This window comes from Peromyscus leucopus, chromosome 8a (genome assembly GCF_004664715.2).
Source record: "Peromyscus leucopus breed LL Stock chromosome 8a, UCI_PerLeu_2.1, whole genome shotgun sequence".
In the NCBI taxonomy this organism is placed as follows: Eukaryota; Metazoa; Chordata; class Mammalia; order Rodentia; family Cricetidae; genus Peromyscus; species Peromyscus leucopus.
Genome location: NC_051085.1, coordinates 3196916 through 3485273, shown reverse-complemented (window position 1 = coordinate 3485273; position 288358 = coordinate 3196916). Strand labels below are relative to the sequence as shown.

Here is a 288358-nt window from a genome sequence, read left to right as displayed (position 1 = left end):
CCTTTGAGCTGCTATTTCTCCTTATTCTATCCATATTATTGTTAGGTTAGGCCTTTTCATAGTGTCCCAAATTTCCTGGACATTTTGTGTTTGACTTTGTTGGCTTTAATGTTTTCTTTGACCAACAAGTCTATTTCCTCTATTGTACCTTCAATAGCAGAGATTGTCTCTTCCATCTCTTATATTCTGTTGGTTATGCTTGCATCTGTAGGTCCTGTTCATTGATTCAGATTTTTCATTTCCAGAATTCCCTCAGTTTGTGTCTTCTTTATTGTTTCTATTTTAAATTTCACATCTTGAACTGATTCCTTCACCTGTTTGATTGCTTTTTCTTGGTTTTCTTGACTTTCTTTAAGGGATTTATTGATTTCTTCCAATTTTTTTTGTTTGTCTTTCCTCTGATTTCTTCAAGGAAAATTTTTATTTCCTCTTTAAAGGCTTCTATCATCTTCATAAAGTTGTTTTCTTCTGCTTCCTCTGTGTTGGGATACTCAGGTCTTGCTATGGTAGAACTTCTAGGTTCTGGTGGTTCCATGGTGCTCTGTATGTTGTTGAGTGTACTCTTGCACTGGCGTCTTCCCATCTCTTCCTCCAAACTGTGCAGGAAGTGTTTGTGTCTCAGGGAGCCACTGAGGTCACAGGGGGATGGGTGGGCTTGGAGGGTGGAGTGGGATTCAGGGAGCCACTGAGGTCACAGGGGGATGGGTGGGCTTGGAGGATGGAGTGGGATTCAGGGAGCCACTGAGGTCACAGGGGGATGGGTGGGCTTGGAGGATGGAGTGGGACTTGTAGATCACAGGCTCTGACATAGGGGTGGGAAGGCCTGCCCATAAGAGCTTTGCAGCAACTGGGGCTGCAGTGGGTGGGTGGGGCTACACTGGGGCTGCAGTGGGTGGGTGGGGCTACACTGGGGCTGCAGTGGGTGGGTGGGGCTACTCCTAATGTTCTTAGCTTTGGTCTTTTCACAGGGTCTCGGATTTCCTGGATGTTTTGTGTCAGAAATTCTTTTGATTTCACATTTTCTTTCACCAATATATCCATTTGTTCTATCACATCTTCAGTGCCTGAGAGGCTCTTTTCCATGTCTTATATTCTGTTGGTGAGGCTTGCCTCTGTAGTTTCTGTTCAAAGTCCTAAATATTTCACGCACAGAATTCCCTCAGTTTTTTCTCTTTTTTGTGTGTCTATTTTCTTTTTAAGCTCTTGAACGGTTGGGTTCATTTCCTTCAACTGGTTTTTTTGTTTGTTTGTTTTTTGTTTTTGTATTTTCTTGAAGAGATTTGTCATTTTCTCCAATTGTTTGTTTGTGTTTTTCTGAATTTTAAAAGAGATTTATTTATTTCCTTTTAAAGGACCTCTATCATCTTCATACAGTTGGTTTTAAGGTCTTGTTGTGCATCTGTGCTTCATCCACGTTGGAATATTCAGGACTTGCTGTGGTAGAACAGCTGGGCTCTGGTGGTGACACATTTGTTGCCTTGGCTACGATTGATCATGTTCTTATGCTTGGCATCTAGGCATCCGGGTTTGTGATGATTATGCTTCTAGGTGCTGATTTCTGGATCTTTGTTGGGCGTATGTTCTGTTTCTTGCTTTCTGTTTTCTCTCTTCATTTCCCAATGATGTGATGGCTGTGTGTTGTCTGTTTCACTGGCCTACTCAGCCATTGTGTCCACAGGGAATGCCTGCTGGTGTTGGAGGGTGGCCTGCAAGAATGAGTGGGCAGAGGGTGCTTAGAAGGGGATGGTCTGTGAGATCCACAGGAGATATGATGTTTAATTTGATTGTCAACTTGAGCAGCTCTGGGACTACCTAGCAGATAAGACTCTGGGAGTTAGAGTTTTCAGATTGGGCTAATTGAAGTGAGAGGACACATGTGGATGGCATCAATCCATGGGTTGAAATCCCAGACAGAAGAAGAAAAAGAGAAGCTGAGCTGAGCACTGGCATTCATATCTCTCTCTGTTTCCTGACTGTTGTCACATATGACCAGGTTATCTGAATTATACAGATCTTCTTCATCTTGAGGGACTGTACCCTCAAAATATGATCCAAAATAAACCCTTCCATCCTTTAAACAGATCTTGTCAGGTATTTTGTCCAGCAACAAGAGAAGTAGCTAAAACAAATGGACATCGAGAAGAGTTACAAAGGGCTTAAGTAAACTAGTGTGGAGTATGGGTAAGTTCACTGTCTTGATTTGGTTGATGCTCCCATGGGTGAATAGATGCTTAGCCATTAGTCATGTTGGATACCTTAAACATATGCTATTTATTATATCTCAATGATATCTTAATTAAGCAACAGATTTTGGTCATAGTCATTTAATAAGATCTAGTTTCTCTAAATATGTGCACATAGATATAATATTCAGAGCATGTCTCCCAATGCCTTCACTACATTTCATTGTTCTCTAGTCTCCCTCCATCTGTAGCTTCAGGTAATTGAGTAAGCAAATGTCACCTCCACTTTCTGTCTCAGGGCCTGCAGGCTTCCTTCTGTACATTTATTTATGTGTAATATATATATATTATATATATCAGATCTAAACTGCAGATGCAACATGCACTTTTTTTTAAAGATTTATTTATTATGTATACAGCATGTATGACTGCAGGCCAGAAGAGGGCACCAGATCTCATTACAGATGGTTGTGAGCCACCATGTGGTTGCTGGGAATTGAACTCAGGATCTCTGGAGGAGCAGTCAGTGCTCTTAACCTCTGAGCCATCTCTCCAGCCCCCTTAATACTTGTTTTAGTTTCCTAAGGTAATCAAAGATATCTCATCTTATAGTGTGAGAAGGAGGACAGAGAAAGATTAAACAAAATTAGTTTTGATCACAATAGGAAAAATGGCAAGCCTATGTGTTTAAATATAATGGTGATTCTATCCAACCCAAATAAGCATTTAAAGATGTCCAAATCTACTTTTAATTTGCTTTTTTCTTCTACTTTACTTTACACCATACCTCCTACATCTCTCTCTCTCTCTCTCTCTCTCTCTCTACACACACACACACACACACACACACACACACACACACACGTAAAACAGTATGTTGTCTGTCTTGGATACCTGTTCCTGGCTCAGCTCCATTAATTTTTCCTGGAATGAGAGAGAAGGGAGATCAAAAAAAGAAATCCAAGAAGCACTTTATATGGTACTCTAGGAGCCAACCAAAGAGGTGCAGCTTGAAGTAGTGAGGATTTTAAGTCAGCCATTTATAGAGGACCCAAAACTGTACCAACAGCCTGTTAGAGTAACATGCCTACGTGTAATTACCCTTATTACACCCAACTCCCTGATAGCTCTCTATTTATGGAAAAGAAAAACTGCTGGGGTAGGAAGCACAGAGTGTGGAAAATGACTGCTACAAACAGCCAGGAGGTTAAGCTCAGTGTTTGACTAATAACGGCAACTTCCCCACCAGGAACACAACCCATCCTCTGCACTTCATTCTTGGGATGACAGCTCACTTCCTGTTGTTTGTTTTTCACTCTTTTGGGGGGCCCACCATCCGCTTCCAAATAAATCACACATGGAGGCCTATTCTTAATTATAAATATTCAGCCTTAGCTTGGCTTGTTGCTAGCCAGCTTTTCTTAAATTTTCCCATCTATCTTTGGCCTCAGGGCTTTTCCTGTTCTCTTACTTCTGTAAATCTTTTTTTTAAAAAAAAAATTTATTTATTTATTATGTATATAGTGTTCTGCCTGCGTGTCTGCATGCCAGCAGAGGGCACCAGATCTCATTGCAGATGGTTGTGAACCACCATGTGGTTGCTGGGAATTGAACTCAGGACCTCTGAAAGAGCAGGCTGTGCTCTTAACCTCTGAGCCATCTCTCCAGCCCCACTTCTGTAAATCTTACTCTTACTCTGTGGCTTGCTGTGTAGTTGGGTGTCTGGCCCCTGGAGTCCTCCTCTTTCTCTGGCTACTTCTTTTCTCCCCACCCCCAGATTTCTCCTCCTATACATTCTCTCAGTCTGCCAGCCCCACCTATTCTTTCTCCTGCCTAGCTATTGGCCATTTAGCTCTTTATGAGACCATCACATAATTTAGACAAAGTAACACAGCTTCACAGAGTTAAACAAATGCAAAATAAACAAAAGTAACACACCGTAAAATGGTATTATACAATAACTTCCTTTTAGTTCCCTGGGTTCTCTTTATCCTCGTGTGGTTCTATAACCCAATGAACATCCATCCAGTGATGGCAGTGATGGACCCTCCTTTTCTTGGACAATACCACTGGGACCTGCTCCTGGAATGAATTTGCACATGCTAGACCATTTACCAATGATGACTGTCTCACCAAAGATGAAGCCTCAGACCCATCCCAAGATGCTGTCCATGCCACCATACTCTTTTAAACAGGAAAATATAGAAAGGAGGCATCTTTACATGGTCTGAGAAGCTTGGCTCCTGGTGTGGTGGTGTTGGGAGGTGCTAGGGACCATTAAAAGTTGGAACACAGCCGGGCAGTAGTGGCACATGCCTTTAATCTTAGCACTTTGGAGGCAGAGGTAGGTGGATCTCTGTGAGTTCGAGGCCAGTCTGGTCTACGGAGCAAGTTCTAGGACAGCCAGAGCTACACAGAGAAACTATGTCGAGAGAGAGAGAGAGAGAGAGAGGTGGGGGGGAACATTATGCAAAGTAATTAGATCCTTAGGGATACTGCCTTTATAAGGGATTAATGCAGTTCTGTGGCTCCCAGCTTAGTTACCTTAAGAGTAGCTTTTTTGAGACAGGATCTCCTGCAGCCAGACTAACCTTGAATTCCTGATCCTTCTTCTCCAACTTCCCACACCAAGGACTGTAGGCATGTGCCACCACACTTGGCTCAGAAAGTGAGTTCTTACGAAAAGAACAAACTTGGTCCTTAAGCCTCCCTGGCTCATGCAGCCCAGGCTGATCTTGAACTTGCTACGTAGCCAAGGATGAGCCACTGGCCTTCATCTCCTGAATGCTAAGATTACAGGCTTGCACCACAATGGCCAGTGTTGTTTTTGCTCCGCCCTCTGTCCTGGATGCTTAGCTTATCCTCACTCTGTCTCCTCAAATCACACAGCTCAGTCTTTTGATGGATATGAGGAGAAGCATTGTGCTTTGTTTCCAGCTGTTCTTCATAACCATAGACCATGTAGTTGCTGAAGATTTTCATGCTGACAGTTTTTCTACAATAGTTCTTTGGGGTATCATGAAAATCTTACCTTACAGGACAGTGTATGTAATCTCCTGAGAAACCATAAACCTCTAGGAATGCAGTTCTGTGAGAGTGTATTTTCATATCTCCTTGTCAGAAGACTGACAAATACATGAAAAGATTTAGAACTCCAAAGGTTTTAAACATACTTGAAATTCTTGAAAGCTTCAGGAAGAATTGAATTATGTAGTCCAGGCAGGTGTTTTTTTTTTTTTTTTTTTTTTTTTTTTTTTTTAAATAGGGCTCAGTTCTAATATTAGACAAATCAGTCCACTCATCTCTAGCTGACCTGTTCGTTCATCCTTCCAAGTCATTACCATAATCTCTCTGTAGCTTCTGTGTTCTGTGAGATGATCAGCACACCTGGAATCCATTTGTACCTGGCAGTGCGACCTGCCTGACAATAAGATTAATTAACCTAAATGTATGCATTTATGAAGAACTCTCTCCGAGATGACTGACTGATGGATCCGATGCGATGTGTTCTGTGTGCACTGGTGACAGGAACACCACCCTATGAAGCACCAGTGAGACCCCTGATGATGACTGAGTGTCCTCAGTCCCATGTGGAGGCGTACACGGTGCCAGGAGTGACCATGCCTGCTCCACTAGACGATGTCACACCTCTTTTTTCTCAGTTCTAGTGACTTACTGACACTCCAGCTTCCCTGTCTTCCTTTTCAGTGTTTGTTCAGCCACCAGCCTCTCTTCAGATGCCCATTCCCCACCAATGGAGACCTGCTTCTTCCTTCTCTTTGCCAAAGAGTCCTTATCCAGCCTCAGATTTCTATAAATCTTCCATATTGGCAACATAGATCCTCATCACATCCATCTTCAGCATCCTTTATTTGCATTTCATGCCTCTCACTTGGCCTTGGTTCCCATATCCGTGGCTGGAGTGACAGGGATGTTGTAGTCACCCTGGGTAGTCTGTTTATAGAAGTGTTGTGGAATAGTTGTTTACACTGTAAAGATATGTCTCTGCCTAAGGTATCTTCTGATTGGTTTAATAAAGAGCTAAATGGCCAATAGCTAGGCAGGAGAGATAGGAGGAGGAATCTAGGTGCACAGATTATGCCAGAGAGACACGAAGAGACTCTGAAGAAGTTGGGCATGTGGTACAGAGCAGAGGTAACCAAGCCACATGGCAGAATGTAGATTAATAGAGACAGGTTAATTTAAATTATAAGAGCTAGTGGGTCAGCCTAAGCTAATGGCCAAGCTTTCATAATTAATAATAATAATAATAATAAGTTTTTGTTGATATGTGGGGCTGGTGATGTAAAGATAGTCTGACAAGAAAGCTTGCTATATAAAAGCTGTACGTTAGCAATTTCCTCTTTTCACTTACAGGACCCTTCAACTGCTTGAGTGAAGTGAGTGCCATTTCAAATTCCACATGGCTCATTGGTGTCCCCAAGGTTAGGCCCCTCTATCATGTATAGGTGACATCTGGTGCAGGTCACCTGATTATAAGGCAGATGCTGACTGTCTCCCCCAGAATTCAGAGTTTCACAGAGTTTTGATTTGACCTTGTGCATAACAGGGATTTGTTGTTGTTGTTGTTGTTATTTTTTTTAACCATGACTTGCACACAGTAGGGCTTTTCCATGATTTTTCTAATATGTGAAAATTATGCTTCACAAAAGTAGAACCTTAAGCTGGAGAGATGGCTCAATAGTTAAGAGCACTTGCTGCTCTTTCAGAGGGCCTGGGTTTCATTCTCACAACCCACATGGTGTATATATAGCTCCATACGTAACTCCAGTTCCATGGGATCTGATAGCTTCTTCTGACTGCCTTAAGGACTGCACACACATGGTGTTCATACATACATGAGGCAAAATACTCATTTGCATAAAGTAAATAAATAAATTGCAGAAGTAGGACTGGTGGACAAAGGAACTATGTGAACATATATATATATTCATGTACTTGATATATATCTTACATAATCACCATTATACATGAAAGTCTATTTCTTATACATATGTGCCTATGCAATACTTATTTCTCCCATATAGTATAGAAGAAAAGATTTAGTTTCTTGGATTGCTGCTTAACTTGCTCTGACAGGACAGAGGTCAAAAGAGTGGTGAAAGTTCCTCTTTGAGTTTTCTGTTTGCTCCTGTGCGTACGACACTCAGAATACACAAGTCATGTGCTTTGCTCCTGTGCATACGACACTCAGAATACACAAGAAAAGAACTCTACTTGTCAGTCCAAATGCAGGTGGTAAGACCACACAGTACCTTCAAGAGAAAGGTGTGCTGTGCCTTTAGGAAGCCTGTTGTAGCCCTGGTTCCAGTGATAGGCTCTCAACCTAACACTTCTTTGGGCCAAATAATTCTAATTTTCATCTAAATATTTTTCTTGCAGGAGTTGGCAAACTAGGTCTTATGGGCTAAATTTAGCTAATGCCTATTTTCAAAGAAATTATACACTAAGGATTAGGTTTATATTGTTAAATTACTGTTAAAAAAACAACAATAGAACTGATGGCTTTATCTTAAGAGTGTTTGCTTGTCTGACATGTGAGAAGCCTTGGATTCAATTCCAGCACCACGAAACAGTAACAAAAACAACAAAGGGTTGGCGAGATGGCTCAGCCAGTTACACCATAGCAGATCCATCACAGAGGTCCATGGAGTCTTATGGTGGTACCACAACATTTGTATTTATGGGACATGTCAGTAGTGCTGAGAAATGAAGCTGGCATGTGGTCTCATGTTACATGTCTTTGCTAATTTGATGAACCCTGACTTTATAGTTTCCTAATTCTTGGTCTCTGAAAAAGAGTCTGCTGACTTTTTTTTTTTTTTTTTTTTTTGAGACAGGGTCTCACTGTGTAGCTTTGGCTGGCCTGGAACTCCTTACGTAGACCAGGCTGGCCTCCAACTCACAGAGACCATTTTTGCCTCTGTTTTACCTCCCAAGTGCTGAGGTCAAAGGAGTGCCCCTCCACACCCGGCTGGTGTTGAGGACTGTGCACACTGTGCTCTTGCATTGTTTCTTCTAAAAATGTTTATTTCATGCACATTCACGAGATTGTGTAGATTACCTTCTTGTCCTGGATAAGAGATGGCATTTTTCTGTCACCAGTCTGAAGACCATGGGACCTGGGAGGATGGAACCAGTAAATGAGGTAGGCTAAAGTCTCATGCAATAGCCAACTTTATTCAGAGCCTCAGACAATTTATACTCCTGGGGTTAAGAAAGGTCACATGAGTAAAGTTCTTATGAGTTCAAGTTGTATACAATCACAAGGACAAGCTGTACTTGGGGAAAACATGTTTTTTAACAAGGGCAAAAAAGGATAATTCGAACATCTAAATGAATAACAATAGCAAGCAATAATGAGTAACTGGCAGGAAACTCACTCCTATCTGCTGTGTGTCTGGGGAGAGCACAAAACACACATTACAAGAACAATCCCATGTTTTGTAGAAACAGGTCACAAGACTCTTGTCTCATTTTCTCGGAGAGTTCGCACGAGCACTCAGAATTCTCCTCACATGACTCTTGAGAGGTTAGGAAGGAAATGAAGTGAGATATCTAAGAAGAGAGGAGAGAGACAGCCCTGCCCCCCCAACAGTGTTCCCGCCCTCCACCTTTCCACACTTCAAATTCCTATTTTCTTGTTTTGTGTCTACTTATTCTGTATGTGTGAGTGTAGGCCACACATGTGCAGGTAGAGGCCAGAAAAGGCTGGAGTTACAAGTGGTGTGGGCCACCAGACATATGTGGGAGCCCACAACTGACTCAGTTTCCCAGTTTGAATCTGAAGTCTATTCTGAGCAAATAGAGGTCAAGCTTGCTTGCTCCAGGATTGTGAGAAAGGAAGGAACACACTGTCTGGCTAGAATCAGGCTGCTGATGCCAGCTGGAGTTACACTGAGATAGAAAATGAAGCTGCCTGCTCCTTGACTTAAGGACGGGATAGATGGTGGTTGAATGCCTGTGCTGTGCATTGTTCTACCTCTGCCCCTCAAAACTGTATATAAGCTGGCTGCGAAATAAACTCGGGGCTGTCTGGCATTGACTGACAGTCCTCTCAACTCTTTTCTGTCCTCTTCATTGTCTCTACAATCTGCACGCCTCTACTGTCGGCAGGCTCCAACATGTGGTGCCCAGTGAGGGGGCGGGGCATGGAGGAGTCCGTGATGGACACCACAGAAGAAAAAAGGAGTGCACTCAAAAAAAGTGGAAGCTGTGGTGAGTACAGGTTGAGAATAAAAGTGATAAGTGTAAATAAAAAAACAGATGCGTCGTAAAAAAAATTCGTGAACAAGTGTAAAAGTAAGTATGGGCCAAGGAAATAGAAAACAGCTGTTTGTACATTTACTTAAAGATGTCTTAAAGGCTAGAGGTACTAAAGTAGCACATAAGCAGCTGTGTAAATTTTTAGAATGTGTAGAACGTATTGGAGTTAAGACACAGCAGTGTTATGACAAGCATGGTCCAGAAAACTTCCAACAGATATTTTCAGTCTCTAGACACTCATTCAGGACAGCTTAGACCTCTGTCCTGAAAGGCATCAAGTGTTTCCTGAACAAAGTAAAACTGAAACTAAACATTCTGCTCTGCCAGAAAGACCTCTTTATGCGGATGTTTTTACAAAGCTATTTGATGATGATGACCAGTTAGATTCTGGCAATGAGGCAGAATTAGAGGAAGAGGCTGCTAAGTATTATAATGAAGATTCTCCCCTACCTCAAGATTCTCCCCCACTTCCATTCCTGACTGTGAATGGATCCTCTGGAGAAACTAAGCGGTCACCACTGCAAACCATCAGCCCAGTGTCTCACTTTCAGATCTGTTCACCACAGGACAGTAAATGTAAATGTGAGCGCTCTTTGTCTTGGTCTGTGCTCTGGCTGTTACTGTTCTGTTCCATGTGTTTGAGGGGACTGGATCCCCCTGACTGAACAGAGATAAGCAGGTAGCTCCTGCCAGGTGTGGCTTGTGTATTGCAAGAGAAGCCATGTGTTAGACAGGAGTCACTAACTGAGTGAGGCCATCATCTCAGTGCTGAAGTTCTGTTATTTTGTTGTCTGTAAAGTGCTACTTGTTTCTGTCTATTAATCTCCCTCGTTTTCCTGGAAGAGAAGAAGACAGCGGCATGGCCTGCCTTCCTCCGTAGCACTCTTGCTATCAGGCCCGCAACAAGGGTGGAGCTGGTCTTGGCCAGCAGGAGAAGCCTGCAGCCAGCCAGCAGTTCTCAGAGGGTGAGGGCAGAGATGGAAGCTGCAGACCAAGCATCAGGGAGTTTATTCCTACAATTGGCAAGTTGAACAAATGCCGAAAAAGAATCCGGGGTTATTGTTAATTTTAGTCAGAGGACTTAACAAAATATCTTTTCAGAACCCTGGCAGCCAAGGACGCACTCTGTGTCCACTGTCCCGCTCCCTTCCTTCCTAAGCCAGATTCTTCACTGTGATAACTTCAAGGTCTCTTCTGATGGCCAATAGCATCCTTCTTTAACCCTTCTGTGTCCTGATACTGCTTGAGAAAAAAAGTTGAATTACCAGTCTGCATACTCTGAAAAGCTTTGACTTTGGATAAAAGTAAAAAATATATTATGTTTTGAAAAAAATTATTCTTTTGCCTCCACAGGAAAAGAAAAAAAATACATGGATTTTGGTCATTTGAGTTCAATGGGTTGCAAATACTTGTCATCATTTAAGAGAATTGATTACAAATTATTATTGATCAAGATAAAAAAAACTGTTGCTAATCTGAAATATTTCACCTTGATACAGGTTTATATATATATATATATATATATATGCAAAAATAAGTTTTTGTTATGATATATGCTTATATCTATATGTTTCTATTCTCATTTAAAATGTTATACCTATGCAATGTTTTAAACTGCTGGGAAGAAACCACAAGAAAGAGGACTTTGATGGTAATTTGCATGATGTCTGAAAAACAAGAGGAGGCAAAAGACTGGAATTATGAAAGGGGGAAAAAAAAGGAATTTGTCTAACCAGAAGAGCAAACGTAGTAAAAGGTGTGACCTGAAGGTAAGTGGTCAGTTGTAGAGGGTCAGAGGGGATGTGAACTATGCTGAGTGTGAAGAAAAACTGTAAGATGTATTTGGAATTTAATCATATTATGTTAATTCCAGTTTTCTTCATTAAAAAAAAGCTGATGATTCTTTATTGCAAAATTTTGTTAAAAATGGAAATATATACATGTGTATGTATGTAACTCTTTAAGTCCATATGGGTATGAATGAAAGTTGGATCTATGTGTATGTGTGCATGTAACTATTGTTTAATTTTAAACAGCAACCACATGGCCTTCCTCTATCTTGGCTGGTGACCTCATCATGAAATGTGCAGCCACATGGCAGGCAACAATCTTTTAATAAGGTTAAAGAATATCTCCCTTAGTCCTAATGAGCTCTTTGTTCACTGTATCTCCTTTTAGACTAAGGAGGCAACAAGCCTCAAATATTTTTGATTGGGATAGATTTCCATATGATAATTCATGTTATAAAAATAAGGTTTATATAAGATAGGATTTAAAACAATATTTATTTAATAGCATATTAAAGCTGCACCTCAACGCTTTTATACATAAGAATGCACCTTGCTCTGACAGGTAAAGTTTGCAATATAAGAGTCTCCCAGATGATGAAAGTCTTAAAGACATGAAGGGATCATGGGAAACAACTGAAGGCTATGGATCTTAACAGTTTTGCCAGGTGATGGCAATGAGAAGCATAAACCACAGGAAAATGGGATAGGTTGATTATAGAAGGTATTTTGAAAAGGAACCAAATGTGATAAACGTTCCATTTACTAAACAACAAATTGATTGGCTATTTTCAAAAATGATCCCACCGGGCTCTGGTGGCACACACCTTTAATCCCAGCACTCAGGAGGCAGGAGCAGGTGGATCTCTGTGAGTTTGAGGCCAGCCTGAGCTATAGAGTAATTTACAGGAAAGGTGCAAAGCTACACAGAGAAACTGTTGATGTAACCAACCGTCTTATTAAATAAGAAACACAGAAACAATGTAAAAGAGAAAGCCGAGAGGTCAGAGCTCAGAGCTAAATCTCACCCTTCCTTCTGCTGTCCCAGCTTCACGGAAAAAAGACCTACTTCCTGTCGGTTCGTTTTTTTATAGTATGTTGTTCTGCCTTCTCATTGGTTGTAAACCCAAACACATGACTGCCTCGTCACTGTCTGAATGTACAGCCCCCTAGGTCTTAAAGGTATATGTCTCCAATGCTGACTGTATCCCTGAACACACAGAGATCTTATGGGATTAAAGGCGTGTGCCACCACCGCCACACTCTTGCTATGGCTCTAATAGCTCTGACCCTGAACACACAGATATCTATGGGATTAAAGGCGTGTGCCACCACCGCCACACTCTTGCTATGGCTCTAATAGCTCTGACCCCCAGACAACTTTATTTATTAACATACAATCAAAATAATAATTCTGTACAATTAGATTACCACCACAAGAAACCCTGTCTTGAACCCGCCCCCCCCCCCCCAAAAAAATAAAGATTCTTAGGCAATTGCTTTTGCTCAGTCTTTGGGCCAAATTGATAATCATTATCCTGCTGATCAATTATTACAGTTCGCTCAGATGCATTCTTTTTTTTTTTTTTTTCTAAAGTAGTAATGCATACTCCAGTGAAAGATGATGCTTTGGTTTGTACTGATGGTTCATCTTATTGGGAAAGCAGCTTATGTGAATATGGTACAAGATATGTAGTTCAGACTACTCCTGATTCAGCTCAAGTTGTTGAGTTGAGCTGTTGATCTTTCAAGTTCAGAAAGATAATTCATTTAATTTATACACAGATAGTGAATATATTTATAGAGTTCTTCAAGTTATAGAAACTGTTTCTTATATTAAAACTATTAATGGGCAAATAAGAATGTTATTTCAACAAATTCAGGGTGCCATTCATTAAAAAAAATAACATATTTTGTGGAACATACTTGAGCACAATCAAATCTTCCTGGTCCATTGGCTGAAGGTAATGCTTTAGTTGATAAATTTACTCAATTGATTGCTTTATCTCAAGTTGAGCTTGCTCAGTGATCACATGCTTTGCATCATAGAAAATATGATGCAAAATAGTAAAAGCTTAAGAAAACAATTTGGTATAACAAGAGAAACTGCTCATCAAATTGTTAAAAAATGTGTTATGAGTCCATAATATTTGACTGTATCTCATTTTGTATAAATCCTCAAGGTCTTCTTCCTTATAATATATGACAAATAGATGTTACTCATATTACAGAATTTGGAAAATTGAAATATATGCATGTGACAATTGATACATATTCAGGATTTTTTTTTCATATTCAGGATTTTTAATGGCTACTGCTCAAACTGGTAAAGCTACTAAGCATGTAATCACCCATTGCCTGAAATGTTTCTCCAATATGGGGATACCAAAAGTTATTAAAACAGATAATAGATCTGGATATATTAATAACGCTTTTTACCAATTTTGTTGTCAGTGGCAAATTGAATATGAAACATGTATTCCTTATAATCCTCAAGGACAAGCATTTTTTGAGTGAGCCTATGGCAGTCTCAAAATGCAACTTCAAAAAATAAAAAAGGGGGGGCTGGAGAGATACCTCAGTGGTTAAGAGCACAGACTGTTCTTCCAAAGGTCCTGAGTTCATTTCCCAGCAACCACATGGTGGCTCACAACCATCTGTAATGATATCTGGTGCCCTTTTCTGGCCTGCAGGGACACATGCAGACAGAACACTGTATACATAATAAACAAATATTTAAAAAAAATAAAAAATAAAAAAGGAGTTATACTCCCAGTTGCCACATAATGTTTTGAATCATGCCTTATTTCTTTTAAATTTTTTAATTGTGAATGCTGCTGGAAAATCTGCAACTGACTGATTTTGGCGTGAAGGCACCACCACAAAATTTGCTCAAGTTAAATGGGAAAATCCTTGTACTGGTTTATGGAAGGACCCCGACCCTGTTTAATATGGGGATGAGGGTGCATTTGTGTTTTCTCACAGGATAAAAATGAATCTTGTTGGTTGCCTGAAAGATTGGTGCAGTGTATTAAGCAGAGAGATGCTTATCCTGATGTAGCTGATAAATATCCAGAGATGCCACAGTGAAACCTATTGGGCCTATGTTCCTGACCCACCGATTTTGCATCCTGTAACTTGGGAAGGAAAAGAAATTGTGATCACAGTTAATGATACCAGGCTTTTAGATCGACCTGCCACCTGAGAGTTCCAGATTGCTCGTAAGTTTTCTTGTGTTGGATATGGTAAAGGCATTCCTGTATGTTTTGCAAAAATATTACTCTGGAGGGATGTCTTCGATTGCTTCCTCAAGGTAATTGGATAAATAATATTTCACCCCCTCAACGATTTCCTCCATGCACAAAAGAAATTTGAGAGTCTAACAAAACTTTGGTTTGGAGATAATGTACTGGCATTGTTCCTTTAAAGCATAACATCACAGGGACACAACAGTATATTCTTGATTGGTCTGGAAATCAGAACAGTTATAATGACTCTTATCCTGTGTCTACAGCAGAATCTTGAGACCAAGGACTGTCAGCTGGAATTTGGTATTCCAGTACTGGATCTCCACAAACTTATGTTTGGAAACTTGCTGCTCCCGTGGGAACAGTGGCAGGACATTCCAGTTGCTAGAACCTGTTTGTCCTTTGAAAGGAACTGTTTTAGCTTGTGTTAAAATGCTCTATGTTCTTTTGGTTGGTGAAACAAATATTTCTATGAATAGTTCTATGTTTAATGTATCATGTCTTAATTGCATTTTGACCAACTGTATTCCTCAAATGGATAACCATACTCATGTAATAGTGTTAAAACAACCTTCCTTGGTAATATTGTCAGTATATATGAGTGATCCATGGTTTCATGATCAAGGGTTATAAATGAGTGAAAAAATCAAGAAAGCTTTAAGCAGACAGAAGCATGTTGCTGGATTAGCTAGAGTTGTAGCTCTTGTTACTATGCTTGCTACGACTACTGTGGCTTCTAGGGCATTGTCTCAATCTATTCAGACAGCAGGGTTTGTTAATCAATTGTCAATGAATGTTTCTATGACATTAGAGACTCAAGAAATAGATGTAAAAATGGGACATAAATTGAATGCTTTGCATGATGTGGTACAATTTCTGGGAGATGAGCTCCAAAGACCAAATACTAGAGCACATTTGAAATGACATACTAATTATAAATGGATTTGTGTTACATCTTCTGTGTAAAATAAAAGTAGTATTGGATGGGAAAGAGTTAAGGTACATCTTAAAGAAATTTGGCATGATTCTAATGAATCCTTAGATTTGACTAAATTATATTAAAAGATTATAGATATGAAAAATGCTAAATTGGAGTTTGATGCAGTTAAAACAGTTGAAAATATTGAACAATCCAAAACAGTTGAATAATTCAAAAGGGCTATTCCATCATGATCATCATTTACTTCACTCTTCAGTAGTTTTGTAGTTATTGGAGCATGTGTCTTAGTAGGCATAATCTGTTTGGCTATGATTTTCCAGCTGATTTTGAACTCCTTGTGGAGATTGGGCTTGGAACTCCACTGAGTAAAACTCGGCACATTTCTCTGACTTGACACCAGAGGCTGGTAGCCAAAGATGGGTAAGGTGTTTTTTTTTTTGGGGGGGGGGTTCCTTTCAACCTAGGACAGGATGTGAATGATGGAATTCATTTCATGCTCCCATGATGGGTAAGATTGGAGTGTGGTAAGGAAACACCTAAGATGGGCACAGTCATCTGAGAGACTCAGTGGAGTCTTAAAATAAATAAAAAAAAGGAATTGTGGGAGCCTACAACTGACTCAGTTTCCCATTTTAAATCTGTAGTCTATTCTGAGTCAACAGAGTTCAGGCTTGCTTGCTCCAAGTCTGTGAGAAAGTCCTGATTAGCCCACAGGAAGGAACACACTATTCAGCTAGACACAGGCTACTGATGCCAGCTGGAGGTACACTGAGATAGAAAATGAAACTGCCTGCTCCTTGACGCAAGGGAGGATAGATAGTGGTTGAATGCCTATGCTGTGCATTGTTCTACCTCTGTCCTTCAAGACTGTATATAAGCTGACTGCGAAATAAACTTGGGGCTGCCTGGCATTGACTGGCAGACCTCTCAACTCTTTTCTGTCTTCTGCATTGTCTCTACAATCCGCACCCCTCTACACAGCTAACCAGCTGACTGTCAACAGGCTCCAACAGACGTGAGTGCTGGACACTGAATTCAAGTCACCTAGAAAAATAACGAGTCTCAACACAACTGAGCCATCTATTTATTTGCTGCCCTCTAATATTTAAGAAATTGAATTTTAATGGGATCCTATTATATAACCCACAGCCCAGGCTGGTCTTGAACCTATGAGCTTCCTGGGTTGGCTTCCCAGGTGTTGGATTTGTAGGCTTATGCCACCACACTTGGCTTCATTATTTTTTTCTTTATCTCCTCTGAAATAGTGCAAAAGAATTGATAGTGATTAAGATACCTGATTCCATATGTCAAAATCGATATGTCAAGAGATCCCAAGGGCTGAGGCTACAGGAATCTGTAGTCATTAGCATCTGTCCAGTCCTGTTCACACATGGGAGCCCTGAAAATCTGTATTTGTCCACACAAGTTCATGGTTTTAAACCTCAGTCTCATTGTCATGGCATTCGTTGTGTGCTTGGGGATTTAAATCAATGTGAGTTGAATTCAGCCATAAAGGAGGAAGACTTTCCTAACTACGCACTGTGTGAGGACCTGCTTGCTTGCTGCTCTGCCTGAAAATACTGCTTCTCGTCCTCAGCTCTGGATTGCCTTCCTTCTTCTGCTTTATCCAGACTTTGCTAGTGTCATGCTCATCATTTGTTTTGTCCTCACATTTAACTTGTCCTTTCTCTTACAGCCTTTATCTTTCTTCTATCTGAGTTCTGTAGGTGCCATATTGGTCTCCACAGTTGACTTCCTAAATGGACCAATGCTGTGGCTCTAGTCACCACCACACTCGGTAACAGATGCTTCCCTACTGGGCTGCTAGACATAGAGAGGGTGGTTCAGAGGTGTGTGCCTGCACATGTCTCTGTCCATGGTTCTGAACCGTCCATGGTTCTGAACCACCACTACCCCATCATGGGGTTGGTCGGTTAGTTGGCTGCTTTTTCTTTGAAATGTTTGCATTCCTTCCATCTTGTTTCCAGTCCAGTTCATGGTCAAGGCCACACATGGAGCATGAACACCATTTTAAATCCAGAACACGTCTAGAAGGATGCTATGAGGCGACACTGAGAGAGTGAACTCAGCCTGCTGTTGCCTCCTGAATTTAACCAAATCTTGAAAGAAAACATTGAATGCAGATATAACTTTGAGATTATTTTCTTCAAAGTTTTCTTTTGTAGTTCTCTTTATTTATTAAAAATGTTAGATTTATTATTAGTATTAATATATGGGTGGTTTGCCTGCATGTCTATGCATCACATGTATGTCTGGTGCCTGCAGAAGCCAGAACAAAGCATCAGATCTTCTGGAACTGGAGTTAGAGACCGATGTGATGTTCCATGTGGGTGCTGGGAATTGAACCTGGGTCCTCTACAATAACAGCCAGTGCTCTTGACCACTGTGCCATCTCTCTAGCCCTGAGTTACTAAACTCTACACACTGATAGCTCCTGCATAGGCCAGAACAGGATGTCCAATCCTCTGGAACTGGATTTGCAGACAAACATTAGCCACCATGTAGGTGCCAGGAACTAAACCCAGGTCCTCTGCCAGAGGAGCCAGTGATCTTAACTACTGAACCATATCTCTAGCCTTTGCAGAGAATTTTTTAAAGATGCAATTTATTATTATTTTAATTATATGTAGGCATATGTGTCTGTGTGTGGGTGTGTGGATAACTGGAGTTACAGATGGCTGTTAGCTGCCATGTGGTTACTGGGAATCAAACCTGTGTTCACTGCTAGAGCAACAATTGATCTTAACCACTGAGCACTCTCTCCAGCACCACTTGCATATAATTTTTATAGTTGTAAGTTATGGAGACAGATAGAATCTTAAAATAATTAAAAAGCTCCCCATCCCCTGCACCCAGACAAAGTTATGTTATCCAGGCATTGATCAAACTTCTGTGCTCAAATGATCCTCTTACCTCAGGATCCCATGTGGTTGTGAGTTATGTCCAGCCATATTTTAAATAAGAAAGTTGTTGAGAATAGTAGGCAGATCAGAATCTGTGTACAAAATATCTTGGGAAAAATATGATCAAAAGAGAAGTTACATGAGGGGAGAAAACAAAGCTTTCATTTTTGGTGAAGAAGTCTATGTGGTCACACCAAGAGTCATCAAAACTTGATTATAGATGCTTAGAGATTCCCAATGTATATTCCCTCCACTTTTGTGTCTACTGGGAAAACATACAAAAGTTTTAAAGCTGGTCATGATGATATACACATGTAATCTCACACTTAGGAGTCTGACACAAGAGGACTGCCCAAAATCTAAGGCCATTTTGTTCTAGGGAACGAGTTCTAGGCCAGCCAAGGTTGTATAGTGAGACTGTGTTTCAAAAAACAGGAACACAGGACTGGAGAGATGGCTCAACAGTTAAGAGCACTTGCTGTTCTTGCAGAGGACCTGGATTTGGTTTCTAGCAACCACATGGCAGAACACAATCATCTGTAACTTTAGTTCTAGGGTATCCAACATCCTCTTCTGACCTCTGCTGGCACCAGGCATGCAATACAACATTTTACTTTTAAATTAATTTAAAAAACCCAAGAAATGATAAAAACACTGACCAAAAGCAACCTGAAGAGGAAAAGTTTTGTTTAGTTGGCATGTCCTGATCACAGTCCATCCCTGAAGGCACAAAGGCAGGAACTGAAGCAGGGGCCAGGAGGGAGTGCTGCTTACTGTCTGCTCTGTGTGCCAGAAAGTTTCTGCCCTTTCCCTGGAGCCTCTCTCCGAGTTCTCCAAGGCATAGTTCACCATGTGTCCTTCTTTTGACTGTGTTTGGACCCCTAGGAGGGGAGCCAGCTCATAATTCTGTTCCGGTTCTTCAAGCTGGTGAGGCAACAATTCCCCCTTAAACTTCAGCGCTGCTGTGCCTGTGGGGATTTGCTTCAGAGCCTGTAAGAACAGGAAGTCACTCGCTCGCTCTTCTTCCTAACGTTGGACCACGTTCAGTTCTCTGGTTGCTTTCTCCATTTCCCTACCTTCAGGTAGTTATTTCTTCCTTAAAAATTTTTTTGAGCAACTTGGTTCAGTGGGAAGCACATGGCCACTCCTTATCCAGTTTTGATTTCTCCATTGTTTATTTGCTGTTTCTCTCTTGCACACACCCTAAACTTATTTGCCAGTGTTCCCCCCCCCCCCCAGTCACTTCATCTTGTTCACCTGGTAACCCCCAGACTTGGTCTGCTTGTCTGTCTATAGTCTGTATCTGGCATGGTTAGGTACAGCCATCTATTTGGTCTGAGACAATGTCCAATGAGTAGATTTTGCCTGTATGAAAAGACAAATATACACACAAGCTGGTCTTTAAATGCGTGACCCAACATAACTTATGCATAATCCCACCTGATCTCTTCCCTTACTCCATTAAGTAACTGATTTGTATGCTGTTCTCTTTCTACTAACTACAATATCATCTGTTAAACCACACACTAGGCTTGCTACTCATTTGCTGATATATGAAAGTAGTAAAAAGAAGATACCTGTGTGTCCAACTATATCCTTCTATATTAATAAACTCTGCCTCCCTCTTGCACATCAGGTGTCCTTCAAGTACAAGGTTCATTGTTACTTCCTTACTGACAAACACCAATTGTTCTCTTTCTCTGGTCTTTGGAGATTTTTTTCCTTTATATTTTTTTATATCGGTATATCAGCACATTATTATACTACTTAACTTAAGAAGCAAGTGAAGCTTGCCAGGGAACTTGCGAGGATCACAGTTTTCTACCAGTTCAGCAGTAGCGTGGCCTTGCTTCTTCTCTAGTTCTATGCTACTCTGGCCTGGAGCATTAAACCTTCACTCTTGTGGGCTGAAAGAATATATCATAGAGATTCAGCTGTGTATTAAAGCTGAACTTTGACAGGCCAAGGGTCTGTCAAAAGTCAAAGCCCTTTATTATGAATATTTGGTGATATCCAGCCTTTAATATTCCAGCTGTCTTCTGCCATGAAATCTTTGCATCCCCAGACCAAATGGTAAACAGTTCAGATCTCCAGACCTGCTGAACCTACTAAATTACTAACTGCCCTGCTGAGCTTAGGAGACAAGCTGTCGGGAGATGCCTTGCTTTGTTTCTTGTGCTAATGAAACTCAGACCATCCCCTCTCCTTGAGGAGGCCTTATGGATCTCCAGAGCAATTGACTGAGAACAAAAGATGTTTTTACATATCAAGGTGAGAGGTAAAACAACATTCCTGAGGAGGCAGAGAACCATTTGCTCAGGGAAAGAAAGAACAGGCATTTTCTGTAGACAGGACAGAACAGCATGGCAAGAGAGAAGAGAGGAAGACAGAGGTTCCATTGAGGGTGAGCAGATCTCAGGTGAAGTTCTCTGAGTGCCAGGAGTAGAGAGTAGCAGAGACAGAGAAAGAGGATACAGAGGACAAAGATGAGGCTGGAAGCATAGGAGTTTAGTCATTAGCAGGGCTATGAGCTAGGGAACTGGATGGAACTGAAGGTATGGAAACAGAATTTCATCCCAAAGAAATAAAGTAGACAGATATAGAGCTTGGTATCTAGAGTTGTTCCTGCCTTGAATGCCTGGTGGAGCTATAGCTGAATTGATAGAATTTTGTCCTAGAGGAATAAAGTTAACAGACATAAGAACATAGTGTACATAGATTTTTTTTTCCTCAGATATTTCACACCAGACTTGGCTGAGCCCCTGGACCCTGCGTACACTATACTTCACTTTTCTTACTACTTTTATCTTGAAGAAACTAAGAAAAAAAGAAATCCACATTTTTCATGGATGATTGTAGGAATCTAACTTGAACAACTGCAGCCTTCCTTGTTTTAACAGCTGTTTTGACTGCAAGGTGACCCTGGCCTTCCTTTAAAGCCCCCAAGATAAACAACTCGGGTAAGTCAGCTGGTGGCTAGTCCCAGCCACTCCCAGACTGTTTTCCTTCTCTTCATTTTAAAAAACAATTGTTCTTGTTTATTCATTTCCTTTTTGGCACTGCTGAAAATGGAACTTAGGGCCTGGTGCATGCTTGGCTAGTCCTCTGCCACTGAGCCTCATCACCAACCCCTACCTCTCTCCCTCCCTTCCCCTTCCCCACGCCCACACCATCCCTTTCACAGCTTCTCCCTAATCCCAGATGGAACTGGCTCACTCCTCCTCTAAACCCAAACATATTGCTAAAAAAAAAGTTTAAGAGATTCTTTTGTCCCATATCAGAAGAGCCCTCTGGTGTGGGACAGAGAAAAACCAATATTTTTATTTAAATCAGGTTGATTATAAATGCAATCTCTTTCTAAAGAAGAAAAGGGATATGATATAGATATGATAGGATGAAAGGGTAGATTATTGAATCTACTTTTAAAGAACAACTTGTTTAAAATATTTTACATTGCTATGGATTTTAGATTATTGATACAAGTTTAAACTTAATTTTGTTATGCTGTATGTATATTTCTACTCTTGTCTGAGGTATTATATTTATGTAACTCATTTAGATTGTAATAGATAATTTAAAAATATAGATTAATAATTAGTCTTCTATGATAGTCAAGCTTGTAGCCATGTTAGTTAAGTTTTCTAGATATATTTCAGATAAATAGGTAATCTTCAAACACTTCAATGACCTACAGAATATGGCATTTAAAATATTTTAAAAATTTAGACTTTCTGGACAGTGAGACATGTCTACTCCTGGCAGCACCGATTTACTGCAGAGAGGAGCATGGCCATCGAAGATACACTATATGGACTTTATCTTCTTCTTAGCAAAAATAGCCATTTGGACAAGAAACTGGTCTTGCTTGGACTGCTCGATTGACTGGACATGCAGGACCCATAGGAAGGTGACCACTGAACTTTGCTTGGCAAAATGGTCCTTCAGGTTCCTGCTTCACAGAGGAAATTGCCAGACATTCTACAGGACATAAAGAGAAATGACTGAGAGACTCTAGGCCTGTGGGATGAAGACAGATGCCCCAACTTTACAGAGGAACTTTGGATGACTGCCCAGGCTGCCAGCTGTCTCTGTCCACTCTCGCAAGATTCTCAAAAGTTGCTTGTGTCTGTCTCCCATTTCTCAGGTAATATTATATCCGAGGTCTTTGATGTAGTTGAAGACTAGATAGTTATAATTTTCTTAGTTATGATAAGATCTAAGTTAGATGTGAAACTTTAGACTCACAAATAAAGGATAGATAGGATATCTAATTTTGCCAAATACAAATAGACTAGATATTATAAATAGATTAGATAGTGTAATTGCAATTCTTGCTTGATAATTTTGTTTTGTTATATGTAATTTTACTATGTGAAAGTTAAAATCTTCCTTTTTGAAAAAAAGAAAAGGGGAAGTGCTGTGGATATTGTTCTGTATAAATAAAATGCTGATTGGCCAGTAACCAGGCAGGAAGTATAAGCTGGAAAAGCAGAGAGGAGAATTCTGGTAACGGGAAGGCTGAGTCAGGAGATGCTGCCAGCCACTGCCATGAGTACCAACATGTAAGATACTGGTAAGCCACGAGCCATGTGGCAAGGTACAGATTTATAGAAATGGGTTAATTTAAGATGTAAGACCTAGATAGCTAGAAGCCTGAGCCATTAGGCCAAACAGTTTAAATAATATAAGAGTCTGTGTGTTTATTTTATAAGTGGGCTGCGGGACTGCCAGGGCTTGGCAGGAGCTGGAGAGAAACTCTCCACCTACAGATGTCTTTATGTGTTAATAGTTGTTTTTTGTTTTTTGTTTTTTAGAAAGTTCAGGTGTATTCTGGTTGACCCACTTTTGTTTTAACAGTTCAACCATCTTCTCTCATGGTTCTGGGATTCTCCTTTCTTGCTATTACCCTAGGTATTCTGATGTCCACAGTCTTTATAAAAAACATTCTGTGCAATACTGGATTTGTCCTTTTCTGTCTTTAATCTCTTGATGTCTTCTACCTTTGGTTGCTTGTTCTTATACAATGGTTCTTTCTGAAACAGTGACTGTATTAATTACTTCTCTATTTCTACAATAAAACACCATGACCAAGGCAAAAGAAATTCACAGAATGAATAATTACTTATCTATCTATCTATCTGTCTATCTGTCTATCTATCTATCTATCTATCTATCTATCTATCTATCTATCTATCTTGTTTTGAGACAGGGTCTCACTATGTAGCTTAGGCTGCCCTGCAATTCACTATGTAGACCAGGCTGGTCTTATATTCATGGAGAGCCACCTGCCTTTGCCTCTGACTGCTGAAATTAAAGGCATGGGCCACCATGTCTGGCCTGGAAGGGTTTATTTGGCCTTACAGTTCCAGAGGGTTAGAATTCATGATGATGGAGCAAAGGCACAGTGGTAGGAACAGGAAGCTGAGGACTTGCATCTTGAACTGAAAGCAGGAAGCCGAGAGAATAAACTGGGAATGACATGGCTTTGAAACCTGAAAGCCTGTGCCTGGTCACCTACTTCCTCCAAGGCCACACCTCATCTCCCAAGCCTCCTCAAACAGTGCTATCAACTAGGACCATGCATTAAAATAGCAAAGTCTGTCTGTGCGGTATATTCTCATTCAAACTACTACAGTGATAAAGTGACTTAATGTAAATTATACCTGTACCGATATGAGTGTAGAACAGCAGTACTCAGATGACATCTGTATTTATTTGATGAGTATAGAATGGTCTCCTTGGGCTCTACCTAGGATCTTAGACTACATGCACACAAGCCACAAGACACATGGTAGCTAGCACATATTCATATATTCTAGCACACAGAAATGCTGGTGAGTCTAGCATCTGGTTTCTAGTAGAGGAAAGGCAGCACCAAAGGCCTGTATCACTAAATCAGAACACCTCAGGCTTAGCTTTATGAGAAAAGAATGACAAATGCAACGTAACTTTTCCTCAATGAACATCAGTTACAAAGAGTTTGCTGTGGCTAGAGCTTGTGTAGTATGTGTGAGATATTCAGTTCAATCAGAAAAGAAAGGTAGAGAGGATTGGATTTAACTCTCTCTCTGTCTCTCTCAGTGTGTGTGTGTGTGTGTGTGTGTGTGTGTGTGTGTGTGTGTGTGTGTGTGTGTCTGGGTGTATGTGAGAGAGGTCTGGAGCCCAGGGATACTATTCTATACTCATCAAATAAATACAGATGTCATCTGAGTACTGCTGTTCTACACTCATATTGGTGTAGGTTTAATTTACATTAAATCATGATCATTGTGGTGGTTTGAATGAGAATATCCCCCACAGACTTGGATGTTTTGATACATTGTGTGTGTGTGTGTGAGAGAGAGAGAGAGAGAGAGAGAGACAGAGAGACAGAGAGACAGACAGAGAAAGAGAGAACCTACTGTTTCCACCTCTCACATGTTAGGATTATAGGTGTATACTGGTCCCCCAGTTTTTAAACAATTTTGAGCTAGCTCTTCTCAAATGACCTAGTTTGCTCTTGACTTCTCCTGACTTCCAAGACACCTTTTAACACTTACCCATCTAGCTTATTGTCCTTAATTCTAGATGCCGAATCCTTGAATCCACACAACTTCTATGTGCCTTTCTTCCTCACTTGTGTCTGAACACTCATCTGTTCCACTCACGTAGATGACTGTTAGCCTCTCTGCTCTCAGTTGTTGCCACTAATCCTCTCCCACACCCGCTATCATTTCCCATGGTCTGTGGAAGAGCTTCAAACTTATACATATGTCAGTTAAGGCTAACAGAAATCTGGCTAACACATTAACCCCGATTCCTCAGTTACTCATAAGCCTCAGCTAAACCAGCTGTTCATGCTCAGCTGTTATTACTTGTTAAGCTGATCATTCTGATCATTTCAGGACTTCTGGTATAAATGTGACCTCCTTCAAGCATGAAATCTCCATGACTCAATTCCCTCCCTATTATGAAGCAATGATTTGATTCTTGATATCCCCAGGCTTTTACCATACCTTGATGAGTTCTCTGCAGTTTATTTTATATTATTAGCACATCTCAACTTTCCTTTCAGAAATTAAGCTCCTTAAAAATAAGAAAAAATCTTATTCTTTATATTACTTGTTATACTTTGTTAAGTACTTTTCACACTTAATGTTTAATTCTTTATTGTGCTTTATTGTTCAGTTAAGTACAGAAATGTATGTATTGAATTTGGGATTAAGTTATCAGTGATGCATCTTTCATCTAACCAAGAGTAAGGTTATCAAGGCATCACTGGGCTGGGATATTGTTCAGTGACTAAAGAGCTTGCTGTGAAAGCATGGGGACCTGAGTTTTGATTCTCAGTCCCACCAAAAAGGCAGGTCTGACCATGCAAGCCTGTAACCCAGTCCTGGGGGTGGGAGTGTTGAGAAAGCAAATCCCTGGTCCAGCTAACTGGTGAGCTCCAGGTTCAGTGAGAGACTCAAAAAGTAGAGTGGAAAACGGAAGAGGAAGCCTCCCACTGTGGGACCTCTACCCCACCACACACACACACGCACACACACACACACACACACGCACACGCACACGCACACACACGCACACGCACACACACACGCACGCACACACACACGCACGCACACACACACACACGCACACGCACACACACACACACACACACACGCACACACACACACACGCGCACGCACACACACGCACACACACACACACACGCACACACACACGCACACACGCACACACACGCACCCACACGCACACACACACACGCACACACACACACACACACGCACACACGCACACGCACACACACACGCACACACACACACACGCACGCACGCACACGCACACACACACACACACACACTCAAGAGGCAGCACTTACTGAAACAAACTTAAACACAAATAAAACTGGATAGGATCAAATATGTCAAGTTCAATGATACTAGTTTTCTTGAAACCATTATGTTTTGTTTTGGAAGATATGTGACCTTGGCTGCTCCCCTTTCGAATGATCACTGAAGTAATTGAACTTACTTCAAACCAGTAAGGTCAGCCCCTAATTACTGATTTTATTTCATTTGTTATAAAAGCCACAGATGTCTATAAAGGCTCTAAGGGTTAAAAAGTTTAAATGCAGGAAGGTGGCGGTGCACACTTTTAATCCCAGCACTCAGGAGGCAGAGGCAGGCAGATCTCTCAGTTTGAGGTCAGCCTGGTCTACAGAGTGAGCTACAGGACAGCCAGGGCTACACAGAGAAACCCTGTCTAAAAATAATAATAATAATAATAATGTTTAAATGCTCAGCATGAGTCAGAATGTAGATGTTGTCTGTGTCTAATTCTAATATTTCTATGTCTCACAAGTCTCACTTTGGAAGATACAACACTGATTTAATGTTATCACAAACCATGGCATTTTTGTTATAGACATATGAAAGACTGAAACACCAAATTTATTGTAATCATAACCAGGACCTCTGACTCAACATAGTCACGATTTATGTGATTTATGGAAATCCTATAATTCCTGTTTCTTCTAAGAACAAATACATTCTAAGGTCCAATCATAACATACAAACAGGCTTGTAATAGAAAGCTTTGGCGGCCTGCAGCCACATCCACAAAGATCAGCTGCTGTTAGTGTTAGTTATTTAGCTGCGTTGTGTTCTTACCCTGCAAGGAAACGTCACGAAACACGACAGAATCCGCTTATAAGAGTTTATTGGAGATAAAGGGACAGAGAGTGCGCAGGCATCTCGCGTGACCAGAATCCGTGACGCTACATGGCTACGTAGGTGCGCAACGTGACCATGTGGTCTACGCACATGCGTAGAGTAGTGACGTGACCTGGCCACGCCCTCAGTCGGTTTTAAAGTGGAACACCATGCTTCCCAGTCCTTCTTCTCCACGCACGTGTCTCTCCCACAGGCCTGCGCACTCTATCCCCTTAACTTTATCCCTAATAAACTCTTATAAGCGGATTCTGTCGTGTTTCGTGACGTTTCCTTGCAGGGTAAGAACACAACGCAGCTAAATAACTAACAGGAAGCCTTTCTGACTCTTTCTTTCTTTCCTTTCTTTCTTTCTTTCTTTCTTTCTTTCTTTCTTTCTTCCTTCCTTCCTTCCTTCCTTCCTCCCTCCCTCCCTCCCTCCCTCCCTCTCTCTCTCTCTCTCTCTCTTTCTTTCTTTCTTTTTTTAGTTTTTAGTTAGGGTCTCTCTATGTAACCTTCATTGTACTAGAACCCTCTATGTAGACTTTGAACTCACAAATATCACACTTTATACTTATATAGAGAGGAAGTACACAGATACAGAGTCATGGATTTTGGTTGCTTAAAAGCATTTTATATATTTTTATAGGTCTGACTAAGCACTGAATTCTTAGAGGAAAAAAAAAAAGAAAGACTATATGGGTGCATGTAGAAGAATGGAAATTGATCCATGTTTATCACCCTGAACAAAACTCAAGTCCAAATGGATCCAAGGACACAAATAAGCCATATACATACATTGAGTCTGATAGAAGAGAAAGTGAGGAATGGTCTTGAACTCGTTGGCACAGGAAAAGACTTTTGAAACAGAACACCAATAGCACAGGTGCTAAGAACTACTGGCAACTGGGACTTCACAAAACTGAGACGCTTCTATATGGAAAAGGATGCCATTATTTGGACAAAGTGACAGCCTACAGAATGGGGAAAAAAAAATCTTTTTCCCAACTACACATCCAATAGAAGGCTAATATCTAAAATATATAAATAACTAAAAATCAAAACCAAAACCCAAACCAAAGTGGCTATCAAGAAAACAAGTAACCTCATTTTAAATGGAGCACAGCCCCACCAGCTACAATACTCAGTAAAGCAGGCCCTGTACCTCAACAGAGAGGCACAATATAGCCAACCCTGTCAGTGCAGGTGTAGGTGAGCTAGCTCTGAAGATGTGAGCATGGAAGAGCTGCCCCATTTCTCCTCTGTCTTGTGGAGGCATGGGCAGAAAAAAGCAGCCCTTTCCCCTGCCCACCAACACCAGGGGCAGGTGGGAGAGCTGGCCCTGTGGTCATAAGAGAAGGAGAGCTGTCTATGGTCCCCACCAGGAGAGCTGGCCCTGTACCTAACGGGATTTTTCCCAGTGGCTTGTCTTAAGAAAATCCCTCCCAGGGTCCTGGGGAAGATGTTATATCCAGCGTGGGGTTATCTAGCATGAGGGAAAAAGAATCTACGTACACCATGCTCTTTCGTGCGTTTACTTTATTTCTCTAAGACAAAATTCTATCTATACAGCTTCAGTTCCGTCCTCACATTCAGCTCCTCTCTGTACACGTCACAGTCCTAACTAAGCTCCTATGCTTTTGACCTCATCTTAGTCCTCTGTTCCTTCATTCCCCATCTTTCCTTCCTTGCTCCTTACCCCTGGCTCTGAGAAATTCTGTCTTTTCCTCCTCTCTCCTGCCACACAGCTCTGTCTACCTTTTACAGAAATTCTCCTTGTTCTTCTCTCTCTGGCCACAGGGCTCTGCCTCACCAGGAATTCCGCTCCAGTCTTTACTGCACCTGGTTATGCAAAAAGCCCTATTGTCCTGAGTCAATAGCTCTGCAGTGCTACTAGGCCTGAAGGCAAGGGATGGTGGGAGCTTCATTTGCACAAGAAACAAGGCCATGCACCTACAGTTCACCTGTCTGCAGAGGTATTACCTAGTAGATCAGCAGCAGGCCTGAGAAGCTGAACTGTTTGCCATATGGTCTAGTAGTATATGGGCCCACAAGAATTTCATGGCAGAAGACAGCTGAAATATTAAAAACTGAGTAACACCACTTATCCTGGATAGGTGGCTTCCTCTAGAAAAATGCCTTGACTTTCCTAGGTATAGCTTTAATATACAGCTGAATCTCTATAATATATTCTTGTGGCCTGCTGCATGCACCCCATCAGGGCAGCACGCAACCCTGTTAGTAGAGGTGTGGATAAGCCACCTCTGAAATCATGAGCATGGGACAGCTGGTCCATTTCTCACCTGGCAGACCAACTCTTCAGCTGCCCAGGCCCAGACCCAGGGTTATGACTTGGCCTGCCCCAACATCTACCCCATCTATGATTTGATAGAGCACATGAAGGAACCTGACCCGTGGACCCAAAGCTGCAGGATCTCCACAACACAGCATGCCAATGGGATGTTCAAAAAGAGTCCTAGTGGGGGCCCCAGCATCAATCATGTAATGGACACCAGGGCCTCTAACCAGACCAGTGACTCTTTCAAAGAACACTGAAAGTAGAGATGTGTGGATCAAGGAGTATACAGTTGTTGGGTCACAGTGCAGCTTCCATGGCAAGATTTTTAATATCTTTCCTTTTTAAAATTTTTTTCTCATTTTAATTTCTTTATTTTTTCTCTTGAATTTTGTTTTATTTTATTCTCTCTCTCTCTCTCTCTCTCTCTCTCTCTCTCTCTCTCTCTCTTTCTGTGTGTGTGTAGGGCAGATGCAAAGGGATAGGGAATGAATGGGATCAAGATACATGATGTGAAGAACACATAGAATAAAAAATTTTTATCAACAAAAAATAAACAAAAGAGGGTACAGATCTAAACAGAGAAGCCTCAAAATATGAAACACAATGGCTGAGAAATACTTAAAGAAATACATAATATCTTTAGTCTTAGGGAAATGAAAATCAAAACTACTTTGAGATTTCATTTTACACCAGTCAGAAAGGCCACCATCAATTAAACAAATGGCAGTTGATGCTGGTGAGAATGTGCATTCATCGTACATTCAGTACAACCACTACAGAAATTACTGTGGTGGTTCCTCAGGAAGCTGGGAATAGATATACAAGATTCAGCTGTACCACTTCTGGGAATATACCCGAAGGACTCTATATACTACTACAGAGGCACTCATCCATCCATGTTCATTGCTGCTCTATTCATAATAGCCAGAAACTGGAAAAAGCATAAAATATTATTCAGTTGTTAAAAAATCAAATTATGAAATTTGCAGGTAAATGAATGACCTAGAAAAAACAGCCTGAGTCGCATAAACTAGACCCCAAGGACCAACATTGTATATATTCTCTTATATATCTTAGCTTTTAATGCTTAGATATGTATGCTACAATCACTATTTCCACAGAGGTTAGATATATGTGTACATATCAGTAACATTTTACAGACTGGGCAGGTTGGAGGGAAGAAAGGGAAGTAGGAATGATGTAATTATAATCTCAGGTCCCCTATAACTGAAGTTACAGATGGTTGTGAGTGGCCATGTGGTTGCTGGGAATTTAACCCAGGTCCTCTGGAAGAGCAGCCAATGCTCCCAACCACTGAGCCATCTCTCCAGCCCTTATAACCTCAAAAATAAATAATTTAGAAAAGAATTTTATGGTGGTCAAGGGCAGTGGCACATTCTTGCATTCCTAGCACTTGGGAGGCAGAAGCAGGAAGAGCATGTTTGAGTCTAGCTCGCTTTACAGAGAGTAAACTCCATCCCAGTTAGGGCTACAGAGCCAGATCCTATGTCAAACAATCTGCCACCAGCATCAACAAGAGCTCACAGTGAGCCACTTCCTCAGTATTTATTTTCCCACTCAGTAGTTGTCCTGCCTGTTCCCCTCCTCCACCCACTCCATCAGTTTTCTCACACATGTTTTTGTTTTGTAACAGGGCCTCACTGAGCTTAAACTCAAGGCAATCTTTCTACTTGGCATCTTGAGTGCCAGGATTACAGGTGTGCATCACTGCTCTGGTTTACACATCATCCAAAGGCTTTAAAATGTTATAGCACATAACATCACAACTTATTGTGTAAGTTTCTTATTGTTAGACTTTTGTAATTCTTTATTCAAAAGCTTACTGTGCTTTAGAATTAACAGGATTGATAATTATTTCTCTAAAATAGTCTATTCTTTTCAACCAGGGAACATAAACCTCCCTTAATGATCTGACAACTAAAAACAAGAACAATAAACTAAATACCTCCCTCCACCCCCACATCTCACCACATGTCTCTCTCTTAACTCTTTCTTCTTAGTCTATTCAAACATATCAATATTTTACTGGGATTAACTGATTCACCATTGAGCTTTTTAGGAAGCTAATTCCCTTTATGGAAGGTTAAGCTATAAGGATGCCTTGGACACATTAACCTTCCTTACTTTCCACTTTCAATATCTTCTTAGGCTTCAAATGTCACCTGTACATCTCCAAACACATCACTACCCCTTGATAGCCATGACATCTACTCATCAGCCGGATACTCATGCATCAATATCTCTGGGGCGTCTCACCACTCTATTATGTAATGTCCTCCTCCAAATCTGGTTCTATTCCATTGTTTTCTATTCCTGGGAATGATACTGTAGTTCACGTAATTGGGTAAGATATCTTCCATACCCAGTATGTCATTAATATTGACTTCATTACAAAACATTTCTCAATTCATCCAATTTTCTCTATTTTCAGAGTCATCACACTGGCTAATATCCATTTACTCATCCATCCATCTATCAGTCCATCCACCCATCATCCATACATTCATTTTTCTACTTATGTATCCACCTATCTGTAGAGAGACATAGACAGGATCTTTCTATGTTGTCTAGCTGGTCCCAAACCCTTGGCTCAAGAGATTCTTTAGTGCCTGGGACTACAGTGCTATCATGGCTACCTTTAACATAACTATTTTTTTTAAAAAAATATTTTAGTATTTATTTATTTTATTTTTTTAAGATTTATTTATTTATTATGTATACAGAAGAAGGTGCCAGATCTCATTACAAATGGTTGTGAGCCACCATGTGGGTGCTGGGGATTGAACTCAGGATCTCTGGAAGAGCAGTCGGTGCTCTTAACCTCTGAGCCATCTCTCCAGGCCAACATAACTATTTTACCTAGCAGTGGTGGCACATGCCTTTAATCCCAGCACTTGGGAGGCAGAGGCAGAGGCAGAGGCAGAGGCAGAGGCAGAGGCAGAGGCAGAGGCAGAGGCAGAGGCAGAGGCAGAGGCAGAGGCAGAGGCAGAGGCAGACTGATCTCTGAGTTGGAGGCCAGCCTGGTCTACTGAGTGAGTTCCAGGATAGCCAGAACTGCACAGAGAAACCCTGTCTCGAAACAAACAAACAAAACAAAAAGTAAAACAGAGAAGATAATCATTTCTTCTGTGAACCATTTAGTAATGCACTGGTTAGTCCTCCTTTATCTACTTAACTGTCAATCTAACCCATTCTTCATAAGTTAGCAGGAATGAACTCTTCCCCTGCCTAGAATTCTTAATGCTTTTTGCATTGTTGTTATGCCAACAGCATAAGGCTCTATCATGTCCTTCAAGGACTGGCATGGATGGCTTCTTCTGCCATCATTTCTATATATATACTACTTTGCTTTTGCACATACAATCTAGAGACAGTTGCTGTTTAGGTTTCTTGAACATTCTAATTATACCACATTGGTATAATTATATTACAATTGTAGCTGGAGAGCTTCTCTCCAGGTCTCGCCAAGCCCCCACAGCCCACTTATAAAATAAACACACAGATGCTTATATTATGTAAACTGTTTGGCCTAATGGCTCAGGCTTCTAGCTATCTAGTTCTTACATCTTAAATTAACCCATTTCTATTCATCTATAAGTTACCATGTGGCTTGTGACTTACCGATACCTTACATCTCGCTTTTCATGGCGGCGGCAGCTGGCAGCATCTCTCAGCCTCAGCCTTCCACTTCCCAGAATTCTCTTCTCTGCTTGTCCTGCCTATACTTCCTGCCTGGCTACTGGCCAATCAGTGTTTTATTTATTAACCAATTCTGTAATTTGACATACAGAACATCCCACAGCTCACAATTATATCACAAATTTCATTTTTCCACCCAAACACTTTTCATCTTCATCTTCTTACATATTTAAAAATCATTTTGGAATCTGTACTGAGTGCACTGCAAGGGAATTACTTGATTATTGCTTGCCTAATCTTTTGCTGAGTGTTGTGAAAGTCTTTCCTGATATTCTTAGTCATTCACATAATTTTTTTTTCAAATCACAGAACACTTATTTCTAGCTTTAATAGTATGAGTGAAATTATTTGGAAAATGTTTTAAGAACTCTCTATGCTTGCTTGGCATGTTGCTACATACATGTGATGCTGTGATCCCAACCCTGGAGACGCACGGATAAGTTTAGTTCAGCATTAACTACATAGCAAGACGTGTCAAAAACTAAAAAATCCGGTGCTAGAGAGATGCAAAATGATTAATAGCACTGGTTACTCTTTCTGAGGACCCAGGTTTGATCCCCAGCATCCATATGCTAGCTCACAATCTCCTGTAACTTCAGTCCTAGGGGATTCAATGCCCTCTTCTGGCATCCAAGGGCCGTGTCTATACATGTGATGTATAGACATACATGCAGGTGAAACATTCATCTACATAAAATAGCAATAAAGGTAAAAAAAAAAAAAGCACCACAAATTCTGAAGGAAAGACAGAAATAGATAGTGATGTCAGATCTGTCATTAATTTTTGGTTCTCTGAACTGTGTCCAGAGAGGAAATGAAGGAGCTTAAAGACTTAGCAATTGTTCTAATGATTTTTCAATATATGATCAGAGCTGTGGATAAGACAGGCAGGTAGTTCAGTTTGTAGAGTGCTTGCCTAGAATGCACAAAGCTCTGGGTCCAATTCCTATTACTAAATAAGCTGTACCTGGTGGCATTTGCCTATAATCTCAGCACTCAGAGTTCAAGGCAGGAACATCAGAAGTTCAAGGTCATTCTGAAGTGCTTGGTGAGTTTGAGCCTAGCCTGGACTATAGAGGATCCTGTCACAAACAGACAGATGATGAGTAGCAATAGATGAAAAAAACTCACCCTCAAGAAGTCTGCTAATGAGTCAACAATAATCTAGAGAAATAGTTAGGTAATTTTAATAATAATTTTAAAACCACCAGTTTTAATGATTTTTTCTATCTCAGTCCCCTTGTTTCAGAACTATTATTGTACTGTTTATTATTATATTATTATTATTATTTTATTATTATTATTATTATTATTATTATTATTATTATTATTATTACTGCTGGTGATTTAACCCAGAACCTTGTGCATACTAAGCATGTGCTATGCCTCTCAATTATACTCCTCAACTTTGTTCAATTCTTTAATTTGACTTAAGTCTCTACATGAAGAGGGAGCTTGTCACAAGATACACAGCACAGACAGACACAAGTGATGGGTTCCTAAGAGCTCATGTTAGCATAATGGCTCCCATAGTACAAATAAAGAATCCCAAACTCTGCTGCTCAGGGGCAGCCTGACCCTGCGGTGTAGTGAGACCTTCGGCTGCCTCTCGTGGCTCGGGGTTTCTTCTGCTTGCAGTGTGCCCTGCCTTTCTTGCAGTGTTTCCAGTCTGTAGACTGCCTTGTGTTCCTTTGACAGTGGCCTTTGTGCATCCCATTCCTTTGGTTCTCTCCTACCTTAGTCTGCCTTTCGTTACTGTTTTCCACAGCTGCCTTCTCACTGAAGCTGTTCAAAAAAGAACTATTGTTGTTCTTGGTACTTTTATAAATATAAGACAGAAGAGGATATCAGAGAGAAGGGTGTTAAAAATCCACCCTGGTGGGGATGAACTTCGTTCCTATAGTTTGCCTAGTGACATTTTATTTGTAGTCTATATTGTTAGTTACAGGTTCATATTATCAAGTCCCTAGTGATTCTGTAATGAACATTGTTTTGTTGTAGTTGTTTTAAAGCTGACTTTGCTCATACTGATGTTGTTTATGATGGTAAATTTTATGTGTCAACTGAGGTGGTGTTTTTGCAAGAGGTTAACATTTAAACTATGTTTTTTATATTTAATTGTGTGTGTGTGTGTGTGTGTGTGTGTGTATGCACTTGTGCACACATGGGTGTGTACACTCATGCCACAGCATATATAGAGAGTTCAAAGGACAACTGTGGTTGCTGTTCTTTCTCTTTGGAGGGCCAGCCACCCAACTGACAAATAAATCACACAGAGGCTTATTCTCACCTATAAATGTCCGTACACCTAGTGTATACCACTCTCCATGGCCTCTAGGGGAGCACCTCCATGGAGAGTCTGGTTCCATTCCCAGTGAAAGGGAGTGGCTGCATTCCTGCCACACAAGGGAGCAGCTGAGTCTAGTCATGTGGCAAGCTTAGCCCCTAGACCAGTGATAGCCTCTGTGAGTGAGCTCCCCCTGCTCCAGGAGCTGAAGGTGCAGCCACCGAGCCTGCCCCAGCTACCACCTGAGCCGCCGGTGTCCACAAGGAGGCAAGGCCCACCGCCACTGCTGCAGCCACCACCCAGCTGACTCCCCGAGGGTGCTGCCCCCATGGTTGCTCACAGGTGCTGAGAGGGACTCTGGGCATCAGCCACCACCATCTCTAGCCTGCTGCCCCAGGCCAACCCCGTTACCGCCCCTGGCCACTTACAGCTCACCAGCTGCCTGGCAGGTACTTTCCCGCCCTGGCTAACCTGCCAGGCAATAGCCCCCCACCCAATCCATGGCATGCCTCAGGCCTCACTAGGCTGCTGGCTTCACTGTGAAGCCACACAGCACCAGTACCAAAGACAGCCTTTGCGGCTAGTCCCGTTCTATTCGCAGTGCTAGGGAACAGCTGTGTCCAATTCTGAGCTCAACTCTTACCCACAGCTGGCAATCTTTCCCTGCCTCACTGTGGGTGCCATTATCAAGCTTGCACTGTAGCCTATTTAAGCAAAACAAGCAAAAGTCTTCAGCAGGACCTGCTTTAGCACTACATGGTGATAACTACTGGCCATAAAGCACTACTACTAACACTCAAAAAACCATCACAAGGATGGTAATACAAGCAAACCAGTGTTTCATTTCAGGTAAGAGTATTTGGTAATTTTATAAATTTTGAATAATTCTCATATGGCAGAAAATATTATTTCACAGGAATTTAAAAATTTTTGACTGTATGATGAATGACATTTTACAGGCAATATACAACCTTCGTGGGACGTATCTGGCATGCACGATTTTGGCATTTACCATAATACCACATAGCATTGAAAAACTGGTTTAATAATAATAACAAAGGTGAGTCATTATTGGGACTTATATAGGCTTTACAAGATAGCAATGGAGACTTACATAAAAAGATTCTTTTTCTGGAATCTGCTAACCAGGATTTACAAGGTAGTAATAAAGACTTATATAACAGGCTCCTTAGTTTGAAATCTGCTGACTTATTATAAGAACTTCAGCCAATTAATAATAAATGTATAGCCCAATTTGATTTTATTTATAATAATTATGAATACTTAATGGATAGAAAAATAACTCTCCAGGGTGAAGTGGTTGCTACTCAAACACTTTATCAGGAAGAAAGACTGTCATAATCTAATAAAATAAGGTCTATGGAATCATGTGTTTCAGAAGAACATAAAAGGTTGCATGATTCCATGAGAAATCTGGAATCCCTTGCAACAGGAGGAGGTTAACTCACTGGGACAGACCCTAGGTGCTCATTGGAAGCCCTGGAAGAAACTCTCAGTAAGGGTGATAAGGGACCTAATAAACAGAAGGGCAAGACCCTACAGGTCATAAAATCTCCAGATGGCTCTTATACAATGGCTTATCCTGTCATCATCTGTGAGAGGCCAGCAGATGATAGACATCCTTAGCCATATGTAAAATATATATTACAACCTATTCCAATGAGAGATTTTTTTTAACATATGATGGAAGCAGTAGTCATATAAAGGATACAATCAACATTTGTAAGACAGATGTTAAATTCGTGGTCTACCTTAAGTAGAATCATACCAGATGACTGGAATCAGTTCATTTCAACTGTTCTAGAATATGGCCAGCAGTTGCAATGGAAAAGCTGGTTGACAGAGAAGGCTAGGAATCTTAATTAGAGGTTTTGAGATCTTCCAAGATCAAATTCTTAGTGAGGGACATTTCCCTGATAGGAATGTACAAGCCCCTTATGATGAGCATACAATATCCCTATGCCATACAGAAGCTCTAGATGCTTGAGAAAAATTCCAGACCAGAAAAACCAACTGAGGTATACACAAAGATATTCCAGGAACTACAAGAACCTTTGTCTGATTTTTTATAAATGCTGACCACAGCTATAATGAAAGCTGTGCAAGATAAAGAATTAAGACAAATATGAACTGAGTCTTTGGCATTTAACAATGCTAATACAGAATGCAAAATAATACTTACACCCTTAAAGGTCAGATTAGTTCCTTTGGAAGAATGGATTCAGTACACTAACATTGTTGAGTCTCTTAAGTATAGTAATGAGATTTGGATAGGAGAAGCGATTTCCAGAGGTGGAAGAAGGCCCAGAGGTACCAAATACTTTAAATGTGGTACACCAGGTCATATAAGTAAAAACTGTACACAGGGTGCTCCTAGAAGTAATAATCCTTCTAGAAATAACCCAGATGGGAGACCCCAACCTTCTGGATTATGTAGAAGATGTGGCAAAGGCTGACACTGGACCAATGATATGTATATTTATGAGATAACACTTTACTGGAGGGAAATGCTTCAAGGGGCCTTCTTCAGGCCCCCAAATCAAACATGGTCCAAACATTTCCAGCCACTGTGGAGGAAATTCCTCTCCAGAACAATTAAATAACCCAGTGTCTAATGTAAAGAATGATACTGCACTGGATGATAGAATAGCCCTGATAGATGAATCAAAAGTTCCCCCAAAAACCCCACAATAAAATGAATATCTTGGCAGACTTCCATAAATGAACAAAGACCAAAGCTTAGAATTTGAATTAATAGCACTGTTCTGGAGGGCCTGGTAGACATGGGTGTGGATGTGACTATATTTACACCAAAATAATGGCATCTGAATTGTCCTCTTCAAGAGGTAGTTGTCCAATTTCTAGAGATTGGAACCCTATTTCAGTTAAAACAGTTTGAGATGGGTTGAATGCATAGGGCCAGAAGGACAGAGAGGAAGTTTGAAGCCATATGTGGCAAATGTAGCAGTGACTCTTTGGGACCAAGATCTGTTACAACAGTGGAATACCCAGATTAAAATTCCCACACACTCAGAAAGGGAATACAGACCAATGCATATTTCTAGGAATAATAGCATAACATGCTATAAAAAACAGTAATCAACTGTTCGGGTTGTACATAAATGGAGCACAACTGCTGTTGAAATATCAGAAGTATCAACAGCCTTACCTTTAAAATGGCTCCTGAAAGTTGTTTGTGTTTTTTTCCTGTTTTTCAGGTATTATTATATTGCTTCTCAGATCTTTGATGGGTTTGAAGACTTACAGTTATAGTTACAATCTTCTTGTTTCTTAGTTAGAACATATAAAGTGTTAGATTCAGGTTCTTCAGGATAGGGCACCTTTTGGAATGATCTCTGTAACATGCCATTTACCTATGCTCGAGAGTTCTCTGGATTTTAGTATGTGCCTCCTGTTTGATACTGTTCGTGTTGGTTGTAGTTCCATCTTGTCTAGGTCATCATCCCTTATTACTCCTGAACAATATTTGATAATAATTCTATTGTATATAGTTTTGTATTAGATTAGACCTTTCTTATTTGGACAAAAGGAGGCGATGTAGTGGGCAGCTGTTCCAGTTTTGACCTTAAATAACTGCCACTAGTGATGAAGCTAGTAACTGCCATGCAGGCCTATGAACTGCCCCTGGGGTATGGCCAAGATGGGAGTGCTTAAGACCTGAGATGTGTACTTGCCAGCTCTCTTGGCTCTTTATGATACTGGATGCTGGATTGCAGACCAAGTTAGAGTTCTTCAGAGAACCATGCTGAACCCCACCTCACCTTACCTCTCTAAGATCCTTTAACTCACCCCTTTACTAGTTGTAAGTTACCCAGAAATAAACCTCTTTTAACTACAAGATAAACTACATGAGTTGCCTTGTTATTTCCCTGCTTTACTTTTCTTTCTTTCTTCTTTTTTTCTCCCCTCTTTTTGGGGCCAGTTTTGTTTGGTTCTACCTTAGGACTTAGGGCCATGCAGGAAATGTCAGGCATGGGATCCCTCTCATGGTGTGGGCCTCAAGTTAAACCAGACATTGGTGGGCCACTGCCACAAGCTCTGTGCCCCCATTGGTCCAGTACATTTTGTAGGCATGACAGATTGTAGGTCGCGGATTTTGTAGCTGGGATGGTGTCTATGTTTCTCTTTCCATAGCCTGCAGAGTACTTTCTTGCACCAAAGAGACTAGAACATAGGGGTGAAGACTCCATTCATGCACTACCTAGACCTCTCTATGATAAATGAGCTGTGTGAATGTTGGCAATATGGCTTCAATATAAGTTCTCAAACAGTGACCCTCTGTCTTAGCATCAACCTCAGGTGTTTAGGAATCTCCACAGGACATCCCCTGGCCAATAGCTCAACTGAATGCAACCTACTCCCACAACTGAAAGCCTTGCCTAGCTACAGAAGATGGCCAGATAAGATTCCATATCTTCCATTGCTTGGAGTCTTCACTAGGGCCACCCTCACAGATTCTAGGAAATTTCCAATGCTTTAGGTTTCCACACTGCCCCCCGAATGTCCCCTAATTCCAGCCATTTCTACTTCCACCTTTTCCCCCATACCCTGACCTGATCTCTCCTGCTCATCCACCCCAGTCCACCTAAAAACTAATTCTGTTTCCCCTTCCAGGGATATCCATGGCCTCAGCTTGGCTGGAGCTGCATGTGGCCGGAGTTGACCACAGCTGGAGCTAAACCCTACCAGCACTGCATGCTGCTGGAGCTATACACAGCCAGAGTCTTTTTGGATTTCTTTTTCTCCTAGTGGTTGGTGGGCTTTCTCTCTCTGGATTCCCATCTCAGACTGCCACCACGCTAGGTAGCTACTTTGAAATTTCCTCAGACTTCTACTGTTCTATGCATTTGGCAGACTTGGTGAGTCAATTAAGTTATCTTCAAGGGTGAAATCAGTTAAAAGAGATTCTTTTCCCCACATTAAAAATGGGAAACATTTTTACTATGGAGGAAAATTGGTTCGATAAAATATTGGGCAGTCTGAAAGTGGAACAATTAAGTGGGAAGACAATTAACATTGATGTGATGCACATAACATCAATTATGAATATTATTTGCTTGATCATTTTTATTTTAGCATTAAAAAGGTTGGTCAATTTAAGTGCCAAGATAAAAGCTTTAGAAAAACATGTTAAAATGAATCTTAGAGAAATTCAGACCAAGACAGAAGAATTTAAAGCTGAAATTATATCAGGATTGAATTATACAGTTATAGAGAGAGACTGTTTTCAAACAACCAAACTTAATCTATCTGGTAATCTTACAGGAAACACCTGCTTAAGGGTGTATACAAGCTAATGGGACTCAAATAGAAATGTTAGATTTAAAGAATCTATAAGTATCATATCACATGAATACTCCATTTGTAAAGCAGATGTTAAACTCATGGTCAACTTGTAATAGAATTATCCCTCAGGACTGGAAAGAGTTAATTACAGCTGCCCTAGAGGCCAGTCCACAGTTATAGTGGAGAACATGGTTTAAAGAGGAGGCTAAAAAGATAGAACAACAAGGTAGGACTAGAGGTGTGGAAATTTCCCAGGATCAGCTTCTTGGGGAGGGTGATTATGTTGATACACAAAGACAATGTTTATATGATTACCAAACCATAATTCTATGCTGCATGTCAGCCATGAATGTGTGGAACAGAATTGAGGAAGCAGGAAAAAAATTGAGTCATTTATGAAAGTTATACCAGGCCCAGAGAATAATTTATGGATTTCTTACAAAGGCTGTCTTCAGCAGTAAACAGAATGATACCAAATTCAGAAGCTAGACATATAATAATTGAATCTTTGCCTTTTGAGAATGCAAATGCAGCAGGCAAAAGAATAATCAGGTCATTAAAGGCAAGATCAGCATACCTGTAGGATTGGATCAGGGACACAATTAATATTGAATCTCATGGCCATGATGATATATGGATAGGAGAGGTTATGTCAAAAGCTTTCAGGGAAAATAATAATGTCAGATGTTTTAATTGTGGTAAATAAGGTATTTGAAAAGGGAGTGTAAACAGAGCGTTCATAGAAAAATATTAACTCAAGAAAAATTGGCAACAAAATGCCTGCCATTCTGGATTATGCAGAAGGTGTGGTTAAGGGTAAATATTGGACTAACAAATGTAGATCAACAAGGGACAGACAAGGTTATCCTTTGCCTCTGCCATCAGGAAACTTCCTGAGGGGCTTCATGCAGGCCTCCACAGCAAATTCAGTTCACACCTTTCCTGCAATCATAGAAGAACCCCTCCTCAGAGCAATTAAATAGCCAAATGCCTATTGGAATAAACCAGGCTGCTCAAGGTGATAGAAAGGTTGTAGCAGGGAGAACAGGAAATTCAGGAGAAGCCATAAAGCAATTTTTTGGCAAACTTCCATAAATGAACAAAGACCAAAATTAAAAATACAAATAAATGACATTCTATTGGAAGGTTTGGTAGACACAGGTGCGGATGTTACAATAATTGCACCAAAGTTATGGTATCCAAATTGGCCTCATCAGGGAGTAATTAGATTCACCTGTTAGGAATTGGAACATTATCTCAAGTGAAACAGAATGCAAGATGGCTCGAATGTATAGGACCAGAGGACAGACAGGTAAATTAAAGCCATATGTGGCTAATATAGCTATGAATTTATGGGGTTGTGATCTATTACAACAATGGAATACCCAGATTAACATTCCTCCAACCTCAGAAACAAACCACAAACACATGTTTCTGAGAGAAATATTAGGTATTATTATAAAGAACAGTCATCAGACATCTAGATTGAACAAGAACAGGGCACAACAACTGCTCATATTTCAAAATCACCAATATCTCTACCTTTAAAATGGTTAACAGACAAGCCTATCTGGGTTCAGCAATAGCCTTTAACAACAGAAAAACTGCAGGCTTCAGAAGAGCTGGTACAAGAGCACTTAAATGCTCAGAATATTGAAGAATCAACCAGCCCTTGGAATTCTCCTGTATTTACTATTAAAAAGAAATCTGGTGAATGGAGAATGATAACAGAACTAAGACCAATTAACAAGGTAATTCAGCCAATGGGCTCCCTACAATCTGGAATTCCTTTGTCTACTTTATTACCTAAAGGATGGTCCCTTATAGTTATTGATTTAAAAGACTGTTTCCTCTCAATACTCTTACAAGAAAAGGACAGAGAAAGATTTGCCTTTCACAGTGTATAGCACAAATCTTAAAAGATCTTATTAATAAAAACAAACCCAGAGCCAGTTATTGGGGGTGAATGCTGGAAGATCAGATAAGAAGAACAAGGCACAGTTTCCTCACCTCACCAATTCCTCAGCTGATCCTGTTTCCTCAGACTGGAAGCCTGTGAGGCCTCATCTAAATGGATATCAGCTGAACTGCTGCTAAAAGCCTAAAAAATTAACAAGGCACAGTGCCTACTTATAATAATTCTCAGATGGTTAAGAGGTGTCAATGGAGGGTTCTCCCACAGGTAATGTTGAATAGCCCAACCCTGTGCCAATATTTTGTATGACAGCCATTGGAAATAATATGTAAACAATTGCCTAAACCTATAATTTATCATTAAATGGACAATGTTTTACTAGCCGATTCAAATGCAGATAACTTAGAATGTTTAAAAAAGTAAAGAAAATTTTGCCTTGTTGGGGATTACAAATTGCTCCTGAAAAGATACAAAGATGAGATTCTATTAATTATTAGGATATAAAATAGGCCTACAAAAAATTAGACCCCAAAAGGTGCAAATTAGGATAGATTAATTACAGAATCTTAATGACTTTCAACGTTTATTTGGAGACGTTTCCCATCTATGAACTGTTGTTGGGGTAAAAAATGATGAACTGACTAATTTGTTCAAAACTTTAGAAAGTGATAAGCATTTAAATAGTCCAAGAGAATTATCACCTGAAGGTGAGAAAGAATTGGCCTTGGTAGAAAAAAAAGTACAGGAAGGACATGTGGATCATATTGATCCAAAGCTTGATTGTATTTTTGTTATTTTACCCTCTAAGCATTCTCCTACAGAAATTTTCATGCAGGGGAAAGATATTATATTGGAATGGATATTTCTAACAAATAAACAGAGTAAAAAATTAAAAACTTAGGTGGAAAAGATCTCTGACTTAATTTTAAAAGGAAAATTGAGACTGTCAACTAGCAGGAATAGAACCAGCAGAAATTGTCATACTTTTAATTAAGTAGGACATTGACAAATTATGGGCAGAAAGTTAACCTTGGCAAAAAGCTTGCAGTAATTTTTTGGGAGAGATTAACAGCAAATATTCCAAAAGTAATAGAATTCAACTTACAAAGAGAGCTGATTGAATTCTGCCTCATATTGTATGGGAAATATCCATATCTGGAGCCCATATATTTTATACAGATGGGAAAAAAAAGCAAGGAAAGGCAGGTTACAAGTCAGAAAATTTAAGCAAAGTGGTTCAAAGTTCTTATAATTCAGTTCAAAATTTCAGAATTGTATGCTATTCAGTTGGTATTAATGGATTTTTCAGAACCTCTTAACATAGTTACTGACTCTCAGTATGCTGAAAGGGTGGTCTTACATATTGAGACTGCAGAATTTATTCCTGATGAGTCAGAATTAACTTCACTATTTATTCAGTTACAAGATATATACAGGAATAGGAATCATACTTTATATATAACTCATATCCAATCGCATACTGGTCTGCCAGGCCTCTAGCACAAGGCAGTGACATGATTGATAAACTATTGATAGGAAAGGTGCGGGAGGTCTCAGAATTTAATAAAATACATCATTTCAATAGTAAAGGTTTAAAAAAGGATTTTTCTATAACCTGGCCACAAACCAAGAAAATTATAAGGAAAATGTCCTACTTGTTCCTTCTACAATCAAACACCATTACCAGCAGGATGTAACCCAAAGGGTACTCAGAGAAATGAAATCTGGCAGATGGACATGTTTCACTTTGCAGAATTTGGAAAATTGAAATATGTATACCACACTATTGATACTTATTCAGAATTTCAATGAACAACTGCTTTGAGTTCTGAGAAAGCTGATTCTGTAATCATGCATTTGGTAGAAGTTATTGCCATCATGGGTATACCTGCACAAATTAAAACTGACAGTGCTCCAGCATATGTCTATGGTAAAATGAAACAGTTTTTTGCTTATTACAATATAAAACATATTACAGGTATACCACATAATCCTACAGGCTAAGCAGTTATAGAAAGATCAAATTGAACTCTAAAGGATATGCTAAATAAACAGAAAGAGGTAACAAACCCCCCCAGAAACAGATTACATAATGCTGTGTTAACTTTGAATTTTCTCAATGCTAATGAGAAAGGAACAACAGCTGCAGAGAGACAGTGGATAATAGAAAAAACTACAGAATTAAATCACCCTATATATTTTAAAGATGTGCTGACCTCAGAATGGAAACCAGGATATGTTTTACTTGGGGTGAGGTTTTGCTTTTGTTTCTATAGGAGAAGATAAGCTATGGATACCATCAAATTGATAAAGGTTCGATTTGAACAAGAGAGACTTCTTAATTAGAAGAGGTGATAGTTCATCAACCAGCATGATCATCCAATTTAAATTAACTTATACCTCTAACGAATGCTTTTCATTTAATCACATATAACGTGACAAAAGGGAACCTCCCCAAAGTTAGGATTGGGGAAGGGTTTTTGTTTTTGTATTTCAGGAGAATGAAGGCTAAGGAATCTGAAGAACACTGGACAAATGAGACATCTGAAGAAAAAGGACAAATCATCTTAAAAAAATGTCCCAAGAAAAAGAGTAAATTGGTCTATTGGTATATCACATATAAAATTTCATAAGTCTTCCTAAATGTTTGTTTCTGCTCTTCTCTATGAACACTTAACAAAAATGGTCTTTTTGTAGTCCCAGTTCAATTAAAAATTAAAGTTGGCTTTGGAGTTGGAGAATGGCTCTCTCCTTCTCTAAACCCAAGCACGTTGTTAAAAGGAAAATGCCAAAACTCTGTATTGTGTCAGAAGAGCTATCTGATATGGGACAGATGAAAAACATAATTAAGGGACTATTCTATTGCCACTAACCTCAATTCTTTGGTTCTATTTTGATTCTTTAAAACTTTTCTTAAGGTATGAATTTTATAACAAAATTTAGAAGATTAATATATATTTTTAAACCTCTGTTATGATATTAATGGTCATATAGAGTACTAACTAATTTTAGAAAAAAGGGGTTCATTTATCTGCCTATACATGTTTTTGTGTTGGAGTCTCTATCAGTTTTCTGCAGGGAATCATGACCTGGCCTAATAGTGAATCTGAAGTCTCCAGAAAGATGATGAGACCCCACAATGATGATTACACATGGACAGTAATAATACCACTAAGCTGACAAACATCATGCAAAAATCAGCTTTGGACTACAAACTACTCAGAACAATTTCGAGATGGCTAGCTGAGATGATGCAGCCTCACAGACTATTCAAACGATGAGTTGAGATAAGCCCTGCACTTTTGCATTATACAGAGATTGGACAACAAATGATACAGCTACATTTTCCAGGACTTGACAGTTAACCCAAAATTTTTCTTTTCAGGATCCTCTAAAGATGCCTTTGCCCACAAACAGCAGGAAGCAATTTTAAGAACATGATGCCCACATTCCCAAGAGGTGGGGAGGATCGTTTATGGTCATTCAATGGGTTTTGGGTTTAAAATAATAGTCATTGTTTAGGATGGTTGGTTACAAGTTGCTATTGTTAATGGTCAGGAAAAAGAATAAAGAAAGGAGATTAGATTTAACATTCTTATTTGAAAAAAGAAAAAGCAAAAAGATGATATAGATAAGAGGTAGATTATTGAATCTACTCTGAAAAGAAAAAAGAGAGGATATAGACATGATAGAAACAAAAGGGTAGATTATTGAATCTACTTTTAAAAGGCAAATACTAGTTTTAAATATTTTATATTGGATTGTATTTTTGTATATTGTATACAAATTATATATATTGATACAAATTTGAGACTGATTTTGTTATAAAATTCTGTATGTATATTTCAAATCTTGTTCAGGATATTGTACCTATACAGTTCACTTAACAATGTAATGCAATTTGCTAATCTTTGAATGTTATTACCAACTATTAGGATAGTAAAGAAATGAAAGTTAGTAGATATTACAATTGAACTTATAGTCATATTAGGTATGTTTTCAGGTCAGGCAAAGATATATTTTAGATAGACAGGTCATCTTCAAACCCTTCAGAGATCTACAGAATATAGCATTTAAAATTTTTTAATAACATAGTTTTTTTTTCTTTTTTTTAATGACTATGAGACATATCTGCATCTGGCAGCACCAATCTACTTCATAAAAGATATGAGCATTGAAGAAAGTGCATATGGAGTTAACTTTCATTGTGGCAAAAGTTAGCCACTGGGTAAGATTGTCCTCAAATTGACTGCTGATAGTATGCTGTCCAAAATGGACAAGCCTGACACCAAAGGACTACTAATATTTGCCAAGACAAGTGTGGTTGCAGCTTTGGCAACAGACATCCTCTGAGGCCAGGACAATATGGCACCACCCCTGAAGTGGCTTCATAATCTGGAAAAGGTCCAGTGCCCTTTCCTTTGATCGCAGCTGAACAGGCAGTGGACCAGTGGCTTCTGGTGTACAGTGGAACAGTAGCTGGAACAGTTATTCTTGGAGGAGTAACTAGGCTGACCTGTCTGCCCTCTCAATGGTAGGCTGGCATTTAATAAAGGAGATGAAGCAACCCACAAGCCGATTAGAATGGGAAGCCAAATTCCATAAACACGAGCAATTTCCAGAATGTCATATCCTGAAACATGACATGACACTGGTGGAATTCAAGTTTATCTGGTATATAGAATACTTGCACTCACAAATCAGTCACATATGCTAAGCCTGTAGGTTGAAGATGATGCCCCTACATTGCAGAGAACCCTCGGACAGTCACTGTCCGGGCAGGTGGCTGTTTCTGTCAACTCACATTTTTTTGGGAAGTCACTTGTTTACACTTCCTGTTTTACTAGGTAATATTATTTCCTTCTTGGGTCTCTAAGGGAGTTGAAGATTAGATAGTTGTAGTTACAGTTTTCCTTGTTAACAAATTCAGAAAAGAAACTCACTAAGAGGTGTTAAGTGTATAAATTTGAAAGAAATCATAAGATAGTTGTCTGTTGGTAATATAAGATAGGATAGAAAGTGAATTGGATACATTTTGGACTCACCAAAATAATGGAATATTTTCTCTGAATTTGTCAATTGCAAATGGACTAGACATTGTTGATGTGTTTATTGCTTATATATATTGTATATAGTTATTGTACTCATTGTATATAGTTTTTCTTATATTAGTTATAACTTATTTTTTTATTAGACAAAAAAGGGGAAATGTGATATTTTATTTGTGCTTTAATAAATAAAGCTTGCCTAGAGATCAGAGGAATAGGAACATTATAAGTAAACAAAGAAGTCATGCAAAGTTAGCACACACCTTTAATCCTATCGCTTGGCAGGCAGGATCTCTGTGTGTTCAAGACCACACTGAAAATAGAGCCAGGTGTGGTGGCACATGCCTTAATGCCAACACTAGTTAACCATGGAGGTCTGGAGGTCTGTACAGACAGAAAGTGACAGCTGGGCAGGAAGAGGAAGTGATGTAGCTGAATGGAGAAAGCAAATCAGATGGCAGAACAGCAAGGCATATAGACGTGGGTAAATAGGAAGTAACTCACATTTGAAAGCTGCAGAGTTGATGAGGTAAGGTTGGCTGGTGGCTTTCTCTGTTTCCCTGATCTCTCTAAGGCTTTCACCCCTACATTTGGCTCCGTGGTTTTTTTTTTTTTTTATTTAATAAGACCATTTAGAAATTCATCTATATGTGGGTCCTCCCTAAAACCCTTCTCTTTACATAACCTCTTGGGCCTATGGATTGTAGCTTGATTATCATTTACTTTATGGATAATATCCACTGTAAGTGAGTACATGTCATGTTTGTCCCTCTGGGTCTGGGATACCTTGTAGCGGTAACGCCCGCATTATCGATAACCGTTCACCATGTCCGAGCGAAGGGCTGCGGATTAAAAAATAGAGACAAGAGACAGCGGGTCATCTGTACGATTGGATGTCGAATGCCGTTTATTGAAAGAGGGAAGAAACCTTAAATACAGGCTTACAACACAAATGGAGGATCCCCTGAGGGCAGAAGTTCGCTACCAATGGTCTACATTCTAGACCCAATGTTCTGCATTCTTGCATCTAAGTTGTTTACACCAAATACAGGAGGCACCTAAGTTGTTTACACCACAAGCAGGATGTAGGAACAAAGAACCTCCGGTAAGCTCTCCGATGATCCTAAGGTGAGAAGGACACCGGCAGGGAATCTGAATAGGGAGGACACCTGGTCAGCAAGCAAGGCTGCAGCCACTCACAGTCGGGGGCCAGGGCCCATGGCGCCCACAGGTCCCCCTTTTTATTAAATGAGCTTCTGACTTAGGTTGCGTGGGACCAGCAGACCACCTTACCCATCATAGAGACACCTGCCCAGGCCACACAAGTGCTCTGTCTTAGGTTGATGGCAGCCCCCCAAGCATTACCCGTCTCTGAATACTCATTATCATACAGACTCAACCACGTGAGCTGTAGAGTGACTGCTGCCAAAGATCTCAAAGTGGCACTGGGCTTGCAATCTGTGCAACACAGAAAAGACCAACAGAAGTCCTAACCCACCCATAGCCAGAAGGCTACAGGCAATTGAACCATTCCCTATTTAAACGAGCCTTACCGCAAATAGGAGTCCTGTAAGGTGGTATCCCGAGCAAATGGAACTTGAGTTTTAAATAATTTACAACTTACAAAGCCAATTATAATGTATAAAAGTGGAATTAAATTTATCATGCCCAATAAGAAGAAAGATTAACTAACTGTGGTAGCTACTTTTGTTGCCAGGGTCTCCATTGTGTTAGCTGTAGTAACCAATTATGAAATAGCAATCCCAGAAACAATAGCAGCAGTGGCCACCACTGCTGTAACAGCAACAATGGCAACAGCGATGTCAGAGTCTCTTCTGGAGCGTGTGAGCATCATCTGTGTCTAGCTGCCACGGTCCACTGGCATGGACACGGCTCCAGGAACACGAACCACCAAGGCCCATTTTTCTTGATCCCAGCACTACTTAGGCTGGCAGGTCTGCAAGAGAACAACTGAGAAACATAAAGAAAACAGAAAACAAAAACAGCAAACAAGGAGCAGAACTAATGGTCTCAGTAATGGCTACATTCAGGCTCACAAATTTTGAGGTATCTTCAAAAAGGCTAGATGAATTTCAGAAGGCAAATAAATGTTGCACAGAGCCATTCCTGAAAAGTAGGTACTACACCAGCTTGAGGGGGGTTGCAAAATGCGAAAAAGGCTTAGCTGGCATGCTACTGTTAGCAAATGAAGTTTATTGACCTTCAGAGTTATCCTTAATCTCCAAGGTGTGATACATTCTTAACATTTTTGAAAAAAGTTACCATACATTACCTTCTGAAGAATCCAACCACATGGCTACAGTTCCTAGGCTTACAATAATGTTTGCCAAGGCTGGCCGTATTGGGCTCTCAATCCCCATTGGCATCAGAAGGGGAGAGTTTTTTACGAAGGCCCAATAGGTCTCTGCCATGTTGGGATTCAGCAGCAGCCACAGGGCGCACACAGCGTTCAGGAACCCACAGAGGAATTTCATTGTCCTGCGGAAAGACACAAACAGATCCCCGGGCCCACACCAACACCGGATCGGGTCCCCTCCAAGTGCCAGTAGAAAGATCTTTCCATCGCACCAGAGGATGATTTGCAACAGGAGCCCTCCAGTGCTTATCTGCAGCAGATACTCCAGCAGAATCCACCGATAAAAAATTTAAAATATATAAAACAAGGGAAAGAATAGAATGTGGAGAGGAGAGATGAGCCCCTAACTCCCCCCTTTTTACTTTAGCAATATAAGTTTTTAAGGTACGATGGCAGCGTTCTACTATAGCCTGCCCTTGAGGATTATAAGGAATACCAGTCTTATTAACAATAGAAAAAGCTTGGCAGAATTTTGAAAATCCCGTACTACTGTAGGCGGGACCATTATCAGTCTTTATGCATTTTGGCACTCCCATGTAAGCAAAAGCATGAAGACAATGATTCTTTACATCCTTAACCTTTTCCCCTGAATGGACAGAAGCAAAAATTAGAGAAGAATATGTATCAATAGACACATGGACATATTGTAATTTTCCAAAGGAAGGCACGTGCGTGACGTCCATCTGCCACACATGATTAGGTAAAAGTCCTCGAGGATTAACTCCCAAATGAGGAACAGGTAAAAATTCCACACAAATAGGGCATGATTTAACTATCTGGATGGCTTGTTCCCGGGTTATGCCTGTATGATAACGGAGAGATCCAGCATTAAGATGATAATGCTGATGCAACTGAGTAGCCTTATCAAAGGCAGAACAGACTAATGTGACAGCCATACGAGTAATGGCGTCAGCCCTTTGATTACCTTCACTTAGAGGTCCAGGCAATTGAGTATGAGCTCTAATATGGCCCACATAAAGGTTATATGAGCGAGACCATATAAGTCCTTGCACTTGCAATAAGTATTCATGAATGGAAGAAATGGATGGTATGTAGGCTGTTGTTTCCAAAGGCATAATGGCATGTGCCACATATTGACTATCGGTATAAATATTTACACTCTCATCAGAAAACATCTGTAAAGCAAGCAACAGCGCCTGTACCTCTGCCACCTGGGCAGAAGTGCCCTGGACTTTTATTCTCTTTACTATGTTACCAGAAACCACCACAGCAAAACCACGTGAAGTGCCATCAGTAAATACCACACGGGCCTGAGGAATAGGAATCATTTGTACTATCTTGGGAAATATAACAGGATGCAGTTTAAAAAATTGACACACATCATTGGAGGGATAGTGAGTATCAAACTGACCCTGCATGGAGCATGTCAATATGGCCCAATCATTGTCATTAGCTTGCAACCATGCTACTTGAGACTGGGTGTATGGGGTCACCACAATATCTGGCTCCTTACCAAAAGTTTGAACACTGATCTTGATTCCCTTAAATATAATCTGAGCGACAGCCTGTGGATAAGGAGTGATGATTTTTGCTGGAGAAGCTGGGGAATGTACCCATAAAATAGGACCTGTTTGCCAAAACACTCCAGTAGGTGAATGAGTAAAACAAAATATCAAATACAATAAGGGAGAATTAAGATCTATATACTGTACGTGAGACTGTTCCAGGGCCTCTTGCACACGTTGTAGGGCTACACGTCCTTCAGCTGTTAATTTACGGGGAGATGAAGGGTCAGGGTCGCCCTTTAAGACATCATACAAGGGGCGAAGCTGACCTGTTGGAATTTTTAAAGTGGGCCGAAGCCATTGAATATCTCCCAGAAAGGTTTGGAAATCATTAAGTGTGCGTAACTGATCCATGCGCAGAGTAATCTTTTGTGGGCATATGCCCGTGCGTAACAATTCATGACCTAAATAATGATAGGAAAAAGATACCTGTACCTTTTCTGGGGTTATCTGTAAATTAGCCAAGCTAAGAACCTTTTGTAAATAAGAAAAGGCATCAAAAACAAGTTTTTTATCTTTAGCAGCCATTAATATATCATCCATATAGTGAATTATATAAACACCTGGAAAAGCTTTTCGAACTGGAGCTAGGGCCAAAGGCACATAAATTTGACATATAGTAGGGCTATTGGCCATTCCTTGAGGCAATACCACCCACTGATATCTCTGATAAGGTTCCTTAAGATTTTCTGAAGGAACACTGAAAGCAAAGCGAGGACTGTCCTCGGGATGCAAAGGAATGGTGAAGAAACAGTCCCTCAAGTCAACCACAATTAAGTGCCAATGCTTAGGAATTGCCACAGGGGCAGGCAAGCCAGGCTGTGTTGCTCCTATGAGAAGCATGGTTTTATTTACAGCTCTAAGATCCTGTAATAGCCTTCATTTTCTTTTTAATAACAAATATAGGTGAGTTCCAAGGTGAAGTGGAAGGAATGATATGTCCAGCATCTAACTGCTCCTTAACCAATGCATACGCAGCCTCCAATTTTTCCTTAGCAAGGGGCCACTGCTCCACCCATACAGGGTCATCACTCTTCCAAGTGATTTTTATCGGTTGTATTATTGAAGGCTGCTGTGCAGTGACCCCTATGGAAAAGACCCTAATCCTCTAGTATCGCCAGGACCCCTAGTGACACAGTTTTTGTCTGCCGCAGGGAGCGGGTCTCCTTGCAACATTTTCCCTAAGCCTCTGTCCGGGCAGTAGCCCTGACTCTTCAGCATCTGTTGTACAGGCTGTGTAGTAAGTACTGTTCTCATACCATTTAACACATCCCGTCCCCACAAGTTCACTGGAATGTCAGGTAGCAGAAAGGGTCGAAAAGTTCCTGCATGACCTTCCTCATCCTTCCAATTTAAAAGTAGCCTGCTCTGCAATGGCATCTGAGCTGTGCCGATACCTTGTAGGTTAGAGGTAGAATATTTAAGGGGCCAATTGGGATCTTAGGATTCTTGTGAAATTATAGATATACCTAGCACCAGAATCCAATAATCTTCTAATCTCAATCCCACATAATTTTATTTTTAATTTAGGCTGTTTATCATTGATAACTGTTTGTCAAAACACCTTTTTCCCTGTACTTCCAAAGCCCCCAGTTCTATATATCAGCGCCATTTTGAATTTAAAATATGAAAGCAATAATAATTGAGAAATTCTATCACCAGCTTTTGTTTCCATGGTCCTTTTTTACATATGTCAATTATAAAAGCATTAAATACAATTTCTATAGGATTTGAAAAGGTAAACTTTAGGTAATAATCTTGAGTATTTTTATAAAATCTTAAAAAGAGGATTCTTTTTTATAGATTTCAAGTAACACATTAGCACAAATAGCCAATTATTAACAACATGGACCAAACAATTTACCTGCATTTTATTTACTGGAAAAATAATTTTGTAACCTCTTTATCAGTAAGAGTTTATCATTTTTGGGTTTATCTTAGCAACATTATTTAATAAGTTAATAACCCAATTCATTCCAGGTGTCATACTTTTATAGAATTAAACCAAGAATTTCTAGAAAGCAACTTAAATTGTAGAGCCAAATTTTCAGTAATGATCAGCAGACAAGACCATACCTAATATATAGTCTAAAATTATGAATTTTGTTCCTTTAGTTTATCTACCATGAGGATCAAACATTCATCCAAACATTTATCAAGACAATCAAAAGAACAGAACATCCTTTATTCAAACAGCATTGACTTAGCATTCAATGTCCTGACCAAAACCATTTTTCACCGGAAGTTAGGCCCATTTAAACTTTTAGTGCTAGTCCCTTCCCGGCCTCAGCTCGCTGGCTCTGCCCAGTGTTCAGGCTCTATTGCCAGCACCTGCCTGGGCTGCACTCCATCACGGCTCTGCCTCCCACCGGCGCGTACCTGTCCGCCCGCTGCTTCCGGCTATCTCCTGTAAGCCTTTGTCTGCCACAGCTGCTGGGCTCGCCCCGCATACACAAACTCACGTTTAAACTTCCTACTCCCATGGAGGGACTACCTAATAACGAGTTATCCCCACCATAAGGGAAAACAGAAAAACATTTCCCATGAAGGGATCCTAAATATTGAATTATTCCCACTCTGAGGGAAAAATAAAAAACATTTGAGCCAAAATTAAGCAAACAGACAGTAAAACTTTAAGCTCTGGGCTCTCTTGCTGTTCAGCCAGCAGCAATGAGGCCTACCTGCCGATTTTTTGTAATTCAGATGCTGCCGCTCTGCACTGGCGGGAAGAAAGAGCTCAGAGTTTCAGCTATCCTGAAAACTCTACAACTGGAAAAAGTCTTTACATTCTCCATTACCACTGGGAAGAGGCTTCTCTCTTTCCTTCATCCTTCCTCTACAGGGCCCAAATCTTTAGGCCTAGTTTCAAAATTTTTTCCCCTTTTTACCGGGAAAATTCTTTTTTCTTGATTAAAATTTTTTCTCCCTTTTCTAACAGGAAACTTCCTTTCCTTCCCTCTTCTCTATTGGGAAGATTTCCTTTTTCATTTAAAATCTTTAGCTGTCTTGCCCTTTTTAATTTTGGTGCCTTCCTGCTTCAACAGTCCATTTAACTGACTGTGAGCTACCTGCACCCATTTCAATCCACTCTCACCTGTAAAATGCCAGCCGGCCTTCCAAGAGTGTCCGTCAGCTGGTCCTTCTTTCTCAGACCTCGGTAGGAACCTCCATCTGTAGCTGTAACGCCCGCATTATCGATACCCGTTCACCATGTCCGAGCGAAGGGCTGCGGATTAAAAAATAGAGACAAGAGACAGCGGGTCATCCGTACGATTGGATGTCGAATGCCCTTTATTGAAAGAGGGAAGAAACCTTAAATACATACAGGCTTACAGCACAAATGGAGGAACCCCGGAGGGCAGAAGTTCGCTACCAATGGTCTACATTCCAGACCCAATGTTCTACATTCTTGCATCTAAGTAGTTAATGCCCAAAATGCAGGATACACAAACAAGGAACTTCCCTTAAGCATTCAGAAGGGTGGATACCGGTAGGGAATCTGAATAGGGAGGACATCTGGTCAAGGTTAGCAAGCAAGGCCGCAGCCACTCCCAGTCGGGGGCCAGGGCCCATGGCGCCCACAATACCTCACTCAGGATGATTTTTTTTTTTTTTTGGTTCCATCCATTTGCCTTCAAATTTCATGATGTCACTTTTTTTTTTTTTTTTTTTTTTTTTTGAAGACAGGGTTTCTCCGTATAGTCCTGGCTACACTGGAATTCAATTTGTACACCAGGATGTCCTCAAACTCATAGAGATCCACCTGCCTCTGCCTCTCAAGTGCTGGGACTAAAGGCGTGTGCCACCACCGCCCAGCAGTCACTTTTTTTAAAAAAAAAAAAATCTGAGTAATACTCCATTGTGTAAATGTACCATATTTTCTTTATCTATTCTTCTGCTGAAGGATATCTAGGTTGTTTCTAGGTTCTGGCTATTATGAACAGAGCAGCAACGAACATGGTTGAGCAAGTGTCCTTGTTGTAGGATAGAGCATCCTTTGGGTTTGTGCCCAAAAGTGGTATAGCTGGGTCTTGAGGTAGATTGGTTGTCAATTTTCTCAGGGAGTGCCATATTAATTTCCATAGTGCCTGTACTAATTTGTACTCCTACCAGCAATGGAGGAGTCTTCCCCTTGCTCTACATCCTCACCAGCAGCATAGCCATTCTGACAAGTGTAAGATGGAATCTCAGAGTAGGTTTGATTTGCAATTCTGTGTTTGCTAAAGATGTTAAACATTTTTAAGTGTTTCTTGGCTATTTGAGATTCCTCTGTTGAGAATTCTCTGTTTAGCTCTATACCCCATTTTTTAATTGGATTACTTGGTTTTTTGATGTCGAGTTTCTTGAGTTCTTTATATATTTTGGATATTAGACTGCTATCAGATGTGGAGATAGTGAAAATCTTTTTCCATTCTTCTGCTTTATCCTATTGATGGTGTTCTTTGCTTTTCAGTTTCATGAAATGCAATTTACTAAGTGTTGATCTTAGTGCCTGTGCTATTGGTGTTTTGTTCAGAAAGTCATCTCCTGTGCCAATGAGTTCAAGGCTATTCCCCACTTTCTCTTCTGTCACATTCAAAACAAAAAGAACTCACATCCAAAAGGAGTAGACAGCAAGAAATAATCAAATTTAGGCATAAAAGCAATAAAACAGAAACAGAAAAAAACAGTATAAAGAATCAATGAAGCAAAGAGTTGGTTTTTTGAGAAAATCAATAAGATAGATAAACCTTTATCCAAACTAAGAGACAGAAAGAGAAAATCCAAATTAATAAAATCAGAAACAAAAAGGGGGACATAACAATAGATACAAAGGAAATCCAGAGAATCACAAGGACATACTTTTAAAACCTGTACTCCATCAAATTAGAAAATCTAAAATACATGGATACATTTCTCTCTATGTACCACTTACCAAAGTTAAATCCAGAGCAGATAAACAATTTAAATAGACTAATAACTCCTAGTGAAATAGAAGCAATTGATGAAAACCCACCCCCCTGTAGCTAGAGTTTTCCTGCCTTGCCCACAGTCAGGAAAAATCTCTGTCACCCGCCAGTCCCACAGCCACTCAGACCCAACCAAGTAAACACAGAGACTTATATTGCTTACAAACTTTATGGCCATGGCAGGCTTCTTGCTAACTGTTCTCATAGTTTAAATTAATCCATTTCCATAAATCTCTACCTTGCCATGTGGCTCATGGCTTACCGGCATCTTCATATGCTGCTTGTCCTGGCGGTGGCTGGCTGTGACTCCTTCTGCCTTCCTGTTCTTTCTTTTCTCCTCTCTGTTAGTCCCACCTATACTTCCTGCCTAATCACTGGCCAATCAGTATTTTATTTATTGACCAATCAGAGCAACACATTTGCCATACAGAACATCCCACAGCACCCGCCCCCCAAGCCCAGGGCCAGACAGTTTTAGTGAATAACTCTACCAGACTTTCGAAGAAGAGTTAAGGCTAATACCCCTCAAGTTATTCCACAAAATAGAAATAGAAAAAACATTGCCCCAAATCATTTTATGAGGTCAAAACAGATACCCTGGTACATAAACCATATAAAGAAAAAGAATTACAAACCAATTTCTCTTATGAACATAGATGCAAAAATATTCAATAAAATATCTGCAAATCCAATTCAAGAACACATAAAAAGATTATCCACATGATCAAGTAGGATTCATCCCAGGCATGCAGGGATGGTTCAACATATGAATATCAGTAAATATAATCCACCATATAAACAAATTGAAAGAAAAATAAACCACTCATCTCAAATGAAAATTCTGAAAAAGCCTTTGAAATTATGCAATACCGTTTCATGATTAAAGTCTTGGGGAGATCAGAGATACAAGAGACATACCCAAATAATAAAGGCAATTTATAGCAAGCTTATAGTTAACATCAACTTGAATGGAGAGAAACTCAAAGCAACTCCACTAAAATCAGGAACAAGACAAGGTTGTCCACTGCCTCTGTATCTCTTCAATATAGTATTTGAAACTTTAGCTAGAACAATAAGATAACTGAAGATCAAGGGATACAAATTAGAAAGGAAGAAGTCAAAATATCTTTCTTTGCAGATGATGTGAGGGTATACATAAGTGACTCTGAAAATTTCATCAGGGAACTCCTAGAGCTGCTGATGATAAGTGTTTTTAGCAAAGTGGCTGGATACAAGATTAACCAAAAAAAAATTAGTGAGGCTCCTATATACAAATGACAAACAGAATGAGAAAGAAATCAAGGAAACAACACCTTTCACAATAGTCTCAAATAGTACAAAATATCTTGAGGTAACTCTAACCAAGCAAGTGAAAGACTTGTATGATGAAAAGTTAGTTTTTTTTTTTTTTTTTTTGAGATAGGGTTTCTTTGTGCAGCTTTGCATCTTTCCTGGAACTTACTCTGTAGCCCAGGCTGGCCTTGAACTCAGAGAGATCCACCTGCCTCTGTGTCCCGAGTGCTGGGATTAAAGGCATGCACCACCACTGCCTAGTTAAGTTCAAGTCTTTGAAGAAAAAAAAATTGAAGAAGATATCAGAAGATGGAAAGATCTCCCATGCTCATGGATTGGTAGGATTAACATAGTAAAAATGGCCATCCTACCAAAAGTAATCTACAAATTCAATGCAATCTCCATCAAAATTTCAACACAATTCTTTACAGACCTTGAAAGTACAATTCTCTACTTCATACAGAGAAACAAAAAACCCAGGATAGCTAAAACAATCCTGACTGGAAGAACTGCTGGAAGTCTCACCATTCTCCATTTCAAGTTGTACTACCTAGCTATAGCAATAAAAACAGAATTCTATAGCACAAAAAACAGACACATTGATTAATGGAATTGCATTGAAGACCTAGACATAAATCCACACACCTATATGTTCATCTGATTTTATTTATAAAGAAGCCAGAAATACACACTGGAAAAAGGAGGGCATCTTCAACAATGTTGCCGGTCAATCTGGATGTCTGCATGTAGAAGAGTCCAAATAGACTCATACTTATCACTGTGAATAAAACTTAAGTCATAGATCAAAGATCTCAACATAAAACCAGTTATACTGAACCTGATAGAGGATGAAGTGGGGAATAGCCTTGAACTCATTATCACAAGAAAAGAGTTTTTGAAAAAAAAAGTTAGCACAGGTAAAAAGACATATAATCAATAAATGTGGCCTCATGAAACTGAAAACTTGTGCACAGCAAAGGACACCATCATTCCGACAGAGAGGCAGCCTATAGAATGAGAAAAAAATTGTACCACCAACATGTAGTAGAATATTATTTAAGGTGTGTTACCTTTGTTGATGTTGCATTTGTTTAACTCTGTAAAGCTCTGTTACTGTGCCTGTCTAGAACATCTGATGATAAATAAAGAACTGAACTGCCAATAGTGAGGCAGGAGAAAGGATAGGCAGGTCTGATAGGCAGAGAGTATATATAGAGGGATAACTCTGGGAGGAGAGAAGAGGAGCCAGAGAAGGAAAGGACATCAGGGGCCAGCTACCCAGCTACACACACAACCAGCAAGCCACAGAGTAAAATTAAGATTTACAGAAGTATGAGAATGGGAAAAGCCCCAAAGGCAAAAAGTAGATGGGTTAATTAAAGTTAAGAAAATCTGGTTAGAAACTATGCCAAGCTAAGGCCAGGCATTCATAATTAAGACTAAGCCTCTGTGTGTGATTCATTCGGAAGCTGGGTTGCAGGGCCCCCAAAAGAGTAAACAACAACAACAACGTATTTGAGAGAAGGCTAATATCCAAAGTATATAAAGAACTCATAAAACTGGATATCAAGCAAACAAATAATCTAATTACGAATGCGGTACATATGTAAATAGAAAATCCTCAAAAGAGGAAGCTCAAATGGCCGAGGAAAACTTAAATTGCTGAAGGTAACACCTGTACAGTTCATTGATCATGGAGACCTCGAGCTGGTGCCTACACAGAACCTTCACCTCCACATTTTACAGTCTTTGGTGCAGGAAGGTGCTCTGCATGGTACCAAAGGAAAAATGTAAACACCAAGACAGCCATAAGCCCTTTGATCTACAATGGTGTCTTGCCTGGAAGATATGTTAGGGCAGTGGTGGCACAAAGCTTGTGGAAGCAACATGATATCTGATTGGACTTAAGGCTCACTTCATAAGATGGAACCCATACCTGACTTTGCTTGGGGGACCAAGAACCAGAAACTAGATGACCTAAGGTCCTAGGGTAAAACCAAATTCTATCTCTCTAAAACCAAAAAAAAAAAAAAAAAAAACCAGAAAATGTGGCAATAAAGTGACTCATAATGATATTCTGCTATACTCATAGATTAATGCCTTGCTCAGCCATCATCAGAAAAACTTACTTCTGAAGCAGATGAAAACAGAGACCCACAGCACATATTATGCAGAGTGAGAGACCTTTGAACACTCAGCCCTAAGAGGAATATCTCCATCAAATCCCTCCCATCAAGGCTCTGTGAACCCCACAGAAGGGGAGGCAGAAAGAGTGTAAGAGCAGAGGGGACAGAGGATGCCAGGAGATCAAATCCCTCTAAGCCAACATGAGCCAAGTGACAGGAATTCCAACCATGTCCCCATGGTCGTGCATGCCCAGAAGGACACTTAGTCATCTCTGCCTAGTCATTTCCGGGTCATATGTCCTGCGTGACCCCCCATAGTTACGTGGTCACGTAGTTGCTGAGTGATCTATGCCCATGCGTGGAATAGCCATGTGGGCATGTGTACAGAGGTGCGTCCTGGTCTTTATAAGGTGGGCTCCATGTTCCCCCAGTCTCTTTCTTGCACATGTCCTTCCACAGGCCTGCTCATGTCCATCCTTTTCTCTTTGTCTTGATAAAACTCTTGTTAGTGGATTCTGTCATGTGTCATGACTTTTCGTTGGGGGCAAGAGCTCTGGAAAAAAACACCATCACAAAGTTCACAGGAACTCATAGAGACTGAAGCAGTGTGCACAAGGCCTGCATAGGTCTGTACCAGGTCTTCTGCATACATGTACTATAGCTTTCAGTTTTTTGTTCTTATGGGGTTCCTGAGTGTGGCAATGAGTGAGTCACTGCTTTTTGTGCTTTTTTGGGGGTCCTTTCCTTCTGTCCTTGGTTTTGTCCAATTTCAACATGTTTTTGTTTTATCTTATTGTATTTTACTATATCGTATTATATTCCCTTAGAATTCTGTTTGTGTGCTGGAGAGCTGGCTCAGTGGTTAAGAGCACTGGATTCTCTCCTAGAAGTCCTCAGTTCAATTCCCAGAAACCACATGGTGGCTCACAGTCATTTGTGGTGAGATCTTATTGTAGCTGGAGTTATCTCCAGTCCCGCCTGGGCCCGCAGCCACTCAGACCCAGATAAACACACAGACGCTTATATTATTTAAATTGCTTGGCCTAATGGCTCAGGTTTCTTGCTATCCAGTTCTCATATCTTAAATTAACCCATTTCTATTAACCTATAAGTTGCCATGTGGCTTGTGGCTTACCGGTACTTTACATCTCACTTCTCATGGTGGTGGTGGCTGGCAGCGTCTCCTGACTCAGCCTTCCACTTCCCAGAATTCTCCTCTCACCTTATCCTGCCTATACTTCCTGCCTGGCTACTAGCCAATCAGCGTTTTATTTATCAGTCGATCAGAGCAACACATTCACAGCATCCCTGCATCTTATGTTCGTTTCTGGCATATAGACAGAGCACTCATTTATATCACATAAACAAATCTTAGAAAAAGAAGCCTGCTTGTTTTTTAATGAAAACAGAAAGGGAGTGGATCCAGATGGGAGAGGATATGGGGAGGAATGGGAGGAGAAGAAGGACAGAAAATCGTAATCAGGATGTATTAAGCGTGGGAAAGAAATTTTTTCCAGGGGCTGGAGACATGGCTCTGTGGTTAAGAGTGCTGACTGCTCTTCCAGACGACCCAGGTTCAACTCCCAGCACCCGCATGGCGGCTAAAGTCTGTAACTCCAGGACCCAACACCCTCACACAGGCATACATACAGGCGAAAGGCCAATAAGACAAAATAAACAATTAAAAAAAGTATTTTAATAAAAGGATAAAATAAAAATGAAAACACTCCTCAAAAAAAAGTACACGAAGCTTACGTTTTATGTTTGTGATTAAACCTTTGGAATAATCAGGATGATATAAAGTTTCCCATAAAGGCTCATTCGTAGCTAAATGCTGATACCCATTTACATTTTTTCTTTTGTGCTTGTAATCTAAGACCTCTTGTTTATTTTTTGATTGATTTTTTTTTAAGTAGGGCCTTATTTAACCCAGGCTGGCCTGAACCTGCTCTGCAAGCAAAAGTGACCGAACTTGTGATATTCCTGACTTCACTCCTGGAGGCTGCACTGGCAGAGTTCCAGCATTCTGCCTGATGTATGCGTTCTGTCAATTGCACTTATTTCTAGACCTCACTGTCTTAATGGCTGAGTTTACCCAATGTATTTTGAATATATTTGGACTAATTTATGCTATCTTAATTTGGAATTTAGTTTTACAGTTTCTTTTGGTCTTTGTTGAATTTATTACTTTATTATTTTAGGAGAATTTTTTTTTGTTTTTTTGTTTTTTGTTTTTTTGTTTTTCGAGACAGGGTTTCTCTGTGTAGCTTTGTGCCTTTCCTGGAACTTGCTTTGGAGACCAGGCTGGCCTCGAACTCACAGAGATCCGCCTGCCTCTGCCTCCAGAGTGCTGGGATTAAAGGCGTGCCACCACCGCCCGGCTTATTTTAGGAGAACTTTAAGTTTGAGTACTTCCAATATAACAATTTTTAGGATGGTAGGGAAAAGGAAACCAGAAATAGAAAAAAGAATGTTAAAATCCTCTGAGCCACAGGTGAATGCTGTGGATATCACTCTATATAAATAAAACACTGATGGCCAGTGACCAGACAGGAAGTATAGGCGGGACAAGGAGAGAGGAGAATTGGGGAAACAGGAAGAAGGAGGGAGAGACACTGCAGCCACCGCCAGGACAAGCAGCATGTAAAGATGCCGGTAAGCCACCAGCCACATGGCAAGGCATAGATTTATAAAAAATGGGTTAATTTAAGATATAAGAACAGTTAGCAAGAAGCCTGTCATGGCCATACAGTTTATAAGTAATATAAGTGTCTGAGTGATTATTTTATACGTGGATTGTGGGACTGCCGGGCTTGGTGGAACCTGGAGAGAAGCTCTCCAACAACAGGTGAATGTGGATTTTTTTGTTGTTTTTATTTCTTTTTAAATATATAATGTTTTGGTTTTCTTTCAGTGTTAAAGAGTTCTTCCATTTTGTTTTATTTTATGTGCTTGGTTGTTTTGTCTGCCTGCATGCACTTATATGCACATGTGCATGCAGGTTCCCTTGGAGGTCAGAAGAGGGCCCCAGATGCCTTAGAACTAGGCTTAGGCACACTTGTGAGCCACTGTGTGGGTGCTGGGAGCCAAACCTGGGTTTTCTGGAAGAACAGTAAGTTTCCTTTATCAGTGAGCCATCTCTCCAGCCCCCTGACTTGTTTTGTTTGGCAGTAAGTTCTTTCTATGTAGCTGTGCCCCTCCCTCTCTCAACCATTTTAAATAAAAGTTATGCATATGATTTCTTTAATATGCCAAAATATTTTAGCTATAAGTCTGGTGCCCACTGCCTTGGGAGAGATCCTGAGGATTTCCCTTAGTGAGTAAGGTGAAATCTCAGCTACTGTCCACTGGTAGGAAATTTCCATTGTATAATTGGTAGCTCCCCAAACATTGGTTTTTGTAAATGAAAAGCTTTGTTCGTTTTCATAATCGAACTTGCAACAATACATAGTGTTTTTTAAAATTTTCCATTAGATATGTGTGGTGTGTTGTTCCTCTACCTAACCATATGATTACTCAATTTAAATATATATATATATATATATATACTTTTTTCCATATAGTATATTCTGGTCATGGATTCCCCTCCCACAACTCCTCCCAGATTGTCTCCACTTCCACATCCACCAAAACCTACACCCTTTCTCTCTCTCTCTCTCTCTCTCTCTCTCTCTCTCTCTCTCTCTCTCTCTCTCTCTCTCCTCTCTCTCTCTCTCTCTCTCTCTCTCTCTCTCTCTCTCTCAAACAGGCAAGTGAAAACTCAAACAAACTAAACTAAAAAAAGAAAAGTAAAAAATTAAAGACAAAGCACAAGAAACACACACACACACACACACACACACACACACACACAGATACACACCCCATAAAAACAAAATTGGAAACTGTAGTATACAAGCAAAAGTCCAGAAAGACAAAAAAAATGCCCAAAGTCCCACAACACAAAAAGTCTATAAAAACAACACTGAGTTCATTTTGTGTTGGCCGTCTACAGCTGGGCATGGGGTCTATGTGTTTGATATTCCCAGTGAGACTCCCTTAGAGAAAGATAAATTTTCCTTGGCTAGTAGTTCTTAACGGGAGATAGCTTCTGGGTTAGGGATGGGAGCTTGTGTCCATTTCCCCACTCAGCACTGGCCTGAACCTGTGCTGGCCCTGTGTAGTGCTGCCAGTCTCTGTGAGTTCAGATATGAACTCACAGCGAAACTCTCCACACGTTGTCCACTTGTGAGTTTCTGTGCTCCCAACTACTGTAGGAGAAAGTGTCTCTGATGATGGGTGAGCGAGGCACTGATCTATGAGTGCAGCAGACTATTATCAGGTGTTATGTGATTGCTATGTTCCTTTAGCAGAACGACAGCAGTTGTGTTTCCCCTAGGCCTATGGTCTATCTAGTCTGAGGCTCTTGGTCACCTGAGCAGTGTCAGGCATGGGTTCCATGGAGTGGGCCTTAAATCCAATCAGATGGTGGTTGGTAACTCCCACAACTTTTGTGTTGTTTGTTTTTGCTCTTTTGGGGGGTTCACCACCCAGCTCCCAAATAAATCACACATGGAGGCTTATTCTTAATTATAAATGCCCAGCTTTAGCTTGACTTGTTTCTAGCCAGCTTTTCTTTTCTTTTTTTTTTGTTTTGTTTTTAAAGATTTATTTATTTATTATGTATACAGTGAGTGTTTAGCCTACAGGCCAGAAGAGGACACCAGATCTCATTAGAGGTGGTTGTGAGCCACCATGTGGTTACTGGGAATTGAACTCAGGATCTCTGGAAAAACAGCCACTGCGCTTAACCGCTGAGCCATTTCTCCAGGCCCTAGCTAGCTTTTCTTAACTTTAAATGATCCCACCTACCTTTTGCCTCTGCTTTTCCTTTTCTATTCCTGTATACCTTTCTTTGTTTCTTACTCTGTGGCTTGCTGTGTAGCTGGGTGGCTGGCCCCTGGAGTCCTCCTCCTTCTCTGGCTACTTCTTCTCTTTCCTCCCAGATTTCTCCCTCTACATATTCTCTCTGCTTGCCAGCCCTACCTATCCTTCCTCCTGCCTTGCCATTGGCCATTTAGTTCTTTATTAGGCCATCAGGTGTTTTAGACAGGCACAGTAATGCAGCTTCACAGAGTTAAGCAAATGCAACATAAACAAAAGTAACACACCTTAAAATAATATTCTACAATGTTGCTAGGCATGAATCCATCTCATGGAGTAGACCTTAACCTATAAGATGGTGGTTGGTAACTCCCACAACTTTTGGGCTACCATTGTACCAGTATATCATACAAACAAGCCACATTGTAAATCGCAGGGTTTGTAGCTGGGTTGGTAGGTACCTTTTTCCTCTGTTAGTGTGAAGAGTACTTTCCTATACCATGAATACTATTCAGTAGGGATGAAGGCTCTAGGTAGGCACCAGCTCAACTTCCCCAAACAAGGCCTTACTATCTGTTTGTGGGGCACAATTAATAGCCTTGACAATACCCTGAGTTGTCTGGGGTTTTTGTGGTGTCTCTTTGGCCAACGACTTGACTAAATGTAAGCCATTCCTGGCGCTGGATGTTTTGTTTGTTGGCAAAAGATGTAGACAACTACAGTTGGGGCATTGTCTCCCCTGTAGTTTGGGGACTTCATTTAGATTTTTTTTCATGTATGTATATTTTGTAAGAAGCTTCTAATGTCGTAGGTTTCCATATCACCCCCCAAATGGCCCTTAGAGTTAGTTGTCCTTCCCCAATTCCTCCCTTGCTCTTCTTTTCTTTCCTGCTTCCTGTTTAATCCTCTTGCTCCAATACCCCCACTATGTCTCTCCATAACCATATGTTTTATTTCTCCTTCCCTGGGAGATCCTCCCAACTAGTCCCTTACTCTATACCTAACCTATGTGGCTATCGGGATTGTAGCATGCCAATCAAAGGCTTAAGAGCTAACATCCACATATAAAAGAACACAAATGATACTGATTTTGGGGGGTCTGGATTATGTCAATCAGGATGATTTTTTTCTAGCTCCATTTATTTACTTGTGAATTTCACCATTTGATTTTTTTGTTAAGATGAATAATATTCCATGGTGTTAATGTACCATGGTTTCATTATGCATTCATTTGTTAAGGGACATCTTAACATTGTTTCAAATTTCTGGTTATTATGAATAGAGCAGCAATAAGCATGGATGAGTGAGTGCCTCTGTAGTGGGATATAGAGTCCTTTGGGTATATGCCCAAGAGTGGTTCAGCTGGCTCTTGAGGTAGATCTCTGACTACTATGATTATTAATAGTGGCTGTACAAGTTTGCATGCCCACCAACAATGGATGAGTATTTTCCTTACCACACATCCTCACCAGCATGAGCTGTCATTTGTTTTATTGATCTTGGCCATTCCGACTGGTGTCAGATGAAATCTCCTAGGAATTTTGATTTGCATTTCCCTGATAACTAAGGATGTTGAACATTTCGTTGTTTCTCAGCCATTTGTGTTTCATATTTTGAGAACTCTTTGTTTAGTTCTGTACCCCATTTTTAATTGGGTTATTTGTTTTCTTGATGTCCAGTTTTTGCAATTCTTATATACATATATATGTGTGTATGTATATGATATTAGCCTTCTATTGCATGTGTAGTTGGTAAAAATCTTTTCCCATTCTGTAGCCCTCCATTTTGTCCAAATGATGGTGTCCTTTGTAATACAGAAGCTGACAGGGTCCTTTGTCATGTAGAAGTTTTTCAGTTTCATGAAGTTCTATTTGTTAATTGTTTGTTCTTTTTGTTTGTTTGTTTTTTAAAACGGGCTCTCTCTACATAACCTTGGCTATCCTGAAACTCACTATGTAGACCTGGCTAGCCTGGAGTTCACAGAGATCTGCCTGCCTCTGCCTCCTTAGCGTTAGGATTAAAGACATGTGCTACCATTCCTGGTCCTGTTTATTAATTGTTTTCTTAGTGTCTGTGTTATCAGTGTCCAGTTTGGAAAGTCCTTTCCTATGCCAATGAGTTCACGACAATTCACCCCTTTCTCTTCTATCACATTCAGGCTGTCTGGCCTTATGTTGAGATCCTTGACACATTTGGAGTTGCGCTTTTGTGCAGGGTGATAAGTATGAATCTGTTTGTATTCTTCTACAATCAGCCATTTAATTTGACCATCACCATTTGCTGAAGATGCTGTCTTTTTTCTTGTGTGTATTTTTGGCCTCTTTATAAAACAAATCAATTGTCCACAGCTTTGTGGACTTCTTTCTGGATCTTCAGTTTTATTCCGTTGGTCAACATGCCTGTTTTTATGTCAACACCATGCCGTTTTTATTCTTATAGCTCTGTAACACAACTTGAAATTGGAGAAGGTGATACTGCCAGCAGTTCTTTTATGATTAAGGATTGTTTTAGCTATCCTGTGTGTTTTTGTGTTTCTATGTGAAGTTAAAGATTATTTTTTTCAATTTCTATGAGCTTGTGTTGGAATTTTGAAGGGAATTGTATTGATTCTGTAGCTTAATTTTGGTAGGATGGCCATTTTCACAACATTAATCTTACTGATCCATAAGCATGGGAGATCTTTCCATCTTCTGATGTCTTCTTCAATTTCTTTCTTCATTGTCTTAATTTTTTAAATTATGGATTTAAAATTCAGTGTACCAGCCACATGTATACAGTATGTGTGCAGTATGTATGTAGTATGTAGTAGCTTCGTTAGGTAGTGCTTACTGCTTTGAACCGTTTCTATCACTGTTGGAATCTCAACTGGAAAAAGAGGTGATAAGTCTATTGTAACACTATTCATATGCCCAAACAGAGCTATTTGGGAGACTGTTCTATATTGTAGAATTTGGAACTACTAATCTATAATTCTGTAAGGTTCTTCCTGTATGTCTCAGTCCTATAATAAACAGCGACCAACTTGGGGAACATTGCTTTCAGTGAAGTTGGTTTGGGTCTACCCCTGCTCACACACTCTAGGTTTGATGCTCAGAGGACTTTGGAGGTGATCTATGTTATCTTGGTTATTAGTGCCAACAGACTAAATTTCATGTAACAGTGAAATCCTTTCCACTCACCCCCTGTTTTTGAGACTGGCTTTCACTCTGTTGCCCAGACTGTCCTGGAACTTCTGTGTTCATGTGGGGCCATGTTATCACACCTGGCACCAAAACATGCTTTCCTTTTTTATATTTATTTTTAAATTCACTTTTATATATTTTTCTTGCATATATGTGTGTGCACTACCTGTGTGTCTGGTACCCATGGAGTACAGAAAAGTGTGCTGGATCCCCTGGAACTGGAATTATGGATGATTGTGAGCCATCATATGGATTCTGGGAACTGAATCCATGTCTTCTGTAAGGGCTCTTAACCACTGAGCCTTCTTTTCTTTCCTTTTAGTGTGTGTGTGTGTGTGTGTGTGTGTGTGTGTGTGTGTGTGTGTGTGATGAGGATTGAGGTCAGCTTGCTAGGCTAGGGACCTATTGCGGGTCTCTGACCCCACCACAGGAAGCTGACATTTTAGGTGATTTTAGGAGGACAAACAGAGCTAGAACGTTTTCACTTGGGTTCAGGTTGCAAAGTCTGACACCGCCCTGGTTGGCTCACTGCCTTTGTCCTTCCTTTGAGGCTTTGGCTCTTCCAAACGTCTTGCTGGACAGGTTTTTGTCTCATCTGAACCAACTGGTTAAGTGAGGATGGTGGAGGTCCGCCCTGAGTCCGGAGCACACGTGAGTGACTGATTGAGAACCGCCCTGGGAAGGAACACCCGTGGGCTGCCTTCTTTGTCTTCACATCCTGCACCTGAGCTTAGCAAAAGTCAGAGAAGTAATTCCTCTGTGTATACAGGGTGGGCTGGCAGGGTTTGCTCTCATACAGATGAGTTCATTGCAGGGGAAGCTTGGTGTCTGAGAGAGAAAGGTGAGCAAATCGGTTCCTTTGTGTCTCACTCCAGCCCCTCTCAGCACTGGTGATGGGCAGGAGAAAGACTTCCTTCCTTGACCTTTCCATTTCAGCGGTGTTAGCTCTTCTCATATTCACCACAGATTGCACTGATTCAAGTTTCAGATGCTCAGATTTTTGCCCTTTTGAATTTTTTGATTTATTACTTTCATTGTATGTGTGAGTGTTTTGCCTCTTGTAAGTTCAGTGTGCTTGCAACACCTGCAGAGGCCAGATCATGTGATTCCCTGGAACTAGACTAAGGACAGCTGAGTCACTCTGTGGGCATTAGAGAAGCAGCCTGGGTCTTCTGCAACAGCACTGGTGCCCTTGACCGCTGAGCCATCTCTTTAGGCCCTTAAACTGTTTTTAAAAAGAAGTTTTATTTTGAATTATGCATTCTGTGTGTGGGCATGGGCATTCAAGTATGTCAGATTCCCTGGTGCTGGACTTACATGAGCTTCTGAGGTGCCAGGTGTGGGTGCTGGAAACCATAGGCTGGAAGAGCAGTACATGCTCTCGACCACTGACACATCATTTTTATGCATTTGCCTGGATGTCTGTCTCTACACCATGTGCATGCAGCGCCCGGGGAGGCCAGAATGGAGCATCCGATCCCCTGGAACTGGATTTACGGAGGACTGTGTGCTGCCACGTGGGAAGGAAATCTGGTTCTCTGGAAAAGCAGCCTGTGCTTTTAACCGCAAAGTCATCTTTCCAGCCCTCGCTTAAACTTTATTAATTTTTTTTTTTAAATTGAGGCTTTGTGTCTGCTGGCCGGTGGTGAGCGCCTGGGATCCTAGTGCCTGGCAGGTGGAGGCAGGAACGTAGCAGTGTCAGCTACATATCGACATTAAGGCTAGCCTGGGCTACATGTGATGTGCTCAAAACACATACTGCCTCCATCTCAAAATATCGTGTACTCCAGACTAACCTCAAACTTAGGATCCATCTGCCTCTGCTTCCCGCGTGCTGGGATTACCTGTTACCATACCCAGCTTGGACATTTCTGTTTTTCTATGTTATACTCATGAAGTCAAAGTCTTTGCAGTTCCCATTGGGGCCTGTCATAGGAACTGAGATTGCATTTTACCAGGTAAACATTTTTTTCTTTAGCCATTCATATCTTCCTCAAAGTTTGGGGTGGGCGTCATGTCCAGTACTAAGTACAGGGATATACAACAGAGCATAGGATAGAGCCATGTCTCTGTTCTCAGAAATGTACTCAGCAAGCGAAACAAATAAGGTACTGTTAAGTCACAATAAAGGAAAAACCCACATAGTTTGCTTTCGAATTTGAATTTTATTACTCTTCAAATTTTACGTAGGTAACCATGATATTTAGGGCACTCATCTGCACAAGTGCATCAATTCTAGCATGGTGGTGATGGGTTTAGGAACAACTGCAATTCTTTAATCGGCTTTACTGGGGTGTGTTAGGACTGAGGGAAAATGCTCTTGTACAACTTCGCAGGGGAAGAACGAGAGGGCGTGAGAAAAAGTCTTTCCACACGCTGTCGGGGCTCAGAGGCCGTAGAGGCGGGGCTCCGCCCGGGTGTGGGGCCAGCCAGCCCGGAACTACAGTTCCCAGAAGGCCTCGCGAGCCCAGGAGGGAAGCGGGGCCGGGCAGGAAAGGCGCGAGCGAGCGAGCGGAGGCGGCGGCGGCCGGTGCCCACCCCGGCGCGGTCTGGCTGGCTGGCTCGCTGTCTGCCGTCGGTGCCGCGGGCCGACTCGGCGTAGCACCCTAGCGCTCCGGAGCTCCGGCCGCGGCGAGCTCGCTCCTCCGCCCGCGGGCCCGGCCAGGGTCGGGATGTAGGGCGCGGGGCTCCGCGGAGGCCGCGGGCGCGGCGGGGGCTTCGCGGAGGCCGCGCCGAGGATGGAGAGAGCGATGGAGCAGCTCAACCGTCTGACGCGCTCGCTGCGCCGCGCGCGCACCGTGGAGCTGCCGGAGGGTGAGGCGCCCCGGGGCCGCGCGCTCCGCCGTCGGGGTCGGGGGGCGGGCGGGCGGCGGGGGTCCGCGGGGCCGGGACCGGCTGCTCGCCGGAGGTGGGTCCGAGCGGAAGTGGCCCCGCGCCGGGGCAGAGTGCGGTGGCGCTCCCCGGACGGGCGCGGCTGCGGACTCGCAGTGTTTGCCTGAGCTGCCGGTGGGCAGGCGGGCTGGTGTTCATTCATTTATTTATTTTTAAAGTATGGGGCGTCGCTGTGTTTTGGCAATGTGACAAAGGCTGTCAGACTCCAGACAGGTGTTTCCAAAGCGCTGTTGGTGTGTGTGGCAGGCATTCCTTCCTTCGGTAGGCTAGGCATGCCCGCTGTCCTCATCGGTTAGTCATGAAGACTTGTGTTGAGTGGGCTGGGTGAGAACTGGGGTGAGTTCACACAGAGGAATAAAAACTCTTCCGGACGTTTGCTTTGGAAAACTCCCAGGAAAGCATATGGGAGGGGGGGGGGAGCCAAAGTGTTTGCTGCCTTTGTGAAGTCGGACGTTCTCGTGGCAGTGGGAGATGTTTGTAGCCCAGGCTGGCTCTAACTTAGGGAGCTTCCTGCCTTAGCCTTCCAAGTATTGGGATTCCAGGCATTCGCCTACCGTTCCCTGTGTAGTTTGTTTCATTCCATTTCCCCCCAAAAACCTTGTTTCAGTTACCTACGGAGAGTGATGAAAGAAATGTGGAGTTGGAGAATTTGGGGATAATTCTTCTGAAAAAAAGTTTTATTCTCAGTGATTCTGAGTAGAGTAAGTTTGTAGCAGCTATTTCTCAGAAGTAAATTTGTATTTGTTAACTGTGCTAGAATGAAACAATTGATTTAGAATAATCCGAGTTTTATTAAGTAAACTTCAGCTTCCCTTTTTCCTCTATGTCTGCCTGTGAGTCTTTTCTAAGGACTGTGCTCACTCTTTCTGATGTCACGCTATTGATGACAGCTGATGAAGGCCGTGTGTACTGTTTATTGACATTGCTATTTTGTATTGCTAACTTGCATAAATATGGCTTCGATAATATTTCCTGGTTTTAAAAGTTAGTATATTTTCATAGTAGAAAATTATGATAATAAAAATAATGAAAAGTCTGTTATCCACTCCCAGTAGTAAACAATGTTACATACAGTATTTTGTTTTGCATTTAGAAAACATCACAGATGTGTACCCATAAATATGTTTCATGATTTGGCAGGACTTGGTAGGATATATGAAACAAAACTTGCATCTAATTTTTTTTAACTGACTGTATGAAGAGTAGCTTTGTATTTAAGACTTACTTTTCTGCTTCCTTAGTGTTCGTTCCTAGAAGATGAGCAGTATTTAATTATATAATCAACATTTTAAAGACATAATTATCCATTTCTTAACCTATTCTTTGGGAAGTTCTAGTCAGCAGTCTGTGCTTGGAAACTTGAATATTACAATTAAAAATAAAGTGTTTCCCCTTGTTGCTAGGCAGGAATGGCATATTGCTTACATCTTCTTTTGGATTACAAATTTTCATTTGATTACAATGAATTTGTTCATTTTGTTTCTTGCATTTATATTTGTCTTTCAGTTTTGATGAATCTTTGAATTCTTGTAGTTTGGCTCTTTCAGGTAGATCATGTGTAGGGCTTTCTGTTTGTTAGTTTTTGTTTTTTTTTAATTGAGAAAATATTTATTATTATTATTATTATTATTATTATTATTATTATTATTATTACATCCCAACTGCAGTTTCCCCTCCCTCCTTTCCTCCTCCTCCTAGGTTTCTCTTCAGAAAAGAGCAGGCCTCCCATGAATATCAACCAAACATGGCAAATCAAGTTCCAGTAAGACTAGGCACCTCCCCTCTTATTAATGCTGGACTGGGCAGTCCATTTTGAGGAAAAGGCTCCCAAAAGCAAATGAGTCAGAGACAGAGACAGAGTCAGAGACAGCCCCTGCTCCGACTGTTAGAGGAGTCCCACAAGACAAACACACCTGTTACATATATGTAGAGGGCCTAGGTCAGTCCCATGCAGGCTCCCTGATTGGCAGTTCAGTCTCTGTGACTTTTAGGAACCCAGGTTAGTTGATTCTGTGGGTTTTCTTGTGTTCTTGATCCCTCTGGCTCCCACATCCTTCCTCCCTTTTCCAGAAGAATTCCCTGAGTTCTGCCTAGTGTTTAGCCTGGGGTTTCCACATCTGCATCTGTTTCCTTCAGGTGCTGGATGAAGCCCTCTGATGACAGTGAGCTAGGCACCAGTCTATGAGTATAGCAGGGTATCATTAGGAATCATTTCATTGATTTTTTTATTTTTATTTTTTATTTATTTTTTGCCAGTCCTGTTTGGTTCTATGCTAGGACTCTGGGCTATCCAGTCTCTGGGGCATGGCCCTCTAAGCAGTGACAGGCATGGGGTCCCTCTTGTCTCTTGTGGCATGGGTCTCAAGCTGGACCAGTCATTGGTTGGCCACTCCCCTGATTTCTGCACCACTGTTACCCACCCCACCACATCTTGTAGGTAGGATAAATTGTAGGTCGAAGGTTATGTGGCTGGGTTGGTGTCCCAGTCCCTCCACTGGTAGTCTTGCCTGGTCACAGAAGATGGCCGGTTCAGGCTCTGTATTCCTAATTTCTTGGAATCTTAGCTAGGGTCACCCTTATAGATTCCTGGGAGTTTCCATTGCACTAGGTTTCTAGCTCTTCTCTGAGATGCCCCATCAATTCCAGCCCCACCAATTACAGTTGTCTCTCCCAGTACTCTCTCCCTCTACCTGATCCCTGCTGTTCTTATCCGCTTCCCACCCCCTTCCACCCTCCATATCTATTCCTTTGTCCCTTTCCAGGGAGATTCATGCTCCCCTGTTTGTGCCCTCCTTATTACTTAGCTTCTTTGGGTCTGTAGATTGTAGCATGATTATCCTTTACTTTACAGCTAGTATCCACTTACGAGTGAGTATATACCATGTTTGTCCTTCTGGGTCTGGATTACCTCACTCTGGATGACTTTTTTTTTTAGTTCTGTCCATTCCCCTGCAAATTTCATGATGTCATTGTTTTTAACAGCTGAGTAATACTCCATTGTGTAAATGTATCACATTTCTTTATCCATTGTTTGGTTGAGGGACATCTAGGTTGTTTCCAGGTTCTCACTATTACAAATACAGCTGCTATGAACACAGTTGAGCAAGTGTCCTTGTGGTATGATTGAGCATCCTTTGGGTATATGCTCAAGAGTGGTATAGCTGGGTCTTGAGGTAGATCGATTCCCAATTTTCTAAGAAACTGCCATATTGATTTCCAAGGTGGCTGTTCAAGTAGTTTGCACTCCCACCAGCAGTGGAGGAGTGTTCCTCTTGCTCCACATCCTCTCCAGCATGAGCTGTCACTTGTGTTTTTCATGTTAGCCATTCTGACAGGTGTAAGATGGGATCTCAGAGTTGTTTTGATTTGCAGTTCCCTGGTGGCTAAGGATACTGAACATTTCTTCAGGTGCTCCTCTGTCATTTGAGATTCCTCTGTTGAGAATTCTGTTTAGATCTGTATCCCACTTTTTAACTGGATTATTTAGTTTTTTGATGTCTAGTTTCTTTAGTTCTTTATATATTTTGGATATTGGCCCTTTGTTAGATGTAGGGTTGGTCAAAATCTTTTTCCATTCTGTAGGCTGCTGCTTTTTCCTATTGATGTCCTTTTCCTTCCAGAGCTTTTCAGTTTTATGAAGTCCCATTTATTGATTGTTGATCTTAGTGCCTGTGCTATTGGTGGTCTCTTCAGGAAATTGTTTCCTGTGCCAATGAGTTCAAGGCTATTCCCCACTTCTCTTCTATCAGGTTCAGTGTATCTGGATTTATGTTTGGTTTTTGATCCACTTGGACTTGGGTTTTGTGTAGGGTGATAAGTATGGATCTAATTGTGTTCTTACATGCTGACATCCAGTTAGACAAGCACCATTTGTTGAAGATGCTTTCTTTTTTCATTGTATAATTTTGGCTTCTTTGTCAAAAATCAGGTGTTCATAGGTGGGTGGATTTATGTCTGGGTTTCCGATTTGATTCCATTCATCAACCAGTCTTTATGCCAATATCATTTGGTTTTTATTACTATACCTCTGTAATACAGCTTGAAATGAGGGTTGGTGATACCTCCAGAAGTTCTTTTATGGTAGAGGATTGTTTTAGCTATTCTGGGCTTTTTGTTTTCCCATATAAAGTTGAATATTGTTCTTTCTAGGTCTGTAAATAAATGTGTTGGGATTTGGGAGGGAGATTGTTTTGAATCTGTAGATTGCTTTTGGTAAGATTGCCATTTGTACTTTGTTAATCTTGCTGATCCATGAGCATGGGAGATCTTTCCATCTTCTTCTGTCTTTTCCAATTTCTTCAAAGACTTGAAGCTTTTATCATACAGGTATTTTTCTTGCTTGGTTAGAGTTACCCCAAGATATTTTATATTATTTGTGACTATTGTGAAGGGTGTTGTTTTCTTGATTTCTTTTTCAGCCCATTTGTCGTTTGTATATATGAAATGAAGGCTATTGATTTTTTTTGAGTTAGGGCATTCTATTTTATTCTTAATTTTTTAAAAAACTTTTAGCCAGCAGTAGTGGTGTACACCTTTAATCCAAGCACTTGGGAGGCAGAGGCAGAGGCGTGTGGATCTCTGTGAATTTGAGGCCAGCCTGGTCTACAGAATTAGTTTCAGGACAGGCAGGACTGCTTCACAGAGAAACCCTATCTAAAAAACAAAACAAAAAAACACACACAAAAAAACTTTTATTCTTGTTACGTACATCACATCCCGACTGCAGTTTCACCTCCCTCCACTCCTCCCAGCCCCTCTCCCCACCGCCCCTCCCTCCCAGATCTATTTCTCCTCTGTTTCCCTAAAAACAATAACAACAACAACAACAACAACAACAACAAAAACCCCAAAACCTAAAACCAAAAACTGGAGAGCAGGCCTCCCAGGGACATCCACTGAATGTGGATACAGTAAGACTGGGCACAAACCTCATATTAAGGTTGGATGAGGCAACCCAGTAGTAGGAAAAGGGTCCCAAGCACAGGCAAAAGAGTCAGAGACAGCCTCACCCACTGTTAGGGGTCCCACAAGAACACCAAGCTACACAACCATAAAGTATACGTAAAGGACCCAGCTCAGACCCATCCAGGGTTCATGCCGTTACTTCAGTCTCTGTAAGGCCCCTGTGTGGCCCTGCTTAGTTGATTCTGTGGGTTGTGTTCTCGTGGTGCTCTCTGCCTTAGGCCATTCTGAAAATGTAAAAATTGTTGTGGTGCGTTTTAAGACTGAACAGGGACTGGTTAGATGGGTCAGTGGTGTGCTTTGGAACACACATGTACGTGCAACACACACACACACACACACACACACACACACACACAGGTAATAAAAAGCTGAACAGAAGTTCAAGATCTTTCTAAATTTAAGAAATAATCAGGTCTTTTTTTGCATTAGAATTTAACAGCCCTTAAGTGTCTAATTATAATTAGAACAAGTTGTTAAAGTTGCATGTTTCTAATCAGCTTCCACCCTAAAACTAACTTCGTTGCATAACATTAATATATAGATACTTGACTTACTGACTTGGATGCTGAGAGGTGGTGCCCTCATATTTCTGCTAAGTGATGGAGAGCATGTTTTTGTGTCATCCCGTACAGGGATAACAAAATTTTGTGAGAGAAAAAGAGGGAAAGGTGAGGAAATTGTCAGTGATGTGGCTTCTTCGTGAGAAAACTAGTTTAAACTGTTAGATATACAGTGAAGGTAGTTTGTTTAATAAGATAGAATTTGATTGCATTTTAGCATATATATTTGAATCATGGTCAGGATAAATGCCAGCTTTTAAAACAGCAACACTTCTTTCCCTTTTGTGGTCATTGCTGGAGCAGTCAAATGAAGTTGAGTCCCGTTGTGACTTCTGATCAAAGCATGAACTGTAAAAGGGATCTCAGTACACAACATATTAGTGAGCATTGAAAGGCTTCCATTAATTATATTAAACTTATTTGTATTAAACTCAACAGAGATCTGTCTGCTTCTGCCTCCTTAGTGCTAGATGGGATTTAAGGCGTAAGATATCATGTCTGGCTGGGATCTGTATCTTTATAAGGTTGGATGTGACTTAAGACCTGCACCTAAATTTTAATATAAATAAAAAACTTTATGAATATCATTAATGCAAACCTTTTGATGCTCAGTAATGCTCACTTAGGTTACGTACTTTGATTTATTTTGTTTTCTTCAGACAGAGTCAGTGTGTAGCCTTGGCCACCTGGTACTCCCAGGTCATCTTCATGTAATCCTCTTGACTTGGCTTCCCAAGTGCTGACATTATAGGCACATGCCGCCATGCCAGGCTTGCATTGTCGTGATGAAAACATTTAGGTTCACAAATACAGGTATTGTGTGACTGTTAGAAAGTGACTTGACTGGAGTTGTCGTGGTGTAGAAGCACAGGGTGTGTAACACAGAAAGAATGCCATGATGTCAGCAGAGACTTAGGACAGTGTTTTCAGCTTCTGATGATGACAGGTTGGCACTTGGTGAGGACAGTTTGCTGCGTTTTAAGGAAATGGATACAGTAACTCGATGGCATCTTACTGTGGACCTTTCGGTTTGTGTAGTGAGGACACTGGCTGTTATGGAACAGGTTCTCTTGGGGCTCTGGAGTCAGTCACTGAAATGCCAGCATTGCACAGCTGGATTTTAGGGGTAAAACAGGGATTGTAGGGTCTGCTTTATAAGGCAGCTGTGATACAAAGGATCTCCTATATGTGGTATTTAAAGTATGCCTTTGGTGGAGGTAGGAGGCCAGCCTTGGCTACATAGAGTTCAAGGCCAGTCTATTGAGTCCCAATCTCACCAGCCTTCCCCAAAGAAAGAATGTGTTTTGGCTATTAAATTATTATTTTTATAGTGGAAGAATTTTATCTGCATACTGAACTTGCGAATGTTGACTAACAGTTGGTTTTCATGTATACATTCACAAATAGTAAAATAATAAAATGGTAATAAATTTCTATATTCCATATATATGACTCAATCCTGGATTTCTGAATACATATTTTAAAACACAACTGAAATAACATTATCAGCACCAATACAGTTAAGCAGTCTTTTTTTTTTTTAAATTTATTTTTAACTGTTCTCAGATAGCTAGTACATGCTTATCTTTCTCTCTTTCAAAAATGTATGCCAGTGCGGAGGATCAGACCCATGGTCTAGGGTCTCTCATGCTGTGTATGCAGTCTACCATTGCCAACACCTCAGCTCAAGTTGGTTTGTTGAAGTCGGTATTCAGAGTCAGCTCATCATATTTGGTTAGTTCATCTCTCAAGATTTAATGTCTCAGGCTAGGTGTGGTGGTGCATCCCTTTTGTCCCAGCACTTGGGAGGCAGAGGCAGATGGATCTGAGTTTTGGGCTAGCCTGTTCTGCATAGAGAGTTCCAGGACAGTCAGGGCTATATAGAGAAACACTGTTTCAGCAAACAAACAAACAAACTTAATGTCACTAGAAACTTCTAGAAGAAGTTTGAAATCTGTTGTACAAACCGTGTGAAATGTTGTTAACACTAATGAACTATACACTTGAAATGTGTATGTGTTTTTTATCACAATAAGAAAAGAACGTATCATAAACAAAAATCATTTTTGACTGGTTTAGGCTTACAGAAAATCCAGTTTTCCTGTCAACATCTTGGACTACCATAGGACAGTTATCAAATCTAAGAGGTTAATATTTTCATAATACTACTGTGAACTACCCTCTAGATTTCATTGGAATTTTAGCTTTCCCACTGTTCTTCTCTATTTAGCATGCACTTCAGGATACTCTTATCACTTTAGTTGGATTCTCTAGTCTTCCCCAGCTTTGGCCGTCCTTTAGGGCTCCTTTTGATAATTTGAAGGAGGACTGTCAGGCGTTTGTGGCATTACTTGGATTTGTCAGATGTCTTCTTGTGATGAGATTGAGGTCGCCCGTTTTGGGGAATATGCCCTTCTCTGGATCATAGCAGTTATTTCTAATACTACCAGTCCATTAAAGTGGAAGTTGCTGGGTTATTACTATAAATTTATTCTTTTTCCAGTGTAATTTTTGGGAGATACTTTGGTATAAGCCTCAGTATTTTAAAAGCTAAGTAAAATCTCTAAAATAATATGATACCATTGGTAATGTATAAAAATAAGGTCAAAACACTGGCTGAAAAATAACATAAATGTCATGTGGCACCTGAGATACTGACTTTGTGCATGTGCAGTGTATATGTATACATGTATGACATGTGCCCAGAGGCCAGAGGGGGATATTGGCTGTCTTCCTCTTGTGTTCCATCTTGTTTCTGTGAGACAGAGCCTCCTCTTGGACCTGGAGGCCGCACTGGCTGGCTGGACAGTGCTGAGGGTTCCAGGCACATTTTTATTTTATGGGGTGTTGGGGCTCAGAACTCAGAAATTCAGGCTTGTGCAGCAGGTGCTTTTACCCATGGAGACCTCTTCCCAGCCCCACAGATGCTGATTTTTAACTTCTGAGTCACACTGTTTGCATTTCTGTCTATAAAGATACGAATAGTCTTAAGAATATAAGGCAATAGTATATGTATGCACACACACATTTATTTTTATTTTTTCTTTCTTTATTTTTTTATGACATGGTTTCTCTGTGTAGCCCTGGCTGTCCTAGAACTCAGTTTGTAGACCAGGCTGGCCTCGAACTCACAGAGATCTGCCTACTGTGCCTCCTAAGTGCTTAGATTAAAAGTGTGCGCCACCACCACCTGGCTTGCAGTAAATATATATTTAAGGTTTCTTCCTTAGTAAAGATTTTATTTTATTTATTTTTGTGCATCTGTGAGAGTGTGTGATTGTGAGCATAAGTGTGTTCTAGTGGCCTTGAGGGTCAGAAGAGAGGTCAGATCACTTGGAGCTTGAGTTAGAGGTAGATGTGAGCTGCTCCACGTGGGTAGCAGGATCCAACTCTACTTTTTCCCAAGAGCTGCAGGTGCTCTTTAGTCCTGAGCCTCCTTTCCGTTCTCTTCGGGTTTTACTTTGTCTTTTTCATTTTTACACATACTTGGCTTGGGTTGCTCCTCCCTCTTCTCTCCCCTCTCCCCATCTCCCTGCCCTTTATCCCTGCTGAAGCCAGTTCCTCCCCAATATTCTTCCTATTTTCATATCTCATTTGTTCTTTTACCCTCCCTATGACTGTCTCTGAAAATCTCCCTTTCCCCTCCTCTGACTTTTGTTTTGTTTTTTGAGAGGAAAGGTTTCACTCTGTCGCCCAGGCTGGCCTGGAGCTCACCTTCTAACAGTCCTCCTTGAGGCAGTCTTCTTGCCTCACCCTCTGGAGTACTGTGTTGATGGGTAGAGCCACCATGCCTGGCATACATTTAAGATTTTAAAATTATTTTAGCATATATATATGTACATATATATACACACATACACACACATCTATTATACACATACATTAACACAATATATGTTTTAACATCCTAGTGTTTAAATTTGGGGTGCTAAAATTTCCCAAACTATACTTATTAACAATAAAACATGTTTAGAAAAGTACCTCTTTGGAAATAAAATGTCACTTGTGAAAGTTATGGGAAATAGTAGATCTCCAATTTTGTCTTTAGATTGTGGTCAAGCTAAGCTTTTCTTTGACAGTGTAGAAGGCAGAGGCAGCAAGAGAGGCAGAAATTTTGTGGTGGTGTGAACCCTGCAGCATCTTTGGTCACATTGTTCTTGCCTTACTGGATCTCTTTACTGTTTACAGCAAACACTTTACAAGAAAACTGTAATTGTTGGTTTCGTTGTTGCAGAAGCAGGGGATACTTTTAATTCTTTTCTGTTTATTCTTTTACTCAGATAATGAAACTGCTGTTTACACATTAATGCCAATGGTTATGGCTGATCAGCACAGGTAAGTATGCACCGTTTTTAATTTATGCCATCATGCTTTTCTCTTGTTGATTTTTCAAGTGTTGTATTAACTGTCATTCTTCAGAGAACTGTTAGGATTAATAAATGTTGGTAAAGAGCTCTCAACTTGATTTAATATGTTTTAAAAATGTTTTTATTGGGCTGGAGAGATGGCTCAGAGGTTAAGAGCACTGGCTCCTCTTCCAGAGGTCTTGAGTTCAATTCCCAGCAACCACATGGTGGCTCACAACCACCTATAATGAGATCTGGTGCCCTCTTCTGGCCTGCATGTATCCATACAGGCAGAATATTGTATACATAATAAATAAATACATATTTAAAAAAATGTTTTTATTATTCACATGTCAGTTCTTTTTATCTTTCTTGGGTGTATAGGTCTGTTTCTGAACTCCTGTCAAATTCAAAATTTGATGTCAATTATGCATTTGGACGTGTGAAGAGAAGCTTGCTTCACATTGCAGCAAAGTAAGCCTGATGTATTTGTCATTAAAGTCTGGTCTAGAGCAAGGATGTAAGCCTTGAATCCTTTCCCAACAGCAGCTGGCAGCCAGGGTGCTTTGCCTTGCTTAGCCCTAGGTGTGCTGTGTATTTGCTTCCTAAATTGTTAGTGGTGATGTGGAATTCATGTCCTATGTTCATGTGATCATAGCTTGTTTTCGGTGAGGCACAGGGATTGTCTAGATGTGTGCAGAGTGTGCACTCACCACTATTCCCTTTGTCTTACCACTGTCGGCGATAAAAAGGGCATGGTGAATGCCTGTGGGCTTAGCAGTTTTATTCTTCTTACCAGGATGGGAGTATTGGTTTTATCCACAGCCCAGCACCGACTGGCCAATATCTGTCTTCCTTTCAAGATTTAGGTGGCAGTCTTGAAACTAATTGTTCACAATTAACTAGCTCCCAGAAAGTCAAGAATATTGTATAGTTTCTTTCAGAAACTAATTGTTTATTTTGCTTTATTTGAACTTTCAATCATAGTAGAATGTAACATCTTGAAGGCAGAGGATAATTAATTTTTGTTATGAGTTAAATGGTAGGTAAATTGGGACTTAAAAATGTGTTTGATAGATTTTGTTTTTAAATTTTGTCTAGAATGGCTATTTGTTGAATGTATCTGAACTGTCTTTTAATAATGTTTTAGCTGTGGATCCGTGGAATGCCTGGTTCTTCTGTTAAAGAAAGGAGCAAACCCTAACTATCAAGATATTTCAGGCTGTACACCCCTTCATCTGGCTGCTAGAAATGGGTAAATTTCATTTTTCTAATGATGCATTGTCAGTCCTGACTAAAATAGTCAAGGAACTCATTCTTGATTTTTTTTTCTCTTCCCAACATTTGTCTTGAGGAAAATTACAAAAATGATATAACTATTTTTAGTCTTTTAAGGATATTTGTTTACTTTTTCTCTTTAAAATTATTAAACTTGCAAATGATAACCATATCTAATAATTTATTGAATTTTTCTCTGATAGTTTCCTTTTTGGAAATGGAAATTTATTATTACTTGGATATAAGGACAATCTATTTTGTGTTTTTCTTGTCTCTTTCCCTGTTAATCTTTCCACTTTCCTTGGCTTATTTCTAAAACTATTTAGTTAATTTTATTAGTGGAATTAAATTATTAATATATTACACAGTTTACAGTTGTTGGAGAGTGACTCGCATAAGAGTAATCTTTCTAGGGAAGGGCAGCTTTCGATACCAAAGCTGCTCTTCATTTTGTTTACTTACTTATTTAATGACAGTGCTGGAGAATGTGAACAAGAGCTAAATGTCCAGTAGTTCTAGCCCTACCCTGTTTCTCATCTAACTGTTGTGGCAGTTGCTTTTCTTGTTGCCCTAATAAAGTGCTCTAACAGGAGCAATTTAAGGGAGGAAGGGTTTATTTTGCTCGCAGCTTAGGGTTTTGGTTTGTCATGGTGTGGAAGTCAAGGTGGCAGATGGCAGCTGAAGCAGCTGATCATGTCACATCCACAGGCAGGAAGCAGGATGTCAGTCCCAGAGTGGTGCAGGGCTTCCTGCGCAATTAGTGAATCAAGATAATCCCCGAAAGCGTCCTAGAGACTTCCCAGGTGACTCTAGACCTGCGACATCTGAAATTAATCATCACAGCTGTGAAAAAGTTTCCTAAGTGTTTAAAGACAAAACTAACACAATACTAGTATTTCTAAAGTGTGAAAACTTAAAGATGGCATATTGGGTACATTGTTGCCTCCTGGTAATATTCTGGTCATTATTGATTAATATCATTGCCATTTTGTGCTTTTTTAAAGCCCTACTGTGTTGTTTTCTTGTCTTTTTCTGCCACATATTTTAATAGTGTTACATCTTGTGGCCTTTATCCCTTTGTGCTGTTTAGTTCTTTGTCAGCTTGACACAGCCTGCGTCATTTGGAAAGAAGAACTTCAGTTGAGAAAATGCTTCAAAGAGATTGGCCTGTAGCAAGTCTGTGAGGCGTTTTCTTGATTAATGATTGCTGTGGTAGGATCCGGCCCACTGTGGGTTGTATGAGCAGCATTCCTCATAGTCTCCGTTTCAGTCCTTGAGTTCCTGCTTGGGCTTCCCTCAGTGATTGATTGTGATTGAGACATGGAATCCAAGTAAACCCTTTTGTCCCAAAATTGGTCAGCATGTTAACACAGCAATAGAAAGCAAACTAGAACACATTGGTATTTGTTTGCTTTTTAAAATTCTTTTGGATTAAGGAATGATACCAAAACAATGGAATAAAATTTAAAATGAAAACAAGCAGTTTTTGATCTAGGCCTTGATGAATTTAGATTTATAAGTCTTTTTCAAACATTGTAAATTTTCTCTGTCAATATACTTCCTGTTGTATATCTTTTAATTAATCTTACAGATACTTTTATTTTCTGTTCTGAAGAGGAATTCTATATAGTTGAAGTAGCTACATATATGAATGGCTATGGGGATAAAAACTGTCCATCTCATAACTTAAAGCCAATTTTTTTCATACACACACACACACACCCAAGACGACATAACGACATTAACCATAGTTACATCTAGGTCGGGTAGGGGAAAGGTATAGTATTTGGTCTAAAGTCTGTTTGATGTGTCCCACATCATGAGTGAGCCAATTTGATAGGTAACAAAGTACCAATTAAGCAGCTATTTATATATTAGCTATCTTGCAGTATGTCACATCCAAAGTCATAAATTATTCATTACCTTGTTAGGATAATGGCTGAGCTCTTTCTTGAATGGTTACTACATATCTCAACCGTGTTTCTGAACAGCTACAAAGGGAAGGATAGCTTGGTGCATGGGAGGGATGAAAAAGTTCTCTTTTACACACAGTGTGTGAGGATCAAGGAATAGTTGTCAGACTCGAAAGACAGGATGGTCTTGGTCATCTGGAAAGACTGTTTAGGTACAGTTCTTTTTAAATAAAGGACTTTTAAGTAGAACATACAAAGTACTTTTGATCATTCATGTCAACAGTAGTTGAAAAAAGTTAACATTTTGAAGGTTCAGAAGTAGGGAAGATAATACATAATTCACTTAGCAATCAGCAAGATGAAAAGGAGCAGACGACCTGTTCTCTGATTTGGATGCCTTTCTTATGTCTACCAAGAATACTTGGGATGTTCAGTACATTAATATTTTAGCTGATAAGCCTCCTGAAGGCCTCTCTGCTGATGCAGCAAACCCAATCAGACCTATTTGGAAAGCCCAGGGTTAATGGGTAAAGTGCTCCCAGGCAGTTCCCTAGCCCGCAGAAAGGAGACCGAGACTGGAAGAACCACATGTCTCTTTTTGTGGATTCTGCTTATATACCCTGTGTGAGGTCTTGAGCCTCTCTGGGGGAGGAGCTGTGTTTCAAGGGCTTTGAAGGGGCTAGTTTAGGGAAAGAGATTGGGGAGGGGAGTTGAATTGGATCTTCCACCAGACTCTTTCCAAACATCCAGACTCTGGGTATAGGGGCACTGGTTCAAGTCTGGCTATTTCTTGCGGGCATGGGATGATGTGGGGGAGTGGGGAGTTGGGAGTTGGTGGGCTTATATTCATCAGGAGGTGTGAGGGGAGGAGCATCTGGTTAATTGTCATCCTGGAGACCTCAGGCATCTGTTTCTTGAGGAAGCAAAGAAGGCAAGTTTATAGGAAAAAATAGATCATTAACATATGCCCTAGTTGTACTGTAAAGATGAATGTACAGAGCAGAAGAGCAGATAGGCCCTTTAGTGGGACATCTTGGAGGGCCAGGATAACCTGAATTCAGTGGAGAACTTGGTGAGCTGTTGTTTGATGAGTCCATTGCCCTTCTCAACCTTTCCCAAGGATTGTGGGTGATAGGGAATGTGGAGCTTCCAGGAGATGTTGAGAGCATCCAACACAAGCTCCGTGACTCTGGAAGTGAAGACTGGCCCATTGTCCATTTGTATGGTCTGAGGCAGGCCAAATCTAGGAATAATGTGTTCCAGGAATATTTGGGCCACCATGTCTGCTGTTTCCCTGGAGATAGGGAAAGTTTTTATCCATCCTGTAAAGGTGTCGACCATAGTTAGGAGGTAACGGAGTTCTTTAGGTGTGGGCATGTGAGTGAAGTTCACCTGCCAACCTTCACCTGGTTGGTGTCCTCGAAGCTGGTGCAAAGGCTGACATATCTGGAGGGCCCCTGTGAATGGACCTGTGAAATCCCCAGGAGAGTGTGGGGCCAAGGTGAGTGGCCCCCAAAAGGCTGAGAACATTGTGACCAAGCAGAGGTGCAGGGCAAGCAGGTATGACCAGAAGAAGAGTGTGAGAAGAATCGTCCTGCAAGAATGCAGGGAAGTGTCAGGGTCTTAAGTGGGAAGGAAGGGATCCTGTCCACCTTGTGACAGAAGTTGGTGAGGGAACTGTAGGACCTGAGTGAGATGTCAAAACAGAATAGGTAGCTCCCATGTCCAAAAGAAAGTCAGTGGACTTACCCATTACCTGCGGTGTCACCCTAGACTCCGAGAGGGCAGTGGGAGTCAGCAGGTCTGGGTCATGTCAGTTCTCTGTCTGGCTTAGGAGTTCTCAGTTGTCAGTGTTGGTGAGGCTGGACCTTCATGGCATGGCATAGAGGATGAACCTGCATGGGGGCATTCCAATTTCCAGTGCCCATCCTGGGCAGCTGGGAGTCAGGACAATATTGTGACCAGTGGCCCTGCTTGCTTTATTTGAAGTAAGTTTTTGGTGGAGTTGACGTGGGTTGAACTCCAGCAAGATGGAGCGTTGTGACCGACTTCCCTTGTACCCCTTGTGGGGACACTGATGGCCCCAGAGCAGCTGCTAAGGCTTGGGCTTGGAGCGTATTCTGTTGCAGCCTTGTCTGTGGGGTTGACTCAGCTGTCATTCTCGAGCATTAAAAACTTTCGAAGCCATTTTCACCAATTCCTGTAGGAGAGTTTTTTCTAATATCTGACACTCACTGAGAAATGAAATGGGTGGGAAGGCAGGAGTCTGGCAAGACAGAGAGTATGAGAAGAAACCAGGGAAGATTTGGGGGTGTTAGGTCAGTGTGTAGGTTGAGGCACCGGGAGATGGGGGGAGCAGTGGGGGGAGGGGAGGACAGGGAGGAGGGAAGGAGGAGGAATTTGGTCTTAGATTTGTGATCCTGGAGGAGGGGGTTAGGTAGGTAGAGTTTGGGGGAAGTGGGGGAGGGGTCAGTGTCTCCAGCAGTGAATGGACGGGTGCTGTGAGACATTGGCCCCTGTAGGGGGCAGGAATGCAAAACCCAAAAACCTGGACTTAGGGCAGTTCTGTCCAGTTGTATCAGACAGCCCCAATTTGAATAGATTTTGTAAATGACCCCGAAGGGGCGTTTGGGGATCAGGCTTCGAATGGCAAGTGCCGTTTCTCAAGTCTATGCTGGGGACCCGAAGCCTATGGGGGTGGGGGGTGGGAAATGCCCTTCAACAGACCGTCTTCTGGAGAAAGGGTCCAATGGAACAAAAGCAGTCCTTCACTCTGGGAAAGGTCAGGTGGAGCGAAGGCAGCCCTCTTCCCCGAACGGGTCAGGGACCTGGTGCAGCTTCATCTCTGGCAAGACACCCTGAAAAATGAAGAGGCCTTGGGCCTCCTAGGCAAGAATTTGGAAAAGGCAACTTCACAGCCCAGAACCGATCTTAGTCTGGCAGAGAGCAGGTGTTGGGGATAGGGGTGTTTTCCCACCAAGTGGCCCTGGGCCAATGGGGAAAAATCAACCCCCACTTGGTGGAACTTCCAGTGATAAGTCTTTGGCCTCCTGAAGGCCTCTCTGCTGATGCAGCAAACCGAATCAGACCCAGTTGGAAAGCCCAGGTTTAATGGGTAAAGCACTCCTGGGTGATCCCCGCCCCCCCACCCCCCCTCCGGTCCTCAGAGTGGAGACAGGGACTGGAGACGGGAAGAACCATGAGTCTCTTTTCAGGGATGCGGCTTATATATCCTGTGTGAGTGGTCTTGAGCCTCTCTGGGGGAGGAGCTGTGTTTGGCAGGCTTTGAAGGGGCGGGTTTGGGGAAAGAGATGGGGAGAGGAGCTGAGGTGGATCTTCTATCAGACTCCTTCCAAACATTAATGTTTATTGCTTATTGAATGGCTGCCGTTTTCAATATGGAAGTGCTTACTGAGTGTTTGGTGAACGACTGAGTAGTCAATACTTCTGGAGCTACTTGTATTTTCAGAAATAGCTTTTTACTATAATTGCATTATGAAATCAAATTTGTCTGTCTTGAAGTATAAGTTATGCAAGAATTTTGTCTTTTTGGCTGATGTAGTTTGGTTTCTTTGGGTCCTCACTTGTTGCTGTGTGAAGGAGAGTGTGAGTCTGTTGGTCTGCCTCAGCTCTCGGTCTCTCCTCTCAGCATTGGTGTTGTCTTGGATTGCCCTTCTCCTGTCCTGCTTTTTTAAACACAACACCTTTGTAGCTAGAGCTGGCTCGGATTTTCAGCAGATCAGGATTGCAGGGGAGAGCCATCATGCCCAACACCTTCTTTCTAGTGTAAGTCCCATAGGCTTTCATAGGGCTCTGTCGTTTAGGCCACTATAAGCTTCCTATAATTGTTTATTATCTGGGCAGGAAAATAGTTGTTTCTTTATGTAGGAGATTGAGCCCTACTCCTGATTATATGAAATATTAAAAGGAAAGACTTTGAAATTATCATTTATCTGTAGGTTACAGATTGGTCAGGTTAGAAACATGATTTTAAAAATATTTGGAGGGTAAGTTATGAGTTCATAAAGAGCAAAACTAATATCAGTATTTTAGCTGTGAATCTTAGCAAAAGAGCTGCTCAGTTGTTGGGTTGTTTTGACAGAGATTGTGGAAAGTAGTGATAGTGGTTATTAAATAAGAAAAGCAGGGTAGATTTTTCTCCTCTTGCCCTGTATCTTCTGCGATTTGTTTTTGGAAGGGAGAGCATTACACATTGTTACTTGCTGTGGGATGGTCTTTCTGTATGCTGTGAATATGTATTGCTACCATTGGTTAATATAGATGCTGCTCTGGCCTATGGTAAGACAGGTTATTGCCAGGTGGGAAATCCAAGCAGAGATACAGGGAGAAGAAAGGCACAGTTGGGAACCACTGAGAGTCGCTAGGGGAAGAAGATATAATGGAATACAGGTAAAGCCACGAGACACATGGTGATACATAGATTAATAGAAATGGGTTAATTTAAGATGAAAGAGCTAGCTAGCTAGAAGCCTGAGCCATAGACCAAACAGTTTTTAATTAATATAAGCCTCTGTATGTTTATTTGGGACCAAGCAGCTGCGGGACACAAGAAAACTTCCAGCTACAGTTACTTTTCCTCAACCAGCCTGCTTTAATGCTTTCTCAGGTCTGTTTCCACCCAGCTGCCTCTTTTGGAGCTGTGCCAATGGTCTACGTTGGATTCTGAATAGGTTTTCAAATGCCACCTGGATGGACACAGTCACAAACATACATTTAGAACAGAATATTGTTTTTAAAATTAAATAATTGTAGTCAGCCTTTCTTTGGACCGCCAGCTCCCAAATAATGACACGGAAACATTATTAATTATGAAAGTTTGGCCATAGCTTACGCCTGTTCAAAGCTAGCTCTTTTAAATTAACTTGTTTATGTTAATGTATGTTCTGCTAGGTGGCTTATTACCTCTTCTTCATATAGTGTATATCTGACTTCTCTGCATCTCCCCAGTGAATCTCTGCCCCTCTGATTCCTTCCCAGAAGTTCTTATCTTTGTCTGGAAGTCTCTCCTATCCTCTTCTGCCTAGCTATTGGCCATTCAGCTCTTTACTAAACCAATCAGAAGGTGATTTGGCAAAGACCCATCTTCACAGTATACAAAAAGATTATCCCACAACAGTTTTATTATTTTGAGGATTTCATACATGAGCACTGTATCATCATCATTCCCATCCTTCCTCTTTCCCTCCAACTCCTCCCCGTCCCCTTACAAAGTTCATGATCTTTTAGTTATTATTGTTACGTGTATATATGTGTATGTACAATACCTAATATACATACATGTATATAATAGTAACTAGAACTGGATCAGGCTGTAAGGTAATTTTGCTTTACTGAGTTCATTTTGCTTTGTTGTATGCGTGTTTGTTCAGTGCTGACCACTTGTGGTCTGTGTGGGAGCTCATCCCTTTAGGGGGCTGGTTCTCTTTCCCTCAGCATGCAGTGACCATTTCATTTGGGGTGAGACTGTGTGGAATTTCCCATCCACGTTGTCTTGTCAATTGATGTTGGCACTATGCTGGTCTTGTTTAGGCAACCATATTGTTGATAGGTCATAAATATAGCTTCCTTGTTATATATGGAAGACACTATCACCCAGCACATGTTCTGGTCTTCTGTAGAGGTTTTGCATATGTATCAGTTAGGACTGGGTATTAGTCACTTAACAGAGCTGTCAGATGTGTTTCTTATGATTATGTTCATTATGAATTTCTAAGATCATTAATAACTGTTTTAGATAAAATTTGAAAGTAAGAATAAATGTGAGCTTCAACATTTATTCACAGCTTTATTTTCCATTTCTTTGAGTATAATGCAGATTTTTAAATGAGATTTAACCTTGTTTCAAGAGCAAGAATAAAAATGAAAAAAGTAGTTGTTTTGCAGTACTAGCTATTTATTTACTCTCAGGTTGAATGTTTATTAATAATCAATTGATAAAGTTTTATTAAAAATTTCTGCATCACTGGCTGTGTTCGGCACTAACGTGATTAAACAGTTATATAATCCATGACACAAAAAAATTGTTGAACTAGTTGAGTAAATATTTGTTATGTATTCTGTGCTATATGCTGTGTTTGGTATACTACTGTATGATAATACTGTATACATCATATAACACATACATGATATACTATATTATGACCTAGTCAATTAGATTATAAATAACTTCATGTCATGGATTATATCATAGCTCATCAATTCACTACTGAATATCTATCAGTTATCTGTCTGTTTGTCTCATAAGTGGATTGCCATGTGAGGGATACCAGTAGAAAATGACTCTTAGAAAGTATGTGGTTCCTTCTAGTTCATGGGAATCTTGAGCAGGTATTATTAATGAAGGTGAATTTAAGATAAATATTAGATAGAAGTGGATCAAGTTACACAGGAGTTTTATGAGCAAGATGAAGTGGGTAGGTAGTTAGGAGCACAGAAGACTTATTTGAATAGACATCTATTCAAGGACACACAAAGATCATTGAGCACATGAGAAGATGCTTAGCATCAGTAGTTAGGAAATGGTGAACTAATGAGCTACCAGCTCCACTATAAAATGATGACTATAAAAAAATACACCATAAAGCAAAGCATTGTACCAGCTCCATTATAAAATGATGACTATCAAAGAACACAACCGTAAAACAAGACATTGGCTAGGCTGTGGAGAAATTGGAACCCATGTCAGCAATGTAAAATGGCGGAGCTGCTGTGATAGTGCCTCAGAGATGTAAATGTAGAATTGCTGTGTGCTCTAGCCTTTTCATGGCCAGATCTACTCAAAGAATCAAAAGCAAGTCCAAAAAACTTTTGTTGTTTCATGTATGTCAACATTATGTATAATGATATGATGTGGAAGTAGCCAAGTGCCTATCAACTAATGACAGATAACAGAGTATTTATCAACCTTAGAAGATGCTACAGTAATTAAAATACCATATAGATCTGTACACTTAAAAATGGTTAAGATGAGCTGGCATGCTGGGAGGCAGAGGCAGGCAGATCTCTGAGTTTGAGGCTGGCCTGGTCAACATAGTGAATTCCAGGCCATCCAGCCAGGGCTGTGTATTGAGACCCTGTATCAAAGAATCAATCAGTACATCAAACAAAAATGGTTAAGATGATAAATTTTATATTTGATATGTTTTACCACATAACATTTTTAAAAAATGTGGGTAGAGAGGGGTACATATATTTCCATTTTACCAATACTCGGATTATGTTTTTAATCTTACTGGGGATCAAACCCAGGGTCTCAAACATGCTAAGCAAATGCTTTACCACCATGTTATACCCCCAGCCTGGTTTTGTGTTTATAGTTTGTCTTAGTATTTTAAACATTTTACAGTCAAGAAAGTAGGGATACAACAGTGTAGTATTTTGCTTTGTCCATTATATATCTTCTTATATTTCAAATGAAGATTGTTACTCTATTTAGTTAGTCAGAGCTAGAAATTTCTAATAATTTTATTTATTTAGTCAAGACTAGCAATTCCTCAGAAGTTTGGATGATAACTTTGTCCCAAATGAAATGAAAAATGGATTGTATTGTTTCTTTAATCTGTCATTTGGGTCATAGAGACAGTTTTCTATTTTATTTCAAAATAGTATTCATTTACATATTGGAGCCATAGTTTGAAATTGTGGATAGAGATATTATTTAATATTGGTAGTTGTAATCTAATATTGGTTGAATATAGTATTTCAGTGAAATAGTTGTCATTTATACATTTCTTGTCTTAGTTATCTGTTACTGTCTTTTTTTTCTTTTCAGACAGAAGAAATGCATGAGTAAATTACTGGAGTACAGTGCGGATGTCAACATTTGTAATAATGAAGGCCTTACAGCAGTATGTGCTATCAATTTTATCTGAGATTTAAAAAAATACTCTAGCAAATAATGGTGATGTGCTGTTAATGCAAATTATAGTACAAGTGTTTCTGTGGGTTACTTCTGTAAAGTGCTTGTGAGGTATACAATGAGTTCATTAGGAAAAGGATTTTCACCATGTTTATCTCGTCTCTAAATTTATAACTTCCATTCATTTTGAAGCCGTATTCCTGTACTTTCTGTCTGTGACTTTCAAGGGAGTTTTTCTGTTCAACCAGCTGGGCTGGTGGTGGCACACACCTTTAATCCCAGCACTTGGGAGGCAGAGACAGAGGCAGTTAGAGCTCTTGAGTTCTAGTTTGAGGCCAGTCTGTCTACATAGTAAGTTCCTGGACAGCCAGGATTACACAGAGAAAGAGTTCCAAGATAGCCAGGATTACATAGAGAAACCCTGTCTCAAGAAGTGAAAAAGAAAGCAGGAAAAAAAATGTTTACTAGTTCATTATACAAGAGCTATTTTCCATATGTTTTTAGGTAACAAAGGGAATGAGAGTTCACTATATATATCCTGTACTCAGCATCCATATCCTTTCAGGTTGTTTTATTGTTTTTAAACCAGTAGTTTTTAAAATCCATTTTGCTGTTATCATTTTTCATGCAAAAATAAGTTAGAATACTTTTGATTTATATACTGGGAAATGATATTGGATACTCCTGAAAGGATTGTTGAAAACAAATCACAAAATTTTAATCAAATAATTATAATTTATTTGAGTAGTATTTGTTTTTGAAGTAGAGATAAAATAATGTGGTCATTGAGCAGCTGTTTTGAAGACATAGCAGGTGTGCCTCAGCTCCTATATGCTGGGATTTCAAGTGTGTCCTAACATGCCTGGCTTTTATTACATCTTTTTTTTTTTTTTAATTGTGGCATAAGAGAAAGCTTCCCTGAGATTTGAAGTGTTATGTTAGTGGCTGAGTTTAGAATAGGTTCAATCATGAACAGAATCTGTAATTCCTGTGAAAGTCCAGATTTGTATGTATTAGCAGTATAATAGCATCTACTCATAAGGTAAGGTTGCATTCAGACTACAGAATGCTTAAAGATGCGGTATATACCATAGAGTTACAAAACCCTAGAGTTGATATAGATCTTTTTCTAGGACAGTCAATTGAGGCAAGCTAAAAATGTCTACTTCTATCATTTTAATGGCATAATTTTATATCTGCCAACTTTTCTTCATTCTTGAACTTTAAGGAAGATAGAATAGAAACATTTTTAAGTCTTTTATTTAAAAAAATAGTGATGCATATACCTAAAATGATTTTGCAAGGCCTCTCGTAAGGTCTCTTAAGTTTCCTGTCTCCTTAGGAAATTCTTTCAGCTCTTTTAGTAGATTTAGAAGTTATGTGTCTTGTATTTGAACAATGCATGGTAGTAATCTTTTGGTTTTAGGCATCACCACTTAACATTTAGTGGTGAATTTATTCTTTTTTCCCCTGTCTTTCCACTTATTTCTTCATGTATAAGCACACTTTTCATGGCCTTCCAATATAGTCATTGTAATTTTAGTTCACTTTTCAAAATCTAGTTTTGACTGAATATGGTTCATATCTATGCTAAGAATTTGCTGTAGTTACTTTTTTCCTTGCACAGCATTTTGTTCTGTGGTTGATAATTACCTTTAAAGTATTGAGGTCCAAAAAAAAAAAAAAAAAAAAAAAAAAGCCGGGCGTTGGTGGCTCACGCCTTTAATCCCAGCACTCGGGAGGCAGAGGCAGGCGGATCTCCGTGAGTTCGAGGCCAGCCTGGGCTACCAAGTGAGCTCCAGGAAAGGCGCAAAGCTACACAGAGAAACCCTGTCTCGAAAAACCAAAAAAAAAAAAAAAAAAAAAAAGTATTGAGGTAATTGTAGACTGTTAGATCGGTAGTAGGTAATATGTAGAAAGCCTTGGCACATTTTTACCAGTTTTCCTGAACATTCTATAAAACTGTATAGTATGGCGCTGTGCCCAGGATACTGATACAGTCCATCTTACTGAGATTTCTCCAGTTTCATTTGCATGGTGTTTGTTTGAACAAATAAGTTCTGTGTGGCATTCTTACCTGTGTGTCCATGGGTTTGAAGATTTGTAGTCCACAAAACAGTCGTGTTGCTCTTTGCCCACTTCTCTCCCCATCCCCTTCACTCACCACGATCAGCTATTGGCAACCATTGATCACCTTCTGTTTCTAAATGTCTGCCGTTTCAAGGATGTTAATTAAACCGATCCTGCTGTATTGTAGCTTTCAGGCTTGGCTCAGTTTGTGTTTATTCCCTGGAAATTCATCTGGCTCTTGTGTATGTCAAGAGTTTGTTCCTTTATAATGCTAGATAGAATTGCATGGTGCTTATGCTGCCCTGCAGCCTTCTCACCTATTAAAAGACATCTGAGTCCTTTGGGTTTTGGGCTGTTATCAATAAAGGTGATATAAACATGTGGTAATGTATAGGTTGTATTTCCTTAGGATAAATGCTTAGGAATGAAGATGCTGGGTTTCGTGCTTGCTTTCAAAGCCCAGTACCTAACTGTTGGCTATGGAGGTTGTGCCATTGCCAGTGTTGAGAATCTTTTCATAGGCCTATTTCTCATGTACATATCTCTTATGTGAAGTGCTTTATTTATTTTAAAAGTGACTTTTACTTTATAATTTTATGTGTATGGGTATTTTGCTTGCCTGTTTCTCATGTTTGTGTGTGTACCACGCGAATGCACGGTCCACTGAGGTCAGAAGAGGGCATTGGATCCCCTGGAACTTGAGTTAGAGACAGTTGTGAGCTGTCATGTGGGTGCTGGGAATTGAACCTGGGACCCCTGGAAGATCAGCCAGTGCTCTTAACCACTGAGCCATCTCTCCATCCCTGAGAGTAGGGTCTTATTAGATATGTGGTTTGCAAGTATTTTCTCCAAATCTTTAGTTTGTTCTTCCAAATACTTAACAGAGTGTTTTTTATAGACAGTCTCATCATATAGTAGACTGCCCTAAAACTCAATTCCTGCCTCAGCCTCCCAGGTACTGAGATGACAGGCGTGTGATGTCACGCTGGTTTAACAGGGTAACTTGGGAGTAAGCTTTCTTCTTCTTCTTTTTTTTCTTCTTTTTTTCCCTAAAAGACTTATTTATTTATCATGTATACAGTGTTCTGTCTGCATGCATGTCTGCACACCAGAAGAGGGCCATAGGTCTCATAGATGGTTATGAGCCACCATGTGGTTACTGGGACTTGAACTCAGAATCTCCAGAAGAGCAGCCAGTGCTCTTAACCTCTAAGCCATTTCTCCAGCCCAGGAGTAAAAGATTTTAATTTTGACAGGTTTTTCAATTTATACATCATGCTTTTTTTTTTGGTAACAATTTTAGGAACTCTTTATCTAGCCCTAAATATTGAAAGTTTTCTTTTTTTTTTCTCCCTGAAAGTATTACGAGTTGTACTTTTTTCTACATCTGCAGTTTCATTTAATGTTGTTATGAAATGCGAAGCTGAGGTTGAGGCTTACTGTTTTTGCCTGTGAGTGTTCTGTTCCACTAGTACTGTTTGTTGAAAGGTTATAGTCTTATCTATAATTTACCTGTGTATTTATAGCTGGGTGTGGTGGGTCATGCCTTTAATTCCACTTTTAATTGCACTCTAGAGGCAGAGTTGAGTCTTATCTCTGCACAGAGAAACTCTGTATCACAAACAAACAAAGTTTATGTATTTATTCCTTCATGAAATTGGTTTTGTGTCTTCCTCAAAAATTCAGCTGGGTATATTTGTGTGGTCCTCTCTAAGCTATGTATTAGTTGTGTTGATGTATGCGTATGCTTCTCTTCCTGAACCACACAACCTTGGTTCTTATTATTATAGTTATATTGTTGTTGTTATTGTTATTATTATCATTGTATGTATGCATATGTTTCTTTGCCAGTACCACATGGCCTTGATTCTTACTATTGTAGATATGTTGTTATTATTATTATTATTGTATGTATGTATACATTTTTCTGCCCATACCATACTATACAGACTTGATTCTTATTATTGTAAGCATATTATTACTATTACTATTATTATATGTATGCATATGCTTCTCTGCCTGTACTACACTGCCTTGATTTTTATTATTGTAGGTATGTTATTATTACTGTTATTGTATGTATGTAGTAAGTCTTAATACTAGAAGAGTAATTCTCATCTTGTGTGTGTGTGAAGATTACATTACTTATTTTGTTTTTGTACCCACAGAAGCGCTTGCTAGGATATGATTGGAATTACATTGTACCATTAATTACATTTAATTACATTAAACTATTGTACTTACTTGTCTAGGTCTTTGCTTTCTTTCATTCGCATTTTATATTGCTAAGTACAGGAACTTTGTGTGTGCCCTGTTAAGCACATAATAAAGTGTTTCATTTTCTTCAGGGCGGTTATAAGTGCTACTGTTTTTAATTTAGATTTCTGCAAGATTACAACATTAAATTTATGATATTTTGGTATACACACATGTATGTATGTTGTATATGTGTGGGTATAGGCACACACATATCATGGCATACATGTAGAGGTTAGAGGACACTTTGGGAATTGGTTCTTTCCCTCTACCTTTTGAGGCAGCATCTTTCTTGTTTCTGCTGCTTTACAGCATTTGCCAAGGCAGCTTGCTTGTGAGCTTCCGATTTGCTGTCTCTGCCTCCCAGAGGAGTACTGGGATTACAAACGTGTACCACCACACTTGTCTTTTTGTGTAGGTTTGGGGACTTTGATGATTTCCTCATCCCTGTCTCTAACTCTCACTGTTTGGATAGCAAATCTCTCAGAGGGTCAATTTCAGTCCAGTACTACTGTTTCTATTGTTTCTCCATTTCTGTCTGCAAGCTTTGTGGGAGACTTCTTTAACATATCCCTTTGAATCGCCTTTTGAGGTTGCATGTCCCAGCCACAATATTGATTTCTGATATTTTTTTTTTGTACACTTTAAAAAAATTAGTAATACCGTTCTTGTTTTTAAGGGTACAGTCAGTATGTTTTCTTTCTGAGAGTATTAAAGTAAGTTTTTTGATATTCATAATTCCATTTTTCCCCCTTCCCCTTTAGGTTTTATTTGTGCTGGTTTATATGCTGTCTTTCAAATTAGATGCATGGGAAAGCAGTTTGAAAGCCTTGTCTGCATACCTGTTTGTTTCAGTGGCTTCCCTTGGTGCTGCTTTCCTTAGGCTGTTAACCCAGAGCTGGTCACTTTCCTCAGAGAAACTATCAGGAAGGTGTTTGCACACTGGGTGCTGGCAGGGAAGACTGTCCCAGAGTCTCAGTCAGTATTTAGGCTGTAACTTGTATTTAATCTCCCTTTTAAGGTGTGTCATGTGTTCTTGGCTCCATGTACTTAGTCTATAATTTATAGATTATGGTGATATTTTATTTGTACTGAAATGTGATTTTATTTGTATGTTAATAAATAAAGTTACCTGGGGGTCAGAGCTAATAGCAAGCCATAGTAAGAGCCAGGCGGTGGTGCCACATACCTTTAATCCTGATCACATGACAGGCAGATCTCTGTGTGTTCAAGGATACAGCCAGCATGGAGACACACTCCTTTAATCTCAATAGCAACCATAGAAAACCTGGAGGTCTGTATAGACAGGCTGTGACGAGGAGGTCATGTGGTTGGGTTTACAACCAATGAGAAGGCAGAACAGAAAGTTAATAAATAAAAAGACAGATACACAGGAAGTAGGTCTCTTTCTGAGGGGAAGGACGACAGGGGCAGTGAAGGGTAAGAAGGTAGTTTTAAGTCTCAGTTCTCAGCTACTGCTCTGACCTCTTGGGCTTTTAACTCTGCATTTGGCTCTGTGTTTCTCATTTAATAAGATGGTTACATCTACAGTAGATTTCTTAGATTTTAACTGTCGTTTTTAATAGTCTGTGAGATTAGTGAGGGACTTTTCCTGTCCTTGTCAAGTGGTAAGTGGTAGAGATCTGAGAGTCTGAAGTTTTATTAAACATATTTTCAACTGATGTATGTTTAGTTCCATCTTCTATTTCAAGAGGCCCATACTACCTACTACCAATTCTGGAGCCTTTAGGGGTTCTCTCGTCTAAGTCACATGCCTTCTTTAAAAAAAAAAAAAACAAAAAAAACAAAAAAAAAACTTTAAAGATTTATTTGTTTTCATTTTATATGTATGAATGTTTTATCTGTGTGTATTTCTGGTCCATTCTGGAGGCCAGAAAAGGGAATTAGATACATTAGAACTTGGTTTTCAGATGCTTTTGAGCTACTGTGTGGGTGCTTAGAACTGAACCTAGGTACTCCGCAGAAGTACTGTATGATCTTAACTACTGAGCCACCCCTCTAGCCCCCTCACATGCCTTCTTAGCTTTGCTCTTGCTTGCTTAGGATTCTGTTTTTTTGTTCTGACACAACAATAAATATTATCTGGCAAGATAAAATGTAATACATGCTTTCCAGATTCCAAAAACTTCTGTTTGTCCCTTGTCTTGATGGACAGGTTCCTTAAAAACTGCTCTTTTACTGTTATTTTAGTGGGGTTGTGTTAAAGCTGATAGATATGTAATCAGTCTACACTTTAAAGTATTTGTAATGGAGGAAAAAAACCAAGTGAAACCTACGTATAATACCTAGTCTGAAATTGTCTGCTTCACATCCCAATTTTTAGTTCTGAGCATTGAACTTGGAGCCTGTATATGCCAAGCAGGAGTTTGATATGAGCCATAATGTTAATTTCTGTGTGGCTTAGTCTTTGTCATCTTGACACAAATCAGAGCCACATGGCGAGAAGGACCCTCAGTAAGGATTTTCCTCCATCAGATTGAGCTGTGAGCATGTCAGAGGAGGCATTGTTCTTTTAAAAAAGGATTTAAAGAATTAAGTGTGTGTATGAGTACAGTGTCAACTGAGACTAGAGACATTGGATCTCTCTGGAGTGGCCCTATGTGGATGGCACACATTTTAAATTTTAATCTTAGAAAAAAAAAAGGAAACAGTGCCTACAGTTCAGTGTGATGGAGGCAAATCCTTAACTGAGGTTATATCTTGCCAGGCGATTCTGATTTGTGTCAAGTTGACAAAACCTAATAAGCACAGACAGCATTAGAAATAGCCTGCCTCTGTGTGTGTGTGTGTGTGTGTGTGTGTGTGTGTGTGTGTGTGTACATGCATGCACGGCATGCACGCACGCACGCACGCACCTACCTATTTAGTCCTTAGAATGTCACTTGAATGCATGTTTTTAGGGCTCACCGTTTGGCATTGGACTACCTGTTGCTGTGCTCTTCCTAGAGAAGACGACCTCTGATGCCCCAGCTTTACTCAGTTGCCTGTATTTCTTTGTGTGCAGACGGGGTCCAGCATTTTCTTAGTTAGTGATTGATGTGGAGGACCCAACCCACTGTAGACGGTACTGTCTCTGGGTAGGTAGACCTGGGCTGTATAAAAAAGGTGGATGAGCAAACCTGGGGAAGCAGACTAGTAAGCAGTGTTCCTCCATGGTCGTGCTTGAGTTCCTGCCTCCATGTTTTTCTGCTTGGGTTCCTGTCCTGACTTCCTTCAGTGATGGACTGTGATGTGGAACTATAAGCCAAATAAACCCTTTGTATTGCACGTTGGTTTAGATCAGTGTTTTATAACAGCAACAGAGAAGCAAACTAGAACAGTCCTTTTTGAGGCAGGGTTTCTCTGTGTAGCCCTGGCTGTCCTGGAAATCACTGTGTAGACCATGCTGTCCTGGAACTCAGAGATCCATCTGTCTCTGCTTTCCCAGTGCTGTGATTAAGGGCATGTTCCTGACACCGGGTGCCTTGTGATTTAGGCTAGCTCTGATTTACTGTGTGGCTAAGGCTGGTTTTGAATTCCTGATCTTCCTGCCCCTTCCTACCAGTGCTGCAGTTATAGGTCTGCTCTGCAGCATCCTCCATTCTTTCTAATTGGGAAGTTAACATTGTCTCTCAGTGCTTCAGGTATTTTATAGTTCTTTTTAAAAATTATTCTTAGTGTAGGATATATTTGCTGTTTATAACTACAGGAAGTGTGTTTTATTTGAATGTCCATTTTCTTCTGGAAAAGAAAGAGTACTAACCTGTTTTTTCTAATAGCAGCTCTGTTTAGACGCCGGTGTCTTCCAAGAAGCAGAGTATTTGGTGATCTAAGCCGAGGATACTTACTGTTTTGAGTCCTTCAATTCTTGATTTTTGTAATACATGGTGGTATAGCCAGTGTTTTCTTGCATTTGTTTTTCTCATTTAAAAGCAGGAAAAAGATATTACAGTATCTTTTATGAATATTTCGCTCAGCAGAGAAATACTATTGTTTATATATACTTTTAAGGAAACACCACCAAATAAATGCTAATAACGAAATGGCTTCGCAGATACACTGGCTGGCTGTGAACGGGAGGACAGAACTACTCCATGACCTCGTGCAGCATGTCAGTGACGTGGATGTTGAGGACGCGATGGGGCAGACAGCACTACATGTAGCCTGCCAGAATGGGCACAAAACGGTAAAGTCCTCCAAGAAGATGTTAAAGGAAGGGCATGTATTTGTTTTAAAAATTTCTGAATTCACAAGAAGTTTTTCATTTTGCATATTGGAACATGCAGCATTATAGCAAAATACTGTTTTCTGTTTTCTATTTTGTATGGCCTTCTGACTAACATTCTCTCTGGGCAGAGGCAATAGAAAACAGTGCTTTTGCCTTTGCTCAAATTAGTTACCATTTTGATTTTAGTTCTCATCTATTTTTAATAAATGACTGTCTTTTAATACATCTTTACGTAATAAAAGTATGTCTTTACATGTATTTTAAGCAATTATGTTTAATCTCGATTTTAACAAGTACCTTTTCAATTTTTTATTATTAAGTGTTAATGATGGAGTCAGTGAGTAAGGTGAATATTGATACTGCTTTGTAAGATTTCCAATTATGTTATCATAGTTTGTGTTCTGATGGAAGTAACTTCCTGCAGACTTCTGTAACCCTGCATTTGTTCTGTGATGTCACCTCCTGTTGTTGGTGTCTAAACATTGGTAATATAGTTTTCATTAGGAAACTGCTGTTTTGTGTAAAGATGGATAGCTTAAGGTTTTAGATTTTCTGTATTTCCTGTTCTGTTGATGCTACATTTTTTTCTTTCACATTTAACCTCAAAGATTAATGTAATTTCTTTACTTGCTGGTTAGCCATAACAATAACAAGATGAACTGAAAACAAAAGTCGTTACCAGTAACTAAAAAAAGTTTATTTGTACATCTTCATATAGGTGCATACTTTTATTTATTTCATTTTATTTTTTGAGACAGACTCACTGTGTAACCCTGGCTGGCAGGAAGCTCCCTATGTAGATCAGGCTATTCTTGGACTTAGGGTATTCTTCTGTGTCTGTCTCCTGAGTGGTGGGATACAGGCATAATCACCACACTAGTTCACTGTTTATTGATTTATTTTGGGTCAACTCTCTGTCTTAATCTCTTTTGTTGGGATACAATATTGGGATTTAGGTTTCTATTTCTGTGTACGTGTGCATGAGCATGTATAACCTTGAGTGTTATTCCCCAGGTACCATTCCCCTTCCTTTCACTTTGAGTTAGGGTCTTTCATTTCCTGGGAGTTTATTGAGTAGCTGAGGCTGCCTGACCTTTGAGCCCGGTTGATTTGCCTGTCCGTGCTCCCCAGGAGCTGGGATTGCCAGCTGTGTCACCACCCCTGTCTGCTTTTCCTAGGAGACCGGCCTTCTTTACGGTGGTGAGGACAGGGTGCATTTGTGTTTAGTAAGGGTCTGGGGAAGAGAGAGATGTAAGCTGTTTTTTCTTTCTTGGATATCTTCTGAATACCATTGTTTTTCTGTAGAATTTTTGTTTTATCATCTGAAAAATACCCAAGCATTTTCAAGTAACATTTCTTCTGACTAGTTCATCATTTTTTTTTCATTCTCTCATCAGTATTATTAGATTTGAAAGTATTATATGTGAAAACGATGAAGTGTCTTGATTTCAGTGACTCAGCTTTCCTCCCTTCCCTTTGATGGTACCAGAGTTCAAACCCAGGGACTCGTGCATGTAGTGCTCACTGCCCGAGCTGTGCCCAGTCCCAGTGGGCTATATTTCGTAGGAACTTCTGGATATTAGAAAATGAGTCACTGATAGCCCTCAAGATAGGAAAAGAACCTCCTTTAATGTCGGCATTCTGCCATACCAGACGAACAGAACATCACTTGCTAAGACCTACAAATCCCATAGAATCTAACTTCAGCTATTTGAAGCTAGTGTAGAAATAAGGGTTAGTAAGAAAATCTTGGTTTAAAAAATACTTGAAGGTTGTATTGTAAATTTAGAATTGCCTTCTAAAGTTATTGACAGTTGGGAGATATAATAGTATTCCATATGGTTTACATCCTAAAGCAGGCATTGTAAAATAATGGAGAATTCCTCATAGTCATTGAATGATTGAATGCTCAGAGGATTCATAGTGAACCTGAGTTCATTGAGTCCAAAAATGCTCTGTTAACATCTTAGGGACTTTCTTGGGTAGTGAGTTAAAATGGCCTTTTTCTCTTTGGCTTTTCAAGATGGGGTTTCTCTCTGTAACCGACCTGACTCTCCTGGAACATGCTTTGTAGACCAGGCTGTCCTCAAACTCACAGAGATCTGCTGCCTCTGCCTCTCCAGTGCTGGATTAAAGGTGTGTGCCAACCACACCTGACTAATGTTATTATTGTATATTTAAAAAAAAAATATAGAAAAAAAGTCTTACCAGTTATTTCAAATTGAAGAAAACAAAATAATAATAATAATAATAATAATAATAATAATAATATTACTGAGCGCCTTTTTTTTTTTTAGATATCTCAGAGTTCTGTTTTTGCTTTTGTTTTTTTTATTCTTGCCTCTTTTTTTTTTTTTTTTGGTTTGTTTTTACAAGACATGATTTTTCAGCTCTATACTACTTTTCTAAAAGGTAAAAGACTTGGAAAACAGATTCTTTTTTTTTCATGATTACGAATTTAGGCCTAGGGTTGGAGAGTTAGTTCAGTGAGCAGCCACAAAGCCTTTGGTTTGGTCCTCAGCTCCTAGGGGCAAAAACAGAAACTGGGCACACTGTATCATGGTTGCCCCTATAGATGTAGCTGTTTCACTAGGGGTAGCTATAAAAGTTTCTTCATCCTCTTAGTAGAAAAAAAATGCTTGGAAGCCGTACATTTTACTTTTTGTCTTTACAGCATAAGGCACAGTGATTTTAAGTAACTTCTTTTCCTATTTAAAATGATCAGATGAAAGAAATGAGCATAGCTCCTTAATCATTTGACTTTTAAGTGACTTTCTTTATACACTCTTATTGGTGAAATTATTCAGGCCACTCCCCGTAGTTAAAAGGGAGGTTTATTTTGTGGTAACTCATAAATGAAGGGATAGGCTACAGGGTCTGGGGAAGATGTAGTGCAGTCTGGCGGTGTTCTCTGGAGAACTTTGTTCGGTCTACCTCTAGCATCTAGGGTCTGGAAACCAAGAGAGGGCGGTGCATCCAGATCTCGGGTTTTCAGGTCCCTCTCTTGGCCCCGGCTTGTAGGCGTGATAGTTACCGAAGCCTCAGTGGAGGTTGGAACTTCCAGACCAAAGCTGGAATGGCTACCCACTACACACTCTTATATTGCACTAATAGGTACACAGTATCAGTTTCATTATTTTGAATATTAATTTAAATATCATTTCAATGTTTGCTTTTCAGCTGGATCATTATATTTTCTTTGTCAACTTTTCTTTGTTATACAAATTCTCTTCATGGTATCTATCTGGTAATGATGTAATTAGGACAGTGTTGTGAACACTTTGGAGGACACTTAGAGCAATGATATGTATTGCTACTACCATTAATATCCATGATGTGGTTATGTAACAGCACAGAGAGGACTATCTGAATCTTTTACCTTTACAAGAAGCTAGGCTCATTGTGTTGTTGATTTGTTGTTGTTGTTGTTTGTTCATTAATTTCATTGCTAGAAAGGATAGTAAGACACTTGTTCACACACAAACGCTCAATTCACTCAGATTTTTTGTTCAAAAACTGAACTTTTTGCTAAACTTTTTTTTTTGTTATTCTTTAAGATTTATAAATGTGTTGAATTGCAATGAATGATTGATTGGAAAATTTTGGATTTAGAAAACTCATGAACTGTCAGTCTCAACGTACATGTTAGATTATATAGAGAATTAAGCACCAAACCACAATTTGTTTCAAAATAAGTTCTACTTTTAAAAGAATAAATTTTAGTCCCTAAATTTGTATGACCTGATACATGAAGCTTCTCAGGCAGTATCTATTCACTTACAGTTTGATCATTGTTATTCTGAGAGTTGGCTGATAAAGTAGAGCTATTTTGGATTTTTGTGACTTGTAGCCTGTCATTATATTTGGTAGAGGTGGTCTCATTAATACCTTCAATTAAGTGACTTGAGATTGCATGTTAGTGTTCTACAGTTAGTGTTCTACTTGGATGGTTATAAAATCTGTTAAAATGTGTTGTGTCTTAAGGATACATAAATATATGAAAATCTTCTTTTTTCCTTCCCCCTATGTTCTCTGAGCATCTTCTCATTCTATAAGGACAAGGGACCTATGTTTTGTTTTGCCTAATCAGGAACTACTAGCTGAATAGGTTTTTCTTTTTTTAGACAGGGTCTCTCTTTGTCTGCCTCACCTACCTAGAAATCAGTATGTGGACCAGACTGGCCTTGAACTCACAGAGATCCTTGCCTCTACCTCCTGACTTCTGGGATACATGCATGCATCACCCATCCAGAAACATTCTAACTTGTTTTTAAAAACAGTGTTTGTGTTTATGTTTCTGTGCATGAGGTATGTGTGTCAAGATCAGAGGACACACACAGAGTTAGTTCTCCTTCCACCTCACATGGGTTCTAGGAATTGACTCAGTTTGTCAGGCTGCATGCCCAGTACTTTATCCACCGAGCCATCTCTCTGTCCCTGAAACTCCTTTTTAAGAGCTTGCTTACTTGCTGCTGTAATTTCAACATACAAAAATGACTTCTGTTCAGTATAGTTTTAAAAGTTATTTTTGTTAAGTTAGCTTGAAAATGTACGGGCAAGACTGTTGGAGCCAGCTGATGAGTCAACTGGGTAGCTTGGTAGAGGTGTGAGGATAAAGAGACAATGAAGAAGACAGAACAAAGTCGAGAGAATGGCCAGTCAATGCTAGACATTCTTGAGTTTATTTCACAGCCAGCTTATATATAAACTGAAAGGCAGAAGTAGAACAGTGCACAGCATAGGCAGTCAAACACTGTCTACCCTGTCCTTGAGTCAAGGAGCAGGCAGTTTCATTTTCTATCATGGTATGCCTCCAGCTGGTGTCAACAGCCTGAGTTTAGCTAGATAATGTTCTTTCCCATGGGCTAATCAGGACATTCTCACTGCCCTCAAGGAGACTGGAGTACCCAAGCTTGAATTCTCTGGATTTATGAGTCAGAATGGACTCCAGAAACTGAGTCACTTGTGGGCTCCCACAATTCCCTCTTTTTTATTTTTTAAGACTCCTCTGAGATGCTCAGATGACTGTGCCTGTCTTAGGTTGTTCATTACTACATTCCTGTCTTACCCGTCTTGAGAACATGAATTCTATCATTTATGTCCTATCTTAGGTTGAAAGGCAAAGAAACTTACCTGTCTTTGACTGCCAGCATCTAGTATCAGAAGTTATGGGAATGTGTAGTTTTACTCCACGAAGTTCTGAGCCCAATCTCCACAACAAGCTCATAATCAGCTTGAAAACCATAGGTAAACAGATTGTGCCTACCAAAACACATGCTTCAATAACTACAGTACTATTTAAGAGTGAAGTAAATGATGACCATGATGGAATAACCTTTTTGAATTGTTCTAAAATATCTTCAGCTGTTTTAGCTGCATCAAAATCCCAGTTAGCCTTTTTCATTTCTACAATCTCTTGATGTAATTTAGCCAAATCTAAGGATTCATTAGAATCATGCCAGATTCCTTTCTAAAGATGTGCCTTAACTCTTTCCCATCTAACAGCAGTTTCATTATACTCAGAAGATGTAACACAAATCCATTCATAATTAGCATGACATTTCAAATATGCTCTAGTTTTCAAGCTTTGGAGCTCATCTCCCAGAAATTATACTACACCATACAAAGCATTCAATTTATGTTCCATTTTCACATCTACATCTTTTTGTGTCTCTAATGTCATAGAAACATTACTAGATAATTGATTAACAAACCCTGCTGTCTGAATGGATTGAGACTTGGCCACTGAAGCAACAGTAGTACTAGCAAGCATAGTAACAAGAGCTGGAATTCCTAGTATAACTAGTCCAGCAACATGCTTCTGTCTGCTTAAATCTTTTTTGATTTCTTCAATCACTTGCAACCCTTTATCATCAAATCATGGATCACTCATATATACTGGCAATATTATAAAAGAAGGTTGTTTCAGCATTATTACATGTGTATTATTATCTACTTGAGAAATACAATTAGTCAAAATACAATTATGACATGATACATTAAACATGGAACCATTCATAGAAATATTTACCCCTCCAACTAAAAGAACACAGGGCAGTTTAACACAAGCAGGGATGGTTCCATTCAGGGCGCAAGCAGGTTTCAAGCAACTGGATTGTCCTGCCACTGTTACCATGTCAGTGGCAAGTTTCCAAACATAAGTTTATGGAAATCCTATACTGGGATACCAATCTCAGCTGATAGTCCTTGGTCTCATGATTCAGCTGTAGACACAGGATAAGAGTCATTATAATCATCTTGATTTCCAGACCAGTCAAGAACATACAGTTGTGTCCCTGTGATGTACTTTAAAGGGACAATGCCAGTATATCGCCTCCATAACATGTGTTCTGTTAGACACTTGCAATTCTTTTGTGCGTGGAGGAAATCGTTGAGGTGGTCAAATATCATTTACCCAGTTACCTTGAGGAAGCAATAACTTTGTATAATATGTACACTGTTTATCATGTCCCATTATTTGTTTTGGAAACACTTTGAGACATCTGTTCAAAGTAATATTTTTTGCAAAACATATAGAAATTTCTTTACCATATCCAATATAAGAAAAATTGTAAACAATCAGGAATTCTTGAGTGGCAGGTCAATCTAATCATTGACTGCAAACACAATCTCCTTTCCTTCCCAAATTGCAGGATATACCATAGGTATATCAGGAACATAGGCCCAATAGTTCTCACTCTGGCACCTCTGGATGGCCATCAGCAACATTAGGACCAATATTCCTCTGTTCCACACACTATACCAAATGCCCAGGCAGCTAACGAGTTTCATTTTTTTCCTGCAAAAAACCACAAACATGCCCTCATCCTCATATCAAAAGAGGGTCAAGGCCTTTCTGTAAACCAGTACAAGGATCTTTACATTTGACTTAAGCGAAGTCAGCATAAGTGCCTGCATGCCAGAAGCTATCAGCTGCAGATTTTCCAGCAGCAAACACATTTAAAAAATTTAAAACAAATAAAGCATGATTTAATGCATTATGTGGTTACTGAGGGTACAATTCCCTCCTTTTTAATTTTTGAAGATGCATTTTTGAGACTGTCGTGGGCTCACTCAATAATACCTTGTCCTTGAGGATTGTAAGGAATACCCATTTTATGCTTAATTTGCCATTGAGAACAAAGTTGATAAAAAGCTTTGCTAATATATCCAGATCCATTATCTGTTTTAATAACTTTTGATATCCCCATATAGGAGAAACATTTTAGGCAATGAGCTATTATATGCTTGGTAGCCTTACCAGTTTGAGCAGTAGCCGTTAAAAATCCTGAATAAGTATCAATTGTTACATGCACATATTTTAATATTCCAAATTGTAATATGAGTAACATCTACTTGCCATAAATGATTAGGAAGAAAACCTTGAGGTTTTCTGTACCTTGAGGTACAGGCAAATACTGTGGGCACACAACACATTTCTTAACAATTTGACAAGCAGTTTCTCCTGTTAAACTAAATTGTTTTCTCAAGCTTTTACTATTTTGATATTGCTGAGCAATCTCAACTTGAGATAAAATGATCAATTGAGTAAATATATCAGCTAAAGCATTACCTGCAGCCAGTGGACCAGGAAAATTTCAATGTGGTCTAATACGTCCCATAAAATATGACAATTTTCTTAAATGAATGACATCCTGAATTTTTGAAATAACATTCTTATTTACTCATTGGTAGTTTCAATATAAAACAGTTTCTATAGCTTGAGCTCTATAAATATAATGACTATCTATATATAAAATACATGAACTGTCTTTAAGAATGTGAAAGACCATAGCACCAGTTCACAACTCAACACTTGGGCTGAATCAGGAGTAGTCTGAACCACATATCCTTGTCCACTAGTCACATAAGCTGCTCTCATTAGATGAACCGTCAGTAAAAACCAAAGCAGCATCTTTCACTGCAGTTTGCATTACTGCCTTAGGGAAAATAAAAGAATGCATTTGAGCAAACTGTAACAATCAATTAGCAGGCAAATGATTATTAATTTGTTCTAAAAACTGAGCAAAAACAATTGCCCAAGAATAATTATTTTGGAATAGCCAATCCATTTGTTGTTGGGTAAATGGCACACTAATAATCCCAGCTTCTCTGTCAAAATACCTTCTAGATTCCACTCAGCTTTTTTGCACAAGACATGCTACAGCTTTATAACATGGATTTAAAACCCTAGCTGGCGAACAGGAAGATGTGACTATGAAAGAGGGCTGTTTTGCCATAATACTTCTGTGGGAGTATGTTTCGTGGGCAAGATATATGCTTGCCAATGTTGATCATAATCAATATAATGTACCTGCTGATACTGAATATTATTTTCAACTTGTAAAAGAACCTGCCTTCCTTTCTCAGTTAACTGTCTGGGAAAATTAGTATCACTATCTAATATATATTTTATTTTATATATATTTCAGAATGCCATTCCAGGGTTCCAAATCAGCAGTAGATTATTTTATATAAGCTTGTAACCATTGAATTACTCCTAACAACTTTGGAAAATCATTCAAAATCTTTAACCCATCTTTTCTTATTTCTAATTTTTGAAGCTTTAATTCCTTACGGTTTAATACATGTCCTAAATAGTGAAAAGGCAGAATCACCAGCTATTTTTAAAATGAAGAAAACCAGCCAGAATTAACCCAATATGGTTAAATACTCAATATATCTTACAGTTTCCTTTTAAATTCAGTGTAGTTCACATCCCCTCTGCCTTCTGTAACTTCCCATGTACCTTCAGGTCGGCCTTTCACTGTGTTTGCTCTTGTGCATCAGTCAGACATAGACACCTCCCTTTTCCCTTTCCTGTCAGTATTTCAGTCTCGCCCTCTCTTGCTTTTCAGCCAACATGCAAATTTCCATCAAAGTCCTTTTTCTTGTGGTTTCTTCCCAACAGTTTAGAACACTGCATAGGTAAAACTTTTCAAACAAGAATAAAAACAAATACTTATACACATATAACAAGAACTTATATTTGCATTAATATATAAAAGCCTGTATCAGTGTGAAACATTTGAGATTAGCAGCAGTTTTCCTCATCTTAACCAATAATAATTTGTAACCAGTTCTCTTAAATGATGACAAATATTTGTAACCCATTGAACTCAAATGACCAAAATTCATGTAATTCTTATTTTTCTGCAAAAGTTTTGCAAAAGCATAATTTTTCCCAAACATAATATGTCTTTGACTTTTATTCTAAAGTCAAAGCTTTTCCAAGTATTCAGGCTGGCAATTCAACATTTTTTCAAGCAGTATCACTACAGAGAAGGGTTAAGGTGGGAAGCTGCTGGCCAGCAGAAGAGACCTTGAAGTTATCACAGTGAAGAAGAATTTGGCTTAGGAAGGAAGGGAGCGGGACAGTGGAAACAGAGTGCGTCCTTGGCTGCCAGTACTCCTGAAAACAAAGTTAACTGTTCTTACTATAATAATTAACAGCTAACCGCAGATTCTCTGTGTGACATTCACACAGCTTGTCAACTGTAGGCAGTGTCCCTGCCACCCTGCCCCTGCTGCGGGCCTGATATCAAGAGAGCTACGGAGGGAGGGAGGCGGCCCTTGCCACGCCTCTGTCTTCTTCTCTTCCAGGAAAACGAGGGAGGTTAGTAGACAGAAACAATAACGACACAGACAACCAAGTACCAGTACATCAGCACTGAGATGATGGCCTCACTTGCGGTTATTGAGCCCCATCTAACAGATCGCTTCTCCTGCAGTACACAAACCTCACTTGGCCAGGAGCTACCAGCTTGTCTCATCAGTCAGGGGGACCCATTCTCCTTAAATACATGGAACAGAACAGTAACAGTCAGAACACAGACCAAGACAAAGAGCGCTCACATTTACATTTACTGTCCTGTGGTGAACAGATCTGAAAGTGAGACACTGGGCTAATGGTTTGCAGTGGTGACCGCTTAATTTCTCCAGAGGATCCCTTCATAGTCAGGAGTGGAGGTGGGGGAGAATCTTCATTATAATAGTTAGCAGCCTCTTCCTCTAATTCTGCCTCATTGCCAGGATCTAACTGGTCATCATCATCAAATAACTTTGTAAAAACATTCACATAAAGAGGTCCCTCTGGCAGAGCAGAAGGTTTAGTTTCAGTTTTATTTGATTCAGGAAACACTTTTTGTCCTTCAAATTGGAGGTCTAAGCTATCCCTAACTTATCTTCTAAAATTTTTTCTGGACCATGCTTATCATAATACTTCTGTATTATGATACTCGAATATGCCCCCAAATATCTGCATCCAAGGTACCCTGCTCAGGAAACCAAGGACAAATCTTCTCTATAAATTCTAAAAATTTACACAGTTGCTGATGTCCTACTTTGGTACTTCTAGTCTTTAAAATACTTTTAAGTAAATGTACAAACAGCTGTTTACTACTTCCTTGGCCCATGCTTACATTTACACTTGAAGTTATTTACTGTGTGCCTGCTTTTCTTTATATTTATCACTTTTATTCCTGAGTTTGGCTTACTGCAGCTTCCACTTTTTCTGAAACGCTCTAAACTCCTGTGGTGTCTGTCACGGAATCCTCCATACAAGGCACCACTTGTCAGAACCAGCTGACGAGTTAACTGGGTAGCTGGGTAGAGGTGTGAGGATAAAGAGACAATGAAGGAGACAGAACAAAGTCGAGAGAATGGCCAGTCAATGCCAGACAGTCCCGAGTTTATTTCACAGCCAGCTTATATACAAACTGAAAGGCAGAAGTAGCACAATGCACAGCATAGGCAGTCAAACACTGTCTACCCTGTCCGTGAGTCAAGGAGCAGGCAGTTTCATTTTCTATCATGGTATGCCTCCAGCTGGTGTCAACAGCCTGAGTTTAGCTAGATAATATGTTCTTTCCTATTGGAGAAATTATTTTGGCCACTCCACGTAGTTAAAAGGATATTTATTTAATGGCGTAACTCACAAATTAAGTAATGGGTAGGTCGCAGGGTCTGGGGAAGGTGTAATGCAGTCCAGCGGTGTTCTCCGGAGCTCTACACAGTCAATCTGCACTGGTCAGCGTCCCGGCATCGAGAGAGCGCCCAGAGCGAGCGCTGGCCCATCCAGCTCTCGGGTCCCCAGGCGCCTCCCCTCGCCCCGCCTCGTAGGCGTGACAGTTGCCAGAGTCTCAATGGGGGTTGGAACTTCCAGAACCAAGCTGGAATGGCTACCCACTACATCTCCCCCTTTTTGTCTAAATAAGAAGGTTCTAAACTAATACAAGACTATATACAAAGGAATGGTTATCAAATATTGTCCAGAAATAATGAGAGATAATGACCTAGATAAGATGTAACTACAACCAATGCAAACAATATCAAGCAAGAAACACATACTAAAATCCAGAGAAGTATAGAGCATAGGTAAACAGCATGTTATAAAGATCATTCAAAGGTGTCCTATCCTAAAGAACCTGAACCTAATACTTAATATGTTCTATCTAAGATATTATATATACTAAGTTGTAACTATAACTGCTAGTCTTCAATCCCATCAAAGACCTGAGAAGGAACATAATGGTCCCTGAGAAATGGTAGATGGATGCAAGCAACTTTCGGGAATCTTGCAAGAGTAGACCAAGACAGCTGGCAGCCTGGACAGTCACCTAATGTTTCTCAGCATTGTTGGTGCATTCAAATTGGCTACAGGCCTAGAGTATCTGACAGACCATTTTCAGAAGCAGGATTTCTGAAAGACCATCTTACCCTGTCTTGGCAGAGTACAGTGGTCGCTTTCCTTGTGTCCCGCTTGTCCAGAAAGGACAGCATTGCATTTGTACTGTCAGCCATCAAGGCAAGGGCAGTTCTTTGCCCAGTAGGCCATTTTGTGCCAAAAGACAAACTTCCAAATGGAAATGTCTTAGAACCCCAACATTCTCTCGGGATCAATTGGTGCAGCCAGGAGCAATTGTGTCTCACGTCAACAGAATTCTAAGTTATTTAAATGCCATATTCTCCACGTCTATGAAGTGTTTGAAGATTACCTGCCCATCTGACCTATGTATCTGTAAATCTGGATAACCTAACTAACGTAACTATAGAGATGACAGGCATAGGCGACTATAAATCTATAAATCTTATCTATCGAAATAACCTAAGGACTAAGGCTTCACATAAATAAGGTAAACAGTCTATAAGCAAATGTATGGTGAAGAACGATGACTTCAAAATTGTGACAATACACAAGATATTTATAACAGAGGTAGGAATATATAGTGCGATATGCAATATGACAATAATATTAAATATATATCAATATACCGAATATCCTAAACAGAAGTAGAGCATATATAAAGTATGACAGATATAAATTTACATTTGTATCAATATAAAAATGTTTCAAATAAGAGTAGAAATATATGTACATTATAACAAATATAGTTCTGTATTTGTATCAATATACAAATTATCTTAAACAGGAGTATAAAAATAGTTTACATTTGTATCAACATATAAGAATCTATAACAGTACAAATTACAGTGCAAATTATCTAAGGTTGCTATTTTACTAAGTTTGTTTACTAGTATATACAATGATTTACCATCATATCATATACCTATCTGTTCCATTTCTTCTCCCCCCCACCCCCCCCCCCCCTTTTTTTTTTTACAATCCTGAGTTAATATTTTCTTCCACCCCCAACCCTATAACCGTCATCCATAACCCTGAGAATTATGAAACCTAAGGGAGAAGGGGCGTCGTTTTCTTAGAATTGCTTCCTGCCGTTTAGGGGGTGATGTTATCTCTGTTGGGTACTGTGAGAAAGCTCAGATAGTTAAATCTCAGTTAGACTAACTGTAGGTTCTGCAGCAAGTTTTAGAGTAGTGGGTAAGATTGTCTGAAATTCTGGCAAGAAGTGTAGTATGATGATGATTACCATGGCATCATTCTGGATTGGGTAGAGTTGTTGTTGGGGCCCCATCTTCCTTCTGGTGACTTCTGAGATTGCTATTGGAAAAACTTATTTGTTATCAAAAATGGGAGGTTTGGATTTAAAGAGGACATAGCATGTAAGAAAGGATTCTGAGAAATCAAGAGTAAGCATGGAGAGAATTAGAATTTAGAAGACAATGGTCCCTTTTTATTGGTTTCCTTCTGTCTCACACCAGAGGGCTCTTCTGATATGGGACTGAAGAATCTCTTAAACTTTTCTTTTAGCAATATGCTTGGGTTTAGAGAAGGAGTGAGCCAATTCCATCTCCAAAGCCAGCTTGGCTATAATTGAATTGGAACCACAACTTTTCTAGATTGATAGAGAGAAAGATGTTAGACAGTGAGATTTTACCATGTGTAGATTGGTACCAATAGATTCTTCCTTTCTGCTGTAAACATCCGGATATCCAAGGCCTTATGAGTTTTGAAAGATGGGTATTTCCATTATCCTGGAAAGACAAAAACAGAACCCTACCCCACCCTTTGATTGTTAAATTTTTCTTACAACTTGTAGAGATGTCACATTGGTGGATGATCTTTTACTTCTCTTCATCAAGGGGTTTTTCCTGTTCGAATCGAATTTTTATTAATTTTGTTGGTATCCATAGCTTTTCTTCTCCTGCAGAAACAAAGGCAAAACCCCTTCCCCAACGTAGAACATATCCAGGTTTCCATTCTGAGGTCAGCACATCCTTAAAATAAACTGGTTGGTTTAGCTCAGGAGTTTTGTCTGTTGTCCAATGTCTCTCCGCAGCTGTTGTTCCTTTCTCATTAGCATTGAGAAAATTCAAGGTTAATAAAGCACTATGCAGTCTATTTCTAGGGTCATTGTTACCTGTTGCTGTTTATTTAGCATATCCTTTAAAGTTCGATTGGATCTCTCTATGACTACTTGGCCTGTGGGATTGTGTGGTATACCTGTAACATGCTTTATATTATAATAAGCAAAGAACTGTCTCATTTTATTGGAGACATATGCTGGGGCATTGTCTGTCTTAATTTGTACAGGTATTCCCATGATGGCCATAACTTCTAATAGGTGTGTAATCACAGAATCAGCCCTTTCAGAACTCATAGGAGTTGCCCATTGAAATCCTGAATAGGTGTCAATGGTATGATGTACATACTTTAATCTTCCAAATTCTGCAAAATGAAACACATCCATCTGCCAAATTTCATTTCTTTGTATAGCTTTTGGATTACTCCCTGCAGGTAATGGAGTTTGGTTATAGATGGAACAAGTAGGACATTTTTTCACAATATCCCTAGCCTGTTGCCAAGTGATGGAGAAATCCTTCTTCAAACCTTTGCTATTTATATGGTGTTTCTTATGATATTCTGAAGCTTCTAGCACATTACCTATTAGTAACTGATCAATCTCATCATTACCTTGTGCTAAAGGTCCTGGCAGACCTGTATGGGATCTGATATGTGTTATATATATAGGATGTTCCCTTTTTCTGATGATTTCCTGCAATTGTATGAATAATGAAGTTAATTCTGTATTATCAGGAATAAATTCAGCAGTTTCAATATGTAAAACAACTCTCTCTGCATATTGAGAGTCAGTGACTATATTGAGGGGTTCTGTGAAGTCCATCAGTACCATAAGAATGGCATACAGTTCTGCCTTTTGTACAGAGCTATATGGACTTTGCACCACTTTACTTAAGTCTCCTGATTTATATCCTGCTTTCCCTGATTTATTTGCATCAGTATAGAATGTGAGGACTCCAGAAATTGGCTTTTGTCGTACAATGTGAGGAAGGACCCATTCAGTCTTCTTTATGAATTCTATTCTCTTGCTTTTGGGATAGTGGTTGTTAATCTCTCCCAAAAAGCTACTGCAGGCTCTCTGCCAGTATTCATTATCTTTCCATAGTGATGAAATTTCCTCATTAGTTAATGGTACTACAATTTCTGCTGGGTCCATTCCTGTCAACTGGCGGTCTTAATTTACCCTTTTGAATCAAATCAGAGATCTTTTCTATATAAGTCTTTAATTTCTTATTTGGTTTACGTGGTAGGAATATCCATTCCAATATAATATCTTCCCTCTGCATCAAAATACCTGTTGGGGAATGTCTGGAGGGGAATATGACAAGAATGCATTTAAGTTCTGGATCCACACGATCCACATGTGCTTCTCGAATTGTCTTTTCTACTAGAGCCAATTCCTTCTCAGCTTCGGCTGATAATTCTCTTGGACTATTTAATTCTTTGTCCCCTTCTAGAGTATTAGCCAAATTTTGTAGTCCATCTTTGGGTATTCCCATGATACCCAGTAAGTTGGAAATGCTTCCTAGTAACTTTTGAAAATCATTAAGAGTCTTCAATCTATCTCTTCTTAATTGTACCTTTTGGGTCTAATTTTTTGTAGCTCTATCTTATATCCTAAGTAATTAATAGAATCTCCTCTTTGTATTTTTTCAGGAGCAATTTGCAGTCCCCAGCGAGGCAAAACCTTTTTTACTTCTTCAAACATGCTTTCCAATGTATCTAACTTTTTATCAGCTAATAGGATATCATCCATATAGTGATAAATTATGGATTGTGGAAACTTTTCACGAATTATCTCTAATGGTTTCTGCACAAAGTATTGACACAAAGTAGGACTGTTTAACATTCCCTGTGGGAGGACCTTCCATTGATATCTCTTGACTGGCTGAGAATTATTATAATTAGGTACTGTGAAGGCAAATTTTTCTCTATCATTTTCCTGTAAGGGTATGGTAAAGAAACAGTCTTTTAAGTCAATAACTATTATAGGCCATTCTTTTGGTAGCATAGAGGGCAAGGGCATCCCAGTCTGTAGGGAGCCCATTGGCTGAATTACTTTATTAATAGCTCTCAGATCTGTCAGCATTCTCCAATTACCAGATTTTTTTTTTTTATAACAAATACAGGAGAATTCCAAGGACTGGTAGATTCTTCAATGTGTTGAGCATTTAACTGCTCTTGAACCAGCTGTTCTAAAGCTTGTAGCTTCTCTTTTGTCAAAGGCCATTGTCCAACCCAGACAGGTTTATTAGTTAGCCATTTTAAAGGTAAGGCAGTTGGTACTTCTGAGAGTTCAACAACAGTCGTGCTCTGTTTGTGAACAGCCTGAATGGTTGGTGACTGATTTTTATAGCATGTTATGATATTATTCCTAGAAACATGCATTGGTCTGTATTCCTTTTCTGAAAGTGTAGGAATTTTAATCTGGGTATTCCACTGTTGTAACAGATCTCGGCCCCAAAGATTTACTGCTACATTTGCTACATAAGGCTTCAGCCTTCCTCTCTGTCCTTCTGGCCCTATGCATTCAACCCATCTCGAACTCTGTTTTATCTGAGATAGGGTGCCAATCCCTAACAGTTGGACATCTACCTCTTGAAGAGGCCAATTTGGATGCCATGATTTTGGTGTAGTTATAGTCACATCTGCACCTGTGTCCACCAGGCCCTCCAGAACCAGGCCATTAATTCGAATTCTAAGCTTTGGTCTTTGTTCATTTATGGAAGTCTGCCAAAATATTTGTTTTATAGTGTTCTTTGTAAACTGTGATCCAGCTATCAAAGCTGTTTTATCATCCATTGCAGTATCAGTTTTTACATTAGGCATTGGTTTATTCAGTTGTCCTGGATAGGAATTTCTTCCACAGTGGCAGGGAATGTTCGTACTACGTTTGATTTGGGGGCCTGCAAGAGGCCCCCTGAGGCGTTTCCCACCAGTAAAGGGTTGCCTTGTATATCTATTTTTGATCTGCACTCACTGGTCCAATGTCAGCCTTTGCCACATCTTCTACATAATCCAGGAGGTGGTTGGGGTCTCCTGTTTAGGCTATTCCTAGAAGGAGTATTGCTTCTAGGAGTACCCCATGTACAGTTTTTACTTATATGACCTGGTGTACCACATTTAAAACATTTGGTACCATGGGCCTTCTTTCACCTCTGGGATTTGTCTCTCCTATCCAAGCCTCATTACTGTAGTTAAGAGACTGAACACCATTAGTATATTGAATCCATTCTTCCAAAGGAGCTGATCTGATCTTTAATGGTGTAAGTATTCTTCTTCATTCTGCATTAGCATTGTCGAATGCCAAGGACTCAGTTAATACTTTTCTTAATTCTTTGTCTGACACAGCTCTTGTTATAGCTCTGTTCAGTCTTTGTAAAAAATCAGTGAAGGGTTCATGCGGTCCCTGAAATATCTTTGTGTATACCTCAGTTGGTTTTCCAGGTTCTGGAATTTTTTCCCAAGCATTTAGAGCTGCTGTACGGCATAGGGATATTGTATGCTCATCATAAGTGGCTTGTACATTCCTGTCAGCGAAACATCCCTCACCAAGTATTTGATCTTGGGAGATCACAAAACCTCTGATTTTACTTTGTTGTTCTAAATTTTTTGCCTCTTCTCTCAACCAGCTTTTCCACTGTAACTGCTGACTATATTCTAGAACAGCTGAAATTAACTGATGCCAGTCATCTGGAATGATTCTATGTGAGGTAGACCACGAATTTAACATCTGTTTTACATATGTGGATTGTATCCCATACGTAACTACTGCTTCCTTTATATTTTTAAAGTCCCTTGTTGAAATTGGTTGTATGTGTATGTCATATATGGCTCGGGTGTGTGTCATCTGCTGGCTTCTCATGGACAATAACAGGATAAGCCATTGTATGAGAGCCATTTGGAGATGTTACAACCTCTATGGTCTTGACCTTCTGCTTATTAGTTCATTTGTCATGTTTACTGAGAGTTTCTTCTAGGGCTTGCAAACGAGCACCTAGGGTCTGTTCTAGGAGTGAACCTCCTCTCTTGCAAGGGACTCCATATTTCTCATGGAATCATAGAAGTTTTTATGTTCCTCAGAAACACATGATTCCATGGACCTTATCCTATCAATTAACGATAATCTTTCTTCCTTATATACTGTCTGAGTAGCCACAACTTCACTCTGGAGAGTTAGTGTTCTATCCATTAAATATTCATATTTATTATCAATAAAATCAATTTTGGGTACAAGCCTGTTTTGTAAATCCTGATTAGCAGATTCTAGAGAAAGAATCCTTTTCTCTAAGCCTTCATTGCTATCTTTGAAAGCAGATTCCAGAGAGAGAATCTTTTTCTCTAAGCCTTCATTGCTATCTTTGAAAGCAGATTCCAGAGAGAGAATCTTTTTCTCTAAGCCTTCATTGCTATCTTTTAAAGCCTGTATCAGTCCCAATAATGACTCATCTTTGTTCTTAAACCAGTGTTTGAACACTGTATGAATTATTATGATGAATGCCAAAATGGTATAGCCCAGATAATGCCTTAGGAATGTCGTATATTTCCAGGAAGATGTCATTCATCATACAGGCAAAAAGGTTTTTAAATTCTTGTGAGGTAATGTTGTCGGCCATATTACACGAATTACTCAAAATTTGTTAGTCAATTTTAAGGTGTAAAATTATCAAGTACCTTTACTTGAAACAATATGCTTACCTTTCGTGTAGTAGCCCTTTTCAGCCAGCAGGTGGCGTTGGTACAGCTCCGAAACAGGGCCTGCTGGCGATCTTGGCTGGGGTCGGAGGGAGATGGCGGAATGGCGGAGATGGCGGAAATCGGAGCTAGCACTCTCCTGCCTCTTTCGCTGGTCTGGGGCTAAGCTAGGGAATTGAGATCGGACTAGCTGCTCCCTTTTTTCGGGAATGGAACCGTGTAGGTGTTCCCTGGTTATATGGAACTTTGCAGGCGGGTTTAGGTACCCGCCAGCTAGGGAGGAGACGGTGGGAGCCGCCCAGGACTTTGGAGTCTGCCCCACGTGAGCGCCAGATATTGGAGAAATTATTTTGGCCACTCCACGTAGTTAAAAGGATATTTATTTAATGGCGTAACTCACAAATTAAGTAATGGGTAGGTCGCAGGGTCTGGGGAAGGTGTAATGCAGTCCAGCGGTGTTCTCCGGAGCTCTACACAGTCAATCTGCACTGGTCAGCGTCCCGGCACCGAGAGAGCGCCCAGAGCGAGCGCTGGCCCATCCAGCTCTCGGTCCCCCGGCGCCTCCCCTCGCCCCGCCTCGTAGGCGTGACAGTTGCCAGAGTCTCAATGGGGGTTGGAACTTCCAGAACCAAGCTGGAATGGCTACCCACTACACTTTCCCATAAGCTAGTCAGTTTTCAAAATACTTATGGGTTCACAAAATTGAATAAAATTTATTTTTTGTCAATTATGTTGTGCCCTATTGGTATGACTGAAAATTTTTAAGTAGCATTGCTTCAAGACCTTTGATGTGTTGATTAATTGAGTAAATACTTAAAGAATGTGTTCCTGCACCTGAGTTTTGTCTGTTATGTACACACTAGCATGTTTCCATCGTTGGAAACTTTTAGTATTTTGAAGATTGTTTACAGTCTTGAAATGTTGGTAAGGCTGGGCAGCAAATACCTCAGTGTAATTTTATGTAGGTTTTATTTCTCTTGATATTTCACTTCTAGATCATGAGAATACTTTGTTAGCAAGAAAAGAGTTTGCTCTTGTAGTTAGGCCTTTTGCTTTTTTGACACTGTTTACTGTCACTTTGGATCATCTGGTAATGACTTGTTTAATTAAGGCATGAAAAGGGCTTCAGGGAGGCTCCTCCCCATCTGGGCTCAACAGGACCTGGCGGAGCTGGAAGGCGACGGGAGAGCTGTGGTGTGTCTTTGTTGCAATGAGAACTTCTTAGATCCCTTTTACACTTGAGCTATCTTTACTTGCCTCCAGAAGAATTCCTGTGATTAAGGTTACCTCTGACTTTATTGCTGCTTTTCCTATTATGGTATGGAATTAATAGTTGATTGAGTTTTAACTGTCATTTTTCTACACGTTTTAAAGCTTTCATAAAAAGAAATCAGCAAACAATTAAAAAGATTAGTGGTTGATGACCTTTCAATAACTTTAATGCCATAAGAATTAGAAAAGCAATTTTTTGTATTCAGATTTTTATCTATACTTTTTTTTCTTCCTGTTAGAACAAGTAGTTTCCCTGTAGTTTTCTGTAGGCAACATTTACCTACAAGTGAATTCTTAAAACTTACCTCTTTAATAGTTGCATAGCTGCCTGCCTGGTGTGGGTGCTAGGAAGTAAATTTAAGTTATTTGGAACAGCAGCAAATGTTCTTAACCACTGAGCCATCTCTCCAGTCCATACTGAGGGTATTAATTGGGATAATTTTGTTAAAACAGGAAGAAAAGTACCTGATGGAAAAGAAAATGCTAGAATAAGCAGTTGCCACTACCTTAATCAATGTCAATGTCTTTTAAGACATACAAGGATATGACAAATACATAAGAAAGGAATGGATTTTTAACGTCTGTAGGATATATGAGGATATGACAGGAACATTGACAATTCCTGTTGTAAGTCTTGTTTTTTTTTTCTATGATTTCCTTGAAGTTAGTCTAACCACTTTAGTGAAAATAAATAGTAAAGAAATATGTTATTCTACGGATAAATTAGTTTTATCCTATAAGCTCTATCATATAAATGGAAATGCAGAACTACTGTAAAAAGTACATGGTTTTAAAAATGGCATTATTTAAAAACCAAATAAGCAACCATTCAGCAGTTAGTTGGCTGCTTTGTAGACCGTGGTAAGGATCAGTGCATCGGCACGTTCTTTTTTGACTTACGTTGCTGAGATGAAACACTGACAAAAGCAGTCGACGGGAGCAAGTGGTTCATTCAGCTTAGAGTCCAGGTTATGCTCATGACTTGAGGGATGTCATAGCAACAGGAGCTAGAGACGTGCTCGTAAAGTCTCCACAGTCAAGGGCAGAGAGGAGTGCGCCCATGCAGATTGCTTGTTATTCAGCCAGACCTCTTCACTCTTAACAGTTGAGGGCCCAGCCCATGAAATGGTACCTTGAATATTCAGGGCGAGTCTTCCTGCACTAATTAGTATTTAAGAAGTCCATCACACATTTATAGACCAACCTGATAAAAACAGTCAATTGAGACTTCCCAGGTAATTCTAAGTTATGGCAAGTTGACATTTAAAAGCAAATAGCAATTCTATAATTAATGTAGTTTATGAGGATGAAACTATGGAGTAATACGAATTCATAAAAAAGTTGGAATTTTTACTTCCTGAATTGAGAATATCTTACAGAAATGGAGATATAAAATGAATTGATAGGTGCTTATTAGCAGTGTCTAAGTATATGTTATTTATATTATTATACCATTATGTAGTTTTAACTATAATGTATATAAATAAATAGTATATTTTACTGTCTTAGCCTTTATGTTGTTAGGTTTGAGGTACACATCAACCTTTCTTTGCCTGCATATATGCCTGCATTTTGCCTGCATATATGCCTGTGCATTACATGCATGCCTGTGCATTACATGCATGCCTGTGCGTTAAGAGGGTGTCAGCTCCCCAGGACTGGATTTGGAGATGCTATAGCTACCATGTTGGTGCTGGGAATGGAACTCGGGTACACTGGGAAAGCAGCTAATGCTCTTAACCTCTAACCCATGTCTCTAGGCCCTGAACATGTATTTTCGAGGTACTTGCTTTCATCACCCCTGAACCTTCTGGGAGATCGAGTTCCTTGTCTATAATTTCTATGATACAGTGGATATTAACTACTTTGTATCTCACTCCTGCTTTGCAATCAGATGCAACTGTCGGGGTAGAAATCTGAAAGGAGAAGCTTTCATCAAAATGCCCACATAAGCATTTTCTTGAAAAACAGGGATCCAAATGTGCATCTTAGGTATGCCCATGCACACTCACGTGGAGGCCAGAGGAAGGTGTGTGGTGAAGCCATCTCTGTCTGCTTTGCACCTCAGTTTTGTGAGGCAGAGTGTCTTTCATTGAGCTCGAAGCTCACAGTTCAGGGAGGCTGGCTGACAGTGAAGCCCCGGGAACCCACTCACTTCTTCATTGGGCTACAGATGTGACCATGCCCTCCTCGTCTGTGAGTGCTGAGGATTTGAACTCCTGACTTCACAACAAGCACTTTCACCCAGTCCTGCTTGTCTAAACATAAGCAGTTGTATAGGGGATACCGTGGTATAATCTTGTGTGTTTGCTTCTGGGGACCGAGCCCAGGGCCGTGTGTACTAAGCACACACCTAAAGCGAAACAAAGCAGTCCCTTTTCCCAAATGGATGCCTCCCTGAGCCATTCTTATCTCTAGACACTCTCATTTTTCCTTAATTTATATTTTCTTGTTTTTTAAAAAAAGCTCCAAGTGAGCTACACTGTTTAAATTTTAAAATTCCTGCTGAGATATAAGTAAATGCAGGCACTAATATGCCTATGTTTAAGTCTTTTACCAAAATCTTTTAAAGAAAATGTGATAGTCGGTTGAACCCCCTTTCTTTTAAACCAAGGTCATCCGAGGTGGTGAAATTCAAGTTTAAAGCTTATTTTTGGTGCATGTCTCCAAATAGTAAGTTGCTATGACTGTCAAATTTAAATTTTTGACAGTTGTATATTAATTTTTCCTCAGTGGATTTACAGTGTTTCTTTAGGCAATATTAATTTATATATAGTTAAGTAAATTTTTATTTTTTTTGCTGATGAGTCAAGTTGCAAACACTTTAAAAATATATATACTTTATTGGAAAATTTTTTATACAATATATTCTGATCACAGTTTCCCCTCTCCTAGCTCCTCCCAGATCCTTCCCACCTCACCACCCACCCTGCTCCATACCCTTTCTTTTTTTTTCTTTCTTGAAAATAAAACAAAGAATAACAAATGCAAGAAACACAGACTTGCATATGTACACACAAGCAAAATCCATAAAAACACAAAATTGGAAGCCATAATATATAAGCAAAAGGTCAGTAAGGCAAAAAAATGCCCCCCAAAAGCAATGTGAGATTAAAAGTATAAAAATGCCATGAGTTCATTCTATGTTGGCCATCTACTGCTGGTCATGGGGCCTATCCTTAAGTTGATTAATATACCCAGTGAGACTTTAGAGAAAACTACATTTTCCTTGGCAAGTGGTTGTCAGTGGGAGATAGCTTCTAGGATAGGAGCTTGTGTTCACTTCCCCTCTCAGTGCTGAGACTCCTTCTGGCTTGACCCTGTACAGGCCCTGTAAGGTTGCCAATCTGAGTTCATATGTGCATCAGTCTGTTGTGTCTGGAAGACACTGTTTCCTTGGTGTTTTCCATCCCCTCTGGCTCTCACAATCTTTTCACCTATTTTCTGGGACCCTAAAGGGAGGGTTTGATAAAGGCATCTCATTGGATTGAGTAGTGAACACTCTTGAAGTTAGTAATTTGTGTGTGTGTGTGTGTGTGTGTGTGTGTGTGTGTGTGTGTGTGTAGTGTAGTGTGTTGTAGGTGTACCATCATGCATGTGCGGAAGTTCTAAGAGCAGTTTGTGAAGTCCTTTATCTCCTGTCCCATGCAGGCACACACTTCTGCCTGCTGAACCCTTAGAGCCCCCGTTTCTCAGTTTTCTTTGTGTAGATCAGCAGTTTCCCTTCTATCTCCCCACAGTGTCACAGTGCTGTTGTCTACAAAGAGTAGTTTGTTAGATAACCTGCCATTTCTGGTTTTTTGCCCTCATCTAGAACATTTTTTAATGACTTTATGTTCAGTTTCTTTTCTTTTGGTTTCTATATGATCTATTTTTTGTATTAATTCCTTTTTGGGGGAGAGCAAAGGTTCCCCTAATTTCTACTTCTTTTGAGAAAGAGGTATTTTAGGCATGAAAGAATATTATAGATAAGTACATTTTGACCAGATATTTAAATAATAGCGTGTATGACTACAGATTTGTACCTTTGAAATAATTTAAAAACCTCGAAGGCTTTAAAAAATGGTTTAGATTCCAATGTTCTATTTATGAAGTTTAGTATTAGTCTGATTTCAGGTTATCTCTGAGATCTTACGTACTTCCTCCTAGAAATCTCACATTGACATTGCTTTGTTGAGACTGGGTACTTGGTGAGTTGTTTGGAGCTGGCTGTGTGTGCTGCACAGTTGATGGTGGTGTGGTACCCTGCCCTTCCACTCTGTATCGATTCACTGCTTGTCTCATCTTATTTTCTGTTGATTTCCTTTTCCTTTCTTGTTGAGATCCCAAACATCATCTTTCTAAATGTTAGTTGGATTGTTATTTCTTCTATAAAATTGTAAATTTTCTTATTTTCTAAATATTTTTCTCCCACAGGTTTCTGTGGTCAGTCCAGAAGTAACATCTCCCCATGTTCTGTGGTTAAAATACCCTTTCTCCCCTTTTAAGTGTTTCTTCTTTCTTTCTCCCTCCTATTTGCCTCTCTCCATCCAGCCATCCTGTCTTTTTGAGACAGAGTTTTGCTATATAGTTCAGGCTGACCTCCAGCTTGCTTTGTAGCCCAGGCTGGCCTCATATTTGGGATACTCCTCCTAGCCTGTTGAGAGTTGAGCCCAGTTACTTTTTAAATTTCTTTTCTTTTCTTTTCTTTTCTTTTCTTTTCTTTTCTTTTCTTTTCTTTTCTCTTCTCTTCTCTTCTCTTCTCTTCTCTTCTCTTCTCTTCTCTTCTCTTCTCTTCTCTTCTCTTTTCTTTTCTTTCTTCCGACCCTTTATTTTCTGTATATTTTCGAGTTTTGTTTTGATTTGATTTTAATCTCCAGGTTAAAGGTTTGCTTTAGTTGTATTTTAAATATTACCTGTTCATTCATATTTAATGGTAAGACGACACTAAGGGGCATTTTCTGGGAACATTTTATGTGAGATGAATTTATTCCTTTCTGACTTTAGCTTTACACCAAGGTGTGTAGTGATACTGTCCATATTTTTAACTCTTTTTTTTGTGAGTGCTGTATTGCACATGATCGAATGTTTTCTTGTATTTCTGATCTTTGTTCACTAGCTAACCAATAGCATCCTCTCTTCCCTAGTCATGAAAATGGAAATATCTCCTGGCATTGCCCAGTGCTCGCAGTGGAGAACTTTCTGACTTGCTCAGTGTACTTTTGTGCTCTTTCGTCTTTCTCTTGTGTGATGTGCATTGTGATTTTGTTATTGAAATTGGACTAGGGTTTACAGCACCAATATGTGTGGTCAGTCCAGAAGTAATACTAAAAAATTTAATTCCAAAGCTGATTTCTTTTTAATGTCTTTATATACTTTCTTCATTTTTTTTTTTCCAGGAGAAACTGAAATGAGGACCATTAGGAATAAAGCTAGAGAACATTATTTTTGAGGTTTTTCAAGTGGGCTTTGTTCTGTCCTGAATCTCAGCTGTGTCTTTTCATGATCTTCTGTGAACTCCCTTTCTCTTGGTAGGCATCGGACGACTGTAGCAGAGGAGTTCAGAGGACAGGAGGCAGCGTGGACTTTAGGGTTTAACATGTTGTACCACTGTTACTCTCTGGCTTTGGGAGAATTACAGCTCTGTGTCCATTCGTTTTTTCCCCAAGACATTAAAAAGTTTTAGTTTTAAAATTTAGATATCTAAAAGTGTCTTATGCAACCTTAAATAATTATAATTTCAAATAAAAATTCAGTTCCTTGGTTTCTCTAGCCACATTTCGAGTCTGAGTAGTCATATGACTGTTGACTGACCTATGATTAAGGGCTCTCCCAGGCAAGCACACTTTCTATCACATTCACAGTTCCACATAGATCCTGGGGTCCCTGGGTGTCAGCTTTTTATAGAGTTGGACTTGTTCACCATCATACATCATGAGTCTGCACACTCATTTCCTTTTTAAAGCTTCAAATTGTGGGAGGAATTCTCCTTATGTGGATTAAAATTCTAATAATTGTGTCTTTTGTTTGACTTCTGTGGCTTTACATTTTAATCTTTTTCCCCCAGACAGTGCAGTGCTTGCTAGACAGCGGTGCTGATATTAACAGGCCGAATGTGTCAGGAGCCACTCCATTGTACTTTGCCTGCAGGTACGAGACTTTGTATTTCCAGACATGCTTCCCTTAAAGAATTGTATGTTTCAACTATATTTTTACATGTAAATATTTGTATATGTTTTCTCAAGCTTTCTTGTTTTCCTGGGAATGCTTTGCTTTCATTTAGCTTGATAAATATTCTGTTACTTAATTGCAGGAGAGAAAGCATTTTCTATTAATGTCATTATTGATGTTCTGAGATAAGATCTTACTGTGTAGCCAGGTTATTTAGAATTCAACAGTGTACTTCAGTTAGCGAACTCAGAATCAAAATAGTATGTAAAATAACCTTTAAATTTAAATAGTAAAATATAGTTTCTGTTCATAAGCAATTAAAAAAGTTACAACTCTAATTCCCATTATTATACACTCTGGTGGAAGTTCTAAGACATTAAGGCTGAATGAGCCCAAAGTTAGAAAGCTGAAGGATTTGGAGAAACCATTCTGTTGTCATAAACTACACTACCATGTCCTTGTAAAGAGTATTACCTCAGTCAATATAAAAATGAGTCTAGGGAGAGCGTGAGCTAGTTTGGTTTGATGGTGTGGCCCCTGGAAAGTTGATGACTGCACCGGACGGCCCAGTGGCACACGTTGAACTCAGTGGGTTATTGACAGTTTAAAAGAAAAGGGTATGAAATTGTAGGGAGGAAGTCTGGAAGGATTTAGGAGGAGGGTAAATACGAAATTATCAGAGAATTAATAAAAATATATATGTATAAACTAGCCTTAATTTTTATAAAGGATAATTGCCTATTCAGTAAACGTCCCTAGTTATTTGGATTAAAAATTTCTCGTGCCCCAAATAATGCTGAAATATAGTCAACTGTTGAAAACATCGGCCTACTTAGGTTGTAACACAAAATACACCACAGTGTTTCCCATTGAGGATAATTGTATTCCATTTATATCTTAGCTACAAGGCATTACATATCATCCGTGTGTTTCTGTGTAACTTAGTGGATATAATTATAAAGCTGGGTGGACATAGTTATAAAGATGGCTATTAAAAATAGGTGACAATTAAAAAAATCTTAGCCAGGCGTGATAGTGCTGCGCTTTAGTTTCGACAATCAGGAGGCAGAGGTAAGTAGATCTCTGTGATTTCAAGGCTATCCTGGTCTACACAGCAAGTTCCAGGCCATCTAGGGCTACACAGTGAGACCATGTCTCAAAAATCAAAATATTCTTTTTGTAACTCTTTGCAACGCTGTGACTCTCTCATAGGATAGTTGTACATATTTTTACATATTTTACGTACATAGTTTTACGTATGTCGTGCTTGGAGCACTAATTGTGCCCTTCACATCTTGTATGTTATAAACAATTGCTTCTTGTTTTTAATACGTTTTTGAAATGAAGTGTCCCATCATTGTAAGCTTGATCTTCAGGTACAATTTAGAATTCCAGCTTTCTTAAAATGTTGTAGTGGCATTTTGTTTTCTTCATGCTAAATATTCTTTTTTTTAATTAATTTTTTATAATTTTCTTTACAAAAAGATTTAAAAAGTTTTTTATGTGTGTTTTGCCTGCTTGTATGTCTTTGTACTGTGTGAGTGCCTGGTACCCACATTGGTCAGAAGAGGGCATTAGATTCTCTGAAACTGGAGTAACATGACTATGAGGTATTTCGTGGATGTTGGGACCTGAACCCTGATCTTCTCCAAGAGTAGCAAATGCTCTTAACTGCTGAGCCATCTCTCCAGCCCCAAGATTTATTTTACTTTTACTTTTGTGTGTGTGTGTGTGTGTGTGTGTGTGTGTGTGTGTGTGTGTGTGTGTATGGGTGTGTGTGTGTGTGTGTGTGTGTGTGTGTATGGGTGTGTGTGTGTGTATATGGGTGTGTGTGTGTGTGTGTATGGGTGTGTGTGTGTGTGTGTGTGTGTGTGTGTGTGTGTATGGGTGTGTGTGTGTGTGTGTGTGCGTGCATGGGTGTATCACCTGAGTGCTGGTGCCCACAAGTGCTGTAGGCATTGCATCCCCCTGGTGCTGCAGCACAGGCATTTGTGAACCACCTGACATTGCAGGAACTGAGCTCAGATAGACTCTTAGCCACCAAGCTGTCTCTTCAGCCCTCATGCTAATAAGTGGCTTTGTTATATGTGACAAAAAATGTTTATATGAGGCTTTAAGAAACCAATCGATGTATCTACTGTTTAATTGTTCGTCTTGAACTATTGCGTATACTCTTGAAACACTGGGTGAACCTTTCAAAAGAAACTTTAGACAGATTAGGTTAAGCACAGTTGATGTGCACAGAGAGCAAGCACTTGATAAACTGGATGACACTCAAGCCAGAAGTGATTCAGAGAGCTCTGCTAGCCGTGTCTGAACAGTGAGCTCTTAGGCTAAATTTGGATGATGACCTGAGTGGCTGCAGCAAAACTTTGGGCTTATTTGAACAGATTTGATGGATTGATCTGTGAACATACGGGTAAAACACTCAGTTTGTCCCACTCACCACACAGACGAGGCGTTTCCTCCCCACCAGGAGCTAACACTTGATTATGCAGTGGCCATCAGTTGAACATCTTCTAAGTCAGTTCTTACACCATCTACTGGGCGACAGTAACTACAAGTTCTGGGCTCAGCCCCAGTAGAATGCTGTGCGCCTTAGGTACTTGGCACAAGACTGATCCACTGCAATTTCTGAACTGGCTGCAGGCCCAGCTTCCTAGGACTCTCTCCGTGGATTTCAGAAGTTTGCTAGAGTGGCTTATAGGACTCAGGAAATAGCATGCTTGCTTTGATTAGATTATGAAGGGTATTTCAAGGGTTACAAGTAGGCACCAGACACAGACCTGTAGGGCAAGGTCTAGAAGATCTGAAGTGTCACCCTTCCTGCAAGGCTCTCAGCTAATCAGAGGTTCTCCACGATTGAAACGTGGACAATTGTGCAGAAATGTTATTGGACCAAAAGGGGTATGACGATATATTAGGACAGAGTGGCAAACCAGCAGGGTGCTTCTGTTCAGATTCCTGGCCTTTGGGCAGCACTCCTCTCTCTGAGGTTAGAGGTAGGGACCTTCTGGAAAAGGGGTCTCACTTGCTCGTTTCTGTTAGGTTGGACAGCTTTTAGACTGATGGTCTCCTGCTTATTTGACAGCTGTTATAGAACTGTAGCAGTTACGTCTCTGGAGACAGGACTGCTGTATTCTAGGAAGTTGTGTTAGGTTTCTACCTGTTTTCCTTGTCATTCATTCTTTAATGCTTATTTATCAAGTGTATGGAATACTAAGTTCAAGCTTGTAGTATAATTTATAGAATGTGATGTGTACATGTTATAAGCCAACTACCATTCTTGGTGGTGTTGAACAAGTCTGCTACTTAGCTATTGGTGGTGTAGGGCCTGGAGAGATGATACCACAGTCACGAGCACTTGTTCCTGCAAAGGACCAGTGTTCATTTCCCAGCACTCACATGGGGACTGACAGCCATCTGTGGCTCCAGTTCCAAGGGATCTGACTTCCTCTTGACCTCTAGGACACAAGGAAAATATACATATAGAATAAATTAATTAAAAACACTCAGGAGTTGACAAGTTAATTGGAAAGATCAAACACATGGACATTAAGCAATTATAAAAGTTATTGAAATTGGATGGTTTTTTATAAACTCACATTGTTCTACAGAGATGTCACTGTCTTCTGACATAGCTTAAGCTTACCTTAGCTTTTGGGTTTATTTTGGGGCATGATAAGGAGCAGCCTAGCATGGGACAGTATGAATTAGCCACTGTTACAATAGCTGTGTAATATTTTGCCTGACACCACCAGCTTAATAACATTGATACCCCATGAAGACTTCTGAGCCTTCTGCTTGAGGCCTGTTATGTCACAGCTGTGAGACTGAGACAGAATTGCCCTGTGTTTGGGGCTAGCCTGGGCTACAGAGTGGGACTCTTCTTGTTGAACATTAATAATAATGCTAATTACTGTTGTTTTCAGAGAACTGATCTACTGTTTTTTTTTCTGGTATAATTTGGATAATATTATTTAAAAATTATTTATTTTATGTATGTGGGTGTTTTGCCTGAATGTATGTCTCTACATCATCACTCGTGTGCTTGCAGAGGACAAAGAGGATATTGTATCCCTTGGAACTCGGAACTGAAGTTTCACTCATTTGTGAGCCTCCATGGAGGTTCTGGGAGTTGAACCCAGGTCCTCTGGAAGAGCAGTCTAACTGCTGAACCATCTCTCCAGCCCCCTAGATATCCTTAAGTTAGTTATGGCCAATTGGTGCATGTATCAAGGAAGGTAGTTACTATTGTCATAATTATCAACAGGATGCTAAAACCTAGTATAATTGTTCTTTGTGGCACTAGATTTATAGCAGGACACTATGAGAGTTTGATTCAAATTGGTTATAAATTATTTTTTATATAGTACCATTTGGTTGAAATACAATGAGCTTGTTTTTAATTTGTTTCCATTTCTGAGAAGTCTCTGTAGTTTTTATTACTGTGAAGTGATGTGCCTCTAGAGGATACTAGTGATCTAATTTATAGAGAAAAATTATAAGATGAGATTTTTGATTTGGTTCTATTTCTATACAGCCATGGTCAGAGAGATACGGCACAGATTCTTCTATTACGAGGAGCCAAGTATTTACCAGATAAAAATGGAGTAACCCCTCTAGATTTATGTGTACAGGTATGCTTTTAATATATTATTCTGAGCCCGTTTATGATAGAAATTATAAACAATAAAATCATGTTTTCCATAAATTAGAGTGCAAAGATGTTGAGCTTGTGAGAACTGTGATATTTAAAAATCTCCTTGTTTTTAAACCTGAATAACTATAAATCTTGTTTTTAGGGTGGATATGGAGAGACTTGCGAAGTATTAATTCAGCATCACCCTAGACTTTTCCAGACTATTGTTCAAATGACACAGAATGAAGACCTTCGTGAAAACATGGTAGCATAAGCTTGCTAATAGGTTGTAAATGAATAATAATCATTTTGTTGTCATGATTGTTTTAGTAACTTGAGTTTGTTGTATATTATGTAGCTATTAATTATAGTAAGTCCTTAGTACATGGGGATTCTGCAGCCCAAAACCAACCAGTTGTTGATCAAAAATATTGTTAAATATGGACAGACTTTTTGTCATTATTCTCTAAAGAATACGGTATAACAACTGTTTATATAGTGGTTACATTTTATTAGGCATGATAGATTATGTGAAGATGGTTTCAGGTTTATAAGAGAATATGCATTGAGTATATGCACTTGCTTTGCCTTCATATATAAAATACTTGAGCGTCCATAGGTGTTGGGTACTTAGGGACAAATTGGAATTGGTTACCAGGAATATTGAGGTGTAACTGTATATAATAACGTATCTTGTCTGATATTTGGCTCTCTGAACATCTGTCTGGCTCTTTGGTCACTCCTTAAGATAGCTCTTCCTCATGGGTAGAGGAAGAACATTCTGTAGTGACTGGTAACCACTGGTTCTCTGAGCTCTTTTTCCATTGTCTCTGTGGTCCTAGGGAGTGAACCCAGGGGCTCACCAGTACTGTCCTGCTGAGCTGCATTTCCATAGCCCCAAGCTCAGTGTTTTTAATAGTCTTGGAAAAATTGCAGAATTGGAAACCTTCATAAACATTAGAAGTTTAGAATTAAATTACATACGTACTTGATTTTCCATGTGTATCTATCTTTTTAACTGGATAATTTTACAGAAAGATTTTTCTGTATTGGCTCTTAAGTTTATGTAAAACAAAATAACTATGAAGTTCTTAATTTTAGTTTAGCTGGCTTTAAGGCATTTATTAAATTAATATATGTGTACGTTTTGATAGAATTGAATGGGTTACTTACTGTGTAATCACTTTGTTTTTTATTTCTGTCAAACCAGTTACGTCAAGTTCTGGAGCATTTGTCTCAGCAGAGTGAAAGCCAGTACCTAAAGATCCTGACAAGTCTTGCTGAAGTGGCTACAACAAATGGTCATAAACTGCTTAGGTAAGCGTTGCCGTAACCAGTACATAGTAGATGTCTTTGGCAGCTTAGAGAAGGGTTTATTTGATTTAAGGTTCCAGAGGGATAAGAGTCCATCATGACAGGAGATGAGGTAGCTGGAGCAGAAGCTGAGGGCTCATCTTGACTCTAAATGGGGCACACTCTTAGACTCTCCGAGGCCCCTCCAGTGCAGTAACATACTTCCTCCAAGGAGACCACACCTCCTAAGCGTACCCAAATGCCTCCAACTTCAGACCAAGCATTCAAACACCCAGACTATGGGGACATCTCATTAAAACTACACAGTGACTGTTCATTGTTTGTTTAAAAAGGCCTGGCTCATTAGTTCTTAGTCAAGAGACTTTTTAAAGAAACCTAGAGCATGTTAACTTGAATCTTGGCATATGTGTATGGAATTTAATCCATATCTTGGGTGTGGCCATACTTCCTTTTAGTCCAGGCAGTTGGGAGCTGGAAGTAGGAGGACCAGGATTTCAGGGTAATCCTCAGCTATATGGTTTGTGGCCAGCCTGGGCTATGTGAGAAAATAGTTGAGGAATCTGAATCTCTGACTTATAAAATTGGGTACATCCCACTGTTTAACCTTTCAGTGTTCCTTCATGATTCATTATAAAGTTTTCCCCCTGTACTTTCCCTCTCCCTAGTTCAGGTCTTTATTCTTGTTTTTAATAACTTCTTGCTACATCTATGGAGTTAAACTTTGTATCTCTTGACTTTTACACGTAGCTCATATATATGCTATACGTCTTTGCATGTGATTAGCATTATAGTTAGGAGAATAGGCAGCTGTTACCAAGTACGTAGTTTGTTACTGTTTCTTAGCTTACAGATTTGACCTCTTCTAATTTGGATGTATACTTCTTCATATTTCACTCTCACTAATCATTTTAACAGTGACAGTTTGTGGCAGCCTTTCACCTCCATAGTTGCTACTGAACCTTTCTCTCTCCATCATCATGCAGTCTCCAAAAGATGACTAGAAAGCTACATTGTCAGGTTTACTCTTAGTCATGTTTCATTCTTCCTGTGTACCTAAGATGAAAGTCTTTCTGCCCCAACCCCTGCCTTCTTTTTCTAGATAAGGTCTTGCTGTGTAGCCCAGGCTGGCTTTGAACTTGTTATCATGGTTTATGCTCAGGTGTGGGAATACATTTGGGAGCTACTTATTTCTAGATACTTTCTGTGCTCCTGTACTCTTTACTTGAAAGGCCTTCTGCTAATTGATATGACTAATATCACCATTTTGTTTGTTTGTTTTTCTTCCTAATTTGCTTTCAATACTCTCTAGGAAGCACTTTTAGATTTTTCATCTGTAAGACTCATTGGAGCTGAGATTTCCATTATATATTCCTTTCACTTCTTTTAGTTATTTCTAGTAATTCATGTATTTGATGAAACCTAAGATTTAGACAGACTAATCAAAACATAGTATGAGGGACTGGAGAGATTGCTCAGTGGTTAAGAGCACTGGCTGCTCTTCCAGAGGACACGGGTTCAATACCCAGCACCCACATGGCAGCTAACAGTTGTCTGTAACTCCAAGATCTGACACTCTCTCATAGACATACATGCAGGCAAAACACCAGTGCACATAAAATAAAGATAAATTATTAAAAAAAAAAAGTATAATAGAATTGGAGGGGGGTAAATGGGGGCTATATTTGATCAAAGCACATTATATGAATCTATGAAAACATAAAAACATATATCTAGCCGGGCGGTGGTGGCGCACGCCTTTAATCCCAGCACTAGGGAGGCAGAGGCAGGTGGATCTCTGTGAATTCGAGAATTCGAGGCCAGCCTGGGCTACCAAGTGAGTTCCAGGAAAGGCACAAAGCTACACAAGAGAAACCCTGTCTCGGGGGAAAAAAAAAAAAAAACAAAAAAACCATATATCTAAAAAACATGTAGTTATTTCTATTCAGCTCCTTTATTATAATGAGTTATAATTTGTGACTATTAAAATCATAAGGTTTTTTTAACGGCCAAAACAACCCAAAAACATGGTCTCTGGGCTTTGGAGACAGCCAGATTCAGGTATAAGTTCAGACATACTGTTTACCAACTGTGATCTCAGCAACAAACTTTTTGGAGTTCCCTTCACTGTCCATCAGTACATCTGTTACATAGTTTTAAGTGCCTGCTGTTTACCGGGCCAACTGTTAGGTAATTATGAATAAAACAGATGCTCTGTCTCCCTATACTGAATTTATAGTTTAAGTTGAAATTTTATCCCATTTTTTAAAAGTCAGTGTTAGAATTAACTGGGCTAAATGTACATGCCGAAGACACGGTGAACTTGACGAGTAAATTTGCACAAAAGCATTCTCTTCTGCTCAAAAGTTTATGGAGCTTTTTTTTTTTTTTCACAGTAGTTATAGAAGATGACTGATGTTAGAAATTTCAAAGTAAATCGACTTTCTGAACACAAAAACTTACTGTGATACTCAGTATGGTTTAATATTAGATGAAATGGTCTTTGATTTTCATAGTGGAGAATATTTACAATGTTTATGTAGTTATAGGACAATCCATTCATTATATAAGTAATGATCCTGATGCAGATGACTGGTAATATTAGCATACAATTTGTGAACGTCTCCTGTGAATGCTTCGTTACTGTTATTCTGAGGGACTACAGGGTTATGGATAGAATGATGGGGCTTCAACCTTTAAGTTAGGATGGTTGTATTGTGTGTTGACCTAGAATATAATGTTTATACTATTGCTTCTCTGGGATATTTTCAGAGTTCTAAACAACTGTTTTTAATTTATAAGTATACTTTTAGAAGTGAACAAATTGCTTTAAAGTTTATATCCAAAGATACCATCTGTGCTATAGGGGTAATTTTCTTCATACTTTGTGCTTTGATCATTGGTTATATTCTGGGTGCTAACAAATTAAATAATATATATCTAATAGTATATATTAACATATATTAATAATAGATTTTCTGTTCAACAAACCATTCTGTGGAAATTATCTTACCACAGTTAATTCATGAATTAGATGGTCAGTAGACTAAATATGCTTTAAAATAAATATTTGAAGGTGAATTCGTTTGGCTACACCTAATCTGTTCATGTTTTAACCTTTTCATTTTCAGTTTATCTAGCAATTATGATGCTCAAATGAAGAGCCTTTTAAGGATTGTGAGGATCTTTTGCCATGTCTTTCGAATCGGCCCCTCATCTCCCAGTAATGGAATCGATATGGGCTACAATGGGAATAAAACTCCAAGAAGCCAGGTGTTCAAGGTCAGAAAAGTAGTTGTTAGGAAGGTAGATGTAAAAGAGATGACTGTTAACACAGCATGCATTCCTTAATCAGAACCTTACGGACAGGATGTAAGTTTGGTTTCTAACTTGGGCACATATTTTCCCTTTCATCTCAGTCTAATGAACAGGATTTAATTGGTAAGTTTTTAGCAATTCTTACACATAAATTGATCCCATTAGTGTTTTTAAGGATAGAGATATTTAGTTATAAAGTGATTGTACTGAATGAATCTCAGGTTTGCGTATTTATTTTACACAGTATTAGATGTTGAAGATAGGTTCATCTACATGCTATGCAAGTGTGTGACCTACTGAGTTAATCCTAGCTATTCCTTGTTCTGTAGCCTAAGCGGGGCTTGAACTTGCCATCATCCTGCCCCTCCTAAGTAGCTGGGATTACAAGTTTTAGCCACCAGGTCTAGTTCAAATGATGTGTTTTTAATGCATAATATAAGCCATCATTTTAAAAATGTATTACTAGAAGATAAACTAATCTAATTTTTTTCAGTTTTATTATGTATATACTGTGTGCTTGTGTTTTGTATTTTAGAAGAAAGGCTACTTTTTTCTTTTAAGATTTATTTATTTATTATGTATACAGTGTTCTGCCTACATGTATTCCTGCAGTCCAGAAGAGGGCATCAGATTCTATTACAGACAGTTGTGAGCCACTCTGTGGTTGCTGGGAATTGAACCCAGGACCTCTGGAAGAGCAGCCAGTGCTCTTAACGTCTGAGCCATCTCTTCAGCCCAATACTTTTTGTTAATAGTTCTGTTAACAATTTCTGGGATTGCTTTCATGTAGAGTATTGGGAATTTTTTTAAAAGGTTATTTATTTATCTATGTACATTGGTGTTTTGCCTGCATGCATGTGTTTGTGAGGGTGTTGAATCTCCTGAAATTGGAGTTACAGACAGTTGTGAGCTGTCATGTGGGTGCTGGGAACTGAACCTGGGTCTTCTGGAAGAGTAGTCAGTGCTCTTAACCCATATTTGAGATTTTTAAAAAATACGTTGCATTATTTCAGCTGCCTATCCTTTTTGTTTGTTTTTAAAAAGATTTATTTATTCATTTATTTATCTGTTTATTTGTTTGCTTATTTATTTATTTATTTATTTAATGTATGAGTGCTCTATCTGCATGTATACCTTTATGCTAGAAAAGGGCATCAGAATCCACTGTAGTTTATTGTGAGCCACCATGTGGTTGCAGGGAATTGAACTCAGGACCCCTGGAAGATTAGCTAGTGCCTTAACTGCTGAGCCATCTCTCCAGCCTCCTAGCTTGCCTTTCCTTATACAAGCATACATGTCATTGTTGTTACACATGTCAAAATTTAAGTTTATGAACTAACTGCCTGTATTGCTATTAATTTTTTTTATATATTTAATAAGACTATAGCTTTGATCTTCACAGCAAAAAAGCAAATAGTAACAATAAAAAAGCACGTCTTGTGTACATCAGTGTTCTACCTGTGGGTCACACTTCATGCCTTTTACTTTCTATCATTTTTAAGGGTAATCTTTCTTAAGAGGTTTCTATGTTATAAAATTTACTTTTGAGGTTCATGAAGATGTCATTCTTGCAATAATCTTTAGGTTTTTGCTCCAAGAAGAAATAAAAAGTTTTTTATGTAGTATTATTTACTTGAAAAGATTTACTGTCTCTAAATCTTGAGTCTGAATTAGTGTTATATGCTAAATAATTCTGATCTGTCTCACATGGAACTTTTGATATACCTAACAGATAAGTGGTTTGTAGGCATTTTAATACTTTATTTAAAAATTATTTGTGTATTATTGTTGTTGAGTGGTGTGTATTTGAGTGCAGCCTTGTGGAGGTCAAAAGGCAGCAACTCTCTCCTTTCTGCCCTTCTGTGAGTTATGAGCATTCAGCTCATGGAGCAAGCCTTTATCTGCTGAGCCATCCTGCAGGCCAACCCTACACTCTTAGTGTGTAGAGTGGGTGTGACAGCCTTAGAGGAGTGTCTGAGTGTAGAGTGGGTGTGACAGTCTTAGAGGAGTGTCTGAGTGTCGAGTGGGTGTGACAGCCTTAGAGGAGTGTCTGAGTGTCGAGTGGGTGTGACAGCCTTAGAGGAGTGTGAGTGTAGAGTGGGTGTGACAGCCTTAGAGGAGTGTCTGAGTGTAGAGTGGGTGTGACAGCCTTAGAGGAGTGTCTGAGTGTAGAGTGGGTGTGACAGTCTTAGAGGAGTGTCTGAGTGTAGAGTGGGTGTGACAGCCTTAGAGGAGTGTCTGAGTGTAGAGTGGGTGTGACAGCCTTAGAGGAGTGTCTGAGTGTAGAGTGGGTGTGACAGCCTTAGAGGAGTGTGAGTGTAGAGTGGGTGTGACAGCCTTAGAGGAGTGTCTGAGTGTGGAGTGGGTGTGACAGCCTTAGAGGAGTGTCTGAGTGTAGAGTGGGTGTGACAGCCTTAGAGGAGTCTGAGTGTAGAGTGGGTGTGACGGCCTTAGAGGAGTGTCCACTGTCTTTATCTGTGTGTTTCACCCTCCGTCCTTTTTGAAATCAACAGGAAAGATCATTTCCAGCTCTACTGTTTGTTTTCACTCCTTCCCCCTTCTCGTGTGCCACCTTCTGGAAGAAGGAAATGAAGCATTTTTTCATTCAGATGACTTTCTTTGTATGCTTCCTTTAGTTAGGGTTGACAGTTTACTATTTTTGTAACAAAGTAATGATCTGCTCTTTCGTCAGTGCTGTTTTAGGTGAGTTGCTTCACATCATATCATAGGAAGTTGTTCTTAATATATCCTGCATGTTAGGACTGATTCTACCCCTGATTTCCCTTTCTACTCATCTGTAATGATAAGTAGAAAATCACATTAGGTATAGGCAATGGTCATTGTTCTCAGTATTGATTTTTTCATTATTCTTGAAAGTTGAGTCTGTCTTGCTAATGGGCTCTGTGTAAGCACATAACACTTGCTTTAATGCTAGTTTTCTAAATAATCAGTACAGACTTAACTGTAAAAAGTATGTCAAAGATATTGTTTCCCACCTTGTATCTTTTAAGTGTTTTAAATGTAAGACCTCACATATGCTAGGTGACATGGTTTTTTCTTTGTTTAATGAAATCCAGACATTGTGTTTTTGTCATATATTTATGGGTTTTCTTTCCATTTAATTTATTTGTTTGTTTGTTTTTTTTTTATTTTTGCTGTAGTGGGAAATGAACTCAGGACTTCATATATTTTAGGCAAGCACTCTATCACTGAGCTATATTCTGATTAATTTTTTTAATTAAGAAATTTTCATACAATGTTTTGATCATGTTGCCTCCCAAATCCCCCACCTCCCTGCCCACCCAACTTTATGTTCATTATCTTTCTTCTCCCTCCCTTCTTCCCCTCTCTTTCTCAATCAAATGAATAAAACAAATAGCCCCCCAAACAAAAACAAAAGAGTTGATTTTGTGTTAGCCAGCTCCTCCTGGTCATGGGCTTGCCCTGGAGTGTGGTTGATAGACCTAGTGACACTGTTATAGAAAATGGATGGTCCCTGTCACACCCAGTACCAATTGCACAAAGCTTCTTGGTTAGGGATGGAACCCCCTGTCCACTTCCCCCTCTCTTTACCTACGAAAAGGCTTGTGTGTGCTGCTGCAGCCTCTGAGTTCAAGTGTGCATCAGTCCTGTTGTGTCTGAAGACACTGTTTCCTTGGAGTCACCCATTAGCATTGGCTCCAAGTATTTCTGCCTCCTTCAGGGGAGGGGTTCGATGACACCCCCTTAAAACTGAGTGCTCCAGAGTCTCTCACTCTGCATTGTCTAGTGTGACTCTCCATGTTAACTCTCATCTACTTCGAGAAGACGCTTCTCTAATGAGGGTTGAGCAAGGCACTGAATCTATATCACTTTTTAATTTTTTTCTTTTCTTAGCTTAAGTTTTTTTTCTTTTACTGAAAGTAGATTTTTTTTCTCATATAATATATCTGATTTCCGTTTCTGCTCACTCTACTCCTAGCTCCTCCCAACTTCCCCTCCCATCTGAATCCACCCCCTTTCTGTCTCTCATTAGAAAACAAACAGGCTTCTATGGAACAATAATAAAATAAAATATAATAGGATAAAACAAAAACTAACACATTGGAATAGGACAAAACAAAGAAACAGAAGGAAATGAGCCCAAGAGAAGGCACAAGAAACAGAGATCCACTCATTTACACACTCAGGAAACCCTTAAAAACACTAAACTGAAAACCATAATATATATACAAAATAGCAGACCCACGCAGGCCCTGTGCTTGTGCCTCAGTCTCTGAGTTCACATGAGCTTTGGTCATTTGTATATAGAAGGGCTACTGAGTTTTGTGAGTTAATTTTGTTTTCAACTACTTTGCTGAAAGTGTTTATCAGCTGTAGGAGTTTCCTGGTGGAATTTTTAGGATTGCTTCTGTATACTATCATATCATCTGCAAATAAAGATACTTGACTCCTTCCTTACCTATTTGGATCTCCTTCAGTTGTCTTATTGCTCTAGCTAAGACTTCAAGTACTATATTGAACAGATATGGAGAGAGTGGACAGCCTTGTCTTGTTCCTGATTTTAGTGCAACTGCTTTGAGTTTCTCTCCACTTAAGTTGGTGTTGGCTATGGGCTTGCTGTACATTGCTTTTTATTATGTTAAGGCATATCCCTTGTATCCCTAATCTCTCTAGGTTTTTTTTTTTTTTTTTATGATGAAGGTGTGTTGGGTTTTGTCAAAAGACCTTTTCTGCATCTAATGAGATGATTATGTGGGGTTTTTCTTTCAGTTTGTTTATATGGTGGATTACATTGACAGTTTTTCATATGTTGAATCATCCCTGCATCTCTGGATGTAGCCCGCTTGATCATGGTCGATCATCTGTTTGATGTTTCTTGGATTTGGTTTGCAAGTATTTAAAATATAACATGTATTAAAAAATAAAATGCTATAGTGTCAAAGTTAGGGTTTTTATTGCTGGAAAGAGACACTGTGACCACAGCAACTTCTATAAAGTAAAACATTTAATTGGGGTGGCTCGCTTACAGTTTCAGAGGTTCAGTCCATTATTGTTATGATGGGGAGCATGGTGGCATGCAGGTGGAAGTGGTGCTGGAAAACAGTTGAGAGTCCTACATCTTACAGGCAACAAGAAGTCAGCAAAGTCACACTGAGGGAAGCTTGAGCAAAAGAGACTCAAAGCTCACCCCACAGTGACACACTTCCTCCAACAAGGCCACAGCTCCTAATAGTACCACTCCCTTTGGGGGCCATTTTCTTTCAAACCACCACATATAGAAATTAAGTACTAACTGTTAAAGTTTCTGTTAGTCTTTTTACAGCTTTATGAATAAACTTTGGCATCTTTGAGTGATGGGGAAATCATCTAACTTGTGTATAAAGATATAAAGTAGAAACTATGTTATCCATTCATATGAAGTTCGTTGTGGGGTTATCAAGTTGTAAACTCGGACCCTTTGCTGAATTGCTGTAATATTAGGCTGGAAACATGTTTTAACTTTACCACATGCTGTCTAAGGTAGCAGCTGATTCTTACTTGCCATCTCATTAACTGTATATTCTATCATGTCATTTTATTGTTAGGATTAACCAGTGCCCTTCCATTAGGATTGAGTGTGTTTATAGGCCATTAGTAGTTACCTGATTTATTTTAGAAGTCCTTTAAGTTCATCTTAACACTTTGCCATTCTTTGAATGTTAAGAGATTTTTTTTTTCTAGTGTCTAGCAACTTTGGAATATTTGAGGGAGAATCTGTTTTTGTTGTTGGACCAGTGAGATAGGGAAGAGAGCTTTCTCATGTGTTGATGTTTCCTTTTCTTCCTGTGAATTTAGCTGTGACTTTTCATACTTTCATAGAATTTTAACTTGGAAAAAAATTTCTCAGAAGCCAAGAAAAAGTTGAGAAATTTAGTTTAAAGCTCTTATTTTGGTTGTGGAATTTGACATTATCTGGTTGAGAACAGGATCTGAAAGTGCTGTGATATTCGTGAACTTCAGTTATCCCTCTTGTCAGATTTCAGTTTCACTCCAGAGTATCTTGAGATTAAAAAAAAAGTTTCCCAGTAAGCTTTGGGTTATGTATGTATGTGTCATATATAATGTGTGTAATATTCTTAATGTAAAACTTAAGGTTGTTTGTGAATCACATGATTATGTCATACCACTATTGCTATGTGTAATGTTGTGGTTATGATTTCTCAGTTTATGAAGTGAGCAGTTATTTTGATACTAGACAAAACCTATTATCACTGATTTATTTTCTTCTTTTAAAAATTATTTTATGTTTATGGATGTTGTGTCTACATGTATGTCTGTGTACCACACATGCCTGGTACACACACAGTCCAGAAGAGGGTGTCAGATCCCCTGGAACTGGAGTTGCAGATGTTTGTGAGTCACTATGTGGGTGTTGGAACCTGAACCTGAATCTTCTTGAACATCTGCAAGTGCTTTATCTACTGAGCCATTTCACCAGCCAGCTCATCTTTTTCAGTAGCAGTTGGTATCTATTCTTTGTAGCCAGCATATTTTGTTATCCATAAATAAATATTGCAAGCACCATAGTTATGGCACGTAGTAGTTTATTTAACTTTTCATGTTTAAAATCAAGCCCAGAGCCCTTGCTCCCACTGGACAAGTGGTTTACCTCAGAGCTACACTCTTTCAGCCCCAATACTTGATTTCTAAATCTGTTTTTTTTTGCCTGTAGTTATTTGTTATAGTTAGAGATTAATTATTTCACAGTGCTCACTTTTGTGACTAACCACTGACTTATTAGATACTCGAAGAGGTAGGTAATTCCATAGGTAAAAAAGTCCCATCTGGATTGGAATTTTATTGTGTGTGTGACTAAAGAAAGATGATCCAAAAGGGGGAAAAATAACAAAAATTGAAAAGTGCCACATGATTTTATTTCTTTTTTCTTCCATTAAAAAAATTCTTTGCTGTAATACTTTATTTCAGTCTCTAGCTTTTCAGTATTTTTGTTGTGATCGTTTTGATTTAGAGGCCAGTTACCTTTTTCTTCTATTGGAGCAGTTTGATGAGACCCCTATTCTTCCACTTGGAAGTTCACGTCTGAAGGAAAATTAAACAGTTTGCTGACATAAAGGGATTAAAAAGACTGTATAGGTGGTTTAATGTTTTGTTGTGAAGAAAAGCTCCTGGGTTGTGTTAGGACCTTGAGATAGTTTCAGTGATGGCCTCATGTTTTTTGTGCCAGCCAGTTCTTTCTTACGCAGCAGGGATTCTAAAGCTTCCAACCATAGGGCTAGCTATTGAGAACCAACCTTCCAGGTAAGAGGGTGCTCATTTCAACTTCATTGAAGGGAAAATTAATTTCATTTAAAAGAGGATACTCTGGTTTCCTTTGTACCTTGAGCATAGTATTTATTGAGTCAATGAATTAGGGTTTTGTTCAGTGTAGTTGTGATTAATTTTAATTTTAATTTTTTGTTTAATGTTTAAAAGAAAAAATAGTGTCTATAAATAAATTTCTTATACTCTCCATCTGGATGTGAGGTTTTAGTTTTGTCTTTTTCTTTAAAAAAAATCATGTACTTTAAGAATGATGTTTAAAAGCCTGTTTCTTTCTTTCTTTTTTTTTTTTTAGCCTTTGGAATTGCTTTGGCACTCATTAGATGAATGGTTAGTTTTAATAGCCACAGAATTAATGAAAAACAAGAAGGACTCAGCGGATATCACTTCCATCTTACTGAGACAAAAAGGCCAGGATGCGGGTGCCGCTTCCGTCTCACCATTTGAGCCTTCAGGACCTGGGAGCTGTGGAAGCCCGTCCACGGGTGCAGGGGAGTCCACGGGCGATGCGCTTGCAGGGAGTCAGGAAGCCAGTGCAGATGGTCAGGATGTTGTTGCTATGACAGCCAACAGGCTGAGTGCTGTCATTCAAGCCTTTTACATGTGCTGTTCCTGTCAGATGCCCCCAGGGTAAGAACATTGTGACTTAATGTTATTTTTCTTTGATAGATGAAGAAAAGCTTCAATAATTTTGTAATTTCAATAAAAACAAATACAATTTGTTGGGTTTCTTTAGACTTTATTCTCATTTTGTTTCAGGATACTTACTGCACTAATACAAATGTAGTAAAAATATTTAAATTTTGTGAAAGCATATACATTTATTTTTATGTAAATTTGTGAATGCTACTTCGTGAAGAGCTGCAGAAAATTTTACAGTCTCTAAAAGTCACTTGTTGATATCATTTGGTAATAACAGCTTACATGTGTTGTTTCATGGCGCATACTAGGGAACCTCAGCTGATAAGGAAGATGTGTATCTAAGTTCCTCCTTTTGTCTAGGAGCCAGTCCCACTTAATATGTATTCATTGGATTTGGTATTATGTCGACAACTTTGTCCGTGTATTCTGATGGCTCTTCTCTTCCCCACGCAGAATGACTTCTCCTCGTTTCATTGAATTTGTCTGCAAGCATGATGAAGTGTTAAAGTGCTTTGTGAACAGGTGAGGCTTTCTGGGGTTCTTAGACCGTCTGTTTATACATACTCATTTAAACAGAAAAAATTAATTTTGTTACTACTCAGAATGTGGTCATTAACAAAATGATAGCAGGTAGAGACAAAGATGTTCTTTCCTTCTGCTTCAGCACTGAATGTCTGAATTTGCATTTCACTCAGTGATAATTGTCATTGTTCTTTTTATTTTTTCTTTCAGAAATCCCAAAATTATATTTGATCATTTTCATTTTCTTCTTGAATGTCCTGAGTTAATGTCAAGATTCATGCATATCATAAAAGCACAGGTACAGACTTTATTCATCTTATTGTTAATATAGTGAAATAAATTATTTTTCTTTTTATAAAATTAAGTAGCCTTTTTTAATTTTAAAATTCTGGTGGTTTTTTTTCTTTCTTTTTCTTTTTCTTTTTTCCTAGACAGGGTTTCTCTGTGTAACAGTCCTGGCTGTCCTAGAGCTCACTCTGTAGACCAGGCTGCCTTGAACTCACAGAAATTCACTTACCTCTGCCTCCCAAATGCTGGGATTAAAGGAACGTACCAACGCTGCCCAGTTAAAATTCTGTTACTTTAACAAAAAAATTGTTATTTCATTATTTTGTGCATATGGGTATTTTGCCTGCCTATATATCTGTATATCATGTGATGCCTGGTCCTATGGAGGCCAATATTAGGTCCTCTAAAATGAAGTTACAGACTGCCATGTGTGAGCTGCCCTCTTAACCTCTGAACCATTTCTCCAGCCTTCTGAAATTAATTTTCAGACTTTGAATTTTGTTTAGTAATTTTTCTTTAAACTTACTGCCTGAAAGATGGAGCTCCATGCTAGTTTAGTATAAGGAATGGGCTTTCTTCTTCCAGAAATGTGTGTTGAATGCCTGCTATGTTCAAAGACATGTGCAGAGACAACAGAATACATTGCCACATTTCTTAACTAGTTTAATTAGTTTTGTAAAGTCTTTGAGGAAAGGCTTTTATTTCCAAATACACTTAGGAAATAACATCTGTGCCCTTTAGGGATTTATAAAACACATCAGTCCTATGTTAAAGGACCGTTAAAGCCTTTTGCAAAGATAATGATGTAGCAGGCACTTGACTGACAACCTTTGTCCTGTTGGGGTTGCCCCTGTTTACCTCACTTGTCTGTGTTTGTGAATGCACAAGGGGAGCTTGTTTACTCTCTTTAGTCATGTGATTTGGGCCACATTTCTTACATCCTTGAATGTTGTTTTTTTTTTTTTATTAAAACTTCTTTTTGAGACAGATTCTCAGGTAGCTCTGCTTCGCCTCACTCACTGTATAGCTAAAGGTGATCTTTAAGTTCTGATCCTTTGCCTCCCCCTCCCACATGATCAGATTATGGGTATGTTTTATCACACCTGATTTATGTGATTTTGGGATTAAACCAGGTTGTTGTACAGGCTAAGCACTCTGCTATTTGAGCTACATTCCCATCCTGTGGAAACCTTGATTTTTGTCATCTATAAAACTTAGAGATCATTACACACACTTGCTAGGAATAATCAAGTCTCAAGACTGGTGTATATTTCCAGTATATGATATGGTAGTAATTGGAGATAGAAATTCTTTTGTTCTCAAAAGGGACTTTTAAAAATAATTAGTGAGTGTTTTTGCCTGCATGTATGTGTGTACACCACATGATTACAGTGTACCTGGAGGCCAGAGGAGGTGTTAGCGTCTCTGGAACTGAAGTTATTATACATGGTGAGGTCTTCTAGAGGAAGAAGAGCCAGTGATCTTAATCACTAAGCTGTCTCTTCAGACCCTCAGAGAGGATTGTAACTAAATCCAACAGGGAAGGTAGCAAATATCTTTATAGATTAGTAATTATCTTATTACTAGGTTCTTTTAAGAGAGGAGATTTCCTTGGGTGTTGTAGTGAGGGGAGATTTCAAAAAAGGAAGTAGATTTTTAAGTGACTCTGAAAAAACTTGAAAAATATGTGAAATTTTAAATTGAGTGAAAGAGGATGAATTGAGTGGCAGAGTTCATGTCCCAGATTGCCGATTTCCTGTTCCTGGCATGGTCCCTTCTCTCTAGAACGCCTACTAAACCAGTGGGCTCTGCCAAATACCTGGACAGCTGCCACTCTGCTTCCAGTGACTTCCTCTTTTTTCTGAGTTACTCGCTGAGCCCCTGTTTTTCCTATACAGAGTCCTCCTTACCAGAGGAAAACTCCACACTGGGCCAACACAATGCATGTGAACATTCTCTTCGCTTTAATCCATCAACAAAATTCCATCAACAAGGGTGGATGTCTAAGGCAAATGCATTTTAACTGAATCATTCAGGAAGGGAAACAAGGGAAAAGCAGAGAGACATTAAAATCACTTAAGAGTGTTTATTATTTTATGATTACTAATCAAAACATAATCTTTATTCTAATGTATTCATTTAATATATTATTTTCCAAAATGTTGGCAGCATTATCGATTTTTTTTTTTTTTTTTTTTTGAAGTACAGTCACCAGTGACTCCTAACTGCCTAGCAAACATATAAGACGCTTTAATCATCAATCAAAGCTCAATACTATATGATCCATTTTGGGCACAGTAAGGATCAGTGCATGCAGATAGGAAGTATATAATACTGTGGTGACTTTAGTAGAAATTTTAATGCTGACTCTCAGAGTTTTGGAGACAGGTTTTGATTATATAACCCTGGCTGGCTCGGAGCTTACCATATAGACCAGGCTGGCTTTGAGCTCAAGAGAGCAGCTGCTTCTGCCTCCTAGTGCTCAGATTAAAGGCATGTGCCACCCTGCCCAGCCCTAGTTTTACTGCTTAGTTAACGCTTTAAAGGTAAAAGAAGCAATATCTTACAAAGGCAAATATGTTTAGTCTCATTTATAATAGTAATTGGCAGTAATTCTTTCACCAAGTCCTAATTGTAGCTGGAAATAGTGCTCATGTTTCTTTTCTTGGATGCTGAGTATTTATACAAGTTACTCAACCTCTAAGTGCTTCACCTTTGTCTCCTGCAAAGTGGGGCTGAGTCTTTTTCTCAGTAACGTGAGCATCTGTATTTAGCCAGCGTCTAGTAACTTACATTTATTGTGCTTTTTGAATTATTTAATTTCATTGGGTATTATTTCTTTTGTTTGCTGGGTGACAGAATGAAAGCTGTGAGGGTTTCAGTGATTTCCTGACAATCACAAACTAAGTTCCAGAAACAGGATTTGAGAGATGTTTATCTACATTCAGGTCGCACGTGTAAAAGCATTGCTTTAGTGTCATGCTTCAGTGTGTCCTCCGTAGCATACTTTTTGGAATAGTCAACATCACGTTCTCAAGTCCATTGAGCTGTGTATGGATGTAGCTGCCTGTCATCCTAGCACACAAGAGACAGTAGAGGATGAATGCTGGGATTGAGGCCAGTCCTGACTACATAGTGAGATTCTGTCTCAGAAAACAAATAGGAAAAAGAAAACTTCAAGGATATGGCACATTTCACTTTTATTAATAGTAGTTATATACACAGATGTTCACATAGTACTATATATGTGTGTGTGTATGTATGTGTATATATATATATATGCATACATATATATATATGTCGATGTGTGCTACTCAAATATTTAGCTCAAAAACTAATGTTTTGGTTTAGCTTGAAACTCAGTGTTTAGTATGACTGAAGTGAAGATATTTCATGGTGTCTTGAAACCTGATGGAAAATGTCCTCCATTGGGTATTGACGGTGTGACCACCGTCGGCTTTGTGCTCCTGCACTGCCTGGACCTCTCCTGACTTCTCAGGTTGTATGAATCACTTGCCAAGCAGATCCTCAGTCTTGATCTCTTGGTGTGTATTCTCTTAGTGAGAACCTCATCTCTCTCCATTGCAGCTTGGTTCATGATTGGTCAGTTATAGCACAGTTAAGTGTTTATTTCCAAGCCCCTCATAATTATATCTTGCACCAATTTTAAGTTCAGGATGTAGAGCACCTTACTCACTGTCTTTCCACCAGTGCATTCTAGGAGTGTAGCATGAAGTTGTGGGGGCAAAAGTTCATCCCAACGTCTGTTGGTAAGTTCTGTCTCCAGATTCTTCCGCTTTTCACCTTTCTCCAGTGGAGTGTTATCTTTCGCAGTTACTTTGTTATTCCTCTTTCCTGCTGCAGCCAGGGACTCATCACAGCTTCCAGTGTGATCTCTTTCAAGTGTACTCATTTTGATGACCTTATTTTCCATCTTCCTCTGACCAGGTGACCATAATAGTGGTAATCTGGAACAGGTAGCTCCATGTTCTTGGCCTTTTACCCAAGAATTGAAAATAAGGACTTGTACAAATTTGCACAAGTGGCAAGCTATCGTTACTAGAGGGAAATGATAGTACAGATTATAGATGGGTATACTGCCAAGATTGACTGTGGACCTCATGAGTTGAGAGTATTAAGAGTCTCATTTGTTGTTAGCATCTTCCTTTTATGGAATTTGGTCGCTAAGGGAGTGTAGACAGTTCTCTGTTTTGATTTGTAGTTCAGAACATATTTTTCTGAACATTTTTTTTCTGTTTTACATATCTCTTCCCATAATGTATCTGATTTTAATCATATGTATGGCCAATTATACACAGGCATAAGATGGTAAATAGGGATTCTTCTAAAAACTTTTACAGGAAACAATTACTTCTCATGAACCTAAAACCAGTTCAGGCCAGATTTGCCCTATTCTTTGTACTGGATACATTAGAAGTGCACTTGAATAGAAATCTATACTGGAGTGCATATAGCCCAGTACAGGAGGGGATTTTGAGGTAGTTCTGAGGTTTCTTGGTACATTGTTTGGAGAGGGGTGTGTGTGCTTACTATGTGCAGATGAAAAATGAGGCCATCAAGAGCATTTTTAAAGGGGGTGTGTTTATAGGCAGAATGAAATGGGGCTCCAGACTGAAGTATCTCCTGTAGTTGACTGCCTCAGCCCCTGTCTCTTTTACGTAGCTCTCACTCCTGTTAACGATGTGCTCAGTTCACTTTCACAGTCACTCCTCCTTCAAGAAGCACAGCTCCAGTTAGGCCAGCACCTTGGCTGCCTCTTCCTCAGGGACCCGGCTTCCCTATGTGCTTTTCTCTTTGTCTCCTTAAATTGATGTGCCTGTTTTCCTGTGTCCTGAGCAAGTTCTACCCAACCTTAAGTCGTCGTCGTTCAAACTGTGATCCTGCAAAGCCCGTGTCCTCATCCTTTGCATAATTTCTCAGTCTTTAGTGACTCGCTTGTCACTGTTGAGAACCTGGTATTGTGTACATATTTGTGTTCTGTATTACCCCAACTTTTTAACTTTACCAAGCAGTTTTCATCTGTAATTAAATTTTCTACTACTCTTATATACTCAGATAACCTGTAGTATTTGCATATACTAGATCTTTAATATTAATTTCTGATTAATCATAAAACTTAGAGATTATTTGAGTTTGCTTTCCTTGGCAGATGAGTAAATATAGTAAAATTTTCAAGAGTTCTTAATTTTCTGTTTTTAAGGTAAAGGAAGGGACAGCTGTAAGATAATAAAATTGTATCTATTGCCTAAATTCCTAAGAAAAGAAGTAAAGTAGGCATAAAAGATTTGTTTTAAAAAATATTTTAATTATGTGTATATGTTATATGGGTGTATCTGTGTGTTGTTATATGCATGTGAGTGCAGGTATACATGGAAGCCAATATTTTAGTTATGTGTATATGTTATGTGTGTGTTTGTATGTTGTGTGCATGTGAGTGCAGGTGTCCGTGGAAGCCAAAAGAGGACATGGAGGACATGGGCTGGAGTGACAGGCATTTGTGAGCCATCTGGTGGGGGTTCTACAAGAACTGTATGTTCTTACCTACTGAGCTGTTTCTCAAGCTCAAAAGTTTAATATTTGAAAAATTAAATGGAACAGTCAGTATAATTTTTCTGGGTGTGAAAATGCATTCATATAAGCATTATTTGACTTAAAAGAAATTTAGTATATGTTACATATCTGATATTAAGTTCTTTGATATAATTTATCAGTTGAAAACAGGAATTAAAATACGTTAAGTAAGCTGTTTAAGATCACTTCTTTGTGAATGCTTATTGAAAAGTTAGAATATAAATGGCGGCCTCTTTTTTCTGATGTGGTAATTATGTGGCTTAAATACTGATAACATATTTTTACTGTCATTTCTTGGGGTAGCCATTTAAAGATCGTTGTGAATGGTTCTATGAACATTTGCACTCAGGACAGCCAGATTCAGACATGGTACACAGGCCGGTGAATGAAAATGATATTCTCCTGGTTCACAGAGGTATGTTTAACAAAGAAACAGTTAGATGGATAAGCCATAAAGTAGTTGTTATTGCAAGTTTTAATATGTTAAAATTAACCAGTGCTACATATTCAGATTCTATTTTTAGGAGTAGCTGTGAAATTGTATCAAAAGCAGATTGTGCAAAACTGAAGCAGGGGATTGCTGTCCGATTCCACGGAGAGGAAGGCATGGTGGGTACATAAGCCATCAATCATAACACACTTTCAGAGTGGAGTACTTACCTGATATCAAGGCATGGTGGGTACATAAGCCATCAAACATAACACACTTTCAGAGTGGAGTACCTGATATCATTTAAATTTTTGTTATTATATAAGAGAAAATGTCTAAGTGCAGTATATTTCTGTTGTTGCTAAATTTTATTTTCTTGAATTCAGGGTCAAGGTGTTGTGCGTGAGTGGTTTGATATTCTGTCTAATGAGATAGTCAATCCTGATTATGCCCTGTTTACCCAGTCAGCAGATGGTAAGTTGTATAGTCTACACCTTCCTGTTACTGACGTATTCATCAAACTATGTCGGAGAACTTTGTCTTGATTCCTTTAATAGCCCTGTTGTCTAGGTGGATGTTTCCATGTCATAGGAGAGAAAACTGAAGTCTAGAGTTTTGTCCTCACATAGCTTTCTTCTAAACAGTTTCCAAATGCTTGTCTCAGGGCCCTGAAAACTTCCTCTAGAACTTTAAAATTTATTCAATTTGAGGGTTGTCTGTTACTGTATTATTGCTTTTAGTTAACATTTTCTTTTATAAAATGGTAGTAGATGAACTTTAAAAAAGTCTTTATTTGAAATTAAAAATTTACTAACACTGTTTTCATTTCCAAGTTGTAAAGTCAGAGTCTAGTATTTGTGATGTTCCATCTTAATTCATTTATTCATAATGGCCTCATTTTTAGTCCTTTTAAGAAATCAAAATCAGGCAACTAAAAAACATGCACTTGGGCTGGAGAGATGGCTCAGCCATTAAAGGCTAGGCTCACAACTAAAAATATAAAACATGTACGTAACTATATAAGATGAACCACTATTTGTACAAATGGTTCTTGCAACCTATATAGAGATACAATTTGATACTGTAAACGAAATACTGATGATTACCAACTCATTTTGAGAGATATATTTGACATCTAACTTGATAAAGTGAAGATGGGATTTCAGTTTTCAAATGCTATGTATGGTTGCTTATTGTTCCTGAAAATATTCTTTCCCCAGTATTTGCACTTTTGAAAGAAGAGAATATCTTAACTATTTATAACTTCAGAATGCAGCACCCAAAGTAGCAGCAAGTGCTTGCTTAACGGAGCGAGTCCAGGGAGGCCCCTATGGGCTGTGTGGGGCAGAAGTGTGTAGGCACGTCTCTGTTGAATAGTACCTCCGCACCCTGGGGAAGGGAGACTGCGTCAGCTCTGTAGCCTCTCATTGTTTGCTGAGAGGTGAATTTGGTCTTTGTAGTTCTCATGACAAGTTTAACAAAACATCAAGTTTAATTATGTAGGCCAAGTCTTTAAAGCTAGAGTCAGCACACTGTGGGTTTCTGTTCTTTGCAGTGTCTTACTGAGGCAGTTGAGTTGCACATGTGGAGTCATTAGATGTCCTTCTAAATGATGGAGTGAGAACAGAGTGTATGTGCAATCATACAGACTAAGACTTTGATTTGTTCATTTCATAATTCATGTAAGTCTTCTCTTGGGGACCATAGTACTAGTGACTTAAAATCCAGGTGAAATAGTCCCTGTTATTAGGTGTGGTTGTCATGAAAGAATTACATTTGGGATTTAAGAATTCTTGATGGGGGGAATGTTTAGGTAGACCTAATGTTTATAGTAGTGTAAAAAACTTATTTTCTTATCAAATTGAGATAGAGACGCATGTAGTTTAGTGGTTAAGAGTTTGGCCTTTGCGGTGATAGTGGTGTGAACCCTCGCTCTCTCATTTTCTTCCTATGAATATTGGGCCAGGAACTTAACCGTTCAGAACCTCAGACTCCTCCCTTAACCATGATGATAATCTGTGTTGTAGAATAAGAGTTTAGTTCGGTGGTCCGTGAAAACACAGCTCAGTCCCAGGCACAGGGAGAGTGTGAAATAAATATTAGATGTTCTTACTTACATTCTTGAAATGCTTTCTTATGCAATAGGATTTCTGTTTTGAAAAATGTTCACTATTTCTTGAAAAATATTTCAATAAACCTATTTGTTTGAAAAAATTACCAGTTTAAAATTTTTTTTTAGATTTTGTTTTTTCTTTTTTTTCAAGGCAGGGTTTCTCTGCAATAGCCCTGGCTGTCCTGAAACTCTCTGTGTAGACCAGGCTGGCCTCAAACTCACAGAGATCCACCTGCCTCTGCCTCCTGAGTGCAGGGATAAAAGGTGTGCATCACCACTGCCCAGCTTAAAAATTTTTAGATTTTTAAAAATTATTTTTAATTATGTGTATGTGTGTGGGTATGGTCATGTAAATGCAGATGATCATGGAGGCCAGAGGTATCAGATTTCCCTGGAACTGGAGTTATAGGCAGTTGTGAGCTACCAGATGTGAGTGCTGAGGACTGCACTCTGGTCCTCTGGAAGAGCAGTAAGTGCTCCTTACCACTGAGCATCTCTCTAGCTCAGTTAAACAGTTTTTAATACTGAAACTCAGAAGCTGGTAGGGTCACAGGTATATTTAAACTTAATGTTTAACAAACTTTTATTGTTTTAAGTGATCAAGTAAAAGTTCCTTTTCTTAAGATTTTTGTCTATGTACTTTTAAAAAAAATTTTCTTTTATCTATTCTTATTAAGAACCTAGCTTTTTCAGAAACTTGGTAGTGAAGGAATATGCAGAGCTAGGAGAAGAAAATAGAGTCTCCAAAATCTTTGCTGGTACATCTGTAATCCAAAGCATTATTCCTTAAAAAGGTAAAAAATAGAATTATTTTCAGCACCTTTTTGGAATTATGGTTATGTTTATCTTTGAGGTCTTAGTGGCTATGATGTCACATCTTGCCTTGAGATAGGAAGTTACTGTGAGAGGCAGTTCAGAGTGAACGACATGCTTCACGTGCCTCTCAAGTCAGCAACAAGTGTCCAAATTTTTACTTCACACCTGTATCAACAGTCACAGCAGTTTAGTTCATTGTTGTACTGGCAAATCAAAGATCTCTGAAGCACCAAGTGAATTGTTGTTAAAGTATTTCGTTTTCTAATACCTGCCTACTTTTCTTTGCTGCTGTTTCATTAGGTTTTTCAGTTAGTCTTTGTTTTAGTCTTGTTGTCTGGAATAGTAGTGCAAAGCTTGAACTCAGTGTATATTTTACTAGATGAATGAGTAAATTTGTAATCCCCGTTAATGGCCAGAAAAAGTATTGAGGGAGAGATAAAGTCCAGGTGTGGCTTTAGATTTTCCCATTTCACCGTCGAAGCCTTTTGCAAGTAGACCACGTGCTGACATTAAATACGTTTGCTGTACTATGCAGTTGTCACCACTTCTGATTCCAGAACTTTCCCATCAGCCCACGGGAAGACGTTGTACCTCTGAGTCAGCTCCCTCTAGCCTCAAGTAACACTAATTTGTGACTGTTCTAAATTTGTCTGTTCCATATAGTTCATAGAAATGAGTCACACTGTTCGTAGTTTTTATCAGTAATCATACCCTTGTTGTTTTTACTTTCACTTCTTTAGTAGTTGTTTAAACTTGATTATTTGCCTTTTGAAAGACTTGAATGAGTTTTAGGTGTAGCAGATTTTCTGATCATTAGTTGGCATTAATAGGCATCACATTCAGTGATTAGTTCTATTACTAAAGAATGGTTCTTTCCATAGTATTGTGTATCTTAACATGCAAAATCTAGCGTGTACTGGGCATGTATAGATGAGTGAAGCAGTATCTATCTGCCTGAGGTTATAGCTGAACAGCTACTGCCACAGTACCTAGAAGACTGTGTGTATATGTGTATGATCTTTTATTTTATTTTACCAGGATCTCTTTGATGTAAGTCAGAAGTATTTTATAACTTTCTCTCTGTACACAGATTATCCTGAGAAATGTGAATTAATGGTTATCTTTTATACTCCAATTCTAGTTTGTTTATATATTCCACAAAGAACTGCATAATGTAACTATGGCCTTTGAGTTACCTGTGAATAAATTTACCTGCATTGGACTGTTCTCTGTTGTGCATACGGATCTTGCTACTTTGTCTTTATTTCAATAGGAACAACTTTTCAGCCCAATAGCAACTCCTATGTCAATCCTGATCACTTGAACTATTTCCGGTTTGCTGGACAGATCTTGGGATTAGCTTTGAATCACAGGCAGTTGGTCAATATTTACTTCACACGATCATTCTACAAGCACATTCTTGGTATGGGTTTACTATACTTCTGAACTGATAAGCATTGCCATTTTTATTGAAATAACTGCTGTTATGATTAGAGACCATATGTGTTCCTAAGGCATCTGGGGGCTAGAGGGAGAGAAAAATGTCCTTCTTTTAAGAAGGAGTACATTTAGACATTTTCTATTTGCATTTTAGTGTGTATATGTTTACATAAAGCATTCATTTTTATGTGAGTGTACCCAAAGTAATTGTCATTTCTAAAGCTTAGAACAGTTTCCTAAATAGCTGTTTCAAAGAAAGACTGCATTGTAGAGATGTAGAGGGAGCAGCAGCTTCATTTAATGGATTTCTAAATTTAGAAATTAGCATCCATTTAAAACATACCGCAAATTTGATTATATTTTGCTCTTTTTCAGAGTATCTGTAGAGGGCAGCATTTTACCACTAAATAGGTAAAGGAAAGTCAGAAGTGTGTATTGTAACTGCTGTTTTTGCAAATTTTTAGGTATTCCTGTAAATTACCAAGATGTAGCATCTATTGATCCAGAATATGCCAAAAATTTGCAATGGATTTTAGATAATGATATTAGTGACCTGGGTCTAGAGCTGACATTCTCTGTTGAGACTGATGTGTTTGGAGCAATGGAAGAGGTGCCTTTGAAGCCCGGGGGTGGAAGTATTCTTGTGACACAAAATAACAAAGTGAGTATTCATATTTTCACCTCAGCCCCTCTTAAAATGGCCCTGATCGGCAGTTTCTCTAAATTACTCCAGTATTTGCTAGAAACACCTTGTCACTGCTAGTAGATGAAAGTGCTTAAGTTAACCAAACTACCACATTGAAGACTCAAGTTAGAAGACTATTTCGGTCTAGTACTATAATGAGATGGTTAGCAAGGCAGTCTAGAATACTATTTAGTTGATTGTGGAAGTTAGGCATCTGCACTTTAAAAAAAATCTGATTGGAAATATAAACTAAATGATGGCAATTGTGCAGTAATTACTATTGTATATTTTAAAGTCATATGAAAGCATTTTGTATTTGAATGTATGTATGTGGTGTATGCATGTGTGTGAGCAGGCACGTCTCCAGTGCAGATGTATGTGGAGGCCAGGGTGTTGACAGCGGGTTGTTTTTACTAACAGTTGCTTTTTACCTTTATCGGTGGGAGCATTTAAACAGTATTTATTGACACTCAGTGTAACTGTGTACTTTGGTGTGACAGTTGTTTTAGAAACTTATACTTTGGGGACACTTGCATGGGAGCAGGTGCATGTACAGGAGTTCTCCCCACAAGTGGGTGTGATCTGAGAAGAGGCTTACATGCACATTAGTTACTGTGTGACACATGTCTATATAATGCTTTCTAGAGTCCATTGGTAAGTGAGAAAATGTGTGGAGGGTTAGTGTGTGAAGTGGACGTTAAGCTCTGTGGGTGCACACTGACTTCTCACATACCTGCAGCAACACCTGAGGACAGGCCTGTAGCAGCACAGGGAAGGTCTTCAAAGAGCAGGGGGTGGCAGAGAGGATGCCTACCCACTGTGTCCTCTCTGTGTGTCTGAGTAGGTAACTAAACATGAGGGGACACCTACCCACTGTGTCCTCTCTGTGTGTCTGAGTAGTGGCTGCACACTGTTTGTGTTTGTTCTGCCCTGTTTTCTGAGGCAGTGTCTCTCAGGGAAACTGAAGCTCGACATTTTGCTCCACTGTCTGGCCAGTGGTCCCCTGCGAGTTGTCTTTGGCTATCCCCCTTAAGTTTGGGCTTGCAGATCCATACCTCCTTTCTAGGCTTTCACATGGGTTCCAGGGATCTGAACTCAGGTTCCTAAGCTTATGTAGCAGACTCTTTACTCACTGAACTGTCTTTTCTGAACCAGATTAAAGTGTTTTGACACAGAAAAGAAATCTCAGTATTTAAACCTTGTGTGTGCTTTCATGTTCCAATAAATCCTACCTCTTGATTTTATATATGCAGTATACATATGTATAACAATTGTTTTTATTATGTGTCATCTATACATGATATTTGTTTTAAATTTGACTTAAAAATCGATGACATTTAATACAATACGATTTTATATTGCTATATATATATATATATCTGTCGTAGTTAGGGTTTCTGTTGCTGAGTGAAACACCATAACCAAAAAGCAAGCTGGGAGGGAAAGGGTTATTTGGCTTATACTTCCATATTGCTGTTCATCACTGCAGGAAGTCAGGACAGGGACTCAAACAAGTCAGGAACAAGCTGATGCATAGACTATGGAGGAATGCTGTTTCCTGGCTTGCTCAGCCTGCTTTCTCATAGAACCCAGGACCACCAGCCGAGGGAAGGCACCATCCATCATGGGCTGGACTCTCCCCACTGATCACTAAATGAGAAAATATCTTACAGCTGGATCTCATGGAGGCATTTCCTCAACTGAGTCTCCTTCCTCTATGATGGCTCTAGCTTGTGTCAAGCTGACACACAAAACCAGCAGTAGAATAACTACTGAATTTTTGTAAATTTGTAGATTTAGTAAAATGTGGAATATTTTCAAAAGGCCCAAAGACATAGGCACATTTTTAAAAAGTATGTTTATTCTTTGAGAAATTTATGCAGTGTATTTTGATCATGTCTTTCACTCCTACTGCTCCAAGATCCACTCCCACCTTCTTAACCTCCATCAATTTTGTCTTTTTTTTTAATAGTCCATGAAGATGAATTTTTGCCATTTATTTCCTCCTTTACTTCAGCATGTGGGGCCATCTAGTGTTGTATGGCCCACCTGTCAAGAGCTGTACCCTTAAAGAAAACTGATTGTTCACACCCTCACCCCACCCCAGAAGCCATCAACTTGCAGTAGCTCCTCGGTTAGGGTCGTGGCTCACAAACCCCTTCCCATCTGTACTAGACACCACTCCTGTGAATTCACGAGTGTAGTGGTCCTGTCATGTTCAAAAGAACAGGTTCTATTTGATCATTCCTGAGTTCTATCTCTTTACAGTCTTTCTGTCTCATAGTGATACCAGAGCCTTGGGGAGGGGTATGATATAGATGTCCCATTTTTGGCTGACCTTACACTTACACTGTTCTCTGCATGTTGACCAGTTGTGAATTTCTGTGTTAACCACCAGCCACTGAACCAAGAAACTGTCTGATGAGGTGTAAGAACTGCACTAATCTATGGGTAGAGAGTGATACAAAATTAGAGGGAAGTTTGATCCTGTGTCCATTTAGCAAAATAATAGTAGTAGGTTCATTCATGGGGCCTCTGAGCTCCCCAGCCCTGGGTTCTTTGGCAGACTTACAGTGCCAGGCTATACTGTGGAGAGGGCCTTAACTGCAGTCAGAAAGTGGTTGGTTACCCCCATGACATCTATGCTGGTATTATACCCGTTAGTAGATCTTGTCATGTTGGTCATTATTGTAGCTCACAGGGTTCAGAGCTGAGAAAGATTATTGATGACTCTTACCCCCCAGGAGTACCTTCTTCTTAGCACCTTCTAGTTCTGTGAAAGCTAACCAGCAAGGATGAAGGTCAGTACCAAATTGATTTCTCCATGCCTTATGATCAGTGTTTGCAGCGTCTTCTGCAGTAGGGACTTGCATCAAATCAAGAGCAATTGTAATAGCCTGTACTGAAAACAGATTTCACAAGTGTGTTTGACCACAGCTTGAGGGGAAATATCCCATCCCTTGCATTGAGCTTTTTATTTGTCAATCATGGTCATATTTTAAAACTCATTGACTTTAATATTCTAGTCTACTGAATTGGGATAATGATAGAGAATTTTAACATTTTTGTTAAGTGAAAAAAATTAGTTGTTTTGGATAGTAGTTTATAAAATATATTCTTAGTTTTACATAGTTGTGAATTGAAAACTTTACACTTTATATTTTATATTTACACAGAAAGGTCAAGTTCAGTTATTGGAAATATAATTGGGAGCTGAGGTTTTATTCACTCATACTTAGAGATATTTTTAGTTTTCATGTGACTTTATACACAAGGACATAGAGGCCCAAAGCCACGGACATGGCAGCCCTGATCAGCTACTAGCCCTGGGATGTGTTGGGTTGTCGGGAACTTCAGTTAGTGCTGGGCAAGAGAAGCTTTTTCAATAGTGTTTGTACCCATGACTCAGTGCATCTAGCCTTTGGGTAGAGTGAATGTTGCAGCCGTGATTTATCACTCAGGATTTGGAGCCCACGGTTCCAAGCACAGGACTGCAGTAGCTCCAGATCCTCCTCCACCCTTCAATGATACAAGTGGTGGCCATTCCACCCTACCAGGAGAACACCCAGCCACAGGAGCTGATATAGCCTTCAGTGTCAACAGCTGTTTGGAGACCCAATGGCCAATTTGGCTATGGCAGCTCCATAGCATCCCAAGGAAAGGACTTAGTGTACCAAGATTTGCTCCACTTTGTGTCTGGGAACAAACTCAAATTTTTTTTGCTGTGGATATACCAAGAAGCTGAGGTTATTGGTCTTCCCCTACATATATCAGAACTGGAAAAATGCAATACAGTCATGATGTGCTTCTGCCCCCACAAAAAGACCTCAATGTTCCTGACCTCTATGTCTCCATAATGATGTTCTTCACATATGTGCTGCTGGCTAGGATGGCACTGGACATTCAGAAAAAGTTCTCTGATGTTTTTCTGTCAGCTTTGTAGCTGCGCATGAATCTATTGATATTTTAATTATTATCTTCAGTTGGGACCTGCAGTCAGCAGCACCCCACTGGTCACTCAGGCCATGGCCTTGCAGGGCTTTTGGTTCTATGGCCCCGGCTCTGCCATGGCCACAATATGTAGGTTTAAATTAAGTTTCTTTGGTTCTATTTATCAATAAGACTCAGGAGTCAAAGGCAGGCTGAAAACTTACTAGCTCAGAGAGGTTGAGTAGCAACTAGCTGACCTTACTTTTTGGCTGGAGACACAAGAGATGCATCTCTTCCCTCATTCCAGAACCAAAAGGAAAACTCCAACTTAGTCCCCTCCCTTCCCTTCCTGTGCATCTTCTCTTCCAAATTGCTGACTTCTCTATGGCTAATTCAGGTCAGCTAGTCTGCCCCCTTGATTCAAGGTAAACTTTATTTAACTGTTATTTAACAGTCTTGGAGTGTCACAGTGTGATCAAAATTATCCCACAACAGTTCTTCCCAGAGGTGTTGGGCCTTTGTGCAAGCACAGCATTGGTGTGGGTGTTAATAGAGATGCTGGTCCTACTTTTGGACCTCTCCCTGGCCACTGTATGCAGTGAACTGAATGCCTTTCATGTCTTGGCTTGTGGTGGTTACATGTGGAGATGGTCCTCAGTGTGCTGGTAAGGGTGCTCTTTGGCAGTGATAGCTACTGTGTGGCCTTGGCCTGGGCAAGTGCTTATGTACCTTACTGTGCATTCTGTGTGGACCGCAGCCTTGGGCTCTTGACATCATGGGGCCAGCCCCTCAGCAGTGTCTCCAGGTCGATAGGACCCTGGGAGTAGCTGTCTTTCAGTTCCTCATCATACACTGGCTGACCTTCTACCTGGTCTAGTGATCCTGGCTCCAGGTGACATCGATTTTTCCATATATTGAAGATTTGGTTTCCTTGAAAAAAAAAAAAAAAAAAAGAGGAAGAATGACTAGCCAAAGCCTAGACCTCATAAGTTCAAGTCCAGTGGCCTTCATCCTGTGTGCAACAGTAACTGATATTGAAGAAGAACTTGATTTTTTAAAAGATATAATGAGTCAAGTCCTGTTAAACTGTAAATTGAAATAGTAAAAAAGAAAGAAAGAAAGAAAATAGTAATCTGCCTATATGTTTAAATCTGTATGAGCATAGTGAATGAAACAATGACGTTTATTATTATTATTATCGTGCATGTGATGTGCTTGTAGGAATGTGCTCACACCTGCCGTGATGCTTGTGTGGAGGTCAGAGGACAGCTGTGGAGTCAGCTCTCTCCTTCCCCCTTTGTGTGGGTTCCAGGGACTGAGCTCAGGGAGTCAGGCTTGCACTGCAAGTGCCTTCGCCCTCTGAGCCCCCTCTTCATTGTCGGATTGGCCACCCTGTGTTACATTTACTGCTTCAGTTCACACTGAAGGTCTACACTCAAATAAGAGTATTGACATCACAAAAATCTTTGTTAAGTAAGTGATTACATTTCAACAAAAAACTGTAAACATTTTAAACATGATTCTTCAATGTGAATACTGTGTGTGGTGAGTAGATCCACCTCTCCTTTCAGATACATGTAATATGACAAAGTGGAAAGATCCTTCCATGCAACTCTGTGCTCTTCAGCTCTGTGTTTATGTGCATCTCCTAGCAGCCCCTTCCACCCTTACAAAAGTTTTGTTTAGATTTTAAAAATATTTATTTTATTAGTATTCTGTATATATGTCTTGTGTTGAAAGCTAGAGCAAAGGCAAGTGATAGATAAATAATTATAAATAAATGATAATATGTTCATTTTGAGGGGGGCCATTTATTGTGGTCTCATCTAAGGTTGGAATACTATGGTAATAAGGATCTCAAAACTATTTAACTAGTTACTTGGTTGATTACAGAATTTTATAATGATTAGGATTGGTAGTAGCTGTTAGTAATATAAATCAAGCATTAGTATGTTAATGCTCTCTCTCTTTTGAGATAGTGTCTTAGTTTCTTTTCTGATGCTGTGAAGGGATACCATAAAATGTCAAGGCAATTTATAAAAGAAAGCCATTTAATTGGTGACTTGCTTTCAATTTAAAAGCGTTAGAGTCCATGATCATCATTGCAGAGATCATGGCATCAGGTGGGCAGGCATTGTACTGGAGTAATAAGTAAGATCCTGCAGCCTGATCCGCAGTTGGACAAGGGAGGAAATAGTGGTGTGTGTGTGTGTGTGTGTGTGTGTGTGTGTGTGTGTGTGTGTGTGTGTGTGTGTAAACTGAAGAGTAGCTTGGGCTTTTGAAACCTCAAGAGTTATCTCCAGTGACACACTTCCTTCAACAAAAGCCACAACTCCTAATCCTTCCTAGTTTCACCAATTGCAGACCAAACATTCAAATAAATATATGAACCTGTAGGGGCCATTCTCATTCATATAGGATCTTCTGATGCTGATCACAGGCTAGCCTTGAACTCTGTGTGGGGACCAGGTTGGTCTCAAGTTGTGTAGTCCTTCTGCTTCAGCTTCTCTTCATGCTAGCTAGCATTACAAGTGTATGATGTCATACCTAGCTAAGATGTAAAATCTTTAAAATGTAACACATCTTAAATTAGTTCATTTGTCTTAAAATTGATACTAGCACTCACAAGGCAAAGATAGGTGGCTCCTGAGTTCCAGCTGGGGTGTTAGTGTGAGTAGTAGTGGGTGTTTGAAGTAATAGTTGTCAAGAAATGTTGATTTTTTTTTTTTTACTTTGTTTTCCTTATAAAGAGATAAGGAAACACTTTCGAAACAATTTGGGGTTTATCAATCAATACAGTTTCTATCAGTCAAGTTGTATGAGTTTGTAATGCTAGAATTTTTATTCTACTGAAAAAATAATTGACACCAAAATTCATTTGACTTTAGTGTGAAAATTGGGATACGAAGGAGCTGATATTCACAAATCAACTAGTAATCATGGTCTGGATACTGAAGGAAAATCATATTAGAAGGAATAGAAGGAAATGTGAGGAGAGAGTAGTATAATTGCAAGAATTAATTTAAAAACAAAATGTGTGGAGGTAGTAGGAATATGTGCTATTGCGACAGATGTGGAGTAGGTAGAGTTCAGCTGAGTAGTGAATATGTTCAGGCTTCACATTGAAGATTTTTTGTGTATAAGTGTGTGGATATTTTGTGTGTACATGCATATGTGTGGAGTATATGTGAATGCTTGCCCTAGGCCCCTGAGACAGTGTCTCTTACTGAACCAGGAGTTATAGACCTGCGTGAGGAGGCCAGGCCTAACTTTTTGACCCGTGTGCCGGGGTCAGGTCCTCATCTGTACAGCGAGCACTCACCCACCGAGCTACCACTTCTCTGACCTGAATGCTTTGTCATTGGATATGGTCTCAGACAGTAGCTATCAAATAATACTTCATAAATCAAAACCTTAACAAGAAAGCAATTTTTGTTTAGGGAAAGTAGGATCTTATATAGCACTTTAAGCATATTTTCCCCCTTTTATTAAAAATAGATTCTTTGTTCATACACTATATCCTGATTACAGTTTCCTCTCCCTTTACTCCTCCTGGTTCCTCTCCACTTCCCCTCCCTTCCAGATCCACTCTCTTTCTGTCTCTTCTTAAAAAAAAAAAAAAAAAAAAACGAGTTTCTAAGAGATAACAAAACATAATAAAATATAATAAGATTAAAAAAAAAACCATCACATTGAAATTGGACAAGGCAATCCAACAGAAGGAAAAGAGCCCAAGAGCAGGCACAAGAGTCAGAGACCCACTCATTCACACCCTCAGGAATACCATAAAAATACTATACTGAAAGCTATGGTATATACGCAGAAGACCTGGTGCGGGCCCTGCGCTTGCTGCTTCAGTCTCTGAGTTCCTATGAGCCTTGCTCGGTTGACTTAGAGGACCTTGTTCTCCTGGTGTCCTCCATCCCCTCTCGCTCTTCTGCAGGGTTCCTGTACCTTAAACATATTACTATAAATGTAGTGTTAGTGAGAGTAGACATAAAACTAGAAGATGATGGGTCCTCTAGTAACGAATGGACAGCTCTGCTTTTGTCACTTGCAGATGTTGTGTAGGTGTGTGTATACACACACTCCCTGAGGTCAAATCCTGGAAATTTAGTGTATAGTACTGTTTGATTGTCTGGTATACATGCCGATCTCTCAAATAACTGCCTGAATGTAATTGGTAATAACTGATTAATCCCTGTTGTAGGAAAATACTTTTGAGTGGTGGGCAAGTAGGATTCAGAGATGGTGGAGGGTTGAAAATAGAAGTGGCTGCTTTCCTTGTGGCAGATGAGGTGTGGGGGACTCACGAGGCATCGACTCTGACAGTTGTGTAGCCTCAGAGTTAGGGAGAAATCCTGGTTTGCAGCTGTGTATAACACACTGGCTCAGTCCTTGGACAGCGTGAGATCAGTGCGGGAACTGCAGAAGGAGAGGGAAGCAGGCATCCCGGTTTGCTTCCCTCTGCAGCTTGGGGATCACAGGCTGGCATGGAGGAAAGTCTGAGCAGAGATCACAGAGGAGTGCTGCTTACTGGCTTGCTCAGCCTGCTTTCTTATAGAACCCAAGACCGCCTGCCCAGGAGTGGCTCCACTCACAGTAGGCTGGGCTCTCACACATCAAAGGTTGATCAAGACAATGCCCCACAGATGTGGCTGTCTGATGGAGACATTCTCAGTGGGGTCTCCTCCCAGATGATCTGGCTCGTCACCACAGCACTCCTGCGGGTGAGGAGTATGTATAGTATTTGCACCATAGTTTTTAACTCAACAAAGTCTGACTTGGAAGCATTTTAAAAAAGACATAAGTGATCTAACATCTGATAGAATTTATGTACACATGTGATAATTCTGTGCCAAATACACTTTTTATTACTTGCTGAATTTTAAGTGATTCAGCTTCCTATAAGGAAAATATGGTTTAAGATAAAATGCATTATAATTCTAATGTTTAGGAAATTGAAGCAGAAGGTTTCTAAGTTTAAAACAATCCTAGGCTACATGATGATATCTATTTCAAAAGAGAAAGAAAGTAAAAATTTTTAAATAGTAGATAAAGTAAGCTTTTTTTGTTTGGTTTTTGTTTTGTTTCAAGACAGGGTTTCTCTGTCTGTGTGTCCCTGGCTGCCCTGGAACTGATTCTGTAGACCAGGCTAGCTTTGAACTCAGAGATCTACCTGCCCCTGCCTCTGAATTGCTGGGATTAAAGGCATGGACCACTGTGCCCAGTTTTAAGTAAGCTGTTTTAACTCAGAATTGAATTGGTTATGGTAAAATTAGCCAGATTCAAAGTATGCACAAAGTGTTTTTGATAGATGTATACATTTGTTTTTTAACATTATTATTCAATAAGGTAGCAGTAAGGTAGCAGCTCCTATTTTTGCATCTTGGAATATATGCTCATAAAGAAAGCCTTTGCCTTCAGAGATACTACATTCTAATGAGGTATTTTGTTCAAAGAACTGGAAGTACTCCCATTCAATACTCCAAAATTACTTCTGCTTTTATTTTCTGTGGTTCTGGGGATGAAACCCCTTCTTTGTATATGTTAATCAAATGTTCTACCAGTAGATTATATCCTCAAGCCTCAAAGGAGACCTAAGCAGGCTTCACTTGGGGAATAGCCAGAAGGCCAAGGAAACAGGAGTGGAATGGGATTAGAGTGAAGATTATTTATGGCCTTAAAGACTAGAAAGTATATTTGGATTTTATTTTCAACTCCCAAAAAGTCAGTAAGGAAAAGAACACTATGACTTTAATGTATCTTCAGTCCACTCTGGCCGTGGTGTGGAGGAGCAGCAGTTCAGAGGTGCAGATGGGAACAGGGATGACAGGTACAATACTCTGTTGGTGTGCAGAGTGGAGTTACTGCACGGAGCCAGATCGAGAATGCTTGTGCTTGGTGTGCAAGGAGTCATGGGGATAGTTGCAAAGATTTGGGCTGATGGCTCAGCAAATGTGTTGACTGGTTTGCTGAGGGGTGAGTATTGGTTCCAAGTTAGTTCTACACCCTTGTCGCTTACATGAGAAACAGCTATATCACTACTGGCTTAGCTATATGAAATTTAAAATGTAATCATCACAAAACTTTCTTTTTTATAGGCGGAGTATGTCCAGCTTGTTACTGAGCTCCGAATGACAAGAGCCATTCAGCCTCAGATCAATGCTTTTTTACAGGGTTTTCATATGTTCATCCCACCGTCCCTTATACAACTGTTTGATGAGTATGAATTGGTAAGGAAGAACATGTTCTTTCTTGTTACACTAGAGTACAACTCCCATTTAATGCAATTCAGAAATCCCTTGAGGCTTGAGGATGTAATCTACTGGTAGGACACTTGCCTGACTTATACACGGAAGGGGCTTCCTCCCCAGAACCACAGAAAATAAAAACAGGAGTAATTTTGGAGTACTGAGTGGGATTTATTTAATGAGGCATTATTGTTCAGAATTTATTAACAATATATTTTTTTAAAGATTTATTTATTTATTATGTATACAGCATGTATGACCAGAAGAGGGCACCAGACCTTATTACAGATGGTTGTGAGCCACCATGTAGTTGCTGGGAATTGAACTCAGGACCTCTGGAAGAGCAGTCGGTGCTCTTAACCTCTAAGCCATTTCTCCAGCCCCCTTATTAACAATATTAACAGTTCTTAATGTGAAATGTCGTGAGGTAGGATAAAGAGAAAAATGAAAGAAGTTTTTAATGTCTTTGGCATGGAAGATGTGGAAGGCCTGTCTTTCCAGAAGCTATGTATTCCATGTTGTTTCTGAAATTGTAACTTGGTTACATGGAGGTAAAGGTGGCTATTCCTAGCCCCGTATTTAAAGAGTTAAGAGGGGCTTTTCTTGTATTTGTGTATTTTCCCTACTTTGTTATTTTAATGTGTGTGTGTATGTGTGTGCGTATATTTACACCATTTTCATATATATAATTTTATAACTTTATTTCCATCCTTTGAGTGGTCTACTTTCTTTGTTTTGTTCTTCAATTTGCCTGCCTTTTACTGTGACCTAATAGAATTTATACTTTTATATTATCTCTGTCTGATTTTTGTCTGCTTCCCTTTTGTTATTAATAAATTACTGTCAAACTTGTTGAGTAGTCTGAAACCTTAACGAGACACAGTATTTGAAGGAAAGCACAGCTGCCGTGGTAGTTGCTGTTCTTACTGCTGTGACAAGTGTCTGAGAGATGAGCCTGAGGGAGGAAGGGTGCTAACCGACTCGTGTTTGAAGGTGTATATAGTTCATTTTGGTGGCAAAGGCACAGAGCAGGGCTGCTTCTCGCTGTGGGAGCAGGGGCATTAAAGATGCTTGTTCACATCTCGGCAGACCAGGGACAGAGACAGATTTGGCTGAAAATAGGGGCCTTACAGTGGAATAACTAAACAAGGATTGTGTTAGATATTTAAAGCATGGGAGAATTCTGCAGAGAATCCATGTAGGCCTGGACACTTTTTGACTTGGATGATTTTTAATTGTTTCTTCTATCTTGTTGCTTGCTATAGATCTATTAAATTCTTTATCTCATCTTGTTTTAGTTTCGGTAAGTCCTACAAGTCTAGATATTTCTCTATTTCTCCTAGAGTATCCAATTTAGTGTAATATGGTTTCAAGGTATGTCTGTGGTTTTCTGGATTATATTGGTAACTGTTGATGCTTTCATTTTCATCTCTGATTCTATGAGCTTGAATCTTCTCTTAGTTTTGCCATAGGTTTATTTGTTTATATTTTCAAAGAGTCAACTCCTTGTTTCATTGATTTTTATATTTTTAAGATTTCTATTGCAGTAATTTCTACCATGATTTGAGACCTGTTTTTTTTTTTATTATTTTTAACTTTAAATATTGTGGGGCTGTCTGTCTTTCTGCTTGCTGTGGCATGCATGTGATTGCATATAGGGACAAAGGACAACGTGAAGTAGTCGGTTCTCTCCTTTGGCCATGTGGGCTTCTGGATTCTAATCAGGTCATGAGGTGTGGTGACAGGTGCCTTTACCTGCTTAGCTATCTCTCCAAATTTCTGTTGTAAATGTAGGTATTTATAGCTGTCAACTTCTCTCTTAGGACTGCTTTAATTTATCTTGCAGGTTTTGGTGTGCTTTGTGTTCTTTTTCTTTCAATTCTAGGAAGTTTTTTTCTTTAATGATTCATTCATTATTTAGTAGTGCATTGTTTAATCTCCCTGAGTTTGTATAGTTTCCCTTGCAGCTTTATTCTGTTGTGGTCAGATAGAATGCAAGAAGTTAATTTAGTTTTGTGTATATTTGTTGAGACTTGCTTTGTGTCCTAACATGATCTACCTTAGAGAAAGTTGAGTGGACTGCTGAGGAGACTGTGTATGCCTCAGTCAGTGTTGGGGACACATGTTCTGTAGTCCACTTGCTCTATGATGTCATGTGATTCTAATGTTTCTGGTGTGCTTCTGCTCTGTTGATAGCAGTGCTACATACCCAGGCCCAGGGAAGAGTTTTCCTTTTTCCCTTTCTGCTGTTGCCCTGAGTGCGGCTCTTTTTCCCTAGCTGTTTAGAATGTCCCTGGCTTTTCTACTGCTTTTCTACTGCCTCCCCCATACCCCGCTTTTCCCCAGCTTACTTTCTTGTGCCTTTGGCCAAGTGTTCCTGAATGTTGCCTGCTCTGTTGGGTTTGGCAGGTTTACCTGTTTTGAAAACAAGTGAAAAACAAACAAAAACTACCTCAGCCTTTTTTGGTGAAACTCGTACATATTGTTGCACATAATTATAACTCACTGAACAGTCTTTACTATGTCGGTTTCCTTTTGTTGTTTGTACTCTTGAACACCGATGGGGTCTTCACAGTTCAAGACTGTTTGAACTAGCTGTGCTCTAACTCTTGTAGTTTCTCTTTATGAGAGTGTGTGCACATCATGTTCTGTACATGGAGTTCTCATCATAGAACAGGGTCATGCTACACCAAGAAAGGAAACTTTTTATAATTTTGTGTACTTACTTAAGGATTCAGATTTGATATTAGAACTCTTAGTGAGGAGAAAGCATATAGTAGCTCCAATATCCTATCATCATTCCCTGTGGGTAGAGAGTTCAAGTGGAGATGAATGTCAGATTGAAAGTAATAACAGGTTATCCCTAGGACATATGTAACACAATTCCACTTAGAAGCCTCATGCCAGATGTTGGCATGGCCATCCTCCCATATTGCGCTGCCTCTATCATACCTTAATATCAAAACTCTGAGTCAGAGGAATTCTAGGCAATCTAATTTCTATGACTCATGTTCCATTAGTGTAGCCTTTATAATATGTAGATTACATCTAGTTCTAACAGTTGTTTTGTATGTGCATCTGTGAATATTCGCACACATTTGTAGTTTTTATTTGTGTTTGGAGACAGGGTTTCATGTAGCCCAAGCTGGAGTCAAATTTGCTGTTTAGCTGAGGATGACTTTGAACTTACAAATCATCTTGCCTCCACCTCCAGAGAGCTAGGATTACAGGTGTAGGCCACTTTGTTGTATCTTAAAATGTTCAATTTTTTTATTATATTAAAAATAAATAATTCCAGCCGGGCGATGGTGGTGCACGCCTTTAATCCCAGCACTTGGGAGGCAGAGGCAGGCGGATCTCTGTGAGTTCGAAGCCAGCCTGGTCTCCAAAGCGAGTTCCAGGAAAGGCGCAAAGCTACACAGAGAAACCCTGTCTTGAAAAACCAAAATAAATAAATAAATAAATAAATAAATCCCTAGGTGTGGTGGTGCATGTCTTTTAATCCTAGCACTCTGTGAGTTCAAGGCCAGCTAGGGCTACATAGTAAGACCCTGTCTTACTCCCGCCCCACCCCCAAAAGAACCCTCAAAACAATCTTGTTAAAAAAAGGAAGAGATTAATTGGAACTTAGAGTACTTTTGCTATATGTACTCTATTGTGAATTTCTCTTTTGTTATTTGTCATCTTAACTTTTTCCTTAGTTATAAGGAATTAAAAGATAAATTTTTAAATGTCACCACTCTAGAGGTGGTGGCAGCTGGGAGAATGGAGCCCCCAAATGAAGTGGATAAAATCTGGTGCAATAGCCAGTTTGATTCAGAGCATCAGACGATTTATAGTCTGAGGGTTAAGTGTACATGAGTAAAGTGGGCAGTCACAAATCCCACGTGGCAGGTGAGTTGCACGTGGTAGATAAGCCACATGCAGCAAAGACTTTTCCATAAAGGCATATAAACAAGTAACAGCAGGCACTTGGAACAGATAAGCTGAAGTAAGTTCACCCTTCCCGTTACACCTGGGAGGGCCATGAAAATGCATGCCAGAACAGGTCTGTGGTTTTGAAGAAACTGACGTCGCAAGACTCTTGTCTTGGTTTATTGGAGTTTTCTCACAAGCATTCAGAAATCTCCATATATAGCTCCCTTCTTGGACTATGTTCTGACAATAAAATAATCAAGCAATGTCTATTAAGTGTGTAAAACAAAAACAGAACAAAACAAAAAAACCCATGCTACCTTTAATTCTTGCGTGGAGACAAGAGGCCAGTGGATGTCTGTGAGTTCCCAGTCTGGTCTACACAGTGAGACTCTGTCTAAAAAAAAAAAGTTTTTTTTTCTCTCCTTAAATTACAACAAATGTGATATTCATAAGAGTTCAAATTTTTTAAGAGTGCAGTTGTAATAATTATTTCATAATTTTATTCATAATAATTTTGGAATTTTATTCATAATTATAAAAGAATAATGATATTAAAAGCTTATCTTTAGTCTGAAAGGGAAGATGATTAAACTCATGAATTCTAAGAAACATGTAAAATTCATTTCCATGCTCTTTTGCAGATCTGTGTCAGCCTACCAGGGAGCAGAGTTTTCTCAGGGGGTTCAAGTAAAGGAGTCCCTTAACAAAGGGACTATTATAGCAGTGCTTATAAGGAATAAAGAAGATCTGGCAATAGTGGGAAGCCTTTGTTGTGGCTGCTGTTGAAAGAGACGGGTAGAAGAATTGTAGTGAAGGGCCCTGTGTGAGAGTGATTGCCAAGGAGAGGCTCTGTGGTACTAGTTACAGTCTAAGAGACAGCATTACTACAAAACTATAGTGCTGAAGCAAGAGGGAGCAGAGATCTCCTAACCTGTGGGCCTACCTGCTCTTCAGTGGCCAGACGCTTCCCCAAAGGAAGAGAGCCAGTCTGCAGAGAGGAGCCTAGAGAGTGTATCAGGAGTGCCCAAAAGAACCACTCATGCAACTGGCAAGGAGAACTGTGGATACTCACCGACAGTTCTAAATCATGTGGTCTTGGGATGAGCTCTTAGACAAGAGACTTTGTTTATGTGGGCTATTATACCAGTGGCTGATTGCTGCATTTGAAATTAAATTAGAACTGAGAAGTGCTTTATTAATTATATTAACACAAATAACATTTATTTAGAAATTTAGAAATGAAAACTATTCTAAGAACAGAACAAAAATAGTGAGAAAAGTGACCCTAGTTTTGTAAATTTGTGATGCCTGGCTAAACAAACCATAGATTATCTGCTTCCGTTACAATCAGTTGCACTTCCTTATTTGGTTGAAGTAGATGAAGAAAATCCAGTTTTACATGGAAAGCGTGAAAGAGACTCTTACTGACCTATTGAGTAGATTTCAAAACTCCTCAAGGTTCTCAGACATTGTTAGTTTATAGAGCATAGACTGCTCTAGTTCTTACAAGTCATGACTTTGAAGTCTTTCCCTCACCTCACTGAGGTTTCCAACTGTGGAACATGGACTGGTTCACATACACAGGTGCTCTCTTTGTTCCTTTCCCCTTGATGAGTATTTGGGCTTTCTTGACTAACTTTAGTTATGTGGTGTAGATTTGTGTGTTTGATGGTACTTAGGAAGACTGAGGATGTTGCTTTGTGGTTGTGTGCTTGCCTAGTATATACAAGGCCCCCAGGATGCATGCCTACCACTGCGAACAAAGCCACTTAGAAAATACTGATTTTTTTTTATTACATTGGAGAAAATTGACTTCAGAAGATATGAATTACTCCAAATAGAATTCATATGAGGATGAATCCTTTTTTTAATAAAGAAAAAAAAATGATTATTTGTTGATAAACTTTCCATTTGTTTACTATTCAGGCTTTTTTTTGTCACTTTCATGTTGAGAATATGATCTAGTGTAATTTAACATATTTTGTAAAGAATATAAAAATAAAGTGAACCAGAAGGAATTGTTGCACATAGAAATTTTGTTGTGTGTGTTTACTCTAAATATCCAAGCTACCACCCTTTTTATGTTTTATACTGTATCAAGTGGATCCATCCCCTCATGTCACATTTAAAATATCAAGAACCATGGAGGGTTCTTCCTTATGTAGTGCTTATTATTGATGACATGTAGAAATGGTCACAGAAATGAACCGGGTTTATATGGATTAGTTTCTAATTAAGGCAAATTTACTGTTTAAATGGAATGACTTTTTTTCCCCAAAGAAGATTAATGAAATATTTTTCTTCTTCCCCCAAGGAGCTACTGCTTTCTGGCATGCCAGAAATTGATGTGAATGACTGGATAAAAAATACAGAATACACAAGTGGCTATGAGAGAGAAGATCCAGTCATTCAGGTAACACCCCTCTGGAGCTTAGAATGAAGTTATGTTTGCCATTTAATTTTGTAAGCTCTCAGTTCTTTTGGATGGGAATACATATCCATTAACAAAATAAAGATTTTGCATAAATTCTTCTTTGGGGGATATTGCATATGAAAGTCTTATGTGAAATCATCTTTGATAAATGAGTTTTAGAGAATGAAATGTGCTTTATGAATATTGCATGGTCTCTGTTTCTAATAAGTCTACATTTGCTCTGAAATAGCTAAATTGTGGTTATTTTTGGTAGTGGTTCTGGGAAGTTGTGGAAGACATCACTCAAGAAGAGCGAGTTCTTCTTTTGCAGTTTGTTACTGGCAGGTAAGAAGTGCTTTTATGATAACATTGAGAGAATTATTGTATTGCATTTTTAATGACCAAGACAGGAATCACAGAAAACCAACCGAAATGAAGAACCAATACTCTGAATTTGTTTCTTACACCTCTGTCCATATTTTAGGTATTAATCAAATGATTATTTCCATATTGAAAGAAGAAATCATTTATAGTAGTACTACATCTCTGATATATTTCAGAAACTTTAATTTTTTAATATATTTTATGTTTTTGGTTAGTTTAACAGTAAAGGCACTCAGTTTGTGTGGTCACATATGAACACGCACAGTCTCTCTGATTCACACTCAGTTTGAATTTCTATTGTGTGACAAAATACCATGACCAGAAAGCAAGATGGGGAGGAAAGGGTTTATTTGGCTGAAATGTCTACATTGTAGTCCATCATTGAAGGAAGTCAGGACAGGAACTCAAAGGGGGCATGAATCCAGAGGCAGGAGCAGATGCAGAGGCCTTGAGGGGACTGCCCTTGCTCCACATGGCTCTCTCAGCCTGCTTTCTATACAGCCCAGATCTTCCTTCCTACCCTCAAAGTGGGCTGTGCTCTCCCACAGCCATCATTAATCAAGGAAATATCCCACAGACTTGCCTACAGGCCAATTTGATGGAGGCATTTTCTTAATTGAAGTTCCCTCTTCACAGATGACCTAATTGATAAAAAACCAACCAGCACAAGTGTGAATCTATATAGTATATATGTAGTTTTTAAAAGACCATTCATTATTTTCTTATTTTAAAAGTATTATACAACCATTTTAGACAATTGGAAAATGGAGAACATGAAAGAAAATGAAGTTCCCACCAGGTAATCTCAATCCAGAGGTGGCCACACTGATCCATTTGTTCCATGCTCCATCTTTAAGCCATATAAAAGAAAACTAGTTGAAGTCATTCTGTAATCAGGTTTTATTAAATTAGTAAGACATGACAGTTGACAGATTATAGACTAAAGATATGAAAGAAAACCTTGTTAACATTTTTTTGCCTTTGAGTGTTAAATGTTCAGAGATTTTGAATAATTTAATTAAAATAATTAAGCATTATATTTTTGAGGCTAGATAATTTATATAGATAAACCAAGAAACAGACAAAATAAATAACCTAATCACCTCTAATCTCAATCCCTAAAGATAACCAGTTAATTTTTATTTTACCATTCTATATATGTAAATTTTAATTTTTTAAATCATGTTTCTTGTTTTATAACTTTTTGAAATTTTCATTGTTCCTTTTATAGATTTATTCAGTTTTAATAGCTTGTGTGTTCTTAGGTCTTAAACTTTATTAGTAAAGCTTCTGTTTCATATAATGCTATAAAAATTAAGAAATTCTAATATATGTATTTATATAGGATGATGTTCATATGGGAAGATTGGTATAAGATTATGTTGGACTGGGAATGTAGCTGAATGATAGGAATGTCCAGTGAGCACATAGAAATTCCTCAGCACAACACTACAGAAAACAAGAGGATATTCATTTTTATACCTCAGTCTCTGTAATAGTTCATTTACCTTTCAGAAAGGTGTTGACGTTGATGTTGTTGGGGAATGAGAACTCAGTTTCCCCCCCCCTTTTTTTTTTTTTGGTTTTTCGAGACAGGGTTTCTCTGCGTAGCTTTGCTCCTTTCCTGGAGCTCACTTGGTAGCCCAGGCTGGCCTCCAACTCACAGAGATCCGCCTGCCTCTGCCTCCCGAGTGCTGGGATTAAAGGCGTGCGCTGCTGCTGCTGCCGCCGCCGCCGCCGCCGCCGCCGCCGCCGCCGCCGCCGCCGCCCCGCCCCCCCCGCCGCCCCGCCCCCCGCCGCCGCCGCCACCGCCACCCCACCACCACCACCACCACCACCACCACCACCACCACCACCCACCACCACCACTGCCCGGCCAGTTCCCCCTTTTCCCCTTGGCTAGGCAGGAGATTGAATTCCCTTCCTCCCTTCATTTATTTGAGACAGGGTTCCACTGTGTAGCTCTGGCTATCCTGGAACTCACTCTATAGACCAGGCTGGCCTCAAACTCACAGAGATCCACCTGCCTCTGTCTACCAAGTACTGGGATTAAAGGTGTGCACCACCACTGCCCAGCTCAAACTTTTTTTTTTTTTTTTTATCAACACAATATGTGTTCATTTGAACTTTTTTATTGTATACTTTTTTGTATAATTTCAGTTTCTGTCTTATTTTTGCCCATTACTCCAGTCATTAAAAAAATTAGCATTAAGCATCTTTGTAATATATTGACATTAGTTGTGCATATGTTTTTGTGAATTTATCATTTTTCTTTTGACTTTAACATACAGGGTCTTAAAGTATTTAATTTTATAAACTGAAAACATTAAATTACTGTTAGCAAATTATCAGTGCTTTATATAAATCCTTTATTCTCAAGATTATATTTTTTAAATGTGTGTGTGTGTGTGTGTATATATATATATATATATATATATATATATATATATAAAATGTTTGTGTTGTGTATGTATGTGTGTTCTGTGTGCACTTCTTTGTACGGGCACACATTCACATCAGCATTCGTGTGTGGAGATCAGAAGTCAACAGCAGCTGCCTTCTTTTATTGTTCTTCATCTTATTTTTTGCCATGTTTTCCCAGTGAGCCTGGGGGGCACTGATTGGCAGTGAGCTCAGGGATCAGCCTGTCTCCACTTCCACAGCACCAGCAGTTCAGATGTGCCACTGTGCCCTGCTTTTATGTGAGTGCCAGGAATTTGCACTTTGGTCCTCATGCTTAGGCAGGCAGCAAGCACTCTATCAACTAAGCCTCCTCCCCACCCCATTTACATTTTATGTTAGCTGTTTAATTTTTACATCCCCCCTTTTTAAAAACTTAATTTTAATTTAATTTTTTTTCAGGTTTCCCCCTAACCCCTAAATGGCTTGTCTCTTTCATTACTTTCTTCCTCTGTCCCGCCCCCTATTGGTTGTTTTTGCTCTTTTTAGGGGGCTCACTACCCAGCTCCCAAATAAGCCACACGTGGAGACTTATTCTTAATTATGAATGCCTGGCCTTAGCTTGACTTGTTTCTTGCCAGCTTTCCTTAACTTAAATTATCCCTCTTGCCCCCGAAGCTTTGCCCATTCTCTTACTTTTGTAAATCTTACTCTTACTCCATGGCTGGCTGTGTAGCTGGATGTCTGGCCCCTGGAGTCTTCCTCCTTCTCTGGCTACTTCTTCTTTCCTCCTAGTAGTACTACATCTCTAATATATTTCAGAAACTTTAATTTTTAATATATGTTATATATTTAATATATAAATTAATTATATATTGATATAATCAATATATTGATTATATTATATAATTAATATATAATATATATAATATATAATTATATATATATATATATATAATATAATTATATATTATAAGAAAGAACGCCAGACCTGAAGCGGGACAGAACAAACGAGGGAAAGATTCATAGAAAAGCACAAGAAACAGACACTGACATCTCCATTCCCCCACACAGACAATCCATAGAAACAGAACTGGAAACCATGATATATAACCTTACAGGTTAAAAAGACCTGATAATATAAGATAAAGAACGTATAAAATATTATTGAATTGGCCATGGGACATACCCTTCAGTGTGGTTTGTATACCCAGTGAGACTCCATTAGAGAAAACTAATTTTCCCTTTGCATGTGGTTGTCAATTGAAGATAGCTTCTGGGTTTGGGATGGGGATCGTGTCTACTTACTCCTGCAGCACTGGGACCCCATCTGGCATAGACCTGTACGGGCCTTGTGCATGTGACATGAGTCTCTGAGTTCCTATGTGTCTACAATGTTGTGTCTAGAAGACCTTGTTTCCTTGGTGTTCTTCATTCTCACTGACTCTTACAGTCTTTGTGCCTCCTCTTCTGCAGTTCCCTAAACCCTAAAGGAAGGGAGTTGATGGTTAGGACTGAATGTTCCAAGGTCTCTCACTCTGTACACATTGTCCCTTTGTTCCCATCTACTGCAGACAGAAGCTTCTCTGATGATGGCTGAGTAAGACACTGATCTATGAGTCTAGCAGAATGTCGTTAGGAGTCATTGAACTACTTACTATGTTCCTTTGGCAGAACTGTAGTGTTTGGGTTTCTTCTAGGTCCATGACCTCTTGAGCAGTGTTGGCCATGGGTTCTATCCTATGGACTGGACCTTAAGTCCAGTCAGTGACTCGGTACTCTCACGCCTGTGCCGCCGTTGCCCCAGTGTGTTGTGCAGGCAGGTTACAGATCCAGGGGTTGTAGCGTGGTTAGTGTTTACCCTTCTCCTCTGGTAGTGTGCAGAGTCCCTTTCAATACCATAAATACTAGTCAGTAGGGATGAAGGCTTTAGGTAGGCACCGGCTCAGCTTGTCCGTGGTCAAGCTGTTGGGTCGGTGTCCCCTTACTGTCAGTTTCTGGAGAGCAGCCGGTATGACTTGGCAATAGCCTGGGCTGTTTAGTGTTGCCATGGGACCCTTTTGCCAACAGCTTGCTTAGATGTGGAACTGGAGATTTCATTTGTGGTGAGAGCTGTCTAGTAGGGGCTTAGTCTCCGGGTTATTTGGTAATCCCACTTAGATTTCTTTCACATATAGTTCCACTGGATTACGTTTCCATACGACCCTTCAAATAGCCCTTAGTTTTAGTTTTCTCTCCTCGTATCCTCCCCCCTTCCCCCTCCCCATTTGATCATTCCATTTGATCTCCCACCCCATCCATCCATAGCTGTCTATTCTTTTTCCCATTACTAGGGAGATTCACACCTCCGCAGACCCTTACTCTATACCAGTGGTTCTCAACCTTCGTAATGCTGTGACCATTTAATTCAGTTCTTCATGTTGTGGTGACCCCTCCCCACCATAACATTGTTTTCATTGATACTTTACAACTAATTTTGCTACTGTTATGAACCATAATGTAAATATCTGTATTTTCTGGTGGTCTTAGGTGACCCCTGCGAAAGGGTCATTTGGACTCCAAAGGGGTCGCAACCCAAAGGTTGAGAACAGCTGCTCTACATCTAACTTCTGTGGTTATATGGATTGGAGCCTGCTTATTGAGGAAGACTCAACTGCTAACATCAACATATAAGCAAATCCATACCTTATTTGTCTTTTTGGGTCTATTACATCACTCAGGATGATAATTTCTAGCCCCATCCATATTGTGGGATATTACTTTAACTATGTAAAGGTTTGTTACATTTGTTTATGCTGCATTTGTTTAATTACGTAAAGGTGTGCTGCTGTTTTACCTTGCCTGCCTAAGGCAGCTGATTGGTCTAATAGAAAGCTGAACAGCCAATAGCTAAGCAGTACAGGGATAGTCAGGGCTGGCAGACAGAGAGAATAAATAGGAGGAGGAATCTAGCCTCAAGAGAGAATGAGAGAAGGGGAGAATGAGGGAGATGCCCAGGGCCAGCCAGGCATGGAGTAGGACATATAGAATGAAAGAAAGGAAAAAGCCCTGAGGCAAAACATAAATGAAAACAAATCAGGTTAATTTAAGTTATAAGAGCTAGTGTGATAGTCCTAAGATGAGACTGAGCACTCATAACTAGTAAGTCTGTGTCATGATTTGGGAGCTGGCTGGTGGCCCAAAAGAGAGCCTGATGCAGGCTGTTTATCTGCATGTTTCATTATTTTAACAGTTGAGCAATAGTCCGTTGTATAAATGTACACACTTTCTTTATCCATTCCTCCTTTGATGAACATCTAGGTTGTTTCCAGGTTCTGGCTATTGTGAATAGAACACCAATGAACATGGTTGAGCAGGTGTCTGTGTAATAGGATGTAGAGTCCTTTGGACATATGCCTGAGGATGGCCAAGTTAGATCGGGAGCTGGGTCTATTTCCAGCTTCCTGAGGAGCCACCACACTGATTACCATAGAGGGTATACAAGTGTGCACTACCACAAACAACAGATGAGAGCTCCCCCTACCCCACATCCTTAACAGCATGAGCTGTCATTTGTTTTATTCATCTTGGCCATTCTAACATGAAATTTAAAAGTAGTTTTGATTTGCATTTCCCTGATGACTAAGGGTTTTGAATATTTCTTTCAGTGTAACTCAGCACTTTGTTTTTCTTCTTTTGAGAATTCTCTGTTTACATCTATACCCCACTTTTATTTTTATTTTTTTAAGAATTTTTTTTATTCATTTTACATACCAACCACAGATCCCCCTCTCATCCCTCCTTCCACTTTCCCTCAGCCTCCTCCCCTCCACCTCTCACCCCTCCTCCAGAAGGGTAAGGCCTCCCATGGGGAGTCAGCAGAGCTTGTTACATTCAATTGAGGCAAGACCATGCAGGTTCCACAACTGTCTGCCTAAAGTTCATGAGTTCCTACGAGCTTGGTTCAGTTGTCTCTGTAGGTTTCCTCATCATGATCTTGACCCCCTTGTTCATAGAAACCCTCTTCCCTCTCTTTGACTGGACTCCAGGAGCTCAGCCTGGTGCTTGGCTGTGGCTCTCTGCATCTGCTTCCATCAGTTACTGGATGAAGGTTTTATGATGACAGTTAGGGTATTCATCAATCTGATTACTGGGGTAGGCCAGTTCAGACACCCTCTCCACTATTGCTAGTAGTCTAAGCTGAGGTCATCCTTGTGGATTCCTGGGAATTTCCCTATCACCAAGTTTCTCACTTACCCTGTAATGTCTCCTTCTGTCAAAATATCTCTTCATTGCTCTCCTACTCCATCTCTGTTCCAGCTCGACCATCCCGTTTCCTTATATTCTCATCCCCATCCCTTACCCTCTGTTGCCCCTCTTGTCCCCAGTTCACTCATGGAGATCTCCTCTATTTCCCCTTCCCAAGGCGATCCATGTGTCCCTCTTAGGGTTCTCCTTGTTAGCTAGCTTCTCTGGAGCTGTGGGTTGTAGTCTGGTTATACTTTGCTTCACATCTAGTATCCACTTATGAGTGAGTACATACCATGTTTGTCTTTCTGAGTCTGGGTTACCTCACTCAGGATGGCATTTTCTAGTTCCATCCGTTTGCCTGCAGATTTCATGATTGTACCCCATTTTTAAATTTTTTGTGGGGGGTGGGTCTTCAACTGAAACTTTACCTATTAAACACTACATTTATCTGTGGATGCCAGTATTGCCTCTACATTTTAGCCTTGGTAAAAATTGTGCCTGTGAACATGGATATAGAAATATTTCTTTGAGTCTTTGTCTATAGTTCTTTTGAATATAAGCTTAAAAATGGAATGCTGAATCATATTGTAGCCTTGCCTCCCTTTCTGAGACGGTGTGTCCAAGGATAGTGATACTGAAGTCTCTACTTGATCTTCCTGTCTCTACTTCATGAGTGCTGGGAATGCAGGCATGCACTGCATGCCTAGTTTTCTGTGGTTCTGGGATCTAGCTCAGAGCTTGACTCGTGCTTTTAACCAGCACCTCACCAAGGGGGCTCCATCCCCAGCCCTGGCTCTGTTTATAATCTTGAGGAATTGTCACACTGTTTCTTACAGGGACTGAACTGTTGTCCCCTGCGAGGTCTCCACATTTTTACTAGTACTTTGTTTAAAATGTAAACGATCATCTTACTGAGCGTGAACTGATGTTCTTTTGTAGCTTGGATTCCCATTTCCCTGAAGACTAATGATGCTGAACTTCTTTCATGTGCTGAACTAGCCATGTGTCTTTGGAGGACCTAGTCCAGTCCCTTGATAATGTTAAGCAGCCTGGGTTTTGTTGTTAGGCATTCTTTAGGGATTCTGGGTATCAGTCCTTACCTGCTCTTACTCCCAGCAGATGTTCCTCTGTATTTTCTTCTCGTGTTTTTATAGTTCTAATTATAAGGATGTTTAAGTCTTTGATCTGTTTTTAGCTAATCTTTGAGGTATAAGTAATAGTCCAACTTCAATTAAAATTATTATAGCAAATAATCTAGCTGTTCCAACACATCTTGTTGAATGAGTGCTTTCCCCATTGAATTTTTTTTTTGAGAATGAGAGGGGGCACTGAGACAGGTTCTTGTGGAAACCAGGCTGCCTTTGAATTCACTGTGTAGGTAAGGATGACCTTGAACTTCCTGATTCTCTTGTCTTCACATCCAGAGAACTGGGATTTCAGCCACTATGCCTGGTTATGTTTAGTATTGAGGCTTAAAAAAGGGTCTCCTGCATGCCTATTGCATATTCTTGGCATTCTTGTCAAAGATGACTAGACGATGTTTGAAGGGGCATATTTCTGGGTTGTTTTATTTATTGATCTATATGTCTGTCATAACACTCTTATGACTATACTTCCATGATAAGTTTAAAATCAAACTGTGTTGCCAATCAACATTTTTTCAAATTGTGCTGAATTATATTGCTACTATGAGGCTGATCTTGAACTTTAAGTTTCTTTTGCCTTATGTCTTATGCTCCTGAACAGCAAGGACTCAAGCAGCATGCACAGCCACCTGTATGCTGTGATTTGTGTATCAGAAAACCTTTTAAGTGTGGTCACATTTGGCTCACCTTAGATGTCCATTAAAAATAATTTTTTAAAAAATTGTGTGTGTAAAATTAAATTTTATTCAGCTACAAAGAAAGAAAATGAATCAATGACAAAAACTATCACATGACTTCTGTCATATGCAGAATCTAAATTTAAATTATGTATAAACATGTATGTATGTTGGCCATGAAATTAAAGAGTACTATGGGAGGAGAAGAGATGCAAGGAGAGAAGGGAAGCCAGAGAAGGCAGTAAAATTTATTTGTAACATGGAAGTGGGAGGCAGGGCTGTTGGGGAAATGAAGGGGCCCAGCAAGAAGAAGGGGGGTATTAGGGAAAAGAACTATGAGATATGTATGAAAATGCTATAATGAAGCCCAGTGACTTTGTATGATAACAATTAAAAGATGTGAAAAAGTACACATTTAATATTTATACATTAAATGTGTATCATATTCTAATTTCCTCTAGAGGTACTGTAGCAGCTGCCATTGTAATTGAGTCATTTTTTCCATTATTTTTTGTCATGCCATAGCTCTCACTCAGTCTTGTGTCTTCTGAGCAAGTACATTTCCATTGGCTACACCCCCAGCTCCAAGAGTAATTTGTTTAAACACGACACATACATAGAGTAATTTGAAATAATTTATTTTAAAATGTATAGAACTTGAAAAGTTGTAATTATACTTGGTATAGCTGTGTACCCAGGATTAAAAACTTTAGTTGGTGTATTATGCCTTAAATTTTGGCCTTCTCGTGGTCTTAAATTTTTTTACACAACAGTTAAAAAATAATATTTGAGGGCAGGGGACATGGATTGTGGTGAACTGCTTGCTATACAAGTGTGAGTACCCGAGTTTGGATCCTCAGAACCCATGTAGAAGCTGGGTGTGGTAGCTTGTGACATAAGCCTGGCACCAGTGGGCAGAGGCCAGTGCAGCGGAAGTGGTGAGCGTCAGGTTCAGTGGGAGAGTGTCTCAGAAATGAGGTGGAAAGAATAGAGGAGATGCCTGAAGTCACATCTGTGCATCTACACCTACAATCACAGGGTGAGCACACACATGAACCACACACATTGTATGTTCACTCTTCTCCATATCTGGAAAGATGAATGCCAACTGCTTTGCGCCTGGGTATTTTTCACAAAGAAGGAAATCACTAGATTACAACATGTAAGGAGAAAGGGTTTATTTTCTCCACAGTTCCAGGAGGGGGACGTCCGTCATGGTGGAGAAGATGTGCATAGCAACAAACCGAGCAGGTACTGGGACAGGACAGGAAGTAGGGCCAGGTTATAAACCATCAGGACTGACCCTCACTGACAAACTTGCCCCAGCAAGGCTCTACCTCCTAAAGCGGTAGCTCTCAACCTTCCTAATGCTGTGACTTAATACAGTTCCTCATGTTGTGGTGACCCCCCACCATAAAATGATTTCACTGCTACTTCATAACTGTAATTTTGCTCCTGTTAGGAATCGTAGTGTAAATATCTGTTTTCGGAAGGTCTTAGGTGAACCCTGTGACTCATAGGTTGAGAACCACTGTCCTAAAGGTCCACAACACTCCCAAATAGTAATTCCAGCTGGGAACCAAGTATTCAACCTCATGAGTTTATAGAGGATATTCCACATTCAAACAACCACAATCCATTTATTCAGAAACATTTAGCAGCTATGAGTTGCCAGGCAGTTTTGCTAATCTCAAGGATATAAATCCCACTGATAGGGATATAAAATAGGACATGCTTGAGAGTTGTAGTTTAATAGGGAGGCACACAAAAGCAAACCTTTTGTCTTAGGGTTTCTGTTGCTGAGATAAATCACCATGACCTTAACCAACTTGGAGAGGAAAGGGTTTATTTTGCTTACATGTCCACGTTTGAGTCTGTCAGTGAAGAAGTCAGTACAGGAACCTGGAGGCAGGAGCTGATGCAGAGGCCATGGAGGAGCCCTGCTTGCTTAGCCTGCCGCCTTAGAGCGCCCTGTACCACCAGCCAAGGGGTGGCACTGCCCACAGCGAGTGGGCCCTCCCACATTAATCACTAATCAAGAAAATGCACCACGGCTTGTCTACAGGATGGTGTGGTGGGGACATGTTCTCAATTGAGAGTCCTTCCAAAATGACTCCCGCTGTGTCAAATTGACACAAAACTAGCTAGCACATTACCGTAAACGCAGTATGTAGCCAGTTAAAAGTATAGTTTAGCTGATGGAAGAATAGAGAGGTTTCTTCTTGCATGCTTACTAACTGACCGTAAAGTGGCAGCTAAGAATGAGGTGGGAGTTTTCAGACTGAAACGTGTCATTTGGTCATTGTTTTAGAGTGGACTGTTATTCTTACCTTAACACAGAACTTAACATGTGTCTGTCAGACTAAGATTTTCTTTCATGATCACAACTGATGATACACACTCTTAGTTCCAGGGTCCCGCATGGTGGTTTTGCCAATATTATGGGTGGAAGTGGTTTGCAAAACTTCACCATTGCTGCTGTGCCATATACTCCAAACCTTTTACCAACGTCCAGCACATGGTAAGTTAAACTAACTTATTTAAATAAATTATGGAATATTGTTATTAATTTTAAATGATAAAGGTAATTGTTGTATTTTCTTTTTGATGGTTGAAATGTTAAATTTATGCATATTTTACTATAATAGAGAAAAAGAAATGACCAAAGCCTTCAGTAGTTACATCCCGTTGCTTTGTTATGCAACCTTGAGAAGGTTATTTTTTTTACTTCATTCAAATATAAAATGCATAATTTCCCCCTTCCTCTTCCTCCTATTCCTCATATACTCCCCTTTCCCTCCCAAATTCATGGAGCCTCTTTAATGTTGTTGTATACACATAGAAATGAATAAATAGAAGACTACAACCTAATGGGTGTGCTCTTGATTTTTATGCATGTTTCTAGGGTTGACTATTGGTATTGGAAAACCAGCCAGGGGCGCATCCCTGGGGAAGACTGACTCTCCCTCTCAGCAATTGTTATTTGCTTGTAGCTCTTCATCTAGGGGTGGGGCCCTGGGAGATTTTCTCTACTTGGGATGCCAGCTGTTGGCGGAATTGTTCTGGTCTTGTTTAGGCAGCCATGTTGTTGAGATTCGTGACAGGCTGCTTCCTTGTCGTGGCTCTGTGTCACAGTCGTACAGCAGATCTCCTGGCTCCTCTGTCTCTTACAGTCTTTGTACGCCCTCTTCCTTGATGTTCCCTGAATCCTGGGTGCAGGAACTGTGCCGTAGATGCATCACTTGGGGCTGACTGCCCAGTCAGTTGTTCCCTGCACTTTGACTATGGCTTTCTGTAATGGTCTCCATCTGCTGTCAAAAGAGGCTTCTTTGATGGGGGCGAGGTCCTCACTCACCTGTGTCTGTGCCACGTGTGTTGGCTGTGGTTCCTGGTAGAAACAAGGTCTAGGGTCTCAGTGACTCCCGATGGTGGCAGGACCACGGGAACCCTGGCTGCCTGCCACACGTGGCCTGCTGTAATCCTGGAATGAAAGGAAGATTTCACCCATCATCTCTCCTCGGGATTTTGGGCCTGCAAATGAATCAGTGGTTGCGTAGTTTTGCTCCTCTTCTAGTAGGGAAAGTTTGGAAGGGAGTCACAGACTACCTGAAACTTACTGAAGATGGCTGAAGTTAAAATGCCGTATCAGTTGCATCGGCACTTTCATGGATACCGCCCTGGTACTTGTTGTAAGTGAAAATGGGTTTTCGTGCACTGCGTTTGCATTCTGAGAGGAGCTGCTCTGCAGCAGTTTCTTCCTTCCTTTTTAAATACCACTTCAGGGCTTTCCAATTTCAATGCAAATTTGAGAGAGTGGTTTTATGTTAATTATGAGCAGTGTTTTTACTGCTAGATAAAACAACGAGAAATGTCAGAGATTCTCCGTTTAATGGGGCTCTTTTTTTTTTTTTTAAGCATCAATATGCTCAAGTTACCTGAATACCCAAGTAAAGAAATCCTCAAGGACAGACTCCTCGTGGCACTGCATTGTGGCAGCTATGGTTATACGATGGCATGACGACGTCTGGAGAACTCACCCGACACTGGTGCACAGGCCGGAGTGCCAGGAGTCAGTTGGGGAACTGTCAACAGAAAAGGAGCCTCGGTGCAGCCCACAGGCAGAGCTCCTGTTTAAAATTCATAAAGGATCGGGTTTCTACTATATATTTCTTTTCCCTGCTTTGTTTTTCTCTGTTTGTGTTATAATTAGAATATATAATTAGAATCATAGTAGACTTCATTTTAAAAAATGCTAATTGGAAGTAGAAACTTTTTTTTCTAAGTTTCTTTAATCTTATCCAAAACTGTATAAAGGCAAAACCTTTTTCTACATTCCACCTTTGCTGTGAACCTGTCTCGTTTAAAGGGTATTTTCTGCATATTACAGGAGGCCAAACAGCGGGTTTGTTCCATTGCATGTAAAGTACCATTTATATTTTGGAAAACTCTTGTATAGAATGGATTAATTTAGATTGTGTAAAGCCACAAATATGTATTTTCCCACACTATACCTATATTGCAATGGGTTTTATTTTTTGTTGTTGATTAGCTTTTTAGTATTTTGATATATGATGTTAAATTTAGACTGGTGTGACTAACTGGATAAAGTGACATCTAATTTATATATTAAAGCTTATACTATATGAATTGTTTGCATCTTTCTGTGCTCAGTTTCATGTATATATAGTGTGTGGTGTCAGTTTTTCATATGCCTTAATTTATAATGAAAATAAAACTAAAATATATTTATTATACTTCTCTTCATTATTTGATCTAAGCTTGATGACACATTTGAAGAAGTAATATAAGGTGCAGATTATAATTTAAATATGTAATGTTTTCTTAAGTTTGCTTAAGAAATGGTTAAAATGCTATGTTTAAGTGATATCTGTGGACGGGCATTTTGGCAAAGACACACTGGCCCAGTTAGAGCATGAGTAGTAATAGCCTGACTTGAAGGGGGGTAGGAACACACAGATGAGATGGTGCAGGTGTTTCTGATGTCTAGAACTCTGACTGGGAACACCTAAAAGACCTGGCGGCGTCACATTTCTCACATGAGCAGCCAGTGTTATTTGCGCAGTGATATTTGAGAGAAAGATACATTGAAAGTAGTAAATTAAAACCCAGAATTCACACACAAAAATGTATCATTTGGGGTCTTTAAAATTTTTTTTAATATAAGAAAATAACTTTGCATTAAAAGGAAATTTCTTAAACTTACAAGTAGTTCTAAAATTAAGATTCAAATACTTTATTTTTTCTAATTACAGAAAAGGCCACTACCTTGTTAAAAAGAACATTATAACAGACCTAGCTTTTGAGACTGTAACTGACTTTTGTGATTCTAAAATCCAGCAGTTCTCAGCACCAGGACATAGACCAACAGCTCTGGTTTGGTCTCTACATGATGCTGTGGTTGGAACCAGAAATGAGGTAGAAGTACTCATTCCTTACAGCTCTGCATTTACTGTGTGGAATAATGTTGTAGACTGTTATTTTAAAGTGTGTTACTTTTGTTTATGTTGCATTTTGTATCTTTGAGACAGAGTTTCTATGTGTAGTTTTGGTGCCAGCCTGGATCTCGCTCTGTAGACCAGGCTGGCCTTGAACTCATAGAGATCTGTCTGTCTTTGCCACCCGAGTGCTGGGATTAAAGGCGTGTGCCACCACCACCTGGCATGTTACATTTGTTTAACTCAGTGAAGCTGTATCACTGTGCCTGTCTAAAACACCTGATGATCTAATAAAGAGCTGAAGGGCCAATAGCAAGGCAGGGGAACGGATAGGTGGGGCTGGCAGGCAGAGAGAATGTATAGAAGGAGAAATCTGGGAGGAGAGAGATCTAGGAGCAAAAGAAAGGATGCAAGGAGCCAGCCACCCATCTACACAGCAAGCCACGGAGTAAGAGTATGAGAACAGGAAAAGCCCAGAGGCAAAAGGTAAACGGGATAAGTTAAGGAAAACTGGCTGGAAACTAAGCCAAGCTAAGGACGGGCATTCATAAGTAATAATAAACCTCTGTGTGTGATTTATTTGGGAGCTGGGTGGGGGCCCCCAAAAAAAGAATAAAAAATGACAACAGGATAGTTTAAGCATCTGGGCCACCCGCAGTTGACCACAGCTCTCCTGCTGCTCTGCTGCAGGGGTGAACTCTTAAACTGGGGTTCTGTTGTTTATATCCTAAATAAGGGTACTGTTGTCTATATGAAATTGGGGTGCAAATTACGTGGGGTCACAAGCTGGATATAGTCTAATCATTTCTCCCTCTTAGCTCACTATTCTGAGAGATAGACTAAAACTTTGAGACATTGGTATCTGTGTGACTTATTTGATCTTAGTGTGGAATCCACAAGTCAGCATCACAGGAATTGAGTAAGGGAACATACTCAGTTGTCAGTTGAATAGTACTCTTGCTGATGTAGGTGAAGTGAGGACGCGCAGCAGTCAGTGAATGCAAACCTTTAAGATGTGAGAGGGTGCAGTTCAGGGGACTGATGTGGGGAATAATCCTGAAAGACTAACGCTTACTTGACGAGAGTAAAGTGAACCATTCAACATCAACATAGACAGCTGAACAGTGTCTGAATCAGTCTGCTCTATACAGGGTGCGATGGTGTTACAGTAAAAGCATCTTATGGAATATTAGGGCTGAAATGGTGAGTTTGGGAATGCTGTGGAGATACATAAGTGCTCGCTGTTGGATGTGAGAGAGCCTGGCTGACTAAGTAGGTGAGAAAAGGATGGGGCTGTCAGAAAAACCAAGCCCTTGGCAGCATCCAGCTGTTTCCCATGAAGCCCTTCTTGAGAAACATGGGGAAGATGTTGTCTTTCTTATACTCTCAATGGTGGGCAGACATGGCTTCTAAAAAGCCTTTACCCATTTCAGGAAGGAGACCACCTTAGACTGCCCTGCAGGTAGAGCTACATACAAAGTACCCCCCCCCAAAAAAAAAACAAAAACTGCAGCTGCTCCTTTGTAGTAATGGTAAGAGCGGTGCACACAAGGGTAAATCCAAGTTGACTTCTAGTCTAATTAACAGCTGGCAGACTTGCCAAGGTTGAGGACCAGCAACACCTGCAAAGCCAGCCACTGACAACAGCCAGGGTTATCAGTGAAGGGGCAGACCAGAGATGGACATGCGACTAGGTGAGCTCCCTGGTTAGGCTAAGGGGACATGCCAATGCCATGTGGACCTGCATTAGTTTGGCACATAGTATGCCCAGGGAATTAATCAGCCTCTCAGTAGAAGGCATCTGTTCAATTTCTGCAATAAGTCCTATAAAAAGCCTCTAGACAAGCCCCCCAACCTTCTCATTATATCCTGGAGTCTTAATCTTCTCTGCAACTCTCCTGCTGTTTAGGAGATCTGCTTGACTTCTGCAATAATTCCTCTTAAATTTTCTATTATAAAATTTCTAAATTAAAAAATTAATATTGTGTATGTCTATATGAATGATGTATATGTACACATGTGCATATGCAGAGGTCAGAGGACAACTTTTAGGAATTGGTTCTGTCCCTTTGTGCAATCTGGGGGTCAGACTTAGGTTATCAGGCTTGTACAGCAAGCATTTTAACCACTGAGCCATCTCCTCAACCCAGAGCCTTGACTCAATGAAGATAGGTATCAACTCATGTTGTTTACAGGAATATTGTGTGTGTGTGTGTGTGTGTGTGTGTGTGTGTGTGTGTGTGTGTGTGTGTGTTTATAATGCCTCTGATTTGGGCAATCCAGCTGTGGTTTGAATAGGTATGGTTCACATAGACTTCATGTGTTTAAATGCTTGGCACATAGGGAGTGGCACTATTAGGAGGTGTGGCCTTGTTGGCAGAAGTGTGTCACTGTGAAGACAGGCTTTGAGGTCTCATAAATGCTCAGGCTATGCCCAGTGTGACACACAGTTGCTTCTGTTGCCTGCTAATCAAGATGTAAAACTCTCAACTCCTTCTCCAACACCATGCCTGCACACTGCCTTTGAACTGTAAGCCAGCCCCAATTTAATGTTTTCCTTTATAAGAGTTGCTGTGATCATGGTGTCTCTTCACAGCAGTAAAATCCTAACCAGGATACCAGGTGAGTGAGCTTTGCTCAGAGACATATTTATAATAATTAGCTGTGTTATAATAAGTAGATGTGAAATGATGATGCTATCACAGTTTGGGGGTGGATTCTAAACTCTTCTGTTGCTGTTATAGCGTGAAGCTTCTTGCACAAGAAAGTTAATAGATAATCACAAAATGCGCACTAAAGGTGAAACAACCCACCAGGTTAGAAATGTACTTAACTCTTGTCTGCCCAAGATTGTAGGTTTGATAGACCAAGCATTGGCCATAAACCATTTTAGCAATTTTAGAAGTCGTCACATCAGTGTTTGTTTTTATTTATTTTTACAGTTTGGACCATTTTATGTCTTCATGATGAATCTTGAGTGAGAGCTGTGCTGATGATAGATACCTCAAGGACTCAGGAAGGACCAGGCAGTTGTCCTCATCGTCAAGGAGGCCTGAATTAATTAATGATTTATATCTTAAATGCAAGTTTATTCTTCAGTTCAGCTGCATAGGACTGTTTATTCAATAGATTATCTTGGGTGACTTGACTTGGGTTTGCCTTACAGAGTTCATTCAAATTGTGTATCTTTTGAGATTAAGTTCTTTGACTTCATGTGTGTATATTATATAATTATTTCAGGACAAAATTTTACAACAAAACCATAGTTTTTTTTTTTGTTTTTTTTTTTTTAAATGTCTTTCTTCCATTGCCTATCAGTTAATTCCCAAATATTAAGTAGAATTCTTGATGATCTTAACTTATAGTTAAAACTTTGGAAGTAAATTTGTAAAAGGTCATTCAGTGTGTGAGTGTTTTGCCTGCATGGATACCTGTGCGCCCGGTGCCCGGTGCCTGTAGTGGCCAAAAGACAGCCTTGGATCCCCTGGGCCTGGAATTGCAGATGGTTGTGAGCCACCATGTATGTTCTGGTGCTGAGTCTGAGTCCTCTAGAAGATCAACAAGTGTTCTTCACCCCTGAACTGTCTCTTCACTGCCTTTGGAAATGATTTTTTTAGCCATCTATATGACATGACAGCATTTATGAAGATATGTTTGGTGATTTCTAGGAACAAATAGATTTTTTTTCCTCATGTGGAGACTCCTACCCTACCCTATCCTACTCTACCCTTCCCTACACTACCCTACCCTGCCTGCCCTACCCTACCCTACCCTACCCTTCCCTTCCCTTCCCTTCCCTTCCCTACCCTACCCTACCCTACCCTACCCTACCCTACCCTACCCTACCCTACTACTCTACTCTACTCCTGTTCTGTTCTGTGTTGTTGGTTATTTTTTGCTCTTTGGGGGGACCCACCACCCAGCTCCCAAATAAACCACATATGGAGGCTTATTCTTATGAATGCCTGGCCTTAGCTTGGCTTGTTTCTTGCCAGCTTTCCTTAAATTGTCCCATCTACCTTTTGCCTCTGTGCTTTTACCTCTTTGTATTTCTGTTTATCTTTCTTTCTTGCTTGCTCTGTTACTGGTTATGTAGCTGGGCCCCTTGCATCCTCCTCCTTCCTGTACTTCTAGATCTCTCTTCTCCCAGATTTCTCCTATGTATTCTTTCTGCCGGTCACCCCTGCCTATCCTTTCTTCTGCCTTGCTCTTGGCCATTCAGTTCTTTGTTAGACCATCAGGTGTTTTAGACAGGCAAAGTATTACAGAATTAAAACAAATGCAACAAGAACAAAAGAAACACACCTTAATATAATATTCCCCAACAATTCTATTCTATTCTCCTAGTGAATTCTATTCTATTAGTTGTTATTTGGTGTTGATGAGAATCAAATCTGGAGCCTGATACAGTTTAAGTAACTATGAGCTGTCCCTGACCATTTTATTTCTATATGCAATAGGACATAGTGGCCAATGGGCCAAGTATATTTTTGCCTTAAAATATTTATTTTGATATATATATGAGTGTTTTGACTGCTTGCATATCTATCCATTGCACCACATACATTCTAGTATCCTCACAGGCCAGAAGAGAGCATTCAGATTTCCCTGGGGCTGGAGTTAGATATGATTGTGAGGTACCATGTGGATGCTGGGAATTGAACCCAGGTCCTCTGGAAGAGCAGCCAGTGCTCTTAACTGCTGAGCCACCATTTTTCATGGTTTTAGTCTCCTATAGTTTACTCTAGTCCACAATTATTAAGTGGAATTTGTTCCAGAAGTAAATAATTCATAGGTTTTCAATTGACGGTCCATATTGCGTGATAAAATACTGTACCATTCTGCACTGTCTCATCTGAAGGTGAACACTTATCCTGAGTATCTGTGCTGTGTATGGTACCCACTCATTAGTCACTTGGCTATTTCAGTTACCAATTGCTCCTGAACTTGGAGGTCACAAGTGAACTCAAACAAGCCAATTTCAGCTACCCGCTCTCAACAAGCCAATTAAAGTAGACAAAATTGTAGTAAAAAGGAGATCAAAAAGTTGTAGTAACCCCCAAGTTTATCTCTGGGGCCTTAATCTAAGGTTATGGTTTAAATAGAAAGTAAGAGATATTAATAACTAGGCAGTCTGGCCAAAGTGTGGTCCTTTTCCCACCTTCCCAGCTCTAAGTCTCTCCTTTAACAGTCTCCTGCAGAGTCACCTAACAGATAGTAAATCTTTCTGTCTGTCTAGGAGACAGATTCTTTCTCTGGATGTCTCTAGGCCTTTGGCTCCTTCTTCCAACAGGACATTATAATTTCTTGGAGTCCATTCTTTCAGTCATCTGATAGCCAAAGAAGGAGCACAGTATCCTCTTTAGAACACGCTTCTGCCAGACAGGCGGTTACACGGTCAGCAGGTGTAGTGTGGCTACCAGGGCTAGGCAAAAGGCCTGATTACTCTTAGTGTTTTCACTCTTGAAGGGGAAAAGAGAGATACGATAGATATGTGTCTAATGTAAACTCTTAAGAAATTAATTGCCTAGGTGCAGAGTTGAGCCTAGGACTGGACAGATTCATGCCAGATTTTACCAACTCCTTAAGAAATATCTAACAGCAGTGCTTCTCAAACTGTCCCATGAAATAGAAGAAGGAACATTAATAAACCCATTCTATAAAATCAGTATTATTTTGATACACAAACTAGATAAGGACACAACCATAACAACAAAGAAAATCACTGACACAAAATGCTTAATAAAATACCTACAAATTGAATTTTAAAATGTATTAAAAAAATTCACCAGACCAAAATATTTTCATTCAGAGTTCAAGATTGTTTTCAAATATGTCAATAAATAAATGTAACATAACAAATAGCAGAAAAGGCCATTGACAAAGTATCCCTTCATGATAAAAGTCCTAAAGAAGTTAGGAATAGAAGGATAATATCTCAATATGATGCAACCTATATATGACATCCTACAGCCAATATTGTGTTAAATGGGGAAAAGGTGGAAACATTTCCCCTAAAATCAAGAATGAAACAAAGGATGCCTAATCTCAGTGCTCTTTAGAATAGTATTCAAAGTCTTAGCTAGAGTAACAAGAAAGAGAAAATAGGAGTTATGTTTAGGAAGGAGGAAGTCAAAGGTTCTGGTGATTTGAATGAAAATAATGGCCCCAATAGGCTCATATATTTGACTGCTTGGTCCCCAGTTAGTGGAACTGTTTGGGAAGGATCAGGAGGTGTGGCCTTGTGGGAGGAGTTGTGTAACTGGGGGCAGGCTTTGAGGTTTCATGTTGTGGATCAAGATTTGAATTCTCAGCTGTTCCTTCACTCTGCCATCAGGGTCTCTAATGACAATTTAGAAGCCACAAGCCAAATTAAATGCTATTTCTATAAGTTGCCTTGATCATGGTGTTTTATTACAACAATCCCTATTTGTAGATGCTAGAATACTAAAAAGATCCTAACAATTCCAACAAAGAAGTCTTGCTTTCAGCAAAGTATCAGGAGACAAAATAAGCACAAAGTGTCAACAGCCTATCTTTATAGCAGTACTGGACTTGCCAAGAAAGAAGTCAGGAAAGAACTCCATTCACAGTAACTTCAAATAAGCAAACAAATAACCTTAGAGTAAACTTAACTAAGGAAGTAAAAGACCTCTACAATGAAAAATTTAAGAGTCCAAAGAAGGAAATAAAAGGAAATGCTAGAAGATGGGAAGAACTTCCATGCATCTGGGTTGGCAGAATTAATATGGTAATACTTGGTTGTTACTCAAAGTGATCTACAGATTCAGTGCAATTCCTGTAAAAATTCCAATGACATTTTTCACAAAATTATATAAACTAATCCCAAAATTCATATGTAAGCACAGGAGACCCTAAATACCCCCCCCCCAAATAATCCTAAACAGAACAATGCTGGGGTATTGCAATACCTGATCTCAATCGCCACTTCAGATATTGGTCCCAGGAAAGCTGGATATACAGAAGTAAAAGAGTGAAATCAAATTCAAATGTCTCATCCTAAGGAAAACCAATTCAACATAGATAAAAAGAACTTTTGTAATATCTGTTACTCTGAAACTATCAGAGGAAAACAGGAAAAACTCTTCAAGGTAAAGGCATAAGCCTCAAAGCCAACCCCCAGCGACATACCTTCAACAAGGCCACATCTACTCCAACAAAGCCACACATTCTAATCCTTCATAAAAAGTTCACTAACAGGACCAAACATTCAAATATATGAGCTTATGGAGGCCATTTTATTTCAATTCACCATATTATTTATCCAAAATACATAAAGAACTCAAGAAACTAGATATCAAGAAAACAACCCAGCTAGGCGGTTGTGGCCCGTGCCTTTAATCCCAGCATTTGGGAGGCAGAGCCAGGCGGATCTCTGTGAGTTCAAGGCCAGCCTGGTTTACAGAGCGAGATCCAGGACAGGCACCAAAATTACACAGAGAAACCCTTTCTCGAAAAACAAAACAAAACAAAGAAAACAACTCAATTAAATAACTTGGTACATATCTAAAGAGAATCAATAGAGGAAATGACTGAGAAACACTTAAAATGTCCAGCATCCTTAGCTATCGGGGAAATACAAGTCAAAACTACTTTAAGATTTCATTATATACATGTCAGAATGGCTAAAATCAACAAGACAAGTGACAGCTCACCCTGTGGAGTAAGAGAACTGCTCACATATGGCTGGTGGGAGTGCAAACTTCTAGAGCCACTATGGAAAGCAATGTGATGGTTCTTCAGGAAGATGGTAATCAAACTATTCCAAGATCCAGTGATACTACTCTTGGGCATATACTAAAATGATGCTTCATCCTACCACAGAGACACAAATTATGTTCATTGCTGCTCTGTTCATAACAGCCACAATTGGGAGTAACCTAGAGGTGTCACTAAACAGAAATGAATAAAGAAAATGTGGTACATTTATAAAATGGAGTGTTACTCAGACATTTTAAAATAATGACATCATGAAATTTGCAGGCAAATGGATGGAACTTTTGAGTGAGGCATCCCAGACCCAGAAAGACAGGTATGGTATATCCACATATATTTGCTTATATGTGGATACTAGCTATTAAATCAATGATAACTACGCTACAATCCACAGAACTACAGAGAGTAGGTATAGAGTAGGGGTCTAGAGGGAACAGATACATCTTGTTAGGGAAATAGATATTTGTGGATAGATGGGAGAGGTCTGAAATGGGAGGATCCAGTCAGGACTGGGAGGGGTGAGGAGATAGGAGGAGGAAATATAAGGAGAGACAGCTAAAAGTAAGGGACATTTGAGGGGCAGTAGGAAACCTAATACAGTGGAAACTTCCTAAAATATATACATATATGAAGGTGATCTGAATGAAAGCACTAAATAATGGGGGAGATAAGAGTCCCAACTGGACATCACTGGTCACCAAATGAAGCTTCCAGTACTGGATTGGGTTACATCTAATCGACTTGTTGGCCAAAGGGGCCCAATGGAATGTCCAAACAACCCAGGCTGTTGCCAAGACAAAAGGTTGCTCTCCACAAGCCCACGGCAAGGGCCCTTTGCTAAAGACAACACCTACACAACTCATTGAAGATGGAGAAGTTAAGCTGGTGTTTATATAAAGCCTTCACTCCTATGACCCAACATCTTTGGTACATGAAGGTACTCTGCATGCTATCAAAAGGGAAACAAACACCAAGCCAGCCTCAGCCCCTTTATCTACAATGGTGTCCTGCCTACAGAATATGCTAAGACAATGGTGGCACAAAGCTTGTGGGAGTCGCCAGCCAATATCTGAATTGACTTAGGCCCACTCCACAAGATGGAACCCATACATGACAGTGCTTGAGTGACCAAGAACCTGAGACTAGATAGCCCTGGAACCTAAGGTAAAAACAAAGAATATTGATCTGAGGAAGAGAAGGGGTAAGGGAGGGAGGGAGGAGGAAGGGAGGGAGGGAGGAGGAAGGGAGGGAGAGAGAAAGAGAGAGAGAGAGAGAGAGAGAGAGAGAGAGAGAGAGAGAGAGAGAGAGAGAGAGAGAACGAACAAGAATGTAGTGATGAAATGACTCTTAATGACATTGTGCTATACTCATATATAGATCAGTGCCTTTTGTTCAGCCATCATCAGAGAAGCTTCCTCCTATACAGATGCGATCAAATAAAGAAACCCAGAGACAGACAGATATTACTCAGAGAGTTAGAGACTTTGGAACACTCAGCCCTGAATTAGTCCTCTCAGAGCTCAGAGAGTCCTGAAGAAGAGGAGGTAGAAAGAGTAAGAACTAGAGGGACTGGAGGACACCAAGAAAACAAGACCCTCTAAATCAGCATGAGCAGATCTCATAGGAACTCAGAGACTGAGGCAGCAGGCACAGGGCCTGCACGGGTCTGCACCAGTTTATATATACTATGGCTTTCAGTTTAATATTTTTATGAGATTCCTGAGTGTGGGAATGGGTGGTTCTCTGATTTTTGTGCCTTCTCTTGGAGCTGTTTTTTTTTCTTCTGTCCATCTATGATGTGATAGTTTTTGTTTTACCTTATTATATTTTATTTTGTTATGTTTAAAAAGTGAATGAATGAATGAATGAATGAATGAATGAATGAAAACCTAGGCACTAGGGTAAAGGTTAACAACTGAATTGTCATTTATTCCTGCTGGTAGAAGGGAAATCATTTTTCTTCAATGGAGTGACACTGAATGTATCAACCAATCCAAGGCAGACCTAATGTTCAGGAATAGTTGATCAATAAATAATGGACTCCACAGGTTTTTTTTTGTTTTTTTTTTTTGTGTGTGTGTGTGTGTGTGTGTGTTTATTTGGTTACAGTTTTTTGATGTTTTGTTTTTGTTTTGGGGTGTTTGTTTTATGTTGTTTTCTTGATTTGGGCATATGGGTTTGTTGCATTGTTTTTTTTTTTTTAAGAAGAACTTCAAATTGGGTGGTTATAGAGGGCGAGAGGATCTGGGAGGACTTGGGGAAGGGGAAGAATATGATCAAAATATATTTAAATTTAAAAATTGTTTTAAATAATTTTTAAAGGCAGCATAGGAAGCTGAGCATAGCTTATTTTACTTAACTTTTTTTTACAATAAGTCTTCCCCAAATTATGAGAGAAATATAGGAGAAAAGTTCTTAATTACTCTAAGTAGAATGAAGTGTGACACTCAGAAAAAAATAAGGAAAGTGAATATTTTCAGAAAAAAAATGCATGAAGCTAGAGATAACTGAATTAAACAAAATAAGCCAGATTTAGAAAAATAAATACTGCATTTTTTCTCATGTGAAGGATGTAGTTTTAAATTTGTGTGTGTGTATATACATATGAATATATGTGGGTGTATGTGGGTCATGAAGAAGAAAGGGGATCATGAGAGGGAAGGAAGAGATCTTAAGGGAAGGGGATTAGCAGAGGAGGTTGTGGAATGCAAGCGATGTGAAGACAGAAGGGGGTGCAGACCATTTGATGGGAGGAAAAGGGACCAGCCAAAGGGGTCATAGAGGGAATGTGGAGGTCAGTGTGGGAGGGAGTTGAATAGAACAAAGTATATTAATATATACATATAAGAATACCATAATTAAACCTAATATTCTGTCTACTAACTTAGAAAGTGTATAAAATACTTTGAACATTACAGAACAGAACACTTGTCTTTTGTATGATACAAGCCTATTTGTAGGACTCAGAGTTTTAGCATTTGCTGTACTAAGGTCATTTGTTCTCTTGTGAGCTAAACGGGAAGCCCCATCTCCATTTATGGTTTCCAGAAATGGACTCCTAAGCCCTTGAGATGCAGTATTTTGCCAGTTGGAGAGTGTGTATATAACTATCTTTATCAGCAACTGTTTGCCAATATTAAATGTTTATCTATTTTCAACATGCTTTAAGGCACTCTTGTTTTAGTAGTGAAGTTTTTTTCTCATATGAAACACGTTCCTGTCTGTGCTTTCAGGGCTACTGGGCAACACAGTTCTCTCTTAGGTTTAACAGCAGTAAAAGAATTTCCAGTTTCCTTCTGTGGTGGAAGCTATTTTTAATATGGGAAGATTTCTATTAGATTGTTCCTGGTAATCTTTGAGGTACTAGGTTCATGTTGTGGTTATTGGCCTGCTGGTCTGGTCTGCTGCTGAATGGCATCACTTTAGTTTATAGTAAGGCCTTTGATTTTACAAATAAGAAAATTGGAGACAGACAGGTAGTGACCTGCTTAAGGCTTCAGATATATTTGCTGCTAAGCTGGAGTTTGAAACCTAGACTTTTAAATTCTTAGTGCAGCATGTGTTCCCATGCGCCACACTGTCTCTTTTTGACATGGCTGCTTTATAAAAGGACTTTTATAAAACCACCTGCAGCTTGTTAGCAGTCCTGTACAACGAGCCCGTTGAGAGGCTGTAACTCCATAAGCTGGTAGTTCGGCCTGATTAATAGAACTAGGTTTCTTCTCTCCCGCTATGCCACAGTACACAGAGTGGGTATTCTATCATCTCCAAATGAGAAGGAACAGATGTATTGTCACATCATACATCATGGCTAGTCATTAACTTTTACTATCTTTATAAAAATGTTCACTTTTAAGCATACCTGGTATTTGGAAGTGTGTTGTACATCCATCACACTTCCAGTGTTTCTTTTCCTTTTCTTTTTTTCATTTTTGGTTTTTCAAGACAGGGTTTCTCTGTGTGGCCCTGACTGTCCTGGAACTCATTCTCTAGACCAGGCTGTCCTTGAACCCAGAGGTCCACCTCGCTCACCTCCTAAGTGCTGGGATTAAAGGCATGTGCCCCCACTGCCCGGTGACGGTGATATCCATTGTTTTGAACAACATGACTCTGAACTGAGTGTCTGATGATTATTGGTGTATGCCTGTCTGAGAGGACTGAGTCTAGTGGGCAGAAATGGAGGGATGGTGGTCCTAGGGGGAATCAAATACACAGTTACTTCTCAAATCAGTTCAGTAAATTCCCTTCAGTGTTTCCTGTGTATTTAATATTGGTTTAGGGACTGTGATGTGGTAAATTTCATTTCAAGCAGTGTCTAAAGCTGTACACTATGGTAGATAATTAACCTGGTATAGACATGTATCAGTGCAATAAGACCTGCACAATATGGGGCCGGTCAGCATTCCATCACAGACAGGAATGGGGCTCATGAGACTCCACCCCTTCTGAAGGGCTGCTGCCACTAATGGTGGATAGCCGGAGGGGAGTCACTTTTATTCGTGGTCTAGTTGCTGGTAAGGTGTCCATGCTCCAGGAAATAACTCCGTCCGTGCTTATTCTAGCAACTCTCAGCTAGGAGAGGCACAAGAAAAAAAAAAAACAGAACAAACACAGGATACAAACACCGGACTTGCTAGGGAGAAGTGGGTTCAGTGAGAGTGGATGAGGGAGCAGAACTGGTAAAATGGCCAAAATACATCATCTGCTTATATGAAGTTGTCAAGGAATAATGAGGTTTAGAGAGGAACGTGTTAGTGCAGAGGAAGGGGCTAGAGTAAACCCATTGTCCAAGGCGAATAGCTGGCTAACTGAATTCTAAATTTTTCTCTGAGTGTGGAGAAAAATAAATTGATAAGGTTGTTGATTAAACATTAAGTGGAAATGATAAATGTGGTAAAATAAGCCTGTGTGGCAGCTTCATGGTTCTCAGATTTTTAATTAGCAAATTCAAATTATTAGTTTTCTCAGTTCTCATTTCTTGCTGTTCCTTGAGAATCCTGACACTCTGATTTGGAGATTGTTGTGTGTCCATGTGGCCATCTTAATTGATGGCTCATTTTTAGCTCTATATTTTTCTCAAGGGAGTTGCAATATCTGACTTTATGGGTAGAAGCTTACTGCAGAAATAGGGATGAGCTCTTGGGTGGCATTTGCACAGTGTCCCTGTATAAAACATATCTCCTGATACCTAGTAATAGAGTCAAATGCCAGGATTCTGCCCACAGTGGCCATCGTGATGCTGTCACCAACAGTCACCTCATCAGGAGCGCTGGCCCTTCAGCCAGGGACAGCTCTGCTTCTCCATCGCCATGGCTGCCGCCTCATCCTAATCTGCCCTTACCCACACAGAGAAGGCATCCTTCATTTTTCCTCTACTTTCATCTGATATCTCTAACTCTGGGGTGTTCAACCCCACAGCTCAGGGTAGCTATGGATGTGGCCCAATGAGGAAGCATAAACTTACTTAAAACATTAGGAGAAATGGTTTTTGTTATTGGTTTTTGGTTTTTGGGTTGTTTTGTTTTGTATTTTTTGGTTACCCAGTTGTGTGGTTCTTGAGTCTGAACAATGATATACAAAATAAAATGTACATATATGCTCACTATTTAGGCTGGCATATGGCTTCCATTTCAGGGTGGTGTGCACCTTCCAGTGTTTATCTTCCAGGTTCAGTGTAAGTAGCGCCGTAAGGTGTTGCATGTGGAGGATAGAGAAATGGCTCGCAGTTCAGAGGACTGGCTGCTTTTGCTTGATTCCCAGCACCCACATGGTGGCTTACAACCCATTGTCATTCCAGTTCCAGGGGATCCAACGCTCTCTTCTGCCCTGGGTCCCTAGCACCCACATATGCTGTGTGGGTATGGCAGCCTGCCTGTAATGTCATCCTGGGGGAAGTAGAGATAAGCTGAAGGAAGCTGGCTAGCTAGACTAGCTGAATTGGTGAACTCTGGGTTCAAGTGAGAGACCCTCTCTCAATACATAAGATGGAGAGAACAAGGAAACCACCTAGCTTCATTCTCTGTCCCACGAACACACACATTCACCTGCACACACGTGCTTGTGTACATGTAAGCATGCATGTTCCTGTTCATACAAACCATACACATGCAAAGAGAGTAAAATTAGGACCAAATCATCCAATGAGCACTTGAGAACTCACTCAGAATTGCAGCTCCTCCTATCAACACCCAAGAGTCTCTTGCAGCCAAACCCAACCCTGTGTTTGATTTGACTCACACAGCGGAAGGAAGACACTGATTCCTACAAGCTACCCTCTGGCCTTCACACACACACACACACACACACACACACACACACACACACACACTGTGGTACATGTGCCCAACTATCTAAATAAATAAAGTATGATAAAGAATTTAAAAACAACTATTGATGCATTTATTTCTCAAATATAAAATACCCCACTCATTTTATCTTTTCTTTAAAAAACATTTTTATTATTTTTTGAGAATTTCGTACAATGTATTTGATTATATCCACCGTTATTCCTCCCCCTAACTTCTCAGGCCCACTCCTACCTCCCTTGTCCTAGCTTCGCATCTTGTTGTCGGTGTAGACCCACCACAACCATCTTCTCCTGGGTGAGGGACCGTCCACTGCAGCATGACCACCTGCCAAGGTCCACGCACTTGAAGAAAACCGACTCTTCATCCTAGAACCACCGACTGTCAGTAGCCCTCAGTTAGGGGGGGTGGCTCACAGACTCCTTCCCCCCCCCCCCCCCCCCGTGTTAGAATGCTCATCTGCTTGGTCTTGTGCAGGCACCCGTGAGTGCAGGGGTCCTGCCAGGTCCAGAAGACACAATTCTGCTCCAGCCCTCCCTGGCCACTGGCTCTTACAATCTTTCTGTCTCATTCTGTGACATTCCCTGAACCTTGTCATGAGGGGGTGTGATATAGATATTCTACTCTGCACACTGACACATTTGTGAGTTACTGTGTTAACCACCAGCCACCTCACAAAGAATTTTTCTGGTAAGGTGTGAGAACTTCACTGACCAATGGGAGGAGAGTGATACAAAGTTAGAGGGCAGTTTGATCCTGTGTCCATTTTGTAGTGGGTAGCTGCCCCAGCATTGACCTGGAAGTACTGCCCCTAGTGAGGCTTCTGGTAACTGCCACGCCTATCTATGATGGGCCCCTGGGTTGGGGCCGAGATGGGAGCCCTTAAGACCTGAGATCTGGACCTGCCGGATGTCTTGGTTCCTGGTGATTCTGGATGTTGGATGGCAGACCGAGTTAGAGTTCTCCAGAGAACCCTGCTGGACTGCACCTCACTTCTCCCAGATCCTGTAACCAACCCCTTTAGTGGCTGTAAGTTACCCCAAAATAAACCTTTTTAACTATGTGGAGTTGCCTTGATAAATCCCACATTACCATTTAGCAAAATAATCGTAGTAGTTTCATTCCTGGGGCCTGTGAGCCCCCCCAACCATGGGTTCTTGGCTAGATTTACAGCACCAGATATGTAATTCCTCCTGTGGATGGGCTTTAAATCCAATCAGAAAGTACTGGTTACCCCCTGACCTTTGTGCTACTATTGTATCCAGGGTGTGATCTTGCCACATTGATCATTCTTGTAGCTGACAAGGTTCACAACTTCTCGCCATCCCCCAGCAGTCTACTTAGCACCTTCCACTACAATAAAAGCATCCAGGAGGGAGGAAGCATCCTGGTCAGTACTAGCTTGACTTCTCCATGGCTTGTGACCCATTTTCGTTTTAGTGATACTTGGGATCTGGTCTACAGTTTTAAAAGACTCTAACAAGGCATTGTATAACTAGAATTACTATGTGAAGACTTCTTATTTGTGTGGCAACTATCACAAAAAATGATACACAGACCTTGATTTGTTCATTTTCACTCATCAGCTTTTGTTGGTATTTGTATATTTAATGTGTGGTTCAAGACAATTCTTTTTATTTATTTATTTAAAAGACTGTGCATTTATTTTATATGTATAGTATTTTGACTGCATGTATGTAGAGGCAAAACATGCATGCAGTGCCCATGGTGGTCAAAAGAGAACATCAGATCTCCTTGGTACCGGAGTTACATACAGTTGTGAGCTGCTGTGTAGGGTCTGAGACTGCTCTTCCCAGTGCTCTTAACCACTGAGCCATCTCTCCAGCCCTGTGCCAATTCTTCATCCAATGTGGCCCAGAGAAGCTGGTAGTTTAGACACCCCTAGCTAGCGCACACCAACTATTGCTGAATTTCCCTGTCCAGTATATAGTTAATTAATCAGCCTGTGCCTAAGCTGCCACGATCAGCCCTTCGACTACAGTTGAACACAGAAGAAGAGCACGGTAGCATGCTGGTAGTACGGATGTAGGTGCTAGCTGGCCTCAACTTTAGTTCCAGCTTTTACAGTCAGCTGTTGCCAGGATCACGACAAGAGTCAAGGAGGAAGGCTGAGCTATCTGGAGTTAGAGTACCTGACAAAAAAGCTGTATATAAAAGGGCCTAGCCTTTAATCACGTACTGCGATGGTATAAGCAAGACGCTAAAAACAAAACCGGTATTGGCTTCCTCAGTTCCGCTTCCCCAGTGCAACTGTGCACAGGCAGAGGGTAGATTAGTGTAGGTGCTAGGATGGACTCACTGTTCAGAGCAGCTGCTTGGAGAGCCCAGCTGCTCATTGGGGTACTGTACAGTGCAGCTCTACCAACGACCATTTGTGTTCTTAGGAGCTAAGCCAGACACCTAGCTTTCATTCATGGTGTTTCCAAAAATGGACTTATAAGGGACTACGTAGAAAAAGTGTTTTCAAAGGTCCTCCTTTGAATTTCTTGGTGAGGAGGCATTGGCAGAAGCCTCCGAAGCACTCTGCCCAGGGCCTCAGGTTATAAGATCGTGTGTGTGTGTGTGTGTGTGTGTGTGTGTGTGTGTGTGTGTGTGTGTAAGGCTTGGAACTGAAACAAGCTTGCACAACTGATCAGACTTCCTTAACAGCTCAAACTGTTAAGGGGAGGGCAGTTTTCTCGATGGGAACTCTCAGGCAAAGCCTTTGCAGTGGTCAGGCTTACGTGCACGCATGCACGCACGCACGCACGCACGCACGCACGCACGCATGCACTCACTCAGGCGTGTGCCCATACACACACATGAGGCAGACTCATTAGCTGTGTGAGCTTCAGAAATTTCAAACTGAATTAATGTTACACCCAACAAGAAGCAATTTTAGGGCAGAGGAATTATTTCGGCTTAGGGTTTGAAACTGTCAGTCATGGCTGAAGAAGAGACTCAGGACTGTGCCGACATGAGCATGAGAAAGGATAGGAAGCAAGCCAAGATAGATACTCATTCCAAGCCCTTTACTCTAGCTATCTCCTTTCTCCAGCTAAGCACTCCCACCTAGACCTTATACAGCACCTACAAAGAGCATTACCAGAGATTATCCAAGTGTTGACACAGTCTGCAGGATAGGGGAGCATTTTGCATTCCAACCATAACACTAACGTTTCTATATCAGTTTGTAATGGGAATGCGAAATGAGAATTGCACATAACATTCATTTCTTCTTGCTGCAATAACAAATCACCATGAATTTAGTAGCTGAAATAACACATATTGATGATCGCATTGGCTATGGAGTTCAGAAGTACGAGATGAGTATAACTTGACTAAAATCAAGGACTCACCGAGGCTATGTTTGTTTCTGGAATGGAATCTTTCCCATCTTCTTAGTTAATGGAGGCTTCTTGCATTCCTCGGCTCATGGTCCCTTATACCCTCAAAGCCAACAGTAATGCCTGTTGGTTATCATATCCATTACTTCTCCTGCCTCTCCTTCCACATTGAAGGGATCTGTTATGGAGTACCTAGGGTCCTGGGGTTTTAGCTACATCCGGCGTGGGATATCTGAAGGAAGAAATCTACGTACACTATGTTCTTATGTCTGTTACTTTATTCCTCTAAGACAAAGTTCTATCAATTCAGCTATAGCTCCGTCAGGCGTTCAGGGCAGGAACAACTCTAGACACACCAAGCTCTTTATCAGTCTACTTTATTTCTCTGGGATGAAATCCTGTCTCCATAACTACAGCTCCGTCCAGTTCCCTAGCTCATAGTCCTGCTAATGACTAATTCCTCTGCTTACAGCCTCATCTTCGTCCTCTGTGTCCTCTTTCTCCTTCTCTGCTGCTCTCCACTCCTGACTCTCAGAAAACTCTACCCGGGGTCTGCTTATCCTCTATGGACCCTCTGTCATCCTCTCTTCTCTCTCGCCATGCCGTTCTCTCTCTTTCTACAGAAAAATGCCTGCCCTTTCTTTCCCAGGGCATGTGGTTCGCTGCCTCCTCAGGAATGTTATTCTACCCCTCACCTTGATGTGTAAAAACCTCTTTTGTTCCCAGTCAGTTGCTCTGGAGAACCACTAGGCCTTGGGTCAGGGGCATGGTCTGAGCTTCATTTGCACAAGAAGCAAAGCTATGTGTCTCCCACCAGCTTGTCTTAGCTTACATGACCTTATCCAGGTACTGGCTCCAGCAGGGAAGCTACCTAGAAGTTCAGCAGGTCTGAAAATATTTGGCCACGCAAGAATTTCATAGTAGAAGACAGTTGGAATATTAAAGGCTGGATAGCATCAAATATTCATAATAAATGGCTTGCCTCTTGACAGACCTTTGGCCGGTCAAGGTATAGCTTTAATACACAGCTGAATCTCTATGATATATTCTTGCAGCCTGCAAGAATCTGTGATTACATTTGATCTACTCAGATACCACATTACTATCCCTCCACCTCAAGGTCAGCATATCAGCCACTTTAATTCTGTCCCTTTAATTCCACTTTACCACGTAACCTTTCTGAAGATTCTGGGGTTAGGGTGTGGACAAGCCTCTTGTGTGTAGTGTTGGGAGGGGGGTTACTTCAAGGATCTACAGTGTTGAGATATTTTTATGATGGAAGCATTTTTAATGCATGCTGCTCCCTTTCCATTTATTTATTTATGTTTTCTCTCTCTCTCTCTCTCTCTCTCTCTCTCTCTCTCTCTCTCTCTCTCTCTCTCTCTCCCTCTCTGTGTGTGTGTATGAGTTCGAGTGTGCACATGTGTGTCATGTATCATGGCATGCATGTGGAGGTCTGAGGACAACTTGGAGGAATCATTTTTCTCCTTCCCCACTGCTAGTCCCTTGGATGGATCTTCAGGTTCATGTCCCCAGGGTTGTTGGAAACACACCTGCTGAGCCATCTCACCCACCCCAACAATGGAAATCTTTTATCCCCCCCTCTTTATTAAACAGACTCTTCTCATGCAATATGATCTGAATACATTTCCCCCCAACACACACTCCTCCAAGTTCTTTCCCACCTTCTCTCCCATCTGGATCTACTCTATTTCTGTCTCTCATTAGAAAAGAACAGACTTTTAGGATAACAACAAAACATAGCAAAATAAAATATAATAAGATAAAATGAAGTCGGACAAGGCAAACCAACAGAAGGAAAAGAGCCCCCAGAGAAGGCAGAAGAATCAGAGACCCACTCATTCACACATTCAAGAGTCCTATAAAAGTGCTAAACTGAAAGCTCGAGTATATACGCAGAGGACCTGGTGCAGAGCCCTGCAGGCCTTGTGCTTTCTGCTTCAGTCTCTGTGAGTTCATATGAGCTTTGCTCAGTTGATTCAGAGTGCCTTACTCTGGTGTCCTCCATCCCCTGTCTCTCCCACTCTTGCCTTCCCTTCCATGGGATTCCGGGAGCTGGGGGTGGGGTGGGGGATTTGATAGAGACCTCTCATTTATAGCTGTGCCATCCAAAGTCTAGATAAACGAGACACAGTGTCTTGCTGTGATCTCTTTATTTGTTCCCATCTGCTGGAGGAAGCCTCTCTGATGATGGCTGAATAAGGCACCAATTTATGAGTATAGCAGAAAATCATTAGGAGTCATTTTATTGTTATTTTTTTTTTCAACCAGTTGTATTTGACTCTACCCTAGTTCTCTGGGCTGTCTAGACTCTGGTTCTTGGCCACTCAATCAGTTTCAGGTATGGGTTCCATCTCATGGGCTGGGCCTTAAGTCAAACCAGACATCAGTTGGTTACTCACACAATGTCTGTGACGCCATTGCCTTAGCATATTTTACAGACAGGATAGGTTGTAGATCAAAGGTTTCATGGTTGTACTGATGTTTAGTTTTCTCTTTTGGTAGCCTGCAGATTACTTTCCATGTCATAGGCATTAGAACATGGGGTAAAGGTTTGGTGTAGGCAGCAGCTCGACATCTATCCATATTCAGTGGGTTGTGTGGGTGTTGTCTTCAGCAATGGGGCCTTGTCAGTTTGTGGAAAGCAGTCTGTTGTCTTGGCAACAGCCTGGGTTGTTTGGGGATTTCCATGGGACCCTTTTAGTCAACAACTCAATTGAATGAAACCCAGTCCCAGCACTGGAAGCTTTGTTTGGTGATAACAGAAGGCCAGTAGGGGTTCTGTCTCCCTCATTATGTACAGGCTTCATTAGGATCACCTTCATAAATTATAGGAAGTGCACTAGTTTCCACACCACCCTTCAAATTCTCTTCAGTTCTACTTGTCTCTCCTATCATTCCTTCCTCTATTCCATCTTCCTTCCCTATACCCACCTAATCCTCCCATTCTCATCTCCCCACCCACCCATAAGACCTATTCTATTTATCCCTCCTAGGGAGATACATTTATCTTCCCATCATCCCATCCTTTATGCCTAACCTCTCTGAGTTAGATTGTAGCCTGGATATCTTTTATTTAATGGCTAGTATCCTAATATAAGTGAATACGTACAATATTTATCTTTCTGAGTCTGGGTCTGGGTCTGGATTGTCTCACTCAGGATGATTTTTTTTCTAGCTCCATCCATTTGCATACAAATTTAATGATGTCCTTATTTTAAAGAGCTGAATAATATTCCACTGTGTAAATGTACCACATTTTTTAAATCCATTGTTCTGTTGAGGAACTCTAGGTTGTTTCCAATATCTTGCTATTATGAATAGAACAGCAATGAACATGGCTGAACAACTGTTCCCACGGTAAGATGGAGCATCCTTTGGGTATATACCAAAGAGTAGTACAGCTGGATCTTGAGGTAGATTGATTTCCATCTTTCTAAGGGACCACCATACTTATTTCCACAGTGGCTGTACAAGTTTTTACTTTGACCAGCAACTAAGGAGTGTTCCCCTTACTCCATATCCTCACTGGTGTAAACTGTTACTTGTGTTATTGACCTTAGCCATTCTGATAGGTGTAAGATGAAATTTCAAAGTAGTTTTGATTTGCATTTCCATGATGGCTAAGGATGGTGACCACTTGTTTAAGTGTTTCTTGGGCATTTGAGTTTCCTCTATTGAGAATTCTCTGATTAGAGCTGTACCACATTTTAAATTAGATCATTTGTTTTTTTGAAATCTACTTTCTGGAGTTCTTTATAAAATTTTAATATTAGCCCTCTATCAGATGTGGAGTTGATAAAAATCTTTTCCAACTTGTAGGCGACTGCTTTGTTCTGTTGACAGTGTCCTTTACCATGTGGAAACTTTCAGTTTCATGAGGTCCCATTTATTAGTTTTTGATCTTAGTACCTGAGCTATCTATGTTCCACTCAAAAAGTCTTGTCCTGTGCTGATGAGGCTATTCCTCACTTTCTCTTCTGTTAGGGTAAGTGTATCTGGTTTTATGTTGAACTCTTTGATCCACTTGGAATTGAGTTTTGTGTAGGGTGATAGATATAAATCTATTTGGATTCTTCTATGTGCACTCATCCAGTTAGGCCAGCACCATTTGTTGAAGATACTGTCTTTTTCCAGTGTGTACTTCTGGCTTCTATATCAAAAATCAGGTGTCCATGAGTGTGTGGGTTTATGTAACTGAAATCTTTTAACCACCTGTATTACAGATGTGAAACCAAGGCACATACGGATCAAATTCATTAAAGCCACACATGAGGGGCAGAGCTGAAATTTAAACCCAAAGAGTCTGGCTGAGAAATCCTCAATAAAGTGCCATACTAGGCTGCTTTTCAAAGGCTGGACATCATGATAATACCGTGTATGCCAAGAAATGAGTGTTAATAAGGAGTTATTGACTCCTTAGGATAATGACGTCTAAAGAACAGCTACTTTCACTGACCCTTAGTGATGAAATGTCACATACCTCTGTATAAAATGGGGACACATTGGAGCTGATTAATCTTGAAGCAAATGCATTTTAGAATTAAAAAAGAGACACATAAAAATAAAGGTGCACTGGAGACTTTGAACAGAACAAGCCAGCATGTTCCATTCCTCCAAACAGACACCCCTAGTAATTGGATCTGTTCATGTTCAGACTTTGTGGATTTTTCCCTCTGTGAACTGAACTGAGAAATTTTTATAGTTGTGTTCCTGGGCTGTAATTTATCTAGGTGGATTTTACCTTTTAAAAGTATAATTTGTTCTTCCTAAGTTGGCAAACTGGTGCTCCACAGGGCAGAGCCTTGTCCAGCTCCAGTACGGGCTTGTAATCTGACCAGTTACAGCTCCAATAAGAAAACTGAAGCTGGTGGTGGTCCGAAACCTATCAGAATTTTTTGTTCCTGCTCTTCAAATGAAATTGTTCCAGAAAATCCAAGTCTGGCTAGTGTGTTAATTGGAGGAAAAGCCCGGTGGGAAGCATATGGCTTTTCCTGCTTGGGGAAGTCAGCCTTAGCCAACTCAAGAAGCCAAAGTGCCCCAGAAGCTGGCGCCTGGTGCATGCACCATGTCATTCTTCAGGACTAGTCTTCCAAAGTGAAACTGTGGCCAAGAGGGTCTTGTGACCTCCCAGGGCTCTAAAGCTTCATTCAGACAGAGTGCAGCAGAATTCACTGTGTACCCCAGGCTGACCTCAGATTCAGGATCTTCAGGCTTTGACCTCCAGGGTGGCCTTACGAGTAGTAGAACATCTATGTCCACCACACCCTGAGGAGTTTTGTCATAGTGACTGAACACCGACTAATATACGTGAGTTCTTGTTGCTCCCCACTCTCTGTATTATAATTGACCCCTTGCACTTTTGTCTTTTATGTGTGTGGGTGTTTTGCCTGCATGTATGTCTGTGCACCATTTGAATAATAGCATAAATAGAGTTAGCAGACAGATTACACACTGAGCAAAGATAGCTATAATGTCTAAATCCAGCAAGATTATACTATACTATTATATTATATCATTGTAAACAAATCCTGTTTATCAACAAGAAGACAGGAAATCCAATAGCCAATGGGCACAGGATAATATTAGGCACTCTGTAGAAGGAGATTCCTAACTGGCTAAAGGAATATATTATAAGATGCAAATAAAAAAGACAAATTTAAAATAAAAATAAGATTCCATATCAGAATAACAAATATTAGAAAGCAGAAAATACCAAACTGTAATGAGGATGCTTGGTGACTACTGGTTTGAGCATTTACTGGTATGGCTATTCTAGAAAGGATCCAAGAAAAAAAATCAATGAAATTCTGTGTACTATGACATATACAGCATGTCATTCATTCATATGTTGCATTTCCCAGAGAAATTTCACACATGCAGAAAGGGATGCTATCTTTTGTTAGACATTTAGATTAGTTCTGCTTCTATTATTAAAACAGCATTGCTATGGAGATTATTCATTTGCTTTTGAGCTGAGCCTTTTGGAGTGAAATTGCTGAGTTATAGGGAAAGTGTAGGTTCAACTTTAAGGATTCTGGTTGCTTTTCAAAGTGGTGATATCAATCAGTATTCTTTCTGGCAGTATGAAGAGAAGTACAATTGTAGATTTTTCTTTCTTTTTTTAACTAAGAATTTTTTTGTTCATTCCACATACCAGCCACAAATCCCTCTTTGTCCCTCTTCCCACTCCCCCCCTAGCCTTCCCCACAAGCTCACCCCCATACCCTCCTCCAAAAAGGTATAGCCTCCCATGGGGAGTCAGCAAAGCCCAGCACATTCAGCTGAAGCAGTTCTCTGCATTAAGGCTGTGCAAGGTATCCTACCATATTCAGTGGGCTCCAAAAAGCTAGTTCATGCACCGGGGATGGATCCTATTCTCACTCTCAGGGGCCCTCAAACAGACCAAGCTGCACAACTGTCTCACCCATGCAAAGGGCCCAATCCAGTCCCATGCAGGCTCTACAGCTGTGGGTCCAAAGTTCATGAGTTTTCACTGGCTTGGTTCCGTTGGATCTGTAAGTTTCCCCATCATGGTCTTGATGCCCCTTGCTCACAGAATCCCTTTTCCCTCTTTTTGACTGGACTTCAGAACTCGGCTTGGTGCTTGGCAGTGGATCTCTGCATCTGTTTCCACCAGTTACTGGATGAAGGCTCTATGATGACAGGGCATTCACCAGTCTGATCACCAGGGGAGGCCAGCTCAGGCAACCACTCCACCACTGCTAGTAATCTTCTTTAATTTCTTTTTTTCAAAGACTTAAAGATCTTGTCATACAGGTCTCTCATTTCCTTAGTAAGAGTTACCCCAAGGTATTTTATATTATTTGTGGCTATTGTGAAGGGTGATGCTTCTCTGATTTCTTTCTCAGTCCATTTATCATTTGTATATAGGAGAGCTACTGATTTTTTTTATGTTAATCTTGTAACCTGCCACATTGCTCAAGGTGTTTATCAGCTGTAGGAATACCCTGGTAGAACTTTTTGGGTCAGTTATGTATACTACCATATCATCTGCAAATAGGAAAGTTTGACTTCTTCCTTTCCAATGTGTATCCCCTTGATCTCCTTTTGTTGTCTTATTACTCTAGCTAGAACTTTGAATCTATATTAAATAGATATGGGGAGAATGGACAGCCTTGTCCTGTTTTTAGTGGAATCGCTTTGAGTTTCTCTCCATTTAATTTGATGTTGGCTGTTGGCTTGCTGTAAATTGCCTTTATTATGTTTAGGTATGTTCCCTGTATTCCTGATCACTCCAGGACCTTTATCATGAAGGGGGGTTGGATTTCATCAAAGGCTTTTTCAACATCTAATGAGATGATGATTTTTTTCTTTCAGTTTGCTTATATGGTGTATTATATTGACAGTTTTTTATGTTGAGCCATCCATGCATCTCTGGGATGAAACCTACTTGATCATGGTAGATGGTTTTTTGATGTTGGATTCAGCTTGCCAGTATTTTATTGAGTATTTTTGCATTAATATTCATGAGGGAGATTGATCTGTAGTTCTCTTTCTTTGTTGCATCTTTGTGTGGTTCAGGTATTAGGTTAACTGTAGCCTCATAAAAAGAGTTTGGTAATGTTCCTTCTGTTTTGATTGTGTATAACAGTTTGAAGAGTATTGGAATTAGCTCTTCTTTGAAATTCTGTTAGAATTCTGCACTGAAACCATCTGGTCCTGGGCTTTTTTTGGTTGGAAGACTTTTAATGACTGTTTCTATTTTTTATTGTTATCTATAACCTTAGGGGTTATAGATCTATTTAAATTGTCTATCTGGTCTTAATTTAACTTTGGTATGTGGTACCTATCCAGAAAATTGTCCATTTCTTTTAGATTTTCCAGTTTTGTGAAGTACAGGTTTTTGAAGTATGACCTGATGATTCTCTGGATTTCCTCATTGTCTGTTGTTATGCCTCTCTTGTCATTTCTGATTTTGTTAGTTTGGATTTCTCTCTTTGTCTTATGATTAGTTTGAATAAGGGCTTGTCTATCTTGTTGATTTTCTCAAAGAACCAACTTTTTGTTTCATTGATTCTTTGTATTGTTCTCTTTGTTTCTATTTTATTGATTTCAGCCCTCAATTTGATTATTTCCTGGCATCTATTCCTCCTGGGTGAGTTTGCTTCTTTTTGTTCTAGAGCTTTTAGGTGTGCTGTTAAATTGCTAGTGTGAGATTTCTCCAACTTCTTTATGTGGGCATTTAGTGCTATGAATTTTCCTCTTAGCACTGCTTTCATAGTGTCCCATAAGTTTGAGCACATTGTACATTCATTTTCATTGAATTCTAGGAAGTCTTTAGTTTCTTTCTTATTTCTTCCTTGACCCATTGGTGATTCAATTGAGCATTATTCAGTTTCCATGAGATTGTAGGCTTTCTGTAATTTTTTGTTGTTGTTGAAATATAACTTTAAGCCATGGTAGTCTGATAAAATACAAGAGGTTATTCCAATGTATTTGTGTCTGTTGAGATTTGCTCTGTGACCAAGTATGTGGTTGCTTTTAGAGACAGTTCCATGGGGTGCTGAAAAGAAGGTATATTCTTTTGTGTTAGGGTGGAATGTTCTAAACATATATATTAAGTCCATTTGAGTCATAACATCTGTTAGATCTCTTATTTCCCTGTTAAGTTTCTGTCTGGCAGACCCATCTACTGGTGAGAGTGGGGTGTTGAAGTCTCCCACTGCTAGTTTGTGGGGTTTAATGTGTGAGTTAAGCTTTAGTAATGTTTCTTTTACATATGTGAGTGCCTTTGTATTTGAGGCATAAATGTTCAGAATTGTAACTTCAATTTTTGGTGGATTTTTCTTGTAATAAATATGTAATGTCCTTCCCAATCTCTTTTGATTGATTTTAGTTTGAAGTCTATTTAGTTAGACATTAGAATAGCTACACCAGCTTGCTTCTTAAGTCCATTTGATTGGAAAGTCTTTTCCAGTCTTTTATTCTGAGGTAATTTCTGTCTTTGAAGTTGAGGTATGTTTCTTTTATGCAGCAGAAGAGATCCTGTTTTTGTATCCATTCTATTAGCCTGTGTCTTTTTATAGGGGAATTGAGTTCATAGATATTAAGGGATATTAATGACCAGTGATTGTTAATTCCTGTTATCTTTTGGTGGTAGTGTGTGTATATTTCCCTTCTTTGGGATTTGCTGCTGTGGGGTTATCTATTGCTTCTGTTTTCGTGGGTGTGTCTAACTTCCTTAGGTTGGAGTTTTCCTTCTAGTGCTTTCTGTAGGGCTAGATTTGTGGACAGGTGTTTAAATCTGTTTTTGTCTTAGGATACCTTGTGCACTTTGTCTATGGTGACTGAAAGTTTTGCTGGGTATAGTAGTCTAGGCTGGCATCCATGGTTTCTTAGTGTCTGCATTATGTCCAGGACCTTCTGGCTTTCAGAGTCTCCATTGAGAAGTTGGTGTTATTCTGCTGGGTCTGCCTTTATAAGTCACTTGGCCTTTTTCCTTTGCTGCTCTTAATATTCTTTCTTTATTTAGTGGTTTGATTATTATATGGTGAGGGAACTTTTTTGGTGTTTTATAAGCTTCTTGTATCTTCATAGGTATTTCCTTCTTAAGTTGGGAAGTTTTCTTCTGTGATCTTGTTGAATATACTTTTCTGTGCCTTTGTGTTGGTATTCTTCTTCTTCTTCTATCCCTATTATTCTTAGGTTTGGCCTTTTCATGGTGTCGCAGATTGCCTGGATGTTTTGTATTATTACATTTTTGGCTTTAGTGTTTTCTTTGATTGACGAATCTATTTCTTCTATTGTATCCTCCATGCCAGAAATTCTCTCTTCTGTCTCTTGTATTCTGTTGGTTATTCTTGCATCTGTAGTTCCTGTTCATTTACTCAGATTTTTTATTTCCAGTATTCCCTCAGTTTGTGTCTTCTTCATTGTTTCTATTTCAATTTTCAGGTCTTGAACTGTTTCCTTCACCTGTTTAATTGCTTTTTCTTGTCTTTCTTTAAAGGATTTATTGATTTCTTCCAATTTTTTGTTTGTCTTTTCTTCAATTTCTTTAAGGAAAAATTTCATTTCATTTTTGAAGTCTTCTATCATTTTCATAAATTTATTTTTAAGGTCACTTTCTTCTGTTTTTTTCTACATTGTGATGTTCAGTTCTTGCTGTTGTAGAACCACTAGGTTCTTGTGGTACCATATTGCTCTTTATGTTGTTGTGTATATTTTTGCACTGGCATCTACCCATCTCTTCCTCCAATAGGTGCAAGAGCTGTCTGTGTCTGAAGGAGCTGTTCTTGGCCCACTTTGTGCTGGCTGTGTCTGTGTCTCAGGGGGCTACTCTTGGTCCAATCAGAGCTGTTGGTCAAATCAGGGTTGTCAGAGTCTGTGTCTCAAGGAGTCTCTCTTGGCCTTATCAGAGCTGATGGATTCTGTGTCTCAGGGAGCCTCTGAGGTCACAGGGGGATGGGTGGGTTTGGGGCAGGGAGTGGGTCTTGTAGATTTCAGGGTCTGATGAGGGATGTTGGTGGGGATGCCTGCCCACAGGAGTCTTCCCTGCTGACCTGTACCTAGGGCAGTGATAGATGGGGGAAGGGGAGCATGGGTTGTGCCCCCAGGTCTGGGTCCCAGAGACAGGCTGGAAAGAAGATACTTACCTTTTAGTCCAATCAAAGTAGGCAGATTCTGTGTCTCAGGGAGCTTCTGAGGTCACAGGAATCCAATTCTAGCTTCTTATTCTTATTCTAGATTATTAACTAACATTTAAGATTGTTGGATTTTAAAAAACCTTTCACTATGATTTGTATGAAATGGTATCTCTGTATTTTTAATTTCTATTTTCTTCAATACTAAAAAGTTGAACAGCATTTTTATAATGTACTGACCATATTACATACATTCTACAAATGCCCATATTCTTCATTCTATAAATTACACTGGCTAAAAGATAAAAAGAACTTATAAGAAAGTAATCCTTTACAATTAGTTTAATCTTGTTTTATAGCCCCTAATGTTTAATTTTAGTAAATTACCATCTCAGCTTCAAATACCTGTCCATTCTTTGAGCAAAATGTTCTGAATGTGTTTATTTTGCTTGTTTTCTGTTGCTACATAAGATACCTGAGGCTGTGTAACTTATACAGAATAGAAGAATAGAAGTTTACTTGTGCCGCAGTTCTGTGGCTGGAAGTCCATGAACATGGTCCTGGCAATGTTCCAGCCTCTTCCTGTGCTGCATGGCAGCCATCAGAGCGAGTGTGTTGGCATGGGGACTTTCATAGTGCCACTACCACCATCATCAATGTCTGACTCTAATGACCTCAGATCCTTATTAATAACCTAGACACCACTGACGCCAGTGAATTTGGGAGTTGTCTCCAATACATGAAACTGAGTGACCAGTTTCCAACCATGGCAACATTTAAAAAAAATATTTTAAATTTATCCTTTGAAAATTTCATACATTTATATAATTATCATATTATAAAATTGTATACATTATATACATCTGCCATTAATCTCTTCTACTGCCCCAAATGCCCCTCTACCCTGTCTCCTCCCCAACTTCATGTCTTCATTTTTTGATTATCAATAACCCCCTAAATACAATTGCTTCTTCCCATATGCACATGGGTGTGAGGCCATCTTTGTAGCATAAGAGACATGCCAGAGGCCATGTCCTTGAAGGAAATGTTCCTTCTCTCAGCAGCCACTAACTGCCAACAGCTCTTTTGCTAAGAATGGGGCCTTGAGGGCCCTTGACTGGTTTGGTCTTGTGTAGGGTAATTATAGGTTCCATGAGTTGATGGTCACAACAGCACCACAGCTATGTGATGTCCGGAAGTTGGTGTTTCATGGAACCACTCATCTGTCTAACAGCTCTTACATCCTCTTTTCCTGCTCTGTGATGTTCTGTGAGCCTTGGATAAGGAAGGCTAAACAGATTATTTATCCACATCTGGGCACCCACAGTTACTTATAATCGACATTTTGACTAAATATGAGTTTCTGTATTAACTGCTACCCATTGTAGAAAGAAGCTTCTCTGACCAATGTTGAGAGCAACACAGATCTATGGGCATAAACATTAATACATAAAAGGCAGTTTGACAGCATGGCCATTTAATACAATAACAGTAGATTCCTCTTAGGGCCTATGAGTTCCCCAGTCATGGACTTTTATATAGATTAAAGCCATTTTTTTTTTAAATTTGAACTAGAAATGCAAATAAAGCGTAAGTTATATCCATCTGTTTTGAAAATCTTAGGTGAGAATTATTTCTTCTTTACTAGCATTGGGTAGTGAGAAATTATTTTTTAAAACATCTAATGTGAAAAAGTAGGCTTTGAGTTTCCAACTTCATTCTGACATCAGCTGTTAAGCTTAATATTGAATGGGCCCCCATAGACAATGACTTCATGAAAAGTCGGTGAACACTTCTAGGGCCAGACTTACGATTCATCTTAATCTCTGGGTTTCACTTTCTTATAATATTAGGCCCTCCTGTGTCCCTTATCTTCTTGCTAATGCATTGGCACATTTAAAAAAATCCTTTTAGTTTAATGCAGTTTTTGGTGTTTTTAATAACAGTTTCAGTTAGACTACCTAGGTTGTAAAATCACCTGAAATGAAAGTATTGTTTTTGTAATTAGAAAGCTAGTGAAAATTCCCTTAGACAAAGGTTCTCTTAAATTCTTCATTATTATTACATGATAATCAGAACACTAGCCGAAGAATAAGTTTGTGTAGGTTGGAATCTTCTAATATTTATAAGCAAGCAAGTTAAACAAATTCCCATTGTCTATTTTTCAAAATACTAATACCCACTTCGTGGAGTTATGATGAAAATTCAGTAAATAAGTACACATAATGCAGTTAGATTTGTGAAAAGTATTAAGTGCTCAATTTATTAGATAGTCTAATTATTATCAGTCTTCTGGCATTGCTTTCTAGATAATAATCTGCTTTTTCTTCATCCTTTGGTTGAAATGAATACAGGTTATATATTTTTTTAAAACCACCTTCAGCTGTTAATAAGAGGAAACCATCAAAGAACACCTGGCCTATCGGAGAGAATGCTCTCCTGAGGCCCCAGGCAAACTTCACGCTTCCCTGGCTCTCATTTTCTCATGTACAGTCTCGTAGGCTTTTGTGGAAGCTGGACACAGCACCACCCCCACACACAGACGGGACTTTCAACACCACGGTTTTCCCTGCCCCTGGTGGTGTCTTGCTCTGTTTGATGTAACAAGATGCAGAATACTTGATTATCTTTTCAACAGACGTTTTTTCTTGAGCTAGTAATTCCAAGATTAGAGCACTGGCAAGTTTGGTATCTGGTAAGGGCCCGCTCACAGCTTCCAAAATGGGGCGGAAATGTTGTTCCTTGTAGGATGGAGGCGTGAAAGGTGCAGACGAACTGCCGAGAGCCCCGAGATTTATTTTTATTTTAAAATTATTTGTGCATGTGTGTGTGTCTTCATGTAGGCATGTCCACGTAGAGTGCACATACCTGGAGAGTTAGAAGAGGGTGTTGGTTCCCCGACTGCTAAGCCATCTGTCCAGTCCCCCTGAACACTTCCTTATTGTGGCATTGATGTTGTAACCAAGATGGAGACTTCATAATCTCAAAGCTCCTTTTTAGGCTCTACTACCCTGCACTACTGCAACTGAAGACGAAGGTTTAAAGTTCTGGAGGTTGTAGCAGGAATCTTAAATGGTCTTACTAATAAGATCAAACCTGAAGCCAGGTAATGGGGTCAATGCTGAAGATCAGAGAAGCAGAACAAACCACAGCCACCTCACCTCACCAGTTCCTCAGCTGATCCTGTTTCCTCAAACTAGAAACCTCTGTGTCCTCATTCAGAATGACTCTCAGCTGAACTATGCTGCTCAAAGCCTAAAAGCTTAACCAGCCTCTAGTTCCTGGTCCTCACGCCTTATATACCTTTCTGCTTTCTGCCATTACTTCCTGGGATTAAAGGTGTGTGTCACCATGCCTGGCTGTTTCCAGTGTGGTCTTGAACTCATAGAGATCTGGATGGATTTCTGCTTCTGAAATGCTAGGATTAAAGGCGTGTGCTGCCACTGTCTAACCTCTATGTTTAATATTATGGCTGTTCTATTCTCTGACCCCCAGATAAGTTTATTGAGGTGACAATATATCAACCACAGGAGGTGGAAGATGTCCAAGCCACATTCTAGTGACAGTAATATTAGAACAAAAGGCCCAACAACACAACTCAAAACGTCAGGAGGACCACGATGGAAGTGATCACATCTAGGTTTGTCAGTCCCGTGACTTACATACATTGTAAACGTTGTTACCACCCACTGGCTTCTCTGTGTTATAATAAACAAGATAACACACTTAAAAACTGCTGGTTGCTATAAAGTTCTGAATTGGTACAGATGTTTCTAAGACATTGGAGATCCTGGTGTAAAAGATAGGAAGTGATTTTGACAGAAAACCACCCCCTGTGCCTATCTAGACTCCAGATTCTAGAGGGGTCGGGAGTACTGCTCATCAGTGGCCAGCGCAAATGCGAGGCCTCGTTGCGGTAACATCATTGAACGTGAATTTAACCACTGCACACAGCAGAGCGCTTCTTCACCAGCTGACTGCAGTGGTCGTTAACTTACGCATGAGAGGCTAGAGAGTGAGTGTCAACACAGAGTTCAGCTCTATGTGCTTACTCCTCTAAGTGCTTGTGACACGCTATGTCAGGAGTTCAGTGGTTGAGTTTCACGTAGGGCAGTGCGATTCGTCGGGATCATTAGGATCCTCCTGGAATAACTTCCTTGAGTTGATTGCCTTTGACAGATCAGTTTGCTTAGATTAAAAGGCAATTGCTGCTGTCTAGTCAAATTTAAACACTTTGGCTAGAAGTAGCTGAACTCTAACTCTGTCCAGTTTGTAGAAACACCTTGATGCGAAAATTGCATCGAATGTAGTGAAGAGAAAACTGACTTAGCAAGATCCAGGCGTGTGGTTTTGTAATAGCAAGAAGGAGCATTTACACTAGGGAAAGAATGCCAAACAAAAGCCAGTGTGGAGGGTGTGAGGAGGCAAGAGTACATTGTTTCTAATAACAACTTTGCATCTAACGTGCTAAGTCATTACGTTTTGTGATATGACTGTTTTGTATTCATGTAACATTGACCATGTTAGTCTGGGGCAGAAAAGACTGGTCTTCTGAGATGAACAATGACATGTATTTTGGTATATAAGTGTCTCCTCCTTCCCCTTTATTAATGGATTCAGGGATTTAATAAAAGAAACAGTAGCATTGACAGAATTGAAATAGCAGTGTTCAAAAATCTAAATCCCCTTAAACAAGACCGAGTAGAACATCTGGTTTAAGTGAAATTTAAACTTGACTTAGAGTTTTTATTGCTCTAATGAAACAGCATGACCAAAAGCAATTGGTGGGGGGCATTATTTGGCTTACACTTCCACATCATAGTCCATCACTGAAGGAAGTCAGGACAGGAACTCAAATAGGGCAGGATCCTGGTGACAAGAGCTGATGCAGAGGCCATGGAGGAGTGTTGCTTACTGGCTTGCTTCCCATGGCTTACTCAGCCTGCTTTTTTATAGAACCAGAACCACCAACCCAGGAATGACACCACCCACAATGTTCTGGGCCCTCCCCATGGATGACTAATCAAGAAAATGCCTTACAGACCTACTTCTGATTGAGGTATTTTCTCAACTGAGGTTCTCTACTCTCCAATAACTCTAGCTTGTGTCAAGCTGACATAAAACTATCCAGCTAATGACTAATAACCTAAATTACATCTTCAGCCTTCACGAGCTGGTGACAGACTGGACGCTGAGAGATATAAGCTGACGTCTATCTGTGACACATAGCAAATAGGACAGATTTGGAACCAGTGTGAGAAATGAGACGTTCTCAAACGGACCCTTAGCTTTGCCACAGCTTCTCTTTGTATTTAGATTGCTTGATCTTTGGACTGGGATGATAAAAGTGGAAAATGAGAGCCTGGTCCGATGGGTTCTGCTCTTCTCTTAGGAGTAAAAGGGAAGAGCACAATCCCTGTAGACCCAGGCTACAGAAAGCATTGGCTCTCTAGAGTTAATCGAAGAGAGTGTGGTTCACATTATCCTTACACCGAGAGAAGGGTTACCATGTCCATTATGGAATTTTGCAGACATCAAGAGATCTAACATTGTAACAGTTTCATCATTCAAAGAAGCCTAGGTGTCCATTAGGCATCATCCCTTCCATTGTAGACAACCACTAATCCACTTATTCCTTTACAGATTTGCTTATTCTGAACACCAGGTAAGAATCATAAAGTAGATGCTCTTTCAAGACTGATTTCTTTGACATGTCTTCAAAATCCACCCAACTGGAGCCAATGTCTTTTCTTCATTTTCCTTGCTGAATGATTGTCTATTGCTTGGGTGTAGCACATTTTATATATTTACTCATCAGCTACAGCACTTTTTGGCTTGAGAATAACAGTGTATGAACATTCATGTACAAGTTCTAGTATGGGGAAATTTTTTTTTTCATTTCTTTCAGACATAATTTTTCAGTTGTATGCTAACTCTGTGTCTAGATTTTTGAATAATGCCTGTGAAATACACCACTTTACATGCCAAAAGAAATGTATGAGGATTACAACTTCTTCACTTTTTGTGATCACCTATGTTAGTTATTTGGCGGTGCTCTTACCCTGCGAGGAAATGTCATGAAACACGACAGAACCCACTAACAAGAGTTTTATTAAGATAAGAGAGTAAGACAGGTGTGCTCAGGCCTGCAGAAAGACACATGCATAAAGAAGGAAGCCGGGAATATGGCGCCAGCTTATAAAGGCTGAGTCGTATGTACACAGGTTCATGTGGCTACTCCATGCATGCGTGTAGATCACATGGTTGTGTTGTGTGCTTTACACAGCCATGCAAAGCCACGGGGTCCTGGTCATGCGAGACATTTTGACGCGGAAATGGCTATTTTGACCCAGAACTGGCTAGGCAGAAGTGTCTAGGTCTGCCAGACACGCCCAACCGTGGGGGCGTGTGAATTTATCAACCTATGATAACCCATCTTTTTAGTCAGCTATCCCAGTGATCATAAAGTATTACTTGTAGTTTTAGTTTCATTTCCCTAGTGATGATGCTTCTGCTAAGCATTTTTCATATATCTTTGCTTGGAGAAATGCCATTCAAATCTATACTTGTTGTGCCCAGATCGTGACCCCAGAGAGACCACCTAAGACGAGCATGCCGGAATGCAAAAGCAAGGTTTAATTCTGGATATCCAAAAGCAATACAAGCCTAGGCAGGGACTTCGTCCAATACATCCAACGCAGTGGAGGCTGGAGGAAGTGCCCACCTGTCTGCAAGCTCAGCTTTTAAAGGGAAAAATCACAAGGTTACATCATTTAGGGGTGCTAGTACAGGTACAATTCTGATTGGCTCGCTTCTAGGGACTTCTAGAAATTACTTCTAAGGGAGTGGTTGCCCGCCACCATTTCTCATTGGCTGCCCTCAGGTAGGGGCATTTCTGCGGTCAGTTACCCTGGAAACCAGGGAGAGGACATTCCATAGTCCGGCAGGCATTATCTCGTGACTATCTTGTGACTCTGTACTTTTACACTTCCTGGTTTCTGGAATCTGAACTGACTGGTTTCAGTAACTAATGGCCTATTCCCAAAAGGAGAAATCTTAGGCCTTAATTTTAGGGTGAAAGCATTTTGGTCTTATTTCTAAGATGGCTCATTTTGGTCTTACATTCTGACTTTTAAATTGGTTGTCTTTACTGAGTAGGACATGCTCTTCATGTTCCTTAAGTCTCTATATCCAATAGATAATCTTAAAATATATTTTCTTTTCCTGTGGCATAGGACAAAGATTTTAGTACCTTATGTAGTTCAATTTATCTTTGTTTTCCTTTTGTGGCTTACAATTGTATTTTGGTGCTATGTATCATAGACCACTATCTGATGCAAGGCAACAGATTTATTTTATTATTTATTTGTGTGTATGTGTTCATGTGTATATGTACATGTATGTGAAGCTATGTCTGCATGAATATGTGTGCATGTAGAGGTCAGGGGCTAACTTTGGGTATTTTTCAATTGCTCTCCTCCTTGTTTTTTGAGACAGAGTCTCTCATTGAACTTGGATCTTTCTTTCAGCTAGAGTGGCTGGCCAGTGAGCCCCAGGGATCCTTCTGTCTCTACCTCTATGGAATACCCAGAGGTCCTGGGAGTTTAGCTACGTCCAGAGTAGGGTATCTGAGGGAAATAAGAAACTACGTACACTATGTTCTTATGTCTGTCAACTTTATTCCTCTAAGACAGAATTCTATCAGTTCAGCTATAGCTCCACCAGGCATTCAAGGCAGGAACAACTCTAGATACCAAGCTCTATATCCATCTACTTTATTTCTCTGGGATGAGATCCTGTTTCCATAGCTTCAGTTCCATCCAGTTCCCTAGCTCATAGCCCTGCTAATGACTAAACTCCTCTGCTTCCAGCCCCATCTTCGTCCTCTGTATCCTCTTTGTCCATCTCTGCTACTCTCTACTCCTGGCACTCCAAGAACTCTACCTGAGATCTGCTCACCCTCTACAGAACCTCTGTCTTCCTCTTTTCTCTTTCGTCATGCTGTTCTGTCCATTTCTATGGAAAATGTCTGCCCTTCCTTTCCCTGGGCAAATGGTTCTCTCTCTCCTCAGGAATGTTGTTTTACTTTCCACCTTGATATGTAAAAACCTCTTTTGTTCTCAGTCAATTGCTCTGGGGAACCACTAGCCCTTTTCAAGGTGAGGGGTTGGTCTGAGCTTCATTACCACAGGAAACAAAGCTCAGAGTCTCCCGCCAGCTTGTCTCCTAAGCTCAGCAGGGCAGTTAGTAATTTAGTAGTTCGGCAGGTCTGGGGAACTGAACTGTTTGCCAATTGGTCTGGGCACACAAGGATTTCATAGCAGAAGACAGCTGGAATATTAAAGGCTGGGTAACAGTAAATATTCATAATAAATGGATTTGCCTCTTGACAGACTCATCAAAGTTTAGCTTTAATGCACAGCTGAATCTCTATGATATATTCTTGCAGCCCACAAAATACCTCTCCAGCATTGGGATGAACAGGTGCATACTTCCATGCCTCAGCTTTTACTTGGATTCTAGGGAATTGAACTCTGGTCCTGATGCTTGTATGGGAGGCACTTTACTAGTTGAACCACCTCCTCAGCCCAAAGATTTATACTTATGTGTTCTTCTGAGTTTTATAGCACCATGATCCAGGCATGTGGCTCAATAGTAGATGCTTACTGTGATGGCTATTCCTGGCTGTCAACTTTAGTACATCTGGAATTAACTAAAATCCAAGGGGCTGGGCACACCTGTGAGGATATTTTTTTTTATTTAAATCATGTGAGATAGGAAGACCCATTTTTAATCTACATCTTTGGAGTTAGGAAGACTCAACTTTATTCTAGGTCACTCCTTCTGCTGCCAACCTATATAAAGGACATAAAAGAAGAGAGCTCGCTCTCTTTGCCTGCTTGTTCTCTCTGGCAAGTCTATTTCTTCATTGGCATTAGAGTCTACTTCAGAATTCTGGCATATACTGAAGACCATCCGAGACACCCAGCCTTGTAGAGTGAACAACTACTAGATTTTGGTCCTTCTGTGGGAGACAGACATTGTTGAAATAGCTGGACAACAGTCTGTAAGCAATTCTAATAAACCCCTTTACACACACACACACACACACACACACACACACACACACACACACACACTCATTGTATGCTACACCAGCAATGACTTTCTCTGGAGGAGACACCACATAACAATACTTTTGTGGTAGTTTGAATATAATTGGCCCCCATAAGCTCACTAGTGGGAGATACGGCTTTGTTGGAGTAGGTGTGTCCTTGTTGGAGGAAGTGCATCCCGTAGAGGGGAGCTTTGAGATCTCATATGTGCTCAAGCCATACCCAGTATCTTAGACCCATTTCTGTTGCCTGCTGGATCAAGATTCAGCTCCTCCACTCTCAACTCCTTCTTCTGCACCATGTCTGCCTGCATGCCACCATGTCCCACCATTGTGATAATAGACTAAACCTCTGAACAGAAAGCCACGCAATTAAATGTTTTCCTTTATAAGAGTTTCTGTGGCTATGGTGTCTTTTGACATCAATAGAAACCCTAACTATGACAACTTCTTTTCTACGTGGCCCACCAGTGGTTGCAACTGGACCTATAACCAGACTTAAGGCAAAACAGGCTCTTAGGGAGAGATAAGAATTATAGTCCATTAGGAGGTATGCAACACTATTAAAGAGCTTAATGAGTTTGCTAAGTCATTCAAGCAGAAGTCTGGGAAATACGTGTGGGAATGAATTCTAAGGTTGTGGGATAATGGTGGAAGGAACATAAAACTGGATCAGGTTGCATTTATTGATCTGGGCCTTCTGAGTGGAGATTCTAGGTTTAATATGGAAGCTGTCGCAGTCAAGAAAGGTGTCAAAAGTTTTTTTGAATGGTTGGTTAAAGCATTTGACAAAAGATGACCTACTGAAAAGGATTTGGTGTTGCCTGATATCCCTTGGCTTAGGGTTGATGAAGGCTCAGGGAAATTGAAATGCCTTTGGATACACTATGTAAAACCCAGTCCTCCACAATGAGAAGGTCCAGAAGACATGCCTGTCACTCATCCTGTAAGACACAAAATGGTGGGATGGGCACCAGACGATTTGAAGAGCTATGTTGTCGTCCTTTTTCTTGTGCCAGAGGCCTTAGGACTGGAGGTGCTATTGCTCAGTTGGATGAATTAAATGCAATGGGGTTAATTGGGCACCAAAGTAGAAGGGGCCCAGTGGCAGCACTGAATCACCAAAGGAAAGGTGATAGTAGTTATCATAATCAACAGCATAGATAAATGCAACTGCTCATAATGGCCTTATCCATGAAGGTCAGCTCAGGCAAAGTGAATTATATGGTGGTATAACTCATTTGGACTCTTGGTATTTGCTAATCAGTCATGATGTTTCCAGGCATGAAACAGATAAGAAGCCTACTGAAATTTTGTTAAATTTTTATAAGTGGAAAATTCTCAAACAAATGAAAGAAAGACTACATCAGAGTGTGGCCAAGTGAAATCTCAGACTGTAAACCAATTTCCATACATGAGCCAGTTTGAAGATCCAGAGTCTGTTGAATGAAGGCAAGGCCAGGTTTCCCCAAGGAAAAACCTTGATGGAATACCTCAGAGTTTTAGCCTTCTTCAGTCCTTCCGAGAGGGACCTATGGCCTTTTCCAAGGGTAACTGTATGCTAAGGGGAAAGAGACAGTTAGACTTTCTGGGGTCTGTTAAATAGTGGCTTTGAATTGACGCTGATTCTGGGAGACCCCAAGTAGGGGCTTATTAAGGCCAGGTGAAAACCCAGTGGGGTTTTCACTGAAGACCAACCTACAGTTTGTCCAGTGGGTTCCGAACTCATCCTGTCATTATTTTCCCCATCCCAGAATGTGTAATTGGGATAGTTATACTTAGAAGTTGTCCGAATTTTCAGATTGGTTTCCTGCCTTGTGGAGTAAAGACTATTATAATTGGAAAGGCCAAATGGAAGCCTTTAGAGTTGCTTCTGCCAGGGACAACAGTGAATCAAAACCAGCATCACATCCCTGGAGGAATCGCAGAAATTAGTCCCACCATCGGTGACTTGAACGGTGCAGGGGTGGTGGTTCCCACACACCTCCCTGTAACCCCCAGAGCAAACAACAGATGCACCATGGAGAATGACAGCTGACTATTGAAAACTCAATCAAGTAGTGACTCCAATTGCAGCTGCTGTACCAGATTAACACATCTGGTACATGCTATGTACCTATTGACCTAGCAAATGCCTTTTTCTCAGTACTTGTCCATAAAGACCACCAGAAGCAATTTGTTTTCAGTTGGCAAGGCCATCCATATATCCTTACAGTCTTACTTCAAGAATATATCAACTCTTCAGCTGTGTGTCATAACTTAGCCTGAAGGGATCTTGATCATTTGTCTCTTCCACAAAATATCATATTAGTTCACTATATTGATGACATTATGCTGAATGGACCAAGTGAGCTGGTGGTACCAACCACTTTGGGCTTGTTAGTAATACATATACACATTGGAGGATGGAAAATAAATCCAACCAAAATTCAAAGGGCCTTGTGCCTCAGTGAAATTCTTAGGAGTGATGTGGGACATGCAGAGATATTCCTTCCAAGGTGAAGAATTAGTTATTGCACCTGGTCCCTCCTACCACCAAGAAAGAAGCACAACATTATTGGGCCTATTTGGATTCTGGAGACAGCAAATTCTTACTTGGATATGTTACTCTGGCCCATATATCAAATGACTTGAAAGACTTCCAGCTTTGTGTGGGTCTTGGAATAGCAAAAGGCTCTTCAATAGGTCTAGGCTGCTGTGCAGGCTGCTCTACCACTTGGACCATATGATTCAGCAGACCTGAAGGCACTTGGGGTGTTAGTGGCAAACAGGGATGCTGTTTCGAGCCTTTAGCAGTCCCCAAGAATGAATCACAGAAGAGACCTTTGGGATTTTGGAATAAGGCTCTACTATCATCTTCAGACAACTATTCTACCTCCTACTATTAGGCCTTAGTGTAAACTTAATGTTTGACAATGGGCCACTATGCTACCATGCTACCTGTGGTGGTTTGAATAAGAATGCCCCCTGCCACCAATAGGCTCATGTATTTGAATGCTTGGTCACCAGGGAGGGGTACTCTTTGAAAAGTTTATGAAGCATGGCCTTGTTGGAGGAAGTGTGTCACTGTGTGGGCTTTGAGATTTCAAAAGCCCATGTCAAGCCCAGAGTTTTTGTCTCTCTCTCTCCCTGCCTATGGATTTGGGTGTATTTCTCAGTTACTGTTTCAGTGTCTCCTTGCTTCCTGCGATGATAATGGACGAAACCTCTGAAACTGTAAGCAAGTCACCAATTAAATGTTTCCTCTTATTGTAGTTGCTTTGGTCATGATGACCCTTGATAGCAATAGAAGAATGACTAAGATAGAAGCTGGTACCAGGGACTGGTGTATCGCTGTAATAATCCTGACCATGCTGCTTATTGGCAGAATGTAGACTTTGGGACTTTGGATTAGGAAAGCAGTTGAATGCTTTAAGCAGAGATTAATGGACCATACTAGTACCCATATGGAAGACAATTCTGTGAGCAATGTAGATTATGACAGCTCTACTCAAGAAGTTTTAGAGGAGAAGAGTATTAGTAAGTAGCCTACAGATTGTTCCTGTGATATTTTGGCAAAGAATGTGGCTCCTTCCCATCCCTTGTCCAAAAACTATGCCTGAGGCTAAATTGAAGTGTTTTGGATTAATTATGTTGGCAGAGGAGCTTTCAAGATAGCCTAGTCTTTTTTTTTTCTTTTTTTTTTCTTTTTGGTTTTTCGAGACAGGGTTTCTCTGTGTAGCTTTGCGGCTTTCCTGGAACTCACTTGGTAGTCCAGGCTGGCCTCAAACTCACAGAGATTCACCTGCTTCTGACTCCGGAGTGCTGGGATTAAAGGCATGCACCACCACCGCCCGGCATGATAGTCTAGTCTTGACTGTGTCATGAAGTTATTAGTAGCCACTCTTTTTTCCTTTTATTAAAAATATATTCTTTTCTCATACAATATATCACGACTATAGGTTCCTCTCCACCTACTCCCCTCAGTTTCCCACCATCTCCCTTCCCTCCATACCAATTCCTTTCTGTCATCAGAAAAGAAAAGGCTTCTAAGAGATAACAACTGATCATGACAAAATAAAATATAAGGTAAAGCAAAAAACCATCACATTGAGGCTAGACAAAGCAACCCAACAGAAGGAAAAGAGCCCCAAGAGAAGACACAAGAATCAGAGACCTACTCATTCACACACTGAGGAGTCCCATAGAAATACTAAGCCAAAAGCTACAACATGTACACAAAGGACCTGGTATAGACCCGTGTAGGCCCTTGCCTACTTGCTTGCTGCTTCGGTTTCTGTGAGCTCATATTTGCCCTGCTTAGTTGATTCAGAAGGCATTGCTCTCCCAATGTCCTTTATTCCTTCTGGCTCTTACACATTCTTTCTGGTACCTCTTCCAAGGGGTACCCTGAGCTCTGAGAGAAAAGATGTGACAGGAATATCCCAGTTAGACTCTCTATATGTAATGTCTGGCTGTGGGTCTCTGCATCTGTCACCATCTGCTGCAGGGGGGAGTTTCTCTGATGATGACTGAATAAGGCATTGATCTATGAGTATAGTAGAATATTATTAGGAGTCATTTTATTGATCCTTTTTTCTTCTTTTTTAGAGCAGTAGTATTTGGTTTTACTCTAGGTCTCTGTGATATATAGCCTCTGGTTCTTGGTTACCCAGGCAGTGTTAGATATGAGATATAACTTATGGAGTGGGCCTTAATTCAAATCAGACATTGGTTGCCTATTCCCACAAGTTCTGTGTCACCATTGCACTATCATATTTTGTGAATAGGACAGTCTGTAGGTCAAAAGTTATGTGTTTAAGTTGGTGTTTATGTTCCTCTTTTGGTAGTCTGCAGAGTACCCTTCTACATCTAAGACACTAGAATGTAGTGTTGAAGGCTCCATATAGGTACCTGCTTAACTTCTCCAAGTTCAGTGAGTTGTGTGGGTATGATCATTAACAATGAGACCACACTGTCAGTTTGTGGAGAGCAACCATTGTCTTGGCACCAGCCTGGGTTGGTTGGGGATTTCCTAGGGACCCCCTGGGCCAGCAACCCAGTCCTGAAACCTCATTTGGTGACAAGAGATGGCCAGTTGAGACTCCACATACCCCAGTATTAGGAGATCTCATTAGGTTTACTTTCATATATTTTAGGAAGTTTCCACTGCTCTAGGTTTCCATATCATCCCTCCAATGCTGCTCAGTTCCAGCTGTATCTCCCCACATTCTCTCCTTCAACTCTATTTCTTTTCCTCTCTCTACCTGATTTTCCTGTTCCTGTTCCCACCTACCCTCAGTCCACCTATAAAAATCTATTCTATTTCACCATCCCAGGGAGTTTCATGTGTCCCCCATCCCCCTGACCCTTCCTCTATACCTAAGTTTTCTGGGTCTATGTATTGTAGCTTGGTTATTATTTATTTAATGGATAATGTCCAATACAAACAAATACACACCACATTTATCTTTCTGGGTCTGGGCTACCTCAAGATGATTTTTTTCTAGTTCTATCCATTTTCCTGGTGTAGTTTTTTTTTTTTTTTTTAACAGCTGAGTAATACTCCATTGTGTAAATGCACCACATTTTCTTTATCCATTCTTCTACTGAGGGACATCTAGGTTGTTTCCAGTTTCTGGCTATTATGAATAGAGCAGCAATGAACACGACTGGGCAAGTGGCATTGTGGTAGGTTGAAATGCCTTTGGTATATGTCTAAGAATAGTATAGCTGGATCTTGAGGTAGATCAGTTCCAAACTTTTTTGATTTCTATAGTGGCTATACAACTTTGGACTCCCAGCAGCGATGGAGGATTGTTCTCTTTGCTTTGCATTCTCACCAGTTTGAGCTGTCATTTGTGTAACTAATCTTATCCATTTTGACAGGAGTAAATAGAACCTCAAAGTAGTTCTGATTTGCATTTCCATGATGTTGAACATTTCTCTAAGTGTTCCTCAATGATTTGAGCTTCCTCTTTTGAGAATTCTCTGTTTAGATCTGTACTCCATTTTTAAAATTGGTTTATTTGTTTTCTTGATACCTACTTTCTTGAGTTCTTCATACATTTTGGATATTAGTTCTCTATTGGTTGTAGAGTTGGTAAAAAAATCTTTCCCCATTCTGTAAGCTGCCACCTTCTCCAAATGACAGCATTCTTTGTGTTAGAGAAGCTTTTCGGTTTCATCAAGTACCATTCATTAATTGTTGATCTTAATGCCTGTGCTAATGGCATTCTGTTCAGAAAGTCTTTTCCTGTGCCAATGAGTTCAAAATTATTCCCTGCTTTCTCTTCTATCAGGTTCAGACTTTCTGGATTTATGTTAAAGTCTTTGATCCATTTTGAGTTGATTTTTGTGCAGGGTGATAAGTGTGGATCTATTTTGTTTGGTTCTACATGCAGACATCCAGTTTGACTAGCAGCATTTGTTGAAGATGCTGTCTTTTTTTTTTCCCCCAATGTATTTCTGACTTCTTTATAAAAATCAGGTGTCCGTAGGTATGTGGTCTTATGTCTGGGTTTTCAATTAGATTCCATTGATCAATGTGTCTGTTTTGATGTTAATACCATGTCATTTTAATTACAATAGTTCTGTAGTACAGCTTGAAATTGGGGATGGTGATAGTTCTACTTTTTAGGATTGCTTAAGCTATCCTGCTATTCTTGTGCTTCTATCTGGAGATGAAAGTTGTCCTTTCAAGGTCTGTAAACAATTGTGTTGGAATTTTGATGAAGATTGCATTGACTCTGTAGATTGCTTTTGATAGGATGGTCATTTTTACTATATTAATCCTACCAATCCATTAGCACAGGAGATCTTCCCATCTTCTGATATCTTCTTCAATATCTTTCTTCAAAAACTTGAAGTTTTTATCATATATGCCTTTCATTTGCTTGGCTAGAATTATCCCAAGATATTTTATATTATTTGAGGCTATTGTGAAAGATGTTGTCTCCTTGATTTCTTTCTCAGTCCATTTGCCATTTGTATACAGGAGCCTGATTTTTTGTGTTAGTCTTGTATCCGGCCACTTTATCATCAGCTATAGGAGTTCCTTGGTGGAATTTTTAGGGGCACTTCTGTATACTATCACATCACCTGCAAATAATGATAGTTTGATTTTTTCCTTTCAAATTTGTATCCCCTTGATCTCTTTCAGTTGTCTTATTGCTCTAGTTAAAACTTCAAGTATTATTTTGACAACCTCATCTTCTTCCTAATTTTAGTGGAATTGCTTTGAGCTTCTCTCTACTTAATCTGTTGTTAGCTATAAGCTTCCTATAAATTGCCCTTATAATGTTTAAGTACATCCCCTGCATTCCTAATCTCTCCAGGACTTTTATCATGCTTTTTCTTCATCTAGACTGAGATGATAATGCTGTTTTTGTCTTTCTGTTTTTTATATGGTGGATTGCATTTATTGATTTTTCATATATCAAATCATCCCTGCATCTATGAGAGGAAGCCTACTTGATCATGGTGGATGATCTTTTTGATGTGTCCTTGGATTCAACTTGTAAGTATTTGACTGAGTATTTTTGCATTTATGTTCAAAAGGGAAATTGGTCTGTAATTCTCTTCCTTTATTGGGTCTTTATGTGGTTTGTGTGTCAGGGTACTTGTGATCTCATAAAATGATTTGGGATAATGTTCCTTATGTTTCTATTTTGTGGAATAATTTAAGGAGTATTGGCATTAACTCTTCTTTGAAAGTTTAGTAGACTTGTGCACTAAAGCTACCTGGTATTGGTTTGTTGGTTGTTGTTGCTGTTTTTTGGTTGGTCCTTTCTTTTCAAAGGTCTATTGACATTGTTTATATGCTCTTGATAACTTTGATAATTGTTACTTATTGAGAAAATTATCCATTTCTTTTAAATTTCTCCATTTGGTGGAGTACTGTTTTTTAAAATATGTCCTTATGATTCTCTGGATTTTCTCAGGAACATTTGTTATGTCCCACTTTTTATTTCTGATTTTGTTAATTTGGATATTCTCTCTCTGCCTTTAAGTTAGTTTGGATAAAAGTTTGTCTATTTTATTGATTTTCTCAAAACACCCAACTATTTGTTTTATTATTTTTTTTTGTATTGTTCTCTTTGTTTCTATTTTATGGATTTCAGCCTGAGTTTGATTATTTCTTGCCATGTATTCCTCTTAGGTGTGATTACTTCTTTTTTGCTCCAGAGCTCTCATTTGTGCTGTTAAGTTGTTAGTATGAGATCTCTCCAGGTTTTTTTTTTTTTTTTTCAGGTAGGCTCTTAGTGCTATGAACTTCCCTCTTAGAATTACTTTCATTGTGTCCCATAAGTTTGGGTATATTGTGTATTCTTTTTCATTTAATTCTAGAAATCTTTAGTTTTTTCTTTATTTCTATCTTAATCCAGTTTTTGTTTAGTAGAGAGTTGTTCAGTTTTCATGAATTTGTGAGCTTTCTGTTGTTTCTCTTGTTGTTGATATTCAGCTTTAATCAGTGGTAGTCTGATAAGATGTAGGAGTTATTTCAATTTTCTTATATCAGTTGAGACTTGCTTTATGCCTGAATATGTGGCCCATTTTGGAGAAATTTCCATGAAATGGAAAGAAGAAGGTATATCCTTTGGTGTTTAGGTGAAATGCTCTGTAAATATGTTGACTCCATTTGGTTTATAACGTTTGTTTCAGCATGTCTTTGTTCATTTTTTTTTTTTTTTTTGGTCTGGATGATCTGTCCATTCATGAAAGCAGGGTACTGAAGTCTCTCACTATCAGTCTGTGAGGGTAAATATGTGATTTAAACTGTAGTAGTAGTATATGCTTTACAAACTTGGGTGCCCTTGTGTTTGCAAGACAGATAGTCAGAATTATAATGCCATCTTGGTGGATTTTTCCTTTAATGAGTATGTAGTGTCCTTCCTTAACTCTTCTAATTAATTTTGGTTTGAACTCTATTTTGATGCTTTTTGGGTACATTTTCTTGGAATATCTTTTTCCAACCCTTTACCCTGAGGTAATATCTCTTCTTGATATTGAGGTGTGTTTCTTGGATGCAGCTGAAGGATGGATCCTGTATTCTCATTCATTCTATTAATTTGTGTCTTTTTTATTGGGGAATTGAGTCCATCGATATTGAGATATCAACGATAAATGATTGTTGATTCATGTTATTTTGTTGTTGCTGGTTGTGGTGATAGTGTGTGTGTGTGTGTGTGTGTGTGTGTGCGCGCGCGTGTGTATGTGTGTTTCCCTTCTTTTGGTTTTGCTTGTGTGAGATTATTTATTTCCTTTGTTTTTATGTGTGTAGTTAACCTCTTTATGTTGGAGATTTCTTGCTAGCACCTTCTGTAGGGCTGGATTTATAGATTGACAGATATTGTTTAAATTTGGCTTTATCAGGGACTGTCTTATTTTCTCCATCTATGTTGATTGAAAGTTTTGCTGGTATAGTAGTATATGATATACTAGTCTAAGCTGGCATCAGTGGTCTCTTATAGTCTGCAGGACATCTGTTCTGGCCCTTCTGGCTTCTAGAGTCTCCATTGAGATAACAGGTGTAATTGTAGTTGGTCTACCTTTATATGTTACTTGGTCTTTAGCTGCAAGGGAAAAAAATCAAGTCACACATAATTCTGACTTCTGAACAGAATTATAAGGGCTTTGAGCCACTTCACGTAAATTTCCTGACTTATAACCTGCCTTTTTGATTTATTTGCATGAGTATAGAATGTTGGGGATCCAGAAATTGGTGTTCTCTGCACAATGTGAAGAAGGATACAACCAATTTGTTCTCTTTATAAACTAAAGTCTTTTGCTTTTTTGGATATTTGTTGGTAATCTCTCCTAAGAAATTACTGCAAGCTCTTTGCGAATGTTCATTTTCTGCCCTTATTGAGGTAATTTCAGCATTAGTAAAAGGGGGAACAATTTCTTCTGGCTCTATTCATGCTTATTGACAAAGTCTCAATTTTCCTTTCAAAATCAATTCAGAAATCTTTTCTACATAGATCATTTTTCTACAAAGATACCCATTCTAAAATGTTATCTTCTCTATGAATAAGATTTCATGTGGGAGAATGCATAGAAGGTAAAATAACCAGAATACAATCATACTCTTAATCAAAATGATCCACATGTGCACCCTGTATTTTCTTTTCTACCAAAGCTAATTCTCTCTCAGCCTTAGCAGGTAATTTTCTTGGACTATTTAAGTCCTTATTACCTTGTAAGATTTGAAATAAATTACTTACCAGTTGTAGGCCAGAGCCAGTTAATATCTCCCAGCAATTTTTGAAAATCATTATGAGTTTGTAATTGATCTCTCCTGATTTGTACTTTATGTGGTTGAATTTTTTGTAAACATATCTTATATCCTAGATAATTAATACAATCTTCTCTTTGTATTTTTTCAGGAGCAATTTGTAATCCTGAACAAGCCAAAATTTTCTTTACCTCTTCAAATATTTTTTTCCTAAGGTATCTGAGTCTGAATCATCTAATAAGATATCATCCATATAATGGCAAATTATAGATTAAGGAAACTGTTTATTGAATTATTTCCAATGGCTGTTGTACAAAATATTGACACAAGATGGGGCTCTTTAACATCCCTTATGGAAGAACTTTCCACTGATTTTTTTTTAACAGGATGGGAATTATTATAAGTAGGCACTGTGAAGACGATTTTTTCTCTCTCCTGCTCTTGTAAAGGTATAGTAAAAAGCAGTATTTTAAATCAATCACTATAGTAGACCATCTTTTAGGTAATAAAGAAGCCAAGAGAATTTCAGCTGTAAAGATCCCATTGGCTGGATTATCTTATTAATAGCTCTTAGACCTGTTACCACTCTCCATTTTCCAGATTTCCTTTTAATGAAAAGTATAGGAGAATTACAAGTACTGGTTGAGTTTTCAATATATTGAGCATTTATCTGCTCCTGTATCAGCTGTTCTAATGCTTGTAGTTTTTCTGATGTCAAAGGCCAATGTTCCACTGACATATGTTTGTCAATTAATCATTTTAAAGTTAGGGTTGTTGGTATCTTTGAAAGATAAACAGCTGTTGTACTTTGTTTATATACAACCTGATTGGTCATAGACTGTTCTTGATAATACCTTTTAATATTTCTCTCAGAAGCATTCTTTATTTTATGGTTTGTTTCTGAGATCATAAGAATGTTAATCTGGGTTTTCCTTTGTAACAAATCATGTCCCCATAAATTAATTGCTGTTAGCCACATATGGCTTTAATTTTCTTATCTGTCATTCTGGCCTTATACACTTGACCTATCTTGCACTTTGTTTTTATCTGAGATAAAATTTCAATCTCTGGAAGCTGAACATTTACCTCCTGAAGATGTCAATCTGAATGTCAAGGTTTTGGTGAAAGTATTATTACATCTGCTCCTGTGTCTAGTAAACCTTTAAGCACAATGCCATTTATTTGTATTTTTAGCTTTGGTCTTTGATCATTTATATGTTTGCCAAAATGCATGTTTTATGGTGTCTTCTAAAACTTTTGTTTTATTTCCTGAGGCTGTCCTGTCATACAGAGCAGGATGGTTTTAATCAACAGGTATTAAGTCTTTTAATTGCTCTGTGGAGGAATTTCTCTAATGCTGACGGGGAATGATAGTACCAAATTTGACACAGGTGCCTGTGAGAGACACCTAAGGCATTTTCCAATGCAAAGTATTACCTTGCCTATCCCATGTTGTTTTGCATTTATTAGTCCAGTGTCAACTTTTGCCATATATTCTACATATTCCAGAGGGCTGGGGATCTTCTATTTGGATTATCTCTAGAAAAATCATTGTTTCTAGGAACAGCTTGCCTACAGTCCCTATTCATATGACCTGGCTTACCACAATAAAAAAAAAAAAACCTTAACTTTTTAATTTTTCTTAAAAGTTTTAGAAATCACTTCTATCCAAGTATCATCATAAGGGTGAGATCCAATACCAGTTGTATCTCAGATCCATTCATCTATGGGTGTTAGATTTTTGCCTTTAAAGGCCTAACCACCTTTTTGCATTCTGAATTAGTATTTTCAAAAGCCAAAGATTTAATTAATATTTATCTAACCTCTGGATCTGATATCATTCTATTTACAGCTGAAGTAAATCTTTGTAAAAAATCAGTGAAGGCTTCTTTGGGCCTTGGATAATTTTGGTAAATGACTCAGTCCTCTTTCCTGACTCTGATATTTTCCCAAGCTTTCAAAGCTGCTATATGGCATAGAGCCAAGGTATGATCATCAAATGTAATATGTCTTTGCAAATCAGCATACTGGCCTTCACTGAGCAGCTGATCTTGAGAAATTTCAATACCTCTAGCCTTATTTTGTTGTCCTATGACCCTAGCTTCCTCTCTCCACCATGTTTTCCATTGTAACTGAGGACCAGATTCCAATATTGCTGTAACAAATATTTTCAGTCTTGTGAAATAATTCTGTTCCAAGTTGGTCATGATTTTAACATTTGCTTCACAAAAGGTGAATGAATACCATATGAAACTACTGCTTCCTTAAATATCTTTAGATTTAACATTTCTACAGGATCCCAGTTAACTTCTGAATAGCCCTGGGGTGCATATCATCAGGTTGTTGTTCTTGTATGCTAACTGAATAAACTAAGATTGGTTTTCTAATAACATTGGGCTGCTCCTCTTCAGTTTCATAATGCAATGATACAATAGATTATGTTCTAAATTCTTCTGTATCTGTGTGAATATTTTTCTTTGTTTCATTATTAGGTCTTTCTAAGGATTGTATCTTAATTTTTTGATATTGGGCACCTATATCAAACCACTTTTTAAAGGATAAAACATGAATTACCAACCTGATAGTGATTATAATCAACATTATGACAATCATGGCTAAGTTGATTATCCTTTCATTTAATTTTTCCATTTTCAAACTATCCATTTGGAAACATACAGAGACCTAACTCCCTGCACTGTAATATTGCTCCCCATTTTTAATGTGGGTAAAAACTTTCTTAAAAAAACAATGAATTCCCCCCTTTAAGAATTCCCATGTGTCCCACCAGATTTGCTGATGATGACAATGAAGTGTGAGGCTGGCTGTCACTTCACCACACAGCTGGGCAGAGAATGCAGATGGTATAGGATCAGACTGAGGGCAGCTACTTGCTTATAGCTGGGCCCGAGAGTGTGTGGCCATAGCAGCAACAGTAAAAGCCTGAGCAGGTGTTGGGGCGGCTGTCCTGGTGTGATAGCAGCCAAAGGAGGAGGTCCAGGGGAAACCCATAACCCATGGGGAGAGGGAGCTAGCTACCTGAAAAGCCAGCCACCTGAAAAGCGGACACAGGGTGATATGCAGAAGAAGCACCCATGGAGGAAAGCAAGGGCATGGGGCTGCCTGAATGACAGAGCCCGTCGGTGGTGGGTAGCTAACTCCAGCTGCATTTGGGGTCCAGGATGGGCAACCACTGCAGGCTGCTGTAGAGAGGCTATAATAGGAAAGCCCAGACTTCACCGACAGCGTGGTGGGGAGGGAGGGAAAGTCAGCCAAGTGGCTCCAGGGGCTGCAAAGCAGTCAGCAAGTGATCTTGTGCCCCATATTGGACACCAGGTGAAACATCATCTATTCTTTATCAATAAAAACTCGGGAGTCAGATATTGGGGTAAGAACATGAATGATCAAAGAAGTGGTAGAGAAGCAACCAGTGACCTCCTTTCTCTCCCTTTCCTTGATTGAAAAGGGCCAAGAATCTTTCGAAGCCCCTCCCTACTACTTCCTGTGTCTCTCTCTATATGTCCTCAGACCTCCAAACCCTCTATGACTAATTTTGGTCATCTAATAGCTAGTTCCATCTTCTGATTCAAAGTAAACTTTATTGTCAGTCTCGGGAGTGTCAGAGTGTGATCAAAATATCCCACAATAACCTACCAAGTCATAAAATAGAATATGTACTGCATCAATCCATTATGAATGAAAGTGGTATTTATATGATTTAGCCCAAGCAGGTCATAAAGGCACAATCAACTTATATGAAGAAGTTGCCCAAATGCCTGAGGTTTCTATTCCCACTATAATACTGTCTACTCCCAAGCATGTGCCTCATGTGGTGTGCTCTGATTGGTTATTTGAGAAAGAGAAAACTAGGGCCTGGTTTACTGATGGCTCTGCACATTATGCACTCACTACCTAGAAGTGGACAGCTGCAGCATTAGAATCCCTTTCTGGGACAACCCTGAAAGATACCAATGAAGGGAAATCTTCACAATGGGCAGAACTTTGGTCAGTATACATGGTCATACACTTTGTTTGGAAGGAGAAATAACTAGATGTGCAGTTGTTCACTGATTCATGTGTTATATGTAGCCAGTGTATTAGCTGAATGGTCAGGGAATTAGAAAGAGCACAATTGGAAAATTGGTGGGAAGGACATCTGGGGAAGAAGTATGTGGACTGAGCTCTCCAAATGGGCAAAGAGTGTAATGATACTTGTGTCTCATGTAATGCTCATCAAAAGGTGATTTCAGTAGAGGAGGCAGTCCATAATCAAGTACATGGGGTGGCCCATTTTGTGGACAGTCAGCCTCTTTCCCCAGCCATCCCTGTCATTGCTCAATGGGCCCATGATCAAAGTGGCCATGGTGGCAGAGACAGGGGTTATACAGGGGCTCAACAACATGGACTTCCACTCACCACAGTAGATCTGGCTACAGCTGCTGCTCAGTGTCAGATCTGCCAGCAGCAGAGATCAACACTGAGCCCCAGATATGGCACCATTCCCTGGGATGACCAGTCAGCGGCCTAGTGGCAGGTGGACTGCATTGAACCACTTCCTCCATGGGAAGGACAGCACTTTTTCCTTCCTGGAGTAGATACTTACTTTGGCTATGGATTTGTTTTCCTTCATGTAATGTTTCGTTATTACTATGGACTTACAGAAATTACAGAATGCACAGAATGCCTTATACACCATCATGGTATTCCACACAGTATGCCTTCTGACCAAGGAACTTACATTTGAGGTACTACATGTCTCTTAAGGGATATTTCCCTCTCTTTTAAAACTTACAGTGCATTTGTTGTTGCATGAAGGGTAGCTATTGTTTTCATTTGGAAATTAAGCATGACATAAGAAAACATGTTTGTGTGTCCAGTTGACAAGGGGTTAACTTCTTAGTTGAGTGACTACATCTGGATATAACTAAAACCCAAACACCTGGGTACACCTGAGAAAGATTTTTTTTCTTAATTAACTCATTTGAAGTGGAACAAGCCAATTTTAATCTGAATATTTTGAGGTAGGAAGATCCATCTTCAATCTGGGCCACACCTTCTGCTGGTATCCAATATAAAGGACATGGAAGAAGGAAGCTTGCTTTCTTTGCCTGCTTGCTCTCTCTCACAAGTTCTTCCTGGCTAACTTTTTTGGAATTTTGACATTTACTGAAGACCAGATGAGACATCCAGCCTTGTGGACTGAACAATTACTTGATTTTTGGACCTTTCATGGGTAGATAGCCACTGTTGGCTTACTGGGCCTCAGCCTATAAGCCATTCAAATAAATCCCTTTCATATACACACACACACACAGAGAGAGAGAGAGAGAGAGAGAGAGAGAGAGAGAGAGAGAGAGAGAGAGAGAAAGTTCTGCTTCTCTAGAGAACACTAACTAATATACTTACTTAGCATGCACAACTGGTATCAATTGCCAGTTCTAAAAATAAAGACAGGATTGATGATGTTTGCTGGCATTTAGTTGTTCTTGTATCATTTGTTGAAAAGATTCATTGAATCATTTTGACACTTTTGTTGAAAGTCAGTTGGCCACATGCTTGAGTGTCTTTCTGGCTTCTCAGTTCTATTCCATTGATTTATGTGTTTATTTTATGCTTGACTCAATAATTATAGTTTTTTAAGAAAATTTTATTAAACATGTTTGTTATTGCTAAGATAACAATATCCTATAAATTGATCTGCATATCAATGTATTCTTCATCCAAATCTTTACTATCTTTTTTTTTTTTTTTGTCAAAAATTGTCACAATAGTTATGAAGTTAATACAGGAACTTAGAGTCACCCAAACTAGCCTCAAAGAGAAAATAAAGTTTAGTAAAGTTTCCTTAAAAAATACAGTAATTGAGTACAACATCTATTCACTTTCTTCACTGTAGGGACTGCATGTGAGGCAAGCATTCTACCACTGAGCTACTTTCTAGCTCTTCCCTGTTCATTTATTTATAGAAAATTAGATTTTTTTATTTCTTTTTGTGGTCTTAAAATTTTTCTATTTTACCTCAGTTATCTAATTTATTAGTGTAGTTTCTTCACAGTGTCCTTTACAATCCTTTACATTTCTGTAACATTCCAATGATATTCTCCTCTGACTCTTGAATTTGGTAAATATGACTTTCCTTTTTCTTGTTCTTTGCTTTTAGTTTCCAACAGTATTTTATGTACAAGACACCCTGTGTTGAACTTGCTTAAATACAGGGATTGGACAACCACAGCCACACAAATCTGGAAGGCTTTCCCCTGGTTTCTCTGTCCCCTTGCGTGTGCCCCCCTCTTTTCTCTCTACCGTAATTGTAAGGTCCTTTGTACATCAGGACAATTTTTTATCTTGTATTCTGAGGCCTAATTAGGGGTCAATTGAAAAATTTCTTCACTGCCCATTTCTGTTTATTTGGTATCTTTTGTGTAGCCCAAGAAACTCCAGCCCAGCCATTTTAAGTAATCACAAGATCATGAACTCAGTTGACTTTGAAGAGACATTCTGCTTCTGGCTTAGGAATTCAGGTGCTATTTGAGTTCAGAGTTCACAACAGACTCAGTGCAGTTATTATAGAAGCTCAGAACTTTTTCCTGGAAGGGGTTTAGATGAACTTAGTCATGGGCTGGCCAGCACCTACTCTGTGCCAACCAGTTTTGCCAGGAGGGAATGGGGACTTGGTATGGATGTATTTTCTAGTACACACACACAGAAGCAAACGCCAACTGCACTCAAGAAAAACTGACACCTGGATATTCGTTTGAAATTTATGATCATTTTATGTGGCAGAAATAAGTTTAAACACTCAGCTAAGTCTCAGGACAGTGTTTATTCATGTCTTGCTTTGCCTCTAGAGTGCTTCAGGCTGGTTACAGATCCTTCGGGTTAGTGGGATTCAAGGAGACTCTAGGTTGGCCTAGATCTGAAGACAAGGAAAAAGGTACTAGATTTGACCTTTAATTCAAATATTAGCTCCTTGGAACTGGATGGGTACTAGGAACATGTGGGAGTGAACTTCCTTTAGATTTTTAAACGTGATGAGTCAGTGGTCTACAAAGTTAAATCTTCAAAGACACTTCATGTTAGTCCTGGTAATTGTTCCTCCTCCTCAGCTAGAAATTGAGGAGATACTTTAAAATCAAACTTCAAGTTTATTCAGCTCAAGTTTGATAGATTAGTGACATTTGAGAGTGAGGTTCTCATTAAGAAGCATCCTGGGCAATTTGACCTCTAAGGAGAATGGCATTCGAAGCATGCCCAGACAGAGCCTGGCACCATTATTGAAGGCAGAGCTCTCGATATTTGAAGTCATACTTGGAAGTGAATGAAGGCCTCACACTTTCAAATTTGAGAATAGACTCCTTTTCAGATAAAGCTAGTGTTCCTTGTGATCTTTTTCTCTTTCTCCTCAGCTGGTCTCAAAATTTTCTTAGTTAAAAAAAAAAAAAAAAAAAAAAAAAAGGTGGTTGAACATTTGCTCCCTGAGTATTTTTAGCTCTTTATGGATCACTTGTATGGCCTGCAGTTTCCTAAAACCCGTTTTTATTTAAGATTTCCTTCCTGGGGAAACTGCCTCACAGCGGAAGATGAAGCCTCTGCCCTCATCCTGATGCTCCGGAGTGGGGCGAGCAGCCCTTTAGACCCAGGGAAAGGAAAATCAATGCTGGCTCCTAGCACTTCTCCTTTCCACCTGTAGACATTGCAGAAGGAGAGATCTTTGAACTAACACAGTTTGGTGGATAAATATATTTTACCAAGACAGAAACTTTTGTTTATAAGTTATTTTACTTATATATATTTGTACACATTAAAATTAAACAGAAAAATAAAATTATAATTAATTACATCAAGGAAAAGTTACTTAAGTACAGATGATGTCACAATGTTTTCCTTTTCTCTGAAGTCTTTTTTTGTTGAAAAAAATTTTTTTGTATACAATGTATTCTAATGGGTGTTTTCCCTCTAGTCTCCTCCTAGTTCCTCTTCACCTCCCTACCCATCTTCCTCATGCCTTTTTATCTCTCTCTTAGAAAACAAACAAATCAAATGGAACAACACACACACACACACACACACACACACACACACACACACACTGAGAGAGAGAGAAGAAAGAGAGAAAGCTGTAGCATATTCACAGGCATAGACATATGTCCATGCAGAAAACCCATAGAAACACAAAATAGGAAGTTGTGATGGCTAAAATTATGTTCTAAGTTTTAATTACAGTGCTTAGGAGATCTATAAAACAGAAATATCTCTGACCTGTGAGCCCCACTTACCCAAGCACAGATAACTTCCTGGAATACTGGGGCTGTTGCTCATGTTAGATAACAAGCTACATGTTTTTGCTTCTGTAAACAAGCTTGGTTGCACCTACTGCACGGGATGGATGTGCTTGATCACATGTAGGTGGGAAGTATGCAGGCAGGAAGTACGTCAGGATGGACGCTTGCTCCTAACTGATGAAGGTGGGAAGCACGTAGACTTGTGGGTTTTGCCTTTGTAGCCTTTGACTAATGTAATTTGGCACCATATTTTGGGAATCTTGTATATGGACCTTGCCAGTGTCCATTGTCCTGGCCAGTATTTAATAAAACTTACTCTAAATTTGGCTCAAAAATTTGGTCTTACTTTCAGCTGGAGGAATGAACGAAACCATGTATTATAAGCCAGTGGTGAATTGAGGACAGCAAGGAAACCATGCCTTCCAAACGGAAATGAGGACGTGACCACTCTAGGTATGGTCGTGGAGAAGGGCTTTATTGTAGCTATGAAGAGAAGTATAGCCAGAGGCATCTAGAAGGGTCCAGACTGAAGAGGAGAGAAAGAGGGGAGAAGAGAGAGAGCCGAGGAGAGGGCAGGTGGTCCAGGAGAGGAATTGAGGATCAAGAGAGCCCATGGCTGAAATGGCAGGTTTATATAGGAATCAGAAGCTGTGGGAAAGGAAGCCATGCCCAGCCCCTGGGCTGCTGAGGTTTAGGGCAGGGGCTGGGCGGGGTGAGAAGCCCTGGGAGGAGCCACAGGTATGGAGTGAGGCTTCTGGGTTTCTTTGGGACCTGACAGCTTCCAGATGCAACCAGACTGATGCACATACGAGCTCACAGAGATGGTAGCAGCATGCACAGGGCCTGCACAGATCCGAGCCAGATGGAGTCCCAAGCTCTGAGATGGGGGAGCGGACTTGATAGCCCATCCCTAACTAACAAGCTGTCTCCACTTGACAACAACTTGCAAGGTAAAAATGAGTTTTCTCCAACAGAGTCTCTCTGAGTATACAAACCCACAGTTAAGGGCAGGCTTCTCGCCCAGGGCAGACGGCAGACAAAACTAACTCAATGGTGTTTTGGTAGGTGTGGTGTGTGTGTGTGTGTGTGTGTGTGTGTGTGTGTTGTGTGTGTGTGAAGGCCCTTTTTGAAGGGACCAGCCAGTAGTAAACATGAAAACCTTAAAACATGTGGCCTGGAAGTTGACTGAAGCTGGAGCTACAGCCAACGCCATTTAAGAAATCTCAGAGTGGAGGTGCTTCTGCACCTCGTTTATAAATTCTGTTTTATACTGCACTTTGGTAATTTGGCATTTTTCCCTCACAGCAAACAGCAATTGAGTCATGCATGTAATACACAAAGTAGGTGACTGTGAGACAGTTTTGAATATTAGTTATGCAAGTATGGATTCAGCTTTAAACCGAGACTTGTGTGAACCCTGATTTCAGAGCCACAATTGAATTCCACATGGGACACAGGCAGACCTTCAGGCAGCAAAGAGAGCCTGGTATAAATCTACAATGTGCTCAGCATACTGGATGAGATGGCTGGCGTTTCCTAAAACAATGAGTCCAGAGGCTAGACACCTGGTGTCTCTTTTATACAAATACTTTGTCAAATTGCAGCATAAAGGAAAACATAATGGTCATTCTCTTTTGCTACATTTCTCCCAGGAGCATATTATTGCCTGTTCTCTAGTCAGAACTGTGTTAAAAATAGTCATAAAAAAATAAGCCTTGCTAGGCAGTGGTGGCGCATGCTTCTAAGTCCAGCACTCAGGAGGCTGAGGCAGGTGGATCTCTATGAGTTCAAGGCCAGCCTAGCCTAGAGATAGAGTTCCAGGACAGCCCAGGCTACACAGAGAAACCCTGTCTTGGGGGGAAAAAGCCTGTAGATTTCTAAACATTCTTGATTGGTTTCCCCTAAGGCATATGACCTATAACCTTTGCTCTGGAGTACAGCAGATTCTTTCTTGTGCAAATATAAGGTCTTTTCAAAGGCTGAGCAGGAAGGTGTATGTCAGTTCCCGACTCTCTTTCCCACCTGCTATCAGTTAACTCAGGAAGACACCTTCATTCCCTTCTGAGAGTACCTTACTCTGTTCCATTGTGCTGTGCAGCTCAAATGAATATTTATATCATTTTGAAGATCTTCATAAATATCCATCAAGGTATTAGTTTTATTTTTGTAAATATAACTGTAGTACAGATTCTAATTGGTCTTAATAAAAACCCAGAGTCACATATCAGGGTGAAAGCTGTAAGATCAGAGAAACAGAGCAGTCAGGCACTGGTTCTTACCTCTATGGAATCCTCACCGGAAAGGGAAAGAGCTCCTGTCTCCTCCTGCCTTATAGTCCTCTCTCTGACCAGCCATGTCACTTCCGGTCTCCACTTCCCAAGCGCTGGGATTAAAGGTGTGAGCCACCACTGCCTGGCCTCCATGGCTAACCAGTGGCTTAGCTCTGTACTCTGCTCTTCAGGCAAGCTTTATGTGTTAGACCACAAACAAAATATCACCACATGTAACTTCATTATTCTTTTATCCCTTATAAATTTCCTTTAGGAGTTTAATCTACTGGAACTTCAGAGCACTGAGCTTGATGGAGACGATGGGGTGTATTTTCAGTCCCCCATCCTAATCTCCAGTGTGAAATGTTTGGAATGTGAAATGAAAGGATGTGACTTGATCTGTGTTGTCTTATCTCTTGAGTTAAGATCTTAGGTCAGAGAGGGAAGGCAAGCAGGTGTCCACTCAGTTCTGTCTGAGGACTTCTTTCCTTGATTGACACTCTGTGTTTGTCAAGCCCCACCTGTTCTCTGAGTGTCTTAGTACCTTGGCAGCATTAATTATGTGTTCTTGAAGATTTTTGTTTTGATGCACAGTGAAAAGCATCTTTTGTTCAATGTTTCTTTAAGTAGAAGTTTTAAATGGATGCCAGGGACCTTGCTTTCCAATACACTCTGAAAAGACTTTTTCCAAACTGCTGATGTGATGTCAAAGAGAACCAAGACCTATGCTAAAGGAGGAGAATAAAAAAAATTGTGTCAATGCAAAAAAAGCAGACTTTATTGGAATCACTAATTGTTCACCAACAAGAAAGGAGAGCATTATTTTGGAGATGTCTTCCAGAGTCTCAACTGACATTAGCTGAATAGTCCCGGCCCCGTGGCAAGTGGGTCTCTGCCCATAGATGAAGTCTCTTTGTTGCTTGTGGTTGTAAGTTTTCGCTCTTTCATAGTAAATCCAGCCCGAAGACACCTCTTTCCTGTAGAATTGTCTCCTCTGAAGTGCTCGTAAACAGTACCTGTTTCCATTTCCTGCAGTGCGGTCGTGTTGAGCGTTTTGTAGAGTGAGCATATGCACTGAGAATCAATATGTGTTTTATTAGCAGCAAGAGACTTGTTGGATTGATTTTTTTTTCTTTTTACCTTTATGGGCATTTGCTATAAAAAGGTAAATTAAAAAGTTAACCATCTGCTACTCCACTTTTCATTTAAAATCTTTTATTTGATTACTCTTTCCAGGTAATCAATGCTTCCTATTTTGCTGTTATGCTGGCTAGTGAATGAAGGTGGCTTTAATTTATAGCTTTTATTTGTCTAACGGTATTGTCAGAGTCACAATCTTTATGCGTCCTATTAGCAGTCTGGAAAATATTTCTTACTACATCGAAACAGAACAAAATTCAATTTAGAAATATAATTTCCTGCCACGGAGACACTTGATAACAGGGGGGAGATTAATGGAGCCCAGTGACAGAGACTTGATATAAAGCAGGAGATTAATGCCGCTTTATCAGCCTGCACTGTGAGTGGATCGGCTCCAGCGGGGGAAAAACCTGCTCGAAGCTGCTGAGCTGTCTGTTTGTCAGTGGGAGAGGTCTCTGGGCATTTATTTTGTTAGTGCTGAGGATTCTCTGTGAGCATGTCTATTTGACAACATAAGGACAAGCCTGCACACAGCACCACACTTGCTTATTTTACAGTAGAAACATGTTTCTTATTATTCCTTTTGATCCCACAGGAAGTTTGAATGCTGCGGAGGTCAGCTTCGGAGCTAAGGGGATTATGTGCAGTAAATCACGTCAAAATTAACGAATAGAATTGTGCTGACACTTCAGTTTGGTTGGATTTAGGTAAAGTGTTTAAATGGTATTTTTAATTGCAAACCTCCTGTCCTTAAGTCCCATTATAAATATTTTTTTTATCCTCTACAGAAGTCATTAATTTCCTTTCCCAACTATAGCAGTGTGCACTTTCCAGAGGAATTGAGAGCAAATCTGTAGATTATTTCTTCAGAAGGGCGAAACACCCATGGTCTAGATTCTGAAACAAACTGAAGAGATTACTGAACTGTTAGAAGTGCGCTGAAGGGATGGAGTCCACATTTTGGTTTTGGATTTAATTCAGGATATTAAAGTATTATATTTCTGGAATTGAAGTTTTTTGAACTTGCTCTTGAGCTGTGTGAATTTTTAAACTTTCAATTTAAGGAAGAGTTTCTCACCAATGGCTTCACAGCCGTGGCTAGGTGTTTTTAAAAGCTTGAATTATACCATGAATAGCACACAAGCTAATTATTTGGCTGCAGAATTACCATGGGAAAGAGATCTGTAACAACTCTTTCTTGTTTTTAACTGGCTGAGTTTTTGTAGAAGCGAACTGAAAAAAATATTTTGCATAAATTCTAGCAAGTTCTGTAATTGAGAGTTTTGTCAGAAATTAGACTATGGGTTGCTGCTCAAGATCATTTAACAACTCTCTGTATTCTCATTATTTCAAAACTACTTTCTGTCTCTAAGTGAGCTGAATGGCTCTGAAATATCTGCTTTAACATACCACAGGGTTGTTGAGAAAAACAAATTGGGCAGCTTTTGCAAAATGTTTAAATATTGAAAGGGCTCTAGGAATACAATCAACTTACTTAAAATAATACTCGTATGTACAGACTACTTTAAATATTCTGTGTTTAGGATTTTTTTGGGAGATGCAGAATTTCAGAGATGTCTTCCTTAGTTTTATGTGGGTGCAGCGATGAAGCTAGGCAGCTACCATTATTCTTAGAATGGAGCCGTTGGAGATTGTTTATACTTGAAAAATAAGGAGAAAAAGAGCCCATGGTGCACTTCTCTTTGTAACTAACATGGAGTTACTGATATCAGAGAAATTTAGGCATGATTTGACTTCTTCACCATGGGCTCTCAATATTCTAAAATATGTTGTAATGATTGACTTTGAAAATCCTCACCCTGGTGGGCAGAGGACTGAGGCGGGTGCCTTGGGAGGGGCTGCCCTCCCCAGCTGGCCTCCCTACCATCCTGTTATCCGGCTTGCACGCTGCTTGTTTGATGCTACCCACACAAGCCTGCAGGAAACGTTGGGCTCTGGCAAAGCTCTCCTCTTGTCTTAAAGCACACAGCCAAACATCTTTAAGTGGCTGAACCATCACCCAGAAGGGGAGAGGCTTAAAATAATTCCCACCCATAGGATTTAGCAGAGAGGAAAACTTGAAAGGGCTATTAATTTCAGTGAACATGCATCTGATTTTCCTCCCTCTTGTTCCACCGGTCCAGTGGGACCTCTGGGGAATATGCCCTTTGACCTTTCCTAGTCAGGCAATTACCCTCATCCTGCCTTTTCTCTCTTGCACTTCCTTTTCCAAATGGCCTTTCTTAGGAGATGCAGTTAAATCGTGCAGTGCCTGCTCCAGACAGAGCCTCTTGGATTAATTTTAATCCCCTCCATCCGACTGCTTGGACGTAACCATCAAATGTGCTGCCTTCCTGGAGCTTTGCCTAAGGGTCACAGCACCCCTGCACATTTACAAACATTTTATTTTCCATCCTTAGAAAGATGGAGGGTTCCATCCCCCTTTATTTCTTCCTCAACTTTCTATTGTCTGTCTCAGAGTGATATTTGGGAGCAAGATAAGGGTTGCCATGTGCAGCAGCTCAGCTGTGGTTGTGGATTATGTGGACTAGTTACAGTCAGCATATGCAACAGGCTCTAATCGAATGCTGCTGCCACTCAGCCACTATGCCCTTATTATGCATTTTCCCATCATGGGATGGTCCTGCAGCTACCCCAGAAATAGCTTATTTTATCCCCCACCTATACATGGCCAAGTGTGAGAGCCAAGGTGTGTGGGGCAACCTTGTGATAGAGAGGCCACAATTCATTCCTCCCCAGCTTCATGTATGGTTTTCATCAGTCCTGAGACATGTGTGCCAGCTCACAGATCCCCTAACTCAGGTTTTTGTTTCACACAATAAGTGGTGAGAGACAACTGTTCCCCATTTGTCTTACTCCGCTGTTTCCAAGGAAACAGGGATATGGGACACAAGGTCATTCTCAGGCAGTCCTGCCTCAGCCATGGCCTGATGTTAACCCTTCGTTCACACTCATACTTGCTTTTACTGCTGTAGCAATGGCGCCATTCGCTCTGTGAAACATTAGTCCATAGCATCAATGTGCTAATAGGGTCCTCAATATCAACTTCACCTCTTTCTTTTCTAGGGAAATCCATAGAAAGAGATAGGCTGAATAAATCTCCACCATCACATTCTTCAGGCTCTGTACATCTACTGAGGGTGCATCTCGTGTTTCACTAGATCAGATAGGAGGTAAAAATGAATGGAGCACATGTACCCAAGGAAAGAGCTGATGCATACTCTAGAACTGTGGCACAGGAACTCTGGTATGAGTTACTGTAACAGAGATCTTTAAGTTCTGAATGGGATGGAGTGACATGGGAGCAGAATCTTATCTGCCATGTTTTCTATATTATAGATCTCAGCCAGCCTTTTCTGGATAAGTCTATAGAGAATAGTAACTCATATTCACAGTGATTATTGTGAGATGTGACAAGATCCTAAAATGGCCTGAATCACTAAAAAACAAACAAAACAATACCCTCAAGTCATCTTTATTACCACATTCTAGGTCCAAAACCATAAGGGTCATCTTTGATCTCTTTCCAGCATATTTATGTAATATTAGGTATTTTGGAAGGTGGGGGATAAAGTTTTGTTGAATTAAATCTAAATAACACCGGGGCAGCAACTCCAAATGTTCAAGATACGGAAAAATAAGATTCTTCATTCAAATCCACAGACAGGAATCTTGTGACTTCCAACAGTTCATACCTCCAGTTCTGGAGGGGGAAGCCCTGGGTCTGAGCTACTCTTTCTGGCAACATTACTTAGGTTATTTATTTGTAACAGACAGACAGACAGACAGACAGATGAACACACATACATGAACTGTTTCCCCACTTCTGCATATTTGGGTACAATGCTAATTTAGGAGTCTTATGTCATTGTGAGAAGAATCCAGTTTTATTGTTGACTAAGAACACGATCAATCTTTGAATTTGGTTTCAACAAAGACAAAGCTGAAGAAATCAGCTAGAATATGGATCAAAATTTCCCTGAATCAAGAAATCAGGGACCCAGGGAAGTGTAAGCAAAACAACCCAGAAGTTCTGTCTAACTGGTGTGGGAAGGAGGGATGACTGTAGGGGGATGGTGTTCTCATCACAAGGTGTGACCATCTGACCATTAAAATGTGTGTGAGCGGAAGAGGGGCCAGCAGCTAAGACTACCTGCTGCTCTTGCAGAGGATGAGTTTGGGTCCCAGCACTCACACAGTGGCTCACAGTTAGTTCCAGTTCCAGGGGATCCAACACCCTCTTCAGACCTCAGTGGGTACCAGGCACAAACAGACATACAGGTGAAATATTCTTACAAAATAAAACCCAAGACCAATTTAAAAATACATATGTGCATGTAACTGTTAAAATTAAAACCCTTCCTACACAGCCATCATCCAAGTCCTTCTCCTTTCACAGCAAGAGTACTGACTGTCTCAGAGACTCTTCTAGCTGCAGAAGAGATATTTTCTTCTGAGCTTTAGCTGACTGTACCTTTTGTAGAGAAGAAAACTACCACCCAAGAGAAATTGAATACTTGTTCAACACAACTTGTTCTTCCATGTACCCCTGGCTGTCTTAGACTTCACTCTGTGGACCAGGCTGGCCGCAAATAGAGATCTGCCTACTTCTGCCTTTCTGACTGCTGAAATTAAAGGTCTGTGCTACCATGCCTGGCCTAACACAACTTCTGTCTTATTACAAGTCTACACAGTTCTCTAGTTTTACTTCCCCAGCCAGTGATCTTGTACCCATTTGGCAATAAATATTTCTCTGTTTTGCTTGAAACTGTAGCTTACTTATCTTTGCTGTGGGTCATATCTGGGATAGGGACAGACGGTAGGATGCTGTGAATGTGATTACAATAAGCAGCAAGTTTGCTTGCTTATGGGAAGAGCAGGAGAATCCAGGGGCTTCTCTGGCCACTGAAATGAGAGCCCATGGGTGCCAGGGGCCATCCCAAGAGAAGATGTTGTGTGGAATTATGAGTAGATGTTAAGTGTCAACACATGAATGATTCATGGCCCTTGATTCCTTCCCTTGCTCTTTCTTTCTTTCTTTCTTTTTTTTTTTTTTTTTTGTGAGCTAGTTTGTAGATGGCTGGGTTTTATACAGGCAGCTTTGAGTAAACTGGAACCGACAGACAATGAACATTTAGCTGGGGCTATGGCAACAGAAATCGATGCATTTCAGAAGCCACGCAAAATGAAGCAGTCAAGGTGTTTCAAGGCCCTTGAGAGTGATGAATGCAATTTACACAATAAGCAAAAGAACATGATTGGGAATAGAAAGTGAGAGATCTCATCTAGGAGGCAGAAGAGAGGTGTCTGAGGAGATGATGTTGCTAACCTTAGAAGCCGGAGGCAAAATTGGTTTTGAAAGTGGTAAAAACAATAACAACAACAACAACTACAAAATAAAGCTTACGAAACAAAACCCAAACCAAACCAAACAGAAAGAATGCACCAACACAAGACAAAGGCACAAGAAAAGCTTAGGTTATGTGTGGCTCCACACCAGCCTCATACTGAGAGAGGGCTCCGTCTGATTCGTGCCGCCGAGTGAATTGTTCTAGGTGGTTCTCATTTGCACGTCCAGCTGAAGTGAACCGAACAACAGTCACATCTAAAGACACATAAAGAACTTCCCAGCAGTTCCAGGAGAAGCCCGTGTCTTCCAGAGACTTTCCCCTGGCCACTGCCAAACCTTTGGCCACAGTTGACCTGAATGGCAGGCACTTCCCGCGGGGAGTCACCATTGGCCATCGAACAAGCGTTCAGTGAAGAGTGTGATGACATGGCCTGCTGCATCTCCAAACTGTAACACTATTCGTTTCTTTTGTCTCCTTTTCCTTGTTTTTATTTTTATTTTTTGAGATTATAATTGTAACATTACTCCCTTAGCTTTCTTCCCTTCAAACCCTCCCACATCCCTTCTGCTCTCTTTATAACTCATGGCATCTGCTTTCACTGATTATTATTGCAAGCATAAAATAATGTGTGGTTCTCAACTTGTGGGTTGTGGCTTCTTTGGGGTTGGAATGACCCTTTTACAGAGATTGCCTAAGAGTACCAGAAAACACAGGTATTTACACTACAATTCGTAACAGTAGCAAAATTACAGTTATGAAGTAGCAACAAAAATAATTTTATGATTGAGGCTCACCACAACATGAGGACTGTATTAAAGGGTCACAGCATTAGGAAGGTTGAGAACCACTGCTGTATATACATATGTTCCCAAACCAGGCGATGGTACTTGAGGGTAAGAATCCTCTTTACCCTCGAAGGGGCACTGCTTCCTCTTCCTTCTCCTACAGAGAGAGCTTTTCAGAGGCAATGTGTATTTTGCAGTTTAAGCCGGGCTTTGCTGTTGTCAGGGTAGAGAGGCTCTGTACTGGATTTTCGACTCCTCTTTCTGCTCTGCCACTCTGTGATCCAGTTACTACTTCTGTCAAAGCAGGTATCATCTGCTTTAAAACAGGGCTGTGGTTCCCTCCTCCAGAGCATTGGTGGTGAGCATTCTGTGGGATGATGCCCTAGCACACACAGTAGAGGTTAGTCATAGCCAGCCTGAAGCTGATGTTAACTTTACAAAGTTACTACATTTGCCCAAGCTCCCTATCGTTACTCCCAATCCATCTCGTGAAGGTGGGAAGTCTGGCCTGTGGGGAACCTCTCCTGAGAAGTGGCCATGATTCCCTAACCTTGCAAACTCCATCACAGGTTAGACTTGCTGTAGGGTTCAGAAGCATAAACATTTAAATGACAAGTAGATGGAGAAGAGTTAGGTAAATAGATAAGGATTTTCATCACTCTTTTTACTTCTATTTAGCTCTTTGAGTTGACCTAACACTGCTTCATTAGTTCTAGCTTGAGGCTTTACCCTGGAAAGTGAATCATCTGGATTTGCTTGTTTTTTGGATGCCAGGCCTGCCAGCTCTATTAAATTATCCCATTTCTTTTTCAATAGCTAATAGAGAAAATGAAATGCTCCAAGTAAAGGTTTTCTATCCATCCTTGCCTACTCCTGTCTTCTTTATTGAACTCATACTTAGGACTTCCTGGTAAAATGGCGGATTAATATCTACCTCCATGTAACACAGTGAGAGAGGAGAGATAGCATAAGCAAGAATAGAAGCTAGACAGAGTGGGAGACATGAAGAGTCACAAAGGGAGTCACAGGGCAGCTGAAAAGTGCAGGGAGAGAGAAGGACGACTGGACAACACAGCCATGCGATTCCGTAGTAGGAGAGGAGAAGCAGAAGTCCCTTACAAAAGGTTCCCTTGGGGGTTAGAGAGATGGCTCAGTAGTTAAGAGTACTTGCTACTGTTCCCAGCACCCATAAGGTGGTTCACAACTGCCAGTAACTCCAGTTTCAGGAGATTGGATGTCCTCTTTCGCTGCCCTTCAAGGGCACCAGGTCCCTGTGTGGTGCACAGACATGGATGCTGGCCAAACACCCGTACACATAAAAAAATTAAAGTTTAATTTTTCTTCTTTGAGTGGCACTGAGAAATGAACCCCAATAAAAACCTCCAAATGAAACCGGAAGAGATAGCTGCACCCACAGATGTACAAATTCAACACAGAAATTCAAGAAGCACAAAAAAGCAATGCAACAATCCCCATTTTTTAAATTACTGAATTAAAAGTTATGAATATGGGTAAATGATAAAGAATCAAAACTTGCTTATAAAAACTAGCAGTGACTTCAAAAGAGATACAAACAAGCAAATGACTTAAATAAAAAATAAATAAGTAAACTCAGGACCTGAAGGAAAAAGTTGGGACTGTGGACAAGAAAGTCAGAAAAATGGATAGGGTAGAATGTACGGTAGAAGAAAGAAACAAGGATGAAAATTTCAGCAAAGTGGATAAGAAGCTCAGCAAGACACATGATAGACTCATGAGTGATAGACTCATGGGTGGGAGAGTCAGAAACACGGGTGGGAGAGTCAGAAACACGGGTGGGAGAGTCAGAAACATGGGTGGGAGAGTCAGAAACACAAGTGGGAGAGTCAGAAACATGGGTGGGAGAGTCAGAACACGGTGGAGAGTCAGAAACACGAGTGGGAGAGTCAGAAACATGGGTGGGAGAGTCAGAAACACGGGTGGGAGAGTCAGAAACACGGGTGGGAGAGTCAGAAACACGGGTGGGAGAGTCAGAAACACGGGTGGGAGAGTCAGAAACACGGGTGGGAGAGTCAGAAACACGGGTGGGAGAGTCAGAAACATGGGTGAGAGAGTCAGAAACACGGGTGGGAGAGTCAGAAACACGGGTGGGAGAGTCAGAAACACGGGTGGGAGAGTCAAAAACATGAGTGGGAGAGTCAGAAACATGGATGAGATTGTCAATGACAAATGAAGAATTAGCGGTAGGGATGAGAGAGCCAGCAATGTGGATGATAAAATCAGCAACATGGGTGAGAAAGGTAATAATACAGATAAAAGAGTCAGCAACGTGGATGAGAGTCAGCTACACAGATGAAACGTAACATGGATGAAGGAGTCAGCATCATGGATTAGGGACCTGGCACCATGAACTTTTCAAGTTATCAAGGAAATTAAGATTATAAAGGGAAACCCAAACTGAAGTGTTGGAAATTAAGAATTTAATGAATCAAATAAAAACATGGAGGGAAGTACACCAGAAGAATTAACCATGCAGAAGAAAGACTATCGGGGTGAAGGACCATGTTGAGAAAAGACTTTACTTAACATCAATAAAGAAAAATCATAAGCAAAAACCCAGAATTACAAGATCTCTGAGATGTGACTGAGACAGATTCCATGTGGTGGGAGAAAGGGCTTTGTGCTGTCGGGGAGCGTGGCTCAGCAGGCAAGGGCCTTTGCTGCCAAGTCTGACGCTCTGAGTTTGATTTGCAGGAGTCGATTTGCAAGGTAGAAGGAAAAAGCTAACTCTTGTAGATGATCCTCTGACCCGCCCACGCGTGCTGTGCCATTCTCGTACTTACACACAAACAAGGAGCTGCAAATAAGAAGGAATTGAGATTAAATACAAAGGGCATAGGAAACCCAGTCAATAAAATTACAGCAGAAAATTTCCAAAATCTAGTAAAAGAAAATGTATATGCAACCACAAGAGGCATTTATAGTCCCCAAACAGACATGACCAGAGAACTTCTTCATGACACATTGCAACCAATATTCCCAGCGTACAAAACAAAGAAATATTAGTAAAAGTTATAAGAGAAAAATGGCAACTCATTTAAAAAGAAATATGTCAGAACAACATCAGAACTCTCAAGAGAACCCCTCACAGCCAGGAACGCATGGAATGATATATTTCAAGCTCTGAAAGTGAATAGCTGCCAACCAAGATTGCTTATCCCCAAAGTACCTCTCAAAATCAGCAGAAATAAAGACATTTTAAGAAAAGGACAAACTTGAGGAATTCATGGGCATCAACCCAGGATGGAAGGAGCTTAAAGGGATCCTACACACAGAGAAGGAAGAAAGACTCTCTAGATTTATGAGAACACAGGGAAGAGTGACTTCATGAGGAGAACTAAAAAAAGATACACCACAGAATACCTGCATATCTGTGAATACCAATAGAGAAAAAAAGAATAAACAATAATTTAATAAACCAGAAAAACAACAAAATTACAGGAGTTAACAAATGTGTTTCATTATAATCCTAAATGTAAATGGTATCAATATGCCAATTAAAAAACACAGACTAGCTGACTATATTAAAAAAAATCTACCTGCTGTCTATCACCCATCCCACCTACAGCACTGACCTGGGACATAGATGACCCACATCAAAAATGAACTTGCCATAAAAAAAAATCTCTTCACAATAGCATGAAGTAAACAAATGAAACAAGCAAATCATTAGCAGATACAAAACAAAAACCAAAGCAAAACAACCCCACAGACACCCAGGAATAAATCTAACCAAGGAGTTGGAAGACCTTACAATGAAGACTGCAGGACACCAAAGAAACCGAAGACACTAGAAGACCTCCCATGCCTGTGGATCGGCAGAATTACTTTTGCAAAAACAGGTATCATACAAAAGTGACCCATAGATTCAATTCAGTTTCCATCCAAACATTAATTCCATTCTTCATAGAATTATAAAAAAAACTATAAAATTCACATGGAAGTAAAAAGACCCAGTTATGCAAAGAAGAACCGTGCTGACGGCATCACAGTTACTCGATTTCCAATTATAGTGCAGAGTTGTATTAATAAAATCAGCCTGGTGCTGGCACAAGAACACAGAGGCTGATGCAGCAGAGCAGTGGACTCGGAGACAAGCCCACATAGCAACAGCAAACTGAGTTTTGACAAAGAAGGAAAACCAAGAAATAAAAAACAAACCAAAACAAAAAACATACCCTGGAGGAAATACAGGCTCATCAACAAACATTATTGGGATAACTAGCTAGCCCTGCTGAAGAGTGAAACTATTCCCTATCTTTTATCCTTTTTAAAAAAACAATTCAAAATGGATCAAAAGCCTTAATGCAAGACCTGATACAAAATGATAGAGAAAGACGTAAGTTACATGTGAACATATGGGCATAGGACTTTCTGAAAATAAGATCAGTGACAAATTGATGGAGCTACATGAAATTAAAAAAACTACTACATAACAAGGAATGCAGTTACCAGCACAGAGATGTAAGGTTAGTGTATAGACCCTGTAAACAGCTCTACACATTAAACACCACTCTCAAACCATTCAAAGGATGATGGGCAAAAGATGAAATAGTTCTCAAATGAAGAAACACAAATCACCAATAAATAAATGAAAAAAAAGTTCAATGTCTGTAGCCACCAGGGAAGTGCAAGTTCAAGGTACATTGAGATTCACCCCAGCCTTACCTAGCACCAAGCAAATAAACAAGGATTTGACATGGTTACACACATCTGTCACCCCAGCCCTTTGGGAGGTGCAGACCCGCTAAGATCAGGAGCTCACTGAGGTCAACTTACACTATGTGAAACCCTGTCTCAAAACCCTCTCCACGCCCACTCCCCAAAGGAAACAACAAATGGTAACAAATACTAGTGAGTATGTGGGGAAGAGAAAACTCATGGCATTGCTGGTAGAAATGTGAATTGGTGTAGCCACTGTGGACACTGGCACCGAAGCCTCCTCAAAAATGGAATATGTGTCTACCATTTGATCCAGTCTTGGAAATTCCTATGGATATGCGCAAAGAAACCTAAGTCAGCAAACAACAGAAATCTCCGAAAGCTGTGTTTGTTGGGGGCATTGTTTACAACAGCCAGACAGCAGAATCACTATGTGACTATATCATGGAGGCATGGACCAAAAATGTGGGCTAAACACAATGGAGTTTTATTCACCCAGAATAAACAGAACAAGGAAGAACAAAATCATGTCATTTGCTGGAAAACGGATGACACGGGAAATCATCACATTGAGCAAAATTAGAGTAAGTTGAGCAGAGTAAGGAGCACAGGGATTGTATGTTCCCTTTCATATGCAAAAATCTAAAGTCATATATATGTATAAGTCAATATAAATATTCATGGATACAGAACATGAAAGTAGATTATAAGGAAGAAAGAGGAAATATAAAAGAGAGGTGGGCAGGATAAGAGAGGGAAATGGATGAGAAAGACAGAAGATGGCATTTTGTAACATTATATTCAAAATTTATATTCAACTACACATGTACACAAACACACACACAGAGGGCATGAAACAGAAGGGACTTATTGCAGTGAGTGGGGGAGGGGAGAACAAGGAGGGAGAGACAGGCTTGCACGCAGAATACCCGAGGGCAAATCTGAGGAAGCCCAATCACACATATGTATGAAAATGTGAAACCAATTTTTTTTGTATAACAACTAAAAATTCAATAAAAAGCTGAAAAAATGAACTCATGCTTTAGGTAATAATATCTAGCCTTTCACAAATGGTCATTCCTACTAAACTTATTTTATAAGAATTCAGCTTAACATTTGCAGGGTTAGCACTGCCAGTCTTTTAGCTTCCTTCACAGTTTCTGGTGTGGTTTTGGATAGGTTCACTTGGGTGCCATGGCTCTGGGTCTGTCCTGTGTCTGTAGTGAGACATTGGCTGCCAGGGGACCAGGAGGGCCTGAGCAGCTGAAGGCTGGCTGAGCATGTCTTTTTCCAAGCTTGAAATCTCAGCACTCTGCAAAGTTCTCTTTAGGTGGGACAGTTGACTTTGCTCAAAGCATGTGGATTCAGTTATTCAGAGGGTTTATGTGATGTTTTCAACAGAACCCAGAAGATGCGTGGATTTGTATGGCCTGCCTCAGAAGCAGGACCAATGTCATAATTTGCCCAATGCAAAATGAAAACATTAGTCCTTCCATGAAAAAAATTTCATGTATCTGTAGTAGTACTTTTATTGTTGAGATTGCCAGCCTGCAAATAATGACACAGAAACTTAATATTTATTGTGAAAGTTTGGCCTTATTTTAGTTTTTTTTTCCTTCCTAATTAGCTCTTATAACTTAAGTTAACCTGTTTCTATTAATCTATGCTCTGTCATGTGGCTTTTATCTGTCTTCCAATTCTATATGTCTGACTTGCTCTGCATCTTGCTGGTGTCTCTGCCTCTCTTCTTCCCAGAGTTCTCTCTCTCCTCGGAAACCCTGCCTATTCTCTCCTGCCTAGCTATTGGCCATTTAGCTCTTTATTAAACCAATCACAGTGACACATTTTCACATAGTGTAAAGAAATATTCTGCGACAAGTATCTGGAGTTTGCAAGAGCAGAGAATAAAACTAAGAAAAGGCTCACTGGCTCACTTGAGTGCAGGGCCCTCTGGAACTTTCTGGGTCTTACTCTAGGGAAAATCACACAGTGGCATTCTTATAATATATCGGTCAACTAGTCACTGAGGACAGTCTAGACTTGGAGAGAGGACATAGAACCACCCTTTGGTGAATAGATTATCAAAGGAATTTTTTAGATGTGTATTAAAAATTTCACATCCACATTCATCTGCCCCTCCTCCTACGTTCTCATGATCAATCCTATTTGTCTTTTGTGTGATATCATTTTGTCATGTCAGAATTATTAGTCTTGTTTGTAGGTTTTAAAATCAGTTTTCAATTGAGGTTAAACTTAGATCTTAGCAACATGTCTTTAACATGGCTTTCAAATTCATTGCTTCCCACCCAACCTGAAAACAGCTTGTCAGGGCTTTCTCTGTTACTGAGCCCTGTTCTATGACCAGCTGCTTCTGGGTCACGTCCTTTTGTGCTCAGCATCTGCCAGGGGTGAGGGAGGAGATGAATTCATTAGAGTCTTCAAAGAGGAAGAATTTCTTGATTGGGGTTCAAGCTGAATAGAAAAAAAGGCCCTTTCCCCCACCCCCATTACTCTGGACGTGTGTGAACAGTGCCCCCTACTTGGGTGCCCCGGACACCTTTGTATCCGTAACTAAGGTTCTAGTATGTCCTTACTGTCATTTAGCCTTCATTTCATTCTCCAAATTGCTTTCCTCCATGCAGGCTACTGAATCTCTAATAACTAGTTTGTTTACGACTATTTTAAGTTTACATGGGACTTGAGGTTACATGGCCCAAATGTTAGAAAACCACTTGTATTTCAGTTCCCACAAATTAATGTTTGGACCGGTTTTTCCTTTGTTATTATTTTTTTCAAACTTATTTGTTGGAATAGATATACATATATTACACCATTATGTGAAATAATACAAATCATACAATATACACACATTAGATGTTATATATATGTATACACACACACACACACACACACACACACACACACACACACACACACATATTTCTCCATTTGCTGTCTGTAAGCCAGGAAAAAGGGGTGTGTAGGCAGGAGACCAGTGTGTGAAAATACCTTGAGCTTACAAGAGGAAAGAAACATGGTGGGCCATTATTTTCCACCCTGTGATTATTTTCTATATAGAAATTTAAAGTTGCTGAGGCCAACTTCATGATTTAAAACCCATAGCTTTGAAGTAGTTTCTTAAGCATCTTAATCTGCTATTGTAAAATTTTCTCCAGTGTTTTCTTTTAGCAATTTTAATGATTTCATTTTGTATGTTGATGTTATTTATAGACACATAATTAATTTTTATAAATAGAAAGTAGAAATATTTCTCCCTGAAATGGTTTCTTAATTGTCTTCACAACTTTCATTGGGCGCCATCTCTATCTCCCAACTTAGAAAGACACATTTTCTTGGGTCTGGATATGTCTGTCTGTGTTGGTTCCAGCCCATGCTGCTCTGTTCCTTTCTCCTTTGGTGTGATGCAATGTTGCTTTAACTAGTGAAGCTTTCTAATTATCCTTTCCTATCTGCTTGGCTTTACCACCTTATTAAACTTCTTTCTTCGGCTATTCTTGATTATTCTTACAGTTTGCTTTTCCATATTAACTAGAATTAGCTTCTTTCTTTCCAATTTATTCTTGTTGGTGTCTTTTGTTTGGGCCAGTATCATGGTTTAAATGGCTATGAATCATTAGAGGCTTGGTCCCCAGCTGGTAGCTCCAGTCACTGAAAAGTGATTGGATCTCAAGAGTTCTGATCTCATCCATGAATTAATCCACAGATGGGGTCATAATTTGGTGGTGTAATGGGGATGTGGTAGAGCTAGGAGGTGGGTCCTAGCTGGAAGAAATAAGTAACTGGAGATGGTCCTTTGGCAGTACATTTTGTCCCCTTCTTCTATTCCTGAGATGAACTTGCTTATTCTTTGTATGCTCTTTGTCATGCTCTTCAACCTCTCTGTGAGATCAGAAGCAGCAGAGTCACATGATATGGGTCCAAACCTCTGAAACCATGAGACAAATGGATCAGCTCTTCTCTGAGTCTCTCAGGTGTTGTTACAGCAATGAAACCAACAGAGAAAGCAAGGAATGAATACCCTCATGTAAAGCCTTGCTAGCTAACCAAGGATACATCAAGCTGAGTTTACTCAAATTTAATTGCTGTATGAGTCAACTATTAGTCCAGTTTTACAGAGGAAATAGCTCAGCTAAGAGGCCATGAGCATATCTTATTCTCAAGGTTACAAGCTTGACTAGTCTTGGAGAAGGTGTGAACCCAGAAAAACAATACAAGTGGAATAACCCACTTGCACACTGTAAAGATTTGTCACTCAAACTGATTTAATAAAATGCTGGCTGGTCAATAGCCAGACAGGGAGTATAGGCAGGACAACCAAACTGAGGATGATGAGAAGAAGGACAAAGTCAGGAGATGCCAGCCAGCCACAAAGAAGCAAGACATGCTAGAGAACAGGTAAAGCCACGAGCCATGTGGCAATACATAGATTAATAGGAATGGGTTTAATTTAAATTATAGGAGCTAATTAGTAACAAGCCTGAGCTATTGGCTAAGCACTTATAATTAATGTAAGCCTCTATGTGGTAATTTGGGAAGCAGCAGCTAGGTCTTTGGAAACAGGTGGTCAGGACAGGAAACGTCCATTTACACAGATGTGTTTGAATATACACTTGGTCTTCTATGCCAATCATTATCCACAAATATAGCCAGTTTCATCTACGACTTTATGACAAGGAAGGACCTGGATACCAGAGTCACACATGTGATAGAATACAGTCCTGTAAAGAAACCAGGTATAGTTAAAACAGTGTACGCTTTGGTCCTTTAAAGGCCTCAGTTTTTTCTGTAGTTGCTGTGATATGATAGTTGTTGTGAGATCGTGATAAAATTTTCAGCTTTTGTGAAAATTCAGTTAGGTCTTCAAAACACTTGTCAGCTGATAGTTCCCCTATAGAGAAAGCATTCGGTGATGCCCCCATTTGATATTGGGAGATATCTGAGATCACTCTGTGCTGTTAAGTTTACCAGAGAGCAGCCACTGTGGAAATCAGAATGGAGGTTCTAGAAGTGAACGTTAAAAACAGCATACCTTATGACCCAGATCCACTGTTCCTGGGGAGGTTCCTGCAGTCAGAAACCAACAGAGATGCTTGTACATTCTATGTTTGTTGGGGCACTATTCACAATAGCCAAGTTATGTAATTAGCCTAGTTGTTCATCATCAAATGAGCAGATAAAGAAAATATGCTGTACACTCATAATGCAGTTTTATTCAGCTACACATAACAACAAAATCATGTCACTTTCAGGAAAGTGGGTGGAATTGGACATCATCTTGTGAAACAAATATCATCCAGACTCAGAAAGAGGAAAACTGCATGCTTACCCTTTCATTTAGGAAAATCTGGGTTTAAGAAAAAAAAAAAAAGTCAGGGGGAAAAAAAAGGAAGAGAGATAATTTCAAAAGAGGAAGGACAGAAGCCAGCTGCATGAGCATGATCAAAGTGGACCACATACATATATGACAATGGAATAATAAAGCCGTCATTGTGTACAGTGAACATATACAATTTAAAAAAATTTAAAAAGAAGCAAAAGTAAGTTTTCCAGACTGGTGAGTTCCGCCTCCCACCCACCCACACACAGGTAAAGTTTTGGGTAGACGCCTCAGTTGTGGGGAAAATGTCTGGGTGGCACAGGGAAAGGACCCTGTCCAGGGTGGCCTGTGCTCTTCCTCCTACACATCTGAGAGCTGTGCCTTGGGCATTTAATTTGCTCTTTTTGGAGGTTTGCCATCACCCCTTCATCTTTTCCTAGGGCTAATTTTTGCTAGAAAATATGCACTGAAAAAGAATCCACTTAGCATAGGGGTCAAAGTTTATAGAGAAGAGTATAGTATTTTTAAAAATTGGTTATTTTAAAAATCAAATCCAAAAGTTGTGACAATAAGTTTTTGTTTGGGGGTAAAATTAATATAATTACGAAATGAAGATTGGAATGAGTGAATCAAGATTGACTCACTTTTGGTGAAAAAAATGTTTGCAGACAAATTTATGATTACACGTTTTATATTTTCGCATCATGAGCAAAACTCTGAGGGATCCATCATTTTTTCCTATGTCCTTAATCAGGTGAGATTTAAATAACTTTGTGTTGCTGTGACCCGCTGTTATTTTTCTTGCTAATTTCCTAATACTTTAATTGCAAAGGGCTATCCTCCAGGGCTGATTTCACAGTGACTTTGCTCATAATCCCAGCAGTTTTCAACCATAACTTTTGTTGAGTATGGATTTGTTAATGTTTTGCAAATTTGGCAGTTTTCCTTTTCAATCACCTCACACTTGCATGGATGGGCTTTTTAAAATGAGAATTTGTGACATCTGGAAGTACAGGGGAAGGCTGAATACTGTGGTATGAACAAAACCCTGGGTCTTGTGAATGTTGAGTAGTGAGGGATACTTTGCATCACTGACTGAGTTAAGGATCCTGAGATCTTAATGATCTTATTCTAGGTTATTCAGATAGTTCTGATGTAGCCACAGGAGTCGTTATGAAAGACAGGAGATTAGCATGGATATAGCTGATGCCAAAATGGAAAATGGAGGTTGGACTGATGAAGCCATGAACCAAGGAAAAATCTTCTTGCCTCTGGAAGTGAGAAGTGGCCGGGACATGTTCTCCTCTGAACTTACAGAAGGAAAAAGCTTAGCCACTAAGACTCATTTTAGACTTCTTATCTCTAGAAGTGTAAGAATAAATTTATGGTGCTTTCATCCACTACATGGTTAGTGATGTGCTTTAGCTGCAGTGTGAGAGGGAAAATACCAGACTCCTGATATGAACCAGGAGTGAATGAGTGGAGTGGGCTAGATAGAATCAGTCCACCAGCAAATATTTGAATGACCAGTTTCTCCAGATATCTTAGAACTATGGTAATGGAATTAATCCATGGAGTCTATTTAACGATCAAAGGAATTTATTTGGTGGTTAAATAACAAGAATAAAGGAATTTGTCGAAGGATCTTGGAAGGGTGAGGCATGGTCCAGTGTGGTCCTCTGGTGAGCTCTGCCCTGGTCTGTACCAGCATCCAAAACCACGGGGTAGTGAAGAGAGAGAGTGTTTATGCATCCCAGGTCTTAAGCGTTTCCCAGCAGCCATGCCCCAGGGGCATGTACTTCAAGGTCAGAGGCAGGTGTAAGAGCCTCCTGCTACCTCATTAGGGGCAGTGCTTCAGGGCTCAAACAGCCACCTTTTTTCTTAATAAGAAAGATGAGAACCTGTGGATTGCTTCCAGACTAATACAGTTTGATCAGCCAAGACCCTCTGAAAGGTCTCTAATGACACCATGGCCCAGATGATCCAACATATAAAATCAGCTTCAAAGCAACTGGCTGAGATGATCCATTCTCACAGAGTACTACAGCCAAGATTTAACTATAATTCTTAATTTTGTCAGGACCCCCATAAAACTACCAGCACCCCCAATCAGCAGGAAGCAGTTGGAGAAACTACACCCAAATTCCCAAAATATTGTTTATAAATGTTATTTTTTACTTAAAGGGGGTTTATTATAAATACAATGTCTTTCTAAAAAAGAAAAGGGAGTATTATAGATATGATAGGATGAAATGGTAGATTATTGAATCTACTTTTAAAGAGTAGCAACTTGTTTAAAATGTTTTACATTGCTATAGATTTTAGTTTATTACAAATTTAAAGTTAATTTTGTTATACTGTATGTATATTTCTTGTTTAAGGTATGATGTTTATGCAACTTATTTAAAATTATAATATATAATTGAGAAATAGAGATTAATAGTCATCTAGGATAATCAAACTTATAGTCATGTTAGTTAAGTTTTTTAGATATATAAAGGTATATTTCAATTAGGTATGTAATATTCAAACACTTCAAACTTACAGGATATGGCATTTAAAATGTATTAAAAACTTAGACTTTCTGGATAGTGAGACATGTCTGCTCCTGGCAGCACTGATTTACTTCAAAGAGGAAGATGATGGGCACCAAAGGCACTCCATATGGAGTTTTTCTTCTTGTTGGCACAAAATGGGCTGCTGGGCAAAGAACTGCTCTTGCCTAGACTGCTTGACAGTGTGTTATATTGACTGGACATACAGGACCCATGGAAAAATGTCCACTACATTTTGCCAAAACAAGGCAAAATGGTCCTTCAGGTTCCTGCTTTGCAGAGAAAACTGCCAGACATGCTACAAGCACAGAGAGAAGCAGCTGAGACTCCAGGCCTATAGGATGAAGATGGGTGCCCTAAGGTTACAGAGGGACTTTGGGTGACTATTCAGGTGTGCAGCTGTCTCTGTCATTTCCAGAATTTTGGAAGTTGCTTACAATGCATTTCCTGTTTACTTAGGTAATGTTATATCCTTCTGGAGTCTCTGATGGAGTTGAATTGTATGCATATATATGTATATATATATATATGTGTATATATATATATAAAATTATAACTAGGTAGTTATAATTATAGCTTTCCTTAGTCACAATAAAAGATAAATTACATATAAAAGTTGAGACTCACAAAAATAAGCTAGATGGTAGAATATTTTATAATTTTGCCAAATATAAGTAGACTAGATACTGTACCTGTTATTCTTGCTTGATAACTGGTTTGTTACATATAATTTTACTTTGTTAAAGTTAAAACTTTCCTCTTTGATTAGACAGAGAAGGGGAAGTGCTGTGGGATGTCATTCTGTATGCTGTGAATATGTATTGCTCTGATTGGTTGATAAATAATAAATAAATGGCCTATGGCAGGACAGGATGGAGCCAGGTGGGAAATCCATGAGAGACAGTGAAAGGAGAAAGGAGAATAAGAGGAGACATCAGCCTGCTGCCCAGGGAGCAGCAAGATGCCAGCAGACCAGTAATGCCACGGAACATGTGGCAAAACATAGATTAATATTAATGAGTTAATTTAAGATGGAAGAGCTAGCTAGCAAGAAGCCTGTCATAAGCCATACAGTTTGTAAATAATATTAAGCCTCTGCGTGATTATTTTATAAGTGGCTGTGGGACTTTGGGTGAGAGAGATTTGTCCTGACTGTGGGCCAGGTAGGACACAGGAAATCTTTCAACTACATTATGGTGTATGAGTGTCTCTGTGTGCACTTGGCAGGTGCCTATGCCTGTGTATGCATGTGTGTGTGTGTGTGTGTGTGTGTGTGTGTGTGTATGTGTGTATGTGTGTGTGTATGTGTGTGTGTATGTGTGTGTGTATGTGTGTATGTGTGTATATGTGTGTGTGTATGTGTGTGTGTGTGTGTGTGTGTGTGTGTGTGTTTTATAAAGTAAAACAAGTGTTAAAGAGAAATATATAGAGGCCTTTTTGGATTTTTTATTTTGCCTGGAGCTGGGGTTCCTCCCAGTTTGGGAAGTGGCCAATGACACATATTGAAGAGGTCAACAGATGTGTGAGATGAATGAGAAAGGCTGACGCTACCCGAGGAAGAAGGGCGAGTGGGCGCTACTGCCACTGACCTGGGACGATGGTGGAGTCAGGAGGGTAAGTGCTGCTGTGCCACGGAGCAGGCACTGGGGGCAGAGGTAAATGGGGGGAGGGTAGACAGTTGCAATTTATACACCTGCCAAGCCTTCATGAAAGTCACCCATCCCCATCCAGGGCTTGGTTTGTATGTTACCTTCCTATCTATCTATCTATCTATCTATCTATCTATCTATCTATCTATCTATCTATCTATCTATCTATCTATCTATCTATCTATCTGTCTGGGAGTTGGACCCAGAGCCTTGTGAATGCTGAGCATGTGTTCCATTACGTAGCTACACCCCAGCTAGTCTGTCATTTCTTGTCAGAGACCTGAGGTCTAGGCAGCCACCACAGCTGTTTGCTGAGAGCTCTGTTGGTCCCTCAGGAGGTGACTTTGGAGCACCTTGTGCTTTTGGAGCCAGTGCTTGGTCGGCAAAGCCTCGCTAGCCTCAGCTTTGTGCTTCTGGACCTTATTTACCCGCCTCTCTGAACTTGCAGCGGCCAGACATCTGTCATTGGTAATTTCTTTCTCTGGTCAATCTCCACGGCCTTTCCTATGGCTTGGGAGTTCTGCTCCCGGGAGCTTTCTGTACCTTTGGATGGGCAGTGTGGGAATTTGAGAGCCAAGACAATGGAGTGTGTGTATCTGCACATGAAAGCTTACATCCTGGTACCACTTACACGCCAGCAACCCAAGCCCGATTAATAACAGCTATGATTGCAACCAGATTCACAGCATGTGGCCCAGAGGAAATGCAGACTATGCAGCCAATTTCCACACAGGCTTGGTGACTGTCAGCGCGAAGCACTGACTGGAGGCTTCTAGGCACTTTCAATTAGAGTTCTCTTTATTCTGTGTCCTCTGTCCTCTCCCCAGAGAGTAAACGTTGGTTTCAGCTTTGAAATGCCCTCCCCGCATTACTGGGCTCGTGGATGCTGCCTGCGTTTATCCCAGCTTGTGTGGCGAGTGTTGAGGGTCTTTATTGTTATTTTTCGCTCCGTTGAGGTTTGGCTGAATGATTGACAGTCGATCAGTGAGGTCGTCCAAGGGGCACAGCTTGTTGGAATTCCACAGCAGACCCACATGTGGCCTGGCTTCCCATTCCCACCAATGGCTCCCTCACCGGAGAGACTGAGTATTTTTGACTTGAACTGATAAAATTGAGGGAAGATACGGAGGGGTTTTTCCTTAGGTTCCCAGGTCTTGCAGTGCAGCATCCATGTGGATCTATGTTATCCTGCCAGAGTTCTATGAAATTTGGCGGAATGGAAAGTGCCAGGGCCCCTAGTGTGCCCATTCCACAAGGGCATAGTGGGTCAACGCTGGGTCCCCCTGTTCTGGCTCTAAGGGAATAATTAAGTCCCTGGTTATTACTACAGAGAACAAACAGCTCTGGAAGTGCAAAATAAAGCCACATTCCCTGGCCTGAGTGAGAAGCAAGGATCAGTGCCAGAAATTTGTTGTTTGTTATTTTGTTTTTCACAAAGGTGAAATAGGCATGTTGGAGTCACGTTTTTTTTTTTTTTTCCTGTGTGAATTTTGTGTGAGCAGAAAGACTCTTAGATATAAAGTCATTTACTAAACAAAGTTGAAAATTCCTAGATAAATATCTACGTTTTGCCTGGTGGCTGACATGCAAGGATTATTTTGACAGAAAGTAAATAGCAAGGCAGTATGAGAGACTTGAGAGGAAAAAAAATGGGTTCAACTCATGTGTTATTTAGTGAACAGGACCAATCAATTTTACATCCACTGCCAGAGGAGGGAGTTATGTAGCTGTGTCGGGCAAGGCTCACAAATTACAATCAAGAAGTAAATAATATTGAAACCTTACAAATTGAATTTTTATTAAGAAATTCATCTCTGGTTACCTGAGAGTTCAGAAAATCCTTTAGTGCTCATAGAAGAAGGCAGTATATCTTAATGCACAATACCAGATTGATTGGGGTGAGTAATTTTAATTTTTTAGGGTCAGAAATATACCTCACCTTTAAAAACAGGCTTAATGAGAAGGGAGCTGACAAATGCTGCTTTAAAAGCCGTTCTAACTCATCTTGCACTGTCTTTTATCTGTATTACCACTTCTGCTGCTGATTTCATGGACTTTACAAATTGGGATTAATGGGTTTTTGCATGAGAGTTTCAAGGTCACAATTTCATAAATTGAGTAAATAAACAAACCCCTATCTAACGCTGACTCTGTGTACTTAAGATCTATGTATTTATTACTTTCTGCATTTATAAGATGCCAGTACTGCTATTAATAATTTGTATTTTCTGGTCAAGGCTTGTAGCTTAACTAAAAAGTGTAAGTGGAAATTTTAACACACATTTTCAAAGAGGAACAAGTGGAGATGATTTCTGCATATGCACAGCTCAATGTCAGGCTCATGCACAGCTCACTGTCAGGCTCATGCACTGCTCACTGTCAGGCTCACACACTGCTCACTGTCAGGCTCACGCACTGCTCACTGTCAGGCTCATGCACAGCTCACTGTCAGGCTCATGCACAGCTCACTGTCAGGCTCATGCACAGCTCACTGTCAGGCTCACACACTGTTCACTGTCAGGCTCACACACTGCTCACTGTCAGGCTCATGCACAGCTCACCGTCAGGCTCATGCACTGCTCACTGTCAGGCTCATGCACTGCTCACTGTCAGGCTCACACTGTTCACTGTCAGGCTCATGCACTGTTCACTGTCAGGCTCATGCACTGCTCACTGTCAGGCTCATGCACTGTTCACCGTCAGGCTCATACACAGCTCACCGTCAGGCTCATGCACTGCTCACCGTCAGGCTCATGCACTGCTCACCGTCAGGCTCATGCACTGCTCACTGTCAGGCTCATGCACAGCTCACTGTCAGGCTCATGCACTGCTCACTGTCAGGCTCATGCACTGCTCACTGTCAGGCTCACGCACAGCTCACTGTCAGGCTCACGCACTGCTCACTGTCAGGCTCACGCACAGCTCACTGTCAGGCTCACGCACTGCTCACTGTCAGGCTCACGCACTTTCACTGTCAGGCTCATGCACTGCTCACTGTCAGGCTCATGCACAGCTCACTGTCAGGCTCATGCACTGCTCACTGTCAGGCTCATGCACTGCTCACTGTCAGGATCATGCACAGCTCACTGTCAGGCTCATGCACAGCTCACTGTCAGGCTCATGCACTGCTCACTGTCAGGCTCATGCACTGCTCACTGTCAGGCTCATGCACAGCTCACTGTCAGGCTCATGCACTGCTCACTGTCAGGCTCATGCACAGCTCACTGTCAGGCTCATGCACTGCTCACGGTGACTCTCATGCACAGCTCACTGTCAGGCTCATGCACTGTTCACTGTCAGGCTCATGCACAGCTCACTGTCAGGCTCATGCACAGCTCACTGTCAGGCTCACACACTGCTCACTGTCAGGCTCACACACTGCTCACTGTCAGGCTCATGCACTGCTCACGGTGACTCTCATGCACAGCTCAATGTCAGGCTCATGCACTGCTCACTGTCAGGCTCATGCACAGCTCACTGCCAGGCTCATGCACAGTTCACTGTCAGGCTCATGCACTGCTCACTGTCAGGCTCATGCACTGATCACTGTCAGGCTCATGCACTATTCACTGTCAGGCTCATGCACTGCTCACTGTCAGGCTCATGCACTGCTCACTGTCAGACTCATGCACTGCTCACTGTCAGGCTCATGCACTGCTCACTGTCAGGCTCATGCACTGCTCACTGTCAGGCTCATGCACTGCTCACTGTCAGGCTCATGCACTGCTCACTGTCAGGCTCATGCACTGCTCACTGTCAGGCTCACACACTGCTCACTGTCAGGCTCACACACTGCTCACTGTCAGGCTCATGCACTGCTCACGGTGACTCTCATGCACAGCTCAATGTCAGGCTCATGCACTGCTCACTGTCAGGCTCATGCACAGCTCACTGCCAGGCTCATGCACAGTTCACTGTCAGGCTCATGCACTGCTCACTGTCAGGCTCATGCACTGATCACTGTCAGGCTCATGCACTATTCACTGTCAGGCTCATGCACTGCTCACTGTCAGGCTCATGCACTGCTCACTGTCAGACTCATGCACTGCTCACTGTCAGGCTCATGCACTGCTCACTGTCAGGCTCATGCACAGCTCACTGTCAGGCTCATGCACTGCTCACTGTCAGGCTCACGCACTGCTCACTGTCAGGCTCATGCACTGCTCACTGTCAGGCTCATGCACAGCTCACTGTCAGGCTCATGCACAGCTCACTGTCAGGCTCACGCACTGCTCACTGTCAGGCTCATGCACAGTTCACTGTCAGGCTCATGCACTGCTCACTGTCAGGCTCATGCACTGATCACTGTCAGGCTCATGCACAGCTCACTGTCAGGCTCACGCACTGCTCACTGTCAGGCTCATGCACTGCTCACTGTCAGACTCATGCACTGCTCACTGTCAGGCTCATGCACTGCTCACTGTCAGACTCATGCACTGCTCACTGTCAGGCTCATGCACTGCTCACTGTCAGGCTCACGCACTGCTCACTGTCAGGCTCATGCACTGCTCACTGTCAGGCTCATGCACAGCTCACTGTCAGGCTCATGCACAGCTCACTGTCAGGCTCACGCATTGCTCACTGTCAGGCTCACGCACTGCTCACTGTCAGGCTCACACCCTGCTCACTGTCAGGCTCATGCACAGCTCACGGTCAGGCTCATGCACAGCTCACTGTCAGGCTCATGCACTGCTCACTGTCAGGCTCATGCACTGCTCACTGTCAGGCTCATGCACAGCTCACTGTCAGGCTCATGCACTGCTCACTGTCAGGCTCATGCACAGCTCACTGTCAGGCTCACGCACTGCTCACGGTGACTCTCATGCACAGCTCACTGTCAGGCTCATGCACTGTTCACTGTCAGGCTCATGCACAGCTCACCGTCAGGCTCATGCACAGCTCACTGTCAGGCTCACGCACTGCTCACGGTGACTCTCATGCACTGCTCACTGTCAGGCTCATGCACTGCTCACTGTCAGACTCATGCACTGCTCACTGTCAGGCTCATGCACTGCTCACTGTCAGGCTCATGCACAGCTCACTGTCAGGCTCATGCACTGCTCACTGTCAGGCTCACGCACTGCTCACTGTCAGGCTCATGCACTGCTCACTGTCAGGCTCATGCACAGTTCACTGTCAGGCTCATGCACTGCTCACTGTCAGGCTCACGCACTGCTCACTGTCAGGCTCATGCACAGTTCACTGTCAGGCTCATGCACTGCTCACTGTCAGGCTCATGCACTGATCACTGTCAGGCTCATGCACAGCTCACTGTCAGGCTCACGCACTGCTCACTGTCAGGCTCATGCACTGCTCACTGTCAGACTCATGCACTGCTCACTGTCAGGCTCATGCACTGCTCACTGTCAGGCTCATGCACTGCTCACTGTCAGGCTCATGCACAGCTCACTGTCAGGCTCATGCACTGCTCACTGTCAGGCTCACGCACTGCTCACTGTCAGGCTCATGCACTGCTCACTGTCAGGCTCATGCACAGCTCACTGTCAGGCTCATGCACAGCTCACTGTCAGGCTCACGCATTGCTCACTGTCAGGCTCACGCACTGCTCACTGTCAGGCTCACACCCTGCTCACTGTCAGGCTCATGCACAGCTCACTGTCAGGCTCATGCACAGCTCACTGTCAGGCTCATGCACTGCTCACTGTCAGGCTCATGCACTGCTCACTGTCAGGCTCATGCACAGCTCACTGTCAGGCTCATGCACTGCTCACTGTCAGGCTCATGCACAGCTCACTGTCAGGCTCACGCACTGCTCACGGTGACACTCATGCACAGCTCACTGTCAGGCTCATGCACTGTTCACTGTCAGGCTCATGCACAGCTCACCGTCAGGCTCATGCACAGCTCACTGTCAGGCTCACGCACTGCTCACGGTGACTCTCATGCACTGCTCACAATCAGGCTCATGCACTGCTCACTGTCAGGCTCATGCACTGCTCACTGTCAGGCTCATGCACAGCTCACTGTCAGGCTCACGCACTGCTCACTGTCAGGCTCATACACAGCTCACTGTCAGGCTCATGCACTGCCCACAGTGACTCTCATGCACAGCTCACTGTCAGGCTCACGCACTGTTCACTGTCAGGCTCATGCACTGTTCACTGTCAGGCTCATGCACAGCTCACTGTCAGGCTCATGCACTGCTCACTGTCAGGCTCATGCACTGCTCACTGTCAGACTCATGCACTGCTCACTGTCAGGCTCATGCACTGCTCACTGTCAGGCTCATGCACAGCTCACTGTCAGGCTCATGCACTGCTCACTGTCAGGCTCACGCACTGCTCACTGTCAGGCTCATGCACTGCTCACTGTCAGGCTCATGCACAGCTCACTGTCAGGCTCATGCACAGCTCACTGTCAGGCTCACGCATTGCTCACTGTCAGGCTCACGCACTGCTCACTGTCAGGCTCACACCTGCTCACTGTCAGGCTCATGCACAGCTCACTGTCAGGCTCATGCACAGCTCACTGTCAGGCTCATGCACTGCTCACTGTCAGGCTCATGCACTGCTCACTGACAGGCTCATGCACAGCTCACTGTCAGGCTCATGCACTGCTCACTGTCAGGCTCATGCACAGCTCACTGTCAGGCTCACGCACTGCTCATGGTGACCCTCATGCACAGCTCACTGACAGGCTCATGCACTGTTCACTGTCAGGCTCATGCACAGCTCACCGTCAGGCTCATGCACAGCTCACTGTCAGGCTCACGCACTGCTCACGGTGACTCTCATGCACTGCTCACTGTCAGGCTCATGCACTGCTCACTGTCAGGCTCATGCACTGCTCACTGTCAGGCTCATGCACAGCTCACTGTCAGGCTCACGCACTGCTCACTGTCAGGCTCATGCACTGCTCACTGTCAGGCTCATGCACTGCCACAGTGACTCTCATGCACAGCTCACTGTCAGGCTCACGCACTGTTCACTGTCAGGCTCATGCACTGTTCACTGTCAGGCTCATGCACAGCTCACTGTCAGGCTCATGCACTGCTCACTGTCAGGCTCATGCACTGCTCACTGTCAGACTCATGCACTGCTCACTGTCAGGCTCATGCACTGCTCACTGTCAGGCTCATGCACAGCTCACTGTCAGGCTCATGCACTGCTCACTGTCAGGCTCACGCACTGCTCACTGTCAGGCTCATGCACTGCTCACTGTCAGGCTCATGCACAGCTCACTGTCAGGCTCATGCACAGCTCACTGTCAGGCTCACGCATTGCTCACTGTCAGGCTCACGCACTGCTCACTGTCAGGCTCACACCCTGCTCACTGTCAGGCTCATGCACAGCTCACTGTCAGGCTCATGCACAGCTCACTGTCAGGCTCATGCACTGCTCACTGTCAGGCTCATGCACTGCTCACTGACAGGCTCATGCACAGCTCACTGTCAGGCTCATGCACTGCTCACTGTCAGGCTCATGCACAGCTCACTGTCAGGCTCACGCACTGCTCATGGTGACCCTCATGCACAGCTCACTGACAGGCTCATGCACTGTTCACTGTCAGGCTCATGCACAGCTCACCGTCAGGCTCATGCACAGCTCACTGTCAGGCTCACGCACTGCTCACGGTGACTCTCATGCACTGCTCACTGTCAGGCTCATGCACTGCTCACTGTCAGGCTCATGCACTGCTCACTGTCAGGCTCATGCACAGCTCACTGTCAGGCTCACGCACTGCTCACTGTCAGGCTCATGCACAGCTCACTGTCAGGCTCATGCACTGCCCACAGTGACTCTCATGCACAGCTCACTGTCAGGCTCACGCACTGTTCACTGTCAGGCTCATGCACTGTTCACTGTCAGGCTCATGCACAGCTCACTGTCAGGCTCATGCACTGTTCACTGTCAGGCTCATGCACTGCCCACAGTGACTCTCATGCACAGCTCACTGTCAGGCTCACGCACTGTTCACTGTCAGGCTCATGCACAGCTCACTGTCAGGCTCACGCACTGTTCACTGTCAGGCTCATGCACTGTTTACTGTCAGGCTCATGCACTGTTCACTGTCAGGCTCACGCACTGCTCACTGTCAGGCTCACACACTGCTCACTCTCAGGCTCATGCACTGATCACTGTCAGGCTCATGCACTGCTCACTGTCAGGCTCACACACTGCTCACTGTCAGGCTCATGCACAGCTCACTGTCAGGCTCATGCACAGCTCACTGTCAGGCTCATGCACTGCTCACTGTCAGGCTCACGCACTGCTCACTGTCAGGCTCATGCACTGCTCACTGTCAGGCTCATGCACTGCTCACTGTCAGGCTCATGCACAGCTCACTGTCAGGCTCACGCATTGCTCACTGTCAGGCTCACGCACTGCTCACTGTCAGGCTCACACCCTGCTCACTGTCAGGCTCATGCACAGCTCACTGTCAGGCTCATGCACTGCTCACTGTCAGGCTCATGCACTGCTCACTGTCAGGCTCATGCACTGCTCACTGTCAGGCTCATGCACAGCTCACTGTCAGGCTCATGCACTGCTCACTGTCAGGCTCATGCACAGCTCACTGTCAGGCTCACGCACTGCTCATGGTGACCCTCATGCACAGCTCACTGACAGGCTCATGCACTGTTCACTGTCAGGCTCATGCACAGCTCACCGTCAGGCTCATGCACAGCTCACTGTCAGGCTCACGCACTGCTCACGGTGACTCTCATGCACTGCTCTCTGTCAGGCTCATGCACTGCTCACTGTCAGGCTCATGCACTGCTCACTGTCAGGCTCATGCACAGCTCACTGTCAGGCTCACGCACTGCTCACTGTCAGGCTCATGCACAGCTCACTGTCAGGCTCATGCACTGCCCACAGTGACTCTCATGCACAGCTCACTGTCAGGCTCACGCACTGTTCACTGTCAGGCTCATGCACTGTTCACTGTCAGGCTCATGCACAGCTCACTGTCAGGCTCATGCACTGTTCACTGTCAGGCTCATGCACTGCCCACAGTGACTCTCATGCACAGCTCACTGTCAGGCTCACGCACTGTTCACTGTCAGGCTCATGCCCTGTTTACTGTCAGGCTCATGCACTGCTCACTGTCAGGCTCATGCACTGTTCACTGTCAGGCTCATGCACTGTTCACTGTCAGGCTCACGCACTGCTCACTGTCAGGCTCACACACTGCTCACTGTCAGGCTCATGCACTGATCACTGTCAGGCTCATGCACTGCTCACTGTCAGGCTCACACACTGCTCACTGTCAGGCTCATGCACAGCTCACTGTCAGGCTCACACACTGCTCACTGTCAGGCTCATGCACTGCTCACTGTCAGGCTCATGCACTGCTCACTGTCAGGCTCATGCACTGCTCACTGTCAGGCTCATGCACTGCTCACTGTCAGGCTCATGCACTGCTCACTGTCAGGCTCACACACTGCTCACTGTCAGGCTCATGCACTGCTCACGGTGACTCTCATGCACAGCTCACTGTCAGGCTCATGCACTGCTCACTGTCAGGCTCATGCACAGCTCACTGCCAGGCTCATGCACAGTTCACTGTCAGGCTCATGCACTGCTCACTGTCAGGCTCATGCACTGATCACTGTCAGGCTCATGCACTGTTCACTGTCAGGCTCATGCACTGCTCACTGTCAGGCTCATGCACTGCTCACTGTCAGACTCATGCACTGCTCACTGTCAGGCTCATGCACAGCTCACTGTCAGGCTCATGCACTGCTCACTGTCAGGCTCATGCACTGCTCACTGTCAGGCTCATGCACTGCTCACTGTCAGGCTCATGCACAGCTCACTGTCAGGCTCACACACTGCTCACTGTCAGCCTCATGCACAGCTCACTGTCAGGCTCATGCACTGCTCACTGTCAGGCTCATGCACTGCTCACTGTCAGGCTCATGCACTGCTCACTGTCAGGCTCATGCACAGCTCACTGTCAGGCTCACGCACCTGCTCACGGTGACTCTCATGCACAGCTCACTGTCAGGCTCATGCACTGCTCACTGTCAGGTGCACGAATTGCTTATTGTCAAGTACATGCACAGCTCACTGACTGAAAGTCCACCTTTTTCTATGTCTGTCACCTTTTAAACATATTTTATTCTGTGTGTATAGTGTTTTGTATGCATGTACATATCTGCACCTTGTGCATGCCTGGCATCTGAGGAAGCCAGAAGAGGGTGTCAGATCCCCTGGAACTGGAGTTACTGTGAGCCTCCATGTAGGTGCTGGGAACTGAACTCAGGTCCTCTGCAAGAGCAGAAAATGCTTTTAACCACAGAGCCATCTCTCTAGCCCTGTCTATCACCATTTTCTCATGAATGATGTCCCTTTCCAGTTCTGTACCATGGTGTCTTCTCTGACCTCTTCCACAAAGAGACTCAGGTCATGGAGCATTGTTAGTACAAGAGTTGATGCCGTTTTCCAGTAACTGTGTGTGTGTGTGTGTGTGTGTGTGTGTGTGTGTGTGAGAGAGAGAGAGAGAGAGAGAGAGAGAGAGAGAGAGAGAGAGAGAGAGAGAGAGAGAGACATCAGTCATTAGTTCTACATGCCAATCATGGCAGCAACATTAATTCATGATTTTTCCACTGAGGGCCATGCTGTTGGGACATCCTTTATATGGCACATTGCTGGCCCTTGTGGTGGGGTGATGAAGCAGGGCCAATCAGGCAGTGGGTCTAACTGCATTCTGTCTTGTTTCTTCTCTTGTCGCACTGAGAAAAAACACTCTGATGAAAGGAACTTAGGCAGGGTTATTTCACCTCACAGTTCAAGGGTAGAGTCTGTCATTCTGGGGAAGCCACAGTGGTAGAGGTTGAGGTAGCTCTTCACACTGCAGAGAAGAAGCAGAGTGTAAGGGATGGATCATGTAGATTCACTTCAGTTCCCTGGGCAGGTTAGTGTCGTATTCTCACACTCCTGCAGACAGAGTACAGCATCAATGAATGACATGAACATGCAAGCCATACATACACAAGAAGAAGTCTGTGTGTTAATTTTGACACAAGTATATATTGACATTAAAACCCTAATACTTAGCAGTCACACTTTTAAAACTTCACTGGATTTGTTCCTGGAGTTTAGAAATGATATAGCTATTCCAGGATGGCTCCAATTCCGTTACACACACGGATGAGCTGGTGATATCTCTGTTTTCCTTCAAAAGGTCTTCCAGTCATCTTGGGTCCTCCAATCATCAGGGTTCCCCAGTCAGGGGTCATCCAGTCAGTCAGGGGTCTTGCAGATTTTGGCTCCTGTAAATTCGAGGTCATCCTCAACTCCTTCTGGGACCCAGGCACCACCTGCATGTATGACAAGGTTTGTCCTCATGACTTCCTCCTCTGGTGTGTTTTGAACGTGGAAGCTTACTTTCTTTAATCATTAGTTTGCTAACCACTTTTTGGGGGAGAGATAAGAGGTTTTAAAAGTGTGATAAGGGATGAGAATTTGTGGGCATCGGATCCCACAGTGTGAACTGCTGAGGTGGCCTTTCTGATGGATATGCTTCTCCTGTTCATAACCCAAGAATAATGAAGGATTGTACATATATTTATTATATATTATTATTTCATATTTCATATTTTTCCCTTTTATTTATTGACCTCAGTGAAAATTAGAGACGTTGAGTAGCCACATGAAAGTTGATATTTCCCCCCCTTCTTCAAGCTCACTAGTAAGTAAATGGAGGCTTTGTGTAGCTGGTCAGTTCACACCGTAGAAAAATACCGAATCTTACTTTTAGGGGCAACCCCTATGCTGTAGTGGGTAGCCATCCCAGCTTTGACCTGTCTTCGGTAACTGTCATGCCAACAAGGCGGGGCCGAGAGAGGACCCTGAAGACCCGAGATCCCGATGCGCCAGCTCTCTTGGTTCCTGGACCCTGGATGCTGGAGGTAGACCGAGCAGAGTTCTCCAGAGAACACCGCTGGACTGCGTCACACCTTTCCCAGACCCTGTTACCTATCCCTTCACTTGTAAGTTACCCCACAAAATAAACCTCCCTTTTAACTACGTGGAGTGGCCTTAATATTTAAACCAATACTGTGTTATTGTCTTGTGTGGTGCTTGCTGGTGTTCTAGTCATGAGGTTTACACGGGAATGGCAATAACAGCTGAGGTGTAGCTCCTTCATAGCCCACAGTCCATAGCCCAGCACACCAAGACTTACCTAGAAAGCGGCTCCTGTGCTTTGCCGCCCTCTGCTGGTGAAGCGGCCTGTAAATCCTCCACCAGGGCTTGCTTCTGGCCTCCTCCAAACCTCCATCGTAGTGTGGCGACCTTACATGAAATTGTCCAGGTGGTGCTTTACTAGGGAAAATGTCAGAATAACAACAAAAAAGCAGAGCGTGTCAACTTGTTAATGATTGATACATTGTGTCTCTATGAAAGCGTCCCATTCTCTAGTTCCCTGACTGGCCCTTGTCTTACAGTTGCCCATGTCCAAAACTTAGCAGGGAGGTAAGCTATAAGATGGACTTGGTGTACACCCAGATGCCTGAGCCATGAGAGGAGCTGATCGGGACACCACAGATCCGCTGGAGCCAAAATATGTAGGACCTCTGACCAAAAGCGCAGTTTCGGTGGTGGGTGTACTGTGAGTTCTTGTTGGGAGGAGACGGGTCTTCACGGAATGTTTCAAGACCAGGTTGGCTGAGACTGCAATGCAATGAGGAGTGTTTAAGCCAGGGACAGGCGAGTGCCTTGACTAGTTGAGATTTAGTTAGTAAGAAAATGATGCTCCGTAGTAACTTGACACTTTTGTTAATTTGGTATTCTCTAGAAAGGAAAAGTAATGGTCGCTCTACCACTGTCAAAAGAGGCTGCCAATTTGTATCATCTTACTGCACTAACTAGGGATGGCTAATTGTAATTTTCACTCCGGTAAATTATAGGAGAAGTTATATAAATTGCACTGCCACTCACAGCATTATCTGGAGCAAATCCAGAAGGTGGCAAATGATCTTCTATCAGCATTTCTCAGACTGTAACCTTCGCCTCAGAACTTACTAGAAATCCCAATCACTGAAGTCCCATCACTGACCACTAAGTCAGAAACTCTGGAGGCTGGCTCATCATTGAGTATTTTAACCATCACTTCACAGGTACGTGCGATGCACACTTCAAACGGAGTGTGAATGACTAATACCAGGCCACTTCAACGCGGGCAGAGTTATTGAACTGTGATGGGAGCAGTAGGCAGAAGGTGCGTAGGCAGAGCTATAAACCAGCTTGGAAAAGCACATGGCTGTGCTGTGTCCCAAATGGTTAGCATTGCTTGAAGTTTGCCCACTAGATAAATCGAGGTAATAATAATGCCACACAGCTGAAAGATGAATTGTCAGGATCGTCAAAGGGCAAAGGAATAATGCCAATAAGATTCATCAGCCCACTCAATGACTGTTTTAGGAAATTGTCATGAGGTTGCCCTGAATTCTGACTTGATGACCTCCTTTGACAAAGAAGCAGCAAAATTATATATTCTGGGAAAGGTCAAAACCAAAGTTATTTCATAGAAATAATTTTCTTGGGTGGGGGAAAAAAGTAATTGACAATGTCATCTGAAAATTTTATTAAAAAAATTACTCAGTTTGGGAGAATAATAAATCATAAAGCATCAGCAAGCTTTCACTTCAAGTTCTTCCTGAGACTATGATAGATAAACCTTCAATTAGGGAAAAAAAGGCACAAAAGGGCCTGAGTGCCACTCTCCACAATTACTCCTGTCCTGAGGCGCCAGCATTTCTTTGGCACAGCTTTAGGCAACAAAATGCTTCTGGAGAGTTTACTCCTTCTGGCTAGAATTCCAAAAATGACAAAATAAGTCACTGACTGTCATTTTCTGGGAAAGAGAGGAAGCAAAACCTGTTTTTAATTACTGGGTAGCTGCTATGCTCTTAATCGTCTGCTTTTATAAGCAGTAAAGTAAAAGTAGCCTTAAGTCCACTTATGTGCTGTTCCTGCCCAACTGTGCATCACAGCCCTGGGAACGTGCTACCCAGACAGACTGCACCCTGGGGGCTCTGATTTAGGAAGGGTATGATTTTTAACAAGCATCCCAATAATTTTAGTGCAGGTGGCTTGAAGACCACACTTTTTGAAACTCTGCCCGTGGCCTACCTATAATTTACATGCTCATTATTTTAGGGTATCTACAAGTGACTGGCAATTCATAAAACATCAGTTTAGTGCCGATAAAGACTTGATCGTGAGTGGTAGATGATTACTGCCATAGAATCTCTTTTGTTGGCATTTGGAGAAAACTAATAATAATTACAGAATAAGTTCTTACTTAAGAACTTCATAGTGTATTTTTTGGGGCAGTTTTAGGTTTCTGGTGAGTTGAGCAGACAGTAGAGTCCTTGCTCTGCTCACCCACCCCAGAGTCCCCTGCCTTAATGGTGTCCTGAATTACTGCGGGATCGTCATTGTTATTAACCAGGATTGGTGGGTTGTGTTACCATTAACGAAGTCCACACGGAGTTCTCATACAGCCGTGCTGTGGGTTTTGATCAGTTTGAAGTGCTCTGATCCCACTCTCAGCACTATTAGGGTTAATCTTGATTTCCCCTCAATGGGCTTTGGAATCACTATGGAAACCATTCTCTGGGCATGTCTGTGGGGGATTATACAGATGATGTTAGCTGTGATTGGAAGACCCATCCTGAACATGGGCAGCGCCATGCCATAGAGGCACCCTGACCTGAGTAAAAAGGTGACTGAAGGGAACACATGGGACACCCGGCTCAGGTTCCTGCCGCCAGGACTTCTCCCCTATGGAGTATATCCTTGAACTCCAAGCCAAAAGGATCCTTCATCCCCCAAGTTGCTTTTTTTCACAGCAACAAGCAAAGGAACTAATCCAAGAACACCCTGAACAGTTTCATCACCCTACAAATTTTTCTGGTTCTGTTTATCATGTCCGCTCTTTCCTACCACAAGCCCTGGTCACCTGACTCCATTGTCATTATAGGTTCTATTTCCAGAGTGTCACATGGCTGGACTCACGCTGTATGTCGCTTTCTGCTGATTTCTCTGTTCAGCAACATACATTTAAGATTCTGTTTCCTTTTCAGTGGCTTAATAGCTCACTTCTTTCAATTGCTAAATAATATTCCACTATATGGATATATTATACTTTTTAAAAATCCTTTTGTCTTTTATAGGACATCTCAAGGCTAGGATTACATTGTGGCCATGGATGTTGACTAAGTCTGGTAGACATTTTATAAATCTTTGCTAAGTGTCTCTGACATCCATTTCTTTCTTTTTCATTTTCTGTTTTAAATTTCTGTTATGGTCCAAAACCCAGAAAAATTTCATTGAGAACTCTATATGATTAAATGATATGATAAAAGTTAGCCCTTAGTACAATCTTGGAGCTCTGTTGTGGCTAAGTTTCTTTGGTTAAAATTGGCATGTTTGGCTCTCAGTAAACACTGTGTGCTCATATTGCATGACTGTAAGAACATGTAGTCTCATGGGTACAGGAACTAGATACCAGTGACATGACCACTTTCTTCAGGTAGAATGCCGCAGTAAACGAAGACTAATTTAATTGTGATCTTCATAAATTGATCTCAGAGTTTGATTTATGAAAAATGTTCAGATCAGTTAAGTCATATTATGGATATGTGACATGTTGGCTGGATGTGAGGAAAAGGGGGTTAGGCAGAGAGCTCTGGACCAGGCTGGAAGTGATGGGTCAAGTGACAGAAAACCCTGACTTAAAATGGTCTAAACAATGAGATGGACGCAGTATTTCACAGAGCATCAAGTCCAAATGTGGGGCGGTTCCTGATTGGTTGGTTCAGTTTCTCAGCGTTCAAGACGCCAGGTTTTTAATTTCCTCTGTTCTGTCGTCCTGGAACTGTTGGCTTAGCTTTTCCCTGTGGTTTCAAGATGGCTGCCACAGTGCTAAAATCATACCAGCTCCACAGCAGTTGATTACCAGATCTCTCTTCTCTCGCCTCCTCTCCCCTCCTCTCTCTCTCCCTGTGAAAAAGGAACATTCCCCAGATTTCTTACACACTGTAGTAACTGGAGCCATGTCACACACTCATGTCCAAAGGTGTCTTGGCATTGGCGTAGGAAGACAGGATGGGGAGTGGATCCACCCTCTCTGGAGCATTTGAGCACACAGAGGAGGGGGAGCTCCATCCGAATAACAGGTCAAAGGAAGAACTTGGGTTGATTACAATGTTTCTTTTACTAAGGACAGAATTGTTTTTTCTCATGTCTGATTTAACTTAAATATTTTAACTCGGGTATTGGGGAAACTAGGAAATAAATTTGCCACGTATGGGCGCCTAAGTTAATAAGCCAGTGTGTTCAAGTGAACTCAGCTTGCCCTACTGAAGGAAAGAAACAGGAACTGATTTAGTCAGTGATTAAAAGTCAGCCATGCTCTGAGGCTGAAGCGCCTTGGTGCTGTGACCCACAAAAGAGCCGTTAACCTTGTTCCTAGCAAATCTTTCTTTAGTTATCTCTGAGAGGAAATTTCTATTTTAAACCACAGAGCCTTCCACACAATATCTGGCTGTGGGGTTTATGAAAAGGATTCAGAAAAAATAATGTGTTTGGTCTTATCTTAATAATATGTACTATCCTGAGGCTTTTGAAGTTGGTAAACAGAAATGTGGACTTCCAGAAGAGATTTTAGGGTCTATAACTGTGAGAAATGTGGGGAACTTAAAGACTCTTGAAACATAAAAATATAATTTATAACTTATCAAAGAACATTGAGGACAGAGAATGGGATTCATGCTGCCTGTCCTTATTTGAAATGATGTTGCATGGCTTGCCCATAACTTCCTGACTTTCCACAGTAACACAGATGATCTAATACTTAAGACTACCCAGGCAATGTGACATATTATATCCTATTGGCTAATTGCCTGTCCATTCTCACTGGGCTCTAAGATTCCGTGATAGTTTCTGATTTTTTATATGGGATGCCTTTGAAAGGAAGGTTGAAGTCATGTTTTCCCAGCCCTAAAATAACCACAAAAATTCAAAACCTTGGTTGTGAGGGTGGGAATGGTGAGTTTTAGTTAAGATTGGAACTTACAACATACCCAAACTACCCTTCCTTACGGTGAGCTCTTCAAATGCAGACCCCTGTCTGTTTGCTGTTGGCTATATCACCAATCTGTGACCCCTGTCCTCAACATCACCCACAGTCCTCATCAGTGTGATCTGGAAGAATCTCCAAACTCTATTGAATGTTGAAAATAGCAGAATCTAGCTGTTCATGGCCACCAGGGGAGACACCAAGTGACTTGTCATAGCAAGCACCAAGTGCCAGCCCCAAGTTTGCCTGCTTAGGGAGAGATGACAGACTGCCTTCTGTGTGAGGTCTCACTCAGACCTTCTCTTCTTTACTTCTCATGTGGCTTCTGTGAACAAGCTACAAAGGAAGAAACTATCCCCAGCCCCTTTATGTCTGAAAATACCTCTATTTATACTCTTGGGTTTGATAGGTTCCCTGGATTTTGAATTCCAGAGTAAAAATTATTTCCTCTCTGAAATTAAAGCCGTTGTTTTATTGTCTTCTACCATGTATACAACACACACACACACAGGTACACACACACACACACACACACACCCCACACACGCACACGCACACACACCACACATATATGAAACTGTTCGAGTCAAAGGGACCATCGACAATTTGAAATGATTTTTGTCTGTCTCTCTGCCACAACTCATACAGTTGTAGGGACAATAGACTTCACACTGGAAATTCAGAATTGCAGGGTCAGTACAGGCAGTAGCTTAGGGACTGTAAACTTGGAGTTTGAAGTCAGACACACTTGTGTTTGAGCCTTAGCACCCCTTGTTCCTCACCAGCTGTAGTATCCTCGAAAATCATGAGTTTTAAGGCTTTGTTTCTTCCTGCATAAAATGCAGGAGATAAGAGTACTTATGTCATCACACTTGTGATCATTCAATAAGAGTAATCATTTAGTTTTTAGTACAAAAAAAACTTAATGAAAATGAAAGTACAACATACCCAAACTTATGGGACACTATGAAAGCAGTGCTAAGAGGAAAATTCATAGCTCTAAATGCACACATAAAGAAGATGGAGCAATCCCATACCAAGGAATTAACAGCACAACTGAAAGCTCTAGAACAAAAAGAAACAAACTCACCCAGGAGAAATAGACGCCAGGAAATAATCAAATTGAGGGCTGAAATCAACGAAATAGAAAACAAGAGAACAATACAAAAAATCAATGAAACAAAGAGTTGGTTCTTTGAAAAAATCAACAAGATAGACAAACCACTAGCCAAATTAACCAAAAGGCAAAGAGAGAGCACCCAAATTCACAAAATCAGAAATGAAAAGGGAGACATAACAACAGACAATGAGGAAATCCAGAGAATCATCAGATCATACTTCAAAAACCTGTACTCCACAAAAATGGAAAACCAGGAAGAAATGGACAATTTTCTGGATAAATACCAAATACCAAAATTAAATCAAGACCAGATAAACCATTTAAATAGACCAATAACCCCTAAAGAAATAGAAACAGTCATCAAAAGTCTCCCAACTAAAAAAAGCCCAGGACCAGATGGTTTCAGTGCAGAATTCTACCAGACTTTCAAAGTAGAACTAATACCAATCCTCTTCAAAGTGTTCCACACAATAGAAACAGAAGGAACACTACCAAACTCTTTTTATGAGGCTACAATTACCCTGATACCCAAACCACACAAAGATGCAACAAAGAAAGAAAACTACAGACCAATCTCCCTCATGAACATTGATGCAAAAATACTCAACAAAATATTGGCAAACCGAATCCAAGAATACATCAAAACAATCATCCATCACGACCAAGTAGGATTCATCCCAGGGATGCAAGGATGGTTCAACATACGGAAATCAGTCAATGTAATACACCATATAAACAAACTGAAAGAAAAAAACCACATGATCATCTCCCTAGATGCTGAAAAAGCCTTTGACAAAATCCAACACCCCTTCATGATAAAGGTCTTAGAAAGAATAGGAATACAAGGAACATTTCTAAACATAATAAAAGCAATTTATAGCAAGCCAACAGCAAACATCAAATTAAATGGAGAGAAACTCAAAACGATACCACTAAATTCAGGAACAAGACAAGGCTGTCCACTCTCCCCATATTTATTCAATATAGTACTAGAAGTTCTAGCAAGAGCAATAAGACAACAAAAGGAGATCAAAGGGATACAAATTGGCAAGGAAGAAGTCAAACTTTCACTATTTGCAGATGATATGATAGTATACATAAGTGACCCCAAAAACTCTACCAGGAAACTCCTACAGCTGATAAACTCCTTCAGTAAAGTGGCAGGATACAAGATCAACTCAAAAAAATCAGTAGCCCTCCTATACACAAATGATAAAAGGGCTGAGAAAGAAGTCAGAGAAACATCACCCTTTACAATAGCCACAAATAATATAAAATACCTTGGGATAACACTAACTAAACAAGTGAAAGACCTTTTTGATAAGAACTTTAAATCTCTAAAGAAAGAAATTGAAGAAGATATCAGAAAATGGAAGGATCTCCCATGCTCATGGGTAGGTAGGATTAACATAGTAAAAATGGCAATCTTACCAAAAGCAATCTACAGATTCAATGCAATCCCCATCAAAATCCCAACACAATTCTTCACAGACTTGGAAAGAAAAATACTCAACTTTATATGGAAAAACAAAAGACCCAGGATAGCTAAAAGAATCCTATATGATAAAGCAACCCTTGGAGGCATCACCATCCCAGACCTCAAACTCTACTATAGAGCCATAGTAATAAAAACAGCTTGGTACTGGTATAAAAACAGACATACGGACCAATGGAATCGAATTGAAGACCCTGACATTAATCCATGCACATATGAACACCTGGTTTTTGACAAAGGAGCCAAAACTATACAATGGAACAAAGAAAGTATCTTCAACAAATGGTGCTGGCATAACTGGATGTCAATATGTAAAAGATTACAAATAGATCCATATCTGTCACCATGCACAAAACTCAAGTCCAAGTGGATCAAAGACCTAAACATAAATCCAGTTACACTAAACTTAATAGAAAAGAAAATAGGAAGCACTCTTGAACGCATTGGCACTGGAGACCATTTCCTAAATAAAACACCGACAGCACAGACCCTGAGCACAACCATTAATAAATGGGACCTCTCAAAACTGAGAAGCTTTTGCAGGGCAAAAGACACAGTCAATAAGACAAAAAGACAGCCAACAGATTGGGAAAAGATCTTCACCAATCCCACATCTGACAGAGGATTGATCTCCACAATATATAAAGAACTCAAGAAACTAGACATCAAAGCACTGAACAGTCCAATTAAAAAATGGGCTAAAGAGCTAAACAGAGAATTCACAAAACAAGAACTACAAATGGCTGAAAGACATTTAAAGAAATGCTCAACATCCTTAATCATCAGAGAAATGCAAATCAAAACGACTCTGAGATACCACCTTACACCTGTTAGAATGGCTAAGATCAAAAACACCAATGACAACCAATGTTGGAGAGGATGTGGAGCAAAGGGAACACTCCTCCACTGTTGGTGGAAATGTAAACTTGTACAACCACTGTGGAAATCGGTATGGCGGTTTCTCAGAAAATTAGGAATCGAACTACCTCAAGACCCAGCCATACCACTCTTGGGCATATACCCAAAGAATGCTGATACATACCATAAAGATACATGCTCATCTATGTTCATAGCAGCACTATTTGTAATAGCCAGAACCTGGAAACAGCCTAGATGCCCATCAACGGAAGAATGGATGAAAAAAATGTGGTACATATACACAATGGAGTACTACTCAGCAGAGAAAAACAATGAAAGCATGAAATTTGCAGGCAAATGGATGGAACTAGAAAAAAATCATCCTGAGTGAGGTAACCCAAACCCAGAAAGACAGTTATGGTATGTACTCACTCATTGGTGGATTCTAGATATAAAATGAACAATCAGACCACAACCCATAGAACCATAAAGGCTATATATATATATATAGCATGGAGGTCCCTAGGACGACTGTGGCTTATAATAAATTTCAGTTTTACTCAATTATTGAAAAAAATAGCCAAATGAATAGAAACACATGAACTATGAACCAAAGGCTGAGGGGCCCCCAGCTGGATCAGGCCCTCTGAATAGGTGAGACAGTTGATTGGCTTGATCAGTTTGGGAGGCATCTAGAAAGTGGGACCAAGTCCTGTGCTCAATGCATGAATTGGCTGTTTGAAACCAGGAACTTATGCAGGGACACTTGGCTTAGTCTGGGAGGAAGGGACTGGACCTCCCTGGACTGAGTCTACCAAGTTGATCACAGTCCTCGGGGGAGGACTTGTCCTGGAGGAGGTGGGAATGGAGGGTGGGCTGGGGGTAAGGGGAGGGCGTGGGAGGGGGGAGAATAGGGGAACCCATGGCTGATATGTAGAACTGAATGGTATTGTAAAATAAAAAATATATATCACAAAAAAAAAGATTTAATTAAAAAAATAAAATAAAAAAATAAAAAAAAATAAAAAAACAAAACAAACTATCCATCATTCTACGTGTTTAGTAAAGATGTCAGTGAAGAACAAAACTCAAAAAAAAAAAAAAAAAACTTACTGAAAATTTTGTTACTGTTCGTTATTAGTATTATTATGTATTAATAACAATACTTACCTAAGTATCTTAATTAGGGTTTTGAGGCATCCTTAGTATACAGAAAGCAAATTTATTTTTCAATTCTAAAGGAATAAGAATATTTAATAAGAATTCAAGCCGGGTGGTGGTGGCGCACGCCTTTAATCCCAGCACTTGGGAGGCAGAGCCAGGCGGATCTCTGCGAGTTCGAGGCCAGCCTGGGCTACCAAGTGAGTCCCAGGAAAGGCGCAAAGCTACACAGAGAAACCCTGTCTCGAAAAACCAAAAAAAAAAAAAAAAAAAAAAAAAAACCAAAAAAAAAAGAATTCAAGCAGTATGAGATACAAGCAACATCAAAGTGGTATTTTGCTACTCTCCAATCTTTACACCAGTTTTCAGAAAATCCACTTTAAAAATTTAAAATTTAATATTTCTAAGCATGGTGGTGCATGCCTTTAAGCCCAGAACTCAAGGAAGCTGGGGCAGAAACAAGTAGATCTCAATGTATTTGAAGCCAGCTTGTCTTCAGAGCAAGTTCCAAGCCAGCCAAGGCTACACAGTCTTAAAACAAAACAAAACAAAACAAAACAAAACCCCCAACTAAGTCGAACCAAAACAAACAAAAAACCAAAAATTAACTGTTCATGTAAACTATCTCCTAACATTCATTCAAACAATTTGTCAGCTTTGTCAACAGTGTCTGTTGACTTCGGTGAGACCTATGGATGCAACATCCACGTTTTCTTTCTACCTCTGTCAGTACTCACCTGGGTCCTTATATTTTAATTTGTCTGCTAACTGCTCTTTATAACTGAATTACACATGCAATTATATATGCAAATTCCATTTCTTGCCATTTCAAACATTAGACAGAATCTTAGTTCCCCTTTATGATGTGAGAAAATTAGCCTTCCATCTTTCTTTCCAATTCCCCTACAGCCACCTCCCACTTCTCATCAGCCGTGGTATTACTGTCACATTGCCAAGATGATGTGCATTAACTGCTTTACTTGTTCCTGTGACACCCGAGGGAATCAACTTCAGGGAAGAATGGCTTATTTCGGTTTGTGGTGTAAGATGGATGCTGTCCATTCTAGACAGACAAAGGCAGCTTAGTCCCATTGCACCTGCAGGCAGGAAACAGCAACAAGT

General features: G+C 40.4%; 2 protein-coding genes, 1 long non-coding RNA gene and 2 pseudogenes across 5 annotated transcripts; 4 read left to right on the top strand and 1 right to left on the bottom strand.

Annotated features, from left to right (window-relative positions):
- Nucleotides 1–5994: 5994 nt before the first annotated feature.
- LOC114710503 (diazepam-binding inhibitor-like 5) lies at nucleotides 5995–6615 on the bottom strand. Its single transcript, XM_028894678.1, is given in 3 exon segments — nucleotides 5995–6044; nucleotides 6047–6150; nucleotides 6527–6615. Coding segments are annotated over 3 exon segments (243 nt in total).
- A 63831-nt stretch (nucleotides 6616–70446) lies between these two features.
- On the top strand, nucleotides 70447–185411 carry Hace1 (HECT domain and ankyrin repeat containing E3 ubiquitin protein ligase 1). 3 transcript variants are annotated; one of them, XM_028894680.2, is made up of 24 exons: nucleotides 70447–70792; nucleotides 80676–80730; nucleotides 81126–81215; nucleotides 81892–81996; nucleotides 91725–91800; nucleotides 100192–100323; nucleotides 126102–126184; nucleotides 130749–130845; nucleotides 131011–131112; nucleotides 132058–132164; nucleotides 135290–135440; nucleotides 143074–143408; nucleotides 143874–143942; nucleotides 144153–144240; nucleotides 150126–150237; nucleotides 150334–150431; nucleotides 150639–150726; nucleotides 154455–154604; nucleotides 155086–155282; nucleotides 165341–165472; nucleotides 171723–171821; nucleotides 172096–172166; nucleotides 183065–183178; nucleotides 184573–185411. In XM_028894680.2, the coding sequence occupies exons 1-24, from the start codon at nucleotides 70717–70719 to the stop codon at nucleotides 184673–184675; spliced, it is 2730 nt and encodes a 909-aa protein (XP_028750513.1). In that variant the 5' UTR covers nucleotides 70447–70716; the 3' UTR covers nucleotides 184676–185411. The 3 variants fall into 3 exon arrangements, with proteins under 3 accessions (XP_028750513.1, XP_028750514.1, XP_037056271.1); XM_028894681.2 differs by lacking the exon at nucleotides 165341–165472 and having other exon boundaries at nucleotides 70481–70792; nucleotides 184573–185304; XM_037200376.1 differs by lacking the exon at nucleotides 100192–100323 and having other exon boundaries at nucleotides 70482–70792.
- Nucleotides 92207–94272, top strand: LOC119086855. The gene is made up of 2 exons (XR_005090223.1): nucleotides 92207–93479; nucleotides 93688–94272. It is a non-coding gene; the product is annotated as an uncharacterized LOC119086855 (long non-coding RNA).
- Nucleotides 158102–160195, top strand: LOC114710501 (annotated as a pseudogene).
- A 39318-nt stretch (nucleotides 185412–224729) lies between the features above and the next one.
- LOC114710505 lies at nucleotides 224730–238202 on the top strand (annotated as a pseudogene).
- The last annotated feature ends 50156 nt before the right edge of the window (nucleotides 238203–288358 follow it).

Coding starts and splice junctions, on each gene's coding strand:
- Hace1 (XM_028894680.2), top strand. CDS start 70,717: ATGGAGAGAGCGATGGAGCAGCTCAACCGTCTGACGCGCTCGCTGCGC. Junction 70,793..80,675: donor CACCGTGGAGCTGCCGGAGG/GTGAGGCGCCCC, acceptor TCTTTTACTCAG/ATAATGAAACTGCTGTTTAC. Junction 150,238..150,333: donor TATTCTCCTGGTTCACAGAG/GTATGTTTAACA, acceptor CTACATATTCAG/ATTCTATTTTTAGGAGTAGC.